General features: G+C 38.9%; 7 protein-coding genes across 15 annotated transcripts; 3 read left to right on the top strand and 4 right to left on the bottom strand.

The window, feature by feature from the left end:
- The first annotated feature begins 3,226 nt into the window (after window positions 1-3,226).
- On the top strand, window positions 3,227-47,256 carry bcar3 (BCAR3 adaptor protein, NSP family member). 3 transcript variants are annotated; one of them, XM_072388983.1, is made up of 17 exons: window positions 3,227-3,407; window positions 11,743-11,938; window positions 12,173-12,427; window positions 17,641-17,683; window positions 34,977-35,105; window positions 36,277-36,402; window positions 37,005-37,121; window positions 37,267-37,502; window positions 38,987-39,087; window positions 39,361-39,495; window positions 40,357-40,551; window positions 40,840-41,480; window positions 43,860-43,975; window positions 44,351-44,522; window positions 44,778-44,889; window positions 45,223-45,426; window positions 45,509-47,256. In XM_072388983.1, exons 2-17 carry the CDS (start codon window positions 11,751-11,753, stop codon window positions 45,685-45,687), a joined length of 2,949 nt encoding a protein of 982 aa, XP_072245084.1. In that variant the 5' UTR covers window positions 3,227-3,407; window positions 11,743-11,750; the 3' UTR covers window positions 45,688-47,256. The 3 variants fall into 3 exon arrangements, with proteins under 3 accessions (XP_072245084.1, XP_072245085.1, XP_072245087.1); XM_072388984.1 differs by lacking the exons at window positions 3,227-3,407; window positions 11,743-11,938; window positions 12,173-12,427; window positions 17,641-17,683 and adding an exon at window positions 23,883-24,331; XM_072388986.1 differs by lacking the exons at window positions 3,227-3,407; window positions 11,743-11,938; window positions 12,173-12,427; window positions 17,641-17,683 and adding an exon at window positions 33,665-33,855.
- A 1,828-nt stretch (window positions 47,257-49,084) lies between these two features.
- On the bottom strand, window positions 49,085-87,031 carry fnbp1l (formin binding protein 1-like). Of its 3 annotated transcripts, XM_072388981.1 has the most exons (17): window positions 86,885-87,031; window positions 64,811-64,926; window positions 63,710-63,760; window positions 63,030-63,177; window positions 61,989-62,051; window positions 60,936-61,040; window positions 60,323-60,451; window positions 58,821-58,967; window positions 58,483-58,704; window positions 57,219-57,389; window positions 54,937-55,046; window positions 54,482-54,614; window positions 54,219-54,313; window positions 53,837-54,012; window positions 53,126-53,163; window positions 51,886-52,006; window positions 49,085-50,552 (listed from the first exon to the last, which is right to left on the bottom strand). In XM_072388981.1, exons 1-17 carry the CDS (start codon window positions 86,906-86,908, stop codon window positions 50,545-50,547), a joined length of 1,857 nt encoding a protein of 618 aa, XP_072245082.1. In that variant the 5' UTR covers window positions 86,909-87,031; the 3' UTR covers window positions 49,085-50,544. The 3 variants fall into 3 exon arrangements, with proteins under 3 accessions (XP_072245082.1, XP_072245081.1, XP_072245083.1); XM_072388980.1 differs by having other exon boundaries at window positions 49,085-52,006; XM_072388982.1 differs by lacking the exon at window positions 57,219-57,389 and having other exon boundaries at window positions 49,085-52,006.
- Window positions 87,032-88,545: 1,514 nt separating this feature from the next.
- LOC140311580 (methylcrotonoyl-CoA carboxylase beta chain, mitochondrial) lies at window positions 88,546-94,771 on the top strand. Of its 3 annotated transcripts, none has more exons than XR_011916911.1 (13): window positions 88,546-88,686; window positions 89,465-89,629; window positions 90,096-90,292; window positions 90,481-90,659; window positions 90,779-90,859; window positions 91,007-91,185; window positions 91,272-91,479; window positions 91,570-91,661; window positions 92,556-92,712; window positions 92,963-93,085; window positions 93,572-93,802; window positions 93,907-94,092; window positions 94,183-94,771. XR_011916911.1 is itself a non-coding variant. In XM_072388975.1 (12 exons), exons 1-12 carry the CDS (start codon window positions 88,667-88,669, stop codon window positions 93,991-93,993), a joined length of 1,719 nt encoding a protein of 572 aa, XP_072245076.1. In that variant the 5' UTR covers window positions 88,546-88,666; the 3' UTR covers window positions 93,994-94,771. The 3 variants fall into 3 exon arrangements, 1 of the variants encoding a protein (XP_072245076.1); XR_011916912.1 differs by having other exon boundaries at window positions 89,465-89,644; window positions 90,096-90,326; XM_072388975.1 differs by having other exon boundaries at window positions 93,907-94,771.
- Window positions 94,326-105,240, bottom strand: LOC140311581 (retinal Mueller cells isomerohydrolase-like). 3 transcript variants are annotated; one of them, XM_072388978.1, is made up of 14 exons: window positions 105,195-105,240; window positions 101,198-101,280; window positions 100,532-100,682; window positions 100,290-100,397; window positions 99,713-99,854; window positions 99,381-99,528; window positions 98,465-98,546; window positions 98,213-98,345; window positions 97,961-98,103; window positions 97,753-97,882; window positions 97,315-97,429; window positions 97,078-97,172; window positions 96,859-96,970; window positions 94,326-95,613 (listed from the first exon to the last, which is right to left on the bottom strand). In XM_072388978.1, the coding sequence occupies exons 2-14, from the start codon at window positions 101,277-101,279 to the stop codon at window positions 95,468-95,470; spliced, it is 1,587 nt and encodes a 528-aa protein (XP_072245079.1). In that variant the 5' UTR covers window position 101,280; window positions 105,195-105,240; the 3' UTR covers window positions 94,326-95,467. The 3 variants fall into 3 exon arrangements, with proteins under 3 accessions (XP_072245079.1, XP_072245078.1, XP_072245077.1); XM_072388977.1 differs by lacking the exon at window positions 105,195-105,240 and adding an exon at window positions 102,225-102,324; XM_072388976.1 differs by lacking the exon at window positions 105,195-105,240 and having other exon boundaries at window positions 101,198-101,294.
- Window positions 104,739-112,925, bottom strand: depdc1a (DEP domain containing 1a). Its single transcript, XM_072388974.1, has 12 exons — window positions 112,731-112,925; window positions 111,264-111,529; window positions 111,006-111,150; window positions 110,709-110,839; window positions 110,408-110,538; window positions 110,096-110,143; window positions 109,733-109,870; window positions 108,327-109,331; window positions 107,399-107,571; window positions 107,065-107,241; window positions 106,370-106,576; window positions 104,739-105,388 (listed from the first exon to the last, which is right to left on the bottom strand). Exons 1-12 carry the CDS (start codon window positions 112,776-112,778, stop codon window positions 105,266-105,268), a joined length of 2,592 nt encoding a protein of 863 aa, XP_072245075.1. The 5' UTR covers window positions 112,779-112,925; the 3' UTR covers window positions 104,739-105,265.
- A 2,725-nt stretch (window positions 112,926-115,650) lies between these two features.
- Window positions 115,651-140,249, top strand: aspm (assembly factor for spindle microtubules). The gene is made up of 26 exons (XM_072388765.1): window positions 115,651-115,923; window positions 116,254-116,397; window positions 116,889-118,341; window positions 120,449-120,544; window positions 120,697-120,798; window positions 120,912-121,058; window positions 121,203-121,442; window positions 121,564-121,631; window positions 121,723-121,864; window positions 122,367-122,497; window positions 122,724-122,899; window positions 124,457-124,602; window positions 124,811-124,896; window positions 124,999-125,211; window positions 125,459-125,663; window positions 126,783-126,931; window positions 127,990-128,118; window positions 128,918-129,112; window positions 129,609-134,450; window positions 134,602-134,751; window positions 134,827-135,018; window positions 135,255-135,447; window positions 135,933-136,087; window positions 139,483-139,659; window positions 139,749-139,921; window positions 139,999-140,249. The coding sequence occupies exons 1-26, from the start codon at window positions 115,651-115,653 to the stop codon at window positions 140,099-140,101; spliced, it is 10,080 nt and encodes a 3,359-aa protein (XP_072244866.1). The 3' UTR covers window positions 140,102-140,249.
- A 3,843-nt stretch (window positions 140,250-144,092) lies between these two features.
- LOC140311388 (complement factor H-like) lies at window positions 144,093-167,933 on the bottom strand. The gene is made up of 23 exons (XM_072388764.1): window positions 167,806-167,933; window positions 167,494-167,688; window positions 167,155-167,260; window positions 166,927-167,003; window positions 166,573-166,755; window positions 165,700-165,882; window positions 165,376-165,567; window positions 165,066-165,242; window positions 163,003-163,170; window positions 161,577-161,741; window positions 161,065-161,250; window positions 160,757-160,942; window positions 159,744-159,914; window positions 157,735-157,773; window positions 156,176-156,355; window positions 154,708-154,899; window positions 153,164-153,334; window positions 152,363-152,583; window positions 148,988-149,225; window positions 148,542-148,730; window positions 147,826-148,014; window positions 145,848-146,027; window positions 144,093-144,383 (listed from the first exon to the last, which is right to left on the bottom strand). The coding sequence occupies exons 1-23, from the start codon at window positions 167,867-167,869 to the stop codon at window positions 144,190-144,192; spliced, it is 3,846 nt and encodes a 1,281-aa protein (XP_072244865.1). The 5' UTR covers window positions 167,870-167,933; the 3' UTR covers window positions 144,093-144,189.
- Window positions 167,934-213,616: the final 45,683 nt, after the last annotated feature.

Raw genomic sequence — 213,616 nt, 5'->3', positions numbered from 1 at the left:
ATTCGTTTGCAATACCAGGGTGAAAACCCAGTAATATGTGACTCTGAAGCCAAACCCATTTATTCAGTGGTTTGGGAAATACTGGTGCCCTGAGCTGTGTTGGTGGTCAGAGTTTGCAACTGAATGATTCAGCAAGACTTTGTGCCAACTTGCTATGCTGACTGAGGACCAGAGTGCCAAAGCAGGGCTTGGTCCGACAATTAACAGGAAGTGCAGGAAATGGCTATCATGGTGTGGCAAGCTCCAGTCCCATTTGAAAAAACATTTTGGTTTGCAGACATTTTTAAAGAAAAGATAAAGCCTCTGCCCTAAAATATTCATATGCAGCACTTTTGCCATAGACAGACATGACAACACCTTGTTTTTTGGGTTGTTTTTTTTTACCATGGATTTATATATTAGCCATTTTTTTAGAGTGAGGTGTGACGCACTTGACTTGACTCCACCCCAGCTTTTTGCCTGGTCTGCCTTATTTTAGTGTTTTGTTTAAGTTTTTAAAGTCTATCATTAATAACTGTGGCGTATGTGGACAGAGTTTCACCAATGTTAGTTTCTGAAGTGACAGAAAGCTGTTGAGTCACAGAAAAACATCCAATGTCAAACAGGAACTTTTTCATTTTTCCAACTGGGAAAATAAATAAAATGTCCTACAGATAAAGTACTTGCAGAGCATAATTTTCTCATTTCATTTTTTCTTCAAAGAAGTTAACTATATAACTTCTGATAAGAATTTGTTACATTTTGAGTTCCCACTTTTACGGTACAGTGAATGCACCAATTTTGTTTTTGAAGTTTCAGTTGGGTGGAGATAAGGGAGATTTTCAAACCTTGGGAAGTTTTTGAGTTGTTAGCTACTTCAGAAACTCTAATATATACTCTTAGCAACAAAAAAGGTGATACATAATCTTTAATATAATAAAATTAGAGGTCAACCTTCTAATTGTGGGACGATACAGAAATTATGTTTGAAACAAGACATTTATATGTGTTTTATTAGTTTTCCAAATGATCACCATAGAACTGGAGTTTTTATGTGCTGCTGTTACTGTTCAGACCAACAAGTGTCTATTACGATTTATTCTTCTAGACTGATTCTGCATGCATTTTCTTTTTCTTGATAACCTCGTTTTTTTTTCTTTTGTATCCAAACAGCCTGACACTTTTCAGTGCCACCTGAAAGTCATCATTTTACAGTGCGAGGACGTGCCTCTGAGCTTATTTTTGATGAATGGTTTGTTCTTTTGCCAACAACCTGATAAAGAGTTTTCATCACAAGGATACGTGTCAGTTATCCACAGAGGATTAAAGTCCTGCTTCACCCCCTCCTAAGAACACCTCCACCTCCCCTTGTCCCTCTGTATTTTGGGAAGGCTCAGGTGATTCAGGAGATGATTACAGATTACACCACTGACTCACTGTGCAGCTTCCAGGAAATACCACCCTCACACACATACAGATGCCAAGAATTTTCACTTGTATGTGAATAATGCTGAGATTTACTCAAGTTTAGATTCAGTTTTAGTTTTGACTTCCAAGCAGTCCCCATCTTAACTCTAGGAAATTGTTTTTTTTTTGCTTGAACTATGAAGTTATAATTAGATTTTTCAACAGGACTCTCTTTTTATAGATTTATTTTATACAATGTTTGCGATAAATGTTGTTCAGCTGCAGTTTGACTGGAAGCAGGATTGGTCAGACAGTAAAATATAGATTAAAGGCAGTGAAGCTGCTTTTTATTGTGAGCGTATGTTTTACACCTTTTCTTCAGAGTCTGTTTAGAATGAAAACTGCATACATTTAAAAGTTCTGACGCTGAGCACTGCAACACCCCAAATCTATATTTCCTGCTTATATTACACCTCTTGTATCATGGCTGTTAAATATTGAAATGTTTGTTAAATTCTGCAATAAATCAAACTCAAGAGAATCTGAAATGAGTTAATGTCTGAATAATGATTAATTAATTAATATCACTGAACATATTTGTGATTGTATGGAAACACCAGTTGATCTAAAATCAAGCATCTAATTTTAGATATATTGGAACTAGCAGCCCCTTTGCATCATTTGATCACTGAGTACTACTATTAAAAGCAAATGCATGCTTTTTCTGTCAAAACTTAGAGCCATGCTTTTGTGATGATCACATCAAGTTGTCCTTTTGGCTATGTGCTCTGATGAACTGCCTGGCCCACTTACTGTTACTTCCAGCTATTGTTTAGAAGGAGTATCATCTAGAAAAAGAATAAAGAAAACAGTAAAACTTAGAATTACATGGTATCATCTTATTGCCGTCATTCACCCTGGTGGCTTTGTTACTTTTAACAATTTGATTATCTATAGCCGAAGATCAAAAGGCTTGCACCTATGAAGTGGCATCAGTGTTTGTGTCCAATGTGGGCCATCAGATCATCTTGGCTCTCAAAGCAGCAGGATGGGCTTTTTGCATTGTCTGAAGGGAAATACGCACACACATAAACAGGCACACACATGCACGTGTCTGGGTGTTATCAACTCTAGACAATACAAAGGAACAGGAGGACAAAGACAGGAGAGAGCGTTGTCCTGAGGGCAGCCGGCACAGGCTGACACACAACACACACATTCTGTATGAGCTCATTTTTAAAGTAATGACACAAGTGCAGCTCCTTTACTTGTTTCATCTACGTTGCACTAGAAATTCAGGCATTTATTGCCTTCATTCCTTCCATGATGAAATTATATGTTTTAGAAACTGTCCATAATGATTTCAAACTATTGATGAACAGATTTTAGTTTCAACCAATGCTAGTTAAACTCCATTAGTCTTGAAAGGACCTTGTTGCTTAGACATGTCACAACCAGGCTGAGATCACATTGTTTTCATCCTTTCTCTGCTCTGCAAATAGCAACATTAGGTCACATCTAAATCTTCTTTAAGCACCAGACCAGTTGGTGGGGTTGGTGTAATAGGTGCCAAACAAAAGGACTCTGAGCATGAAATATGAGGCTGTGTGCAGAACGCATAAGAGAGGAGATGAGAGGAGATGAGAGGAGGAGGGGGAGGTTGAGAAGAGTGCAGCAAGGAGTTTTGTTCAGTGCTGGGAGGCAGGAGTTTGGGGGGAGAAGAAACAACTCGCCTGAAAAAGAAAGAAACTCCTCCTAAACACAGAGGAGCAGGAGGAGGGGCAGCGTGCTCGCAAATCACTCCCCAGGGAGAGAAAGAGGAGGGCGGGGCTTATGATTGTGCAGCGCTACTTGTTGTTGCCTGTCTGAAGGAGCATGAGTGTGTGAACTTTCCGCCGGTCAGCCAGTCAGTTATCAAGTCAGTCAAAGTATGAAAGGGAATAAGTTTCATAGAAGTACACAAGACTAAGAGCTGAATAAGGGCACAAATCAACAAACAGAAGAAGAGGCTACACTGACAGGTAAGAATTAATATACTCATGAGAGTGCATTTACATTCAGTATGTGTATGGATGAATGTTTGCATGAAGATAGCAGCGCAAACAGCAGAAACAGTTACCTTGATGGTGATTTCCTCGTGTGTGTGCATTTTTCATTTGTTTGCTTAGGATCATCCAAACGGCAAGTTAAGAATAGAAAATCTGTCTTTTTCTTGTCTGTGGCTGCTTTTCATTTCACTGCACTGCGGCGCTTTCTCTTCAGCTCTTTGCCCTCCATCCCTTGCTGAATTGTTTACAGCTTGCTGTGAGCTGCATTTACCCTGGGATTTTTGAGCATGAAGTTGCTCTCCCAAGGCACTGGGTGTAACTGTGGTTGTTGAGATTGGTGGTGTTCACTGTGGAAACCTCAGCAGGGAATAATTACATGAATTATGACAGATAAGATCAACAGCTTTTCTTTTATCTGATTGTTTCTTATCTAAGTGTGTTTGCTCAGTAAATATTTGTGTATCTTGGCCTATATGTTTAATACAGTTTTTTCTGTATAGATTCAATGAAAGATTAAACCTTATTGATTAAAGATCATATTTCTTTAACATGCACAACAAATGTGGTGTACCTACCAAACAAGGCTTCACTTTCTAACTCAGGATCATTTTGACAGGTTGAGTAAATGCTGCTTACACTGAAACTTTGACCTTTCAGTTATGAGAACACATCTTTAAACAGCAAGCCACCCACGAGATGATGACAGAGACAAACGTGTGCTCATGTGTGTTTGTGTGAGTCTGTGCTGTGTTCATACGGAACAACACTTGTATGCAGTAGGTTGTTACAGACATGTCTGTGTCATGTCTAAATTTCATAGTGAAGTTGATCAGGGCCAGTGAGACATGAGCTTTTAATTCATGCTGAAAGATCAGCTGTAAATGTATTGGTTGTGTACATCCAGGAAGAGCCAGACTGAATAATCCACCCATATATTTAATGACATATGCTTTTGCAGCACCAGTTGGAGCAACTACAACATCATCAAATAATGTCGAATAGGTGAAAGGTTTAAACACTTTGGAATTTCAATGCTTAAAATGTTTTGATTGAGTGTTTCAGAAAATAATCTGTATGTCACACTAAATCTGAAGCCATAAATCGCGTATCATAGCATATCAACACAAAGACTGGAAATATAGGGTACGGCTAGATTGGCTTTGTCAAAAGTTAAGATCAAAAACGATTTACCTGCAACCATGTGGATGCAGAAATGATCAAGTCAGGAAAGCTGTTTTCCCACTGTGTGAAGATAAGCTCATCCTCTGAATCTAGGTTCACACATTTCACAAACATGTCATTAATATCAGTCTAGTCACTGAACAAGAAAGCAGGTGTAATACATGTCCTTTGCCATGCTAACATCTGGGGGCTATCTTAAAATCTGAGAACCATGCTGTAATTTGAAAACTTCAGGATTACTTGTCCATCTGACTGGGCAGAAACAGAAATAATGAACACAACACCCACACTGGCTTTATATGTGCATTGTTTCTGTCCCTACATGTTCTTCTTTTATTCATCTCATCCCTAACACCTGACCCTTTTCACGAAAACAAGGACATAAGCTACGACTATGAAAGGTTTATTCTACATGGAAAGTAAATTAGACTTAGCTGGTTCTCAAGGTACTCTAGACAGAGAACCCCAACACGAGGAAGCACCTGGCAACAAAAAATTTAACTATTCATTTTACCATGCTACTACTGCTTACATGCACAAGAAGCAAAGCCAACATTTGACGAATTTGCCATTATTTCTGTATCCATCTGTATAATCAGTAAATAGTGTTCTGGTTTTCCAGGTGTTAGTGGATGGACATAATTTATACTAAAACATTTTTCTGATCTGTGATCTTTCTTTTATTTTTAACACAGTTTAGAATCAAATGTCTAAGTTTGGCTGTGGTCTCAACAGACCCTGTGTGACTGGCTCGCTGTGGGGTTATCAGTGACTGTACACAGACCTCATATTTCATCACCCTGTGGGTACGAAACAAGGGCACACGCTGAGGGAAGTTAGGTGTGAATGTGTGAGAAAGTTAGAGAGAGACGAGCACACAAAGATTTAGAAGTACGAAATGGCAGCTACTGCTGAGGGATTTAATAACAACTTCATTAATATGTTACACACACCATTCGCACACGTACACACATACATGCTGATGGGCCCACGCATAGAAGAGCGCAGCAGGACACCTCTCTCCCTCTTTCACAAAGGCTGGCTCGACATAGCAGTCATGTGACAGTTGTTCCCATTGTTCACTTCTGACCAGGGGTGGTTTTGCTCATGCACTGATGTGTATGTGTATATATGTGTGTGTATTAGTGTACATGCCATAGCAGGAAGTCAGTTAAAGTCAGCTAGAGGAAATCCCTCATTCTCAAGCAAGTTGATGTTTGTATTCGTCTTCCCTGTTGTGTGTATGTTTGCATGTAATTACAGACCAGTCTAGCAGCGTGTGCAATTTACCGTTGGAAACTTCTTTCGTGTAAACACATATTATTGTGTAGAAAGTGTTTTGAAAAAAAATCAGTGCTCATTTTGTATTTTGTAAATCAGAGGACTTATGGTTCCCTCTGTCAGATCAGAATTCCCAAACACACAGTTGGTTGTGGTTCTTGTGAATTAAGGCCTCTTAAGGACTCCTGCTGGTCCCTCAAACAGCCCAGTTTTTAAAACCCACCACTTCAGGAGATTAACAAAAGTGCTGTCTGACTCCTGACGGATGTGCAGTGTCGGCTGGAGACACAAGGAGTGAGTCTACATCACAATGTTGGACTAAATTCAACTGCATTTAATAAGAAAGTTGTGTTTTCAACCCTGTGAATCAAAGAGAAAGCTCAGGAGATCCCTTGAAAAGGAACAGGGGTGAGATGGACACATTTGCTTGATTGTTACTAATCCTCAATAATGAGCTGTTGTCTAAATGTTTATACTGCCATTTCCACTTCCTGTTCATCTACATTTGCTTCCCACCCAATGCAGTGTGTGTCTGTGTGTTCCCAACCCAAGGCCTTCAATATCGTTGTTGAAGAAACAAACTTCACTTCAGAATGTAGTGTCTGCTCTACCACGGTCAAGGAAAGCACATCTGATTGGTTTGGAGGTGTCCATTTAAATGTGTTTTTCTGCTGTAAACTTCCACATAAAAGTTATCTTTGAACCCCGGTTCTACACCATTAAACTGTTTCTCTGTTCACAAGTTTTGTCAACCTCTTCCATGACTAATCATGATACAAAATACTTCCCTTGACAATGACAGTTTTTATTACTTAAATTATTCCAGAAATTTTATATTTTTCTCAGCATCTTTTGCATAAACTGAAGATGACATCAATGAGACAAACAGGCTTAAACATAGTATATCTTAGATATATCAAGTTATCCTCACTGATCTACTGCATATGCCCACATGAGTCGAGTGGATAAATTGAGCTGTTTTATATAGACTTTCACAAAGATTTCGAGATTTGTTCATCTTTGGTGGAACATGCAGTTAAAAAAACCCGTACGGTAAAGTATTTAGAGTTTGTTGCTAAAAATAGAACCTGACTTTGAGGCAAAGGCAGAACTCATCCTCTAACAGAGAGTTGAGGTCAGCCTCTGCATAGTGTCACCACTCATGTGGATCAAGGTATTCTCAGTGATCCACAAAATAAAAACACAACTCTCCTTAATAATTAATCATTACTGCAGGTTTATTTAAGGACCCTGAGAAATGGCTCGACGTATTATCAGAATAGGACTACTGGGTTTGACTCAAACCTGGAGCGAAATAAGAAATATTTAGTTTATCATGAATAAATGCAAGCTGGGATGCTAATTCATTTAAACACTGACCCTGCATCTGGATCAGTTGCTCATATTATTTTACTCTTGAGATCAACTGGGAGACTTTTGTGAATATTCAAAACCTGATGTGTTCTAACAGTAAGTCATGTCTATATAGAACATGAAATGACTTTCGCGTTCATAAATCTAAATGCAAAAATAACCGCCTCTCAAATCTATGTTAGTGAATCCTATATTCCAAGAGTGTAATCTGAAAATTTGAAGGTGCAAATCTATACAGAAAATTAGTTGAACTGATGACAAACAAGTGAGAGAACACTAAACATTGCTTCCACTTTTATAGCTTGGTAAATGGCAATGGCATGTGCGATTAGGTCTTAATATAGAAAATAATAGACTTGGTGGAGGAAATTCCAGCACTCATTTGTATGTATGTGTGATGCAGAGTGAGTTGCCTGGTGGCTGAACAGCTGTAGGGAGGAAAGTAAAAAGAAGCGGTGGGGGATAAAAGTGTATTATTATAAGAAGTGGAAGGACAAAGGAAAGAAGGAGACAAATCAGGAGGCAATAGAAGAGCTGACATCATGATGGACAGACAGCAGGAGGGAGAGGATGTCTGTGGAGGGGGACAAGATTAAAAGAGAAAGGGAAAGATGGATGAGAATGGCTAGAGTCAAAGGAGAAAGGAGGGACTGAAATAAAGCAGAAATGCGGATTAAATGGCTTGGAAAGAGTAGATGGAGAGGATGTAGAATGACAAAAATAGAAAGAATTAAAAAGGGAGAGAAGGACTTTGCACACTTTCTTAGAAATGACTTCCTGTAGCTCTTAACATGAATAATTTATTTAAAAGATTGATCAACAGTATAAGTGCAAAGTGTTTGTCTTTTTTCTTAGTGAGAGTCAGTGCTTTCTCCACTGCAGGGGAGTGTGTGTGTCTGGCAGATGGTCAGGACCACACACACAAATATACGCACACAGAGAAATAAATGCACACACACAGTTGAATCCCTTAGGGCCTCATAATAGGTGCTCCTCCTGTAGTCGTTCTGCCCCTCAGAGGAATCTACACTGACCCAGCATGCCTTAGTAGTTCTTTTACAGTGTCTGTATTTGTGTGTGTTAAAACTTCACTTGTCACACTCAAGAGGCCTGAACTGGCCAGCTTTTCTCTAAAGCTGTATTTGCATTTTTATTGACATTCATCATTGCCAGCTGCTGACTCTATGACCCCCTGCTTGAGTCTACTTAGTGTTTTGTTCCATTTTGGAACAGATTTAAAACTACCAAAGTAGCCACATTCACCAATATCCAACACTTTTTGACTTTTTAATCAATATACTCTCTCATTTGAAACATCTATTCGGGTAGTAGCCTCTCCAATTTAGACTGGCGCTGACTGTTGCCTTTGCCGATTAAAATGACAAACATCAGCTATAACTTATGATGCAGTAACTGGCCAAACAGCATGTTAAAAAGACTTAGTTTTGCTTTACAACTTCACTTTTCTGAATATTTTACAATTTTTCAGATAATTTTGCTGGATTTTCAAACTGCATTTTTTTTATTGTATTCAATGTACCTGACTGCTACCACAATTTAATTTTCCACTGGCGTTCATTAAAGTCATCAGTCTGTCTCTGCCTTTCTGTCTGTCATAATGCCATCACACTCCTACGCTCTTCACACACCCACTCTACATGGATCATCTAACACATCTTATTTGCAGAAGACCATGAAGAATACTATTTTCTCCAATTAAGTACTACATAATGCCAAATGTCTCTATAACTTATTATCACCAGACTGTCTTCTCATTAACCTTATACATAATGCTTAATACATACACTACCAATCCAAATTTGTTTCATTATATAGATCTGCATTAGTTGTTACAGATCAGATCAGATTTTTCACTATGAGAATTAATCCAACATATAAAGCAACATATCTGCTTAATTGGTGGATGAAGTTGAGAATATTTGTTTAATCTCTCTGTATTTAGCGCAACCCTATCCTCTTGTTTATACACTGCTGTATTTGTATTAAATGGCTCGAACCAAAAAAAACTTGAGGTTACAATCACATATTTTTCATTTTGGATTTAATTCATACCCATCAATGATTAAGATAAAATGTTGATACATGATTCAATGTTATCTGTTTATTTACATGCATATAGACATTTTATTGGAACAGATGTGACGTGCAGAAATGATGATAAGTCATACGTTTGTTTATGGTTTTTGTTCTTTTTTGTGAACTTTTTTCATGTTACAAGCATTTGATCATGTCAAGCTCTCAAGAATTTGTCAAAATGAACCCTCTGCAGAGTGGCACAGAACAATGCTTCTGCTTGGCTATTTAAAATTGATAAATTAGTCTTTGTGTGTGTGTGTGTGTGTACCTATTATTTGCTTCTGACTGCATTTCAGAATTTCTGTTTTTGAGTTCATACGCTCACATAAATCTGAACAAAAAACACTTTTATCTTGTATTTATTGGTGACTAGCTTGTTAACTAAGAATATTGTACATGTAACCAGACAATTTTGCTTTTAGAAAGCATATTACATCACATTTGTTGGACACTAGTTGCTTACACAGGTCTCTGTGCACACAGATAAAGATTGGATACTCAGCTTCTCATTCTGCTCCTGGCAATATAGAGGAGTGAAATTCCTATTATTAGTAAAGGTCTTTTGTTATTGTCATGCACATGTTTAAAAGTAGTGTGACTTCTGCACACAGTTTAGTTGGTTCAGTTTTTTTTCAGTCCGCTCAGTTTTTACACTATATGAAGAAATGCTGAGCAAGTTTAACTGCGCCAATTTAATTGTATTCAATTTCATCAGATTAAGTGAAGTAATTGATTCATGTTAACATATTCATCTCTAACCGTCAAACCTTTTTGGCATTTAGTAGTTTTCTGAAAACACAAGTCCTCTTTCTTTGAAATGAAGTAACCATGTTGATCCCCTTGGTTCCTAACAGTGCCTCTTCATCTGAGATGACTGCATCTGGTAAGGCTGCGACACAGTACAGTGCTGCCTACTTTCTCTGATCACTATCAGGTTGTTCAAATCGAGTCACAATAACAACAAGCATAGTTGTTGAGGTCAGATTCTTGTGTTTGATAAGATTAGGAGTAGGGAGTGTCCGTTGAATCCATCCTGCCAACATGTTCATCATCTCATGATATGTTAGTTTGTACAGTGTGACTAACTGCTGCACACTGAGTGATTCAGAGCAGATGATAGAGTGCTGTCCAGTCATCATCACACAGCAGGGGAATTTATGAAGAACCTGTCTCCTGTTTTCCAACACTGCCAAGCTATCTGTCTTGTTCATCACTGTGTATTTTTATCTGTGGTGCCTGCATCATCAGACAGGAGCCGCAAGAGCAAATATAACGTTCCGTGGAGTCAAATGCAGCTATTTTCCACACTTTTTCTTGAACAGAGTCTGGTTTTAAGAATGTTTCTGAAATATAAGATATCTTAAGAGTTTTCTAATGGAATGATGCTGTCACTAAAAACAGACCTGACATTGAGGCAGAGGGTTAGACCTCTATTCTTTGTTCTCTTACATCCACAGAAGTCAGCCTTCTGTCTGATTTTAAAATCCTTGGCTGTGATCCTTTAAAATGTGTAACACTGACAGCGAACTCAAAGCTGTATGTTTGAGTCAAGTAGGAGAATATCCCAGGAGAATAAAGGGCTCAGACCTTTGCCCTTTATTGTAACTAATTAGTTAGATTTTAAGCTACCGGTTTAGTGTTTGGATTGTGTTTGTCATTAAGTATTGTGCTTTTTTTAAACCACTACAAAGTGCCATAAAATATAATCAGTTGCTCCTTGCTACATACTATATGCTCCTTGCTAGAACTATATATCTCACATTTGATTGAGCATTGTTGGACACATCTTTGGTTTAGCTTCCAAACTTCTCATTCAAGCTGTGACACTAAGAGAATAGTTTTTTTAACCTAATGATTTTTCATTTGTACAAACATCAAACACTATTTACATGAAGTGATTACAGAAAGGAGTGTCACTAAATCAGTCATTCACATGACATTTTTATAGACCAGCGAGTTACAAATACTTGTATAACATTATGTAATGACAACTTTCTTATCCATCTTGGCAATGTGTTGGTGTGTATTTTCATCACTTGAGAGTGCATGAGACATTGTATGACATGTGAGTGTATTTGGGTGTGGTGACTAGAGCAGCGACGCTCCTCATGTGTGTATCATGTATCAAATGTTTAATCAAAGTTAGTGTTATATGTCAGTTTGTGTTTGTGTGTTTCAGATCATATATCTTTATTGCAGAATATTACATGTAATCCTTCTGCTTTGTGTTCCCATTGTTACATAACTGTGCCCTCTGACTTGCTTTTCTTCTTATATTTAGTAGCTCATTAAGATATATAAAATATTTGTTCATTTATTATTAAGATATGTTTAATTTCTGTCAGACTGCTTATGTCTGTGTGTATTCTTCCAGAGTTGAGGATGATGGCTGAGGGGCGTTTTGCTAGTCTGCCCAGGTCCCTCCATGCACACCACACCCTCGGAGGAACTGCTGCTCACCCTGAAGTACCAAGATCCTCCATTGGTGCCCCCAGCAGTGGCACCTGCTCCTCTAGGAGGCTCCAGGCTTCTCTCGCCACTTCCATGGACCTCCTTAGCTCCAGACCTGGGTGAGTTTGACAACCAATAGTCTTCAGTGAGGCATGGCAAAATTTTTGGTTGAACTGATATAACTTCTTAAATATGACAAGTCCTTGACTCATAACTTAGTACTTCAAATATCAGTGAGCACCATCAAATGAAACCAAACGTTTGTACATAAGAAAACATTGCAGAACCTACACTTAGACTTTTGTAAAAAGAGTTTTAAAAACATTTTTATGCTTTTTGTTTCCTTGCTGCAGTGTCTCTGCAGGGCAGTGTAGCAGCTCATCGGAAATTCCCGCTGCAGCCTGCCAGCCAGTCTCGATTCATGGTACTCTGCCTCGTCGCAAGAGGGGAGGGGCCAACTTCACTTCTAGGAACTACACTTGGGAGCCTAAAGCCAATCACACACAGCCCTTACTTTGTGGGAATACATTACTGCCTTCTGGGCACATCCATCAACCCATGACATCCCAGCTGGTACAAAATATCAATGATGACTTCCACAGTTACAGGTAAACACATGTACAAACACAGAAAAATATCAATAATATGTCTGTTGTTGTTGTTGTTGTTTTTTAGTTTTAACCTGGGATTTGTTCTTGAACGTTCAGTGTCCGGCTATGAGAGCAGTCTTCTTATCCACTTAGGTTTATTCAGTTGATGTATATATACACATGGAAAATAAAACAGGAATCAAAATTAATATTGCCAAAAAAAGAAAGAAAGAAAAAACATGTCTTGAATTATGGATTCACGTGTGTGTTGCCTGTTGGCTAAATAGGTGGTTCTGAAATTTCTCTTTTAGCTTGTTTATTTATGGACAACAGCTGCAGAGGTCATCATGGGTATAACCTTACTGTGCACTTTCACTCCATCAATCCAAGAGGCCATTTTCTGCTCAACAGACTATCTATCAGACATTTTTTATTGGATATAAAAAAAATAAAGATGGATGTAATGTAGTGCCATGTCACTATTAACAATACTTTGACATAGCTGAATGTTGATCAGTGTAGACTCGTCATCTTGTACATCTGTAGTAGTTAGTTTGACCAATTACCAACCTGTTACACTGCGTTTCCAGCCAACTCCATGGAGTGGAGGGATTCTATGGTTTGAAAGCTGGCAACATCTGAGGGAAAGCTTTCAATATATTCAGAATGCTCATCTTCAAAGGGAAAAGTGAGAGTTTGGAGTTGAATGAAGTGAGGTGAGATTGTAAATGGAGCCCTGGGGGGTGTAGCAGTTAGCTCAACTTCAGAGAGAACATGCATCCACACAGACCTCATTCCTCATCATGTCCTCCCATCTTTCTGTCTCTAGTGTAGAGTTACAACAGACTGTATCTGATATAGCCAGCCTTGTGTGTATATTTGTGTGTATGTGTGTGTCTGTCAGTGCGTGCTTGAGGCCCCTAGCAGTTGGGTTACCTTTGTAGGTCAGGGTGTGGCAGGACTGATCAGAGATTACTGTGAACTCTTTTGTCTGTTCCCTCTATCTCTTTGCCTCCTCGTTGGATCAATTTCATATGCTGCTGACATACAGCAGCACAATTTGTCCGGGTCAAATTCAACCTGTGCAGGTGGTTAGATAGTAAACAGCATCATACATTCACTGTATGACAGTGTTTGAACCAAAAAGCTGCAATATTTGTGTAGCTTTATAATTGTTGCGTTGATCAGTCCTACATTTAAAATGCTAACATCTGTAAAATGATAAAATCTGTAAAATGTAGATATTTAAAAAGATAAGGGAGTTCTGCTTTAAGGTATGCATTCACTGGCCAGCCGGTCTTGACTTTCCATTGCTCATACTGCCAGATGACCTGTGGCCCCTGACCTTATGTTGCACTAGCTCCCGATTGGTCAGTTTGTCTGTCTCTTGACCTCTGCGGGCAGCTTGAAGACCACCAGTAGAGGAGGTGGAGGGGGCGGCAGAGGCAAGGGAGGACAGCGGAAAGACAGAGTGGAAAGGAGCAGTGTGCAAAATGAGTGACCAGAGTGAGGGGAGTGCAGAGATAGAGAGATACTGATTGCTGATGCATATTTCTTCTTCTTTTGTCATGATTAATAAGCTGAAGTTAGAACCGTCCTGCACCATCTGAACTCCACATTTATTTGTAACTATGTTTTGGTTAAACATTGTAAGGCCAAAACAGACCAGAACCAAACCTTACTTAAAATGCTATTTCATATTTTAGAATTCATAACATTTTGATATAACTCAAATTGCAAAAGATTCATATGTTAATCGAATAAAAATCAGTGCATGGATATAAGTGATCATTTATTGCCCCTTAACATTGGGATGGACACTTCAGCGCTTCAAATCAAGAGGACCTTTTATGACAGAGATTTAGATCTGGCTAATCGAAAGAAGAAATAGAGCAAATCAAAAGCACACATTTCCAGTGGTGCTGTAATGAAACATTTCAAAATGCCATAAAGTTAAGCCCTGGAAAAGTATTTGCCTTGCATTGTCTCAGTGCCAGTGTTGTTACCAGATTCCCACAACTCGCTTCTAACAGGTTTTTACTTTGTAGCATACGCACACGTGAAAAGTGACAAAATGTTCGCTCAAATATGTCTCTATTTGTTTAGAATTAATAGATTTTATTTGTTGTTCAAGACATTGCACAAATCCTAAGATGGAGCTCCTCACACTTGTGCTGTAACTCAAGTCCAAATACAAGACACCAACATCCTTTGCCACTTTGTGCTGACAAAAGAGGAAAAGACTCACATTAAAAACATCAGAAAAAAGCAAACTGTTAGTTTTATTTTGTGTGTGTCCAGAGCAGTTTAGGTGCTGTTTATATGTTCATGTTGCATCAGCATGCTGAAAGTGTTTTATCGTTTATCTTGTTATTCATGGCCCACTTTAGAACATCTTGGTAAGCTGAGACTTGCAGTTAAATTTATGTTCCCTGACCCATGTCTTATTTCCTGTCAGTTCTTAAAGAGAAAGACGGATTTATTTAATCTCATTTTTCACATACTGGTAGTTAAACTGTGCTATGAAAAAAATGAAGCGTAGTTTGGACTCAAATTCAGACTACTGATCTGTATAAAGGAAACACACTGACCTCTATGGGCTGCCTGCAGATTCTACATGCCGCTGTCAACGCTCTCATTGCTTTCACTGCCTGTCCTTGTCCTTCCTTTCCCTCCTACATACACACACATATGGTTTCTTCCCTGACTAAAGTCAGTTGTGGTTATGCTGAGTATTGTGTGGTGAAGCACAAAGAACAACAGTAGCCAGAAAAAGACTGTGGCGAGCGCAGCCTGCTTCTGTCTTCCCTCTCTACTCTTTTATTTTTTATCCTCTTACTTGCCTCAGCTCTTTCTTTCACTGCCACTGACTGTGTTACAGATTGGTTTTGTGGTTGTACAAGCAAAAGAATTCAGTGTATGATGCTGTCTTAGCTACAGGGGCTGAAAAAGACAAATATGGTCAGTTTGTGTAGTTTGAAATGGCTGTGACCAGTCATCTCAAACCACTTTGTTTAATTATTTTAGCTAACATTATCAGGAAATTATCAGGATTAAAGGGTGCATCAAGATAATTTCCCTGGTGACTTTTTAGATTCAGAATTTTTATCAGCTTCAGTAATGTTACTCAGTTTGTGAGCCTGACCTTTGACTTGCCTGGGTCAGAGGATGAAAAGAGGGAATTTCCCTCAATTGCAACTCATTTAGCCCAGAGGGATTTAAATGGGTGTTGTCTGTCTGTGGTGAATCTCTTTGCACCCTCACATTGGAGAGTCTGGCCCGGGTTTCGAGGGTCAGGTGGTTGTTGTAGTAGATGTTTTAGTCCTTTCAGTCCAACCGAGCAATGACCCCAGAGAAGAATAACACATACAGAATAACAACAGTAAAAAGTCTATGTCAAACTGAGACCACAAAAAATATCAACGATGACAAATATTAAGTTCCTAACTGTGGCACACTGTTGTGTGCTGACTGCTATATGCTAAATGATGGTCAAATATATGAGAATCAGTGCTATATTCTTTTCATTAAAGTGTCTCCATAAAGTATCAATTTCTCAGATCTGGATTCTTATAAAAATGTGATGAGTGAAAGCTGCATTTTTTTACTTTCTAATATATTTTAGATCAAACAGATCAAAATCAAATTCTTCTAGACAAATTAACTAATTCTGTCGGTGATATACTGTTGCAGCTAAATAAACCTTTATTTACATGTTCAATAACAGATGCCTACATAGTTTAGAATGAGAAAAATCTTTCTGTTGTTCATGTTTTGCTTTACTATTTGAAAATAGACTCTATTATATGCACATATTGTTTTTATGTAAAAAATTCAGCATATATAATCAGCATATTTGCTGCCTAACCCTAACCCTGGTGGTATCACATGCAGTAGTTCAGCCAGCAACAACCAGTGTTCCTGCTGTTCAGAGGAAAGCTCAGGTTATTTGTGTTGCTGCACTGTTGGGGAGGGCAGGATTTTTTGGATAAGTGAACAGCCACTTCCTTGGTTCTTGGTGAGCTAGAATCTGTTGTAGGTCCTAAGGCTGACAGAGAGGCTTGAACACTGTATGTCCAATCAAAGGACTTGTTGTGAACTGAGACCTCTGTTTAGTTACATAAGTAAGTCCTACTCATTATTTGAGGCCATATTAATACTGAGTGGGCTTACAGCTAAACATACTTGGTTGGTAAGTATTGGGCTATGCTAATATTCCCGTGGGAACACCATTGCAGGCTTAAGGGATTTAAACTACCAACATTGCTAATGTAGCCAGGGATTTGACGTAATTACCTTTTTCACTGAGCCCCTTGATGTAAGTCTGCTGTAGAGAGAGAAGCTGAGCTGCAATAATATTCTAAAATACCAATGTTTTAGTCAAAAACGGAGATGGCTCGAAATAATGGAGTATACACAAGTGGGTTTCTCTGAGAGGATCAATAATCAAGATGTGAAATGCAATATTAAAAATGTGATGTTGTGTGCCATGCAATTTTAATAACAGAGTGAGATGAGAAGAAACAGACCAAATATTGAGAATGCAAAAAAAGAAAAAAGAAAGAAGGCAAAGTAAGAAAAAAGCTGCTTTTTGTGTGTGTGCTCTAGCCTCTCTGTGAAATTGTCAGTGGACTCAGAATGGTAGGCGTGTGGCTGTGATGTCTGTTATGGTGGGGGAGGAGAGAAAGGGTGAGGGAGGAGGCCAAGTCAGGCAGTCAGAGAGTGAACATGTTTACCACTATATACGAGAATGAAAGAGTGAGAGACAGGCAGTGAACAGGACAGAGAAAGGCCAAGACTGAGTTTTAAAGCGGTTCAGTGTGAGGTTTGGTTTCATTTGACGTTTTTCTTACTTAGAAACCCACTCTTAAAGTGGTACCTGTTGAAATTTGAGTAGTATTACCGTTACTCTCATCTTTAGTGCAGATTTGCCCTCTTGGTCTCGCCTATAGATGACATGGACACGTGTTTGGACCCATGAAATCCATTTAAAGCTTCAAAAACATGCCACACCGCCACTGAACCTTGTCGTCTTCCAATAAGAACTGAGTGAGGCCAAAGAAGCAACATCAGCATCAATTAGCGACCTACCAGAACTCATATTTAACACAAACAGCTCTTCAGTTTATTTTGGGTAGAAATAGGAACCAAAGGTCAACGTGCAGTTCTTTGGGTCCCACTGGCCAGATGTGTTCTTTGAACCGGACTTTGTCTATGTCTTTCTTTCCCAGGGACCCTGCAGCCGCCCTGGATGCAGCAGTCGACTATGTTAAGGTAGGAAAAACAGTTGTGTTTTTGGATGCTGTTGTTTAAGGTGCATTGACAAAGCTTTTACAGCTGAAACTACTAGTACTACTATTAGTGGTGGCTGTAAATTTGACCAGATTCAGATGGGCTTGCATTATGAAAAAAGCCATGTTTCACAGAATCAAGTGTTTCTAACTTTTTTATGCACACAAAACACAATTTAATGTGTTAGTACATTATACATAGGACCAGGAACTGGCTGTAATAAGGTAAGACATGCAAATGTAATAAGACATGTTAGGTTTTACTCACTGAAGTGCAGGTGAACTCATTAAGTAATATTAGGGAAAGTTAAAAGTGATCCTGAGTGTTACATAAGACCTCAAGTCCTGCTCACAACTGTGAAAATGCTGCAACTCTAAAGTAAAAACATGTGAAATAAATCTGAAAAGATTTATTAAGACAATGGCATTGTATTGAACTGAATTGAACACATCTGACACTTGATATGAAAAAGCAATCGTCTCTTTCCCCATCTTTGGAGATGTTAATCCAATTGTTCCTGTTCCTGATAAATCATGCAGTCTGACACTTTGCTGTCCCTGTCACGCTACTTTAAATCATATTCACACACACACCACCTGAGTCTCAGCTTTCAGTGAAAGAGAGATGATGACTGAGAGGTGATCATTGTGTTAACACACCATCATCAAGCTGACATATGATATTCTTTACCACCATTGTTTCATTCTTGTTTAGGTCCTTATTTTATTGTCTTTGGTTCCAATCCTATATAATTTCTTCTTTATTGGCAAGGAAATCCATATATTCTAAGTGCATCAAGCACAGTACAAAGCAGCAATAGTGTACATGTGTATCCTATCTAAATATGTCTGAGGCACAAACAAAAGCGGTGATGACTGAAAACAATAAGCTGGCCAATAAAACGTCTCCTTCTTTAAAATATTCTGCCTGTTTTAAACCATAAATTGATATCAAACTAAATCCTTGTGTTATTTAGTTTGAACTAAAGCTAAACAATAACTGTTTACTTCTGATTCTAATTCTTAGATACATGGTCAGAACAAGAACACAACTAATGCAGCCACATTAAGAAAACATATATTATAAGGCAAAGAAATGATAGAAATTCTTAGAAATATAATAATGAAAGGTTTTACTTTAGTCAAGACAACAAAAAGGTATATGAGAAATGAGTATGAATTAAATGAGTCTGTGGTTACAGATGAGAGCTTAGTTGGTCCTCGTCCTCCCAGTTTTGATGATCTCGTTGGCCTTTAAACTCTGTTAATAAATAAATGAGCAGATATATGAAGAAGCCACAAGTTTAAATGAATGAAAATTACATACACAAATATGTGTAATAATATGTGTGTGCGTGTGTGTCTGTGATATTCATATTGTAATCTTGGATTTAGTGCCAGTGATGAAAATTCTGTAATGATAATCTAAATCCCCTCTGTCTTTCCTCATATCTATAAAATAAACTCTCATCATAATCTTGAACAGTAAAACTGCTTTGAAATTGTTTCATCTGTATGTTATATTTTTTGTTCCTTTATTAGATAAGACCGTATAGAATCTGCGCTCACCCTCTTTTTTTGTCCATCTACAATATACAATAACATTAATATATGTCAGTGTGTGTTTTTAATCACAACACACACACACACATATATATTTTCTCCATCTGTTTTCCCCATCCCCCAACCATCTCTATCCATGCATCAATCCATCCCTCCGTCTATTAGCTCATATGTTAGGATGCTGACACCTCAGCGTGAAAAGCAAACTCAATCCTTCCCACGAGAGCACGTTGCTAACCTCACACACACTAAAATCTACACGCACACATACACAAACAGCACACTGTGTGTTTTTCATTGGTCAAACTCGGGTTGTGAGTTAATGTCAACAGAGTGTGCTGCTCTTTGTGTCTGTGTGTGTTTGCCACATATGGAGCTACTGTATCCCAGGTATTATATAATATGTGTGAAACTGTAGCTGTCAGCTCCTCTCTGCAACTCCAGGTGTGTTTGCATTTCCAAAGAGGATGAAAACACACATGTCAATGTCTGTATGCCAGCAAAGACTGCACGGAAGGTACAGGTGTTCTGTGTCAAATCCCTGGAAAGGTCAAAAGTGCGCTAATGGTGTCAGTGCAGTGAGCCATGCATTGTCCTGTATGATCAGCTTATGTACAGCACAAGTGAGTAGGAATAGATGCATGCAGGGAAGGAAGTGTCTGTGGAGAACAATAGCATAAATATATCTCCTACTGAATAAACTTAAGGCCAATTTTTCCCCTTGTCGATATTCTTATTTCCAAAGCTGTTTGATGTCTTAACTCAGATTTGTATTAGACAAGCTCGTTTCCTTTTACAAGGAAGTAAAACAACAAGAATTGAGGTCAAGTCAAATTCACACTAAAGTGTTTCTTTGACCTGATGGCTGCATTGAATTCAAAACATTTATCACAAACACTGGAATTTACTTTAAGAGTAGATATTAAGTCAAGTAGTATTGTGAGGACATGAATGTGCCGAAGTTAGCATTGAGAATTCTACATGTGAGATATATATTAGTGTTGTGTTCTTTTTCCACTGGTTTGAAGTGGAAAAGTGTATGTCATATATTTTTCAATACATAACACTGCAACATTAAAACAAAAATGGGCTGGACAAGTCTCTTTGTTTTTGATAACAATATCTACATCTGTTTTTATGAGTTGAAAGCTGGAAAACAATTGGATAAGATGGATGCATTAGTTTAAGCAACATTTAATCTCTCATTTTCACTCAGGGCAACAACTCTGTGATATAACGGGTGGCAGTATGATGCACTGTAATCTGTGTCGTCTTTGATGACTTGAATGATTGATTCTTTGCGACTCAGAATGAACATAACTCCTCTTTTATTGAGCCCTTTTTTCTATTTTCTCCCACTTCTCTTCTTTCTTTTTCATTCCCACTCTGTAAGTTGAAGGTTGCTGTGCACCCGCATGAGAGAGCTTTAGAAAACAATAATGCTCTCTGTGTTTGTGTGTGTGTGTGGTCTCATGTTGCATTGGGTTAACGCTAAACATGGAAGACACTTGCCGTGAGGACATATGCATACAGACAGCAACAGGATATGATTGCATGTAACACTAACATAGACATAAGAACACTGATGATTTTTAGCTTAAAGCTCAAAAGCAGTAATCAAATGCTGTTCGACTCCTTCATCTTTGTATTGAGACACAATGGAAGTTTTAGAAAATTACACAACCTAGTGGCCGGTTTGAGCTACTACTAAAGACAGAAGACTGACGGAACCGGAGGCGTAGCAGTAGCAGTTAGTTAGAATACTGAACAACTTTCTGACATTCATTGGAACTTCATTTCAGTCTGTCAGTCTTTTTATTCATCTCTGTATGTGGTGATGATACACTGCACTCACAGGAACAAAACCATTATTGTTACTTTCATGTTAGGACATGTTAGGTCTCTAACTGTTTTGAACTGCGTACCAGACAAGAATGAAGATGCAGACGTGATGTTTAGATGTGGAGCTTCAGGCTTTTATAAAATGGTCATAATGCATGCTTATTAATACACTGATCACTTGCATAGCATTTGATCTGTACATCTAAAAACAAACGAATTTCTAGATTAAGAAATTATTAAGTGATTAAGAATGACTTATATTCTCATATTTTAGGTATTCTGGAAAGTGAAAGTGAAATTCTACCTGCAGTGTGCTTTTAGCTGTAATGTGTAGACTGTAGGGCATTACAGTCTACACTAGTCTAGTGTTATGAGGCAGAAAATGTTAAAACATTTGTTTATAGTTAAAGTTTGAAGTTTAAATGAAGTATACATCATTAAACACTCAGGGCTGACAGCGAATAATCAAGTTAACATGATCAAGCCCAGGCTCACAACAAACCTGCAATATCTACAGTATAGTATATTTTTACAGTATATACTGCATATATGCCTTTTGTTATATATAGGGAAGCATTCGTGTCATATGATGTAACATGTATCCTTCTATTTACTGACATTTGAGCATAACAATGTGTTAAAATGTTCCATTCTTTTGATAATTTCTTAACCTAACCACATCACTTTTATGCATAACCCTAACCAGCCACAGCTGATAGCAAAGTTGAAAAGGGAAAAGTCATTGAACAGAATCAGGTCAGATGGGACAGGAACTTGATTCTCTTGTGTGAAAGTGTGTAAAATAATGCCACCACCCATCCCTCCTACCTAACTGTTTTTTATTTAACAGTAATAGTTTTGCTATAATCCCTTTTTTAAAATTTCACATAATGCAAGAAAAGGTCTGTGACATTTTTGGAGCCATTTTTTCAGCATGCATAAGAGCAAAATGTAGGTGAAAGACAGCCTAAGGTGTATAACTATTTTTTTAGGGCAGAAAGTGTTGTCATTTTAATTCTTTTTAGCCTTTATTGTGAAAGTGCCACACAGTGAGGCTGTGTTGGCCAGTATGGCTGTAAACAAATTCACACCACTTACTGATCTGTCACAAACCCATCATGCTGTCAACATGACAAAAAATCATCTCTGCCAAGCAAACTTCCAACACATGTCAGGAAATTCTAATTTATGTACTCTACATTATCATTAGCTTGATATAATGACTAATTAACCTTACTTTTTATTCTACTGCTTTAATGCAACTGATTATCCAACATTACTGTTACTAGTAGAGTTGCATTATGGGAAAATGTGACATGCCAGACGCTGACCCCACAAAAAAAAAATTGCATGGAGAATATGCTGAACTCAGCCGTTCTTTTTTTTTACGATAAAGAACCCATCAAAGACGTACTCATGATTTATTTGCAACATAATAATCCCAAAATCTTCACTGATTCTTCTGAATCTCCACCCTGGAAACTTCATTTTTACATGACCAGAATAATCATATTTCATCCCCTATTTTGTAATGTAATTTGCTGAAGTGCCTGAAACAGCTCTGCTTCTATTTGACAGAAACAACAAACAGATAGAAATAGAACATATAGAACCTCAGCTCGCTGATTTCTGCCCCTCAATGTTTTTCCAAAGCATTCCTGGAACAACAGATATGTGTATTTTAAGGTGGACATTTAGTCTAGCTGGTGATTTGGGGCTGCTGTGGTCAAAAGTGGGGTGTGTACGTGTGTGTGTGTGTGGAGGTGGGGGGGCAGGGAATGTTCAACATGTATTTCCTTCCTGGATCGTCAGAGTTCACACTGTAATTAGTGGCAGAATATTCCTTCAACTAGTTGCTGCTGGGGTGTCACCCTTTTTTGTGTTTTTTTGTTGATCTGTATGTGACTCTTCATGTGTAGACTGGATTATGCTTTTACCGTATAGCCATTGCTCTTTTCATCCTTTTCTGTTTGTATGTGTGCACTGATGTGCACAGCTGTGCCTTTATTTTTGTATCCATAAGAGTGAGTACTTGTCTGTGTGTAGATTGGTGGGAAGGTTGTGTCAATTAACTAGAAAGTGTGTGTAATTGCTCGCCGCCATTAAGTTACACAAATGGTCAGCTGTTTATCAGCATCACTCTGCAAGACACACACACATGCACACACACAGCTCGCTGATTCTTTCCCCTTGTCTAGACGCTCATGCTGCTATTTTGTATTATTTTCAATACACAACAGTAGCTGATCCTGTAGACATTTCCAGAATGTTTGTTAGTGACAGACATGATTTTACAGAAATTTTCTGCAAGGTGCAAATCTAAATTAATGCTAAGAATTTTTTTTAGGAAAAAAATATTATTTCTAATGATTTTAACTCCGACTGCTGGGATAGGCTCCAGCCCATCCGCTACCCGATTAACGGATTGACGGTATAGAAAATGGATGGATGGATTTTAACTCCAGTTGATGTATTGATCAGCATAACCATCATCACATTTAACAGCAATGAAACCATTTTATACATTTCAGCTTTAAATTTCATATGTTTTGGCTCCCATGACTGACAAAGTAAGTGCTGTTAGGTGCAGTGTGTTTTATCCTACGATCATCCATGCGTTTTCAGTGGGAAAGAGAGGGAGATTTGGCCTTTGTGCCAGTCCCAGTCAGTCCAAACATGACTGGCTTAAACCTTACCACATGGCTCTTTCTAACATCCATATATGGAGCCTGGGGGTGGGGTGCTGGGGAAAAAGTGTAAGGGCGCAGTGGAGGATTCACTCTGCAGGGAACAGTGGAGGATAGAGGCAGAGATGACAGAATGATGGAAAGAGTAGTTGTCTTAATGGGGAGGCTGTGTCCTCAGTTTGAAAGGCTTTTTCTCAGGAGGATTCTGACTTATTACATTTTATTTCTATCAGTCTGAGTACACTGCAAATAGTCATTCATTTTTCTGTCTCTGCAATGGAGGTTTTTCTTGGAAGAAGCAAATGGGAATCGTCTGGCTCTTTCCCATTGATGAACTCATACAAGTTGAGCTCAAGGTCTCCACTCTGTGTGACCAGAGCTTGTCTGTACAGCTAAAGTAATTTAGCCTAAGGAAGCATTTCTAGTTTTGCAGTTGCAGTTGATAAAAGTTAAAAAGAATGTCAGAGCGATGCAACCTGAAGAACATGACAGCAGCTCTGTGTTGCTTCTACCACAAGAACTCTGTCATCAGTGGAAAGGTGAGACAAACAGTGTGTGTGAGGATGTGTGCAGGTAGTGATTGCTCATCTGGTGTGCCACTGAACTCATATTAGCATGTGTGCTTAAACTTTCAGTTTGCATGAAATCTGTCATGGAAAGTGCAGGTGTTTTTGTGCATGTTTGTATGTTGCAGTCTTGGTATTTTATTGCCATATTTTCATGCCTGAATTTTGTTTGATTTTACCGCAATAATAACATACAGTTTTCCTTTATGCAAGCATACTTTGCAGAGCTCCTTTTTTGTTGCTGTTGAAAGCAGACCACAGGAAACTGACCAGTCCACTAAAAGGCATGATAAAAAAAAAAGACAGCTCCATCTTGGTCTATAGAAAACAGTCTAAAAAGCACATGAGCAAAATCTGATCACACTGAATGGTCCTCCTCTTTCCCTCGCTCTCTCTGTGAGTTGAACACTGGGCTTTTATTACTCAGACCAGATGATTTCATAAATGACTGACTGTGTGACCCTCTTACTGAGTGTGTGTGTGTCCGTGTGAGATATATGTTGGCTTCATCCATAACTAGTGCTGTCAGACAGACAAGGCAGTGTGTGATGGTAAGGGTGAGACACAGATAGTTATAGACAGAGAGGTTCCAGGACCAGGGTGATAGTCCACATGCTGATGATAAATTACAAACTTATGGTGCTTTGTCTTCGATATATGACGTCAGTGAAATGTATGAATGTCATTAACTTAATTGGATGAAGCGAGCAGCGATTCAGAAGGCTGCAGTGACATAGTCTCTCCCTGTGTAGATCAGCCAGGAGGTTCTCTTCAGTTTGTTCTGTGCCAGTTACATCTGCTGTTAAAAGGTAGTGTGAGTCTGGATAAAGGAAAACACATGTTGATGCAAGGTGGAAATCTGTGTCACATGTGACGACTCAGGAATAAGTTCTCATCCACAGTTGAGTACAATTAAATAGCCTTTTACATTTTTTTGTGTTTTATGAATTTGATCAATCAGAACTGACCAAGCCTCTCTTCAAGATCCAAGAAGAAGCCCAATCCAATTTACCTTATTCAAGCTCTTGAAAAATACTATGACCTGGAAAACTCTGAATTTACACCAACTTATGAATTTGATGTACATTACTTTACACTGTCAGTGTTCTTGTAAAGTTCTACTTTTGTCATTTTTTTTGTCTCTCCAGCTATAGAGAAAACCAGAACAAAGTCGAAACTTAAGCAAAAAAATGCACAAAATATATATTGACACGCACTAAACACAAACCATAATATTAGCAATACAAAAATGCAAAATTGGAAGATTATTTACAGATATTAGGCTCTTGATTGACCCACCAAAGTCATGAATAAGAAATGCATGATTCACCTCTCACTAGTACACATGATAAAGTGAAATCCCCACAGGGTGCATGACACACTTACTAATTATTATTATTCAAGTTAGTTCTTGAGTGCACTGATTTTTTGCTGCGTATACTTTGTGCAATGACAATAAATAATCTAAATCTAAGCAACTGCACTGAAACTTACAGTCATAATTCTAAGTTAGGTTATTTGAAATTATTAAGTACGTCATCCAAGGAAACCTTTTATTCTTGATTAATGCCTGTAGTCTGTATGCCTGTAGATATATTCTGATATGATGTGTCAGATAGGATATAACATTCGTATTTTCAGAGTATAGTCTGATTAATTACATGTTTGCACCCTTCCAAAACCTTATTTCTATCCATATAAGTCAAAACATGGAGCACAAGCCTACAATGATTTCTCCCTGAGCCCAAAATTTCTTCTTCTTACTGCACGGGATTCTGCTGGAGCCGTTATTGCCAGAACTTGACCTGAAACACAAAGAAGCAACTAAATCTATGAAAAGAAGCCTTAAAAAGCCTTCTTAAAAAACAAACCCAAAGTCATTCACAATAACCGGACCTGGAAATGCTGGAGCCTAGAGCATGCATTGTGAAGCAGCAATGTTTTAACACAACATAATATTGAAACTGCAGTAGGCCGTAATAATGGGCTTACGGTGTACGTAATGCCTCTAAGATCTGCATACTTCACTTAGCTTCACTCACTTACTACTTATGCCAAATATGACCTTATTTGGATTGAAGCGATCAGAAAATGCTGTTCATATTGCAGCGTATTAATAAGAGTAAGGTCTTAATTGGGTTAATACTAGAATATTGTTGTGCTATGTAAATGTAGCCTGTGTTGCTTTGTGTCTATCTGACATGACTGCCAATGGCACTATGTGCTGAAGAGCAGGTTTAAAGTCATGCCAATTTCTATCAGTTGGATGTCTGGTATTGATATCATATGCTTAAAATCAAAAGCTCAAAGCCAAGTCTTACTTTACAAAATGCGACATTTCGTTAGTGAAAGGGCCAGTTTGAGTTAATAATGATGAAATCTCTAAGTTTTGTCTTGAGCACCTTCACAAAGAGCCTGTTGATGGAACATGACTTTTTATCTTCAGAGCAAGAAATGTACAATCATATAACAAATATTTCTGCCACTGTAATCCTCATCCTTTGCTTTTCAGTTACTCTTATCAGTTTTTTGCGTCAAATTCAACCTTCCCTCTACACTTCATCCATGCATGCCTCTTCCCTTGCCATCACTTTTCTTTTGACTCGAAAGAGCCTGGGGATTTATTCCATTGCCCTCAATACTGTCTTCTCCATCTGTCTCTTAGCGAGGTCATTTTTTAATACAGAGAGCCAAATTCCTCTTTCTGTGCCCATACGTATCAAGCCCTATACGTTTCTTCCACACTTATCCAAAGAGCCCAATGATTTATAGATTAATCTGAAAATTCAAATAGCAAAAGTAGCTGGAAGCATAAAGCAGCAACATTGTGTAGAAAGACTGACTTGAATAGCCTCCATCCATCTCTTCTCTAGTTTCTTCTCAGATTTGCAACCATGGTGCAGGGACTCACCGTCATTGAACAACAGCTGCCCTGAAGCCCTGATGTAGTGTTGTCAGTGATGCAGCCTTTTTGATCTTTTAACATTTTTGAAGAATACATATTTTTTAACAACAGGACTCTTGTCTTGGTCTTTAACATAAGTGCATTTGGTATAAAACATTAAATTAAAGAAGAGATTCGTAGTGAAGACAGACTCCTGCTGGAGTATCTCAGAGAGGGCACTGGTGATGATGGACCGTAGCAGTCCCAAAACGAGCAGTAAAGTGCTTCCTGTCTTAATCACAGGAAGATGAGTGCATTTAGTTGTGTGTAAACAGGAAAGGTAGGGGCCTTCTGATAATGGAGACAAGATGGGGAGATGCAGAAATCAAAAAGCTTTCATCAACCAATCTCAGCTTTGAATAAGTTCATCCAGTCAAATGTCAGAGAAAGATTTATGGGTGTTATTGTGAGACTCTCTCTCTACTACTGAAGAAATAAAATTTCACGAGCTTTGCAAAAAAAACAAAAAAACAATTGATATAATCACTTAAAGTGGAGGTTATGAAAAAGTTTTTGCTGAATAAGGGCACAGCATGAAATGGTTTTCCTTTGCCTTCTCCTTTATGTATTTCCCAAAGTAGCTGCACCACTAACAGTCATGTTACGACTTTTAAGAATTTCAAACATTTGCTAAAAACCATGAGAAATGTATTGTGACGTGCCAAAAAGAGACAAAACTCAGAAGAGATAGATGAAGGGAATAGGAAATCCCATATGAATAGCAGACCATAGTTGTGTTATTATAATGATGATAATGACTGTCCTTGTTAAACAGTTTTGATGGGTATCTATCTGTGGCAGCACTCTTTACATGCATGTAAGCATTGTAAATTAGTCTCATTAGAAAATGATAACAATGCTTACAAGAAGATGTCATTTCCAAGAAAAAAGATGTCCTGTATTTGTGTTACATGGGATACAAGTAAGAACATCTGCAATTTGCACGTAGTCTCCAAAATCTTCTGTTTGCTGTTTATTCATTTAAAACAAACTAAGAATTAGACTGAATGCTCTAATCCCCTCTGATAGCATTGCCAATAATCCCTGCTATGCTTTTACAGCTTAAAAGGTTAATTTAAGATTCAAATGAAATGCTGCCTCTTATAAGAATAATGTTAAATAAGAAAATAGACCATGTCAGAACCTGATTTGAGTCACAGCCTGGTGTGCATGTACAGACATGGTGGGTTAATATAGCTCTATGATACTTAGATACTAGCTCTGTATATGTATTAAATGTGACTACTGACATTGATTTTAATCACCTCTGTGAACTTAACCTTCTTTACAGCATCTGTCAAGCCTGCAGGAGCGGGCTTACATGTGTCTCAAATGTGAAGTCAAAGTGGCTTCTTTTTATCTAAGATTAACACAGACCAACACATAGTGTGACTCAAATTGGGACTTTGCTGCTTAACCCTTTCCCAGCTGAATGTGACAAGTCAAACCAGAACTCTGATTAAGGGGAAAAAATTCCCACCATGTCCCACCATAGACAGTTTTATTGTCATCTTCCGTTTGGTGCAAATGTCATTTGCTACAGTCTCTCTATTTTTTCATTTCTCAGCAGGCATTTTCTTGGAATACTTCAACACACATCAATGCAGATGATCAGTAAATTCAGAGTGTGAAAGGGAGAGTTTTTATTAAAATAATAAAACCTGAATCCAGGTCTTAGTCAGGATCCATCAGAATTCCCTTGTGCCATGGCATAAAATCACTGCAATGAGGCTGCAGAGGATTAACTGTGATTTACCTACAATTTACATTGTGGCTGCTGGATTACCTTCATGGTTTCCCAGAATTTTTTTAGTTGTGGTTTTAAACCTGCTTGTTGATTAAATTTGACTATTTCAATTCGTCAAAAGCTGCTGTTGATTTCTGTTAACATGACTCAAAGCTAGATCTTTCTAACCACCATTATGGCATGTTCCTTCATTGTATACCCGGTTGCTCACAACAATTCAGAACAGAGAGGATTTGGGCAAGATACAGATTATAATGTCAGCTATTGTTTAGATGTGCACAGGATTATAAGGAATCCAAGTTATTGTGCCAAAATGTTATTTGTCTACATACCAATTGAACTTAAAGACAAGCCGCTTACACAGTTGTGCTTTTCTCTAGTCTAAGTATCAAAAAGATGCAGTTTTGAACATGTGTATATCCAAAATCCAGACATGGTTGAAATCCCTGTGCTTTGTTTTTAGGGGCAGATTATACTAAATGCATGTAAGATAAATCAGAATCAATGACTTGTCAGTTAGATCGTTGTACACCTCCTTACTCACAAATATATATGTAGACTAGTATCTATGGATCAGCACATATTTTGTTACCTTAATCTGGAAAGCTGACTCATCAGTTTGTTTCAACAGTTGCTGAGAAAAAAAAAAAGAAAAGTGCAGCATTCAGTCGGCTACAAAAAAAATTCCTAACAAATCCTAACAGCTGCAGACTGGAAACATCACAGAGCAGCTGCAGTTTGGGAGATGCTCTGACCGAGTCCTTAAGCCATCACTATTAGGCCATTGTGAAAGTTGCCCAAATCTTACTCTTCCCCATTTTTCATGCTTCCAACACATCAACTTCAAGGACGTACTGGCAGGTACCATTGTAATGAGATAATTAATGGTTTTCACTTCATCTGTCAGTGGTCTGTGGCTGATCTTGTAGATCCTAAACAGGTTCTGTAAGGCCAGGTGTGTCACAGCTCATGTTTTGTTAACTCTTGTTTTCAGGTCATTCTGTCATGTTTTTAGATTCAGTTCTTGTCATGTTTCTCCCCTGCCATCAGCTTCACTCACGTCACCTGTTTCCTTGTCATCAGCTGCACGCACTCAGTAATCACTCCCCCCACAAAATTTAGTCTCCTGGCTTTCTCTCATTCATTGCAGAATCCTCACTAACCCTTCATGTCCTCACAAAAAGCTAAGTCTGGTTTTCTGCCTCATAGTCCTAGTCTTGTTTCAAAGTTATTTATTCCATAGTCTTGTGTTTTTTTTTTGTTTTTTTTTCCATAGTCTTGTTTTGTTTTCATAGTCTTGTTAATTCACCGTTTGAGTATTTTGATAATCCGGCTCAGCTGCGCTTTATGTTTTTGCCTTGTTCCCTGTTTTGTTTTTGGAATAAACCTTTTTTGATTTTGAAAGACTGCATCTGGGTACTACCTCTCACCACCACTCGTGACAAGGTGAATGTCACTGGATCACACAACACATTTAGTCTTATTTACTCTAGAAGGTGCCATGCTTTATGGTCAGTCACAAGGATATTAACCTGTGAAAACTGTCGAATAGAGAGAGGAAATAAGACATTTGTAAATGCTGGATGCCATAAAGGGACAGGTTTAGTCCAGTGTGTTGTTACTGCTGTGTTGTGGTCCACACACACAGGATGGCACAGTATAAATGTGACATCGCTCCGAGGATGACATCATATTGCAGTGCAGCCTATAAAAACTACTCTTCCATGTATCGTTTCCTTCTCCCCATACTACTGTCACCTCTGTATTTCATTTGGTTAATGCCATCTCTCGTTCTTCCCACCTCCTTACCTTTTTCCTCCCTTTTTTTTCTGAGTTCTTTCACTGCACGGTTTCTTAATTCTGATGTACAAGGCCAATCAATGCTATTCCCCCATTTACATTTCTGTTCAGCTCTTCATATATGATGAGTGACCTTGCCACTTTACTACTCTTCAGACTGCTGGCAACATGTCTGTAGGTGTAAAACCATTTCACTGTGGCTGCTGTGATAAGTGCTACAGTCATAGATGTGAGTGTAATCAATACCAAAGCTATATAAGCAAAGATTAATAGTAATCCTGGCACTTCTGTTTCAGTTAATCCAGTTCAGCTTCGGCAGTTCAAAACTCTCCACATCCAGTGCAGCAGGAAAAACATGCTGCCCCGGTAGTTTGTTTGGGGTGTACCAAACTACTTGACAATGCAGAATGAAAGAATGAAAGAACCGACGAAAAGCAAAACATAAAGTGAAACTAAATACAGGTGCAGTGACCTCTTTTTATTTCCTCCTCTGTCCTACCTCACCTAGCCTAATGTGTAAAATACTGGGGTTACAGTTCAATCCAAGGCTCCTCCTTCCCAAATATTGCATCCTTGTGCAAAACGCAATACTCCAAATTGCTCCTGAACATCAGGCCAGTGTTACAGTCACACTATGTAGTAACTTAAAGTTTTGATTTGATGTTAGAAAACTACAGAAAATGAGTCTCTGCACTCTGGATCCAGGAGTGAAATCAGAACAACTTAAGTGATCTAGTTGTGTTAATTATTTTCTTTTTATCAGCATATCTAACTCACTCATCACTTGCTCATATCCACAAACAAGCAAAATAAATTAATCTGTTTGCTTCAATTTTGAATTCAATAAATTGGTATAAAGGTGTTTATGCATTTAGCAGACACTTTTATCCAAAGCAACTTACAGGTAGGCAGATAGGATAAGGGGGCCTTGCCTAAGGACCCCTACTAGAGATAGGGGTACCTTTCATGCAGGGGATTTGATCCCAGGTCACCCACATGAAAGGTGGCAATCTTACAACTACACTATCCAGTAATGAAAATCACTCGCTGTGATTTCTCAGATGATACAGTCTATGGAAAAAAAATCAGATATTGTGTTGAAAATTCCAGAATTTCTCTGCAGAAAATAGTCATATAGTTTACATTGTCAGATTTTACTTGAGAATTGATTAATTTTTTAATCGAAGCAGATTCCCCACAATGAGCCCAGTGCAGGTTCAGGACGTGCCTGAATGACACTTCGGTCCCACTGCTGCACCAACACGCACACGTATGCCACGAGTCATGCTACACCGGTTGGTTGCTCTGATTTAAAGTGGAAACAAATGAAATCAGTACATGTGCATTATGGCGCCAAGCCTGCAATGTGTTGTGCTGTTTTCTGAGTTCAAGTTGTAATATGATATGTTGATTTCCTTTCATGTATGGAGGCTGAGGGCAGAAGAGTCTATTGTAATGACTTTAGCGAGAGAGATGGGAAGACAAAAAAAATATGAAGAAGAGAGGTATAACCACAGAGAGACGGTAAAAGATACGGAGAGGAGAGGACACAAGGTTTCAGTTTCATGAGGACAATTAAAGACACATCTCCAGTTTTATGCAGGAAAACAAGTCCCTTTTGGATGCGTTCGTATGTGTGTGTGTTCATGTCGGCACTCCTACAGCTCATGAGCTTTCGGTCTGCCTTGAACCTCTTCATCCTTGCAAGTTTTCTTTCTATTTGGTTCACAGTGTGGCTTTAAAACTGGTACACCACAGATATGACTATTCACTTATTCCAGTGTGACTGAGCATGATCAGTTGAGACATTGCAATGAGATATCTCCACACTGTTTACATTTAATGAGGTGTTTATGCATTTAGCAGACGCTTTTATCCAAAGCGACTTACAGGTAGGGTAAGGGGGTCTTGCCTAAGGACCCCTACTGGAGGTAATATCTTTCATGCAGGGGATTTGAACTCAGGTCTCCCACATGGAAAGTGGCAATACCACTACACTATCCAGGTGAAACTGAGAAATTTGGCAAATTTTCTGGCCTTCTTGATACATTCTTTACTTCTGTCTTATAGCTTCAGTGGCTGTGGTTTCAGTATCTGCAAGCTTTGCATATCACAAGAAGTTTTTTTTCTTTTTTCAATTATTCCCAAGAGTGTCCCTTATTGACTCTTTAATATTGATAGTTATGGTAAACATGGTAAATATGAATATTTTCTTTTTTTGTATCACCAGTCATCGTTGGCTCCTTAAAACTAGGTTTATTTGACATGCAATATAAATAATCCATAAATATGTTCAGTTATTGAGCAAAAACTGTCTACCATTATGCAAAATTTCCCCAAAATGCAAAAGATTACTGATTATCCTCTTTGGTTGAGGACTAGGAACCATATCCATGGATGGTAGATCAAATTAAGGGTACTGTGTATCGACTTTCTTTCTGCAGCGTAACATTGCAAACTCATAAAAAAAGGTGGGATAACTCTTCAGAGAACTTACACAATCAGAAACTCCTGAAAGTGCGAGCAGACATCTCTTTTCATCGATATTCTTTAAGGCAGTAAAAAGTGAACAGAATAAGAAAGCAAGATGTCTTTATTTAAAAAAAAAAAAAGGTATTTCCACATCCTGTTTACGTCAGGCTGGAAGTTATAGTAACATGCTAAAATGTACAGACTTCAGGGAAGTGTTTGCATCACTCAAGTGGGTGTGTGTTTACGTGCACCAGGTGAAGGTGTGTATGGAGGCAGGTCCAGGCAAGTGGGTGGTTTGACGACTATGACATCACACTTCGTTTCACAAGGCGAAGCCGAGGGAGGAGGCGAACAGGAGCAAAATCACACAGGAGACTGCGTGTCGGCATGTTGTTTGAGAGATTGTGTGAGAAGACAGTGCATTTGAAAAGTGAGCCGTTTAATACCGGAGATTAAGATTTGTGTATGTGTGATGACGTTCATGTTTATAGAGGAAAGGAAAGGGGCACAATGGAGAGACCCAGCAGCTGTCATGTAAGTGTGGGTTTGGAGTGGGTTGCAATGCAGGTGGTTGTGCTGATTTCACATCCTGTTAGGATCAGATCCTCTATCCTTTGCTTCTGAGATTTCCAAACTTTCTGAGCTCTCTGTTGATATTGAATTCAACCATCAATTATTTTAGTATTTTTAACTTTGAAATATGCCTGTCCTAGCCTTGTGATATCTTATGTTTAGAGTGACCTTTAGTCAACTTGGTTTTATATGTGTTTTTGTTTTGTCATTTGTTGAGTAGAAGAATGTGACTACTACCAGTATTTTAGTAATACTAGTTGTGGTGACAATGGTAATGTTAGAAGATAATGTAAAAGAAGAGTTGTGGGAGCAACAGTGGTGGCAGTTGTAGAAAAATTATATTCAATGGTTACTACCTAATTTGGAAGAATTATGTCTTGAAGGATCTTCTGGTTCAACTTCAGTTTTTGGACAGAAAGCTTCAAGTTATCTTCAAGCATTCTTTGATTAAAAATGTAGAAAACTAACTGTAAGCTGCCACAGGCCTAAGGCAGCAGGACAACACTAAATCATGACATTTCTGCCACCATGCTTTACACTTGATATGAGGTACTTTTGTTGAAAATATGTTTTCGATCTTCACCAAGTGTGGCCAGACAAATCTATCTTTGATTTGTTGAGAGCTTATTATTCCAAAAGTTATGATCTTCGTCTGAATGTTATTCGGAAAAGCTGTGCAGTTTTTATTCTCATTCATTTTCTTTTTTGACGGCATCATCTTTTTCCTGGTATGCCTTTCATCCAGATCAAATAAGAGCAAATAAAATCTGTTTGACTGTAGATGCTGCACTTACTCCTTAAATACACCTGAAAGATAAATGTTGGGATTTCTGAATAGTCATTTAAAACATTTGTCACATGTAGATATAAAAGTTTGATAAATGTATAGGCTGTACTCGTTTTTTTTTTCATTTGGCTTACAAGTTTTTAGCTTATGAGGGAAATGAGGAACTAATTTGAAATTCAGTTCTTAGCTGTCATTGCAGACATGGATGGGTGCATTGATGAAGACGTTGTCATCACTTTGTTCTTGTTTTCTAGCTACTAAAGCAGCTGGTTTCTGTATTTCTGTTTTATTGCAGTTCTCCAGAGATCAGTTCATCCTGGACTGCTCGTCAGAGAAACTTCGCAGAGAGCTCGAGGAGGAGCTGAAGATGAACTGCGAAGAGCCGAGAAGTCATGCTTGGTACCACGGAGCAATTCCCAGACAGGTAACGCACCCATGCTCATGAATCTGAGTCATGAGTCCCTCCATTTGAAAGTCTGTTTAAAAACGTGTTGAACCTGATTACCTATTATTAGACTGCCATATTGCACACACAGTGATTACAGAGAGATTAAATCTTAAAGAGAGGCCTCAGCAGCACACTGAGGTTGTAACCTTAGGTCAGTGTATAGAAAGCCTTAAATGCCATACACTCTTGTGTTGACTATATGTGTGAGTGTGTGTGTGAGAGAGAGAGAGTGAGAGACTGTGTGTTCTCCCTGAAAGCCAGCACTAAGATGTAATCGTTTTTAATAAGCTGCTTCCTTTGGCTAAACTAAACTACCATTATACACTACACAAACACTTAATTAAAGTCTTGAGTTGTATATGAGGGGTTGTGTGTTTGTGTTGGAGAGAAACAAAAGAGAGGCTGTAAATGTAGCAAGACTGAAATGGAAGTGAAGGTTTTTGAGCTGATTTGCGACCATATATGATTTATTTTTTTTATTAAATGCTTAGTGGAATGTTTTCATGGATTTCATGCCCCACATCTCAGCTCTGCTTTTCATTGTGTGTTGATTTAACAAACTGCATATGTTCCTGTTTTTTCAGTGCTAGAAGCTAAGGGCAAGTGAGTTTTGTGCTTGGTATTGTACAAATAATCATTAACTGATAATGAACATCTTTTTCAGTCATTGAGTATGAAAAATTTGAAAAAAGTGCTTCTAATGTCACATTCAAACTGTCCAACAATTAAAAAATAATGACTCTGTCATACATAAATAAGTCTTTTAATTGATTTTTATTTGACTGAAAGATTAATAAAAGCATTGAAATATACATATAGAATGTGACTGAAAAATAAACTGATTAAATCTAGTCAGTTTGGCTTTAAAAGTCATCAAGTTTTCCCTTTAGATATTAAAGTAAAAACACAACTGATTTTATGCATATACTGTGAAGTATGTCTCTAACTGTATAAATGGTAACAGGTGGAGGTTTTTTAATATCTTAAGTAAACATTGCAGACCAGCCGACACTGAGTTCATGAAAATGGTGGCGGTGAAACAGACTACCATTATTTGATTTAATTAAATGTTTGAACTCTAAACAACCACTATGTGCCACTGTGTGTGTGTATGTGGGGCCACATGTAACCTTCTGTCTTGTTCCAGGTTGCAGAAAACTCGGTACAGCGCGATGGGGATTTCTTGATACGCGATTCACTGTCCAGCCCAGGAAATTATGTCCTGACCTGCCAATGGCGAAACGCTGCTCAGCACTTTAAAATATACAAGAAGGTATATTCTTCCTACCCTTCATCTGCTGTCTTCCATTGTCTGAAACTTTTATTGCCTTTAGGTTTTTCTCCAAAATGGGACTTTCTGATCTTCAGCAATGAACTCTGTCTTTTGAGTTTTTTTATTTGAGAGCTATTGAGCTATGTTGAGTAATCTCTAACCAAATTCCATTCCCAGAACCAGTATGTGAGCTTGAGCAGCCCTCCTGGATTTAATAGTGTGCAGAACTGATATGGATTGACATGTATGTAGCTGTAGGCTGTATCGAGGGGTAATGTGATGGCTGAATGGGTGCATTCCTCTCATGCTACGATGCTCTTATCAGTAGAGTCCCTGGTTTGATTCTGGGCCAGTCAGAACTTCACTGCACAGCATTCCCTGCTCGTTCTCACCAGATAACAGAATTTAACAGAAAATATCAGCAGTATTCAGAAAAGTATTTAACTGAATGTGAATTTGAAGAACATCGATTTACTGTAAATGTAAAAGCTCCTGGTCCAGTGTTTTATTTTTTTATTTACAATTGATGCCGCACCATTCACTTCTACTTTAATAAAGGTAATTACATGTTATAATTAGATTGTTTTTAATTTTTCCTTCAGGTGGTGATGCTGAACGAAGCCTACTCCAGAGTTGAGTATCGGCTGGAAAGAGAAGCATTCGACAGCATCCCCGCACTCATTAGATATTATGTTGGCAACAGAAAACCTGTCTCACAGGTTGGTCTGATTAGTTTCTTCTTGGCTTTCCTCTAATTCAACAAAACAATGAATACAATGTTTTACCACATTGCTGACAATAATCTGTTCGAATATGTGGAAGTTTCTGTAAATTGCCTTCTCCTCTTCTACCTGCCCTCTGAAGGTGGTTGGGGCCATTATCTTCCAGCCAATCAACAGGGTGCTGCCGCTGCGCTGCCTGGAAGAAAAGTATGGACTGTCGACCAATCAGAGAGAGGCGGAGCTCATGGCACAGGAGAGGCGGAGCCAGAAACGTCTTAGCCTCAACATTACCAATGGACACACACACGACAACTCACACACTGTGCACGACGGCACACACTGCCAGGAGAATGGCTTGATCCGAAGTTGCCAGCTCAGGTTCGTACACTAGAAAATAACACAAAGTCAGCATTAAACCGGCAAATTCTTCTGTGGCTCTAATAATGTGTTTGTTTTTCTACACATTTACTCACTGAACATGTGTTATTTAGTTGGATTTGATGAATACTGTGTTAAAGGCTGTTTAGCTCCAAGCAACATCAGAGTTTTACTGAAAGTGGGCATTGGGCTTCAGACCAAATACTATGCTGTCTGCTATAAATGAATAATGGAGACTCACATTTCCTCAGCCAACTCCTTGCTTTATTTGTCTTTCACTCACCCACTATGAAAGCCCTTCCCACGGTTAAGCTTTTAACTTCGAGCCCCGAGCTGTTTACATCCATCACTCTGGCTAAAGGTTGAATATACAACATGTTCCGTATGTATCATAAGTCCTCCATAGATTAAATAAAAGGTGTTATTACTTTTTTCTGACAGATGCAGAAGTGTGTAACTTCACACAGCATTTGAGTGCATTAAGGATAATGTATGGGGCCTATATATGTGTGAGAAAAAACAGAGCTGGAGTGAGAAAAAAAAATAAACATATGGTCAGAACAGGAAAAGAAGACGGGGGACACACAGTAAGCTTGGTAAGTCTTGGTATCCCCACCCACCCCCCAACTCAGCTAAGAAAGTTCTTGACCTTTAGAACACTTCAGAACATATGATGGTTTTTTATGTCTTACATGACATATCCCGAGCAAAATCAGCCATCAGGGCTTTGTCTGAGGATTTCTACTTTGAATCTCTGAAAGGCGAAGTCAGACAACCTTTCTGTTCTATGTAGACTATTTGGAGGATCCAGCGCCAATCGGTCCAGTAATGTAACTCTCAGCTGGGCCAGGAAGCTCCCTCATCTTTATGCTGCTAGCTCCAGGAGTGCCAGACTAGATAGGCCTGAGAACGGGATTAATTCCTGGAGTTAGCGGCTTCCACGGTGCACAAGCCTGACCCTGCTTCTGCAGTGGTGTGTGATTAGTGGTGTGTGCTTCTGGCGCACACCACTAATCCTGGGAACAGGACACCCTGTTGGCGCACCAGGCCAGCTAGACGCACTGAGTTTCCCCAGCTCCCAGAGCAAGTACAGAAAGTGAATACATAACCATTTTGTATCCCTCTTTCTTGAAGGAGGACTAATAAAATGCTGAACTTTTCATGGCTCTGATTCAAAGATGTATGACTAACTAAGCTAACTAACTTTAACTGAGCTTAACTGAATTTAAATCATAAAATATTGGATATATAACTGTATGGCTGAATTACATCTATGTTAGAATTGCTCACTCATTGAATGAGGAAGGAGAGTTTTTTTTCTTTACAAAAACTTAGAAATGTATCTTTGAAGGTATGCAGATGATTGTTTATAGGGTTTATAAATGCCAAAGTGGGTTTTATTTATTTCAGTCATGTCTCTTCCATGTTGAATATGAATATCTTAACTTGCAGAATGAGAATTTTTGCCCTTATGTTCCTTTCAGGTTGAAGGATCGCTGTGGCAGCCAACCGGCAAGTCTCAATCAAGTCCAAGAGCGGCGACGGCCACTCAAGGCGCACCAATCGGAGAGCTTTCTACCTCTTGGTAAGCAAAAGTTAGATGATCTGTTATTTAGTCTTAAGTAAGAGTCAGAGCCTCCTGACAGTTGCTTATCAAGAAACACTGCAGTTGGCCAAGCGTGTGAAGAATTATGTTCAAAATTAGATTATATGAGTTATGATGAAAATAAACTAATACATGTGTTTTATGAATCTCTCTTCTTCCTTCACCTAATCTTTAAATCTCCTGAATCCTTTCTTCGTTGCCTTTTCTATCACTTAAACTGTGTGGTCTGATTTGTTCTGTTGTCCTCTCCAGGATCCAAACCACAACCCCTACAGTCCGCTGACCCACTCTTACCCAGCCCGAACCTCAAGTCTCCAGTGTTTCGAACAGGCAGTGAGCCAGTGCTGAGCCCCTCTGTCCCACGCAAATCAGCAGAACTTCTGGCAGGTAAGTAGACATTTTCAAATGACACTAAACTGTCACCTAGCCATGAGTTTGAGTCTGTTATCGTAGCAACCCTTGTACTAAAATGAACTGCAGTAGTGCTGAGATATCGTACAGATAGACATTTATCATTTATTTTCATTTTCTGTCTTTTTTTTATGTAACATTTTTTTTACTTTGAATTTACTTTGATTTAAACTAAATTTAAGTTTAAGCTCACACAAAGCTTCAAAGTAAGTAGAATATATTTCCATTTGCTTTTCCTCATACAGTGTTGCATCAAAGGTGCAAAGTAGAAACTAAAAGAAAAGCCAGGACAAAACAAGACAAAATTAATTGTAAAGTGTAGTTAAGGAGAAGTACAGTACATGACCTTAGAGTTTCCACTCCCTTTTACTCCTGCCCTAAAACACATCACCACAGCTCAGAATACCATTCAAGAATAAAATAAAGCAGCTTTGTTCCAAACCCCTTAAATACTGCACACATTTCAAATTGGCTGGACTGGCATTTAAATGAATTGAGGAAAAAGGCAATTCAGTCTGATTCAAAGGCTAAAAATAAAACTGCCCACCAGAAGCCAATAAGAGCTTCTGTTGGGGTTGTAAAAGTAATAACTTGCTGTGCCTTCTAAATATGCATTTATAAGCTCTCTCCATATTTGCTTTTACTGTCATTTGAAAGTGAGTAGGAAATTAATCTGATCACTTATTACCAGATAGCAAATGAGACTGACACTGTGTGCCACTGACTGCCTCAAACTCTGTTTGACACCATCAAAAACTCCTGTTGCAACATTAAATCACTTCAGTCCCCCCAAAATAATGTGAACGATGAATATGTAACAATTGTGTTTGTCCTCAGGCCAGGCCATCCGGGGCTCTGACAGCCAGCTCTGTCCTAAACCGCCTCCTAAACCCAGCAAAGTGCCGCTGGCTCGGCTGCCTCGCTCCCCCGCCCTTCAGCCCCTGGTGCCTCCCTCCACCTCCCCGAACCTGGCTGCTTCTTCTCTGAGCTCCACAAGTGTGGAAACTCCTGGCTCATCCTGGAGAAGTGGAGGTAACTGTTTTTATTTTTCCTAAAAATGCTCCAGTAGATAATTTATCTGTTTAAAAGTCCAAATATCTCAACTGAAACTACAAACGGGAGGAAGATGACTTTAGTTGGAACAAACTTAATCACGTGTAGACTTTAGTTTTTAATCATTTTGATTATTTACATTGAAATATTACATGGTTGTACCTTTTAATTTTTATGAATATAGATGTAGTATATCTTTAAAAACTGCCCAGGAACTCCAGGGACATTTATTCTGGACCAGTTAACAAAAATAAGTGTATTCCACAGCCGCCCCAGGCCCCCCTGTTCCTCCGGCGAAGCCCCAGAAGTTCCAACGCCAGCTCCTCCCTGCAGACTCACACAGCTCATCCAGTTCTATAGTTTCACCTGCTGAAGGCGTTCAGAATCCCAATTCAGAAGTGATAACAGGACAGACTGTGTGGCTGCAGCCAAGTCCTGTAGATCTGAGGTCCTGCAGCCCGCAGGAGTGGGAGCAACCAAAGTCACCGAGCTCTGTAACAGACAACATCCCTGAGCTTCATCTGCCACTTTGCAGCTACGTGGAGAGGCTGAAGAGGGAAGGAGAGAGAGGGAGGGAGGGTGGTGAGGAGGAGGAAGGACGTAGAGGGCTGGACAGAAGCTCCTATCACCATGCCATCGCAGCCCTAGAAAACACCAGTGAGGAAGAGGACAATGGAGGAAGAGAGGAAGAGGAGGAGGAGGACAAAAAGAGGGAAAAAGCGAGGCATGGTTTTCTGCGGCCAGTGATAGATGCAGAGTCAATGTTCAGGCCGGCAGAGTTTGGATCCCGACTTCTGCCACCTGAAAACAAACCGCTGGAGATGGTTGTTCTGAAGAGAGCGAAGGAGCTGCTGCTCAAGCACAATCACCAGAGTATAGCCAGACACCTGCTGATGGCCGACTGCCAGGTACACACTCACACTCATAGCCATGTCTACATCACTTCAATTCAATTCAATTCGATCTTATTTATATAGCGCCAAATTACAACAATTTTCATCTCAAGGCACTTAAATAATATAGTCCAATTCAAGCCAACTGGAATTCAATTAATTGTAATCATAATCCAATTCATTCATATAGAGCCAATTCAAAAAATAATATCCTAGCTAAGGAAACCAACAGATCGCACTGAAACTTGTCTTCAGTCCAATCTCCCGTCCTGAGCGTGCCTGAGGCGACTGTGGAAAGGAACGACTCCCTTTTAACAGGAAGAAACCTCTGGCAGAACGAGACTCGGGAAGGGTGGCCATCCGCCTCGACCACCTGGGGTTTGAGAAGACAGAAAAGAGGGGGGAAAAACACCATAACGCCATTCAAAGGATATCTGTTGGAACAGGGAAACACAAGTTAATAACCACAATAATGTCACATGTACATAAAATCAATTGAGAAATTCAACGGGGGGGAAAGAGAGCAAAGTGAGGAAAGGTGTGACAGATGAGGTCCCCCAGCAGTCTAAGCCTATAGCAGCTTAACTATGGGATGTTTCAGGATTACCTGAGCCATCCCTGACTATAAGCTTTATCGAAAAGGAAAGGTTTAAGCCTAATCTTAAAAGTGGAAAGGGTGTCTGCTTCCCGGACATTTACTGGCAGCTTATTCCACAAGAGAGGGGCCTGATAACTGAAGGCTCTGCCTCCCATTCTACTTTTAGAAACTCTGGGAACAACAAGTAAACCTGCAGTTTGGGAGCGAAGTGCTCTGTTAGGAAAATATCTTACAAAGAGATCTTTAAGATGTGATGGAGCTCGGTCATTAAGAACTTTATATGTGAGGAGAAGAATCTTAAATTCTATTCTGAATTTAACAGGGAGCCAATGAAGAGAAGCTAAAACTGGAGAAACATGATCTCTCCTGTTAGTTCTCATCAGAACTCTGGCTGCAGCATTTTGGATCAGCTGGAGGCTTTTCAGAGAATATGTGGGACAGCCCAATAATAAAGAATTACAGTAGTCCAATCTTGAAGTAACAAATGCATGGACTAGTTTCTCTGCATCACCCTGAGACAGGATGTTCCTGATTTTTAAATCTTTTTTAAATCTTTTCCTATTCCTAACCTAATCAACAATGATTTACCCTAAAGTGGAATTATCAGAATAACGGATAGTCTGGTCCCCACAAAAATGAGCAAAACAAGGTTTCAACTCAATATGTAATAGTATTTTAAATCTCTCAAATATTTCATATCATATGGTCACATTCCAGTTAATCTTTTACATTAATTAAAACATTTTCTGCATATGTATTTATGTTTTATTTTTATAAACATGTGTTTAAATCTAATATTTTTCTTTCCAAATTCAGTAAGGAAATTGATTCAGTAAGGAAGAAAAGAAAAGCCCAGACCACAAATAAGGCATACATTGAAAGATAAAGAAGAACTAAAATGGGTTAATACCCCCTCTTTAAATAACCAGTAATAATGATATATCGGATATACAATTTTCAAAGTAAACTCTGTAACTCGATCATTAATTGTTTTTATTATTGTTCTGATGACTCTGACTGGAAACACTGGCCGACCAGTCTGGATATTTTAAGCCAACATTCATTTGTAATTAAATAAATAAACCGTTTTAAAAGAAGCCTTTAAATTTGAGCTTTGGCACTGACGGAGAACAAAATGAATTTGTACTGAAATGCCAATATGCCATCTGATATACACCCTCTATTTAATAAAGCATGTGGCTTTCAAGGCTCATAAAACTAAATAAGAATGTATTTAATCTGGTTTGCTCCTGATAAAAAAAAAAAGTGTTTTTCTCTTCATCATTGTTTTAAAACAATCAACCTTGTCAAGACCATTTTGCTTGTGTTGTTTCACTTTTAAAGCCTTTTTGTTAAGATCAATCTGACAATATTTTGAAAAATGGTGTTAAATTATCTAAAATGAAGCTATAAAAGTAAAATTCTGTTCAGGAGCATCATGCAAGCAGTGAAATTGGTATCACGTATGAACAGAGTTTGCATGTAGTAAATGCTGATGCATAGATTAAGAAGGACAAAGTCTTAGAAAGTGTTTTTTTTTCTTGTAATAATCAGGCAGAAGAACTGACACATTGTCTGTAATCTGTCAGCATGTTTACTGCTACTGTTACACACATCCTGCACAATACCGAGAGTACAATTTTCACCCTTTTTTATCTTTCATTTTCTTATGTTGCTGCTGCTATAAAATGATCCTCAGGTTGCAGAGACACAGCCAAAGACTCGCTCGTTGGATGATAAAATATAACTGGAGACTGTTTTATGAGCCTCTTGTAAAACTTTTCATTTCCCTTCAGGTTGCGAGGATCCTCGGAGTGACTCCAGAGCTGAAAGGTCAGATGGGCGTGGCCTCTGGTCTGGAGCTTGTGACGCTGCCACACGGCCGCCAGCTCAGGCTGGACCTGATGGAAAGGTACACATCACATACAGTTATAAATATGCAGGTACAGATGTACTAGTGTTGTATGAAGGAACTGCTTCCCTGTAACAAGCGCAGTTAAAAACTAGAACACATGAGAAGGTAGTAGGGAAATGCTCCTCTTTGAGTCAGCAGGAGATATTTTTACCTCTGTCAACTTTCCCTGACGGATGTAACGCTCATGTCAGCAGGAAATTGTTTTAAAAAAAACACTTCACAATGAATCCCTGCATCAAATGTCATTTCCCAAGACAAATAACTCCCCTGAATCAGAAGATCAGAACAAACACTGAGCGAGCACAGATAGAAAACAAACACTGCTGCTAAGCTGTGTTGATAATTCACCTTTTTCTCCCTTTCGCCTCCAAGGCACCACACCATGGCGATAGGGGTTGCCGTGGACATCCTTGGATGCACAGGCAGCGTGGACGAGCGGGCATCCACCTTGAATCGCATCATCCTCGTTGCGATGGAGCTGAAGGATACAGTGGGTGACCTGTATGCTTTCACGGCCCTGATGAAAGCTCTGGACCTGCCACAGGTAACACGCACACACACACACACACACACACACACACACACGCACACAACTCATGCACTGAATGAAACACAACCATAATATCAACCACAGAAATAAGGGTTAAAAAAATCAGTAATTGAACATTTATTTTAAAAATCTACAAGCTGCCACAATTGTTTCCCATTCCATGTTTTCTCTTAAATGAATCACCACTAAAATTTTCTGATAATATTTGTTCTTTTTGAATCACTCTGATGTTTGTCATTGATTCTCCAGATCAGCCGCTTGGAAGAAACTTGGACGACTCTACGAAGGAACTTCACACAAACTGCCATCAACTACGAGAAAACACTCAAACCTTTTTACAAGAACCTGTACGAAGGCACAGGTAACGGGACAAATACTGCTGTGATACACCACTTTCTCGTCTGGATTGTGAAATGTGTCTCTGTTACAAACATTATTTGCATGTGCACCCCTGTACAAAATAACCTGAATGTAAAAGTATGTTTGAAATTCAAGGAGTCATCTTTCTTGTGCATAGGCCTCCTGTCTGATAAACAGGCAATAAACAGGCACAAGTGCCAAATATTAATGCAGTAAATATACCTACACACACTCCTGGTGCTCTTTTGTTTCAGATTCATGGTATTAAAAAAATAATTCTACCTATCAGTAATGAACTTGACTGTTATTAACACTGATCTCGACTGACCTGCAGCCTCCTCTTCTCTGGAGATCTGTGTCCCACTCCTGCTGCCGCTCCTCACCTTGATGGAGCGTCCGTCAATCACACCTGAGGGGGCGGAGCTCTGGGAGACCAGCGACCAGGGCTGTGACATCATGCTGCGCCACCTGGAGGCTGCACGCGACGTTGCGCACAACACACAGAGCTACATGGCCAATGCACAGAAGATCCTACAAGGTAAAAACATAACATGAACTATGTTTTTTTTCTTCTTTTCTTCTTCTAGCTTTATGAAAGCCATCTGTGTGTTTGTCGTCAGGGTTTCAGTGTGATGAAGACCTGCTCGAAGTGTTTAAGACGGACTTCCAGCTGCGGCTGCTGTGGGGAAGCCGTGGAGCCACAGTCAACCAATCAGATCGCTACAACAAATTCAACCTCATCCTCACCGCATTGTCACGGAAACTCGAGCCTCCTCCAAAAACACAAACTTTAATCTGATTTAATCCAAGCAAATGCAAACAACACACTTTGGAGCAGTGGGATCAGAAAACAGAAAGACATCAGTAAGGATTAGAATACATTCCATCCTTTATACATCTGATCTCCTGCAGTCGGCTGAACTCAATGTGAGAAACTTCACAAAATAATATTCTTTGTAATAAGGGGGCATAGTCTGCTGACTGTCAGCCACAACCAGGTCAAAAATCAGTTCCAAGAGGAGTCTAAATCATTCTTTCTTTGCTTCAGTTCAATGTGAGTCAAGGGCTCACTGCCTTGTCAAGTCAGTTTTATTCATATGTCCTATCTTACATATTTACCACACAAGCCTTTACAGTCTGTACAGCGTACGTCCGTATTTTAGGTATTACAGGGAAAGCAACAGCTCAGTGAGACTTGCACAAGATGCTGTTGATATTTAAAGACGGCAGAGCAAAATGACAGAACAGTCTATCAGAATGACTCAACTGTAATCGGAAGAACTTTTTCACAGTCCAGGTAAAACAATGTACATCCAAAACAAGCCAACAAAAAGCCCATCAACACTCAAGTTTTACACAGTATAAATGCAACTTATGAGCAGAGAATGAATCGCTCCAAAACATCAACACAGTGTGTTTTAAATCAGTCCCTTTAATTTATTATGCAGGTTCATTCCTGCACAGAAACGGAACAAATTTTTTTTCTTCATTCAGCATTTGTTATTGCGTCAAACATGGTGGCATTACATATTTAGCACTTCACCTGGACTAAATGTTCTGCATGAACCACGCGTACATAAGCGGTTTGTAACAATGTGATCATTTGCTATGAGCTTTGTTCATAGGATCATGTTCATTGTTTTTAGTAGACTGTGGCAACATGTTTGCCAGTTTGTATTCACCAGTGTGCGCTGCAGTGATCAGAAGACATGGGTCACAAATCCCTTAAATGTTTCAGTACCACAAACAAGAAAAAACAATTAAAATGCAGATTTATTAAAGCTGAAGTAGCTTCTCCTGTAATAACGGAGCGAGTGATGCTCGAGAACACAGCAAATACAAATGTCTTCAAGGGATCCTGAAATTTAGAATTTAATATACCCCGATTTATCTTTTTTTAAAAGGAGGGTGCCTCAGTAAAAAGCTAAGAAGCAGAGAGAGAAACAAGTCACCTCTGTGGACTGTCGAGGCAGATATATTTATTCAGTAATACTGTATAATGAATAACTCGTGTCTCACCTGCATGTACAAGCTGGATTAACAAGTAAAAAAACAGGTCAAATACTTTTTTGCCTCACATCAGCAGATAATTCATCTGTTAATCTTTTCACAGCATTAACACAGCAACAGAAAATGATGCAAACTTTCTGTATCTGTGAACTTCTGCTGAGAAGTTTCTTATGGACAAAGAAAAAAGAATCTGAACTATGTTCACAAATGAGACTAAAGCTGTACATAATTCTGAAGCATGTTAATAATAGACTGTATATACTTTCTGTACAAGACAGACTGTAAAAAATGAAATTTTAATGTTTATATTATTATGAACTTCTGTGATAAGATTGAATAAATACACTTTATGATCTGAGGTGGTCGTCTGTCTTTATGATGTGCTGAATATCTGAAAATGGCTCAGATAAATGTCTGAATGTGGTGCCGCCTCCTCCCTGCAGTCACAGAAACAACACTCTTTTTTCCATTGCTGCTTGTTTTATTAGAACAATACTTTGCAAGAAGAAATAAAAACATTTTGTCCACAAAGTGAACAACAACATTCAAAGCAAAAACAATGTGCACAACAATATGGAGAGAAGTACTGCCATTGATTACAACATGGTAAAAACAGAGTTACATGTTAATATCCTGCCAACACAACCTGTACTTTCTGCTGTTTTTATCCTTCATTTAAAAATGGTTAAAACAGCCGAGCGGTCTTTGCATCGGAGGTTGCGGTACAAAGTTTCAACAGGACGTGTGATTGTGAGTTTAAAAAGAAAACAGGAATGTGTAGAAGAACATGTCTGGTCTGAAGAGGCCTGACACTCTCAGTGCACATCTGTTCGTACAAGAACTTACTGCAGGTTCATCCTCAAAGCTGATTTATTAGTCTGTACTTTTCATGATAATCAGTTACAGTACAGCGGTGATTACAATACAGTTTTATATATTATTGATAAAATTAAAAAAAAAAAAAAGCAGTTTATATAAGCCGTTCAGGTTAATTTGCTCATTTCAAAACTGCTGAATCACAGATTATATGTTCTCTACCAGCAGCTGTGACTAAAGGGACAACACAATTCAAGCAGGTTTTCAGGGACATCGTAAGAGGGGAAAACGTAAAGAGTGAACCATCTTTTAAAAGAGTTTGTGTGATAAAAAAGGCCCTGCAAACTAAAATATGTTTTCCCGTTTATTCTTAGCTCTGCAACACAAACTGCACAATAGATGCACCACACCAAGAAGTAGTTTTAGTGCTGAAATGATCGAGCAAATACGCCAAAACACTTTCCTGCCTTTTTACCATCTCACTAAAATGTTAAATTCTTTGGGCACTGTTCTGCAAAACCAGCAACTGGAAGACATCAACTTCTGGTGACATTTTACTATCTATAGACTAAAGAGTCATTAAAAAAATCAGTTATTAGTTTGGGAAATCAACATTAAATCTGGTTTGCAAAACTTCACATATAAACAAAAAAACAAGAAGTATAGATCAATCTCTGTGGTTGTTAAACAGATATAAAACACAATAACCTGACAGGCTGCAGAAACTGATAGGTTTTTTCTTTTCATTTTACATCATTTTGCAGCCCCAAGCAAGTTTAATTCCCTAAGTGCTGAGGGAATCTGAAGCGTTTGGGACTCCTTTGCTACCTGCACCTTTAAGAAGCCAGCAGGTTTAGCTTTCTATCAAGGCAACAGAGAAACAGATTTTTTCCAACACAAAGTGTGAAAAAAAAAATCAAGTTATGGAACATGAATTTTCTAGAAAAAAGTCCAACTAATCCTCTAGGTGAACTGAAGAACCATCACAGGTGGAAGCTGCGACGGTGAAAGGGAAAAAAGTTCAAGTAACAACATCTACAGCATCGTTCTGAACATTTCACAGCTTCATCGAAGGAACCAAACAGAGCGCGTCTGCCTAAAGATTGGGTTAGTTCGATATGGGAGGAATGGTTAACGGCCTTTTTAAAAACAGTCTGAAAGTGTAGCCTCGTATGCATGTATATATAAGACAGACAGTGAGTAGTTTAATGATGAATGGTTTCAGAAAATCGAGAAAAGAAATTAGTCATTGTTCATCAAGAGTTACAAAAGGAGTACAAAATCATCTGGAAAGGAAATTAGAGCCGTTTTTGTTTAGTGGTCATTCATTAAGTTCACATGCCTCAGCAGACAACACAGGCCATCACTCGTTCATTCGTTCACTTTTTCATTTAATCAGATTCAAATGCTGTTGTACATCAGGGCAAAGTGCATCGGTTCAATTCAAACCTTTTTGTCTCTCTTGAAGAGGGTCAGTCAAACAAACCTAAAAAAAATCACCATGGAAACACATTCAGCATGAAATAACAGATGTTAATATGTACAAATCATTCAATGGCTAAAAACTAACGTCACACATGTCGCACACGTGCGCAAACATTTACATGTTAAAGCCAAACATGCTAATCTGGGGCATGTCTTTTTTTTTTTTGGCCTGTTTGGCTTTCCATACATGATGCTACTACATGCGTGCGTGTCGTCACATTCACAAGTACAACTGATTACAAATAAACTTTTCATGGAGACACAGGTTAGAGTCTCCTGAGGAAGTAAGAGTGGAGCCCAGGCGGCTGATGGGAGATGTAGTCAAGCAAAAGAGCACGAGGAGTAAAAATCCCTCCACAGTGAAAATAACATGAAAGTTTAAGGCAGAGTCTGGAGCTCCTCTTTGAATTCTGCTGCTTTTAAAAGTGGTCCAGTCCAAATGGAGCTGAGCTGTGGTATGGTGAGGGAAGGCTGCCATCTGCTAGTCGACTGGTGGAATCACACCCGGGATAAAAAGAAAAGAAAAGAAAAGAGAGAGGAAGAAGAGGAAGAGAGGTCCTGTATTCACCTGAGGGTCCTGCTAACTGCCTAACGAGCTCTGACAGACATTACACAGACATAAATAAATCATGCTTTGTTGGAATAACAATGCATTCAACATACAACACAGCTGGAGTTGCGCACACGTGCGCACACACACACACACACACACAGATGAAACACAAGGTCATGTCTGGGAGACGTTAAAAACATGCGACTGGATGAGAGTGAGGGCGGGCGGGCGGGCATGAGGAGCAGAGTGGCTCAGGCAGGCAGACATCACCAACAGAGCACAGATGATGACAGGAGTGAGTCAGAGCAGAGCAGCACTGATGGTGTTAGTGGCAGCAAACATGGTGCGACTACCTGACCCTGATAATGAGTTTCAGTTTGCTGCTTTTCTCTCCTCTGGACTTGCACTAAGTCTGTGGATGTAGTTACTGTGTGGGTGACTAAATCAGGCTTTAACGGTCACCACATAAAGATGTGCAGCTGCAGTTATCTTCTCCCTGTCTGAATTATGTCTCGAGTTTCTGTTGCTTGTAACACAAAATAACTCCTGTATATCAAATCCATTATTGCCTCTTCGTGGTTTTGGGATTTTTCATTCTATCATCTTCCCAAAAGGCTGATTATGTTTATGTGAGCATGCAGACATGCAGACCTCCCACCAAGCCACCTCTAATCTTTCTACCTCTCTCCCCCTCTCTCCTTTCTGTGTCTTAAATCATCCCCACCACCAACAATCAGCAATCAGCGTGAACCCTCCACCAGCCAATCAAATCGCCAGGCCACTCTGCAGCCCTCAGGAACCTGCAGTCACATAGAGGAGAGAGCAAGTTACCAAACATACTCACAACTGATGCTAAAATGGTTTTTTTTGTTTGTTTGTTTGTTTTACAGAATAATAAAGCAGTTCAACGAGAGAAACTTTTAGATTTAAGTTCAGAGTAGAGTCAGTTTACTTTCTGTTCAACTGAGTTACTGTGTGGACGGAAAGAAAGGTCCACAACATCTGAGACATCTTGTAGTTTCTGCCTGCGCTCTTTGTGAGTAGGACACAATCTCTGTCCAAATTTTTTTCTGGGACAGAAATTAAATATCTGTCGGGTTATCAGGCTGTGAAAAATGCTATTTTTCCAATATTTCCAGGTAACTGTGTAAGAACGGATGTCAAAACTGCCAGGAAATACATGGCAGTAACTTTTGCATACAGCTGCTTTCAGGCACTTAGTGCTTGACTGCACCCAGTGATAATGATGACATTCAGCTGGCAGAGTTACTGAACAATAACCTGCACCGCAGAACTTTTATTATCAGGATTCCAACAGTAACTATCAGCAGAGTAGGTTTTAAATCTGTGACTCAACAAATGAACAAGTCATTAAAGAATCACGAGAAAATCCTGCAGAACTTTGAGCAAAACTGACATGTTGAACGTGGTTGGCAACAGAGAAAAAAAAACACAATAAGTCATCCACGTGCACAAAACTCTTAGTCCATGTGTTTGTCATTCAAGAGTCTTCAACTCTGTTTTACTTGTAAAAAAAAGTCTAACGTGAAAAGGTTTTTCTCTTTCAGGTGAATTCTGTAAGAAAACTACAATGTGGGGGATTTCAGAAAGTTATTACTGCAGCTTAATCCAGTCAAAGGCTGATGGCACAGATATTAAAAGAAACATAAAGTGCATGTATACACACACACACACACATCCACAGACACACAGCAAATATGCAGAGCTTAAAATCAGAGAGTTTGATCATCAGTTAGAAAAATGACACATTTACAATAATTAAGAGACTGAGTAAAACAAAAATATATTGTTTCTAATATATTAACATAAAACCATCTTGAATGTTTGATCGATGAGCAGTGGCACAAGGCTCAAACAGCAGTGGACACGTTTCACACTCACACAAATGCCTCACATATAGAAACGTCAGTCCCAAAGATATGAGAGAATGAAACGTTACAGTGTTAGAGTAACACAGAGATAGAGGGTAAAGAAACCGGAACAGGGGAATGGATGACAGATGTCCATGCAGATGCTCGGCTTCTGTCTTTCTCCGGCTACACTGAGAGGAGGGCAAACATGAGGGACATGACACACAGAGGACAGTGTAGCTTCAGATGTAGGTGACAGCACCTTTGCTGTTTTTCTCCAGAGTTATTTCTACATAGGAGGTGGGAACGTAGCCTTCCTCGCCGCTCTGCTTTCTTGCCCGCGTCCAGCCATCGCCTTTATCCTCTTCGATGATGTACAAAACCTGAAGACAGCAAGATGGGGGAATTTCAAATGAGAGTAGTTTGGAAGGTGCGTTAACATGTCAAACATCAAATAAGTACAACCCACAACTGAGGCCGATGTAAAGGTTCTCTAACCCTCAGAGACTCAATCCCTGTGGATCAATCTATAGGATTTCCCACGCAATGCTGGAGTGAATTTATAACCAGCCAAATATTTTTAGCCACACAGTCACATATTTTGTTTCGCATATTGTGTTTTTAAAATCTAAATCACCTACCACAGTAGAGCTGCATGCCGTGCGTCAATTCAGCTTTGATTCATGTGCACACCATGCATGTACATGGTAAATCCAAAGTGTAAACCAAGCTTGGAGAAGTTTGGTTGAAATATGCAGAATATTTATATGCATCCAAAATGTGTATGAGACTACATACTGTGCACAAAGTAAGAGAATATAAATATCAGAAATATCAACAAGTTGCTTAGTGGCAAACATGGTCCAAGCTTGCATGACATTTTTAGAACAGGAACTGTGTTCAATCTTAATTCCTTTCCTATGGTTCAAAGGCAAACGTTTGACAACAGTCTCTCTCAGGGTGTCGTTGAGTATAACCTGGCCAAAAATGGTGGCAGTTGGATCAAGCGATATAGCACTTAACATTGACTGATAAACAAGATCCGTCTGTTCAGGGTCTCAAAACTCTGTTTTCATCCTCTAAATCTGACAAAACGCCTCAAAAACTGGTCAAAATTTGTACCAAATGTGCAAAATTTTGATAAAAACATACATTTTGCTGAGAATAAACAACAAATAGGCTCGTTGTTGCTGAGACACCACCTAAAACATATGCAGTCCTTACCGGCTCACACATTACCACATGGCGGTGCTATTGCTACTGTTGGCAAGTAAATGAAGCATTTTAGTTTTTGAGAAAGATTTCAAATTAAGCATTCAAATGTTTTGAGAATTTTTCATTCAGATAATTAAAGATAACGGCACCATTAATTATATATAACATTAATGCATCTTATAACCTAAACATGCTTAACCTTTGAGCTTTGGAACTATGTGTCCAATTACAGCCCAAAAAAAAATAAAAGAAAGTAGAATTAAAACATTAAAAAGAATAAGCATTACCTCGTCCTCTGCCATCACCAGTGTCCCCTCGTTCTTCCCTAAGAGTCGAACAAAAACAACATCAATGTTAGTCTCAAACTAATGGACATTTGTGCACGCATTAATCATTTCCACATAATCTCCTCTCCATTTTCCATACCAGTGCCATCAATTCAGGATCGTGGGAGGCTGGAATCTATCCCAGCCGCCAATGGGGACGATGCAGGGTACACCGCGGACAGCTTGCCAGTCCATCACAGACCCACACAGTGACAAGCAACCAAGAACACTCACACTAACTCCTAATGTCAATTTAGAATCACCCCAATCAACCACACATGCACGTTTGTGGACGGTGGGAGGAAGCCAGAGTACTCAGAGAGAACCAATACATGTATGGGGAGAACAAAAAGATTCAAAGCAGGAACCTTCCTGCTGTGAGGCAACCCCACATACATACTGCAGAAGTAAAACAGCCCGGACACACCTAACCATCCCTGTTAACTGTTGCTCTGTGTCAGCAGACAACTCCAAAGTACTGGTCTGTAACGAGTCCATACAGGCTTTGAGATGGAAGTTTCCCTTAAAGGTCCTCAAGTCACATTAGGAACATTTCAAGGAATTTTTTTTTAACTGAGACTGCTGTCTGTACATCAACACATATATTTACACCTCGCCTCAACAACTCATCAAGTGCATCATTTCATCATCAGTCGTTTTGATTAATATTACCGTCAAAGGAGTAGAGCGCTTTGCAGTGTCCTATGACAGGTAGTGGGTCATCGTCGTCAAATTCATCGTCAAACTCATGGGGGTCAGGGTTTGGAGGTCCAGGCCGTGCAGGACTGGGGCGGTGGTGAGGCGTGTGGTGCTCCTGACTTGTGTCGTCTGTGTAACTGCCCTCAGGACTGATGGGAAACAGGTTAGAGCTCTGTGTGTGCGTCTGACTTAAATATGGTATTACTTGTTGCTTAAATATGCAAACAAAGTAACAAAGTGAAGACACATACATATGCATTTAGGAACTCTGTAGCATCAAATGTAGCTTAGTATAGTATAAATCACACATTTCTTGCTATACATTTGCACATGTGGGTTTTAGGAAGGAGTTTACCTCTCTCTGCCTTGAGGAGTGTGGTGGTGGTTGTCTGCACTGTGTCTTCGGTCTCCTCTGGAGCTCTGCTTTCCCTCCACTTCAGACAACCAAGTCTGTCAACAGAGAGGGAAATCTAAGCCATATATTTTTGATGACATCACGAGCATCCATATGTCACCAAACATGAGGGGGTGGTGCCATCGCCTATGCAGCGGCCAACAAGCGGCAAACATCACCAGCTAACAGCAGATTTGAATCTGTCCGACACCCTGTGTTGGTACCTCATTTTTGTGGATTTCAGAGCGCAGCTTCTCCATGTTACAAATGGTCTCTGATATTTTCGGCTGCAGGCTGTTGGGGTCGCCCATCTGAGGATTCTTCTCATACACATCCTTCATTTTGTTCAGTGCATCTCTGGTAGAAGGAAGCAAAAAAAGGCATTAAATCTTGTAGAATGACCAAGGATTTTAAGAAGTTTGGAGACATCAAAGTGTAATCTTTTGTAATCTCTCCCATTTCTTCATTTCATTATCACATCACACTGTTCCTCCTCTTGTTGAAAATATCTGCTTGTTTTTAAAGGAGGTTTAGGGAGACCACAAAGGAGGCCACATTTAAGAAAAGTTCCCATAAAAAGTGTAGGTAACGACATTTCTTGAAAGTGAAACCATCCCAGGAACCAGACTTAAAACTTCTAGACTTCAGTAGATATATGTGAGCAGTCTGAACATCTGACCTCTGATCCATCTCTTTCTGGAGCTCCTTGTTGAGTTCATCAATCCTCTGCAGCAGCTTCTTCCTCCTCTGCTCAGGAGGTAAGTGGCTGAAATCCTCCAGAGACGGCGCCTGATAAAGAGAAACGACACGAGGACAATAGATTGATCCCTGGAAAATACCACAGATAGAATAAGATAAGAGAAGATTAGTGAGCTTGTTTTCTCTTATCTGTTTTCGAGAGAGAGAGAAGGCGTTAAAACAGTAGCTCTACCACTGACTTAGGAACCCAAGTGCAGAAGTTTGATCTGGTTTGTGCCTCTATTACTTGTTCAAAGAAGCATCTCAAACCAGCATGTAGCTGTCGACTCAACTTTCACTAAAATTAAGGATTACAAATTTTATGTATTGTTGAGAGAAAGTGTCTTTTTGGAATGTGAGGCATGAGCTTCCTCACAGCCTAATTAGTTCAGTGCAAATATACATACATACACACACACACACACACACATATATATATAAAAACTCACACACCACACATGGTCCTCTAATAGTGGGAAACTGCATTCATGAGGATGGAGCACATCCACATGTACTGTAGGTTTGACAGACAGCAGGAAGACTAACTGCAAAGGTGAGGCAGCTATCTCTACTGGCTTTGTGCTGTTGGATAGTAATGGAAGTCCTACACGGTGAGGATGCTGTCAGCTAGCTATACTGCTGGGTCTTCTCAGGACTACTCTATATAGTCACACAGATTTACTTACCATCTTCACGGACCACTGAGTCGTAACGTATTAATCATTTCAGTAAAAGAAAAGAGAACATGGGATGCTGATTAGTCACAAGTTTAGTCATCACAGAAATTTGTCAAAATGTTAATGTTTGTGTTCCGAGCCTGAAGGTCAAATACAATGACAACATCAAAGAAAAAAATAAATAAATAATCAGATTCATGTTTAATAAACGCAGCAAGTTTTACTTTAAATTCTTTTTTTATCTACATTCTTCTTCTGGCTGCATTTCCTGCTTCTATCAGGGAGGCTTTTGGTTTCTCTTTGGTTTAAAAGTAAAAAACAGCCCTGCATATTCACATTTTTACAAGTGCATCTCGACTTTGTGGTATTGTGCACACATATCAGCTGCGGCAGCCACATGGTTCATTCTCCTGCTGCTGTTTGCATGTTGTCCTGCTTAAAGGCAGCAGTGGTAGTTAAAAACGAGCATGTGGAGCACTGACAAAGGTGACAAACACAGAGCTAAACAGGATGCAGTATTCAAAATTAGGGCTGCGTTGCAACTTATTTCATTATTCATGATGACTTAATTATCTATTCATGCTAATTATTCTAAATTTGACCATAAAATTGTTCTATCAGAGGGTGAAAGAATCATAACTTTCCAGTAAACTTTGCTGATAAACTTAGCCGTTAATCAACTTAAATGATGCAACTCCTGTATGTCTGATTGTGAAAACGCACCTAACATAGGTACAAAGTACTTTGATTGACTTCCTACACAGTTTATGAAATTCACTGATGTTCTTCGTCTGTCTGGAGCACTTCTCTACAACAATGATCATTTTCCAAAGCCAGAGAGAAATATTTTCAGCAATCTGTCAGCCTGTTCGTCCGTCTGTTGTCCTGAGAGAAGCCTTGCAGATAACGCACAAGAAGCAGCCAATCACAGATGGTGCTGACAGCACGGGCGGGTACAAAAGCCAACCAAAGCTTCAGTTTGGCACTGACACCAGGTGTTATTTACAGTATTGTATGAAACTATCTGCTGATATTGACACTGTTAGAGCACAAACGCACACAACACTGCCGACTCGGGTCAGACCAACATCAGTGCAACACGCCTGATGTTGGTAGCTCGTTTTCAGCCATTATTTCCCCACCACACACAAAACACTGCAACCAGAATGCTAAAAAAGCCATTCCAAATCCCTCACAGGCCAACACACCATTCATCACCAGGAATCCTCCGTCTTGTAAATGGAAAAAACTCTAAAAAATAAAGAGAGAACCACACACACACAAAAAAAAAAGAAATGGGAAAGATTAAGAAAGATGTGACAGAAAAGGGGGAAACAACGAGAAAAACAATACTACAAGGTGTCTGCAAGTTCTTTAGACTTAAATGTAACAGCTCAATGGTTTAATCATATCAGCCCTATGAGAGCGAATTAACCATCTGAATCATAAGATATTCTACACTGATGCAGGTCCTGCAGACATCCTGCAGAAATGATAGAAAAACCAAATCAACCAATCTTGAGTACAGCGCTACTTCCTGTCTCACCCCTCTCCTTGGGCCCCTTATATTCTGGGGCATTCTGGGTACTGTAGTCTTTATCTCAGACAGATAGTGGCTCACAAGGTCAGAGTTGAAGCGTAGTGTAGTGAAAATGTGTGAGGTGGACCTTTGACGAGAGGAGAAGGAAGGTGGGGGAGGAGGTACGAAGGCGGGGGACTGGAGAGAAGCAGGAAGAGAGAACAAATCCAGAAGTCAGGATGGCGTCTCACATTTCTACAAGAATTATGTACGCTTTTTAGATGTGAGGGGGTAATTCAGTCATGATAACATTTAACAAGATGAAAGAGCACTTCAATAATCTGAAACTGAACCACGCTAGATTTTTTGCTCTCAAATGTACAGGAACAGGTATTGTGTTAATAGTGATTCAAGATCTAATATGATGTCCCAAAGTTTTTCCCCAATCACAACAAAAGAACTTTTCATGGGACAAAATATAAATCTTTCTGAAAAAAAAAGATCCAAGATCCCAAGATTAGCCTTTGGAATTTGATCCATACAGTCACTTAAAATGTTCATTTTCAGTGATTAATCAGAGCAGGGAGCAAACAGAAAGTTAGTTAGTTCCACTTTGTGATTAAAGCAAAAGTGTCTTATGTTCATGTTTCTTCCTTTTCTTCCATTACCTCTGAGTGATGGAGCCCTGCTGTTGCGTTTTTTCTTAGCTTTGGATTGGACAAGGATCTTTTGGAAATAAGCAATGTCATGTACTTCCTGTTAATTAAATCTGACACAGAGGGTTATAAAGATGCAGATTATCTGAGCACCACACTGTCAATAAAAACAGTTAAATGTATTCCTGTCATCTTTGCTGCTTATTTACGTATATCTTATTTTAGATACTTTAATATTTAAACTTGTACTGTGCTAAAGTAAACGGTTTCATGTACACACCCCATCAATCGTACAGCTTCCTGATACTATGAAGCAGCTGATTGGGCAAACATGACCCAACAGCAGATAGTTAATGAATGCCCAACATTGCCTTTGTGGAGAGGGCCAAGGTCCAAGGAGTGTGTCAGAGAGTGTACCGACTAACTAACGCTGGACAGGCGAAAAAACCTACAACACATCACAAATGAGAATAAAACCTGGGTGCAGAGAAAGTGAGAAAAAGTGTCAGCAAATTTACACAAAGTGATTTTTGCATGTTTGAAGGGAAATGAAGTAAATATCACAATAACAACTGAACGCTGCTGCGGGTGCAGGTGGTGAACGCTCGTTCAACAGGCTCCCTTCTCTCGTGTACCTTTGGTTTCTTTCCAAAAAGCCAGAGCTTGTTCTTGGTTCGGCTCATGGGGTGTTTCGGATCGGATCGAGAACCCGGGCCTCCGTCTCTGTCACCTTTGGGTGTGTTGCTGATGGTGCCGTCTGAACCCGTTCTGCTTAAATTCTGACTGAAGTCTTCGAAGGGGAAGTCGCCTGGGGGATCAAAGCCAGACTTAAATGACTCCACAACTATGGCCGAATCCTGGGAAGAGGGGAGGAAAAACAGATCAGGTGACAGGGAGGAGACATGAAGAGCGAACCTAGCCAACATCAGACTTTTTCTTGACTGATTTTGTTTTTCTTCCTTCCTCCACATACCTTTCTGTCATCTACAGCCTTGGCAGCACAAACCATTCCTTCTAGACATTTAGAGATGATGGGGATGACTCTCCGCTCCGACTCAGCAAAGCTTCGATACGTCTCTCCGAGCTTCACTGTTCGCCGTTGGTCCATGTCCTGCAGATTCTGTACACAGCGCGGAGGAAGTGGAATAAACACTGTTAAATAAATGCTCTGCTGCTCATGCAGACACTTCTTTTGTGTGTAAACAACCTGTCAGAGCTGGCCGGTCCCTTACCTGGATAGAACTGATACCTAGTCTGTAGACTAATGAAGGTTTACATGAGACAAGCTGTTAAATTCAACATTCCATGGGGCACTTGCTCAAAGCAAAACACTTTCTCTAAACATGATACTGGTTTATGAGAGTATAGAAGTTGAGTAAAAATTAGCGCTTTGATGGCATACAAAACATTAAAGATCCGACCATGACCCTTTCTGACTGAAAAGTATTTCTGCTCTGGACATACTTACAATACAGCCTGGGGAAGAATGCAAATTTCTTTCAGATGTATCACAATAAGAAATGGCCACAGCAGTACATGTTTTTATTAGTGTCATCTAAACCTGGTGTTGTGTTAAAGCTTCCAACCAGGTGCGATTTGATTTTGTGGTGCGACGTAGCACAGCATCAAGAGACCCAAAGGTCAAAATTTCAAACGACTTAGAAAGACATCCATCCATCCATCTTCATCCTCTTATCCGAGATCGAGTTGGGAAGGCAACAGACAAGGCAACATTCCTCTCCCCAGCAACACTCTCCAGCTCCTCTCAGAGGATCCCTGAGCGTTCCCAGGCCTGAAGGGACATATAATCACTCCAGCAAGTCCTGGGTCTGCTCTGGGGCCTCCTCCCAGTGCTACATGCCCGGAAAACCTCCAAAGGGAGACGACCAGCAGGCAACCAAACCAGATGCCTGAACCTTTCGATGCGAAGGAGCAGCACCTCTTCTCTGAGTTCCTCACCCAATCTCTAAGGTTGAACCCAGCCACCCTCCGAAGCGAACGCATTTTAGCTGCTTGTATTCATGACCTCGTTCTTTCGGTCACTACCAAGATCTCATGACCATAGGTGAGGGCTGGAATAAAGATGGACCAGTTAAATTCACCACAAGGGACTGGAGCAGCATCCTCAATACAGCTGACAATTCCCCACTCTGTCTGTCCATCTCTCGCTCCAACCCAGACACTTAAACTCCTCTGCCTGAGACAGGGACTCATCCCCACTTAGAAGGACAGAGGAGGTACAACTTTGCCATTTTACAACACAAGAGGGACCTAAATAAATCAAGGAGTTTATAAGGATGTGAAACTGAAGGTAAAAAGAGCTTCTCAGATAAATCCTCAAGCTTTTTTCTGTTAGCAGGGCTGTCAAATATCATATTTGTTCGAATATATTAAAGATTTGACAAAAAATATAAAGTCAGATATAATCTAAGTATTCATTAGACATGCCTGCCAAGCTCAGTCGGCTTGCTTTACCTTGAAGATGTGTGGTATGGCATTGTTGAAATGTTTCCACTGCTCTGCGTTGAAGTTCTGCAGCTGAGCAGCGTACTCATTCTTGCTCTCATCAGCCATGTGAGTGCGCAGGTAGAACTGAGCTTTAGCCTGAACAAAAATGACACCCATATGAACACCACATTATAATCTAGCAGCACCAGAAAAAAGAAAAAGTTGGAAATATCACTGAACTTAAAGCCACTCAGTAGCCAATAGAGAAGAAAATGCTGCTACAACTCATTAGGTGTATTTAATAAGAGTTATGTGGATAAAGCAATGCAAACTAAACACACATGCAGAGAAATGGTTTTACAGCTACAACATCTCACTTATTTAACTTTTACTCAAATGGAACATTTATATTCCTACAGTATAATTACATATGCACCATCCACACACACTAACTTAAATGACATGTATGATGGGAAGTGAGATGATGTAAGTTTGTTTTTCATGAGGAAAAGAGGAGAAAAGTGTTGCTATGACTCGACTTCTCTTTCTTTAGTTTTCTGCCAACTACAGAATGAAGTCACCATCCAGGTATTTTGACTGGACCATTTTCACCAGCATCTTCACAGTAAAATGATCCTACCTTCTCAACTTCTGATTTGGTGGCGTTGATGTCGTTATCTAACCGTTCGTAGGTCACCTGGGATTTCTCAGCTTCCCTGCACTCCCTCTCAAACTTCCTTTTACTCTGAAAGAGAAAAGAGGCACAATTTAAAGTATCCAGAAAGATGACTGTATGACCACATAACTGCAACACACTCACTGCATTCCTGAGTCAGTAAATAAAACAAAGGAAATATGTGAATGAGAGGGGGATGAATCAGACACAGAGATAGTTTACTTCCTGACAGGCCATCTGGGTTACATTAGCAGAGAAGGAAACAGTGAAAATCCAAGACATTACAGTCTAGTCACTAGGTAGTCACTCTTAAAGTCATGGAGACCACACACTGAAACACTCTTCAGCACATGTGCTGGACTAACTATTAATGGGCCACAGGCCAGAAAATGTGACTATATATGTAATATCTATCATTTTAACAAGCAGTTTTAGTTCTAACTGAATTGCAGAGGTTAATAATATGTCCTGTAATGAGCAGGGTGTTATGAAATAACCCTGTTAATGTACATAAATGACCTCAGAAGTGAACAAATGGAATCGCACCCTTTCTGGAGCCTTTTGGGAGCCAGACGGAAGGCTGTGAAAGGCCAAATATGGCACATGGGCCTTGCCTTGCTCTGGGAGGGGTTGCACAGAGGTCTGTGTGTGTGTGTGTGTGTGTTTCCTGATCTTGGCTCCTGTCCTGGGTCCCTGTGGATTGATGATCTTGCCAGGAAGAAGAAAAGGACAATGCTGTCTTTTCAGATTAAGAAACGAATGTGTTTCTGATAATCTGGCAACAGCTGAGAGGTGCTTCTAACAACTGTTTTTAGAAAACCAGAACATCTACATAAAGGACTGTGGTTTGGGGAAATGGAAAAGAGAATGTAATTTGTTCTTTGGTTACCTCTTAACATTTGTCTCATTCCTCATGCAAACAAGTATGAGATGAGCACAGCTGGCTGTCCCTGACAAAGAATATTTACACCAAACACTTTTATTTTATTTTCTCCTCACCCCTCCATCCTCACTTACATTGTCCATCTGTTTCCAGCAATGATCCAAATGCTGCTGAGCCTTCCTGCCCTCCTGCAGATGCTGTTCATTTACACAAAGACATAAGGCAAATTTACAAAGAAACACGAGAGTGTACATAAATATGTGCACACACAAAAATATTAAGCTTTGTGTCACAGTTACAAACAACAACAACAATTAGCTGGAGAACTCAGTGTTTTTGCTCCTTAGAGGTTAGACTCTTTTACACCTTTAATGCACTGAAAGCTAGTCACTGCACACAGAAACCTGTTATTATTAGTATAAGTTTTGCATTCATCGTAGCACTAACATGTTTTATATCAGTTTGGGTTCAGTTTTAAGTTCACTTATTCATAATCAGTAGATGTAGACTACCTTGTTGTCATGGTGATGGACCTGTTGATGTGATGTGGTAAAGAGTTAAAAAAATCCGAACAGAATAAAACTGCAGCCGCGTTTTGTTCGTGGTCTGTTTATTACAACAGTTTTTGGCATTTTTTTCTTTTTACTTTCATCTCAAAAGATCTAAAAATGAACAACAGGCTGAACTGAAATCAGCTGCCAGGTTTCAAACCATCAGGTTTAGTCTCCTTACACCAAACCAATTCAGTGTCTATTACATGTATGGTCTGACTGAATACTTCATGCAGCTGAAGACACTGAAGAAAATGTCCTGTATGCAAAACAGTACAAAACTCCAAACAGTATTTGTCAGTGAGGGAGATGTGTTGGTTGCCATGTGGCGTAAAAAAAAGAGTAGAGGGTGCTGTTCTTCTAAAACATGCAACATCAGATTTTTAGCATCCGCCATCACCAGATGGTAGAAGACACGAAAGACAGATGGTTGACATCACATCCAACATATTTATCATATTGAGTGAAGCCAAACGGAAAACAAATGCACATGAGGTGTCATGGAGGATATACACAGCAGTATCACTTTTTATCGGGAAGCAACAGTTACTTTCAACACGACATGCGTTGGTGTTACTCAGTCACACACATGACAGTGAAGTATGAGCTTGGTACCGTACTCACATATTTCCTCTCAGCTTTGAGGTCTTGGCTGTACTTCAACAGCTCACCATAAACCTTGTGAGCCATCTCCTCCGCCACCACCTCCCTCTGACCAGCATAGTCATTCAGTTCATTCAGTATGGAGTAGAACGACAGACATGATGTGAACCTGCATAGGATTAACACATGATTAACCCTGCACAGAACTGGCTTTGTCTCTGCTCTTCCACAAATCACATAATGTCAAATCAGGATGCAAAAGAGACTGAAGGTATTCTATAATGCACAGCATATATACTGGGCAAACCGTGGGCAGTTATTGTTTCCTCTGATAAAACTGTGCACCCTGATAAAATGGTACTTGCATGCTGGAAAGGATATTCTTACAAAATATACATAATATTGTACAATAATATAAACATGTAATATTACAACTTTATAGCTTTACACAGAATGGAAAGTGTGTTTCAATCCAATGCTGCACACTCCCAAACTTTTGCTTTTGTGAAAAGTCAGATCTTCTATCAGAAAGTGAAGCTTATTGAATGAAAGATCAACGCAATTGACACAATTCAGCTGTGATTTTTAGCTGGATCCTTCAAATGAACAACCAGACAGCATCCAGCAAGCCTTTTCCACCTGTGCAGTCTGAAGACATTCAAGAGTTCACCAAAAATAAGAAATCATGCAAAGTTACTCACCTTGGCTCCTCATCTTTAGAGCGTTTTGGACAGTATTTTTTCACTAAGTTCCTGATGGACAGAGAGAGAAAGACTTGTCTGATTTCTTAAGCGGCCAGCAGTCAGACAGTCTCACACACACACACACACACACACACACACACACACAAACACTCACACAGACAGCTAAACAGAACCTCAGCATAAAATAAAAAATTTAAACTTCAAAGCGTCTGCCTGTCCTTTCCCTGAGGCTCTGACTAAATAGATTCTAGTAATGCAAGGAATGAGTTGAATGAATTAACTGGAGGGCATGGGAATGTGTGTGTGTGTGTGTGTGTGCACACGCAACACAGAATGTAAACGTATGTCTGTGAGATTTCCTCTATTTCAGTACAATAAGGAGTGTTGCTGACAGATGCACTGCCCCAACCGTGCACAGTTTCACACAGACAGCAGTGACTTCAGGTCTGCAGCAGTAATGTATGCGTGTGTACGAGTATTATGCTTTCAACAGAGATTTACCCGCCTTGAAATCAGCAACCACTGGGATAAGACTGTTTTTTAATGAGGTTTCATTTCAACACTTCAAAGTTTTACACTGTAAAGTGTTTACGTTCTCAAATCTGCGTCTCAGCTTCTGAGCATGCTGGAAATGAAAGCAAATCCAAATCCTTGTCAAAGCTTCCTAAAAACACGCAGACTTCCAACACAATGCCAGCCTGACAGAGTCTCCAACTGTCTTTTGGACTTCTTTAATATTTGAAGAAAAGCTCATTTTACCTTCTGCAAGGGTTGCGTTAACATCTTTTTACATTAGATTTAACAAGATGGGTCATTATCAGAACCTTTTGCATACAACTTTACAGAATGTCAGCTTCCTTCACACACACACTGACCCCGTGTTCGCCAATGTATTCATGCAAAAATATCACTGTTAATGCTGCCAGGTTGAACAGTGTAGTCAGTTTCTGAAACACATTCAAGCCATGTCTCATAGACCAGTCGCCTAATTTACTGAGCCAGCCAGCACTGACAGTTTAAAGGAGACAATACAGTGCAGTGTGGCTTTTAAATTCAGTGTTTCTCATAGTTTGTGTGTGTGTGTGTGAGTGAATGTACCGTAGCTGCTTGGCATAGTTTTGCTCTATTTCCAGCCTCTCCTTGACAAATTTTGCATAGCGCTCAAGAAAGTCAATCCCCCACTGAGTGTGTTTGTCCAGATTATCAAACTGGTCCTGAAGATGGAAAACAAAGGACAGGCAGGGGGGTAAGGGAGGGAAGACAAGAAAAAAAACACACTTTAGACATCAAACAATTTCATTTGAAAGAAATTCTGCATTCTGTGACATTCTGGTTTTATTTCCATTTGATGTAAATAGTTCTAGCATCAACATCATGGCAAATGCAGTCAACTGAGACTTTAATAAAACATTGTTTACGCCGTTAAAATGACGCTTCTTGGATGATCTGATCCCAAGTGGACAGTTCTAAGAGCATTTATTTACACCTGGTATTCCTGTGCATCTCTGCTTGTGATCAGACATCTCTTACAGCTCAATATGCAAATGAATGCATGGCCTATATGAAACACAGTCAGCTGTGGTGGGCATCAGCAGGTCTGCAAGGTCAATGCAAAATCTGCAGTTGCATTTACGTCCCTGGGACATGTTATCTTAAATGAACACTTCTAAAATCTGCCTGAATCACTCTAAGGTTTCGTTATTTCATACACAAGAGAAGTAAAAAGAGCACAACACATGAAATATCAGACTTGTGATGCGTAAACTTTCGGAATCAGATAAAACAAAAACCCTCCAGCACCTGAAACTGTTCTGTTAACATATTATTTAAATGTTCTGCATGGAACACATTCATGAAATGTTTGCGCTGCGTAATATGTACCAACGTAACGATCCTGCTGCAGTGGAAACCCTGTAAAGGTGAAAGCCCACCAGGTGAGGAGATGGTTCAAGACTCATTAGTATTGTACTGCTAATAGACCGCAGACATGTCAGGGACGAGTTTGCTTGTGTTTCATCAACAAAGGCAACAACAGCTCTGCTTGAGAGGAAAAACACAATCATTTACAACCTCCTGAACGTACAAACACCCAGAGGGATTACAGCCACTGATTTGTTGTCTCACGTCATTATTTATGACAATAAACGATCCGCACCCTCTTCCTTCCTGCAATGTTCTCTGTGTGTTCCAGACTAAAAGAACATGGATAACAGTGGGAATGAGCTACGCTTCCAGAAGAGAATTCTTAATTCTGTGATAATGGCAAGGATCATGGGATTTTTGATAATGGTGACAGAGTGCTGTCTCACTTAATTCTTGCCCTTTTTACACTGGTCAAAAGACTTGCTAACGCCCTCTAACACCATGACTGCAGTAGACACGGGTTTTATTGGTCACACACAATGAAAACACAACACCCAGGTATACACGATAAGAGGGCAACTTCTTCACAGAAACACAGGTCTACCGACCGGAGCTTCTCACGCGGAGACTCACTCATACACCCAACGGACAAAAAAAGAAGAGATTAAAACATTTTTTCTTTTAAACTGTAGTCAAAGACAGCTGGAAGCTTATTCTCTGTCCCGCTGTGTGGCGCTGACGTCCACAGTCCAGTCACAGTCCGTTCTAAACTAGCCTGATTATCTCAGGGTTGTGAATGTCAGAAGCAAAGCCTGTGGGATACAGCATAATGCCATCCATTCATGTTGTCTGATGACAAGCCTGTGCTCTGGGAGGAAGAGGTATACTGGACCGGTGAGTTTTAGCCGAAAGAGCACTGATGATAAACCTGCTGCTGTATGTAATGGGAAAGGCTTCAACTGGCTTGTTTTAGCGGGTGGACCTGCATTAAAAAAACTGTTTAAACATTACTTTTGGTTTAAAAAACAGAGCAGAAGTGTCAAATTAGATCAAGATCTGGTGGTTGTCAGGCACTATGAATAGAATTCACATCATTTTCATACTCAAATTATTCAAAAATGTCATCCTGAAAGAGACTACTCCTATAAAGATAAAAATAATTCATCACACGATGCAGAGCAAGTCTGTGATGACTCGTAGTGACCCTTCCTACTGAGGGGACAAGTGGACCCAAACTATATCAGCAAAGTGCCTCTCACAGCATGAGAGAGCATGCATCCAATGTGCATTTTAGACTTGTTTTCCAACAACTCAGTATCAGTGCACGACTCTGTGGCAGCCAAGAAAAAGGCCTCCTGCTGCACCCACATTCACACCTGGAACCCACCCAGCACAAACAGCCTTATCTGTTGCCTTCTGTGGTCGCTGCTGGTCATTAAAGCGCTTTGTTTAAGGACCCAACAAGGCAGAAATTCAGGAGGGGCATGTGCTGCTCATGTGCTTCTTAACCACGGATTTATCCAGCTGGTTTAGAGATCAAATCAACATCCTTCCAGTTACAAGCCATCACAACAACCTTCAGGCCCTGCTGATACCATCAGGGGTTCTTTTAAAAACAGAAAAAGATTTTACTGCTTCAACAGAGACAAACTGGTCTATATTAAGTCTGGATTCTGAAACAACAATTCAATTTCCTGTCTTTCTGTCAGGACTTTGTCTGTTTAGCTTTAAAATACATTTTTAAGTGTATAATAATCAAAAGCCAGCAGTGGGCTTGTAACCGTGGAGACCAAAACAATTATCATCGAGTCAGCTGCGAAAGCCACCAGTCTGAAGGCTTTGGGCTGCCTTTTTTCTCTGTGTGTGTGCGTGTGTGTGTCAACAAGTGTCGGACTTAAGAAAACAAGCGTTACCAAGGCAGACATGAGACAATGTGAGACCACTGACCGTGCTTGTTACTACAACTTGGTGGTAGAGTTAACTCGATAAGCAAGTGTTTTGATGCTTATGAGGTTAATGGCTCGATCCACTGGGCTTCAGTCTTCCTAGCACCCTGGCAATTTGGTCCAGCTGCTATTGTTTTCCTTATTTTGACACAGATGTATGTATATTTGTGCAAACTACAGCCTGAAGCCAGATCTGATATTCATAATCGGTCCAATAGCAACCTTTAAAATAATCAGAAAATGGAAAAGCACTTAGAAAAATAACTGTTAAAGTATCAACATGCTTGCTGGTTGACGCACCAGCTGACACACACCAATACAAATTCTGTATATCATCAATAAATTACCGTCAGCCTGGCCAGTTTACCAGTTCAGCTCGAATGTAAAGCTAATGGCTGAAAATGCCCATGGGGATTATGTATAACCATCATTTATCAATAAGTGCCATGATCTGCAAAAAACTAAAATATAAATCGACCAATGAGAGCTTGGTAAAATCACCCAACATTGCTAACTAACTCATTACATGATTTTAAGTTCTCATACAGGAGGAAAAGAAATGACCTGTTTCTTCGAAATGACTGTAAGTTATAGTATGTGGAAGGGAAATGTGATGGGAAGGGCAGAACGAAAGAGCCGCCAACAAGAATTGAGTTAGTTTATCATCAATCTAACATAATTTATAATCCAGTGTCTGTTTAAACGCTGCGGTCCATGATAAGTGCGGCGCTCATGCTTGTAACTCCGGGTCATACTTCTGCTGCGAACCACAAGAGAAAATCTAACTGACTCAAAAACAGAAAACAAGAGAGCGTCTGCTGCCAAAAGCAGTCATCCGTTGAGGAATAAGCTGACTAATTGCAACCACTGAGACAAACAAAGGAACCCCAGCATGTTCAAACTGTGTCACGATGGAAAATAGAGCTTCCATTGGTCTCCATTTGACCGACGAGCAGTTTCTTTCAGGGAGGCAGAAATGCAGAACCTGCCAATTTCATGAACATTTCTACCCCCAAATTGATGCCAAGATGCTTAAAAGATGTTTAACAGCGAGAGGCTGATCTGCACAATGTTGGTCAGAAAAAATATTGTATGCTTTGAGGTTCCTCTGGATTTTATGTCTGAATCTCGCCTGTCTGGATCCCTATTGGCACCTCAACTGCCAGCCTGGCCTGCATACCCACCTCCTTACAGCAACACGTCTGTCTGTGATTGCGTCAGCCTGCTTGACAGTGTCTATGAATAAGTAATAGAGTATGAGCTCATTCTTTAGCTTGTGGCAAGCTGAGCACAGACTGGCTCACTGGGGAAATTACAACATATTTGGATTGGCTGTGGAGTAGCTGCCTAAATCTGGGCGCTACAATTTGTCTGCTCGGTAACCCACACAGCAGCAAACCTGCACTACGCCGACATCGTCACTGTTCTGAGAGTTAAGTTTCATATTTTCTGGCATTCAACTCTCCTCATCCAGGATTAAACACAAAAAAGCATACAGTGCAAATCTTATGTTCCATCAGTACTAACTCAAAGGTTTACCAGACAAACTACAGGCCTACAGATTATCTATATGTGGCGAATTAAAGAAAACAAATGATTTGAAGTTGTTCCGGCATCTTTCTCTGGGAAAGTGGTGATATTTAAGAAAGCAAATCTGAAAACAATTGTCCTCAAATGATCTCTGATAGCAACAAAAGGTGTTTAAACAAGCCATGCTATCAGCAGCACTAACAAAACATCCTGTCATATAATCCTCAGATAATAACAGGAGGAAATGCCTTCAGCAACACAACAGTAAGTCTAGATGCCCATCTTAGAGCTTTGGAGCAAATATACAAACAAACAAAAAACAAAACACATACTGGACTGACCCTCACAGGCCAGCAAATATCAAAGAAAAGTGAAAACAAGTGACTTCAATCAAGTAACACCAGCAGACTTTACTTTGCACTTCAAAATGTATCGACAAGATAACATTTCCACCCTCAGCTTAGGGAAATAAACTAAAGATTTTTATAGGTTTGCCTCATTCACTTATGTAACTGACAAACAGCAGCAATGTATCATTAAAAGAAACAAACTTCATGTAATTTTGGCCCTCGTTGTATTTTTCTTGTTGCTATTTGCAGAACTTGAAACGTGGCAATGTGACCATTTTTCCCCCAAAAAATGGGTCACAGGTCTACTTCCTGTCAGCTTCCCTCTGACAAAGCCACTGCTCTGCTTTAATGAGGGCCAGAGAATAAATTAATCACTTAGCTCCCAGACGAGGAGGGCGGAAGATGCCTTGTGTGCAGATTCCATCACAAAAAGACAACCTTCTGTACACCCTGATAACCAATCGGACGGCTAGACGGCACCTCCAAAGCCAACCGGAGAGCCAGGCAGCGAGTGAGCATTCCACAGGGGAAGGCGAGGTTAATAAGCATAGAGAACACCACGAAGACAATAGACTAATTACACACTGTGGCATTCAATAACAGAGTGCATGCACACATACTCACACTAACACACTGGTGCACACATGGCAGACAATGGGTGGAAAATGTCAAGTTGTCTGAAGTACTGGCATCACTCTGCAGACCCCCGGGCTCTGTCTGCACTTTGTGTGGGTTTACTGTGTCTATCTGTTTCATCTCTCACAAAAACAACCCCCTGCCTCAAGAACACAAGCGTCTATTCCAAGAATGTGGTGGTGGAGACGAGACAGGATTTGTGTGTTTTTGTGTGCTGGATGCTGCAGAGGGAGCGGGAGGGAGGAGAAGACTGGGGAGACATTTTTACAAGGGAGGTACGAAAAACAAAAGGAAGGTAGGTAGAAAATTAGAAAGAAGAACAGGCCTCTGTCTTTAACAGTATCGAACTGATCATCGTCAGTCATAAAGCCGACATTTCATCCACTTTAAGTCTTCCACAAACACACGTTTGTGCTTGTTGATGCAAATGTCAATGCAAAAACTTTATTAACGCTCAAAAATTTCACAGGATCCCAAATTCTTATTATGAAGGCCAATTATAACAGTGTATCATAGGATGAGACAATGATGCCAAATGCTCTTACTATTTAGCATCTAACAACATAGTGCACATATTGTCCAGCAAGTTAAAGGTGAGGTACTTTACCTCATTGTGCAAAACAAACCATAAAGCTATGCTGCTCATCGATTTCCAAAAGACTCACAATTACCTAAAAAGGCGTTTTCTAAATCATTTCATAGAACTTCCCATAGAGCGTTTCATAAGTTTTAATCCCACGTAAATTAAGCATCTGTTCGAGTTATACACACTGCACTTTCATTGATAGGTAAGAATAAGAACATCTGAATTTGCAATAAGGTTTTTGTTTTGAAACGTCTCCAACTGCCATCTAAAGGCAAAACAGACGGGACAGATGCTGGCATGTGGACGACTTCAACCCCTCGCTGCTGTGCTGGCAGGATGAACAGCTTTACAAACTTTACAAACTCTCTAGCCCAGGTTTTGCCGTGTTTTGTGAGCAATGATTCCTCAGAGAGCACTCAATAGAGAGCCATCCTACACCATTAGCTTATATCTGTATTTAGCGGTTTGATAAATGCTTCGACTACATGACCTGCCCCCCTATGGCTTCCTGCATCATGGCCACATGACATTTTGCAGAATAAAATGTAAGTTAAAGTATGCATTCAACATACTTTATGGGTCCTTTTAGGCCTGTGTTGTAGCTCTTGTCATCAGTTTCTTTGACTTCACTTATTGAAAAGGGTTCATTTTTAAAATAGCTGAAGAAAAATATTTCAATCGCTTTGCTTGATTATTTAGTACATGTGCTTAATGTAACTAATAATTAAGGTCTTCTGGTTCCAACTCCAATATATCAATATACCAGGACAATTGATGCTTTTGTTTTACTGATGTTTTCATATTTTTTGGGTTTAGAAAAAAAAAAAACAACACGAGTCACATTTTATTTTCTAAGGATTCTCCAACACAAAAGTACAAGTTGCTTGATGATAAATAACAGCTTAACGGTAACAATTCTGTGTCATTCAAAACTGACTTGCTTCAGTTTAAATGAGGCCTTTACACTGTTTCTCTCCCCCTTGTGAGCACACACACGTTCCACTATCACTGTTTGATGTGTGCTGCAGGAACAAATATGGTTTTCATTCTGGAAACAGCAACTACTGCATGCATTAGTTTACACAAAACACACACACCAATCCGGCACACCACACAAACTTTAAAGTGTGCAACTCATGGCTCCTCAAATCATAGATGAGTTCACTGCATTAAAGCCAATCAGGGAGTCTGATGGATCACATGCTGCTATGAGACAGTGGGCTGCTTGTTTTGGTTGTGAGACCCAGCGGGTTCCTGTGATGCATTTTATCCATTGTTTACTTTGAAATGAGATTATGCGCTGATTCAGGTCCCAGCCACTCAGTGGGGTTACATGAGTGCCATCAGATCGGATTAATGGCTAAATTCCAATAAAACTGAGTTATTCAGTTCATGTAGGCACCTTAATCTGACAAAAATTGGGATTGGATCGGGTTACTTGCGATAGGATTAAGACACCGAGATAACTCCATCCAAACGTACACTAAACGTGCATGTAGACGGCACAGAATATACACTGAAATCTTTCTTGATAGACTACCAAAATGTGTGTTTTCAGTAACTTCAATTAGCCAGCTTAGCCTGTCAAACATTTTCAATGACTGGCTCCAGGGGCCAATAAACATGTTGACTTGTTCATTGTGTGGCCAGCAAACATCTCAGTAGAGCACATTAAAAAGCCTGAAAAGTCGCAGGAGGAACAAACACTGCAGATGCTATTCAACACAGTGAAAAAACAGATGCAACAGATGTTGGCTGAAAATGTCAACTGTAGTCAAGTCAAAGGCCAAAGGTCGGGAGCGAGTACAGGGCCATCTTCTGGTCGCCAAGTAAAAAAATCCCAGACTGAGCTCATGAAATACAAGCGAAAATACAAAGTGATTTCTGGAGTTTCTGCACCTTTTTCTGCCTTTACTTTTGGGTTTCAGTTTGCTGGTGAAACCTGAGCATCATTAGCATTTTCACCATTGTAGCAAGTTATAGGTCCAACAAGGAATTACATGAATTCCTGGTGATTTAACAGTATTCTGGGAAGGGATGTGTTCTGTTCTTTAAGAGAACCATCCTGAATTTCATTCTTCAGGTTTAGAAAATGTTATATGTGGAGGACTTTTGTCTAGTGGGCTCACTTAAGTGAACATATATCAGACCCATCAGGAGATGTCTGTCTTAGTCACACATTAGCCCACCTGTGCCACAGAAATAATCATTACATGGCGCCTGGTGTCCCTGCAGGTCATCCACTAAATGCTGATGGTGACAAAACATGGTTCAACACTTAAACTCACTTGAGAATTTTATGTTTCAGTTTCATAATGAATACAGTGTTTTTGTGCCGTATCTGTGCTGTTCGACGGGTCTGGGTCTGGTCTGGTTTACGCTTCAGACATGCTGGTTTCAGGAGGAACTGAAGGAAAAGGCCAAAATGTCACTAAAGAGAAGTTACTCCCTTCTCTAGCTTAACAACGCAGCCATGAAATCAGTGAGTTACACTTTAACCCCTCAGAAAACACACAGCACATGGAAACTTTTTTGCTGACTGCAGAGAGGATGGCACCAGCTTAAACAGAGCGCATGTGTGTGTCATGTGGCTATAATAAACACGATGGATAGCATCTCAAATCATTTAAGCCCCCTTTACCACAATATTGACCGTCTCCACAGGCAGTCGTGCATGCCTAACACCTCTTTTTTGTCTCTTTCATTTGAACAATAGTATTATTTGCAGGCAAATGTGCTTTATAGTGGTGCAAGCCTTATTCCCAGTAAGATCCTAGGTTTATATGTGTGAAATAAAATGTTATTTTAAAGATAGAAGCCAAATTCATCAATAACACAGTTTTATAAATGGAAACAAGGAAAGGCAAGCCATTCATAATGAAACATTTAAAACCAACAAGATGTCTTGACCAGTGTGCCAAGAACAACACAAGTTTCAGCAGAGAGCAGAGAGCTGGACGTTTTCCAGTGTAACCTCTGCCTGATCGAGGGTCATTTCAGGTTCATGTAAATGTGCAAACATCATGTGTAGCACTGAGGAACTCACAAGACACTCTTTCTCACATCTGCAGCAGAAATTAATTGAACAGAGCAGACATTGTCTGCAATAATAAAGCGTGAGGCAATGCTTCAGACGTTATGGCCTTCAGAAAACTTTGCATGGAAATCATGTTAAGGTTTTTATGGGATTTACAGACAGCAAAAATAACTGGTAAAGCAATCCAAGTCCATCGACATCCATTCCTCAAACCGAAGGCTTGACTTCAGGCCATGCAGGCTATATTTAATACCCGTCTGAGGAAAACACGCCCACACCCAAGCACTCCTGTGTGCAGCTAGCTAATCCAGTTTCATAGAAACCTGATGCGCTCTATTGTCTTGCTCTGCTGCTGCTTCAACTCCACTCTGACAGACAGGTTAGACGAGAGAGTGAAAACAGGCAGAAGAACAAGATGAGTAGATATCTTGATAAAGATCAGTGTAATCCAAATGTGATTCAGCTCAACTTACGGCACAATAATGCTGGTCCATGAAATGATCCTCTCACAGGTTTATGTATGAAAGTCCACCGATACGTGTCCAAATGAAAACCTGAAGTTAGAAATGGTGTCTAAATATAGCAAATACAGCAGGTAGCACAGCTGAAGAGCAGTGGTTGGGGTTAATATATTGACACCCGTGGCATTGTGAGCATCATGCTGATTATCCCCGAGCCGGCCCGTCAGCACCACCTTATCACCCACCCACAGCTCAAACATTTTTCTCTGTCTGAAATGGTTACAATCATGCGTAAGCCTTGGGTATGAGCTGATACCAACACCAGAATAATGCCACAACAGTAATAAACTGGGGATCCTTCTTCTATGTGAAAGGCAACATTTGAAATGATTTAAAACTTGGAAAATAAAAAATACATCGATATCAATAACTGAGAAAACAATAAAATGACTTCAACATTTTCCTCCAACCAAATGTACATGCTGCAACTATTTGCTCCTTAAACGCTGTGATTTTTTAATGTTTGAAAGACTTAATAATACCTGCTTGTTGTCATCTTATTATCTTCAAATAAAAAGCTGCAAGCTCACACACTTTTCTACACCTCATTAGGTTGTGTCCAGCACAGACTTTGATCACGATCCATTAGCTTGTCTCATCCTCAATCGGACCCTCTTTATGTCAGACCTGATCTTGACCAGAGTTGCTTTAGTCGTGGGCCGGCCATGAGCAGACTTCCTGACCACTATCTGATTCTGAAATGCTGATCTCTTGGACACAAATGTGAGAGATCTTTTCATTTTAAATGCTTCAGGATGGCACCAGTTCATAAAGCCATCAGGTGTTACAGTCTACACAAACACACAAACGATTACAAACGATTGAAAATGATGGGCTTTTTCACCCCAGCTTTCTGATGACTTTAATTATATTTGGTGGCACTTTTTCTTCAGGTTCTTTTCTCATACAGTGAATAGCAGTTTATCACGACTTCTTAAGCCTCGTTTATGCTTCTGCGTCACATCGTAGCACGAGACGCCATCATCGAGCATTCGAAATTCTGCATCGACGGAACACGTTGCTCTGCAGCTCACCATGCTGCGAGGGGGTGTGGCTGTGTGTGGTTTCAGGGGTTAGAGCCGAATCCTTGCTTTCTCTTCCAGTCACAATGGTAACCGAGGTGGAGCCGCTGTATTTGCAGTTGGAGCACATCAGTATTGAAGAACAAATGCTTATATTGACAGAGAAGACGTTTGCGGAGGTGGTCTGTGCGACCGCTAAACCGGTGGAGGCTGAACGGGTGAATGTACAACACTGGTTCACCCGCTGAGGGACCTGGATGAAAAAAAAACGCACTTTCGATACTTTCGAATGTCAACAGGCCGATTTGATGAGCTTCTTCGCCGTGTACAGCCATTCAGACCGGAAAAAGCAACTGCTGGAAGTTACGTTCTGAGTGGACCAATCACAGCCCTTGCGGTCCGCGTCACCTCGACGCGGAGTTAGGATTTTTTGGAGGTGCATGTCAGGCTATGGTGAAGGGGTCCACGTCGACGCAGAAGCATAAACTAGGCTTTAGACTTGTAGGGTGTCACATTCCCTTCAAATGTCTCACAGCAAACAGGGCTTTAAAGTTAAACCACCGTTAGACATTTCTACATGAACCTCACATCAAGCATTACACAACCATAGGTGAGCGGCCTTCTCAGCCAGACGCTTTGCCTTTATTAACACTTATTGTGGTCTAATGTTGGCGTGCAGTATTACAGTAGCTTAAGATGAGCCAACAGCGGCTCAAAGAAAAAAAACGTTTTGTGAGCCATTAGGATTGGAGAGCTCACATTACACCGGTTTTAAAGTTTCTGCACTGGTTACCTGTGTGATTCAGGATTGATTTGAAAAACTTTTTACTGGTTTTAAAAGCTCTTAATGGTCTTAGTCCTCCTTACTTATCAGATTTTCTTTTAACTTAGGAGCCATGCAGAACTCTCCGGTCTTTTATTAATTCATCTCTCACTGACGCTGTACTGATGAAATGTTTGCTGATATAATATGCATAAAATGTACAGTGTTTATTCTTTGGATACAACTGTAAAGAGTAGGGATGCCCCAACATCTAAATGATCTAAATTATCCAAAAAATGCTATTTTTAAGGTGCTGGGCAGCTAGAACAATCAATCAAATGCCCATCAAACAATCTTATGTGTGGATAAAAGTCTAAATACTTTAAAACTTTTTGGCTCTTTAAGTTTCTTTTCCTTCATGCTTCCAAAATGTATGGGGCTATGATACCCTGACCTCAGCTGTGAATATTAGTGAAATGAAGAAGCAACAGGCTCAAATAGATGGGTGAGCTTCAGTGGTTGTCCACACCGTCAACCACAGTGGGTCCTGTGTGCTGAATATGAAAGTACAGGAAGTGGTGATTACGGTATCTGTTCAACCATCTACTGAGCTGTGTCATCAGAGCTGCACGCACACACACAAACACACACACAAACACACACACACAAGCACACACAGCTCATTCACATCAGAAAAAAAAATTCTTGATTTCTCTGAACACTCGAGTGCTATAATCACAGTCAAGAGTTTGGCATGAGGCTTCCAGCTGTGGGATCGTGCGTGTGGACTGTGACACCGTAACCTCACAGTGTTCGTGTCCGTTTGTGTGGCTAACCGTGGGCTGTGAAAGCTGTCAGCTGGCACTTTTTCTTAGACAAAAAAATAAAGCACGTGTTTGCCTTACGTTAGTTTTTCAAAAGAAAAGAAGAACATGTCATTTACGAGAGAGAGAAAAACGCATGCACCTGTATTCTAATGTCGCCGACAAGTGCAGCAGCACCACCGGATGTTGAGTAAAACTCCACAAAAATGAGATTTACGTTCAGTTATGCACAGTGACTCCAGACACAATCAGTGTGGCGGCTGCTGACACTTAAAGTGTTCTACAGATGTGATAAATCACTTCCTGAAGTTGTAGTTAAATGAATACTTCAACTTTTTTACTAAGAGTAAGAGAGGCAAAAGTTGAATTTGATTAACTTAACATACAAAAAAACAGCAGACAGTCAATAAACAAACTGTGGTATTAGACATTTTGAACTTTTGGCAGACCCATCTAGCTATTTCCCTGGTTTCCAGTGTTGGACAGAAGACTTATACTACCGTATATGGCTACATATAAGCCATCTCTTTAACACTACAGCTAACAAAGTAATACAAAAGTGTGTTTTTAAAGCAGATGACACTTTACAAAGTCAAGTTTTAAGGCTTCGACAGTCTTGCTTAGTGCGGTCATGAGAGTGTTCCCTACAATGTTACCACTGTGGAAAATCCCTTGAAATAGCTTTCATTAAGTCATAAACTGCCAGCATTGAGTGGAAACATCTCCTCAGATAAGTCTGTACAGTTTATATAAGTGTGCAGATTCACTGAAATGCCGTTTAACTTCATGCATGGAGCGAACAAGCATGACTGCTCTCATCATGTGACATGCTGACAGAGGAACTCTGCACAATCTATGCAATTGTTTTTACTTTTTCTGGACTTTGCATGTTTAAAAGTAGAGAACAATATATGCAGCCAGCACAGTGTACTTCCCTGTGAATGTGTGTCATCTAGATTAACCATTAACTCCATCTCATGACAAATTTATGGTATGAGGGTAGAACATTGTTGTAGCTTCCTGGGCTACCTTAGCATGTTGCAGTACTTTTAAAATTCTCCATTTGGAGGCTGAAATCCCTAAGAGAATTTATATGAAAAATCTCACGTTGCTGGACTGTGAGAGAACCCTTTGGCTGTAGGTGTAACACTATACGATGTGTCTTCACAACCTGACAAAAGCAACAATGTGCAGTGATGAATAATGGACAACAGTCCATCATCACACCAGCCAGAAACAGAAAAAAGAAACCCTTTTAGTATAAAGTGCAGGGATGTTTCTATCAGCCACACTGAGAAACAGACTGAATAGAGTCGGATTCATTTTGGTTCACTAAAACCAACAAGGCTAGAGTTTTATGCGAGAAATGATCAAACCTTTACATGCTGACATGCTCACTGTAGCATACCATTGCAATACTGAGCTCTTACAATGTTATCCTAATTCTTCATCCAAGTTTTGCAACATAATATTTGCTCATAGCGCTAAAGAGCATGTAATACTTTTAGAGATGTTGGTTCATTAAACAAAAAACTGCTCATTGTGCACCCACAATGGGCCTGTGTTTATGCTGCATGGTTCTGTGTATCAATCAGTAAACACTGTAAGAGTTTAAATGATCAAAAGCAAGACCATAATGGATCCAGACAGAGTTATGTTTGTAAAACACTGATCTGGGAGACAATAGAAGGTCACAAAGTGGGTTTGACGTGGTTCAGAAACAATCTGAATCCCTTTTGGGAACCCTTGATGTCTCCTCATTACAAACAGTTGCCCTCCATTCATGGCTCTGAGCGGTTCAAGTGGAGGATGAGAACTTTCCTATTTTCTGAATAAAAGGAAAACATGTCAAACTATCATGTTACACAATCACCTCTTTACGCTGGAGTTAGACGCTGCATATTTTAACATCTTTTATTCTACACCCTGACTACCTGGCGTCCTATGGTCTGAGGTGCCCACTGTAACCAGGGGGCACACTGTATACTTCATGTTACCATGGTAACTTGCAACCCTCCAAGCTGAGCAGCTAGTTAGTGCGTGTGAAAATGAGCTGCATAGAGTTAACGGCATCACAGAGCAGTTTTATTAGGCTCTGAAACTTCACTGGCCAAATAAACACCCTGGGAAAACTCTGCTGCTCAAATTAACATTGTTCCCTCATATGTAAGCAGGCTGTATGTTGGACGGAGGACGGAATCAAAGAAAGGAAAGACGGGAAAGGACCGAGGAGGGGCTGTCCTAGTTACACTTGACCCATGTGTACATCTCTATTTATGGTATGTGAAATGTGGCAAATTCCTGACCAAAGCCAGTGTTTCCCATACATCCCCCACAACAGACAAATGCACCTCAAATACATCCTTTGTATTTCTTGTACATAACAGCCAACTGTTAAATCAGCCGTGGGGATAAACAGAAACAAGATGATTTCTCAAAGTCATCCGTTACAAGATAAACAGTCTTAATAATTTTTGACCATAAGGTCATGACCGCATGTGTGACTGATGTGCAGCTGATCTCACAGAAGACGAATGTTCCCGCGCATGGTTTGAGACAGAAGGAATAAAAAGCAAAGAGCTGAAACGAGTGGACACATTTTCTGTGAGGCCATCTTTGACCAACTCTTTATCTTCTGTATCTTTATCGTATTTATGGAAATTAGACTCCAAAGAATCTCACATTTTTAGGCTTCTTTATAGCTTAATCAAGCAGTGATCAAATAATCAGTAGAAAACATATTCTTAGTACCAGCCCAAAACCACTTAGAAGGACTAATGCTCACACATGAAAAAGCGTAATTAATCCATTCAGTCTTTGTTACTTTGAAACTTATTAAGAAATTCTCATTTAACTTTCATTATCAAATGCATCGATAAACTGTGCCGTCTCAATAACTATCATACTAAAATGTATATTCTAACTAAAAAATGTCTAAAATCTATTTGAAGTTCTGTAATGTTACAGTTTTCTTATTTGATCTTTTTTCCCAGTGGGAAACCCTTAAATAACAAGCATCTGCCGGAGAATTCCCATCATTCTGGAAATATGATCCAGAGGATAAAGGCAGAATTGGATGCAAAGATGGAGAGAGTCAAAGTGATCAACAGGATGAGATGAGCTAATGGTTTATTGTCATATGCTAAACACGTACACGCTGGCCATAAGGCACAAGAAAACACACAAACAAGTCACAAGACTTTGCTCAGGTAATTCTTTTCACAAGTCTTGCCGGACATGTAGGATTTAATGTAGGATTTAACAGATTTGCTAGGTTTTATTGTCTTTTAATGTTTCTTCTGTCTTTTTGTGAGTGTATTTCTCATCACATATATCACAGGATATGCTACATTGTCATTTTGACTTTTTTTGGTGGCCTCTGGACGAGTCTTCGTCAGCTTCATCAGCATGACAGCAAATTCACGTTTCAGGCGGCACGTACAGGGCTCAGAAGTATGTTTGTTTCTACAACAATGGTATTAAACCCCACGACTGACTGTACGAGGAGCCAGAGAGAATAAGACTGTTCAGATATGCTGTCAGACATCACAACGACGATCGTGTACGTGGATCATTTTAAAATCTTGATGTCAGCCTCTGCCAGACGACCCAATATCCCAATGAGGTATAAGATGATCAAACTGCTTTTTATATCTCCGAATGTTATGCAGCGTGTCATAATGGCTGGTGCATTAGGCTTCATTTTAGGGAAGCCCATAACATCTGACCCAAATAATTTTTCCGTCTCTGTTCACGAATATAAAACCAGCTACAATCTGAGGCTTCCACTCTTTTTAATCAGGCCATCTCTGTGCCACATTATGGTTTTAAAGACACCCGGATTGGGAATTAACGCCACCGAATGTTTATTTCGAGGCATCCAACTTGTAGTTGCTAAGCATCTTTTGACATTAATGTCACAGATTTAGTTGCAAAGGTGCAAATTCCACAAAACTTAGTAGCCATCTTACAGGGAGAATCTTATCCAACATTTCTTGGTTGGATACTAATAATCACCAATGGTTCAATCCAAGTTCACCCTGTTGAAGTGACAACCACAGATTTGATTTTTTTTTCTCTAACGACTCCCAACTCAAGACAGTCCCAAGTCTTAGAGGAAGTAATAATACTGACACAAATCAGCACAGAAGACTCTGCAAGATTCTGTACAAAAGAAACTTGATGCTGTTCTTGAAGCCAAGTGCAAGTCAGACGGTGTTTTAAGTCTGAACCTCGTGAAACGGAAAGGTCCGAGCAGAGAAGATTAATGCAGCAGGTGAGCAGGTTCAGCCAGCAGCTGATGTTGTCAGTAAACAACAACCAAAGGACATCAGCCGGAGGACATCTACTATCTATGTCATAAACTTTCAAAATGTTGTTGCTGGTTTACAGCGGCCTCCACGGCCTTCTCATCTGATCAGTTTTGATTGAAGGATTAGTTGTGGATCTGTGTGGTTTTTGAAAACAGAAACATGCTCATATTCCTGTATCAGTCGTGTCCACTAAGAAGACAGAAAGCAGTCATCTACACAGTTTCATCGGTGATGAATGCGAGCAAAATCAACACCAAATGCAGGTAAATGCTGGAAGGCCATCAGCCACACTGATGCTACTCCCTGCTGCTGTCTGTGTGCATCCTGCACAAGCAAAGATTCAAAGCAACCAACCATCTAGCAGAGGTTTAGCTTAATGACCGGGTTGGTGTTTAAGGGAAAAATTCAGGAAAAATAAATAAAAAAATCAACTTCTTCCACATGTCCTAAAGTCTGCATTTTTATCCGCTGGCTAATAAAATAAGTGACTAATAAACAGATGACAGACAGACTGACTCCTGGAAGACGGGATAACACTGAGCACAGCTGCAGCTCTGACCAAGGCATCTTTGTAGAGTCATAACTTAGGGGGGATTTTGGAACCATTTGTCTCTGGTGATTCATTCTTTACTTCCTGGGAAAAAGTTATAATATGCAGTCATGTCACCACAGATTACATTTATCAGATAATGTATCATCTTTGCTGCTGGGATGAATAATCAGAATGAATGGAAAAAGTTAAAAATACAGATAGCTGCAAATAAATCTCTAAATCAGGCTCCATTCATTCATCGTTTCTAGAAAAGGAGGCAGCAATTCCAGAAAAAGAGGTGTAACTTGCTGTACAAACAGTAATAGTAATCCAAAAGTTAAATAAATCCTTTCATGCCAAAGAAAAGCAGTATTCTCAAAAAACCTGGTCAGATAAGGTGAAGTGACCCGTTTATGGGTTCATCCTGGGGCACTGGTCTCACAGGCAACAGGTGTGATGGTGTCTGAATCCAAGAGGAACTCACCAAACAGCTGGCTGTCTGATGCAGCTGTGATAGAGTCCAGAGGGACAGAGCGGGAGGATGAGAGGAAGGAAGAGGGGGAAGTAAAAGGCGCAGAGTGGGGATAAATTCGGAATGAAAGGCTAACAGGAAGACGGCTCTATCTAAGTGAGTGTGTATTAAAAACAGTCCTCTCGCATGAAATTAGGGTTAAAAGACTGGACTGGTGCTTCCATGATTAATTTCTTCCTTTTAGTAGCAAACTGATTGATTTGTCACTGCTTTCCTTTACCAAAACCATTCACTAACAGATTTGGATCCAGTCTAAATCATGTAACATAAAGAAGGCTGGTTGTGTCTCCACACTGGGGTTACAGCAGAGCTCCGAATTTGGAAATATATATGAGAATTAGGACCGTTCAAAATATGGAGCAACGGCTCATCAAACCACATCCGAGGTCAGGTGAGGAAAGTGACAACAATGGATGCCTTGGTCAGTAAACGTTATGTGGGCACCACTGCTGCAGATGTGGTTGACAAAAAACATCTGCCTTCACCGTTTCACCCGTTTCCACCCAGTGGAAATATCCCATCCTGAAACCTTCATTCCTTTGTCTTTATGGGCTTTCTTCTTTCACAACTCTTTCCCTCCTCTTCATCTCCATCATCAACCCCATCTCCAGGGGATATGCGTTAGAGCAATTTTGCTAATTAAGAAAGACATCCACTCTCACATGCAGGACATACACAAAGCAGCGTGGGCTTCAACCATCACTGTGAGGCACCCCAAGCGAAAAAACATCATGTTTTCTCACTCACACCTACAAAAACACCCCTGCACATACAATGTGTTGACAAGCTTGGCTAGACCGAGTCTAACAGCTTGTCGTGTCCAGGCCAGTGGCCTCAACTTCAGCATGACTTCATTCACACCCACTGTGACCTAAAAAAAAAAACAGACTACTGCTCTACCAAACAGGAGCCGTTCCAAGAGAACCTCAGCGACCACAGATCCAAGTCAGCGAGAGGACAAAACAAATGGAGGTTTATTATTACACACAAAACTGTCCAAATGTGTAGCATTCGGACTTTAAAGGACACTTATCTCTTCATCAGAGGGCCTGATACCTTAGTAACACATTAATAACTGATTTGTCTATCTCGAAGTGTCAAAATATCCACCAGTTTATAACCCTCAAATTTGAGAACGTTTATATATTTGTTATTCAGCATAAACCCAGGCCTTGCACAATGCAAAGGGTTGTCCAGCAAGGCAAGACAAAGCAATCTGAAAGCAGCAAGTCAGTCAGTAAAATGAGATTTCGTCAGACTTTGATATACTGCAGGCTGAAATCTATAAATATCCCAAACAGGAGCATGGATAACAAGCATCCTAGTCTAAACCTGAAGGCCAACTGATGCTGAGATTTCGAGCAATCCTTTTTCTGTCAGCGTGAAATATTTACACGCAACATCAACACCCTGCACAGTCTAACAACACCTCCAACAGCACACCTGAAGGAACTCAGAAACGGGTTCTCCAAAAACTTCACACAGGAAAAAAAGAATCAAACCCCTGCGAGCCTTTTATCAGAGCGTAACGACCTGCTCGCTGCTCTGAATCAGAGTTTCACAACCAGGCTCCTTTCCATTTCACAGCCAACAACCTTCAAAGTAAAATCCCAGGTCTAGCCAGCCGTTCAGAAGCTGTCCTTTTTAACCCACCTTTCTATTCTCTATCCCCTTATCCTTGTCTTTCAGTTTGCCCGATCAGTAGGGACGACCGCCTGTCAGCCTCTTGTCCTTCAGTCAGACTTGGCTGCTTTATTCGGTTGGCCCTCAGGTCGCCTCACTCAGACAGACCAGAGCGCAACAGGGTGGCATCCTGGCACCAACGCACACACAACACAGACAGAGCTTTCATTCAGACACACACTCCCTACTTTAGAAGTGCATGTGTGTTGGAGCAGGACGCCAGCTCAGTAATAGGATGCTTGCTCTGCAATGTCTCATAGAGATGAGCTGAAGCCAAAACTACAAAGCTACACATCGAGGAAGTGGAGATGCTTTTTGCTTATTCAACGCCGTTGGAACAAAAAACAGCAAATAAAATAAAACACAAGATGACACGGACAATTATTAATCTGCCAGAAGATGATCAGAAATGGAAAATAGTAAGAAGATAAAACATTTCTTATTTTCTTAAAACTTAAGCTGATTAGTTGGTTGGGAAAAAAATTAAGTCAAACATTTTTTTTTTTTTTAAAACACAGAAATGCCTAAATACAGCCAAAAAATCTAAATATCTGGAGGGCTAATTTGTTTTGTGCGATCGTAGAATTGTTATAATTGAGTTTCAAGTTGAGAATACAATGATATTTGGGGATAAATCAGTTAAATACCGACATAGCAGTCATACAGTGTACATATATATATATATATATATATATATATATATATATATATATATATATATATATAGATACCAATGTAGTAATATTAGTAGTTCTTTTCTGTGATCTTTTCTACAGGACAGCCTGTCTTGTTTCATTATTTTTTAAACCAATTTAAAATCATATAGACAAATGAAATTGGGGATACTTTACGCCAATAGACGAGGAGTCATCTGTAAAACACACCAGGCAATCAACAGTTTTACTTCGTGTCTTTTGGACGATAATCCTTAATCTGACATCAGACAGTCAGCACATTAATCCCATCAGAGGATTACCACAGTCTGTCAGCCAGTTTCTACACGAACCAGATCAGATTCGCTTTGCTCAACTACGACGATGACAAAAAAACAACAACATCACATGGAATATCTACCCACCCAAATTTTTCTTTCTTTTTTTTCTACCTGGATGTCACTCATTGGGGTCTTGATGTGTCTGGACCTTTTTAGAACCTGCTGCTATCCCTGTGTGGCGTTTTGTATTCCTGCTGCCTGTTAGAACCATCTCTCCCAAGGGATCTTCTATCCCTGTTCCCAACCTAAAGCTTCTTGGGGGGATTTCTTGTCGGCCCCATGGAAGGGTTGGAGCATGACATAAACTTCTGCATGTAATGCATATAAAGCCAGACATTCATATGTAGGCTTTAATATGGATAGAAATATCATTGGACAAGTCTAATAGTGAATATTAGCAGCCATGTTGGAGTAAATCCCATCGCTACCTTTCCAAATGTGAAGTTTTGTTTTTTTATGTTTTCATTCCAGTGCAAGTACATCTAATAAGAATGTGTAGAATTAAATAAATAATCTATTGCTCAAAGAAGTAAAAAAAAAGTTCCCCTCTTTGGCCTCATCCACTCCAGCTTGCAGGAAGTGCCCCATTCCTTTGGGATCAACGAGTAGTGGTCATCTAGTCCTTCAACAGGGGGGGGCATTTGAATGGCAAGATGGCCCCTACTCCTTGATCACTCCCAAAAAAAGGCAGCTTCTCACCTTTGTGAAATGGGCCAGCTGGCAGGGGAAGAACTGCGATTCAACCTTATTAACCAAATTAAAAGAACAGATTTTCAAGGAAATACTATCCGACATCACTGACTGTATGTAAGGTATCCATACTTCTTTGTACTTGAGCCCCTGAAAAAATGCAAGGGGAAGAAAAGGAAGGGGATCATGAATGGAGGGATAATCATATCTATGTCCATGTGTGCTTCCTTTTACGATCCGTTTGAGTCTCACACATGCAAACTGTTTTCTCTTTGTCTGCAGCAGCGTGGTCATGTTACATCTGAGGGCTGAGCAAGCAAAAAATCAGCTTATTTCAGACAGCAGATAATAACCACGAGGTCAGCTGGAGGAGTTATCATCCCAGGGAGGTGAAGAATCCCCTCCTTCTCCTCCTCACTGCAAGCACACACAAACACAGTCACAAGGAAAGAGGAGGGGGGGATGCTGCTGGTTGCCTCTCTGGTTACACAGCTTGTGATGGCCAACACCCCAAAATACGCAGCATGGAAACTATAGCAGGTCTAATTTAAACAAATATGTACTTAATTTGATAAGGACGGTATAAAATTAGATCCACTCTGATACCTACTACAGATCACGAATGACTTCATATATTAAATCTAATGCGACTTCCTTAAAGCCGGTCATAGCTTTAATAAGAAGGCAGGACAGACACGAGGAGGTGTATCACTACATAATACAGGTTGGTTCTGTTGATATAAACATGTGGAACTTCAAAATCACCCGAAAGTAAAGACAAAAGAGTGGATGACTCTCAACAAAGGGACACACCATGCCAATCATTGAATGAATCAAACGGAAGTGAAGTTGAGGTGAAATTAAGGAGACCAATCTGGATGGTGGTCTCCCTTCACCCCGCTGCCTGCCAAAAACAGGGTGTGACACACGCACAAAAACCGTGAAGATTCAACTTCAAAACTTGCTTGACAAACAAAAGAAAAACATCAATTCAGCAGCGCGGGTGTTGTTAAAGTTAACAAGTAATCTTGCGCAGGGGGCAGCCTTCTTTATCCCGCCCCGTATGGCTGGCTATCTTGTCCCGTGCGTCTGAAGACTTGCCTGCCTATTGTTCCACTGCTGTCACAGCCGTTAAGGTGCACCGCGGATTAGCTTTAGCTGTAGCCCCGCGGGCTAACAGCCCGGCCGGCCGGATGGGGCTGGCGTTAGCCGCTTTTGCACAAAGCTAAAAGGTAACACGGCACCTTTCTTCCAGTCGATTTCCAAGAAGTCCCCGTGGTGTCCGCGTCAAAAAGCAAAGCAGATGGGACAAATAGGTGCTTAAAAGCACACCTAAGAGTTTAGACTTACCCAGAGCTCCGTTCCCCAACTCATTGCGGATACGTCCTTGTAAGTTCTCCCGTTTTGGACACTGTTTTCCTCGCTTGGACTTCTCCGAACTGCCGCTGAGATCTGGTGCTCCTGACTGACTGTCTGCCCATACACTCCTCCTCCTCCTCCTCCTCCTCCTCCTCCTCCTCCTCCTCCTCCTCCTGATTCTCCTGAATCGGCAGGTCCGCCCAAACCACAAATCCTCTAAAAATATAATTATTTTTAAGGTTAAAGTAGCCAGCAATTAAACGGAGAAAAAAAAATCGCCAATTAGTTATGTTTAAAAAAAAAAAAAGAATTGATTTGTTTGTTAAAGTCCTAAAACATCACGTCGACCGAAAAGTAAAGCAAACACTGCCTGAAAATTTTAAGAAAATGATGAAAATGGTAAAATATCTCGTGATTTATGTTGAACGAAATTAATATAATTAAACTTTAGAAAGGACTGTCTGAGAACTGGGGAATTATAAAAGACAAACAAAATGTATTTTCTGATTGTTATTTCTATTTGAGTTTTAAATGTTGTTTTTTAATCTTTAATCAGACTGTGGCATTTACTTGGCAGTTCTCCATAACCCACAAGAATTCAGTAACTAGCGTTTCAAGTTTGAATAATTCTGTTGTTTCTGCTGTTTGTTGCAGATATTTATTCCCTAACAGGTTATCAAATTGACAAACTTCATGATCAGTTTTCTGAAACTTAGCTATGCCTTCAATAGTTTATGCATTAATATTTCTTGCTTTTTGGGGCAATCAGAGAAAGATTAATCGTGAATTCAGCTGCAGCCAGAAGTCCCCAAATATCTATAGAACTGCGCTCTCTGGTGGTCATGGCGTGTAAATACCGATGTGGACATAGTAATTCAAGACTACATCAAACAGCCAGAATTTTCTCATGTAAACCTGGAAATAATCATAAAGTTTGAGGATTTATCAATACTTAAGAACAAAAAACATTTTGATATGTAAAATGAAAAAAAAAATATTTTAGGTTCTTGACGTTTCAGGAGCAGAAAATCAAATATATGTGGCATTGACTATGACTCTCGAATAAAAGTCAGATTTTCTTCGTTTGTACGCTTCGACTGAAACAGCGGTTTATCATCTCACCATAAGACTTTTCAAGTGAACTCGCAGCCATTGTTCACTCATTATAAACAAGTTTCCGACAGCATCGTGGCAGTGAGGGAATATGGCATCAGAACGAAACAATTTTCCCAATTAGAAATGATAAACTGAATTGCTTTGCTTTGTTGAAATCTAGATGAATATCTTTAAGTTTTGAATGTGGTCTAATGACGCAGGACTTTTAGTCAGACCAATTTACAATGAAAACAGTAATTACACCCCATTGCATACCAAAACAGAAATGTAAACATATCTGTGTATGTAGGTAGAACACATCGGTAACTAAAATAAATAGATTATTTTTTAAATGACAACGTTAGAAGAATAGTATCATATAATCAGACGTAATAATAGCTTTGCAAGGGTGATAGTGATTTTCAGGTAAAATGTTGGTTAATTTCTCAGCTTCTGATGAAAAATGTATACCGTTTATTTTTTCCATTTAATTTAGTTTTCCACCTTCCACTCCTATAGAGGGCGGTGCTGTGCGTTAGAGAATCGCCGCTTTTCAACTAATACAAAGAAGAAGAGTTTCTGCGGGACGTTATTGTCATGGAGTGACAACTTGGAGTTAATTTCAGTCTTCCTCAAGTTTTTTTTTTTGCAGCCGTGCTACAGCAGACTCTGTCAGACATGCACCGGTGCATGTGGAGGTAAGAGGCAGGACATTTTATTAGTCCAGACCTGTCGTTTATCTTCATTTATTTGTTACCTGCTGTTCCTTCTGACGACCTTTGACACACTTAGCCCATGAGTTCCTGAAGAATATATTCATATATTACCACCTTCACTATTTGCGTTTAATTTGAATATATAGAGTACACTACATTATTGACACGCTAGCAACATAAGTGGCAATAGACCTAACTAAAATATCTGAATAACATGTAGTCTGAGAATAAAGCTAAGTCTCAGTTTGATTTCTGTCTTGGATCTTCTATCTGTGGCTCTATTTAGTTGCTGAAGTGACTGGATAGGTGCTTTGCTTGCAGAAGTGACTTACAATGCCCTTGCATGAAATAAACAAAACTGAAAACTAAAAATAATGCTTTGGGGTAAAAGTAGATGTTAGCCTGATATGCTCTCACTCAAAATGGTATTTAATGATTGCACTTAAGTCAAAATAAAAGTAAAAGTTACTGCATTCAAAGAGTAAATAATAAGTCAAATCATACTAGTATTTTCAACATAATTTAATGAATAATCAAAGGAAAAGTCCAAAAGAGGTCATACTAAATGTGTTTCAATGTTTTCAGAACCTGTGTGTGGTTGATTTCGGTTTGAACTACTTTATAAAGATGGATGGTATTAGTTGTAGCAATTAATCACACTTTGTGCATTTGTCAAAAATGTATATGTGCAAACTAACTAACTCGCTTAAGTGTAGCGAGCTGTGAACACTCAGCTTCTCATATGAATCTCGTGTTGCAGGTTTGCTGAGCAGCGCTGGCAGTGTTCAGTTCGCTGTATGAGCTCTGTGGTTGGGAAAAAGAGAGCTCTGCGTAGTGCCTTTCCAGTGCTGGACCTGCCCCTGCAGCCCATCCACCACCATGTCTATGAAGCAAACCTGAGAAACAGCAACTCCTGCCATAAGAAGTAGGTTCTGCTCAGGTCAGCAGCACACAGCATTCAGCTTTTATCAGATATGCTCAACTGAATTTACTGCAGGTAAAAGCATACCTGCATCTGTTTAATATTGTGGTAGTCAAGAGATGTTGTGTGTTCCGTCAGAGCAAGACTCTTTACTCTTGTGCACTTGCATACTTTGAAGTTGCAAAAGATTAGAAGATGTATAAGGAATAGATCATCCTTTTCAGTGGTAGCTGACGTCTTGATACCATGTATGCAATTTGTGTATGGATACTTGGCAATGACATTATCTCTGAAAGAGCAGTTTGGCAGCACAGAATCTATATTTTATCCACCTAGAGCCATACAAGAGACTCCATTGCTAAAGTCTAGAAATTCTTGCCGCTCTGTTCTTATTTGTCAATTGAAAATTTCTCTATGTCTAAAAATGGGTCAAATAAGATATAGAATATTCTGTGTCTTTGTCTGTTAGGTACACAGAGTTCAGGGAAAAGGTGAGAGGGGGGGGAGGGGGAACCGCCATTGCCAGACACACTCAGAGGAACAGGAAGTTGCTGGTCAGAGATCGTCTGCGCCTCCTGTTGGATGATGAAGACTTCCTGGAGCTTTCACCATTTGCTGGTTTGGGCCTTCCATACGGGGACATCCCTTCAGCTGGCTGCCTCACTGGTCAGAAACCTCAAGCTGCAATCCTGTATTTTTGGTACTATCTATAGACTGTGTAATCAGATCTGTTTAAGTGCAGCAGATTTACTCAGTTAACTGTTTTATGGTGTTTCGCTCTGCTCCATATTTCTTGTTCATTTCTCATCCTATGACTATTCAAATGTGACCCTTTATGTGTTTTGTATATCCAGGTATCGGCAGGATCAATGAACTGTGGTGTGTGTTCATTGCCAATGATGCCACTGTGAAAGGCGGCACTGCATATCCAATCACTGTAAAGAAGCAGCTACGGGCACAAGAAATAGCAATCCAGAACCGCCTGCCTTGTGTCTACCTGGTTGATTCGGGTGGAGCTTTCCTACCACTGCAGGTTAACAAACTCACGCAATTTAATACATTTTGGGACTCTTTTCAGGAATTCAACCACTCAATAAATTATGTTGAGTGCTATTGTAATTTCTCATCCTCTCTTTGTGTGTTATTGTCCAGTCAGAGATCTTTCCTGATAAGAACCAGGGAGGAAGGACTTTCTATAATGAAGCCATCATGTCTGCCATGAAGATCCCTCAGGTAAAGCTTTACAAGGAGGCCAGACATGTCTTAAAACGACTTGATAAAGATAAAATACATACTACTTATCCTGAGTCCATGTAAAACTGAAAGATCAAAACGAGTGCATAATCACAGTGTTCATTTAAAAATCATTTATATTTAAAGGTGGCGGTGGTATGCGGGTCATGCACAGCAGGAGGAGCTTACATCCCCACGATGGCTGAGGAGGCAGTGATGGTGCACCGGATAGGAACCATTTTCTTGGGAGGACCACCGCTTGTCAAAGCTGCTACGGGGGAAGAAGTTACTCCAGAGAACCTGGGAGGAGCTAAACTTCACGCTGAGTTGGTCCATAAATCAAACCAACCCCTAACAGAGACAGAACTGTGAGTACAATTTGGTCATTTGTCAATTTACTGTCTCTTTTCAGGGTGAGTGGCTGTGTTGACCATTTTGCGTGGGAAGAGAAGGAGGCGTTTGAATACACCAGAAACATCATATCCACCCTCAACTTCCAACTGCCCGAGGAAGAGGAGGACACAGCAAAGAGGCAAGCAATGGAGGAGCCGCTGCACAGTTCAGAGGAGCTTTTAGGGCTCGCGCCTCGGAGTTATAGTGACAGTCTGGATGTTAAAATGGTAAAGAATGCCTCAAAGCTATTTGTTCTGTGGATTGTGCAGTTTGCAGTCTCTCCCTATATTTAACATGATTTAAAAAAATCTGTCCAGATAGTCAGTCGGCTGACGGACGGGAGCCGCTTCCAGGAGTTTAAAGCTCGTTATGGAACCACACTTGTCACTGGCTTTGCAAAGATCCATGGGTAAAAACTACAAACGCACAGACATAAGTGCTTAAAATAATCCCACTTTGAATATGTTGACAAAATCTGTTACGGTTTTTCTTCAGGCCATGTATTCACCCTGAAAACGTCTTAAACGATACGCCGGTATGGACTGTGTTTGGGTCAGATGATGCAGTAGGCGCAGTCTGCTTTTACATTTTTATTTTCTCTTTCTCAACATGCTCTGTAAATGCTAAGTCTGCAGTAATTTAACGGGAAAACAGTGGTGCTCAGTTCAGAGTTTCTTGTCTTAGAACAGAAGTGATGTCGGAATAAGTGGATAATTGCCCTTTTTTATGTCCAGCTTGGGTTTTTGTTTTTGTTTTAGACGAAACACTGCTTATCTTTTCAGAAAATTTGCATTACAAGTTTTTTAGGACCACAAATTTATTGTAAGGAACTTTATTTGTATTGGATGGTCAGGCTTCTTAAATGTTAAGTTAGTTTTGTCTGCCTCACATTTTCTATTCAGCGACCTTTCTACAGTTAGCTTCAAATTAATTTGAACATTGGATTGATTTTCCTTCAACACCCACAAACTGTGGCCTGTCATTGTTGTGAGATTAGGATGTTAGTTAAATAAGCAGAGTCGAACAAACAACTAACACAAACAGATGAATTAATAATTACGACATATGATGCTACCTGTAATTCAGTGCTCTTTTGAATCTTAATTGTGTGTGTATTGTGTTGTCTAGTTGTTTTCACAAGTCATATCTGTTATATCTTATTTTAATACATTTTTGATTGTTTCAAATTTATGATTGAACAAAAAAACACCTCAAGCAGTCACTGTAGACTAGCATGGAATAAAATCTAAGCATCTAAGATCTCTGAGATATGATATAAAACTCTGTACGTGTATTTTTTTAGCCATCTGGTGGGAATGGTAGCCAACAACGGGGTGCTGTCATATGAAGCTGCATTGAAAGGAAGCCATTTCGTCCAGCTGTGCAACCAGAGAGACATTCCACTCGTCTTCCTCCAGAATACAGCACCTGCAGCAGCGCTTACTCTGTCCACAACACAGGTATTGACTCACAGGCCTTGCTTGTCTGAATGCATGATGTTCTTTACATTTCTAAATGCAGAAGAAAAACTTGACAAAATATTGTGAAAATGTGGAGATGGAGATGTTTTGAACATCATGGAATAAAATGTGGATTATAGAAAATAAATTGAGATAAGAAGTGAAGACTTTGAAGCCTTTCGTTTAATTTAGAATGACTAAAACACCATTTCTTGGTTTCCACTCAGCTTTCTCTGCGTTTGTCTTCCAGGCTGAGAGGAACAGTAACCGTCTGAAGGCTCAGGGTTCAATGATGTCAGCAGTGGCGTGTGCCTCCGTCCCAAAAATCACTGTGGTGATTGGTGGTTGTCATGGCGCTGACAGCTATGCTATGGTGGGCAACTTTGTAAACATTAGTCTTTTACCTTTCTGTGATTGAAAGGTGATATTTTAAAGCAGTAAATATTTGGAGCATATTTTGTTGTCGCTTGTCATAGTCGCACAAAGTCTGCCTGGTTAATAATACTTTAATTACCAAAGGCAGGAGAGGACAGGAAATAGTAGGGCTAGGGTTATTAAAATAATATTGGGATGAAGGAGTTAGAGTTGTAAATTAACCAGTAGTTTTTCTTTGTATCATCTTATTCCCTGAATGTTTGAATTGTCTCACTTTGCAGTTATAAAACAAAAACCAACAGTATTCCCTGGATGAGTCAGTCCTGCCCCGTCTCTTTGAGCCCACTCTGACCCGACGTTTGCTTGGAACGTTGTTTTAACATGCATCTCGATTCCTCATTTAAATGCTATTTATATTGCTCTACAATATCTGGTATTATACTCATTTAGGAGGTTTACCGTGTTGTTTCCTGTTTATTTCCAGTGTGGACGAGCATTTGACCCTAATTTCCTGTTCCTGTGGCCCAACGCCAGAGTGTCGGTGACTGCTCCAGGTCACGCTGGCTCTCTGCTTCCCCCTGAGGATGAGCAGGATGAAGAGCAGAAGAAGCAGGAGGAGAAGTTGAACAGGAAGTTGAAGGAGGAGAGCACAGCTTTCTTTTCTTCCGGCAGGATGTGGGACGATGGTGTCATTCTGCCACAGGACACCAGGAAGGTAAAATAAAGCATTTTATAGCTGTTCGGTAAGAGGTTCAGGAGTCTGCTGGGAGTATCTGGCAGCCATTAATATTGTTTTTGTTGATCTGCTTTTCTCTGCAGGTTCTTAGAGACTCCCTGAACATCATCAAACAGCAGCAGTATCAGCTGTCAACAGAGAAACTGCAATCAGTTCTTCTTCGCATGTAGAGGCTTCTGTCCTCCGACTCACTTTCTCTGCATTCTCCATCTGTAACCAAGATTTGCCTGCTGCATTTTCAGCCCAAACGATGCACTTTTCAGTTATCTGTAAATCCATCCATCCATTTTCTATACCGACAGTCCGTTAATCGGGTAGCGGGTGGGCTGGAGCCTATCCCAGCAGTCATCGGGCGAAAGGCGGGGTATGACTGTAATTCATCTGGGATTATTTAATCTTTAATTCTTTGTACAGAAACTTCAGAGATTCTGAGATTAATACTAACACTCACAGACAGGTCAAATATGTATCATATTTACTGACATTTTTACCCTTGATACACTTTTGACAGATAACTGTGGTTACTGTACATCTATGAATTGAATTAAAATACTCGAAAGAGAAAGTCCTGAAAATTCTGAAAAAGTGCCTCGTCATGTTTAGATTTGCCTCCTGGATTTTACATAAAGTCCATCTTGACCAGCAGACTGTTATCCAATGCTACAACATATAAAGATTTATTACTTCAAATTTATACTGGGGGGGTTAGTCATTGCAGTCCAGTGGTCTCATGTTGCCTTAAAGCAGTTCAGGAGAGTCTTAAATGAGTCATAAAAAATCATTTTAATTTAGATTTTTTTTGTGTCCACAAAAAAGAAAAAAACTAAAAAATGATTGTGTCTTAAAGCACTTCAGCGGAGCTTTAGCAGAAAGATGACATCATTCTGTAATCACAAATGTAAAGTAATTCTTGTATTATTTGTATAAAAGATTAATTTTTAAATTGTCTGACTGCTGTGTTTGTTTTTCAGCTGCTTCAGTAGTGTGCACTAATGATCGAATTCATCACTTTAGATGTGACGTTTCAAGACCGAAGCAAAGTATTTTATATGTAACCTTAATTAAATGTAGGGGCTTTATCTAAAAGGAATTTAACAGGAGCTAATGAATTAAACTTGTGTAATTTTAATTATATTAAATAATCCCACAACAAAAGCACAAACCTGCAGCCTCAGACATGTGGTGACATTAGGTTGTTTCACTAACATCCCATCAAACCTGTAGCCTCTAATTTACTGAGACTCCATTAATTCTGATACACAATTCTTATTTTATTGCAGCTCTTACAATGATTACTTTTGTTGATATGACTTAATGTTTCCTCTGACACGAAGCCTGTTCTGTTTGCTAAAATACCACAGCTCTTTTTTTTTTTTTTATTCTGTACACATGCACTGCTTCTCAACAGCCAGAGAGACTTCAGTTGATCATCCTAATTAACACGAGGGATATAGAAATAACATTAAAAACAGGTTCTTTAGTCACTTCATTAATGCTTTATACTGTGTTCCCACACTCTTACAATTATGGTCGTTTTAGCAGCTGCTTTGCAAAAAACTATTTGGAGTTGTCTTTAAGGTGAAATATCAACTTGGCTGGCAAGAAACCGAGAGGAATTGAAGTGCTAAGGACAAAGTTTGGGGGTCATGGTTTGTACATCCCATGAAAAGTGACAGGGATGATGGTGTTCACCTCCGCCCTGGCGAGCTCTGTCAGCTTCATGGCATCCAGCACCAGCAGGAATCCTGGTCTTTCTGCACCCGGCTTCACCACGATGCTCAACAACACACCTGCAGAGCCAGACAGAGGGGATGACTGTGTGACAGCATGCACAAACACAGATGGCTCAGATTAGACAGAGGTTCAAGTTATTTTATGAGTTCGAAATGAGTTTAGGATTTCATTTGACATAGATTTGGGGATTAATTCATTTGGATGCAGGTACTGCAAATAGAAGAAGTACAATTAGAAGAAGACTTTGGAAGGGTTACCAGGAAAAAAAACTGGAACTACAACTTAGGTTTGAAAAGTTCCACGTGAGCAAACCACAAGACTTCTGGAACAATGTCCTTGACGAGCGCACAAGCTTTGGTCATAATGCACAGCACCACATTTGGGGAAAGCCAAACACAGAATATCAGCACATTTATCCTATACCAGCTACACTTATACTTGTTTTGCTTTCACAGAACCTGGGTAACTTGTTGCCGTTGAGTCGATTTATGAACTCCTCTCTATGTCAAAAATTTCTACAGTCAAATGTGAGGTCATCTCCAACAGAATGACTGAAAGAGAACCCTTCAAGCCTCAAACTTAAAAGAGCTGTGCACGTACGAATGCCTGCAAACTCACTGAACTGAAGTAAAGAAGAGAGGGCCAAAATTCCTTCAAATGATGTGAGACACTTGCAACATCATACAGAAAATGTTGGGGTGGACTTTCACTCACTTTGGTTGCATTTTGGCTGCATTAATGACATGATGTCATAAGTCGTGTTTTTTTTCATCTGAGAATCATCTCAGATTTTTTTTTTTTTTTTTTTTTACTTACAATCTCCAGACAAAACATAAAACTCTAGAATTGAAAAGAGGGTATTTTTCAATTCTAGATTGAAAGAGAGATTCATTTCACGGGACTGTAGGTCAGGGTGACCGTGCAATTACAGTATGTGTTCCTGAAAAATTATACAGATGCACACAAATTCTCAACGGGTTCTTCATTTGCACATGCTCTTACTCTCCACCGTCTTGGCTAAAAAAAAGTGCTTGGTTTGCCCTCTTTAATTTGCAGGAGTGTATGAAGTCTATTTAACATAGTATTGCTACGGTGAAGGCGACTAATTAACGCTAAGTGAAAACGAGCTTCTTCCATAGTCTTTGCTGTAGAATTATACCTCTCACAGATAATGAGCAACATTCTGGAAAATGATTCAGAGAAGAATGGACAGCCTCATCTAAGCCACCCAGCCACAAAGCTGGTTAATGAGATCCGGCCACACTGGTGACCAGTGTCAAGAGATGTGAGAGTGGTCTTACCATCATCCTCCTCTGTGGCTCCAGGTGTGGGTACAAACAGAGGCTCTGATGGATAACAGTCTTCCTCCTGCCACACCCAGGTCTCTTTGGTCTGCACGTTTAGCTTGACAATCTGCAGCAACAACCAAAAGCAAGTAACACAATAACTCGAGTGCTGAGGGTGCCTGTTACCTTCACACAGTCATCGTCTCCCGTTGTGAATAATGGAAGTGATCCTACCTTGTCTGGGATGAAATGGTTGAGTCCAAGACCGTAGGTGAAGGAATACTTCTTCCCGCGACACTGAGAGTAGTTGATCTGTGGAAACTCAAAAGCTGAGAATGAGATGGGCATTAATACAAGAAAGCAAACATGATAGAATATAAGGATCATATTGTTGGACAGACATTATTGAAATCCATGTATGACATGCTGTTGTATATGTGATTGAATTGTGTGTGCGTATGTGTGTGTTACCCTGTCTTGGTTCAGAAAACAGGACTTCTGGCTCAAGCCAGATGGTGCCATCACTGTGAAGAACAGCAGTTGCTGTGGTGTACGACAGAGACACCAGATTCCTCCCCTGCTCCTCCTGGACACATAAAAAGACATATGCACTACTCTAAATGGATCAAATATGATAATCCAAATGCTAAGCAGGTATCTGAATCATACCTGTTAAGATTGAAAATAATTAACTACGTTTATTATAATATTCACAATGTGAACGTTCTTTTTCTCTTATTGTCTTGTGTATAGTAATTGCAGGTGATGTTTCTCCGACACAGAGAGAGCAATCTAACTACCAAATAAACATTTCTACTATGTAAAACATAAAAAAAAAGAATTAATGAATAGGCCATTAGAGATGACAATCCAAACTTGCAGTGTGTGTTTGTGTGTGTGTAAACTCACTCTGTGAATATCCAGCGGCAGCACGTATCGTCTGACCTCAGGCTGAGGAGCTCTCATCGCTGCTCTCTTCACCTCCTCCCACTCCTCCTTCAGATTGGCCAGGTACAAGTAGTTATACACAAAATCGTGACTGTCGAGAGAAAGGCACGTCAGCACGAGGCAAATACACACAAAACACATCAACAGACACGCACAGCTTCACTCTCACCCCTTCCATGTGCAGAGGTCGACCACGAGGAATCCCTGCTCCTCAAAGGTGTTAATATGATGAAAGAGGTTGAAAGCTGACGTTCTGAACTTGTGGCTGCTCATATAACATGCTGGGTCCCTACTGGCCAAATGGAACCATGTCTGCAACACAAGCACACCCACATACTGAATTTGTTTTGCGATGATAATGGTTTTTTTGTTCATTCAGTGGAATGAAAATGAGCGGGAAGCAAAGGAATCCCCCCCATACCCCCATGGTGTCATTGGATTCAAAGCAGTCCATGTATGAAGTTCCTCTGACGCTCCAAGCAGACAGAAACTTGAGCAGGTTGATCTTCACTGGCTGCTCCACAAATACAAAATAGTTGTCTGTCATTCCGAAACTACGGATAAACAACAACAAACACTTTATTTCAATGTTACAGGCAAATAACGAGGAAGAGTGTGATTTATTCTCATGTTTAGGACAGACACTAAATGCATTCATGCAGTAAGCCTGTACCTGTGCATGTAGGAAGGTTTTAACCTCTCACTGCTGGGCAGTTGTACCACAACTTGGGATTTCTCTATGGGGTCGGATTTATCTGGAGACACACAGACGCATACTTCAAAAAGTTATTTTCTAATTTTTTTCATGTATTTGCTTTCATTTGTCTGTTTTCAGACAACTGTTAACAGGATGTAGAAGCTGTCCCGCTCATAAAACTAAATATCGATTGATTTAAGATGTTGTATGCAACCTGTAAGCCAAAAAGTAAATAAAATAAACTAAATATATTAGAAAGAAATAAACCGGGAAAGAAAACTCATAATTATTCTGTCATCTGTCATAATTCTTACACATTTTACTTATCATAATTCCACTTTTCCAGACCTCTCTGTAGAGAAGCTGAATACAAATCACTAAAAATTTCAGCTGTCAACATGATCAAATTACCTACCAACATACCCACACATCTAATATGCATCGTGTTCTTCAAGCTGAAACAAGCTACGCAGCCAGAGAGAATGAATGGTTTGACCAAAGGAAGAGAAAACGAAACAGTGCCAATCTATACTGGTGTTTTGCTCCCTCTCAGTAACATTATATGGTATCGTATTATTGTTCTGCCTTTGGTCCATGCCTCCGTTATGATTAACAGATGAAAATGAGTCCCCCGTGTCAAGAAAGATTTGATACAGTTATCAGGCAATCATAGCACCTGGTAGACATGTGCATTCAATACGTGACTTTATTTTAACTTGAGGCTTGCAGTGGCTCTCACTCTCCAACACAACGGTGAAGATTTTGGCTGTGTTGGCTGCCTGCTTTAACTGTCATTAAAAACATTTCTATGTGAGAATAGGGCAACAGTCTCAAAACTAATATTTTTTCACGTGCATTTCAGTAGTGCATAGGAACCCTGTGTGTGACTCACCTTTCTGTGCAGGTGGGATCTTGACAATGTTGTAAGCCAGACTCATGTTCTTGCCAAAGCAGTTGCCGATATTGTAGACCGTCCCATCTGCTTCAATGTGGGGGTGGGCGGTCACACCATTCACTGAGAGGTACTTACACAGATCCACCTAATGTAGAAAGGTGCACATTTGTCAAAGTCTAAAAAGTCATTTCAGTCTTTTTTCTTTTTTTCTTTTTTTTTTTTAAATCTGTGCACTTTAATGGAAGACTCACTCTTGAAAACATTAAAACCCACAAAGAAAATTATGACAAATATAGGCCTACTTTAAATTTAAAAATATGTGCTCCTACCCTCTTTAACGTCTCGAGCGAATCTGGATCAACCTTGGTGATGTAATTGGTTTCAGTGACAGCATAGAAGTCTTCGCCAATCGGATAGATGTTCACTAAACAGTTATCAGTCACTTCAATGCCTTTAAAGTAAGTAAAGAACCTAAACAGACACAGGAAAACTGATTATATTGACAGAACAGTACCGTACAAAGCTCTGAATAGGATTATATGCTCATAACAGTGCAAGTAAACACAAAAAAAATGTTAGTTTGTTAACTAAATATTGCAAATTTGGTTGTAAATGTGGAAGAGAAACGGTATAAAATGAGCAAAACAACTTTTTAAGAGGCAAGATTTGTGTGGAATTTGACAAATAAACTCTCAGACAACCAAAGGGAACAAATGGGGTAGACCTTTTCTGATATTTCCATCTTAGGAAGACAAATAATTATGCCTACCTTGCCTAATATCCCTAAATATCTATTTTAGTCAGAACTTAATGTAGGTCAGGCAGACGTTAAGCAGGTACAATATTCAGCTAATCAACAACTCAGCTGGAGACTTGAATAACTTGAGAACTCATGTTTGGCGTTACCTGGAGAAGATGTTTTTGCAGGGGTCTGGATAGGCTGCAGTTCCAAACTCAGTGATGACAACTCTGTTCTCTGTCATGGCACGAACATATGCATCCGTCCTGATAAATCTGAGCACAAAGGTCACACACATCACACCGTTTGCCCAATTAACCAGTAATCCAGCTGTTTTTTTCAGATACACAGTTATAAGCTCTGCTAAAGCTAAATGCTGATTCTTTTTAAAAGATGAGAAGTATCTTACTTCCTGTAGTACGTCACCTGACCGTTCTTCAGATCAAACTTGTGCATGAGAGCCTGTCCGTCAAAAAGGTGGTAGAATGGTTCACCTCCCACCTCGAAGAGACCTGGACCCATCCTGAGAAGACTACCCCCCAGCCATGATGGGATACCGCCTGTGCAAACAGGATGATACACGCTGCAGGTTTACATTTCACTGCATATGAATGAGAACATTTCAATTACAAAACTGATGCAGGAGAAACATCTGCATTTCACATTCACTTGTTCATTCAAACTTGATGACAGTGACTCCAGGAGCCTGTTTCTGTGTTCACGTTTACTTTTTTATGGCATTTTGTTCACTATTGCTCACCATTTTGTTTACTATATGTCATTAAAGCGGGATCCATTGCACTCATTCCAGCTCTTTTCCCTCTAAGACTCCAGTAGAGCAAATACTGTATGTATCACATTTAATGAAAATCCTTGGCAGCCCCTCTGTTCATCCACTCTGTCGATTTAGCTCCCTGTCGCTTTTATCAGTCAGCAAGGGCTGCAAATCACTCAGCCGTGCTTAATACACACAAGAAGACAATAAACATCTTAGGACTAATACTGATTATCTTGAGCGATGTGATGTATGAGAGTCTGTTTAACTGTGTGGAGGTTCTCTGTCATGCTTTCTTACCGGTGACTTGTGCAGGTACCGGTTCATTGAGCTCCTCCACTGTCTCAAAGATCTTCCTGTAGCCTGCTGCAGGATGCTCCATGCTGGAGAAGGACATAAAAGAACAAATTAGCAAACTGGTTTTAAAGACTTAGTTTCTTTTGAATGAGAACAACATGCAAGGTTTGTTGTACAATCAGGACCATCTGTAAACTCTGTTGTGCATAGCTGAAGTTAGCTGAGACAGGATTGCTTCCTGACTTTGGAGCTCGCACCTGACAAAATTATTTTAATGCCCTGAACAACGCATAACTGTTGTGGAGCTTTAAAGCATTTCACAAGCTGATATTCATAAAAAATGATGACAATGATGACTTAATGTGGTTAGTTTGAATAATTGCTTGTTTCTGCGGTGCCAAAGGAAAAATCCGACATAACTACAATCTTTTTTTTTTCACATTTGATACTTTCTTTTTTAACCCTTTTGCCAGATTTTGTTTTTTTTCTCTAACATTTTCTTACTGACTTTGCTTTAGTCTTTCTTTACCACTTTTTTACCCCTTCTTTCACTTAATCTTTCTCCATTTTTCCTCTGTGAGTTTCCTTCTGTCCTGTTTTCTTTTTGCATCCGTCTGTGCAAATGTTGGTGCAACTTGTCTTCATCTCCTCTGGTAAAATGAGAGCTGAGATTCTTCCTCTGCTGTTCAACCCAGTTCTTTTTTCAGAGTATTGGCATATTTTCTTAGTTTTGTTGACATTCTCAATGCTGTACCTCTTTTACTTATGGCAAAGATATTATAAGATCCTGAGTTTAGCTTAGTTTATCGGCTATTTAGGGTTAAAAAAAAAAGCATTGTGTAATCTAAAATCTTGGGTGACTCATCGTCAAATATTTTCTTTTTCAGCAAAACAACACACATCTGTCAGCAGCTATTTCTTATGTTTCATTCCAGGAAACCAATAAATTTGACCCTTAAAATGCTGTTACCATTCCGTCTTTCTACTCTCAACGAAGCGTTTGAGAAAATAAAGAGAAAGCGTTACTCACTGGCTGACCATGTTGCTGTACGCTCCTCACACTTTCTGGACACAACCTACTTGCAAAAGAAACTCTGGTTCGGATTTAAATCACACACAGATTTCCTGTGGTGAGGGATGGAAACTAGGAGCTCCTCCTCCCCTCTCTCATTTTCCCTTCTTCTCTTCCACCCCCCTCCTTTTCTTTCATGAATTTTTGTTGCCCCTTTCGCCCAAACTTCTTCCCCACCTCCCCCAGCTTTAACCAGAGCTGAACAAACCAGCTTTGTGTCCACTCCTTTCAGCCGCCTGGCCCTTGACTCTGTGCAGAATTTTCTGCAGACCTAAACAAGGTCTTTGTCAAACTAAGAAAACAAACACTCACACCTACTAATGATGTGGGTCAAACTAATAAAGTCATCCTTTTCAATGCTGTGTGTTGGTGTTGTTTGAAGGTAGATGTGCATGGATATACAATTCTGACTAATTAGTTCCAGACAGTGTCTGCAAACACTTTTTTTTTTTAACTTGGCTGCTCTGGAGGGAGGAGAGTGAATAAATGTGTCTACTTTTTGTTGCCAGTCATCTTTACAAATTAAAGCTGAGTGCTGAATAGGAGAAAAGTTGCATTACAAAAGACTTGAGAGAGCAGTGATCTGTCATCTGAGTGTGTGTCAGTGCTGAGAGCAGCACAACAAACTGATGCCTGAAGTCCTTTACCACAACAAAACAAGAGGTTCATCTGAAAGAATCAACAAAAGATTGAAATATTTTAAACTTCAGAGACTAAAGCAGCTGGTCAAAGGAGAACAGGAGTGCAGCTTAGTGATATGGTGCTGTATCTTCGTGGAACTTAAACTAATCTTTAAATTATTGGCAGACAACCACTTTGAGTCATACTGAAATCTCTCAACAACAATTAGACAAAATGCCATGACCTTTGGCACAATGATAGACCTCTGAGGACTGATTCTGCTCATTTTCGTCACAGATTTTCTTTTCATCTGTTTGTGAACTGAAACTTTGGAGCTTTGTGTTCATTTTGTAGGTGCGAGTCATTTTGCTCTTTTTGGAAGCCAGAAAAGGGAGCTGGAGATGGAGAAGGTGATTGGACAAAAATGCCTACCTTTGAGGCCAAACATATCTCATGTTTATAGAAGTTTTCAAATGAATCATGAAACATGAAACGTGACTGTTTCATTAGATGAAACTCAGACAGGGCTTCTTATGCACTCTATATACTATATGCAGCACCTTTTCTCTTCAATCACACACCAGTTAACAAACTGGGGACAATGTGAGCCACGTGGATCCACTGGAGATCAAACAGCCGACCTTCTGCTGCTTGGCAGAGGGCCACAGCAGAATAAAATAAATCAATAAATTCCTCTTAAAACTACTTACATTGTTGCTGTGTTTTGTTGTATGTCACCAATAAAAAATTCTGTAAAGAATAAATCACGTAAACTTAAAAAAAAAAATAAAGGTTTAACATCATATAAATTAAATCACTGTACCTCCAGAGTTACGCTCCAGCGCTCCAACATTTGGATTCAACTGGACCTTCTCAGACTTGTTCTTTATGTTTGGGGGAGGTTAGGTACAGGTAGTTACCGAGTTGCAATAATATCAGATTAAAGGCTGCTGAAAGTTGCACATTTTAACTGTGGCTGTACCGTCTGACCAGACAATCAAATCTGAAGATACAACCAGCATAAACCAAGTCTAAATGGATCCGCTTAGTGTGAAGTGTGGGCAAACATGGTTTGTCTACCTGTTCATGTACCAGTCACCTGCTCAGTACTGGCTATACTCAATCATGCATGTGTACAGTTGTGTGTGTGTTGTGTCACAGTACAGTCACAGATTGAACTAAACAGGTTTATTTCCCAGGACTTTGCATAGTAAACAGTGAAGAGCTGTTGGTGTGCATTATACTCTCCTATGTAAAAGCTAAAAACACTGTTGATGAAATCATACGATTACACATACACATGCACCATTTGATCTGAGGTATAAGCAAACATAAGATTAGAACTAACACTTCATATAATCCAAGATAAAAAGTTATTTACATTATCTCAGACATTTGACATGAAATGGGACCTGTAAAGCACTTCAGGTTCTAAAAAGCACTGAAAATTAACGGATGATGCTAGATTTTCAGGTCTTTTGTATAAGCAGCTAGCTAGTACCGTAGGACTGTCGAATAATTTCAGACAGTAACGCCACTAAGTCATTAGCTAGCATGCTAAAGACAACATTTATTTATTCTAAAACATGGCAGGTGTCTGGTGAAATCTTTCTGTAAGGACTAATATAAATTAAAAATGTACAAATTAAGCATTGTGATGATTGATGCTCGTTTGCTGCCTGGTTTAAACTCACTAGCAAACAAAGCAGGGTTGACATAGACAAACAACAAAAACTGGGAAAGACCGACTCAGTTTAAATTTACAGAGTTAACAATGAAAAAGTGGGATTCTGAAATGAAAAGATCCCCTATGAAACACACTTCAAATGAAAAAGGCAAAAAAAAAGACTTCCCAGATACTCAAGAACATTTCAAGTAAAACCTTCAACAACTGGAATAGAAAAAGTCTTGAAAACTACAAAAGGCAAACGCTTTTAGAAAACTAGCAATGCTCCCAATAAATTAAGATATATCTTATACTCCCAAGCTGGCCAGTGATCCCAGAATTGCATATTTTCATCCCAAATTTGTTCTAAATCTTGTACAAACACACAGACACTGTACCAACAAACAATTAACAGGGAAAGTAAAAAGAAAATGAAAAATAAATTGATGATGTGAAGGAGCTTCCATCGGTTTACCTGCCTTTCTCTAAGTCCGCTGTCAGTCTGAACTCACACAACATAAATACACACATCAAAGTCTCCTACTCTGCACTCTATTAGCACACAAATGAGACACAATCGGTACAACGAGTTTCCAATGTAACAATATTTCTAGCTGCAAAGGGAAAAGAACTTCTCAAACCTCCACTTTGGAGTGCAATGTCAGTGCAGCAAACATGATGCGCGCATCAAGACTGCAGTTTCTACAATGGTTTAATTCCGGATGCTGAAAGTTTTCTTCCCAATGGTGAGGAGGGGGGGTTTGATCTTTGGCTTGTTTTCCCCGTCTGAGGAGGGGAGTCGACGCCTGTAGATGTCAGGGTACTGCTTCTGAAACTAAAGCAAAAACAACGGTAAGACACAGAAAATAACACTTTGAGAGCTGGGGCAGAAGCGTCGACCACACAGTAAATCCATTAAAGTTACTCATTTTTACATAGCCGTGAGTGTTTTTCTTTCACTGCAGTGTTCCCATCAGAGATTAACATCTTATTCACTGCTTTGTCATTACAACAGCCGTTCTATTTTCTCATACATTCACGTGTTAGCTCCCGAGCAGCAGCATCCTCTCAGCGGTGTTTTTACAGTAACAACTAATGTCGTACAATCTAGAGTCAAAAGATTTTACAACCTGTGGAGGAGAAAAAAAGACCGTCGGGTACTTGAACAATTAAAAATGTTTAGCAATGCGAACCCCACCCTGAGGTGGAGAGCGTGGAATCGATGAGAGGGATAACTCAGGAATAACAGAGGTCACAGTCGCACGTTTCAGGGAAGCAGGTGATATTAGCGCACATGTTGGGGTGGATGGTTGAGGAACTGCTGCTCCTACAGACCATAGAGCAGGGATGTCCACATCCGGTCCTCGAGGGCCGCTGTCCTGCAGGTTTTAGATGTTCCCTGCTTCAACACACCTGATTCAGATCAAGGCATCATTAGCAGGCTTGTACAGAACTTAACAATCTTTTGAAGAGATCCATTTCATCTGAATCAGGTGTGTTGAAGCAGGGAAACATCTAAAACCTGCAGGACAGCGGCCCTCGAGGACCGACTTTGACATCCCTGCCGTAGAGCCTGGAAAGGGTTCCTGTGACTGAAATGCAGATCTGCAACAGAACTCATTAAAAATGACTCAGTTGGAAATGGTACCAGGTGATAGAAACTTTTAATATCTGTTAAGAGGAATCCAGACTTACTTTTGTTCTTTTAAGGGCATTTCTAAGATTTCTAAGTTCCTGGTTACAGTGCAGCACCAGGACTCTAAGTATTACATAAAAGTATGAGTTTCTGACTGTGCATTTGAGAAGTGCATGTTACCTGCTTCAGTTTCTTGCGTCTGTCCTTCTCACTCATGTTTTGGTCTGTCAGCAGTATCTCCAGCAACTCTTCCATGGCTTTCTGAGATGATGCCAGCTTCTGCTGCTCAAACTCAGCACCGCTTATTTGACGGCAGAACGCATACATCGGTACTGGCACGCACACTGGATCGCCTTCATCAGTGTTAGGAACAGAGTCAACAGGGACCTGGTATCGGGACGGTAAGAACATTTGAAAGTTTGTACTCATTTCAGACAAAAACGGCTCTTATGTTAAATTGACACCACCTTCAGAAGTTCTAATATTTTTACAAAGCAGCCATTTCACCCTTTAGATTTCATAAGAGTTGAGTGTTTTAAATACTAAAATGATCTAACTGCCTCTATAAAATGTGTTGTAAAGCTGTGAAAACACAAACATTCTCTCCGCTCCATCATGTTTGAGTGTTAGATGTCGGCTGACTCATTATTCAACAGTATGTAATCATGATATAATTAAAAAGTTATCCAAGAAGGAAAAAAAAATAATCTAAAACCAGAAATAAGTGAAAGACTCCAGCATCCGAACTTTATTTTCCCTGGTCTCTTGTAGAGGATGTGTTTGTAAAGATTTATATTGCATTACACCGTATACTGCAGCATGGAATGTGTGTCTGGTTAACGTTTTTACACGTGAATGACAGTTTAAAGGTGCACCTGTGCTGTGCGTAGGTGCTGTATGTGATCACTGATCGCGTTGAGCAAGAAATCGGGGACTGAGAGGATGCTTTGTTGGTGGTCCATCAGAAATGAGACCAGTCTGGTAGCCAACAGCTCATCTAAGTCACAATCCTCAGCACTGCTCAGGACACAGCCTGAGAACGTGTGAACCATCTGAGAATCACAAAAAGGTAAACAAATCAGAACCACTGCTGAAACACAGAAATAAAGTACGATAGATGGAAGAAAACAGGTTGTAGCTGAAGGAGACGACTACGAAATGACTTTAGACAATTTACAAATGTGCAGAAAAAGTCTGCTAGCTCCTCACCAATGTTCGTGTACCGATGGCAGGGTGGAGGCGAGGCATGTCCACGTTCTGGCTGATCCGTGACATCATCCTCATTAGGAGCTGCAACTTCCTGCGGGAGGCAGGGGGGAGGAGGAGAGTGCAGAGCTGTAGGGCCTCAATGGCTATGCGCTCACACTGAGGCTGCAGAACACCTACATACACAGACAGTCATAACGTCATGATGATGGAGACAGCTGGGTTAGCAATCAGTAGTGAAAGAAACATCGAAATTATTCCTCATCCACATCCATCCATCACTGCTATGAGACTGAGCAGATTACAAACAAATGAATGGATGAATGACAAGATTAACTACAGCTACGATGCAAGATGAGTTGGGTAAGAGCAGAGGACACAACATTATGTAGCATGTTTAGTTATTTACCATTAAAAGAAGCACTGAGAGAGGAGTCTAGTGCACCATTTAAGTAAATGTACATTTTGCTCCTTTACAGGTACATGGCATTGTTTTTCCTACCATGTCTGCAGGTTGCTTGGAACCATTCTATTCAGTCCATATGTTAGGAGGACTTATTTGTACAGTCATTCAAATGAACAGAAAAGTGCAAGCTACGTAGAAAAAACAACTAGCAAAAAGTAAAGCAAGCCAAAGTATGCACACTGTACTACTTATGAACAGCGATCTGAGCAAGCTTAAAAGCTGCTCTTAAATTCTGTATTTCCCTGAAACGGCTCAAAATTTTCATGTAATTCATTTAAATAATCTACCAGAAGAGAATGTGAGGCAGTTTTCTAACGTTTTTCAACCACACGTCTACTTCACCTTTTGAGGTGTCCTAATAAGATGAGTCAGGATGAAAAGTCTCTTATTAGTAGATGTTAGATGTTAGATGAGATTAATTTGATTGGACATCAACAAAGCAGGCAGACAGGTAGAGGGTCTTACTGTGCTCAGGTTTGGACTGGGGGAGCTGGAAGTTTCTGGCAGGCACACAGACAGGCGGTACGAGCAGTGAAACAGGTCGAGACGGCTTGGACACATCCAGAGAGCTGAGGCAGCGCCGGACAACAGCGGGTGCAGGGAACGTCCAAAGATTAGAGGTACTGGAGGTGGGTCTGGGCCCATTGGGTCCTGTGGCAGCATTAGACCCTTGTACTTTGGATGCAGCAGATGAAAAACAGGAGGAGTGAAGTTGATGGGAAGAAGAAGAGGGGTGATAGGAGGGTAAAGAGGGAGGATGAGAAGCTGAGGAGGAGTCTTGCTGGCTTGCAAGAGTGCTCATGTTGAGACAGCTGGCTGCTCGATCCTGCCACGTGATCTCTTTGACATCTTCCTCTCTGGTCTCCATGACAATGTCCAGACAGCTGCCCATGCTGCGAGGCCGTAAGGAGTGCAACCTTTGTGCAGCTGGTAGTCCAGCCATGGCAGTCACAGACCGTCTATTTCTAACTGTAGCCCCTGGAGTGATTTTAATAGTAACTGGGTTTGTTTTGAACACAGAAGTGAAGTCTGAGAGACTTTCCTGTGCTGCAGCAGCAGGACCGTCATCCTGGCTCTTGTTGAAATGGGAGCAAGATGCCAAGCTGTCACTGGACAGAAACAGCTGTTGCCGGGTGAGAGGAGCAGAGTCATCAAGTATGATTTCTAGTGAGCAACTCCTGGTTTGAGGTCTTGTAGAAACAACTGTATTGAGGCTGGTGCAGCTGCCTCCTAACTGACTGTCACCTCCACCGGCCTCACCTCCGTTCAGCCGTGACTGAAGTTTCCCACCGAGCACCTCACTCATGGGCGATTCTGTCTCATCACATGACCCCTGTCTTAGCAGGGACAGAAGGAGACACTCTGTTGAGCGAAACGATGACTTGGCAGGTGGGGGAAGTGAGGGAAGATCTGACTTCTTCCGTTTCCCATGTTGGAATTTAGTGGCTGCTGTGACATACCCGCAAAACACTGAAAGCAGATGACAGTCGGGTAGAGAGGCAGAGGGATCCAAGCAGTGCAAGCAGAGGGTCAGTGCAAGCAGACAGTGAAGGGAAGGGAGAGGGTTTAGTTAGTTTAGACAAGTAATGCTCATACATGAACATGAGCAGGTCAAAGACAACATAAACACCAGTACACACAAAAAGTTCAGGCTGCTCATATTTCTGTTAAGACTCCGAAAGCAACCAAAAACTGTTAGGAGTCAGAGGCACTGTTAGATGCAAAGTACTCAACTCACACCAGACACAGCAAGTCGACCCGACTGTGCAACAAGGTTCTGTTGAAGTCCCTGCCAGTTATATTCCAGTACCGCAAATCCTACAAGTGGCTTCTCAAAAGCCAAAAAGATTCGGAAGAAATAGTGAACCTACCCAGCACGTTGATAAACAGTTCGTACAGTTCGTATGTCAGTAAAGGGTGCGGAAGGCTGTAGAAGTAATCAGACACGGTTTTGAAGACATCTCTTTCAAACCCGGGATAGGAAGGCTGGTCGCTGTCGTACTTTGGCCCTGAAAACAAATAAATAAGTATCAAATTGATGCAGCTGAACAATATCTGAAAGCTTAGAATTGATTTACAAATAACCAAAAAAAGCAGACAAAAACCGCTCATCTGGTGAATTTTAAATTTTGTAACTCACAAATAACTAAAAAATGTGTTTCTTTTGTTTTTAAGGCAATATTGGGGTTTTGTAAGGTTTATGTGTGTTAAAGCATGGAGAAGCTGCTACTCACAGTTGGCCAGGCTTTTCATGGCAGACAAAACCCAGTGTGGAAGATCATCTGGAGAGACGGTTGACAGGTTAGACCGGCTGCCACGTACAATATGTCACTACAGCATTCTTCTTTGTGGGTTTTCTTTTATCCAGAAACCAATGAGTCCTACTAAATTCAGTCATATGGTCATTGCTCATATCTTTTTTTCCTTTTGTGAGAACACGTGACTTTGTACAACGATAAGATCATATGGGTGTAGGATATACAATCTTAGTCAATAATAACATTTCGTTTAGCGTCTGAAGATTTGTTGGTGATGAATAAACCTACTTGTCTTGTCTTCCAGTGTGACCACTCCGTGCTTGTTGACTTTCGTCATGTTGTGAATGATGTTTTGTGGGTTTACAGAACGCTGCTCTAAAACCTCACTGAGAGATGCAACACCCAGAATCCTCTGTAGGCTGAAACAAAAACAAAACCTTGAGTTAGACTAACACATCCTTGCCAGCTCGTTGTAGGGTTTTAACCTTTGCTTACGTCTCATGCATCAGACTACATCTCTATTTGGGCTGAAACAAAACAAAAGCAAGGAATTCAATTAGTCAATTAATTAGTATTATTAAGCTCCTACTGGGTTAAGGTGATGTCTTTCCAGATTTCCTGTTCATCCTCCACTGTCAGCTCTCGTCTGTGCAGCTTCTGCTCCTCTGTTGGCTGGTTCCCTCCCTCCTGCTGTACTTGTAGGGCAGGATCTACATTTTCCTGGAGGGGACAGACAGACCACGATACACCACTATAAAATGTGTATACCATTTTTTGCAAAGAATCTGGAATTTTGCATTCAAAACAAATTATAAAACGGCAAATTTGTGTTTAAAGATGAAAATGATTAACAGATTAAAAAAAACGCATGTAGAGTCTCACTCACCAGGGTCTCCTTGTCGTGTTTCTTGATGCTTCTAAACTTGAAGAAACTGTCCCTGTCCCTGAGGGAAGGTCTTCTCCTTATGGAGCTGGAGCCTGAGGCTGGAGCTGAACTAGGAATAGGCTTCAGAGGAGATGTGGAAGGAAATCTGTGGAAAAAAAAAGACAAAGCCTGCTTTATTTTTTGTGTAAAGTCAACTTAAATTGCACATATACTTTTCATCAAATTTCAATAACTAAACGGGTTCTGTAAATTGCCTACCTATACAGTATGTTGTTGTCCTCAAGGTCCTCAGTTCCCCAGCGACCCTTCACATCCTCAATCACATGGTTCTTCAGAAACTTCTTCAGGAGCTGAACGGTTTGTTGCCTGGTGACATCTGGGCCGAAGTTGCTGTTGTTTTGGAGCATCTGGTGCAGCCAGTCCACAGAAGCAGAGGCAGTGAAGCAGGAAGCATGATGCCTGAAGTTCTGGCGGTGCTTTCTGAGGGGCATTCCAGCCCGAAACAAACGTGTCACCTCATTCCACTGAGAAAGGATGAGAAAAATCTTTCAGTTCACATCTTGGTTCGCAGAGAAAAAAGATCATAATAAGATTATGCTATTCAATAAAGTGCTACATAAAAAGCTTAAATTATACCTCGGTTCGTCAATTAGTGGTGCTTTAGAGTCAATACTCCAATAATACATTTGGTTTAAACAGGTTTATTGTACAACCAGAAATTTCAGCTTGTGTACGTCTTCAGGCTCATCTAAGCAATAAAAGACAAACCAGACTGTACTGCAAAGCTTTTTAATCAACATCTTTATCATGCATGCATTTATTTCTTTTAAGCTTGTGGCACAGGTGAGATTACGATCACAAAATAATTTCAAAACATGGTTATGTGCACATTTCTCTTCTGAATCTTGGAAGAAGCTATTCAAAGTTGTGCAACAGTTATTAAATTCTATATTATTGTGGCAAAAATAAAAACCATTTGCCAAAATGCAGCTTTTTAAATTCCTGCTGCATGTCTGTTTTTGTGTCAGAAGGTCTGACCCTTTAGGTGGGCTGACTGAGGCCCTCAAAACAGGAAACTTAGAAGCAAGTTATGTAATGTAACAGACTAAATAATTACATAATGATAATTGTGCAGTTACAGCCCCGGAAATAAGGTATATTTGAATAAATGGTCACATCTTTCATCACCTATTCTAACTTTATTTCAAAGTACGGAATCTAACTGAAGCTCACGGTAGATTCTCAGTATCGCTGACATGAGATATAACAGATCTACTGAGTATTTAAGACACAAAGTCAATTCACATTTTCATCAATATGACACAATTATCATTATTGTGGTAGACGAATAAGAATAATTTGTATGCACATTTGAGAAACAAATATTCATCAGACTCTCACTGTAGATAGTTCTGTCTTTTTAAGTAAGAAACACTTTGGCGTTACACAGGAATCGTTCCTCAAACGCCACTTTTGTTGAGGTGAACAAGTAACGTTTGGTAGAGGAACGAGGATTCCTCAAGCACTGAATTATTAATTTCATAAAGTAATTGTGATATCACTGGAATATACTGACTATACTGGAAAATTTGGCTGCTGAATTAATGTGTCCCCTTAATACAACCCTGACAACAAATGTAACGCTTATTCAAAAAGCGAACTGACACCGTTGATGTTAATGAATTGGCTAGCTAGGTCTTAGCTAGCTAATTAACTTTAACTTACCAGTTTTGTGGCTCGGTACGGTCCAGGAGTGATAATATGACTATTCATGTCTACAGATAATAGCGCTAAGGTTATTACACTTCATAAGAGATGAAGAAAATGAAAAAAAAAAACATCTGTTAATCGAGGAAATATTCATCTATGTTTTGCTACTAGCTTATGCATAGCAGCACTCATCGCTGCCAGGTTGGCGACTCTCCGTCTGTTCAAAATTACGAGCCGTCTACTTCTGGCAGCTGATTGGCCGGCGCTTGGATCATGTGACCAGCCTAGACGCGAGAATGGTGGAGAATGAAAACAAGTGAATGCAAGAACTATTTCACAAATACTCTTTTAACAGTGACGATTAAAAGATAATTTAAGTCAAAAGACCAATTAGCAATGTCCAGTTATGTCTTCTGTTGACCACATGAGGACTATATATATATATATTTTTTTTAGATGAGATTAGATTAAACTTTTTTGTCATTGTACAGAGTACAAATACTGAGACAACGACACGCAGTTTAGCATCTAACCAGAAGTGCAATAAGAGCAGAATGGTAATAAACTGTGACTAACGATAAACATAAGTATGATTATATACAGTATGTACAGTACATATGTATGCATATATACAGTAAAAAGTTGCAGAATGAGGTAAGAGGCATGATGTGATACAATGGATATACAACGGAGAAGGTAAATATGTAAAAATGAGTAAACTATAGATGAAAGTACAACAGTAAACGGTTTAGTGCAAAAATGTTTTGTATTCTTACAGTTTGATCAGTGTAGTGAAATGTATTATTATGGCAAAAATAGGCTGAAGCCGGGGCCTGAAGAGGTGACTGTGTTTCACACATGTATATGTGTCCGTTCCAATATTGTTTCAACAAATGGTCCGAACAGCAAACCTAAAAGCAGTGTCATTTACTGAAGTGGAACCCAACACAACGGCCAGGTGGATTTTATCATTTTAATTTTTTATTTTTTTAGAAGTGAGATACACCTTAACATTTACAATTTGTAATATATCATATTTTGATGATTGTTGGACAGATTGAAACAATAATAGATGATACATGCTTTTACATTAAGGTATCTTCAGTGTTAAGTAGTACTAATCTTAACTCTAATGATGAATACATGCAATGTTAAGACGCATGCATACAAATTAAATCATCATTATCAGCACACCTTGTTTTCTAAGGCCTCTAAAGAGACACTGGGCTTGATTCGAAAAGACAAACCAATATGGGTTCCTAGTTATCTGAATTGGGATAATGACTCTGTCTCACCGACCTCAACAGTAATGATAGGCAGAAGATTCAGAAGATTCAATTCAAGGAGCTATAGTTTCATCAGTAGACTGTCACTGTGAGTCTGTTTAGATATTAAAGTACACAACCATATTTTAACAGGCACTCCATGAGGAAAACTAACAACAGGTATTAAGAAGTACTGTGGGGTTGATAAATAAAAGAAAAGAGAGAGGATCTGGGTTAAATGGCCATGTATGACTGCAAACATACTGTAACACAGGGATGTCCACATCCGATCCTCGAGGGCCACTGTCCTGTAGGTTTTAGATGTTTCCCTGCTTGATCTTGTGAATGGAAACATTCAGATCAACGCACAAGCCTGCTAATGATGCATTGATCTGAATCAGGTGTGTTTGAAGCAGGGAAACTTCTAAAACTTGCAAGACAGCAGAATAAATTTCATTCATCCATACAAATTTCTGACTGATTTAACTGTTTATTTTGAGTGTAAATTTGAAAACATTGATCAGTTCTATTTTATTCATTTGAGAGACCTTTGACTTGTCACTTTCTTGATGGGAGACGGAAAATCTTTCAGACAAATACCCAATTTGATGGTTGTATCTTGATCTGATATGCGTCGTTCTTTTTTTTTTAATATGTAATTTCATAAACAGCATAGCATTGAAATATTGTCATTAGTTAATTTTAAACGGGTGCAAATCAGATATAAAAGTATAGGAAAACTATAAACAAAGGCAAAAGACAGTTACAGCGCATTTTATGCTGGTCATATCTATTTAGTTAAAGGTAATTAGAGGGTTGTATGTGAAATAGAACGACAGGCATGAGGAAAGAGTGGTATATTATGTAATATATATTGAAAGAAAAACCGCAACCGGATTCGAACCGGGGTTACTGGGGCCACAATGCAGAGTACTAACCACTACACGATCACGGCGAGCTACATATTTAATCTCCGTGAAACGCCTGCCCAACTATGAGTTTAATATTATTCTGTTTGTCAAATGATCAAGATTGATTCAGGAACACGATGAGTTAGGTTTAAGCAGGACTTTCAGGACCGAGTAAACGGCAACGTTTGTATGTAAGATGTATTACCCACTTCCAAAATTGTGGACCATAATCTGGTCCAGAGGAACGTGGTAAATATCATATGGACACTATTCTTTGCCAATTTTTCACATATAAGTGTCAGTTTTGATTCTAAACATTTGCCTGAAATAAACAACAAAATTATTTATTTTTTGCTGCTTTTTTGTAGTGTCGACAAATATAACTGAAGTGATAGAAGTAAATTAATTTTTTCTATGAATGTAGGCGTGGATTCCAGTTGTTTAAAAAATAGAATTGACTGGTGATTGGCCTAGCGCTCTGCATTCTCATGAGTTGAATTATCCTCTTTGCCTATTGGACGTAACGCAATAGCTTCTTGCTCGTCATTGGCTGACCAAACAACACGACCAAATTTCGAATTCAACAGTCTTCTTGTCTGTTGTTGTCGGAAGCATGTTGTAACGTTTCGAAGCTGGACAATGTTAGGAGTAAAACGACCATTAGCACGCTTTTAATTGAGATAGATTGTTTTTTTTTTTTAAACAAAGCTCGTATTTATTGACATGTAGCTTGACTTTAAGTTACTTTTTGTGTTTTAAATGGCTGAGGTGGGCAATTCAGCACAAGGTATTCTGAACTTCAGTCCAGTGAGGAGAGATGATGCTAACAAGGAGAATGACGTTCCGGTTCTCAGTTTGATCCAGTTTTCAAAACCTCCTTTTGTGACATTTGGCACGGTAAAATTGGGCACTTCGAAGTCGGTTGTTCTGCAAATTGAGAACCCTACGGAGGATGTAGAAGCCGACGTTACTGTTGATAAGATCCCCTCCAGTAAAGGCTTTTCTGTGGACCACAGGACGTTCACGATTCAGGTATGTTTTAGCTAATGGATATTTTAATATGTTATTGTTAGCTGGACAGGACTGATGTATAAACTTAGAATGATTACCCTAATCAACCATCTGGATGATGCATGATGTGAAACTCACTCTCCTGAATTTTGGCATAGTTACGTTTTTTTCTTCATACACACCATGTAAATGAAGTTGCTGTCATGCTCAGGAGCCTTGCACCTAGATTATTTCGTTTGAGGCTTATTTTAACCCTCTAATTGGACAGACTTATCAGTCAGTATGGTCATTATTCTCTTTAGTCGTGTCCATCTACTGAGAGATGGTCCCTTTTATGCTTTGTTTTTGCAGCCTGAGGGCTCATTCAGTTTATCAGTAACCTGGACTCCAGTAGAAGAAGGTGGGACAAGAGAACTCATCATCTTCAGTGCCAATGGGGTCCTCAAACACCAGGCAATTCTTCTGGGGAGAGCAGAAGCGCCTAAGAAGAAAAAGGTAACCAAACACGGACTGTCACAGCTATTTGCGAACAGTTTTAAGATTTTTCTAAATTCAGAACTTCCAAAGATTTATTGCTTGACAGCATTCGATTAAGTGTCATGTTTGCATGTTTTTCTTTAAAGTCATTCCAGTTTCTTTTGTTTCCCCCTCATTTCTCAGGAAAGAAACTAGTTTGATTGATATTTTCTGAGCATGAGAGTATAACAAACAAGGCTTAAACAAAATCTCTTTTTTAGCTTCTTTGAATTGCCTTTAATATTGTTTAGGCTTTTTTTAAAAAAAAAAAAATTTTAATCAACAATATAAGTGGAAGCGTGATTGTTATGACAGTCAATTGCAGCCTTATTGGAGTTTTAACCTGGTACACGTTCCAGGAAACATGATTGTGTTTGAGCCTCACAAGCATTTACAGGGAACATTTGAACTGCATCTCACAGTGTGCTTGGCATTTACAACCGAGATATTTCTTTACACTTGTGTTTCAGAAGAGCTTATGGGACACAATCAAAAACAAAAGAGAGAATGAAAAAACAGCCGCACCAAGGAAAAAGAAAACGGAGCCTCCACTGAAAATGACAGCCAATAAAACCTTCCAAGTGTCTCGGAAGCCACAGTACAAACGCGATAAGCCCCGCAGCCCGCTTGCTTCACTCAATGAGGGAAAAGCTGTCAGAAAGAGGTCCGTCATGAAAAACAGCCCAATTGACAGTTACTGCCTGAAAGTAGAGGAACAGAGGGCTTTATATCCCAAGCAGACTCAGGATATGATCCATCATATTCAGAAGAAGTCTCCTGTAGTCTTACTTATCCCGACTGCAAAGCTCATGGACTCTGGCATCATGTCTACCAGTCCAGACACTCTGGCAGATAAACCTGAAAACAAAGATCTTACTAAAATACTCAACAGGACACTGTCACCTATTGGGACACCCGAGAGATTTAAGAAGCTGATGCCTCATATTAATTTAGAGAGCCCACTTTCAGCTTCTGTAAAGTCTGCTGGTGACAATGCTGACAGTGTGTCAACTGGAAACTGTATTCTGTCTATAAAAGATGCACTGGCCCTCATAGGCTCTGACCTGAGCCATATTAACACCAGTCCCCGTGACACAAGCTCAAGCTGTGAGTTTTCAGATTCACTGGAATCTAAGAGTGAAAAACATGGCTGTGGACCTGACACGAATGCTCTCAAAGCATTACCTGATAGCCCACTGCTGTCTGAGTCCAATGAGCAAAGACTTACTTTCTTTGTTAGTAAAAAGAACATTGTTTCAGAGGATGATAAAGTTACAGAAAAGGTCAAAAAGGCCACTTTTACATCTGCCACAGTTACTAAGAGCAAAGCACCAGTGGAGACAAACGATCCTGGTGGAAGGAAAGTAAAGAAATCACGGCGACGACTCCTGGAGAAAACACTTGAACTCTCTGATGACAGCAGTCGGTGTGAGCCTGAACCAGACACACCAAGCCTTCCTGTTATAGACCTGGAGACAGGAAACACCCTGTGTGTTGACAGACATCAAGTTTCAGAGTTTACCTCCTCCAGCCCGACTCAAAGGCTCGACATCTCACCAGCACCCATCACATTCCCCGTCTCCTCTCCTCCATGCTTGGCTCCTTCTCGCTTCTCTTTCTCAATCAGCTCTCTGCCTCCCCCAGTCCCCGTTTCTGTCACTTTTGCCATCACCTCTCCACCGCCTTTGGGCTCATCGTCCCCCGTGTCTAAGCTGTCTCCCTCCATTCAGGAAGAGTTGTTTCCCATTTCCTATGTGGCAGTAAAGAGCAACAAAAGAAAGAGTGAGGAGTTTTTGAAATGTGATGGGAAGATTGCTGAGAAACCTGAGCAGGTGAAAAGAAGCAGGGTGGTGGTTGGAAAAACTGAGCCCCCGAGATCCGTTCAGGAGAGGAGAAGTGCGTCACAGCGACAGAGAGCAACTGGTGAGTAAATCCATCTTCTCCCAAAAAGATGGAAAGTTATTGTTGGAGGGGAACCGATTCAACTGTTAACCTTTGTTTTTGACTGTTAGGGGAGGAGAAATGATTCACCTTTTTTTACACCAATATAAGCTTAGAGAGAGAGAGCCTTTCTGTGTGGAGTTTGCATGTTCTCCCTGTGTATGTGTGGGTTCTCTCCGGGTTCTCCGGCTTCCTCCCACCGTCCAAAAACATGCATGTTAATTGGTGACTCCAAATTGTCCGTAGGAGTGAGTGTGAGAGTGTATGGTTGTTTTTCTATATGGCCCTGTGATGGACTGGCGACCTGTCCAGGGTGTACCCCGCCTTTCGCCCGATGACTGCTGGGATAGGCTCCAGCCCACCCGCTACCCGATTAACGGATTGACGGTATAGAAAATGGATGGATAAGCTTAGAGCCATCGGACGGGTTTCGGGCAGATGTCTCAAACATGCTTGTGAAACTTGCTTAAGGACTGCATTCACTGTCACAGAAGAGGATAGTGCTCTCACTGGAAAATGAGTGGATTCATCAGCGTGTCATGTTCACATCACTGCTGGCTGATGCTGAATCCGATTAATATCTGAAACTCCTGCAAAGTCACACTCTGAGTTTCTGAATTCCAGTTGTACCATTTTCCATTGACAATAAAAGTCTTGTGGAAAAGAGGTTATAGGAGCGTTGCTCTATTTAATGCAACTCAACTACTCCAAAGACTGCAGTGTCACAGATAACCATTCATTTGTAGCAGTAACCCTTTAATTCAAGCTAAATGAGTGCATAAACATCAATGTTGCACACGCTGAATTGAAATCTGAATAATCTTAAAACGATTGTAATTTGTTATCTGGTGACAGGAAATGCTGTCAGCCACTTTTATTGCAAGAGCTTAAAAAGTAAATCACTTCTTCTATGCGGGAATGCTTGGACCTGGATCTGCATTATGTGGGTGAATTAGTGCAGTTTTGAGACTGTTGATTTCATACAATTTTGGTCATCATTTCATCTGTCCAATTATCTTATATCCATATAAATACCTGCCAACCTTCTATCAAATCTGCAAATTGCTTCAACTATCATAGACTGATCAATCATCTTTCCCCACTCATAATCTAACTATTTAGGATTTTAGCATATCATTCTACCCATCTGTCTAAACCACTTCTATCCATCTAAAGAAGGATCTATTGTTTACATTTTCATCTACCATTGCTTGTTCATCCATCACTATTGGCTGTTAACCATCTATCTTTCTAAATATATACCTATCCATATATTTCTCCTCCATCAATCATGTCCATTTAAATGTCTGGTCTACTTCTCAAACTCTTTCCAGTTCTCTTTAAATGTCCATTATCCATCCATCTGACCTAACAAATTGTCATCCATTCATCAGCCATCAATTCTCTATTACTGAACTGTTTATTTGCCATCGATTGTTCATCTAAATATTTATCTTTCCATTTGTTTATCTGCCTAAATATCTGTGATCTAATTACCGTATACATTTATCATCCTCCTATGTCACAATCTGTCTTCCAACTATCAATCTATCAACCATTTATTAATCATCAATTGTCCTTCTAAACATGTACTTTGCAAGCTATCTATATAAAACATGAAAGATCTTTCATGTATAAGTAATTTGCTATTAATAATTCATTTCTTAAATTGATCCTCCTATCATCCATTGATCGGCCATCTGTGAACCATCATCGGAGTATATCTTCGAACAAGTGTCTCATCATCTCTCATATCTATAATCTGTCTGAATGTCTTTCATCTATCTAGATAAGTACGTATCAATGATCTCCAGTAGTCCATCTATCAAAAATGTTATTTTTTCTATCAGTTCAAAACCTGTTTTTGCTGTTCCCCCACTTGGTAATTCAGAATTGGTCATTTCCTGCTAAACGTCGTCTCAGTGGTGCATCAACTGTGACGCATCGGTCTCGCCTTGAATGTGCTGCATTAAAAAAAAAAGCGCTGAATTGACAATCTATTAACTATGAATCATTCATCTATCAAAAATGGCAGTCTTACTATCTACTGTGAATTTATAAAATGGAAATTTTGGATTTTTTTTTCCAGGCTCTGCACACTCAATGACTTCATCATCTCTCAGGACTAGAAGATCTGCGGTTCTTGCCCAACCTAAACAACCAAAGTCCAAAGCCATCTCACAAGGTATTCAGTCATGTATGGTCGCATGTAAGCCTGTTTTTCTGAAAGTGCCTTTGGCATTGAGTTTGTTATCTGTTCATTTTTCTTTGAGATAATTTACCAAAATAATTTTAGCTAAAATTCGAAGGGTTTTTTTTTTTAACTGTCACTGACAGGCGCTTCATCTCTGAGGGCATCTGGTGCTCCATCTGTGAAGATTTCAAAAGTAGTTGCTGTGGCACAGTCAAAGCTGACCTTCATCAAGCCTAAACAAACAGGTACTTCATGGCATAATGCTTTGAAATAAGCTTTTGTGGTGTATGAAAAAGTACTTTTCTTTTATTTCCCTTAAAATTTCATTTTGTTTTTCGTCTGTTTCTTTTTCTTTTAGTTATACCAAGACACCCTATGCCGTTTGCTGCCAAGAACATGTTCTATGACGAGAGGTGGATTGAGAAGCAGGAGAGAGGATTCACGTGGTGGATCAACTACGTCCTCACCCCAGATGACTTTAAAGTAAACACTGAAGTCGCTAAAGGTAAAGCACACTGAAAACTGAACTTGGGAAGCTTCTTTGTAATAGCCTGAACACTTTCCAGCATAAATACGCACTAGCATATGCATCTTATTTGTTGAGATGAGTCTTTCTATTTAATTTCTTTTAATTTTTTGTCTTGTGTAGTAAGTGCCGCGTCTCTTGCCATGGGCTGTGACGACAAGTTTAGCGTCCCTAAAGCTCCCACCAAAGAGGAGATGTCTTTCAGCACTTACACAGCAAGACGAAAGCTAAACCGCCTCCGTCGTTCCGCCTGCCAGTTGTTCACCTCTGAGGCCATGGTCAAAGCTATTCAGAGGCTCGAACTGGAGGTGGAAGCAAGGCGGCTGCTCGTCCGGAAAGATCGCCACCTCTGGAAGGACATAGGTATAATTCTTGACACTTAAGTATTTTATAAATTTTTTTTAAATTATCTATTTTCAAATTGAAAAGTCTGAAAGTTTTATTCATGTCTTTTTTTTCTTTTTCTTTTTTGTGCGATTTTCAGGTGAACGCAATAAAGTCTTGAAATGGCTTTTGTCATACAATCCTCTGTGGCTACGAATTGGTCTCGAGGTATTTCAGAGCATTCTTCTGCTTTTCTAATCTTTGTCTTTTCAAACCTCGTTGTTTGTGTCTTCACCATCGCAATGTCACTCATCCTCAGACGATCTTCGGTGAGTTGATCTCTCTTGAGAGCAACAGTGACACCTTGGGTCTAGCTATGTTCATCCTCCAGCGGCTGCTGTGGAACCCTGACATCGCCACAGAGTTCAGACACGCCAGAGTGCCTCACCTTTACAAAGATGGTAATTTTAAGTGTTGTGTCAGTGCTGATGAAGATTTTGGGAACAACTAAGTCTATTTAAGTCCATTCTAATTGAAGGGATATTGTTTGAATGCGAGTGCAGGAGCACCTCGGAGTTGAAATTTAATATCATGGGTAAACAGTAAATTTAATGACTTGATCATCAGTAAATCTTTTGCTAACACAAGTAAACGAACGCATTAAGTGACTTCCATGTGTCGTAACAACAACTGTTACATTTTCAGCAGATACATCTACAACAACACAATGAAGTTCATTGATCATGTAGATTTACTCGAAAGTCTCCGAACTGGAATGTGTGAAAAGCTGTAATCTAATCTAATCTAGTCATAGGTTAAAAAATGACTATTCAACATTTTCAGGGTTTTGGGTTGTTTTAAGTCCACACTTTTGATGAAGTCCTTTGAGGGACTCTCTTGGGGGAAAATTTGATTGTTTTGCCCACATTGTGGTGTAGCATCTGTTGACCTTTTCTTTATTAGGCCACGAGGAGGCGCTGTCTCGCTTCACCCTGAAGAAGCTGCTCCTGCTGGTATGTTTCCTGGACAAAGCCAAAGAATCCCGTCTGATTGAACACGACCCTTGCCTGTTCTGTGTGGACGCAGAGTTCAAGGTACAAAATGATCTGTCTTTACCGCCACAACAAATTTGCAACAACTGTGAGGATAGCCTTGAATAGTGATGGTGGGCACAGACCCACAGGCCATCCATGAGCACATCCCATGTTGTCAAAAAGTGAATCCAGCTTTCAAACTTTAAGATGGTTAAGGATTGTATTTTCTGTCTTTGTAGCTCTTTAAGTTGAATTAAGCTCTGACGTGGACATATTTCTCTTACAGACAAGTAAAGATCTGCTTCTGGCCTTCTCAAGAGATTTTCTGAGTGGAGAGGGGATCCTCCCCCGCCACCTTGCCTACCTCGGATTACCGGTCTCCCACGTTCAGATGCCCCTTGACGAGTTCAATTTTGCCGTGAAGAATTTGGCAGTTGACTTGAAATGTGGCATTCGTCTTGTGTGAGTGAGATGTCCTGAATTGTAATGCTAAGTTCTGATTCCAGATGGAAAATTTGCTGTTCTCAGAAGGTGGAGCCAGTTATGTGGCGATGTCCCTGCAGCTCAGAGGGATCGGGGGGTTTAACACTGCAGTTTCAGAAAAGATTTTATCCCAGGGAATCTCACTGAGGGATGGACATACATATGTGTCTCTAGGGATAATTTGAGAAAAAAATGCTCTTGATTTGGAGACCTGGGTGAATAGTATGCGACTAAAGTCCACTGTGCTTATCATCTTCACTGATCTTTTTCCAAGATTTATGAGGATTGGGTTCTAAAGCAATACAAGAGAAATCTGTGAGCCTTAAACTTCTGTTATTCTGATTTGTTTTGCAGTAGATTGACTTTTGTTATGCACATTCCTGGGCCTGAAACTGCCCTGGAGCGCTCTATATACCACAACTCTGGTTTCCAGCTGTGCTTTATGGACGCCTGACATTTCTGTGGGCTTTTTTGGGCATCTTTGTGGCCTCTTAAAGATGACAATAAATTCAAATGCATGGCTGTACATATTCAGGGCTGTACAGGAAGATTTGTTTTTTTTTTCCGGGATGTTACCTCCCACAACTGTAGGGGGAGCCAAAGAGCAACACATCTGTCAAATTCAAAGATGGGAAGAGAATAAAAAGTAAAACATATTGAGGTAATGACATAAAGATAAACTTTCAGGTCAAACCAGTATGTTTCAAGGACTCGTATCTGTACTCAGAGGTTTGTGGAACAATGTGCGCAAGCTTAAATTTTTTTCATGTGGCCAGTTGCTGAATTAAAAGAAATAATGCAACTGTGAATAATTCTCGACATTCTTCTGAATAACAATTTTAAGTGATGGGGGTTCAGTCAAATATTTACGCTTCTGGTTGCTGCAGTGCCGATTATTTCATGAGGTCAGTGAACAGGAAAACAGAAAAATCTATGCACTGAGGTAACCTTGTCGTCATTGTTGCTTTTGTACAAAGTTTTGATTACAGGTGGACATCTATTTAGTTCAGACATTTTGTATTCAAAGTCAGCGCTCTACAGACAATAGATTTGCTCAAGAAAACAGAATTAAGACAAACTAAGTGTTTCAGAAATGTCTGGTTTGCTCAGCAATTTATTTCAGTCATATATTATTTTTGAATGGTTGTTTTAACAAAACCTGAGAACTTGACCATATAGACACATCTGCCACTGGCCCTGCTGTCTAAATGATCTGCAGTGGTCATTGGAAAACCCATATGGGTCGACAGCATGTTTGTAAGGTTTTTTTTTGTCAACACATTCAACACAAGTCCAACATTCATTCGCCTATAAATCTGGTAATGGACTCCTGTGAGATTAGATGAATATGTTCATTAACAATGCCCAGATAGCATTGAGAGTGAACCAAACCACAGAAAAGTTCAACAAATAGGCTGTTTTCAGTAATGGGAAGTGAAAAAAATTACAAGCAGGATCAATATGAAAGCAGACGCAAATAAGTATTCCCTTGTGACATCACTATGATTTGTTACTTATTTACTTTTTGTGTCCCAGGCGTGTGATGGAGCTCCTTGTTCAGGACTGGAGTTTGTCAGCGAAGCTCCGTCTGCCTGCTATCAGCCGCCTGCAGAAGGTCCACAACGTCGACATCGCCCTGCAAGTGCTCAAAAGCAAAGGTGTTGACCTCAAGGATGAACAAGGTAACTATGAAACACCTTCATCTGTGGTCTCCTGACACACTGAAAAATTAAAACGATGGAATCTTGTCTGTCAATTATATTATTTACTAAGATGATGTAAAGAGATTGATACCTATATTTTCTTTATGAATTACTTGAAAAAATCAAGTAATTCAAAAAAGTCAATTGGTGTCTTGAAATAACTGAAGAGTTCTGTCTTTGTTTTTAGGCTCCATCATTGATTCGAGGGATATAGTGGATGGACACAGAGAAAAAACACTGAGTCTCCTGTGGAAAATCATCTTTGCATTTCATGTGTGTATCTTCCTTTTTTCCCCTGTAATTAGGAACCATAATGGTCTTTGTTGGTTGTTTTTTTTTCGGGTTGGTTGATATGCTGTTATTCTATGCTTGAAGGTGGAGGTGATTCTAGACGAGGATCAGCTCAGAGATGAGATCGGTTTCCTGAAGAGAACCCTGAGGACCAAACGGAGACTGGCCTCTGTGAGGGCCGACCGGGGAATTCAGCCGAGTCCAGCAAAGTGCAGGGTGCCATACGAACACATGAGCACCAAAATTTCTCTGCTGATGGACTGGGTTCGCGCTGTGTGTGGCTTCTACAACCTGAAGGTGACATTTTTATTCTCAGCTGACACGCCAAAGAAAATGCTCTCATGTTTGAAGTCAAAGGCATTTTGGTTTCACAAGTGCCATTTATGCCCGTTAAATTGAGATTATGCCCATCATAGCATGTAACAATAAAGAGCAGTTTTACATGTTTCAAACTCATTTTGCTATGACCCCAATTTACTGTTGCTGTGTCAGATGTTCTCAAAGGACCTACGTGTGTAAAACAATGACTCAATTGTCTGCTCAGGTGGAGAACTTCACAGTGACGTTCTCAGATGGCCGCGTCCTCTGCTATCTTATCCACCACTACCACCCCAGCCTCCTGTCAGAAGCGTCCATCAGTCACAGCACCACCCAGACTGTGGAGTGCTCGCCGAGGGGCCGCCTGGAGCTCAGCTGTGCAACCAGCGACTCTGACAGCTCCTTTGACTCCTTCCCAACAGGCCTGAATGGTACGTGTTGTGTGGTTGCAATGTCTGTTTGTTTGTTTGTTCGTTTAGACAAACCTTTGAACAAATGGAGCTGGGTCTTCGTCGTCATTTTTGATTCGTATTTAGATGTGAAGAATAAAACTATGTTTTTACTGCTGAGTAACTCGACATCTTCTTTTATTTTCTTTAAGCCACAATGCAAATATAAATTGGGTGAAAACTGCACTTTTCAGCATGTTAAATCAGCATTTCAGCGATCATACAATGCACAGTCCGAACGTAATGTTAGAAAAATGCTTTACTGGGACATTTATTGCGAGCATTTTGCTCATCTGCTGTTCAGCCATGGACTGCTGGTTCTGATCCATCTTTCAGGTAGAATCTTGTCATGCCTTGAACTGGACAATGTTGAAATACTGCACCATAGACAGGAAGACTGTGGTAATGTTGGAACTGGCTCACATACTAGTTCCTTCTTCACACATGGGCTCCATCAACTCTGGGCTTCGGTGTTTCTCAATGCTTCTGTGTTTCAGGCTTTTAGTGGCTAAGTTTAAGAGCAGTTGCTCATATGGGATACTTCTAACTGAAGTTTGTGGTTTTATGAGTTGGTTGTGACTTCAGAAGATCAAACATGTGCTCCCAAGCAGAACTACTTTCAGCGTGGTGTATACCACCAACCTCCGGCGACACCATGCAGCCTAGTTTTCTCGGGTCAACAAAACCATATCAGATTCTCATTTCTTTATCGCATCTTTTCAAGAGATCTCTTCTGATTTGCTTCTTCAGTGAATGGAAATCTGGCCATAGACATCTGTAATGTACTAGGCAAAATTTCCTTTTGTTGATTAATGGAAGGAAGAAGAAGAGTTTCTATTTGTCATATTGAAGTATTGATGTTGCTTAAAAAATTCTGTGGATTTATACTGAATTGGTGTCAAAGTTTGAACTCGGACGGATGACATTTCTCACCTTAATTAAATTTTTATACGTTATAAAATAGTTATGACTTTGCTGTATGAGTCAGTTTCAGAAATAGTAACATAAAGGATGTATTTTCTTTATTATGTCTTCATTTTAATAAATTGCTGTTGACAGAACAGATGAGTTGACAACAGTGTAAATGTTCTCTTCTGACAGACCCAGATTCTCCATCAATGGAGTTTAAAGAGCTACTTGAGAATGAGAAAAACAACTTCAGGCAGGTTAATAGTGCTGTGGCTTTCCTCGGTGGAGTTCCGGCCATGATCAACCCCACTGACATGTCCAACACCATCCCTAATGAGAAGGTAAGACCAGCCTGGATGGCTTTGTGGAGCCTTTGCAGCACAGATTATTTTTATCACACACATTTTAAAAAGCTAATCACTCTCCTCACTCGCATTTGATCTTTTTTTTTTTTTTTTTTTGTAGACACGTGAATTTGATCCATGTGTCCTCCTTCTTCCTGTGATGTTAATTAGGGCTGAGCGATTTTATCGATTGCGTGATATATATTGATATTTTGTTTCCCGATAAAGCCACATGTATCGATTTTATTTATTTATTTTTTGCAAATTTTATTGAAAAGTGTGTTACAATTAGTGAAAACACAGAATATTAACATAATACAAAGTAGGCCGGGGGGGAGGGTGTTGATAAATTAGTGCATAAAATGTTATATAAAGTGCATAGCTCAGTGGTTTTGACAGTTTTTCTGTTTATAGAATGTAGGATTGTTGTAATGTATTGTTTGAGTTCCTTCTCAAAAATGAAAAAAAAAAAATGGTTTGTGATTAGACTATTTGGATTTGTGTATATGGTATTTAGCAAGTAAAACAAGCAGGTTGATGATGTACTATTCACAACATAAACATGAGTCTGCGTACACTGAAGACTCGGTTGTGACATGTTTGTTTGTTTCCGTTTGTCTGGCGGTGTTGTCCTTCCAGTTCAAAGGACGGACCAATCAGCGATGATTCATGTCAAATCACACTGTCCCTTTTAAAATCTTTCAGAAAATGTGTATTAAATCATATTCTATCGTATCGCTGAATGCCGTGTATCGTATCGTGAGATTAGTGTATTTCTACAGCCCTAATGTTAATTGCCATCAGTTTTAAGTTTAAAGACACTTTTGTGTCTTTGTAAAACTGAAAAGATTAGGACTATCTTTGTGTACTGTAAAGTACACAGAAAGTTTAGGACACCATAAAAGTGGACTGGGCTGCAACCAATGTTTTACTTTTCTCTATTTAATCCCAAATGAGAAAAATTCTCATCGAAAATATGCACTTTTAAAACTGTGAGATGTCTGAAAGAAAAATGGCCTCAAAAGCAAAGTGAAATGCTATCAATTTATTTCCAGGTGGTGATGTCCTACCTGTCTTTCCTTTGTGTTCGTCTGCTGGATCTACGGAATGAGACCAGAGCCGCTCGGGCCATACAAGGAGCCTGGAGGAAATATAGATTGAAGAAAGATCTGCAGCTCTACGAGGTTTGGTGATTTGTTTTTATCTACGTGATTAGATCAAAAGCAAATTCAGGTCAGTTACGCCTGCATGTTAGCAGTATTAACCCTGATGTCAGATGACTGCACCTGTGACCTTGTGGTGAGGATGCCTCAGGGTTGTTGGTTTAACCCAGATCACAGCGAGACTGCAGCAGTTACAGCTGCGTGCGCCTCTGTTGTTCTGCTCTTATTTTTCTTACTTTATTTATTTAGTTTTTGCTGACTCGGCTCATCTTACACTAAAAACTGAGTGTTTGACCTTGTTGTGTTACAGTAGGTTCATTCCCACGTTGTTCATCTTCTTACTTTATATATGAACTTTGTTCCATTAAGTAGTTTTTTAATATTTTATGATAAACTATTTAAGTTTAATCAATTGTATTTAGGGTTTTATTGTGTTTTATTTGATTGTATTACTTAGAAAATAAAATATAGCAAAGTGTTTGTTAGTTAAGCTGGTGAACATAAGAATTCAGCTGCTTCCATTGGTGGATATGCGAGAGACGAAAGACAGATGGAGAAAAGATAGAGAATATCAGACTGAATGTTAACAGTTGGATGTGTAAATAAACAAGATCACCATATCACTTACACCAATCGTTTACACTCTCCTCAAATTCCCACTCTGAAATTTAAACCCTGAACTTGAACATCTCTTGTTGCACTGGAATAAGAAATCGACAACGTTGTTGATGAAGCTTGCTGATACATCTGCCTGGTAACTGATTGCAGAAACACATGCATAAACAATATTTCATGTTTGTTGATATTTGTCCTGATTCAGGAAAGAAACAAGGCTGCTATGAAAATCCAGACTGTGGTGAGAAGTTTTCTCCTGAAGCGCAGAGCTAAGAGGCGGATTAAGGCTGCCGTTCTCATCCAGACAGTCTGGAGGGCTTATCTAGCTCGCAACAGACTGAGGCTGAAGAAAGAGGCTCAGGTTCGGGCAATGCAACACAAAGCAGCCACTGTCATCCAGGTAGGATTTATCATCCAACTAATGATGAAGAGGACTGTTCACCAAATGTAAATTATATTCATATTCATGTTGATAATAATGATGCGTTTCATTTTTTGGGCACCCTTCAAGACTCTCAAACTTAACTAGGCATCAAAAGAATGAACAAAGCAGTAATAGAACATGATATATTCATTTATTACTACGAATAAAAGACCACTTTGTACATGATAATTTAGATGTTTTGAACTGGTTGACTTGACTGAATATAAACTATAGCAGATATTTGTTTTTAAGCATCTTCAGATGTTGCTTGATCTGATCTCACTGATCCCAGCTATAAAGGAGTTTGGCCAAGGACACATTAATATTCATAATCCTCAATTTATATGCACTCCAATTAATGTTTGGGATTATTCTTTTGAGAATCGTGCGCATTGTTAAAGCGAGTAAATTTACTGCATAATGAAGCTGCCATGTGTAATTTCAATTGATGGTTCTTATCTTGTCTATGCAGGCTCAGTGGAGGATGTTTTCTGCCTCAAGGGCTTACCAACGTCTCAGATATTACACAATTGTTGTCCAAGCACAATGGCAAATGAGGAGGGCAGCCACTGCTTATGGAAAAATCTACTGGGCGGCCTCAGTTATTCAGAAGTATTCACGAGCTTGGGCCCTCTCGAGACGAGAGCGGGACCGTTATCTCCTCCTTAGGACCGCTGTGGTGAAAATACAGAGAGCATACAGAAGATGGAAAACTCTGAGAACACAAAGGGAAAATCGTGCTGCCACAGTAATACAAGCTGCTTTTCAGAACTGGTACAAAGAAAAAATAGCAGAAAAAAATGTGGCTGCTATGAGAATCCAGTCTTGGTATAGAATGCAGCTTTGTTTCCATCAATACAGAAAGATCAAGAGAAGTACGCTGCTCATTCAAGCTCACAGTAGAGGCCATACACAGAGGCACCGCTTTCAGATGTTGAAGCTGCAACACCGCTCTGCTATTGTTATCCAGAGTGCCTTCAGAGGACATGTTGTCAGAAAACAGGTGGTGAACATGAGGTGCGCTGCCGTCACAATCCAGCGCAGGTTCAGGGCGTCTATTACAAGAGACATGGAAAGAAAAGTGTTTCTTAGGATGAGACATGCCGCTGTTACCATACAGACAGCTTATCGTGAAAAAGTGGCTCGAGAGTTCCTTAAAAAGCAACACAAGGCATCAACAGTGATCCAGGCAGCTTTTCGAAAATATGCTGCTCAAAAGGAGTACGTTGTTTTGAGAAAAGCTGCAGCTATTATACAGCAAAAGTACAGGGCGAATATTTTGGCTCGCAAGACAAAAATGGAATACAATATGCTAAGGGATGCTGCGTTCATCATACAAGCTAACTGGAGAGGCAGAGCAGCCAGGAAGAAAATAGAAATGTGGCATCAGTGTGCAACACTGCTGCAGGCTTGTTATCGTCGGCACAAAGCGCAAGCAGAGTACAGATCCCAGAAGGCGGCAGCTGTAGTTATACAACGTCATTACAGAGCCTTGGTGGTTGGAAAGGAGATGCGGGATGCATATCTACAGAAGAAATCAGCATGTGTTACTCTCCAAGCTGGAATCAGAGGCATGAGAGTTAGGACAGAGCTGAGGAAAAGGCATCAGGCTGCAACAGTCATTCAGTCTCTGGTTAGGATGTTTTTATGTAGGAAGCAATATTTTCTGCTTCAGAGTGCAGCAATTATCATCCAAAGCCAATACAGAGCTGTTCTCCTCTGCAGGGAACAGCGGAATGAGTTCAGAAAGCTAAAGCAGGCAACCATAAAGATACAAGCTGTTTTTAGGGGCTTTAGAGTGAGACAAGACCTAAAAAAGAGGCACAATGCTGCCAGAATGATCCAAGCTCAGTTCAGGATGCACAGAATTCGAATGGCTTACCTAGCCACCAAATGTGCAGCCATGCTTATTCAGCAACGCTACAGGGCTAAAATGCTCAGGGATCGACACATGCAGAGGTACAGAACAATTAAATCTGCAGCTGTTGTCATCCAGGCGGCATATCGTGGGACCAGGGCCAGGAGGAAGATTGCAGAGATGCATCGAGCTGCTGAAGCCATACAGAGAAAGCTTCTGACCATCCGAGCTAGAAGGCAGTACTTAGCTATCAAGGCAGCAGCTTTGACTTGTCAGCAGAGATACAGAGCAGTGACCCTGGCGAGAAAACACCATCTGGACTATCTGTTAAAGCGTAGGGCAGTCATTTCTCTGCAGGCAGCCTACAGAGGATATGTAGTGAGAAAACAGCTGCATATCTGGCAAATGGCAGCTGTAAGTATTCAGTCTCACTTCAGAATGTACCAGCAGAGAACCAACTACAGGAGGCTCCACTGGGCTTGTAGTGTATTGCAAGTACGTTACAGAGCTAACAGAATAATGAGAACAGAAGTGCATGCTCTGAATGCCAAGAAGAATGCCACTGTGGTCTTACAAGCTGCCTTCCGTGGAATGAAATTAAGGCAAATGATCAAACGTAGACATCAGGCTTCCAGTATTATCCAGAGAGCTTACAGAGCCCGCTGCCAACGCAGCAGCTACCTTACCTTAAAATCCTCTGTCCTGACCATTCAGAGAAGATATCGGGCCAAAGTAGCAATGCTGACACAAAGGAAACAATTTGAACAAACCAGAAGATCAGCAGTCCTCCTGCAGGCAGCGTACAGAGGGCAGCAGGTCAGAAAGGAGGTTGCACGATGGCATCAGGCTGCCACCGTGATCCAGTCTGCATTCAGAAAGCACAGAGAGGAAGTCAAGTTTCAGGCAATGCGCCTGTCTGCCATCATTATCCAGACACACTATCGAGCTCTTCTTCTTCAAAAGCGAGAGAGAGAAAACTTCCTGAGAATAAGAAAAGCTGTTATTATTCTTCAGGCAGCTTTCAGAGGTCATCATGTAAGGATGGACATTGCCAAGATGCACAGAGCTGCTACTGCCATTCAAGCAAACTTTAAGAGGTGTAAAGAGCAAGAGGCCTTCAGGAGACGGCGCTGGGCAGCGTGTGTCTTCCAGCAGAGGTTTAGAGCTCAGAGACAGAAACAACATGCAGTAAAACAATACCAAGAGGTTAGAAAAGCTGCCATCATGCTACAGGCTGCGTATCGGGGAATGAAATCCAGGAAAGTCATAACACAAAGACACCAGGCTGCCAGACTTATCCAGAGAGCCTTCAGAGCTCACTGTGAACACAGGAAGCATCTTACTCTGAAATCCTCTGTCCTGACCATTCAGAGAAGATATCGGGCCAAAGTAGCAATGCTGACACAAAGGAAACAATTTGAACAAACCAGAAGATCAGCAGTCCTCCTGCAGGCAGCGTACAGAGGGCAGCAGGTCAGAAAGGAGGTTGCACGATGGCATCAGGCTGCCACCGTGATCCAGTCTGCATTCAGAAAGCACAGAGCGGAAGTCAAGTTTCAGGCAATGCGCCTGTCTGCCATCATTATCCAGACACACTATCGAGCTCTTCTTCTTCAAAAGCGAGAGAGAGAAAACTTCCTGAGAATAAGAAAAGCTGTTATTATTCTTCAGGCAGCTTTCAGAGGTCATCATGTAAGGATGGACATTGCCAAGATGCACAGAGCTGCTACTGCCATTCAAGCAAACTTTAAGAGGTGTAAAGAGCAAGAGGCCTTCAGGAAACGGCGCTGGGCAGCGTGTGTCTTCCAGCAGAGGTTTAGAGCTCAGAAACAAAAATGCCTTGAGGTAAAACATTATCAAGAGGTTAGAAAAGCTGCCATCATGCTACAGGCTGCGTATCGGGGAATGAAATCCAGGAAAGTCATAACACAAAGACACCAGGCTGCCAGACTTATCCAGAGAGCCTTCAGAGCTCACTGTGAACACAGGAAGCATCTTACTCTGAAATCCTCTGTCCTGACCATTCAGAGAAGATATCGGGCCAAAGTAGCAATGCTGACACAAAGGAAACAATTTGAACAAACCAGAAGATCAGCAGTCCTCCTGCAGGCAGCATACAGAGGGCAGCAGGTCAGAAAGGAGGTTGCACGATGGCATCAGGCTGCCACCGTGATCCAGTCTGCATTCAGAAAGCACAGAGCGGAAGTCAAGTTTCAGGCAATGCGCCTGTCTGCCATCATTATCCAGAGACACTATCGGGCTCTTCTTCTTCAAAAGCGAGAGAGAGAAAACCTCCTGAGAATAAGTAAAGCTGTTATTATTCTTCAGGCAGCTTTCAGAGGTCATCATGTAAGGATGGACATTGCCAAGATGCACAGAGCTGCTACTGCCATTCAAGCAAACTTTAAGAGGTGTAAAGAGCAAGAGGCCTTCAGGAGACGGCGCTGGGCAGCGTGTGTCTTCCAGCAGAGGTTTAGAGCTCAGAAACAAAAATGCCTTGAGGTAAAACATTATCAAGAGGTTAGAAAAGCTGCCATCATGCTACAGGCTGCGTATCGGGGAATGAAATCCAGGAAAGTCATAACACAAAGACACCAGGCTGCCAGACTTATTCAGAGAGCCTTCAGAGCTCACTGTGAACACAGGAAGCATCTTACTCTGAAATCCTCTGTCCTGACCATTCAGAGAAGATATCGGGCCAAAGTAGCAATGCTGACACAAAGGAAACAATTTGAACAAACCAGAAGATCAGCAGTCCTCCTGCAGGCAGCGTACAGAGGGCAGCAGGTCAGAAAGGAGGTTGCACGATGGCATCAGGCTGCCACCGTGATCCAGTCTGCATTCAGAAAGCACAGAGCGGAAGTCAAGTTTCAGGCAATGCGCCTGTCTGCCATCATTATCCAGACACACTATCGGGCTCTTCTTCTTCAAAAGCGAGAGAGAGAAAACCTCCTGAGAATAAGAAAAGCTGTTATTATTCTTCAGGCAGCTTTCAGAGGTCATCGTGTAAGGATGGACATTGCCAAGATGCACAGAGCTGCTACTGCCATTCAAGCAAACTTTAAGAGGTGTAAAGAGCAAGAGGCCTTCAGGAGACGGCGCTGGGCAGCGTGTGTCTTCCAGCAGAGGTTTAGAGCTCAGAAACAAAAATGCCTTGAGGTAAAACATTATCAAGAGGTTAGAAAAGCTGCCATCATGCTACAGGCTGCGTATCGGGGAATGAAATCCAGGAAAGTCATAACACAAAGACACCAGGCTGCCAGACTTATCCAGAGAGCCTTCAGAGCTCACCGGGACCGACGACAGTATTTGAAACTTAAGTTGTCCGCTCTCACTATTCAGCGAAAACATCGAGCCAATATTGCAGCTAAAGCAGAGAGGAACAACTTTATCCAAATGAAGCAGGATGTCATCACGCTACAGAGATGCTACAGAGCCTGGAGTGCTAGGAGACAGGTAATGGGCAGAATTTAGAGACCTTGACGTTGGATTCATTAACATTGTAGAACATTTAAATATCAAGTATATGATCCAGTGGTGATGAAGCTGAAATAAATTTAAAAAAAAAAAGAAAAGGTCATTTAGAATATATTCCAATGTTTTTCAGGTACAAGAGTTGGCTCGGGCAGAGCGTAGACTCCATTTTACGTCTGCGGTTTTTCATCATCTTAATGCCATAAAGATCCAACGAGCCCTAAGAGCTCACTGGGCTTTGCAGTCTGCCAAAAGACAGATCCATTCTGTCATCACCATACAGGTACAGCAAAAACTCAACAATGCCATCGCTGGTGATGAGTAACATTTCTTATAGTGTTTGCTAATATTTTCTCAGCGATGGGTGAGAGCGAAGCAACAGAGAAGACGGTATCTGGAGGACAGGAGGAAGGTGGTTACAGCACAGAGAGCTGTCAGGAGCTGGCTGGCCCGTCGGCACAGGGCTGCATCCATCATCCAGCTGGCTATCCGAAAGTTCCTCCTTCTCAAGCGCCAGGAGAGGGTTCAGATGGGAATTGTCAAGGCTCAGGTACCACAGTTCAGACCCAATAACATAATGTAATCCTATTAGATGTAACTCTTCTTTTTGCTTTTCATGTTACTATTTGTTTACAATGGTAAAATGGTTGCATTTAATGGATAAGTCTTCACTGGATTCAAACACTGATTACACCCTTCGGCATGTAATCATGAAAGGGCTGTCATGCGCTGAACAGAAACTAAGTGGAGTCTGTCTTTTGTCCTATTTGTCCCACATCCCTTTAGGCTCTATGGAGAGGACACCACTCCCGACGACTGAATGACAATCCCAAGCTCATAAAGTTGAGGCACCGCTTACGCCAAGTCTCTGCTGGGGTCCGTGAGGAGGACAAACTGTGCAACAAGACCTCATCTGCTCTGGATTATCTCTTAAGATACAAACACTTCTCTTATATTCTGGAGGCCCTGAAAAACCTGGGTAAGACAAATGAGACAGCTTGGTGAAGCAGGTTCTCTAGTTTTCTTTTGAATGCAGGGATCGACCACAGTTGGTGGTGCATTGTGTCTTGTTTTTTTTTTACTTGTGGCAGTCTGCTGTGTGATTCAGGTTACTGTATCATGAATACACTCTGTCTTTTTGTTTGGGTCAGAGGAAAAGCAAATGTTACCGCACAGTGAGGCAAAATCAATATTGCACATCGTTACCTCGCGTGGGAACCACAGATCACGACCACCATTCTCTTGCTGCTGTAATGTTGAAATCTGGAATAAATTTGACATTTTGAAAAATGCAGAAATGGTGAGAAAATGTTGAAGGAAAAGGTTCTTCCTCTGCTGTTTGTGGTTTGTTTCGTAATAGCAAAAGTGCTGCTGTTGTCAGAATTAAATGTTCAATTTCTAAATAGTGCACTTTGTCCTGAGAACTAAAAGATCTTGTGTTTTGGTTGGTGTGTATGTGCACAGAAACTTCCACCAGGCTATCACCAGAGTGCTGTGAGCGGCTGGTAGAGAGTGGAGCCACCAATGTCATCTTCACTCTAATCCGCTGTTGCAACAGGAGCGTCGCTTGCATGGATGTCATCACTTTCTCCATCCAGATTCTTCTCAACCTTTCCAAGGTACTGCTGACATGAAGTGGTGCTTTCTATGTTATCAGAATCAGAAAAAACTTTATTTATCCCTGAAGGCCAATTATGTGGCCCTGTAACAAGCATATAGTCTGTTGACTTTTGGGTAATGCTGCTCTTACATAAAGTAGAACTTCTGATCGGCAATTAGAAAGATTCTGCTGTTAGAGTATATGGACATAAAGTTAGATGTCCAAAGCATCCCTTATATCTGCACTTCCCATGCATTGTCTATAGGAAAAGCCATAATTTCAAAACATGGTCATCAGTTTGCATAAGGGCTTTTATAAACCAAGCGCATGTCAAGAACCAGCAGCAATGGCCGGATGCTGTTTCCTCACATCGCTGGCACCTCAGGGAAAAAAAAAAGAAGCAGTTTAATACACAGCAAAGGCGATATCCATCTGCCAACCCTGATGTACAATGTTTGACTGACTGCACAGGAGAACAACTCTACAGTGCAGAAAAGAGATAAAAACCATAAAAGAAACAATGTGGAAAGTTTGATCAATATTAGGCTGGCCTTTGGTATCCAGCACCTCGATTTAGTATCCAACATGGTTCAACAAAGACGAGGCTTCAAGTTAAAGTTGAGATTATGCAAACTGGGGCATTCAGCTCAGAGGTAAATCCTTTATTTTTTCTCAAATACACTTTTTAAGAAATGTAGCTACAAGCTACTTTCCCCCAACATATTTATGAAAAAGAACAATGGAATGAGCTGTAAGATGTTGTGGGTGACGTAGAGAGACTCCTTGTGTCGATGACCATGTTGTAGCAGAGGTTGCAGCTCTGCTGGTCTCTTATTTAACAGTACATGGTAACAGCTCCAAACCGTGAATAGTTTTGTTTTTTTTTGGAACACCAGTGTGTTGCTTATTGCCACTAATTCTCTGCCAGGACTTACTAGGCCTGCTAACAATACCAGCAACTGTGTGTGAGCACAGTATCGTATGCGTATCGTAGGAAGTGCCCCGTGAGGCATCTGTGAAGATGGATGTGTAAAAACTCACTGCAATGTTAGAGGATTTAGAGCAGTGTTTTTTTTTCTTAACCTCGTGCAGCAAACTCTTCTCAAGTTGTCATATTTACACTTGTACAAGTTTTTTTTGTTCATTAAGACGGTTAATACATGGTGTTAAATGGTGACCTTTATAGGAGCTGTTCGGGAGATTTTTGTATGTATAAGATTTGCTGCTTACATTTATAATTAACATACAGACTTTAGTGTGATCACAGACTTTTCAACTTGGTCAGGCCAGACCTGGTTGTTGGCATTTCTATTTTAAGTAGCAACACTAAATGTGGTGCTGTATAATACTGTCATGCAAAGGTCAACGTCATGTTTACTGCAGAGTGTATGTGCACATTCGTGGAGTGTTTCCTCAAATCCTCTGATTTCTAACTTCCCTGCAGCCTTTCTCTTCCCCTAAATCAGCTTCTGAGGTGGTTTCTCTTCTGCTAACTTTGTCCCGACTAACAAGCCAATCTTTTGTTGATTTGCGCCTAGTTCCCTTTCTCATTCTGCAAATTCTGCATTTTCTGATTATAAAAAAAAAAAAAAAAAAAAATAACGACAACAACAAAAGTTGTGAAATGGAGAGCAAACGTTTCATTGCCAAAGTTTAAAGTGGAAGATTTACTATCACACCACTCTGCCAAGCTAGTTTCACAATTAAATGAGCATACAGAATAAGGGCAGGTTTATTTTTTGTTAATTATATTGTTTATTGTTTTCAAGACATTATTACCCCGTGAGATGTGCAGCAGTTTTGGTGAAATTGGAACAGAACGAATTCCCAATTTCCATGTTTGAGATTTCAGAACTTGAGAGAATTTCACTGAAAATCCTTGTAATCCTTTTGTCAATTAAACCTTTCTGCTGTCAACTTACGCATTTATTCACACTTTTTTAACAGTTGGTGGCGCTCCACCACCAGGTGTTTGGGTTGCTTCTCGTGAAGTCAGTTGTACTGTGTCGAAATTTGGACTGTGAACTTTTGTTTCATATTTTTGTGCATGTGAAAGTGTGGCAGCCCTTTTTATGATGGTAAAGAGAGTCTGGTTCTGGACCCAGTTTCTAGTTTTTCTTTCCCTGTTTTTTTCCACAGTCATGTCTCTTTCACAAATTGGCCATGGCATCCTGTTATCGCAAACTGTTTGCATTCATTGATTCTGATGTGTCGCTGCAGACTTTGATTCCTTGATTTGGGACAACATGCTGACAGAGTGGCCTTGTCCATGTTATCTCTTTGCTTTGCTGATAGAAGATAGAATATGACAGTGCAGTGAATTCTCAAAAAAGTCATAAATTTTATTGTTTCGATGTAATTATACTTCTTAAGCCAGAGGGGTATCAAGACCAACTTAGAGAGATATTTTGTGTTTTTATTTTATTCTTTTTAAAGTGCAGTTTTGCAAGTATTCTTGAGCAGTTAGTGTTTTACATGCAGTAGACAGCAGTCTTGCTGCTGATTCGCTGTTAATGAGAATTGTGTTGGTCTGATTCCATATTATCAAATACAAGACAGTGAAAATGAATGAAAAGCACATTTTAAATCTTTGCAGTAATACCCAGCAATAGGTTGTTGAGCAAGTCTGACAAAACTCCTGATGGACTCGGCTGATCAGCAGTAGGATTCGTTGATCAGTCCGTGTGCATCCAGCGATGCAGAGCAACACAGGCCTTCTTTTAGATTTAGAAATGTTAGAATTGTTAGAAATTAGTGTGCCAGAGAAATACTAATGCAAAAGAGACCTTAACAATGACATTATTTACACATAAGATTCACAACACAGAGCGTTCGCTCAAACCGCTGTTAACCTTTTGAGGAATGCTTTTGGTAGAAAAATTGTGTTCTGTGCAGCTTCCTTTCGTTTCGTTGTTAGCTACGGCAGGTAAAACACAGACGACACGTGAGTAAGACTTTTAAATCTGTCAATTAAAATATTTTATTTTTTAGCATTTGAAGAAACTAAATTATAAATCCAATTATAATAATTAAGAACTAAAAGTCTGTCGCAAACTCATTCAGTCCAATAACTACTCCAGACTCCCCCGTAATCCTCAAGTTGGATAAAAGTGTTTCTACTGCCGCAGCTTCATACAGGCTACAGCGATAAGAATCTGATCTAACCCACAGTGAGGGGATACTGTACATAATGGAAACCAAAGCATGCAAAGTCAAACTGTACTGTACCATACTGTGCTTCGAACTGGAAAAACCTTAACTACTTCAGTTTGATGACTGTGGCACAGCAAGAACATACACTGTATAGAGTACTTTTCTTTTTCCACATCCCTCCCTCACTGCCAAGTTTACACTCTCCCCCGAGCCCTTCTCTTTTTCCTATCTCTGCACTCACTCTTGGTTTTCTTCCCTCAGTATCACATGACTATAGAGGCAGTGTATTCTGGGGAGAACTCCGTGGAGACGCTCCTGGATCTGCTCCAGAGATACCGGGAGAGGGCTGGTGATAAAGTGGCTGAAAAAGGCGGCAGCATCTTCACCAAAGCCTGCTTCCTTCTTGCTCTTCTGCTGCAAGACAAGCGTCGAGCTGAGGTTCGTAACTGCAGCAACATCCAATAATACTTAATTTGACCAATTTTACAGGAGAGAAACGTGATTGTCCTCCTCGTTATTTTCATTAGGAGGTCATGAAGCTACCCAAGGCCTTTGATAGGATTCGCAGTATTTACCGCCTCACAGCCCGGAAACACAAGATGGACGCAGAGAGAACTATCACCAAACAGAAGATGAATGCATCAGTTAATGGGAGCTTCTACGTCCCAGCAACTCCTCGAAAATCCCGCCCTGTGCCAAGGTATGTATTTTGTACATAGTCCTGTGTGTCTGACTCAGACATCTGGTATGCTGTATGTTAACGATCCTGTTTTTTAGGTTTGCACCAGACTGGGTTCTCAGGAAAGACAAGCTCAAAGACATTGTGGATCCTCTAAGGGCCATTCAGATGGTGGCAGACACACTGTCCATTGTTTTGTAAATTAACAATTTAGTCTTTCATTTTTATTCATCATCTCATTTTCTGTTTTGTTTTCTTTTTTAATCCATTTGTTCTCTTGTAAATATTATTAAAATGGATTTGTTAGTTTTCAAATGTCTTAATGGTTTTTATTGGCTTGATTTTCATGCAGTGGGAAGAGAGCAACCACATTAATCTATAACAAATTCAGTCTTGGTCACTTCCAAACTTTGTCAAGGTACAAGTCAATCTATCTCTGAAGACAACGAATCATGAATATTTATTTTGATTCTTCTTTCAAAGATGATATTTCTCTGGAGAAATGTAAACTCCAGAGGAAAGTTTCCAGCAATGTGTCTGTAGTTTTTAGTTTCAATGCAGATTCCAAAGTAGTATATGGAGTGCAATCCACTGTACTACAGCATACACTTAGTTCAGTTTATCTGAAAATTATACATCCGTATTCATTTTTGAGATTTTATTAAAATTGTAAATGATCTGAGGTTGTAAAATGAAAACTGAATACTACAAATTCACAAGGATTTTATTTATTTAAAAAAAATACGTATGAATTTCAACCCTTGAGCGACAGTCAATGACTGATGCGTGCACACTCGCATTCTGGACAATTCATGAATCAGATATAACCCAAAATGTAGGTTCAAACTTGAGGTTAACTAAACATTCTGCAAGACTGAAGGCCAAAATGTCCTAATGTTGACAGTAAAGTAATAGATTCTGAATCACGTGGTGAGACAAATCAACACAGTTCTAATGTGTTTTAATTTGGTTTCTTTTTCATAATAAAAGTTGCCTGAAATTTGGGGGAAATGAACTATAGTTGATTTTGACAACTGTATGAAATGACCAACAAAATAACAGTTTATTATTAGGTGAAAGTGGGCACAACATACACCAATTTGTGCAAGCGTATTATTGTTGGCGTAACTGGTGGATTAATTTAATCCCTGTTGACATTATTATGCATGAGTTTTATTTTCTTCAGGTGAGCATTCGCCATCCAGTGCTGTTGCTGAAACGTTTAACTGATGATTGTAATCATTTTCCCAGATAGTAGCAACAAGTTTTTTCATAAAAAATTGATAACTTATTATATGCTTGTATGCATTTAGTTCATCAAATAGTTGCTTTGGAATATAAATTAGAGCATGTGTAATGCACTCGCCTGATAGATTCATTCATTCATTTCATCAGTCCATATTATGTGACATAATCTTTGTGTTTAACATGTTCAGCATCTTTATTTTGGGTAGTCTTATCAAATGAGCTGTTTAGCATCAAATTAATAAACAAAACATAACCTTGACCGTAACATAATTTTCTGTAAGGTGTAAATTAGATATGGGTATAGTTTTGGGTAAGTTAATACGATGGGGCTTACAGTTTATTCCACTGGGTACCAGGACATTATGGGGTGAAAGGAAGTAAAATATATATTTGCAAAGGTTGACCTTGTCATCAACCTCAGCCCAACAGAAATAGGTCATAATAAATCAGAAAATTAACAAAAGATGATGAAAGCAATGAGAGGAAAAAAGGAAGATGGCTTCATAAAATAAAAAAGGAGAAATAGGAAGCCCATGAAAAGAGCAGGAGAGAATTGACAATTAAATCACAACTCAGATTTGGATATTAGTTTAAACAGCACAATATCACTCATTTTTATGCAACATTCCAGTCCACACACCATACATGATGGTGACAGTAGAAATGCACAGATTCGCTGTTTGCCAACCGCCAATGAACACCAAGAAGGAGAAGGAAGACACGGGTGCATGTTGGAGAACGGTCAAAAATTAGTTGGGATGGTGACTGTTGGTGGCTGATGGGCCAGCAAGCAATGTGTATTAAGATGAACATGTGGTCAGGAGCTGCGTTCTCCCTGTACATGCACGGGTTCTCTGGGTATTTATATATATATAAGTGTGTGTGTGTTTATACTGGTAAAATTGTGAAAACTTTACTCTTTGCTGAACTTCCTTAAGTCATGGAATGAAAATATCTTCCAGTCCTTTCAGAATGATTCCATGGCATGTCTGGCATAAACCTGCCCTCAAGAGATGTTTATTTATGATCTGTTACATACAAAGAGTTGTTTATGGGATTTGACACAGCAAGTTGACAGAGTAGCACATTTCTTCATTGACTACAGGCCAGCCTTAATTCATGCATAATACCCTTAGAGGTGTGTTTTTTGTTTTCATCTGATGTCATGGAAATCTAGGCTCTTTGAACACAAAGTAGCATTTCTACAAAAAAGATTAAAAATCTGATTGATTTTCTGTTGATTTTAGTCTCTACCACAACTGCGTAAATAAAGGGATTAATGACTAATGATGATGATTGACTACGATTCTTTGGTCAACTCCTGGCTGGGGCCTTTCTGTGTGGAGTTTGCATGTTCTCTCCGGTTACTCTGGCTTCCTCCCGCTGTCCAAAAACATGCATGTTAGGTTAATTGGTGACTCTAAAATTGTCCTTAGGAGTGAGTGTGAGCGTGTTTGTGGTTGTTTGTCTCGTTTGTCTCTGTGTGGCCCTGTGATGAACTAGCGACCTGTCCAGGGTGTACCCCACCTCTCGCCCAATGGCTGCTGAGATATACTCCAGCCCCCCCCGCGACCCGACCAATGGATTAAGCGGGTATAGAAAATGGATGGATTTTCTTTGGACAAATTGTTTTCTGTTTACATCTCTGGTAGGAATGTTCAGGGAAATGTGCAAGCTATTTGGTCTGGTGTTTTCTTGCAGTTGCTGTCCATACGTGTATGGATTTTCCCTGGATATGCACTCTCACGATGTGAAATACAGCGGAAGGGGTGTCGGGTTTGCTTTGAGCTAAAATTAAACCACTGAGGAGGCATGACATAAACACAAAAATAGCTGTGTTTACCTCACAGTAAGTTGTTAACGCTGGACGAGGCTACTTTATGACTGTTTGTGTTAAGAACAGTACCACATGTTTTTGAATGTGTCCACAGTATCAACGAGAGAGTGAAAAGAAACCTACACATCTGCAGTGAGAAAGTGAAAAAGCAGCAACGTACCAGCCAGCATGCAGTGAGCGAATGTCCATGCTGGAGCGACATTCACTGCCAGGCTTGCACATTATTTCACCTGCTGGTCGAAGGATGTTTTTCCAGTGAGGATTGATGCATGATGCGGACGTTTGTGTTGTCACATGTTCCCCCCCTTGGAAAATCTTTAGAGTCTTTCAGGCCTACAATGCATGTGTAAAAAAAGCTCGATTCCTATATGAGATAGCATGTGGCACAGAGGCTGTCAACACAGACTGCCCCACAGGACCGTAAACACTGCCCAGCAGTGAGGAGTAGAGGTGGAAAGCATAAAGCCCAGGGCTGTCACGCCTCTATTTTTCTTCAGTGTAAAAAAAGCAGATCAGTCTTAACCTTTTGTAACATTTAGAAAAACAGTTTTTTATTCTTTATTTCTTCTTCTTTCTAAAATAAATCTGTATCCAATATAGAAAGATTTTTATCTTCTGAGGGAACGAATGTTCTCACCTTATCCTTTAAAGTATCCATCTCATATAGAATGACTTGTTTAAGTTAATGGTTTAACATTAATGCGTGAAAATGAAATTGTAAATTGTTAGGAAGTCAGTCCTAATCCAATACTTGGCATGAAAAAGTGAAATTTGGAGAGTTGAAGCCAACAGTTCAATGACATACAGACTGTATAGTGAAATGTACGTAACCCTTGGAAATATTCACAGATAAGTATTTTAGACTTTTTACGAAGTATGTGGCGTTATAAGCATTTTTATTTGATTTTTTTTCTGCAATTTTTACCATCAAAGCACATTTGATGGACATTCTAATAGTTTTTTTATTTGAAAACAGACCAATTATTTAATTAAACAAACAAACAAATATGTATTGTAATAAGGAATACAGACAAAAGTTTGATATATTTTTATGTAAAGCGACATTTAATATGAAATGAAACACGAAGAGCCAAATAACTCAGTATACATGCTTTTATGACTGCAAGCATCACTTTGATACTCAACTATTTACTCTGGTTAATCATGTCTATGGCTACATGCTGTCATGAAACAACCAAAATTATTAATTCTGGCATTTGGGCAGAGTCATCACACCATTTTCACACCTCGGACGCAGTGACTCTGAGCCGACATGGTGTGTTCCTCTAATGCATTCAAATGTAATATAATCACCATGTTCTGCAAATAGTTTAGAGTAACCATGCAACATTTTGATATTATTTGCTGTCATGTCACCACTGTTCACAGTGCAGGGTTCTGCAAAATAAAAGAGAAATAGTGTTTTTGTTAGTAAAAAAAAAACAGCACAAGTGTTGACTAAAAGTTCAGAATTGAATTTGTACATGACTGCCTATCAAAGAGAAATATTCATATTATGTTTCTGATAATGCAAATACTGCACCTGTAAACTAATGACTGCCTTACTGTCTAACGTTTTATTCCTGTTTAGATCCACCAAGAACGTAAATAAGCTCAATGCACAAATATTGCATTCTGCACTATATATACCAACCCCACTGTAGTATTACTATCATGAAGAACTTTATCGAGATACATTTCCTTTAGATGTTTTGATATTTTTCTTGCTCCACATGTTTTTAATGAAATCATATGGACTAAAGTACATGTTTTTTTCTGAATGAGAACATCTCTTAATACTGCTTCTGAGCCCTTCAAAAGGAGCCTGAGAGAGTTTAAACAACATTGAAAGAATAAAATGAATTCAAATATTAATAAAACATCATCAATAAAACACAATGCTTTTTTTGATTTGTATACTGACCAAAATATGTCTATCTTAAACTGCACAAACACAAAGTAGTAAATGTAAGCCGACCAGCACATTTAAGATACTTTCGACAGTTTACCACCGTGTTGCATCAAATCTTTTTTTCAAAATCATCTTTAAACTTTAAGAAAACTGAAATGTATCAAACATTTTTGGTGGATATAAGGTTTTAGCTTCTCAACAGTTCGAAACAATAAAAATTTTAGTGGACAGTGACGATTCTGTCAAGTTTAAAAAAAAGCCTTTTGGTTTTAGCAGAATTCTCTCAAACAATGCAAAGGTTGTACAAAGCGTTGTTTAAGGTATTCTTAACTATGGGGTCAGTCTTTCATAGAGTGGTGAAACCCTCCCCATCTTTTCTTCTGAAAGACCCAGCCGCTCTGGGAATGCTTTTTATTTCTTCCAGTTGGATAGTCTAGTGGTAAGATTGCCACCTTTCATGTGGGTGACCTGGACTTAAATCTTTCATCTTAAATCATGAAAGGTACTTTTATCCAAAGGTAAGTCACTTTGGATAAAAACGTAATAAACATAAACACTATGTCACTGACCTGTTGTCAATAAACCTCAGCAATGTCCCACTGACACGTTTTTAAGCATTTCTATTAAATACAAAATAAACATCTGCATATCATGGTATTCAGTTTTAATTCACCCTTTTCAGAGCATCCTAATATTACTGAAAACAGGACTGTCATATGATATTTTCTGTGATTGTGTATGTTGATATTCATAGATTTAATTTTCAACTGCATTTTCGATGCAGTTGGCCCCTGTTCGAGTCCCGAACCGGACGGCCATTTGCTGCATGTCATTCCCTCTCTCTGCCCTGTTTCCTGTCTCTCTCCACTGTACTATCAATAAAGGCACTGAAAAGCCCCCAAAAAAACTTAAAAAAAATAAAAAAATAAATAAATTTAACTGGAACTTACGCAGGCATTTTATCTCTCCAATCCATTGACCATCCACACAGGTTCGATATGGCCCACCCTCCATTTTGTGTAGACGCATACACTTGTATTCAACTCTTTCATTATGTTCGTACTGTGGTTTAAGAGATTCTTTGATGTCTCCATAATCAAGAGGTGGTGGATCTGAACAACCAGCAGTACCTGCAAGGATGGAGACAGACAGAAATAGCACAATTTGAGATATTTCAGTGATAATGATCACATTTTAATCTTGAATAAAGGACTGTGGGCTTCAGTCTATATCTATCTAATTATCATGCAGGGTTCACAGACCACCACAAATAATAGAACAACAATTAGTCTGTCCCAGCGTAGTTTTATCAAGTTTTATAAAGTCATACATGAAGATTCCTGCATTGCCTCCATGCAGATGGCTTTAGATTTCTCTCTTTAGAGATCAATCAATCAATTTTTACCTGGACAGCTCCGCACCCCCGTCCATTCACCGCGTTGACATTGAAGATCAATTCTTTCTCGACGGCTGTACGAGCAGCTGAATGTGACCGTTTCACCGTTTACATAATGTTCTAAATTTAAAGAACTGTTGGTAACAACGTTTCCTACATCCCCCTCCTTTGAATACTGTGGAGTGCTCCTCCCCAGACTTTACCCCCCCACAACTGGATCACCTAGAAAATCATGAAAGATGTCATTTATTCTCAGAGATTTATATTCAGGGTCTCTAAATCATCAAAATGTCTGTTGGATCCCACATCAATTTGGTTAAGGATGTTCTACCTCTGGTCAACTCTTCTGTAGTTGATCAAAGCAGTTTGTCTGTGAATAGTCTACGTACCGCAGACCTTTAAAGTGACTGTAATGAAGGAACTGTTTGGAAAGAGCCCACTCTTGATCCTGATGTTGTATCTAGTTGAAAACCATTATCCAATATTTCTTTTATTTCTAAAATTCTTGAAAAACAACTTATTACCCATTGTCAGAACAATGACTTATATGAATTAGTTTGGTATGGTTTTATAGTGTACTACATGTTGTGGCCAGAGTACTGACTGGTTCTGCCAAGAGAGATCTCATTTCTCTAGTCTTGGCTTCGGTTCCCTATAAAGTTTAGAAAATCATTTAAAATCCATCTCATTACATACAGAGCCCCTACTTATACAAAAGATCTTATTATTCCCTCTCACCCCACAAAACCCTTTGTTCTAGTTATTGCTCCCAGAATCACAAGAACTATGTTTGGAGGCAGAGCCCTCAGTTTTCAGGCTGCCCTTCCTGTGAAACCAGCTACCTGTTTGGGTGCAGGACACTGACACCCTCTCAGCTTTTAAATCTGAGCTTAAATATTACATTTATGAAAAAAATATTTTCCCTGACTGACTGTTGTTTTAATGTACTCTTCTTGTTTTTCTTGTGTACACTGACAATAATTTTTGAAAAAATTCGTAAAATTCGAAAATTGCTTTTGCTCCATACTTCACTTTGTTTTACCTGTATTTAAAAGGTGCTATGTAAGTAAAGTTGAGTTGAACTGAATGCAGTATACAATGTCATTATTATGAGTGGTTTATTTAATCATATTATGACAATATCTTGCCACTTAAGAGATTGATGTGTCACTCAGTTCAATTCAATTAAAGGCAGAGCATTCACTGATTTGATACATTTGGTTTCCATGTTCTTAACACTGATTGGATGAAATTCTCCATTGCAGTTGCTTATTCCAGTTTTCTGCTGTATTTTCAAAATTCATGTCACCATCATCTACATAGTGTAGAATTAGAGAAAACAAACTGAAACTGTCTTTGGCCAGTGTAGGGTGTAACAAGCTGAACTGAATGAAAACACACTCAATGTGATACTTTTAGTATCAGTTTTGCAGTTCTTGGGATTTCCTGGGAATGTAGTTTATCTGTCATTTTATCACAAGGTACTCTAAATCAGTTTGAAAGGAATCAGCATCTATTGTAAGTAAACATACCAGCGCAGGTTGGGAAGGGGGAATTCCACTGTCCACTTTGTAAGCACTGAATTTCCTCTGAGCCTTTCAGCTGAAAGTCGCCACTGCATTGAAAGCGTAATTTGTGTCCAGCTGCGATTGACTGACTCGTAGGTGGTAATCCAGCTACGAACAGATGAGGGTGTATCACACCAATTTCACAAGTATTCTCTGAAAAAAAAGCGAGTTTACATTACCAATATGACATCTGCATTTAGTTGCTTCATTAACTGTTTGGAGGATTCATCATCCATGTGATTTAACTATTTTAAATGTTTTCCCATTCTTAGTGATCCTTCTCCAGCGAGGCTGCTCAGCATCAAACTAAATACAGACAAAACTAAATGTCCTGTGTGGGTGGATGTGTGTGTGCTTGTGAGCCAGAGTGCACGTTGCATGCAGTATCATGGCCAAGTGAGGACCTAAATGAGCCCAACTTTTATAGTAGCTGCCAAACAGCTGTACATTATTGCTGCTAGCTCTGTGGAGACATACGTTTGTTGTGATGCTATTATGGCGTCTCTTCATTTCTCCATTCTTGATGAGCTAAGCTGAATGAAAACACACTCAATGTGATACTTTTAGTATCAGTTTTGCAGTTCTTGGGATTTTCTGGGAATGTAGTTTATCTGTCATTTTATCACAAGGTACTCTAAATCAGTTTGAAAGGAATCAGCATCTATTGTAAGTAAACATACCAGCGCAGGTTGGGAAGGGGGAATTCCACTGTCCACTTTGTAAGCACTGAATTTCCTCTGAGCCTTTCAGCTGAAAGTCGCCACTGCATTGAAAGCGTAATTTGTGTCCAGCTGCGATTGACTGACTCGTAGGTGGTAATCCAGCTACGAACAGATGAGGGTGTATCACACCAATTTCACAAGTATTCTCTGAAAAAAACAAGTTCACGTTACCAATATGACATCTGCATTTAGTTGCTTCGTTAGCTGTTTGGAGGATTCATCATCCATGTGATTTAACTGTTTTTAAATGTTTTCCCATTCTTAGTGATCCTTCTCCAGCGAGGCTGCTCAGCATCAAACTAAATACAGACAAAACTAAATATTAGCTTGTGAATGAATGAATGTTTATAGTGTCAGTGACATTGCTATTATTTTAACATTCAGAGTAACAAGTTGCTCTTTACCCCTGCAAGAAGGGACTGGATTACTCCACTGTCCATCTTTACCACATATCACCACTGAACTGCCATCCAGATGTTTTCCTGGATCATCACAGCTGAATATGAGGATGTGATTAGGAGGTATGGTGCTGTTATTGTCTGGAAAACCATGTATTATGAGCCTGTCCACTGCAGGAGGGTGGTTATTTGGGTCATGAAGGCAAAATGTTTCACTGGGCAACATTTTGACATGAAAAAAAATCTTTATTTAAAATTGTTCCTGCAGGTGTGTCTTATAGCTATCAGGTAACATGTCAAAACGACACATTTCTACATTGAACACAACAATTAGTAAAACTGTTTGACAACATACGTGAACTTACAGACTTTCTTAAGTAATGAATTTTTGGCCTGACAATATCTTTGCTTTGGGAATAAGAGTATGAAAAATGTAATTTTTCATTTTCTAATTATTGCTGTAGGGTCTATGTTAATGTCTTGGTGTTCAATTAAATATGACAATCCTTCAACTGTACAACACACAACACAATCCCAGCCATTTGCCGTACAGTATCGGTTGTTTGTCCTACTGACCAATAACTGAAATGAATAAATAATCATGCAAAATCATTATTAAAGGAAATGGCTTTAAAAAGAATGAGCCATATGTACAGGAAATGTTCACAAAGTGCATGTCTGATAAGATTTATAAGGAAAAAGAGAAGTGGTTCAAAGGAAAATTGAAAAAAATGATCCCACCCATCACGGCAGGTGTAAACAACATGTGACCCAAAGACAAATCCTCTCCCCCCTCAAGACGAAAATCTGCAAACTGGACATTGCCAGGATGATGAAAATATAGAGATGATAAGAATTTGGGTCAAGATATTGTTGTAAATAATACAATGTAATTTTTTTCTACCATTTAATAATAGTGTCATGCACTCTGTTTAATTTGTCATGATATGGATTGAAAATAGTGTATTTGATAAATTACACCTAACAAAAGGTTACATACAGTGCTATAAATATATATATACGCTCCAGAAGTGGTATCTTAAAGCTAAAAAGGACGTAACTTACGTGTGCATTTTGAGCTGCTTTGAGTAGGTAACCATCCGTTCTCAGAACAGGTCATCTTGAAAAAGCCTCCGTGGCCAACATTGCAAGGCACTCTCACTTGAGCTCCAGGCGGGTAAGTATCATCCAAACCAGTTGTGTCAATATTTGAATCATAGTGCTGGCTTTTTAAAAACTCTTCACGTGTACAATCCCTTGCTGGGGGATAGCAGCAAACAAAAAATGAACTCATCCAACTTTGTTTGTTTATATCAACAACAGTTCATAAAATAACTTAAACGCTAAAACAAATATTATAAGATTTCTGGGACTTACCTCTCACAAAGGTCAGTGTTTGCATCCACAGAAAGAGAACACAGCTTTTAAATATCAAGTGCATTTTACCTTCATTACCCTGTACCACCAAACAGAACAGAACACAAGACACTGACACACTATTATATATGGAAGGAGCTTTGAATTTCACAGGGAAAAAACATTGCTCAATGATTACACAAGTATGTGCAGCCTCCAATGGTAGGCTCAAACATAGAAAAGAGGACGTGACCACATAGTACCATATATGAAACACTAGACCCTCGGCAAAACATTGAAAGCAACAGAATGTCCTTTTAATATTGGTAGACAGATAAATAACACTTGTATTACAGTACAAGTTCTAAAGCTCAACACATCAAGAAGAAGTATTATGGAAAATAAATTAATCACACAGATTAATGTGATTTTTAAAATGTAGTTTTATGTCACTGTGTGGTTTACAAGTTCATCATTCAGAAAAAAAGCCAAAAAATTGAAAAACATTTCCTGTAAAGGTTTGTTTGTGTTGTCTTTTATCTTTCTGGTAATCATTTGCAGGAATCAGTTGAGCAAATAAAGGTGATTGCATTACAGAAAGTCAGCTCAGGCTCTTCACATTTAAGGTAGGAAAAGAGAAAGAACTCAAAAAGCAATTTAGGAAGTATGATCATTACAGTCTGCAATGAGGTGCACAAAAAATAAAAAAATAAAAAGTAAACAAATAATTCATAGTCTGACCTCAGTTTATAAACCATTTAAACAAGATGTCACTGTTAAGCAATGCAGGATTTGCCCTCATTTCTCAATACTTCATGCAATTTGCACAAGTTCTCTTGAGCAGGAGTTACACTTCCACATCAGGGACCCAGATAACAACCCCCTTATGAGACAGAAGTATGTAAAACACCTTATTTGTTTTCCTCTACTTCATGTCTATCTGACATAAAGCTAGATTTCATGTAATACCTTCTAGAGAATTACAAAATGAGCTATTTTCCTATTCTACCCAGTACTGTAAGATTAAGTTAATTTGTTGCTGCTGTGTTGAGCCATTTCTATTGACAGAGGATTGTGAGAGCTGTGTACTATACTAAATGTGTCCCCACTCGAATGCTAACTAAAGACCGAAGGTCGCTCAGACACTGTCAGTGAAAAGATGTAACCTTTCTGTAATTCTTATTTAGATTTGTGGTCTTAATCCAGGAATTTCCTAGGCTTTGGAAGGCTCAATCAGCCACTCTCCTGCCCTCCTGACATGATTACAAATTACGGGAGATGTTCAAAAGTCCCAAAATGACCTGCAGAAATCATTCCAACAGCAAATTCCAAACCAGTGTAGAAAAACGTTTTCAAATCAGTATTTTTAAAAGCTCTGTTTAAGATCTATGTTCAATGGTTTATACAAATGTTAAACCACATACAACATCTATTCCTACAGTATAGCTTTGTATGGGCCTGTATTGGTACTGTACTGGTACTGTACTGGTCTGCAGTCCAGACTTTTCACTCTTTGAAAATGTTTGATGGATCATAAAAAGCTAAATTGGACAATGACAAACCCAGGACTGTCGCACATCTAGAATCCTATATCCTATAACAGCATTTTACACCGTTGTTGCAGCATTGTGATGAACCTTCGGCAAAACATTGAAAGCAACAGAATGTTCTTTTAATATTGGTAGACAGATAAATAACACTTGTATTACAGTACAAGTTCTAAAGCTCAATACATCAAGAAGAAGTATTATGGAAAATAAATTAATCACACAGATTAATGTGATTTTTAAAATGTAGTTTTATGTCACTGTGTGGTTACTAACTTTATCATTCAGTAATTAGACATGCATAGAGATGTAATAATAAGAAGCTGCTGCCATTGCTCACCAAAGTGCAGTTTCAGCCCAAAGGCACGAACAATAAAATGATATATTGATTACTTTTGTAAATGCTTTTAAATTACTTTTAAAACGTCACAAAGACGCTTTGATGTTGGGTCTGCTTGCTTGATGATAGTCATTCTGTCCTCATCATGTGTTTACTAATAAAGCTCATTAGTATTAAGAAAAAGCAAGTTCCTTGACGGACCACATGCCAGCCACGACTTGTACAGACAAACTTTGATGACTGATCTGATGTATAACCAGAATAACATTCAAAATTGATCACATTCCATTCCTGGTACTCAGCTTTTTTGGTGTCTTCTGACACATGGGTGTGGGGAACATCTGGGGCTTTGGAACAAGCTGCGAGACAGACACATGTTAACATAGAAAAAAAGATTCAAACAATATCTTATCAATTGCTTCACATGAATACAAATACAACGAGGGGGGGGGGGGCAGTTGCAAACAGATCACAACTCAACACTGAAGCATGCCTACAACACTGAGTGGATCCTAGATGTGAAGAGCACATAGAAATATTCAAAGTACAACCACTTTTCAACATGAAGGCCATCTGACTATACATCCCCTGACTAAGCCAGTGTTTGTGTTTGTAAGGCCGTACTAATGACATGCATTCATCCAAAAGTATCAATAAGAGCAAAATTATGTAAAAATAAAAAAGGAAAATAGAAAAAAGAAAAGAAACAGATGTGATGTAAAAAGAGGCTAATTTGTTAGAGATCATTTGAAGCAGCTGATCTTCACTGATTACTTTTAATGACATTTATGTATTACAAAAACAGATACATTTAAAACATTTCATAAAAACTATCACGCTATGCACATGGGAGTTTACTTTTGTATAAAATGTAAAACCTAACACTGTGTCTCTAAATCATGAGACCTAAGTATCTAAAAAAACAAAAGTTCATCTTACCATTCTGTGAAGAAACTTCCAGATTCTCCCAAAGTTGGAGAAACAGAAGGATTAACCACAGTTTCATGCTGTCTTGAATGTGCTCTGAGAAGAAGAGTCGCATTTGTGCCCAATTTAGGAACTCATGGGATACATGGAGAGTGAAAACACACACACACACACATATGCAACCTTTGTAATTTTACATTCAAATGTAATTTATCTACTCTGATAATCTGTACGAATCGAGTTCATAAAGGGCTCAAAAGTGTTTTTCTAAGTTTAATTTTTCAAATGTTCTTATGCTAAAGCTATTGTAACTCTGTTCTAATGAAACCCTTTGCTTTACAGTTAATGAGAGCTGCAAAGGACTTTGCTCACAAACAGACCATCGAGCCACTTTGAATTTTGCGAAAATGAAAACATTCAAATTCGACTGGTGCTTCGAGCTATTGTAGAGGATGCAAGACAGCACAGAAAAATAGCTCCACACTTGTACATACATTCTCTAAATGCTCACAAACAGTCCATCGAGCCAATTTAAGTCACTTTTGTTAAAAGCAGCTCTTAAACATGCAAATACTTATGTCTGAGGTTAACATTCAGTATTCACAACTATGCAGCTGAATGCTAGATGTTGGAAATTAGGTTAATCTAGAAGTTAAAACAGTCTTATCAGGTTTAACCTTTTGTAATATTGGGGAAATCAGTTTGATTATTTTTCTTTTTTTTCCTTTTTAAAGCAAATTTGTATCTCATCTGATAGAGTTACATCTTTTTAGGAAAAAACAACAATTTATGATTAACTTGTCAAATTAAGTATATCAACAATAATTAATTCCATTCACTTGTGAAAATGAAATTGTAAATTGTTCCGAAGTCAGTTCTAATCCAATATTTGGCATGAACAAGTGAGATTTGGAGACTTGAAGCCAACAGTTCAATGACATAAAGACTATATAGTGAGATGTATGAGCTCTTCTGTACAATGACTCCAATAAGTAACCTGCACAATGAAAAATATTCACAGACAGGTATTTCAGACTTTTTGTCAGCATTTTTATTTTATTTTTTTCTGCAAAAATCATATCAGAAACACAGGAGAAATTTTCACCTTTAAAACACTTTTGACGAACATTCCAAAAGGTTTTTGATTTAAAAACAGTGTAATTATTTATCTAAAAAGAGAAACATTATTGTTTCACAGAATCATCCTTTAGTTGCCAGCTGTGGGTGTTTGGGACACAAATGATATAGAAAATATGTTTTCGACATAGGATCATATACAGACATTTGAATTAGAGTTGAATTGTTTGCAAATCCAATAATAATTGATAAAAATGCAGTTTATACTTTGTTTATACAGAAGTTGCACCAGGATTAATCTTTATGTTTTTTGTCAAGTGACATTTAATATGAAATGAAACTTTATTAATGAAACACGTAGAGCCAAATAACTCAGTATACATGCTTTTATGACTGCAAGCATCACTTTGATACTAAACTATTTACTCTGGTTAATCATGTCTATGGCTACATGCTGTCATGAAACAACCAAAATTATTAATTCTGGCATTTGGGCAGAGTCATCACACCATTTTCACACCTCGGACGCAGTGACTCTGAGCCGACATGGTGTGTTCCTCTAATGCATTCAAATGTAATATAATCACCATGTTCTGAATATAGTTTAGAGTAACCATGCAACATTTTGATATTATTTGCTGTCATGTCACCACTGTTCACAGTGCAGGGTTCTGCAAAATAAAAGAGAAATAGTGTTTTTGTTAGTAAAAAAAAAACAGCACAAGGGTTGTATAAAAGTTCAGAATTGAATTTGTACATGACTGCCTATCAAAGAGAAATATTCATATTATGTTTCTGATAATGCAAATACTGCACCTGTAAACTAATGACTGCCTTACTGTCTAACGTTTTATTCCTGTTTAGATCCACCAAGAACGTAAATAAGCTCAACACACAAATATTGTGCTTTTTGAATCCAGGAACCCTCTTGCTGTGAGAAAACGGTGCTAACCACCGCACTGAAACTGTACAAAGTATTACTTCACATATTAAAGGTAATCATACCAGCATATTTCAGAAACTTCAACATCAGAAACTGTTGCATCAGATCAGTTTCTCACAGTGAGTAAAACCAAACTCTAAAACTGAAATATATTAAACATTGTTGGTGGATATAGGATTTCAACTTCTTTTGGTTTCATAATGAGCAAAATGTTGTCAAAGGATGACAGGTCTCATCTTAGCACCTGCCTATTTTTTATGGTGCCATGTTGAATGTTACTGAGGGATTTATCCAAAGCCTCTCTGTATCACTCATTAATGGTTCAGATATGTGAGTTATCTTTGCAGGAATAGGTGCCCAGGTTTCCAGAAACAAACTTACAAACAAACATAAACAAAACCCTTTAGGTTTTAGCAGAATTCTCTCAAACAATGCAAAGGTTGTACAAAGCATTGTTTAAGGTATTCTTAACTATGTGGTCAGTCTTTCATAGAGTGGTGAAACCCTCCCCATCTTTTCTTCTGAAAGATCCAGCCGCTCTGGGAATGCTGTTTATTTCTTCCAATTAGATGGTAAGATTACCACCTTTCATGTGGGTGACTTGGATTCAAATCTCCTGCATGAAAGGAACTACCTCCAATTAGGGCCCTTAGGCAGAACTCCCTAACCCTACCAATGTAAGTTGCTGTGGATAAAAACGTCTGCCAAATGCATAAACATAAACACTATGTTACTGACCTGTTGTCAATAAACCTCAGCGATGTCCCACTAAGAAGATTTTAAGCATTTCTATTAAATATCTGTATATCATGGTATTCAGTTTAATTCACCCTTTTCAGAGCATCCTAATATTACTGAAAACAGGACTGTCATATGATATTTTCTGTTATTGTGTATGTTTTGATATTCATAGATTTCATTTTCAACTGCAGACCTGGGAACAAAAAGTGTCTCCAATACAGAATCGTTGCAGTTTAGCATATATAAATTTAACTGGAACTTACGCAGGCATTTTATCTCTCCAATCCATTGACCATCCACACAGATTCGATATGGCCCACCCTCCATTTTGTGTAGACGCATACACTTGTATTCAACTCTTTCATTATGTTCGTACTGTGGTTTAAGAGATTCTTTGATGTCTCCATAATCAAGAGGGGGTGGATCTGAACAACCAGCAGTACCTGCAAGAATGAGGTATTTACAGAAAAAACACAGTTAAGATATTTCAGTGATAATAATTACATTTTCACCTTGAATATTAAACCATGGGCTTCAGTCTGCATATTTACACAACATTTAGATATTTTTACTTTTTCAGAACTTTCTTTTTAAAGACTTTCTATAGTCTGGATGTCTTCACATATCTCTGACTTATTCAGACTGTATTTACAAGCAGTGTTTGCTTTTACAAATGTTATACATAATGTTGTTTATATCCTGACTTGACCTTAATTGAGTTGGTTAGGTCAAAGTAGGTTTGAAAAAAGATTGATCTTACACGTTTTCTCTCTTAAAAATAATTTTGCCATCTTTTGAGTGGAAGCTACCATATATTTGATGGACATGGTTTGCTATTGTTCTCTTTTATTTTACTTTTGATTTTTATAAAGTTAACTGATTAATAGGGCAGCGTCAGGTCAAGCTATTTTAACACAAGACTTGAAAGAACAAATAAGCAACCATTTTCAGATATTGTTGCAAGCGACATTCAAACTTGGTGACTCTGGTCCTGTGTGAGAGCTAAGCATGAGCAGCAATGTCCAGGGATTCAGACTGTGGGCAGCTAAGAGTACAAAGAAGCAGTAAGGTCAGAGGCTGTGTTAAAGCTTTATGTTCTAAAGTAGTAGCTCCCAATATTTTTTTAAACCCTATGACACACCCACTGGACACCCTGACCTTGCATATCTCTGGCCAGGGATGAAATGTCAGGTGTGACGACTGTCAGCAAGTCACAGGCTCTTGTTTTTGGTTGCAACAAGGGTCCTGAAGGCTACAGGTACGTAGTGTTGAATGACAACATTTGTTTTCAACAGTGCATTTCTTTAGCTAAACCATTTATATGTGCTCTTCTAGAAACATTTCTTTCACACTGAATCAGATTGAAGTTCAGTGAGCTTATCATAACAGCAGACATATCCAAAGGACGAGTGGCTAAATATAGGGGTTCATTGCCAACGTTTCCTTTTTTTACTCTGCTTCAGCATCAGTAAAATTTGACTTCATCACCTCCTGAACCCTGTTGACAACCTGAATGGATATGTTGTATTGTAACTGATCCACTCTAAATTTGCGAACAAAGAGAAGTGATTATCTTTGCACTGTATGATGTTCTGACTTGAGATTCTGCATCTGCTTGCTGGTCTCATGAACAAAGTTTACTCACTGTAGAACTGAGAAGCACATAACGTATGCAGCAACCAATAAAAGTCTTAACCTACAAACTTCCTGACTATAATATGATGAGAAAAAAAAAATCCTTCCTTTATCTCTTTTCATGAACTGGACATTATACTGATATACTGAGTCTCAATGACTTAACCATTCAAATATTGTTCTTTACCTGTAGGCACCTTGTCATCTTCGCGCTCTTCGCACTTTGCTGAAAATAAATGAAGACTGCAGTCAGCCCCACTGAAATTACCTTATGTCACATAGATTGGTGATGCAGAGAAACTAGTTCATGCATTTGTTACTTCAAGATTGGACTACTGTAATTCCTTATTATTGGGCTGTCCCACATATTCTCTGAAAAGCCTCCAGCTGATCCAAAATGCTGCAGCCAGAGTTCTGATGAGATCTAACAGCAGAGATCATGTTTCTCCAGTTTTAGCTTCTCTTCATTGGCTCCCTGTTAAATTCAGAATAGAATTTAAGATTCTTCTTCTCACATATAAAGTTCTTAATGACCGAGCTCCATCACATCTTAAAGATCTCATTGTAAGATATTTTCAGAGCAGAGCACTTCGCTCCCATACTGCAGGTTTACTTGTTGTTCCCAGAGTTTCTAAAAGTAGAATGGGAGGCAGAGCCTTCAGTTATCAGGCCCCTCTCTTGTGGAATAAGCTGCCAGTAAATGTCCGGGAAGCAGACACCCTTTCCACTTTTAAGATTAGGCTTAAAACTTTCCTTTTCGATAAAGCTTATAGTCAGGGATGGCTCAGGTAATCCTGAAACATCCCATAGTTAAGCTGCTATAGGCTTAGACTGCTGGGGGACCTCATCTGTCACACCTTTCCTCACTTTGCTCTCTTTCCCCCCCGTTGAATTTCTCAATTGATTTTATGTACATGTGACATTATTGTGGTTATTAACTTGTGTTTCCCTGTTCTAACAGATATCCTTTGAATGGCGTTATGGTGTTTTTCCCCCCTCTTTTCCCTCTTTTCTGTCTTCTCAAACCCTAGCTGGTCGAGGCGGATGGCCACCCTTCCCGAGTCTCGTTCTGCCAGAGGTTTCTTCCTGTTAAAAGGGAGTCGTTCCTTTCCACAGTCGCCTCAGGCACGCTCAGGACGGGAGATTGGACTGAAGACAAGTTTCGGTGCAATCTGTTGGTTTCCTTAGCTAGGATATACATTTTTTGAATTGGCTCTATATGAATTAATTGGATTATGATTACAATGAATTGAATTCCAATTGGCTTGAATTGGACTATATTACTTAAGTGCCTTGAGATGACAATTGTTGTAATCTGGCGCTATATAAATAAAATTGAATTGAATTGAATTGAATTTGTTTTTCAAATGATGTCTTGGTGTCATGTTTTTCAATATTATGAAGACGTACATTTGTTTATGGCACTATTGTTAAAAGGGATCATGGTTTATGTTGAATGCATAAAGTAAAGCACTGTGAGCGATCCTAAGGTCTTGTGGCTAAATTTCAGGGTTTCCTTTTTTAAGTCTGCATCAGCGTCAGTAAAATTTTTCTTCATTACCTCCTGAATCATGTCAGTAGGCTGAATACATACATGTGTAAAGAAGTACACACAGTGCCACTGTTTAATCTGCCATGTAAATTCTTGTAGCCGATCCCTTTTTACATTATCTAACTAAAATTTGCAAACAAAGAGAGATTTTTTTATTTGTGATCCTCCCCTCCTGTTCTCATGTACAAAGTAAACTCCTTTTTAACTGAGAATGCCTCAGTCTGTGATCTCTGGTGCGCAGGAAGTCGGTAACCAATTTTCTATGCACAAATAATGATCCACAAAATGATCCACATATACAAACTCCTACATGCAACCTCATGGAAAAGTTTTCTTCTACCAAAGAAGCCTGAGTTTTCCAGCTTTTATTTTGCCATTCACTGGTAATCCATTTATACTGAAACTAGGTTCAATTTGACTTACCTTTTAAGGGAAAATTCAATCACCTGAACAGTGCCAGGTGCACTTAATTAATCTATTCATGATATAACACATGTGCTGACTTAAGAATTGAGAGGCACATAAAGTATTCAGTGATCAATAACTGCTTTAACCTACAAACTTCATGATTATAGTATAGGACAAAATACAAGAAAAACAAACAAATTCATCCTTCATTTATCTCTTTTTACAGCTTTCCTTACCTGGACAGTATACTGATTTCATCCATTCACCCATGACACATCTTGCATTCCCTCCAAGAGCTTCACAAGTTTTAATGCAATGATACTGTATGACATCATCATGAAAATACTCTTCTTTAGCTGAGGCTGGTACAACTATCAGTGTGTTATCTTTGAGCTCGTCGCAGTAAGCTGAAAATACATGAAAGACACTGTAGTCAGTCCGTAATGAAATTGCTTTTAGTCACACAGATTTTTTTTTCAAATGATGTCTTGTTATTTAGTAAATTGTTAAGTTTATGAAGAAGCAACTTCTTTTTGGCACTTAGTTTAAGAGGGAATCATGGTTTATGTTGAATGCATAAAGTTAAAACACTGACTGAAAAGTGAGGCTGGGATTCACAGTCCACTTTTCACCACTTAACTTTACCTTTAATGTAACTGCCTGAATGGCAGAAAATAATCTGTCGCTAATTAGAGCATACATTGTCTTACACTGGATATTTATATTTAAGGAGTAATCAAGGAATAAACACTGCAAGTATACTAATTTTTCAAGGCCTCGTCCCATAAACATAAAGTTTCAGCATCTTTAGTTGAGTTTATAGATGATTGTAATTTTTCCTTTCTGTGATTTATTCTTTTGCACTACCAATGTGCAAATATATTGATATATGTATATATGAGTAACTAATGAAGGCAGCATAATGTGACATAAACATATCTCAAATTAATATAACTCCTAGGATACAGTATTGCGTTGTGGTCTAAAGGTTGTGTTGTTTAGGTTAATTCTTAGTGTCATTGTTTATTAATTAGCTCCTTTTCAATCCATCTTTTGACTGGTGTTTTAAATTGTTATCTGTATCACAAAAAAATAATATAATATATATTTTTCCTCATGTGTTACATTACTTTAATGTCTGGTTGGAAAAGTAATAATGTACTAAATATTCATTACCTGTGACATCTCAAAACAGTTATATTCTTAAAACTTTCTTAGAAATTTAGTAAATTTCTTTTTATTTACTTACAGACACATTTCATGGTCTTCTTCTCCCATATCCCAGCTTGGCATGTAACTGTGCTTTCTCCTTTCATTTTGTACTTATTACGGCACTCATAAGTTATTGTGGTGCCGGACAAAAATACCTTCCGATATGACATCTTAATAACTGAATTCTCAACTTTAGGTGGTTTGCCACAGTGACCCTCAGTAGCTGCAAGACACAAAAACATGCACAGTATTAATTTCTAAGTATTTGATATATACATATTTTATATATATTCTATATATTTGATATAAATGCTTACATTAATTTAAATAATAATGATGACTTACGACTACAGATAGTTTCGAGTGATACATGATGTAAATCCCAGTTTCCATCAACACAGGTAATAGGGCCAGTTGCAGGTTGATATCCTTCATCGCAAACAATGGCTAAGCTTTGGGGAGATGCACTATCAAGTCCAGGAGATGCTATACCATTAGGAAAAACAGGAGGCTCTCCACACTTATTTTGTTCTAGAGGACAAGATTAAAAATGATTGTACATGCATAATTAAATAAATGAAAATAAGGATAATTTCTACATTCTTATACAAAACCACAAATAATATAACAAGCTGACAAATAGGGGCACATAAGAAAATTATAAGTTTACTTGTTTCTTGTCTACTGAGTCATTGGTACAAGAAGATAAAATCATTGCTAATTTTGTTTTGTTTATTTGAAAATATTGTACACATCACCATCCACATACTACAACCCATTTTGGTAGATATACTTAATGTCTATAATAATCTAACTAGTATAATTAACTTAATAATTAATAAACTAAATATAATTACCTATACATCTGGGGAGTTTAGACCACTTAGCATTATTACATGTGGCCTCATCCCACCAGCCATTGGTATAAAGCTTATATGTTTCATTACAGGAGTAGTAAATCGTGTTGGCAATTGGTCCAACTGCAAATCCGTTTTCAATTTGTAGTGCCAGACAAGCTTTTCCTGTTGAGAATAAAAAAAAGTTGCATTTAGTAAACATCAGCCAAAAGATAGCTGCAACTCATAATCAGCCATGTTTGTAGAGATGGCATTCTCGGTTGGTTTGTCAAGCCATCTTTTTGTCCAAACTAAAACATCTTAAAAGCAATATTTTAGGAGACTATTTACGATACTTATTTTCATTTATGGCCAAATACACAAAAATCTTGTGGTCTTATCTTTACTGGTAAAAAAATATATTAACATGCTGAAATGCTAAATTGATTAATTAATCTAGTTTCAATTTACATTAAAGCTAGGTAATGGGACTGTCATGAAAAGGTAATCTGATAATTACAATATAATAATTAGGTAGTTACCATGTAATTATCAAAGTAATAATAAAATAACAGCCTATTAATAAAAAATGGAAACAATGGGCGCGTAATAGTCAAAAACTACAGGTTACACTACTACTTACAGGATAATCAGTGCCAAAAAACAAGAGTAATTGTGGATCAAACCAATTTAAAGATTAGAATCAGTGAAATAATATTTGGTAAAGTAACAAAATACGAAAAGAATTTTCTGGAAAACTGGCAATGAAGAAATTTTCGCTTGCAAGTAAGTGCTGTTGCTACATGCCTGATGCTTTCCCTTTCTTTGTTACATTTTGTCACTAAAAGCGATCACATAAGCTAAAGCTGTGTCTGCCAGTCTTTGTTAAAAAAAAAAGACTTTAATTTCCATAACATATCTCTGTGTATGTTTTGCATGCACTGGGAATAATGCTTTTCATATGGAGAATGTTAATAAGTTGGATTCAGCATTTATTTCAAAGCACTTATAAGACTGTGGAAGGTATTGTTTAAAAATTTTAATCATATAGACTCATGGAATACAGCAGTAATCCATCTCAGCACTGCCGTTGCCAGTAAAAAGGGCCTGTTTCATGTTATTTTGCTTTTTTCCTGGACATTTTTATGTTGCGACCATATGGGTGCTGTGTTGGCAAACACTAAACAAAAATATTAGGTCAGTGTCTCTATAGATACGCCTTCACAGTTTTGTAAATATAATATAAGTATTAGTCGTGTTGTTGTTTAAAATCATGTATTTTTTATTTCAAGCATAAAAGCGTATCTTAACAGGAATATAACGCATTTTAGATAAATGTACAACTGAGTAGGAGAAATTATTTTTTCATATGTTGCAACTGAAAACACAACATAATGATAATAAAAATCCTCTTTAAAGTATATTTGTAAACGTTGTATGTTTTTACCTGGACAGCTCCGCACCCCCGTCCATTGACCGCGTAGACATTGAAGATCAATTCTTTCTCGACTGCCATACGAGCAGCTGAATGTGACCGTTTCACCGTTTACATAATGTTCTTTCTCACGGGAGACAATTTCTGCATTTTCAATATTTGGTCTATTACACCGTGTCCCTGGGAAAAAAAAAAAGAATTAAACCAAAGTCATACATGAAGATTCCTGCATTGCCTCCATGCAGATGACTTTAGATTTCTCTCTTTAGAGATCAATCATAAATAACATTATCACTTCAAGAACATTGATGTCTCTCTGGCCATTCGGTGACTAAATTTAAAGAACTGTTGGTAACAACGTTTCCTACATCCCCCTCCTTTGAATACTGTGGAGTGCTCCTCCCCAGACTTTACCCCCCCACAACTGGATCACCTAGAAAATCATGAAAGATGTCATTTATTCTCAGAGATTAATATTCAGAGTCTCAAAATCATCAAAATGTCTGTTGGATCCCACATCAATTTGGTTAAGGATGTTCTACCTCTGGTCAACTCTTCTGTAGTTGATCAAAGCAGTTTGTCTGTGAATAGTCTACGTACCGCAGACCTTTAAAGTGACTGTAATGAAGGAACTGTTTGGAAAGAGCCCACTCTCGATCCTGATGTTGTATCCAGTTGAAAACCATTATCCAATATTTCTTTTATTTCTAAAATTCTTGAAAAACAACTTATCACCCATTGTCAGAACAATGACTTATATGAATTAGTTTGGTATGGTTTATAGTGTACTACATGTTGTGGCCAGAGTACTGACTGGTTCTGCCAAGAGAGATCTCATTTCTCTAGTCTTGGCTTCGGTTTCCTATAATGTTTAGAAAATCATTTAAAATCCATCTCATTACATACAGAGCCCCTACTTATACAAAAGATCTTATTATTCCCTCTCACCCCACAAAACCCTTTGTTCTAGTTATTGCTCCCAGAATCACAAGAACTATGTTTGGAGGCAGAGCCTTCAGTTTTCAGGCTGCCCTTCCTGTGAAACCAGCTACCTGTTTGGGTACAGGACACTGACACCCTCTCAGCTTTTAAATCTGAGCTTAAATATTACATTTATGAAAAAAATGCCTGTGGTCTACATGTTTTAATGTACTCTTCTTGTTTTTTTGTGTATGCCGACAATCATTTTTTGAAAAAAATCCAAATTATTATCTTTTTTTAAATTTTTGCTTTATTTCTCTTTTACCTGCTATCACGAGTGGGTTTTCATTTCTTACTCTTATCTTTATCCCTTGGCTATGTGTCAAATTATTCTTAACTTTTATGATTGGATGAGATTTTCTGTTTCAGTTGCTTATTCCTGTTTTTCTTTGAAAAATAAAATAAAAAATCACGTGGATGTTTATTATGCTGCTGCATCTATAATTTCCAGTACTGTATCAGAGGAAACGTTGGTGAAAGGTCGGTTCAATCAGTGATGAGACTTTAACCATTTCCCCTCAACCATTTAGTCAGGATAACTTGCAATGGACAACAACGTTGAGAATTACTCATTTTCTCTCGAACATTACTGTTGTATACCTAATTCAAATATCATTCTAAGTTATAATTCAATTCTTCAAACTAATACTGATTATGCACAACCATTTTGAAACATTTGCTGGTGAATGAATTGAATTAATGTGACAAGGTAACATTATACTTGTTCTCTTCAGTCTAAAGTGGCTGCAGGTTGATTAAAGTTAATGTAAGAAATATTAAAGATGATTCACACACTGCTGATGCATCTGTCTCCTCAGGAGGAGAACTGTTAGAAATCTTAAGGTTGGTTTTGTGTCACATTGTTTCCAGTGAAGCCATAGACAGCAAGAAACAGATTTTGTAGCCCTGGACTTACTGAAATGTTCTTGTCTGTTTTACTCAAAGAATCCATAATTTAAAAAGAAATGTCATCATATTCTATTGAATTAATTGTGCAACTAACAGTTGAGATGATTTTTAAACCATTAAAAGAAAGAAATTGAGCAAGATGGTAAACTACTAATATATAAAACACAATGTAAAATTTACAATACCTTCACAAAGGGGTTTTGGTGTCCACCCCTTTCTGGTGCATTTGGCCCAAGTGGTGCCGATTGGTTTCTCGTAGCCTGATCTGCACGAATAATCTACAATGCCATCAAATTTTTTCTGCTGCCAGTTGGCATACCATCCACGCACATGTTGGTTTATTGGATCATTGCATATAACCTCTAGAATAAGAAAAAAAAAACTTATTGTAATGAAGATAAGACTGATAATTATCATGCAGGGTTCATAAAACACCACAAAGAAAAGAACAACAATTAGTCTGTCACAGGGACTAAAGCTCATAGAGGTTTATACCTTTGCATTTTGGTTCAGAAGTCCATTCTCCATCATCTTTGCAAGTAACCTCTGCTGTGGTTGTTTGAGTGTTCAAAATCCAGTACTTCTCCCCACACGTGACTCTTAATTTATCTTTCGGTGCAAAAATATTTCTGTTTGGAGGATTGAATGTCGTTCCCGGAAGTGATAGAGATACTTGACAATTAATTGCTGGATTTGTTGGAAATCAAAACAAATTATTTGTTAGTTTCTTGTACCAACACAGATAATAGTACTATATCCAGAACTTGATTTTTACAACTTTATGTAATAAAACTAATAAATTGGTCAGATTATACTTACGTTTACATGTAGGTGTTGGGCTCCAGACTGCTCTTGATCCTATTTTGCTGCATTGTGAATTTCTTTCATCAGCAGGTTTATACTCAGAATCACAAACAAAATTTAGGACTTGATGTTCTTTGTATTTTGGGGTACCATCAAGCACACGGCCATGTTCAATCACAGGACGGTCGCAACTTATCTCTGTTAATATTACACAAAACCATGAATATAACCACAATATTTGTTTATAAAAAGGCAGATTAATAGTAACCACTGAATATAATATTCTGAGAGGATAATTATATGCTGCATGAAAACATTAAGTGGAAATAATTCAGTGTAACTGCAGTAAAAATTATAACAGTTAGGTTGGCTTACATTTCTTTTCTTCTCTGCATTTTATTGACTGTGCTCTACAAAACTGATGTCTACATAAAGGCAAGCTTCTGAATCTGTTTTTTATGTTCTGCAATGACAATAAAACTCCTGTGGAATTTTAAATAACAATTGTCACAGGGTTTAAGATAATGATTGCAACTGATTAATTTCTAGGTTAAGACAGTATAGTTTATGTCGGAATACACTCTAATTTGAACTGTTGGGCATGTAGAAAGTGATTTTCACTGAATAGAAAAATAACAGTTATCATTACCAATTTAAAAATTGTGAGAGTATTATGGATCATTTACTCAAATTCTTTACCAAGAAAGACAGATGTTTCCCCAAATCCATACATTAAAAGACATATTTGATTCTCAATATGGTGTCCTAAGGTGACAATTGAGTGTCTGGAGGTCATGTGAGTTTTATTTATCAGTTGCTGTGTGAAACCTTGTGTAAAAGACAGCCTTAATAAAGCTTTCGGTTGTAGTTTTTTCAGTTCAACTTTACCTTTGCATGTTGGAACTTCATCACTCCACTTCCCTGTTTCATCACAATAAATTTGTGATGGCCCACTCAAGATTTGATCGTTGAACGTACAGTCAAATCTAAGTATATTGCCATAGGTTGCATCGTCTGGATCCCCGATCACATTCACATTATTTCCCACACGAAGAACTGGACATTTTCGTACTGTTGAGACAAAGATTGAAAAATTAACTGGATGACCAAAATACATTCAAATGTATTTAGCTTTTAACAAGAAGGTGTAATGTTTTGGATGACAAGAAAATAAATACAGTGTTGCATTTTGCTCTCTTTGACAAATACTGAATGAGTGAGATCTTTCAATGCAATGCATACTTTCACAAACTGGAACAACACCATCCCAGCCATTTGCCGTACAGTATCGGTGGTTTGTCCTACTGACCATTTCGTAACTGAAATGAATAAATAATCATACAAAATAATTATTAAAGGAAATGGCTTTAAAAAGAATGAGCCATATGTACAGGAAATGTTCACAAAGTGCATGTCTAATAAGATTTATAAGGAAAAAGAGAAGTGGTTCAAAAGAAAAAATTATCCCACCCATCACGGCAGGTGTAAACAACATGTGACCCAAAGACAAAATCCTCTCCCCCCTCAAGACGAAAATCTGCAAACTGGGCATCGCCAGGATGACCGCATGATTTTGCTGAAAATATAGAGATGATAAGAATTTGGGTCAAGATATTGTTGTAAATAATATAATGTAATTTTTTTCTACCATTTAATAATAGTGTCATGCACTCTGTTTAATTTGTCATGATATGGATTGAAAATAGTGTATTTGATAAATTACACCTAACAAAGGGTTACATACAGTGCTATAAATATATATATACGCTCCAGAAGTGGTATCTTAAAGCTAAAAAGGACGTAACTTACGTGTGCATTTTGAGCTGCTTTGAGTAGGTAACCATCCGTTCTCAGAACAGGTCATCTTGAAAAAGCCTCCGTGGCCAACATTGCAAGGCACTCTCACTTGAGCTCCAGGCGGGTAAGTATCATCCAAACCAGTTGTGTCAAAATTTAAATCATAGTGCTGGCTTTTTAAAAACTCTTCACGTGTACAATCCCTTGCTGGGGGATAGCAGCAAACAAAAAATGAACTCATCCAACTTTGTTTGTTTATATCAACAACAGTTCATAAAATAACTTAAACGCTAAAACAAATATTATAAGATTTCTGGGACTTACCTCTCACAAAGGTCAGTGTTTGCATCCACAGAAAGAGAACACAGCTTTTAAATATCAAGTGCATTTTACCTTCATTACCCTGTACCACCAAACAGAACAGAACACAAGACACTGACACACTATTATATATGGAAGGAGCTTTGAATTTCACAGGGAAAAAACATTGCTCAATGATTACACAAGTATGTGCAGCCTCCAATGGTAGGCTCAAACATAGAAAAGAGGACGTGACCACATAGTACCATATATGAAACACTAGACCCTCGGCAAAACATTGAAAGCAACAGAATGTCCTTTTAATATTGGTAGACAGATAAATAACACTTGTATTACAGTACAAGTTCTAAAGCTCAATACATCAAGAAGAAGTATTATGGAAAATAAATTAATCCCACAGATTAATGTGATTTTTAAAATGTTTAAAAGTTTATCATTCAGAAAAAAAGCCAAAAAATTGAAAAACATTTCCTGTAAAGGTTTGTTTGTGTTGTCTTTTATCTTTCTGGTAATCATTTGTAGGAATCAATTGAGCAAATAAAGGTGATTGCATTACAGAAAGTCAGCTCAGGCTCTTCACGTTTAAGGTAGGAAAAGAGAAAGAACTCTTTAGCAAGAGCAAGTATGATCATTACAGTCTGCAATGAGGTGCACAAAAAATGAAAAAATAAAAAGTAAACAAATAATTCATAGTCTGACCTCAGTTTATAAACCATTTAAACAAGATGTCACTGTTAAGCAATGCAGGATTTGCCCTCATTTCTCAATACTTCATGCAATTTGCACAAGTTCTCTTGAGCAGGAGTTACACTTCCACATCAGGGACCCAGATAACAACCCCCTTATGAGACAGAAGTATGTAAAACACCTTATTTGTTTTCCTCTACTTCATGTCTATCTGACATAAAGCTATATTTCATGTAATACCTTCTAGAGAATTACAAAATGAGCTATTTTCCTATTCTACCCAGTACTGTAAGATTAAGTTAATTTGTTGCTGCTGTGTTGAGCCATTTCTATTGACAGAGGATTGTGAGAGCTGTGTACTATACTAAATGTGTCCCCACTCGAATGCTAACTAAAGACCGAAGGTCGCTCAGACACTGTCAGTGAAAAGATGTAACCTTTCTGTAATATGTCCCTGTAGCCTTATCTTAGTGTTTCCATTAGTTCCACTTTACTCAGCTCTGCAAGCTTGTCCAGTTTTCTGACGGTGATCTCTCTCAAGAGAAAGAAAAAGTTCAAACTGCCTCCTCCTTGCTCTTCATTTTGAACATGCACTGCATCTGTGATGTCTCCTCTTCTTATTTAGATTTGTGGTCTTAATCCAGGAATTTCCTAGGCTTTGGAAGGCTCAATCAGCCACTCTCCTGCCCTCCTGACATGATTACAAATTACGGGAGATGTTCAAAAGTCCCAAAATGACCTGCAGAAATCATTCCAACAGCAAATTCCAAACCAGTGTAGAAAAACGTTTTCAAATCAGTATTTTTAAAAGCTCTGTTTAAGATCTATGTTCAATGGTTTATACAAATGTTAAACCACATACAACATCTATTCCAACAGTATAGCTTTGTATTGGCCAGTCTGCAGGCCAGACTTTTCACTCTTTGAAAATGTTTGATCATAAAAGGCAAAATCGGACAATGACAAACCCAGGACTGTCGCACATCCTATAACACCATTTTACACCGTTGTTGCAGCATTGTGATGAACACTCACATATCACCTATTGATAATTGCATCTAATCTATACCACTGGTATAATTACAAGGCACAGCTATTTGAGGAGTTGCTCTGCAGTGACCTCCTGAGGAAATTTCTATTTTATTATACACCTCAAGGAAGTTAATTATTCAATTGTTTCACAGCACTTTTCAAGCAATTTCTTTTTGCTTTTTTGAATTTTTTTATCAAGTGTGTGGCGGGCCGGATAAAAGGGTTCCAAGGGCCGAATATGGCCTGGATGCCAGATGATCCCCACCCCTACACTAGCCCCTTACCCTAAACTTAACTATAACAGAATTCTAACCCTCGCCATAAAACAATATTTTTTAAAAATCCTTTTCAAAAATCCATTTAAATGTATGATGGCCACCATTTGGTTCCTTCAAAACCCATTTGGTCCTACAAGTATAGTTGGCTCCTCCTTTTTGTATCTTGTTAATGTACAAAAACAAGTAATACACACACACACACACACAACATGCTAAATACAATAGTAATGACAAAAGAATATGTCAGTAGAATCCCACACTGTTTAATTGCATGGGCAAATGCAATCAAGAAGTAACAATAACAATGTTGCAACAACCTGATCAGGGTATACTAAATGTTATATATATAATGTAATGTAAATATAATGTAAATGTTGCCCAATGGCAGCTGGGATACGCCCAGTCTCCTGAAAATACACTGCATGTTTAGGTTGCAAATATGTATTACAAAGCATTGTATGTTTGTGTAAATGTATGAAAAAGGAACACATTTTGAAGCGCTTTATAGGGTGAAGGTAGATACATTTAAAAGGTATCATGAAAAGGAGGACCATTTCACATTTTGAGACTATTGTAAAAAGTATTGAAAGAGTTTGATTTTAATGACTTTTAATTTTCACTATTTTAAGAAACTTTCATGAAATTTCAGTTACTACAGTACTAAAGTACTGGTTCAACTCTGTTGTATTTAAAAGCCGTAGTTTATTTGTAATAGTTAATTAAACAACAAAGACAAAAATAAATAGATTAAAGACTTGAATAAAGTATAAATCAGTAGCTAATTGTTATGTTTAGGCGTCTGTGTTATTTTGAAGACAGGCTGGGAGGAAACTATGAAAATAGAGGCCTGAAAACATGAACTCCCACAAGGGCTCATTGTGTGAGCTGTATTAAGGTTTTTACACTAGGCCTGACTTTAAACATTCATCTGCAGTATGGATGGATAATTTTGTGTAATATGGCCATTTGTTCCACCAGAACACACCTTTGAATACATGAGAACTGCAGCACAGTATTAACTTATTGCAGCGTGTGAATATAAAGCGAGTTTTATGTATAACAGAGGTTATCAAAGCTTTATTTTGAAATGTTGCGCTTTGTAAACCATAGAGCACAGCCGCACTATTGTTTGTGCGTTTCCAGTATTTCTCCACTAGAGGGCACAAGTAATCTATAAAAGCAGCAAACTGACGGGGAAAGAAAAATCAACAACAAGAATCAACTGGAATTTCTGATTCCAAAGACATAAAAGCCTGGACAGAAACAGAAATGGAAAAAAAAGAAAAGTTTATTCCTCCCAGCATCCTTATTAATGACCCAAAGTACCTTGTTCTTCTGGTTGATTTGGGATACATAGTTAAAGAAACAGACAAAGGGCAGAATAGAAAATGAATTACTGATCTCTGACCTTCACAATATGTATGTACTTGAGGGCACACATTGTCTATGGTTTGTTTTAGCAGCTCGGTCATTACACTCATTAAGATTAATCCATGTCATCTTAAAGAGGAATTGATAGAAGAAAGGAAAATTGACTATTTAGGCTATTTCTCACATATGTTATCTTACATGCACTCACATCTACACACAAACTGCTACACAGCATGTCCCTGAAAAATATGGGGACAAGCATCCAGAAAATGATGTCTTTGTATATTTGTTTTTTCATATCAAAATGTTGGTGGAGGGCATTTCACATCTAAAACAATAAGCTATGCAGCTTTTCACAAGAGAAGAAAAAGGAAATTAAATAGATCTAATTTGCAAACCATTTTCAAAGTTCCTGATTAAATGTAAAATAAACATGATGTTTTTGATTAAAAAATCTAAATAGTTTATCTGATATAACTTACCTAAAAAAAAGCATAATGAACACTACTACTGTTTAATTTGATGTTTAAAATTGATTAATAAGTGAATTAAGTAGATACTTTTGAGTATGTGTGATCCAGAGCAAATATTGTTTTGCCCCTGATAAGAAGGTCCTCTTACTGGATCTCTTAGAGGTAGTTGCTGGAGCAGTGTTAGGAGGGGATAATCCTCACCTGTTTATTCAGCAGGATGAGCATGAATGTTTGAGCCCACAGCAAACAAAAAGGCAAGTCCTCCTCCAAGAATTTTGCTTAATGTTAATGAGATACAGTATGCAGCAACAGTAATTTTGTCAGTTAATAAACAGCTTTTCTTTTTTCTAATCAGCTAAGCAAGAATAATAATTCAAGACTGATGTCTTTCCATACTCGTTTATGCTTCTTTTTGATCCTTATGCCTTCCCAACAAGAGAAGCCATGTTAAAACACATGGTTAACCAACTCATATCCTCTGTGTTTCTTTTTGCTGTTATATGCCGCGATTCCTACTGCTCATTGATCAAAATGGAATAATGAATAATTCAACGTAATGAGACAGGAGGTTGCTGTAGAGTTCAACAGCCTTTGTTTCACATAGCATATGTACTGGAAACAGTATGCACTGAAAACCTGGACACGAAAAGAGACAACAGACATCAGGTAAAATGAGCCAGATGTCACTGAAGATAGACAACAGGGTGTATCACTCTGATTTGTATTAGATAATGAATAAATCCATCTAACCAAGTGTCCTCCAGGGTAAGAAAAAGTATAAAAAATTCATGTGTTACTGCTTAACAGGCCATGACTGTCATTGTTCGTTATTTGACAACCAAGTTCAGTCCATTTTTACAACCCCAGTATGTAACATGCTAACTAAGAAATACAGGTGGAAAAGGTTTTTATTACATTTATAGTAAATGTATACATAAATTTATACATAAACTCAAAGTATATCAGGTTTTCTCATTATATTTATCAATAAAAATCTATTTCTGCATTTCAGGCCTGCAACGCATTACAAAACAAAACAAAAAATAGATAGAACAGCTTATGTGAACAGGTGAGAGTAATCATGTTTTGATACAAAAGCACTGTCCATGATAGTCCAAGCATTGTTCACAGAAGGCTGATTACTTGAAGATCAAAGATGGGGTCTCCCCATTTTGTCAACATATGCAGGAGAAAATCATTGAAACATTTAAGAACAGCATTAGATCAGCATAGATCTAGATAGTTGTCAAGGACAACAAAACAAAGTTACATTGACAAATGCCACATAAAACTTTTCTGTGCAAAATAGAAGAGTTTTGTTGATGGGCATCAACTTCTCTGGGTTCAGAGGCATCTGGGATGGACAATTACAGAAATAATAGTGGCCAAACCAACGATTAGTCATGATCTATTTGGAAAAAATGGAGAGAGTGCACTCTGGACAAAAGATAAAAAAGGACCATCCACATGGCTATCATCAAAATGTGCTAAAGCCAGGCTTTGTGATGGTATCTGGTTTTATCAGTTTCCTTGACGAAAGCAGTTCACACGTCAGTGAGGCAGCATTATTAAAGTAAAGTACTATGATATTAGAGGAACATATGATACCTTTAAGGCAAGATCTTTTTCAGGGACTCCTATGCATTCGGCAACAACCCAATGCAAAACTACATTATTCACACGAGACATGGTGGCTACAGAGGAGGAGGATACGGGTACTAGACTAACATGAGAGCTAGAAGTCCTGACCTGTCACTGATGGAAAATTTGTGAGGAAATTTTCATTTTAGAATGGGACAAATTAATATCTGAGATGCATCATTGCTTTGTCTCTGCAATTCCACAACATATTTTAAAAACAGAAATGAAATAAAATGAAACGTGAGAATTACTGCTGCTTTTTCCCATTATGTCTGAATTTAGAGTTGTAGTTTTACAGACCTCTCTTGACTACATTATTTGAAACCTGCAATCTACTGAATGGAATGATCTATAATAATCTTATCAGTATTATAAAAAATAGTCTTTGTAAATAGCTAACTCAGCCCTTGAATACATGTGAGGGACATTTTTAGTTACAGTAATGGTACTGTAATACAAACTACAGTTTACAGAGAAGAAGTATATCACTTCAAAACTGTATTATGGCGTAATTATTTTATGAATTCTAAGAGCTATTTCTATCACATTTTATATACAGTTGTATATTACTGCAAATGGTATTGATGATTGCTATGATTTTTAATGCAACCCAATGGAGAGTCAGAGTTAATGGTACTAGAACGCTTGACTAATGTTTTTAGTTTAAGTTAATAATTTATAGATGATAAGGGATAAGCCATATTATGTCTTAACTTAAGACGGTGTTTCCCAACCTAGTCCCCCCCATTCATGTTTGGTATGTTTTTTCTTCACCTACAGTCATGCACACTTGATCTAATTTGGGCCAAACACTATATCAAATGCCCCGTCAAGGTAGACATACATCTGTTTCTTGACCTTTCTGCATTAAACTTTGGTTAGACAAGGTAGGCAGCAGTAGATCTGGAAAACTGGAGGGCGTGTTCCAAGTATTTCAAAGGTTCTCATGCTTATGTTTTGTCCTTTAGATAAAAAAATATATGTTGTTATTAATGTCAATAAATAACAAATTATGATGTTCTGTGTGATCAAAACGCATGAGTCAAATATAATTATATATAAAAAGGTTAATAAAAACAGTTTAAATAGAATAAAGCATATTTTTCATCAAAATCCTGACATTCACACTGGTATAAGGTATAAGGTAATGAAAAGACAACAATTATTATTAAATGATTCATCACCAAATAAAACAACATTATGAATTTAAGATGAATTTAAGCTTTAATTCAGTTTTAATTCAACAGGCTTTTATCAGTAGCAGGACACTTGTCAGCATGACACGGGGGTTTGAAACACCAAGCAGGAATGAATTATTGATTTTTACAGTCTACATAACAAAATAATTATCTATAGGGAAACACACACACACACACACACACTGTAGCTGCATTGTTGTTTGCAGGAAGTATTAAAAGGTGGCGAAAATCCACAGCACAGTGAGGTAACATTTTCTGAAAGTAACTTCAATTTTCGAATGTCGGATAATTTTGCATGTCAAACAGCAGGCTGATTTGGTTCTGGCACACAGCTAATCCTCAGTAGAGTCAATTAACTTTAATCCCTCAGTGAGGGAGACAGTGACAAGGCCTTCCAGCGGTCTACCAAATTTGGTTGTAAATCTTCACGAGCATAGAGATGGTTGAAATGAAATGAAAGGATTGCTTCAATTGATTCTCCTCTTTCTGATTTGAGTGATGGATATACAGAGAGTTAGTTGAAAACAGTGGTCAATTTCTATGAAATCACAATTTTTGTTTCCAGATTTCGGGATTTGTATTCAGTAGATTTACTGTTCATTTTGAATCGCCTTTAATCACTGTGAAGTTGCATCTGAGCAACCTGCAAAATTGTGATTTTCCCATCATTTGTTTAGCCATTACTTAAGAACATTAAAAGCAGAAAAAAACATAATAAAGCCTCAGAACTGACACGTTGATCAAATATTATACATTTCCGAGCTGGTCTGAAATCAAAAAAATACTGTCAGTCCAAACATAATTAATTTAGCATGATGATCACACTGGCTGAGATGTATTCAAGTTATTGTTTGATGTGCTTTAAAGCCAACGTTTCCATGTCTTCTGGGCTACATGGCCTCTGTGACATAAATGTTTGTAAACCATAAACTGTTCGTAAACCATAAACCATATGTTCGTAAACCATAAACCATAAATTTGTAACCATGTGGACTGAATTTTTCATTTACATGTCGCGTAAATCCCAGCTTTTCCTGGAAACTGGGTTGTGTTCTGTTGTAATTCAACTGTTAACTGTGCAGTATATACTTGCATATTATCACCTGTAGTATGTGTAGTGTCAAGAATCAAGTAGCTCCAAGAAAGCATTATCGCCTTGATGATGAAAATCAGAGCAGGAGCTTTGCCTCTCCTGTTGAGAATTTTGATGAAGGGAAATATTTCCTTGGAAAGTGAAAGGTGAAGAAATTTCTGAAACATTTAGTTCTGTTAACTCTGCTGAAAATTTCTATTAAGAAGAGCTCGAGCACCTAGAGAGTGGATGTAAACTAAACTAGACGTTATTTTTTCTGGTATATGATGTTGATATTTTATAAAACAGCTTCAGGTTAAACTATTCTGCATATTGTGGACCCTGCTGTTTGCAAATATTCCTGATAGTTTGGGGTTTGCTTCTCCTCAGCTGTATTCTGTTTAATTCAACTGTATACATTTAAGAGATTGTGTATATACATATCCAGTTGAATATTCTTCTGTGTATGAATAATTAATCTGTTGTTTTTTAGAGACACTGTCAGTTGTGTCTGCATTTGATGGTTTTTGGCGAAGACCCCCACAGCTAACACTGCCATTTTATCTACTGACCTTTTGATGATTTCTCTTTTTATGTTCTTTCTCTTAAAACTCAAAAAGTAAACCACCCCAAGGCTTTGTTACCATCAGTTAAGGCCAACCCATGTTATCCTGGAGACTTGTTGTTACTCCTAATCTGTTCTCACTGCTTGTGTTGAGCAAGTCTCAGACTGATCAAATCTCTTGAATACAACATGATATGAGGAGGCAAGAAAGAGTTTGTCATGCAAGTGTGCACCAACGATACTCTAATGGATTATGTGATTTAAGGAATTTAAACAGCAACTCCTTGTGTTAAGGTGGAGTTATTTTGATAACAACAAAAGTTGCTGGTATTTTGCAAAGTTAATACGAGTCAAAATGATTCAAAATAATAATGAATATTTGTTGCAAACATTCCTGCTATCTTCAGGAAACTGTGATATCATCCCTTTGACTTTCCATTAGGTATAATCATCAGGTTTTTCCAAATATTCTGATTTAAAATAGACAGCAATCCTGTCAACTTTAGCTTCAAATTAAATGAATGAAATCAGTGAAAATGATATTTGAACTTAAAGAAATGTAATGATTCCCCAATTCTGTCTAAAATATCTTGCTCCGTCTACCTTCACTCATGAACAAGACCATGATATACTTACATTTGCTCACTTCAGGCAGAGACTCACTCATATGTTTTGTCACCAGTTTTTGATCCAACGCTATTTCTTAAAGTATGGAACTTTACATTTGCTTCAAGATGTCTCCAAGAAAATGTGTCTTTACATTCAACTAATATTATTTTCTGGCCAGTAACAGTTGCAAAACTGTTGGAATTTGTTGGATTTGTTCCAAACCTCCCAAGTGTTTTATGAACAAAGCCCAGTACTGTGCTGGCTGTATGAGGACACTGAAGCTGAAATGTGAGGCTCTTCCAACACTTGAAGGGCATGAGTCTGAACTTCAAGCGGTGAGTTAAACTGTTCTAAATTTCTGTCTCATTGGCATTAGGCGTATGAACAGATTTTAGAACAAACATCATGGGTACACTAAGTTAAACAGTCAGCTAGGGGTCTAAGAGTATGTTAACTGGGCATTGGGCAACCAAAATGATTTCACATATTGTGTGCAAAGAAAAGCAAATAGCAACTAAGCCCGGGTTAACAAAATGCTTAAAAAAAACAGTGTTTGTCTGGAGATTTTTTATCTCAATTTTTTTCTAATGACTCGACAAAGCATTCTTACCAGCAGCATAAGTTGTGGTCGTTCATGAGTCATCATTATCCCTTCCCCCGCCCTTGGTGAGCCTTCAAAAATTCGGCCAGTCAGAAGACACTTGTGCCAAATCCTCTCATTCTCAGGAGGACACTTCATCACATGATAAAGATTTCCCTTATTCTGAAATAATTATGTTTGGAGATATGATGAATTTAATGTTAATCTGGAGGAACTGATGAGTAAGAATGAAATGACTGCAAATGATCATCCCAGGTCCACTATAAACTCCAGATGCTTAATGTTTTACCTGGTGTCTTTACAAACTGGTGTGATTCTTCCAGCAGCTTCTGTCATGGTATCCCATGGAAGCTGTCCATAACATCACATTATTAGTTGTATTCTCCTGAAATAAACACACATGCAATTCTCTTTCTGCTTCAATGCTGGTGTTTACGTGCTTACTAACATCCTGTGGTCAGTGACATCTCTGCCACAAAACATCACCAGAAGAAAAAACTGTGGAGAGCTCTGTTTGGGAATACTGTACTTACAATAATACTTGCGATAAGAGAACAGGGGAAGGTGAGACATAGAAAACATACATGAGAAACTGGTGAGTCTCTTCCCTCTTTCACAGTCTGAGCATGTACAAAGCTTTCAGTTCCTTGAGCTCCATGCCTCAGCTTTTGATCCTGTCATCTCTGAGCGGCTGTGTTGAATGGGTCACCAGATTTTTCCAGAGTACTGGGCCTGTCTGTTCCACAGGGAATAAAGCAGGACCTCAAAGAGAGGTAGGTCAGAAATAAAACCTTAAACCATGGGTCCTTGGAGAAAGGAGACAGGCTGCTTATCTGAGGCTCATCAAGCTGTGGAGGGCTATATGAACGGTCAGGCCTTGGAGAATTGGTATTAAAACTAAAGCAGAAAGAGGGTGAGTGGAAGGGAAGGTAATGGAAGGAATGGAAGGAAGAGGGAGTGTTGAGTCGGTAAAGGGAAGGTTGGGTCTCAGTGGGAGAGAATAAAAGGGATTAGTTTTAGATTAGATGAGCCTCATTGTCATCTAGTCAGAAATTTCTTTGTCTCTTTAATCAGCTTCTCCTGGTCTTTCTCAAAACAGAGAAAAGGAACAAGAGATAATTGTTGGGATAAGATTTAATTCTGTTCCAGGGCTACAAACACTTCAGAATCTATTTAATTTTCATTAAGGGTGCTGATACTTCTCAACAAATCCAATAAATTTGTGGAGCTTTACAGGGATTCAGTGGCTCACAATGGCAACAGTAAAATATAAAGAAAAACAAAGCGATGAAGAGATTTAACCTGGGCTTGGGTTAAAAACATGGGTTGAGTTCACATAGGGGTTTATAATGATGAGACATGGCTTTGAGGCCAAAGTAATGGAAACAATTTTAAAAGACTATCAGGATTAGGATGGACATAAGGGTTTTAATAAAGAAACATGTCATCCAATCCAATTTTACAAACTTACATAAAACACAAACATTAGAAAAATATGTAAAAGCAAACTTAAAATGGCAGAATAAGTAAAACAACAACTTGAAATAAGAGTTTAAAAAAAACACATTCTGATAAAATATCACAATATAGATAGAGAAAACAAATGTGATTTTAAAAGACATTTAAAAACCAAGAGAAAATTAGCCTGCCTACCAAAGCAACTTGTTCCAAAGTTTGGGAGCTACGATTGCAAAAGCCTGATTGAGTCTGAGCTTCAACCTAATTTTTGGAACAACCAAAGTCAGGTGGTCAGCAGATCTTATGGACCAAAGGGGGGCATATCACTGAAGTAGGTCAGAGAGGTGGAGTGGAGAGAGACCATTCAGACATTTAAATACCAGAGGGAAATTTTTTTTAATCAAGTCGATAGCGCACAGGGAGTCAATGAAGAGCAGACAGAATTGGTGAAATACGCTCACGTCTGTACAGTCCCCTTTAAATGTGAGCAGCAGCGTTCTGGACAATCTGCAGGAGTGAAAGAGCAGACTGCTGACTCCAGCATAAAAACCACTGCAGTAATCCAGACCAGTCGGAATAAAAATGTTGAAACGATCTAACTGAGCCAGAACAGGCTTTAGCTTTGCTATATGCCTTAATTCAAAGAAACTGTCCTATAGAACAGCCCTGATTTGCTTTTAAATTCAAAATCACAGTCTATGACTTCTCCAAAATTAGTAACAGTACTTTTTATATTGAACTCCAGAGAACCAAGGTTAAAAGAAGGTTTAAAAGTGGGATAAAGCAAGGGGGTTTAGAGGGGTGGCATCAGCGGTACCACTAGGACCAAACAGAATAACATCTGTTTTCTTTTCATTAAAACTTTAAAAGTTCATCAACATCTATACTTTTATGTCACTGAGGTATTTCAATAGTGGTTTGATGGAAGAGTCATCTGCACAGAAGTAGAAAGATATTCCGATATTTCCTCAAATAGAGTCCAAATGGAGTAGTTAACGAGAGAAAAGATGAGGCCCAACAGAAGAGAGAAACAGAAGAGGACATAACATTCCTTAAAACAACACAAAAACTTATACTTATATCTCTCAAGTAGGAACAAAAACAGTCTAAAGGTCCAACTTTGATGCCTACTGAATGCTCCAGAGGGGAAATAAGAGTACTGTTCTCAACAGTGTCAAATGCAGAAGTTAAATCTAAAAGCACAAGGATAACAGAGTTACTTAACAGAGTGATTTGCTAAAAGATTTGCCCTCTTAAAGACCCTTAAGAGAGCTGTTTCAGGTTTTAAAATCCAGACTGGAATGCCTCAAATATACCATTCCTGTCTAAAAGGCATTCAACAGGATAAAAACAATTTTCTCTAAAATCTTTTAAAGGAATGGGAGATTAGAAATCAGCCTGCAATTTCACAAAACTGAGGGGTTAAGATTAGTTTCTTTGATCAGTGGCTGTACAACAGCATGTTTAAAAGCCATAGGGACAACACTAGAAATAAGGCTGCTATTAACAATATACAAAATGGAGGATCCAACAATAGGAAGAATCTCTTTAAGAAGATGTGGGAGTCAAGCATCCGTGGGTGAAACCTGAAAATTTCGTGTTGATGTGTAGGACCAGTAACACAGTACAAGATATAAAGAGTGGTTAAGAGTTAAGAGTTTTTTCATTCATCATATTTAGGTTGTTTGTAGATCACAGCATAACGTACTGGGTAAGCACAACCTAACTCGAACACAATCAGTTCAAAAATAAAGGAAGGAAGGAAGATGATATTAAGAGATGTTTCCATCTAAACTTCTTAAAAACTGCTGCTATTCCTTCTCCTCGACCGGACATCCTAGGGGTATTAAAATATGTATATTTATGTATGCAGTCAGCATCCCACTACTGTCTGTTCAAGTACAAACTGTCTTTGTTGAAATAAGGCCAATGGTTCCAAAATAGATGAACATTGTCCATAAAACCCACATTATGGATCCTACAGTGGGACTGCAGTCAGGTATGTAAACTGCTTAAACGGTCAATGCAGCAGCCAGCTGTGGGAATGGGTCCAGAAAGAAAAATGGACTTCCCAGACTGTTCATAAGATAGGTAAAATTAGATTTCGTCAACTCAGACCGTTGATGTGCAGTATCATTCGTCCCAACATGAACTATGACTCTGGTAATGGAAGATGGGAGCGTTGGTATTAGATCCTGGAGCTTGATAAGCATGTCATGTCAGTTGCACAACGAAAACAGTGTATGATTGTGTTAAAAAAGGCGATAGGGCACACTGGGGCAGCAAAGGATCCCTGCATATGTGAATAATGCTTAGACTGTACAAGAGCGACCAACATAAAGTTGTCCAGAAGTTTATCTTTGTCTCTAATCTTCAGCTCAAGTTGATGGCTCGATCCTCAAGTTGCAGGTAAACCCCCCGAGAACAATCCCACACAGAGTTTTCTTCCTGTTCACAGCTCACAGCAACATCTTGTATGTTATACATAGATAGATCAATTTACACAAACATCAATGCTGACAAATGTATCTCACTTAATGAGGCTGTCTTTATTTACTAGGTAGTGTGTGTCCCCCAACAACCATTCAGTCTATTTCAGGCTTGGCATATGTGTTCTTGTGGGCCTAATGAAGTGAAGTGATGTGTTTGGTAGCATTTAGTTGATTGCTTCTCACATATTGGTCTAAACCTTTGATCAGATTGCCTGCATTTGCCACCTTTATGGAACATCGGTAAATTGTAGACAGGCCATCAGCCTGATTTTGCCTGTAATTATGTCTGTAAATGACAAATACAGCGGGAGTTTATGATAGAATTAGCTGCAGGCTAACATCAAGATTTTTGTAATTTTAGACAGATTTTTGTGATTATAATCATTCACCACAAAGGTGTGAGTTCATTAAATTTAATCGGACTACAAAAAACTCCCTGGATTTCATTATAATCCCCCTTAAAAGGAATAGGTGGTCCGTGGGGTCAGCATTGCCAAAGTTTGTTTAAGGGTGCTCTCACATCTGCTTTGATGGCTTCTTACTGGCATTGAGTACAGTACTTGAAGTTGGTGCTGCTGGTTGTATTACAGTGGTAATGATAACATTGTGTTAATCATTTTTTTTTTTAATTAATTCATATGGCAACAAGCCCCCATCGCGGACATTTATGCAGATATGCGTTTGTCTCTAAACCAGTGAATAATAAGTTTAGTAAGATTACAACAGGATGTAGATATGTCACATAAAGCTGTTTGGTAAATAAATTCCCAGCCATTATAAACAACTCACTACAAGTAACAGAGACCTGCACTATTGGGATGTCCACTGAGAGAAAAAAAAAATAGTTCAGAAATCAGAAACTTCTATAATTCCACCTCTTCAGGTGTCCACAGTGGCTAAAGCAGCTGGATTTTCCATGATCCAGATACAGTGAGTTTTTGTAGAGTAGAATGATGCTTGATAGATGTTGCACAGTTCTTGTTTTGGATCTCATGATCATAAACATGGCACTGAGGTTTACACAAGGTTTACACAAGTTGTGGAGTAAATCACCAGATGAAGCTGGGGGCCGACTCCGGGCAAAAACTTATGGATTAAGGCTCAGTGACCTAAATACTTACCCTTGATACACATCATATTTAGATGCAGGCCTCACCTTGCTTTACACATACAAGCACCGAGTTACACTGTGAATAGCTGAGCTTCAGTTTTTAACAATATATTTGTTAAGGTGTAGGAAAATCTTTAAAGTTTAACAAACTTTAAAAATGAACAGTCATAATTAGAAGATCCTCTTCATGCAATAGTTTTTGCCCACAGTTTGTACATTAGATTAGTGGGTCGGAAATAATTGTTGATAGCTAATTTTTATTTTATAATTTTTTTTTGAGATAGTCAAAATGACACGGTAAGATCTTGTAATCGGTATGCTTTTGTTGTTAATGTAAAGTGAGTACCTGCAGATGCTATTTGAAAACACTTTTATTCAACCAGTGCCTTAGGCCTCACACCTCTCCAGAATATCTCTGGATAAAGACACACAAAAACATATTTTTTTTGCATAGACAGGGTGCTCCGCCACATCCTCAGTGTGACCCAAATCAATAAGATCCCAGATTGTTACTGTTGACTGGTTTAGCCTGAGTCTGAGTAAATTCTTTCTTCTGTTCCTCTGTGCTGGCAGGGTAAGAGCATTTGTGGCTCAAACATTGTGTGCGATTACATGTTTGCAAGTCTGCATCTCATGATGAGCCAGACAGGATTCTCTGTACTAGTATAGAAAACCCATTTGCACACAGATGAAGATTTCTTGTACTTTGCAGTAATGACACCTGATTGACTTCAGCAAAATCATGCAGCCTAAACTGTATTAGAGTCAATTATATAATTTTTCCAGCAGACAAACTGAGGCTTATATATTGTGCTTGAAGGAACCAGTCAAAGGAAAAAAATGTCTTACAGATACACAGATGTGAACATCAAATTGCATCAATATCAAGGCTGGGAGACCGGATGCCTCGAACTCCTGTGGGAATTCCATAATACTGTTTTAGGAGCAAAGACAAAACAAACGTTTTCCTTGCAAGTAAAACGGTGCAACAAGAGCTCAAAATAGATATACCCTCTCTGCTCCACATGCATAATCATGGCTTGCAGACAGTGTTACTGCGGAATTGTTTCAGTTTAAAATGTTTTGTTTAAGCAATGATTCAAAGTAGACTGAAATGTGTCAAAGCTATCTCACTCACTTACAGTGTCATATCCCTGTGAGCAGCTAACTGCAGGCTGCAGGGGTTGAGGCCTTACAAAGCTAACTGTGCTCATTCTGAAATGTTAACTGATACAATCAGGAGTCTTATATCAGTCAAATGCTCTTCAGTTTCCTTGTGACATCTCAGTTAGAAAATTGCAATGTTTGTCTTTCCTAAGACTTATTTACTATAGAAATGTTATCTTATATTTTATTTTTATAAAATAAAACTTTATATAATACAATTTCTTTTTTAACATCTTCCTGTATTCTATAATCACTGACACATTTTCCCTACTAACATTGGCTATAAATAAATTTTCATATTGGAAATCAAATCTTATCAATGCAGGTAATAAAGGGAGTTTGCTTTTGCCAAGGATCACATCAGAAGAAGTTGCTGTTGTAATGCAGGACTGCTTCCACAACGGATTTAAAACGACGGACCTGTTAGATATTCAGTGTGTCAGATATGTGGATGGGAAAATTTTTACAGGTGACTCCTCACCAGAAGATGTACTGAAAGGGTCTCATCCTGTTTCCTTTCCTTCTCTTTGTGTTGCAACAGTTTATTTAGTCCCATTGACTGATAATTCCACTGTTGTTTGTATTTCCTATCCTTTCGTTTTGGATTCATCGCAAAATCTTTGAAATTAATATTTTCTCAGATCTCTAATGAACACAGAATAAGACATTGTTTTCTTTGCTTTTATGTATTTTTTTTTAAAAAAAGTGTTCTATTTGAACTAAAGGGAAATATCTGTTGATGTGTTAATGATTGTGCCACAACCTTCGGTATTAAAAGCTTAGAATGAACACTGCAGTGTTGCTCTTTAATAATGAACAACAGTTACATTACGGGGGTTGGAGAGTGGGATTTTGAGACTTGATTTTGGACTGCTCCCAAACAAATGATTTTCTTTTTTTTTTTTTTTTTTCCCCACATACTTTTGTTCCATTTTTGTTTCCTTTTTGGTTGCTGGTTTTGGCTTCTTGATGACGTTTAGGCACCATGAGTCTCAGGTCTGACAAGACCCTAGCTTGGCTTATATATATATCGTCAAGAGGTTTTGACAAAATGTACATGGGGATGAGAAAAGGCTCCAAAAACACATTATCCGCACCTAACTATATCCCTCACGAACCTTAAGGCAGTCTGACTGGCAAAGTAGTAAGCAAGCTTGTGCATTTTGGAAACTGAGTGGAATGTAGCCTAACATTACCTGCTCTTACATAAGAATTATGGACTAAATCTATTAACTGTTCAACTAAAATACATCAGTGAATGTCTGTAACAAAGATTCGGGACAAACCATGAACACACTGCAGCTGACATATAGACATACAAGGAGTTACCAGTTTTGGACCAAAATACCATCATTATAATACGGACATAGAGTTTTTCGGATTTTATTTAGGTTGGGCCAAATACAAACTGATTAACATATGGGAGGTTCCTGATAAATGTGATAGACAAATGGCTGAGACTGACTGAGACAACAGACAAACATACACAGTGTTTGACAGAGCTAGTATTTAAGCAAATTATTAAAATGTTATTGCATTGCACCATTTTGGTAAAACACAGACATTCACCTGCACTGAATTAAACATCTGTGACAAATCTATCCCTCAATGTGGCTAATTGATACCTGCTCCAAATGTGATCAGCAGGAGCACAATGAAGCTCTAATTGTCAGATGTTGGTTACCACAGCGTGAACATGTAGAAAACAAAACAACAAAAAGAGTGCGCTGCCTTCTTTTAATTCCTTCATCTTTCCCTTTAAGATTCAGAAAGTTGAAACAAGGGTGTTCAAATTGCAGACTGTTTATTTCAGAATGTTAAAAAAATCATTTTTGAGGATATAACTTTGTAAACACACTCTGAAAAATATATCCATAGACATAACAAAGATAATTTTTTTCTGAGAGAAACCAATACTCTCTATGAAGCTCTCAATACTGCAGACAAGACAGTAATAAGTAATAATTTGCTTCTGTCTGCACACATTTCATTGATATACAGGGAGATATGGCTTGAGTACAGACGCAAATTATTTACACACACTGAAACATTAAAACACTTTACTAATGAGAGAGCCCACAGGTGCAGAATGGCTGTAAAGGTCATTTTCCATGTGATTATGTTTTAAAATTCATGTTCCCAGTTTCAGAAGCCCCAGTCTCTTCATCAGTCCTCCATCTGGCAGCTGGGCAGCAAATCAGCCAATCACAATTAGGGTACAAGTCGTTAAGCTCATGAAAATGTGTGTGTTTCATCTTGTTCCCTTGTCACTGCTAATAAGAAAAATCCCACTGTAAACTGTTAACTTTGGTTGAAGTGTTGACTAGGCAGGAAGTTAATGAGCACAGAATAGTTTGCCCTCTTTGGTGATTTTGAATGATTATTAGAGCCCTACACTGAGCTTGTCTCCTAACACATCCTCAATGAGAGACAGTTGATCTAATGGGGACCACTATGGGCCAGTGTTTGATGCATGGAAAGGGATTACTTTAAAATAATAGCTGCTGCAAAATAAGGAAAATGAGGCAGTTGAGGAAAAAGAACAATAAGAGGCAAAAGGTGATGCCAACAGAAAGAAACATTAGTGAAAGAGAAGCAGACAGCAGGAGAGCATGAGCAGGGATGTTGTGTGGGCGCAGGTGTGTTCAAAATCTTTGGATTGGGAAAAGAATGGAGCACCTTTATGGAGATAATTAATTTGTGACAAGAGATTATAACACATTTCTGGCAAACATTCAAGCAAGCATTCAAAAAGGTGCTGCACACTTAAATATGTCTTCTGAGTACTTACAGTATACTGTGATGAAACATATCTACGCTGGTGTTATTAGCATTTTTATTAAATTTCTAAAAATCAGCGTGTCATGGGTGTAAATGGTCAAGAAGCCATTTACTTCATGAGCTCATCGTGACCCAGAGTTAGCCATTTAGGTCTCCACTATGATAAAAAGTCAGTGGACTCTTAATCAGCAGGGGAAGTCTAATTTTCCCTTGCTCGCTCTCTCATGAGTGCCATATTCATAGAAACATAAAAACATTGTCAGATATATGCCGACTGAGAAGCATACAGATGTAGAAGCAAGACCACTGAGAACTAAGAACTTACTGCTTTAATAATGTTGAGATCCACGCTCTGGGGAGTATTCATCACTCCATAAGACATGTTGCCAACTTGTTTAAATTAGCTTGACTCAGCCTTTTCTCCCTGTTTCCCTTCCTTGAGGATGGCTTCTTGATGGCCACCCCTTTTACAGAGACCATTTATACTGAGTCTTGAAAAGTAAAACCCCAATTCCAATGAATGTGACGATTTGAATATCTCCCAAACATACTTTATTTACAATTAAAAACATATCAAATGTTGAAAGTGAGATTTTATTGTTTCATAAAAAAAGTAGCTCATCTTGAATTTAATGGAAGTGCCACGTCTCCAAAACATTCGGACAGAGACAACAAAGTGCTGGAAAAACAAATGGTATTAAGAAGAAACAGCTGGAGGAACATATTGCAACTAATTAGGTTAACTAGCAATAGATCAGTGACATTATTGGGAATTTAAAAACTTGAGAACTTATATCATTTACAGTATGTAATATCATCAAAAACATTGAGACAATCTGAAGATACCCTGGTGTGCAGGGGTCATGGCTGAAAATCAATGGTGTATGCCCATTGGCGCTGTACTAAACATGGATGATTCTGGCATGGAAATCATTGCATGGACTCCGGAACTTTTCCAGAAATCATTATCTGTTTGTTGTGCCATCCACAAATGTCTTTGTGGAGTTCAGGTTGTAGACGGATCAATTGAAAGACCGTATGCATTTCTTAGGTTTTGTGTAAGATCTTTGCTGGATTTTTTCTATTTCTCAAATGAATAACTTCCAGGTACTGTTGCCTCATGTGTTGTCCTTTACTTGTTCAGTTTCCTCATTTTTTTTAAGTACCCACTGCAACAGTGATGAACAGTCTTCATCCAAGCCTCCGAAAACCTCTTGCTTGTTTCTGGTATTACAGATTCTTGACCATTGCAGTATCCTGTATTTTGATCCCTTGTTTCATCGCTGAAGTCGAGCGTTTCTCCTTCAGAATTTTCTTTTGGTTAATGTTTGTGCAGTTCTCAGCTTAGCTTTGACTAATTTTCCTAGTCGTTTTTGGTTTCCTCCTTTTGAGCGATTTCTGTTGTAATGTTTCATAGCTCCTCCGTTATAGGAGTGGATGCTTGATTTCTGTTCTTTATTAAATTCTGTAGTTGCTCCAGTAGAAGGAGAGTTTTCTTTGTTCACCTCTTTAGAAGAGTGTTGTTAGATTTAAGTATTAATCTTTTCATAGACCTTTCGTTTTCCTCCTTGATTAAGTTTTATACCAGCATCTGTCACTGCCATAGTTACAGTGATCAGAGCCTTAGTAGTTTTCATAGTGTTTATTTCTTTGTTCGGAGACCTGTTAAGAAGGTTTAAATAAATAAACTATCTTATTCTGAAATTGATCCTGCGCCTGTGTCCTGCCGGTTCCTGACATGAAGAGATGGCTCCATCCCTTTGCAAAGTCCTAAAATATATGATGAAGATGCATACGACTCCAAAGAGTGTTTAACACTGGTTTCAAACACTTTATGGTTTTTATTTCCGTGCAGTATAGTTGTGGCAGTTCAGTGGATTAATTAGATCCCCTTTTAGTATCTTGAATAAATTCCAAAGGAGGAAGCTGCTATTATGGTACATTTTCTCACCTTCACAACATTTCAGGTTTCGTAAAAATCATTTCAGGATCAGTTTTGTAATTCCTATTTTCCAGGGACATTGTAAGGACTTAAAAGTGAATCTTGCCCTTTCCTTGTACCTGACACACATACTTTGTTTGTTTTTGTTATAATGGCTGATATTCCACTCTTTTGTCATTTAGTATTTCTTTGGCAGCTCTGGCTGCCATGCATCTGTGGTTGCAGTTATTTTTCATCTTCTATAATTTGATTTGGTTTCAAGCATGAAATTTGAGCTACTTCACATGGAAGTTTAGTTCAGGGTACCAGGTCCTGTTCCCGTCAGGCTTCTTCAGTATTCTATACATAATAGTAATAAGCCAACTGCCCCGTACCATCTGATTGACAGAAGATGTCAAGAGGCTGTCCATCAGAATCCAGTTGGGCCTGTGGCATCACAGCAACCCCTGTGGGCGTTCCTCTGTATGTAGGGTAAAAGGAAGATAAGAAAAATACGTGATGTCATTCCACACAAATTTCCTTGATGCACTGAAAGTCAAAGGTTTCACATTTCTCAAGGCTAAGATTATGTGCTAGTGTTGAGGCTATACCGAATATATCGAAGTAGCAAATAATAGCAAAATAAGAGCGGGTAACCCACATTAAAACCATGTTGCAGCCATGTGGTCAGAACATTTGTGTGGATGGAGGGTGTGTAATTTTGCAGGGGTAGACAAAATGTTCACGACCAACAAACTATATTATTTCAAGGAAAGCTTTTTATACAGCAGCATTTATCAAGTCTTAATGAACAGCTGAGAGGGTACAAAAATATAAATGTGAGGACTGGGGAAGCAGAGCAGGACAGAGAGATGGCAAGATGGAGTATGATAAAGAAGGAGCAGAGGAAAAGGGAAGGAGCGAAAACTATCATCACTGTGATGAATGAGGGCGGTGGCAGAAGCCCTCTGGCGATCAGTCAGGCAGTGAGATGGGCTTCTGTGGCCCTAACTTCATTATCATGACACAGTGACATCAGCAGACTCCTTCAGATAAGTGTGTTGCAGAGCTCAGCCCCAGAGAGGAAGTTAAATCATTTGGGGTTCACATACTTCTTGCAGATACAGAGGACAGCACAGCTCTATTCAGGCTTCAGAGGCTTATCGATGCTTTTGGTTACTTATGTGAAAATTCTGAGTGTGAACTGGCTTATTAAGACTTTGGTGATAAACTAATAAAACACACCTTCAAGCAGAATGCAGCTGAATCAGGTCCTTCTCAGCTGAAGGACATAAAGATACCATTAAATAAAGGAATACTGGTGCTCACTGAAATTGAATCAAGGCAGATAATTATGGTGAATAGCCATAAAGGACGAGACCAGGTAGAAGTCTATTGGTCAGACTATCCAAGGGTAGGGCTTCGCATGTGGCAGTTAACTTTGACATGAGTGGGTTTTTGTGCTTTTACACTCTGGTTTACATGTTTTTACATGTCAAACAGATTAAGATCAAGTCAAAATGATTTGTGGATTGTCTGTTCTAAATGAGCCATTTTCTGTGTGTCCTCTTCATATTACAGGTTGCAGATCTTGCTTCGTTAAACAAGGTGCTGATAAACACTGGACTGGGACCCAGTTTACAAGGTGAACACAGATACATTTAGTTTCTTATTGACCACGAGACCACACCATATTGCATATCAACCCATGCAGAACAGTTCCACTTGGCGACCTTCAAAGAATTCAGTGCTAACAAACAAACTCTTACGCCCTCAGTCATGGTATTTATCATAAATGGGATTCATATCCAGTTTTGCACCAGTTGTTTAATCTTTGTCAATTTGGTCCCTGAGTTAATTTTGCCTTACATTGATTCCCATCCTCCTGGGCGATTTGCTGCAAGCTGAGTTTGATTACTCCCAGTTTGATTGATGAGGTGCAGTGGCCTCATATGACTGGTTTAGCAGAGAAACCGATTTGCTGCTTTAGGATGTAAAGACACTTCATGACATTTAAAACGGTAACCTCTTGTTTCAGCACCACCACAAAATCAAAGACTTCTCATTAGCCATCAACTGTGCTTAATATAACCAACAGGGTTACAGAAAAATACTGTCTTACTAATGATTTGTATTCTCTGTTTTTATTGACACATTACAAATGTAAAGAAAGGCATAGTTCCCATGGCGTAAAGCTAAGCTGTGAATCATGAGCTGAAACATACACTTTGCTATAAATTGAAAAGTGGGATCTTGAGATAGAAAAGGTCCATATCAAATATTTAAGCTGTGAATTAGCCTCTTTTCAATTGTGCATGAGAACATTACATAAATTATGCAAGTGAATCGCTTATTAGAAAGCAACATACATAGTTTTTAGCATACTGGAGGAGTGACAGAAAAATATTAAACAAAACATTGTAGACAGCAAATTTTGTTTAACATAGAAATTAGATGAATTATTCAGAAATGCACATGTCAGGTTTGGACAGAGGTATTGACACACAGGTTTTTCTTTAATAATTTATTTCTTAAATATAAAACAGAACACACAATGGATTATATGGTGCACAAAAAATCTGAGAGAATTAAATATGTGCCATAATTTAGATGCTGCAAAGTAGCCATCTTTGGCTTTGATGGTTAGTTTTTATAAAACATTACTTTTCTAATTTTTCATTAGGTAATCACCTGAAATGCATCTCCTGTAGTTTTCTAGGTTTCCCAGATATGAAGAACTCCCATAGATGAGTCCTTGTCGACAAACTGCTCAAACAAGCACGAGCAAACCCCCTCCTCCTCCAGGCTTCACACTGTGCGAACCTTACATGCAAATACCATCCATTCACAGCACATTGGAACCAACGTGATAATTTCCTAATACCTAATGGAATATCTCTTATCACATGTATCACATGTACGCTGATGACATTCAGCTACAGTTTTCTTTTAACCCCAACAGAATCGATGGTCTGAATGTGCTACGTGATTGTTTGTCAGCTATTAAGATCTGGCTGTCTGACAATTTCCTTCAGTTAAATACCAGAAAAACTGAGGTTCTCATTATTGGGCCAGACAGTTGTATTTCTGCTGTGAAGGACTACGTTGGGTCTATATGCACTAATGTATGTTCCTCCCTGAGAAATTTGGGCATAATCTTTGACCAGCATATGAACTTTGACAAACACATTTATTCTTTGTCTCGCATTTGTTTCTTCCAACTCAGAAACATTGCCAAACTGAGAACCATGGTGTCGCAGGCCGAGCTAGAATTCATAATACATGCGTTTGCGTCATCTCGGCTGGACTACTGCAACTCCATATTCACATATCTCAGCAAGGCAGCTATTAACCGTTTGCAGTTAGTGCAGAACGATGCGGCCAGGCCGCTGATTAAATCTAGGCGGAGTTGCCATATAACGCCTGTCCTGGCCTCGCTGCACTGGCTATAGTTTTAGGATTCATTTTAAAGTCTTGATTTTAACTTTTAGAGCGCTTCATGGTCAGGCACCAGATTACGTGTCTGAACTTCTTCGCCCTCATGTCCCAAGCAGGTCTCTCAGGTCTGCTAACCAGGGTCTTCTAGTTGTGCCTCGAACCAGGTGCATAACCAGAGGAGACAGAGCCTTCCAGTCTGTCGCACCCAGGCTGTGGAATAGTCTTCCTCAGGACCTGAGAGACTTAGCTACCATGGACATTTTTAAAAAACATCTTAAAACATACCTGTTCAGGCTGACTTTTAAGGAGTTGTTATCTTGACTGTTTCTGTCTGTTGGTTTTGTCTTTGTACTTTTATTTTATTTGTGTGTGTACCTGTTTCATGATTTTAACTAGATACCTTGATGGTGCTATGTGAAGCACTTTTTCCTCTGTGAAAAGTGCTATATAAATAAATTTTACTTACTTACTAATGTCCAGTTTTTGTGATTCCCATCCCAAATAATGTTTTGTTTTTATTGCCTTCACATAGCTGTAGTTTCTATTTGCAGCGATTAGGCGATGGAGGCCTGATTCAAGCAGTCTTTCTCCAAGTAGTTTATGCTGTATTATTAGCCATTCAGCTAAACATTAAATGATTTAAACAACTGCAATCTGGTTTCAAATCAAACGACAGTGCAGTGTTCTCTCCTTGTAGATGATGTAACATTGAAGATGCTTTTTGACAGATCTCAGACCAGCTCTACTGGCACTAACAGGGGAAACAGAGTCCACTTAAACCAAACCAAACCACTTCAGATATGAAATGGAAAATGTACTAGTCGGTTACCTCCAGCATTTGATGAAATTAACATTGTTGTTAACTTGTGCAACATTACAGGGGTGTCCTGCCAACAATGCAACTGAGTTGTGGGCACTGTGAGCATACTAGCAGGAGACTGAGCCAGAAAAAGCTATTGCAATGATGTATCCATTAATATAAGCTGTCTGTACAACTACAATGTGGAAAGGGAAGTGAATATTGGTGGTGATCCTCAGCTCGCTATCGACATGCCACAAAACAAATTTAGAGTGTGCATTTTCTCCTGGTTTTCTTAGTAGGTGTGTAGCCCCTGGATTTCTCTGCTGCAGTGCTTTAAATTAATTCACAGTGTGTAACTATGTGTACGACATTCTTAACTTTGCCTTTCAATCAACCAAGCATAAATCTGATTCTCTGAGCTGGTGTATTGCCCCTTCAGTATCTGTGGTGCTGTGTCTATACTTTGTGCTTCACAAAATTAATCCAGTTCTTTCCCATCTTAGTATTCCTCTATAGTTGAAGTAAAGGGATGTTTTTATGCATGACAATCATACTTTTTTGTATTTCTATCAGCCAAGAGTGGTGAGGTCTATCCTCATTTATTTTTCCTTCTAGTGTGTTGAGAGAAGCAGTCTCCTGTATGTTTTAATTTTAGCAAAGTGAGCAGACACAAGATGGATGTTGGAGTGTTTCTCATTGTCGTCAAAGTGCCCAGCAATATAAATATTAAAAAAAAAAAATGTTAATCAACATAAATATAAACTACATTTATTAACAAAAACAATACTGTATTTGACCAATGAATATCTAATGTAAGTAAGAACATTAAAGACATTTAAGATAAACTATGAGCAATGTAAAGATTTTTAAACCATTCAGACCTGATGTATGATAGGTACACCAATGCTAATGTTTAGAGGGCACCTTAGGCCTGACTGGGTTAAACACTACATATTATGGCCAAACAATTATTTACTCTTCAGGATTTATTAAGTAAGACAAAAATCAATGGCAGCACAGCTGGTGTTGAAGTCAAAACCCCAAGAGACCCCAACCACTCTGATGTGAGCTAAAAGTCCTTTATTAAAGCTTGGGGGACTTATGTCTTTCAGTTGCCCTGACAAAGAGCCTCCTGAGATAAAATGCAGAGGTTCCTCACACTTTAATTAAATCATTTTCATTGTTCATCACAGTGCCACAGATCACACAGGACTGCCAACCACAGGGTCGGGGACTAAATGTTTAAATGACAGAATATTTCAAAACCAGCAGGAGTCCTTTCTGCAAGTGGAAGATACTTGCGAACTGAATGTAACTTGACCTTATTGATAAATGCCCCACATGTCATGACCTACAACAATTAAGGTTTTTAAAGTCAGTTCTCTTTGGGCCTAAAAGAAAAAAAATATCTTGTCTATTTAGAAAATGTATGGGTGATTAGAATTGAATTGCTGTTGGAATAAAGCTAGCACTTTTCTGCCATGCACAAACCTTTTATCCAAACCATTATAAAACCTGCTGCGCTCTCGTCCTCGTTACCTATTCTAACTAACTTAATAACTTAATTTGATTTGTTGGTAACAACGTTTTCTGTTCACTGGTAAATAACTTATCTTTGTGAAAAGGGTTTGAACATTCATAGAAATCAGATCATGTCAGAGACCGCTGGTGTTATGTGGGGTCTCTCATTGATGTACTGCATGTGGAAGGAGCTTTCATGTCTTTATGTTGCACAGATAGTGTTGATATCCTTAGAGGGTTTTCATTACATGTTTTTGTTTTTCCTACTGTCTTCTTATGCCTGTTTTGTGACACTGCTCTTGTTTTTTCTATAATTGTATTTAACTGTGAGGCAAATTAGAAAAAAAATATTTATCTGAGAAAGATACTGTATAAATAAAGTTGCCTTTTCTCACATATTACAAAGATTCCATCACATAAAAAAAAACATTTGACAAATAAGATGTAGGTTCCCCTTGTGCCACCACACCTGAGGGGTTATTATTTATTATTTTAGCCATGTGTGTTGGCAAGAGGGCCTGTGGGAAATGTACTTGTTTGAGTGAATGTGAATTCAAAATAGGGAGCTATGAGACTGGGACAATGCTTTTGGTTCTTTCCTGTGTTCTTCAAACTGCTTAGGAGTAGCTTTAAACAGTGTATAAAGGGGTGCATTTTGCTTTTGCCATGAGAAGGTGCACTTAGGCTACAAGAACGTTTAGGCACATGCATGGCACCCTTACATGAATGCCATGAGGTTTATCAGAGAAATATTGCATTTTCACAAGATGAACAATGGTGGGAGTGTGAGTGCGTGAGTGTGTCAGCACTAATTTACCTACTGATAAACCTATTTTTGTGCTGAAAGTCTCTAATGCAGGACCGTCTTATGCAGCACCATAAATCCTCATAAAAACTTAGAACAAACAGCTGAGGAGCAGAAGGAATTTTATTTTTCACATTTTCTTTCCTTGTGACAGTAACAAGAACATGTTCACAATCACATATGGTTTGTGCTGGTATATTCTCTGTGTCCCTGAGAAAGCTGCTCTGCATCAGTTGATGGCTTTCTGACAGCTCACATGAAACCCATTTTCATGTCAGGAAAAAAATAAATTAAAGAATCCAATCCAATGAGATCAGCTGAGCCTCTAAAATGAGGGACTGAAAGAAAAGAGGCCCCCCTGTGTGTCTCAAAGCATCCAAAAGCACTAGCATATGCAAAATTGCACCTTCACACCACCTACATTCACAGTGTTTGATAAAAGAGACACAAGCCCAAATAACCAGACCCTAATGGGCACTGAGAATCCTAACACTGTCCACCCATCAATGTAACCCAATGGTAACAGAAGAACCCTTATCAATGTGCAGATGGCAATTAACTGCAGCACTCTGAATGTCTGTGCAACAAGATTTGAAGTTGTAGGACTATATCATTTCTTTAACATGGTTGATGATGATGGTTTTGGTTTGGATTGGTGTCCTCTCACAAAAAAAATAATTATATTCATTCATATGAACATAGATATATAAAATGTATAAAATAACAAAACCAAAGATAAAACTATGAGAAATGTTTAATGTTTGCATGTTTAAATTTCCAACAAATATATACAGTTTTGAAAAGCAGTTTAATTTAAATAGGTTTCAAGAAGAGATTTAAAGTAGATGCTTTTGCCTGCCTGACATTTCTGGGGAGGGAGTTTCACAGCTGAAGGGCACCAGCAGAGAAGACTCCATCACCCTTGGCATAGAGTTTTTGAAACCATTAATAGGGTCTATCCAGCGGATCTCAAGCAATGAAAAGGCTAATTTGAGGTGAAGAGAAAGCAGATATAGGAAGCAACAAGACTGTTTGAAGCTTTACAAACAAGTGGTAAAATCTTAAAAGAGGTTATATAACTAACTAGCCAGGGAAGGATAGTAATGATTATTGTTACATTCCTTAATCTGTGTTAGAAACCTGACAGTAGAGTTTTGTAGTTTGTTTCTTTGAATGTTACACCTACTAACAAAAGGTTATCCATGCTTGTCTTTCTTCCATGCAGTCCACATTGTTTTGTTGTAAGTATGCAGAACGATTAAAGATATCCTGTGTTTTATTTTTGTAAAGAAGAATATTATATGGTTACATTTGTGGTACCAGGTCTCTGCAAAGGGATTAAATAAAAAAAAAAAAAAAAAAATCAATACCACGGCTACACACATATTTCCCCGGGGGTGGTATCCAGGATGTGAAAAGGGGGAACCGAGCAAAAGAAGCCCCTAAGGGACCAGGCAGAAGATACACTATATTGACAAAAGTATTCACTCACCCATTCAAATAATTAAATTCAGGTGTTCCAATCACTTTCCTGGCGACAGGTGTATAAATTAAAGTAGACTGTTTCTACAAATATTTGTGAAAGAATGGGTCGCTCTCAGGAGCTCAGTGAATTCCAGCATGGTACCGTGATGGGAGGCCACCTGTGCAACGAGTCCAGTCGTGAAATTTCCTCGCTACTAAATATTCCACAGTCAGTGGAACAACAGCAACGACAGGAAATAATTGGGAATGACAGCAACTTAGCCACAAAGTGGTAGGCCATGTTAAATGACAGAGCGGGGTCAGCAGATGCTGAGGGGCATAGTGTGCAGAGATGGCCAACTTTCTGCAGAGTCAATCGCAACAGACCTCCAAACTTCATGTGGCCTTCAGATTTGTTCAATAACAGTGCATAGAGAACTTCATGGAATGGGTTTCCATGGCCTAACAGCTGCATCCAAGCCATACATCACCAAGTATATTGCAAAGCTTCAGATGCAGTGGTGTAAAGCATACCACCACTGGACTCTAGAGAAGTGGAGATGCGTTCTCTGGAGTAACGAATCATGCTTCTCCATCTGGCAATCTAATGGACGAGTCTGGGTTTGGCGGTTGCCAGGAGAATCTACTTGTTTGACTGCATTGTTCCAAGAGTAAAGTTTGGTGGAGGGGGGGATTATGGTGTGGGATTGTTTTTCAGGAACTGTGCTTGGCCCCTTAGTTCCAGTGAAAGGAACTCTGAATGCTTCAGCATACCAAGAGATTCTGGACAATTTCATGCTCCCAACTTTGTGGAAACAGTTTGGGGATGGCCCCTTCCTGTTCAAACATGACTGCACACCAGTGCACAAAGCAAGGTCCATAAAGACATTAATGAGCAAGTTTGGTGTGGAGGAACTTGACTGGCCTACACAGAGTCCTGACCTCAAGCCAATACAACACCTTTGGGATGAATTATTTCAATAATTCGGTTATCCAATAAGGAAGGTTGGCGGTTCGATTCCCACTCTTGCCACTCAAAAAGATTGGTGAAACTGACAGCTGGAGGGGTGTCAGTCCACCTCCTTGCCACAGCCAAGGTGCCCTTGAGAAAGGCACTGCAGCCCCATGTTCCCTGGGCGCTGGGAATGGCTGCCCACCACTCCAGTGTATGGCATCTGTCTCCATGAGTGGGTGACCCTGTGCATGTGTGTGTTCAACAGGTTCTAACCTGGATGGGTCAAATGCGGAGGAGAAATTTTGTGTATTCCCCTGTACATGAAAGTAAATCTGATCTTAATTAGAGCGGAGACTGCGAGCCAGGCCATTTTGTCCAACATTGGTCTCTGACCTCACAAATGCGCTTCTGGTCAAAAATTCCCATAAACACACTCCTAAACCTTGCGGAAATTTTGCCCAGAAGAGTTGAAGCTGTTATAGCTGCTGAAACCTTATGTATTAAGAATTGGATGTCACTTGAATTCATATGTGTGTAACGGCAGATGAGTGAATATTTTTGGCGATATAGTGTATGCGCATAAGAGCAGGAGGGAATCTCCATAATGAAGAATAGAAATGTGTTGATTTGACATGTCTTATTGAGTTACTATGGTTAAAGAATTTCAGTTTGCTTGAGACTCCCTGAAATCATGGAAGTGTGGGTAATTTTACTTGAGTAGCAAAATCTGGTTTACCTTAAGACCTTTATAAAATTTAAGAAATAGATGTAGAATCACATACATGCAGACCAACTTCTGTGTAGAGGGAGTTGAAAAAGGAAAAACTATACCATTCTAGCTACATGAGGGGTTTACACTCCAAATTCATAGCTCACTTAAATTTCCATAAATGGTTGGTCGGTTTTAAGCTTATCTTATACTCATAATATACTACCACAGCAGAGGAGAGAACATACAAACATTTCCTTTCTGTATCAGTTCAGCTGTAGTACATACAAAAAAAAAAAAAAAAGACTCACTGCTTCTAATGTATATAATTCCCTGCTATGGCACAGGAGTCAAAGATCATGTTAGCCATTTCAGCAGCTATCTCTAAAATATTTCTTCAACTGATCCCCATTATACAATATCCCTGCTGGGGTTACAGCCATGAAAGGACCCATAAGTGAGTCCCTGACCTGTTGGGAACAGAACTGAACAATCATGTAGCCTTGAAGTGACGTGAATCCCGATCAGAGAGGACGACTTGAACCGAGAGAACGGTTGTCAGACAACAAGAACTCATTTCAGTGCATTTCAGGTTTGAGTATAAAGGTGTAATTTTGTTTTAGAGACCAAAAAGGCCTCTGTTTTCCTTTACACTGTCCAGTGACCAACAGAGAGCAGGTTAAGTCTGACTGCTTTCCATTTCCATTTCGCTTCAGTTTTCGGACTGAAACAAATTATTGACAAACCAAGCTCTCAAATGTTGCTTGCAGTATCGTATTTAAAGAAATACGAGGGGACAAATTGTAGTACTGCCAAATATTAATAAGTAAAGTTATCCTTACCATTATATCCTCTAACAGATAAAGAGGATATAATAAAATAATGTATATCAAAGAACTTAATGACAATTTATATAATGTGCATTGAGTTTACAACTTGAAATACATTATGGTTAATATGGTGAATGTCACATACAGGTAATTAGTCCACTCATAAAACATAATTAGATTCGTGGATTTTTAGTTAATTTATCTCTTTGCAATTTAAAGACTGTTTAGGTTTTGTAAACTATCACTGTAAAGAAAAGTTTGTTCACACACAGGCTATAAAGTGTCTACATCAGGAAATGTTTTCCTTACATTGTTTTGAGAGATATGTCTATCTTTTGTTTCCCTCATTAAATTTGTATGCATTTTTGCAGGAAAGTTAAACATTTTAGTAAATATGATATTTCAAAAAAGTCCTCCAACCCAATGGTTCCCAACCAGAGTTCCATTTACACCTGAGCACCAAAGATCAAAAGGGTCGCAAAGTTTTCACTACACAGTGGTTGTTAAGATTTTTTTTTCATGTGTGAATTCACAACACTCATGTTTACAAAATTCATAAAAGTCTGTGGGAGGATGAAGTACATGCCCTGCTAAACGACACAGAGATATGCTCAAACAGTTCTGTTCAGGACATGGTAGTGTTGTGGTTCGCACCGTCAGCTGTCATGAAAAGAAAGAAAAATAATAGACTATTTGTGTCCATCAGCATTGGTGCATTGATTTTTGTTCAGATTGACAGATTTATGTGGCACTTATTAATTTAGAAACTGTCATTAATTTAGCCCCTTCCAATAAAAGAACTGAAACAAATGATAAATGGTGACAAGAAAACATCCCACTTTAGTGCTGCTCTGTGTCTAACAGCTACCACAGGTGAAAAGGTCAGAGAAGAAGGAAGGGATAGACATATGACCCATGTTTCATTTCAAGCTTTACACCACTGTTTTTCACTTTCTGTTATTCCTGTCTATATTTTGATCTTGGGTCTTTATTTTGACTTCCTTCACTTAACTAGTGCACTTTTTTCTTAAGCATTCTGCAATGTTTTTGAATATTAATTCATCGGTTAATTTTTTATGTCTGTTTTGTCCTATTCAGGGTATCCATGGGCAGGAGCCTATCCCAGCTGCCACTGGGTGTGAGGCAGGGTACACCCTGGACAGGTTGCCAGATCAGCACAGAATGAACACAGAGACAAACTAGACAAACAACCACGCATGCTCACACCTACTGCTACAGGCAATCTAGAATCACCAGTTAACCTTACATGCATAAAACTGTGTTTTACTCATACGCAGAACTTAAAGTTAGAGTGAATTAACTCCTTAGAGATTTGGGCGTTCTGTTTTATATTGAGTTTGCTACTGCTGGTAACATGGTTAGTGTATTTCCAAATTGTCCAAACAAAATTACAACTTGGGCGAATTTCAGCTTTCACAGGCTTCCCAAGCGCGACCTGGATTTACTAAAGCTCTGGCTAGTTGCGCTGAAAATAACCAGCTGTTCCTCTCTCTGCTTCTGCATCCTCCTTTCCAGGAGCTCCTCATCCGTATGCACAAAACTAGAAGTAGCAAACTCCGTGTAAAGATAGCCGACCGTCACAGAGCACGGAGTAAATAAGTTGTGCTGCAGCGGCGTGCGTCGATGACTTTAGTTTATCCCAAATGTATGGTGTACATTTTAGGACATCCTCAGGATCAGGCTTCAGCGTCATACCTGAAAAGGTGTCACACTCGCACCAAAAGGCTTCATAAAACAACTTTTCATAATGAACGGCCTCAAAAAAAAAAATGTCAGACTTCAGCTCAAAAGTTCTCATATAGAACGGCATCAGCTCAAAAGTTCTCATATAAAACGGCTTCAGCTCAAAAGTTCTCATATAAAACAGCATCAGCTCAAAAGTTCTCATATAAAACGGCATCAGCTCAAAAGTTCTCACATAAAACGGCATCAGCTCAAAAGTTCTCACATAAAACGGCATCAGCTCAAAAGTTCTCATTTAAAACGGCATCAGCTCAAACGTTGTCATTTAAAACGGCTTCAGCTCAAACGGTGTCATTTAAAACGGCTTCAGCTCAAACGGTGTCATTTAAAACGGCTTCAGCTCAAAAGTTGTCATTTAAAACGGCTTCAGCTCAAACGGTGTCATTTAAAACGGCTTCAGCTCAAAAGTTGTCCTTTAAAAACGGCTTCAGCTCAAACGGTGTCATTTAAAACGGCTTCAGCTCAAACGGTGTCATTTAAAACGGCTTCAGCTCAAACGGTGTCATTTAAAACGGCTTCAGCTCAAAAGTTGTCATTTAACAGCTCAAAATGACAACTTTTGAAATAAATGATAAATAAATAAATGATTGCATTTTATGCAATCATTTTATTTTTTCTATTTTTACCCTGTGGTTTTATGCTCTCAATTAGAACAACTAAACTTGTGTTTTTAGGTTTGCTAACTTTAGAATGTCCAAGAATTGGATGCCTCCAGGGCATAATAACAAAAAACCTCAAAGATGTGTCCTTGTGTCGTGATTGTTCATTAACAAGCATCATTAAGTACTATAACCTTATTCTTATTGATGTATTGCATTTTGACATGAGTGATTGGTGCGTGAAAAGTGAATTGATGAGAGGTTCTAGAGGGTAGGAGAAGTTTTGGAGGTTCTCTTTTTAACAAGGTTGGTTAACTTTGAAGTGATATTTTCGACTGAAAGCCCTGAGGCACATACGTGTTCATTAAAGTTAAGGGACATCTATTTTTAATGTTACCAGAACACTGTCAACAAGGAATCCTTTTGATGTGAGCCAGAGACTTCAAACTCTTGATTCCAAAAATGCAAATGAGGTAAGGAAAGGCTGCCTTTGATAAATTACATCATCACACACGATAAAGTGATATTTAACGGTCAGATTCAGAAAACCATCCCGTCAGATTTGACTAATGATTTTAAGAAAGCAATTACAGTGATTATGCCAGTATTTGCAACCAAGTTGTTTTCCTGCAACACTGAAAATTAATAGGAAGATATTCTGTTTTCTTATAAACATCTTGAACTTTTCTTAAATTTTATCTACTTTAGGGACTCCTCTCTGGGGATCATAGACCAGACATAAATATCCCAATATATGTGCATTTACCTGCCATTAAGAGCTTCTGATCTCTGCCATTTCCCTTGAATGTTCCACCTTAGATTTACCTTAATGTTAAAAGAATATCTTGTTATTGGAGGGAATATTCAAGGTTTCTTTAGGTGAAACTACAAGTTTGCTCTTGTCTTTTACTATTGCTAATTGTGCCACAATCAGGTCACATTTAATTTGCAGTTTGGAAATGTTGACTATTACAAAATGCAGTCTCTCTTTCTGTTTTTAATACAGCACTCCCTGAAGGCCTGAAGATCACAGACATCCAGTGTTAATTTTCAGCCATGAAATTGCTCCACAATCTTTTGGTTCGGTTTTTTGCCTATTGCCAAACCCCTCCCCATCTTTGCTTCTGAAAGACTGTGCTTCTCTAAGGTGCTCTTTTTTTTGCTCAGCCATGTTGCCGACCTGTTTCCAGTTAACATAATTAGTTGCACCATGTTCCTCCAGGTGTGTCAAGCAAGTGTCACTTACTTTTCCAGCTTTTTGTGGCCCCGGACCCATTTTTTTTTTTTTTTTACATTCTGTTGCCATCAAATTGAAGATGGGCAGACACTTTACATGAAAACTTTTGATCTATTTCATATTTTCTTTTGTGAATAAAATATTGGTTTTTGAGATTTGCAAATCATTGTATTCTGTTTTTATTTATATTTTACATGGTGTTCTGAACTTTATGGAACAGGGTTTGTATTATTCTGCAGAGTATACATGTTCATAATCAGGATTTTAATGTTAATATTTATTGTATTTAACATTTAATCATGCTAATCACAGCATTTAGTTAGAGTTTGTAGCAGTGTTATCTGATATGTCACTTAGTATATCAATTCACTGTTTAAGGGTTAAGGATGATTTGTGCAGTATTGTAGCTAAATGTTGAACTGGACAAAATTATCAAATACCACCAATGCTTTCACTCTACACCTTCCACATCTGTTTGAGTCGTCTTTCTGCTCTTGGTAATTCTTTATCTTCTCATGCTCCTTCTTCCTTATGATACTTTCAGCTAGGATAGTCTCATGTTGCACTGCCATGATCAAATACTCTGTCCTGGATTAAATACAAACACCGATACTTGTGAACTTAATAATTCTTTCATTTGGTTAAACAAAAATAGCTAATGATTATTCATCCATGTATATGCTATGTATGTCTTTTTCCATCCTTTTCAGAGTTTCAGATAAGAGCAAGAATATTTCTTTGTGTCTGCCATTGTTACAAAGAAAATTAACCCAAATCTGACAGAATGTTGAAGTGGCAAGGTTATATAAAGGTTCCCACAAAACTTCAATCAGGTACAATTTTAAAAGGCTCTTTTGTCATCAATCCATGAAATAAGCAAGATCCACACAATCTTCAAATTGCATGGCTTAACAATGTTTGTGTGTGAATGAACAAAACTCTGTGGTGGAAGAAGAAAATAAAAAATTAGAACAGGTAGATTTTACACATTTACTGGACACTCTGCAGGCTGCATTTGCAAAGGCAAGCAAGTGAATGTTTGTATCAGAAATGTCATTATGTTATTCTCAAGGAGAATATAAGATAGCTTCACAGTTTTTCATATTTCCATCTGAAATCTGCTCTTCCTTTTTTTGGAGCCTGTCTTCATCCAAACAAAACATTAAACAATAAATAAAGAGAATTACATTTTTTGAAAGTTTATTTTAGCATTTAACAGCTAAATGTAAGTAAGTGAATCCCCCCCCTATAGCTTCCAGGACAGTGCATATTGTAAGAAGAGTGCATATACTGTTTTATAAATGTGCATATTTGATATATATATATATATATTTGTATGCACACTCACATACATTTGATGTATTGTGCACGGAGATTAAATGTAGGTGTTTTGGTCCTTCTCCACATTCAGTTGCTGCTGTATTCCTTTATGCTTCCCCTTGCTCTTTTGTCACTTGTTGCAAACTACTAAAACATAATAGATTATATTTAAATATACACTTCAAAAACCTATAGCAGCAAAATATTCCTTTTCTGGATAACTGGCTGCTGAATCCCTCCCCCTTGGCTCAATAAAAATAATGTGCTGAACACACGAAGCAGACGTACTATTGAAATACTTTGAACATCTGTATGAAATTAATACAGATTTTGTCTTCATCATAGATTATAAAAAGGTGGACTGGTTGAGAAGTTGTGTCCCACTGCACTTAAACAAATCACACTCATAACCAATATCATCACAGGTGGTGGTGCATTTGAATTGTGCACTATTTCAGACGATTCCTTCAACAAAACCATTTCACTATGACATTTATCTTTATTTTAATCCAACCTCATAAAGCCACCAAAAGTGTGGGCAGGTGGATCAATTTAGGATATATCACATTTTCACTTTGAGGAAAGCATTTGACTCAGATGCATCTCATTCAAAAAAGGCTGTAAGTAAGATTAAGAAACATGTAGAATAAGAGAGAATAGAGGAGAGGAGAAAGCTAGAATCAGCTGTCACTATGGTCCTTTTCCCACTGGACAAAAGACATGCCAATACCAGCTAAAAACAGTATTTTGTCTTCTGTGGGAAAGGGTTCAATCGGCATTCATTCCATGTGTGCTTCACTCGTGGTTGTCGGAGTGATCATAGCAGTGAGAATAGTTGTCAAAGACATGTTCACCAGCCGAAGTATCATACAGAGGCTTTGAGACTGACAGGAGCATTACTCTGCATGGAGGCTAGCACTAGTCATTGGTTCTGTGCAGCCCAACATAACAAAAAAGAATACTTGTTTACTAATAAAGATATTATTAGTAGTCCTTAATGGGGGGGCTGGGGGGCAGGGGCCCTTTTAGGGTTTATCCAGCCAGCCCCTTGGTAGAACCTCTGTGAAATGACAAAATGAGACCATTTGTGAATATAGCAGGCAATCATCCATACCATTTATGGTGGGTCACAGTGCATACTGGTAAGAGTTGATGCTTCTCACTCTTTTCAGCCAGCCTGTATGCTGCTTTTTGCACTTTAAACAACACTACTGATGAATTTAAGTGTATATAGTATTGATGTCATCATTATAAACAAGTGGGGAGCCTCATATTGACATGCTCTAGTAATACATCCTGCTTGGACAAGCTCTTGCTCCAAGACAAGTGTGCATGGGCAACCAAGGGGGAGGTCTGACTGAATTCTCTTCACACATTCTCCAGACTCATCTTCATGCTTATGTGTGAAAAGGACTTTTGCAACCATAGCGCCACTGAGAAAGTAACATTTACTCCATAACACTACATAAGCTCACTAATGTTAGAGTTAAAAAATGTATTATGAGTCAGTTCATGAGTAACTTAATCAAAAGCAAAGATGAGAGTAAGAAACATCAGTAGTTATGTGTATCCCTTATATCTGTAATCATCAGAAATATTGGCAACATTTGAAATTATTCTTCAGTGCTTTTATGTCATTTTCAATAAGGTTCAATGAGGAGCAACAAACATATTAGAAGAACTGAGAATTAACTAGTTAGCATAATGGTTGGGACAAACTAAACTGACATGCAAGATCATAATCAGATGATATTGTGAAACAATCCATCTTGCACGTCATACAAGAATCCAGCTACTTTGCAAGTCAATGGACTAATGCCATTGTCAAACTACTGCCAAGCTACTGACAAGTTACTGCCGAGCTACTGTCAAGCTTTGTATAGAGTCACATGTAGTCTAAAGGGCACCTTTCTTTTTTACTTTGCACTCCCAAGGCAAGTATACAAAAGAAAAAATGAGGAACATGCTGAATTGTTTTTAAATTGCTATGCTCCATTTAAGAGTGCAAAACATATATTTTGGCGTGACTATACATCTGTGTCAACATAAAATGAGGGACGCTTAAACCTGTCATGAAAATACAGAAGAAAAGATTGAATATCAGAACAAAACTGGAAACATTTTAATGAGTTGACATTTCTGTCTGATATCAGGGAAGTTTTATCAACATTTTAAGTTGATTTTCTCATTATTTTGTGAGCACAATGATTATTTTTGCATGATAAAAAGTGACTTTGTCATTCTCTTTGTTTTCTTTTTGTTATCAGATATTGGGCGTTTCTGCCAGTATTGTTGCAGCATCTTGACAACTGTTGCAAGTTATTTGAACTAAAAATGTCAGATGGCAAATAGGAATGGCAAAATGTCTGCCAGTAGGCTTGATTTATGCTGCTGCTGGCTGAAGCAGATGAGTGGGAGATGGATCAACCTGTCATCTTTGCCTACTCAAAGAAGACCGTGTCTGCTCTAATAACTTAGTTGGAGCAAACAAGATTAGCCTATTACGCCTTGACTCATGACAGCAAAAGCTAAGATCAAATTAACCAAGCACTCATGTTCACATTCTTCAATCTTGAAAAATGGAACTACGTTTGTTCTCAAGAAAACAAAAGGCCAAATTCTTGAGATAACAAAAACCTGCCAATTATGAGAAAAAAATAATTGTAAAATAGTCCAACACTTATATGAAATGGGGATAGGCAGTTAAAATTTTACTGTATCTAAACATCAGCAGTAGAAATGTTTTATCAGTACAAACATTTGCTACAGTATATAAGCCTAATAATTTTGAACCGAGTCCTTCAAATTGTAGCTGTTTTACTTTGTCAGAGACACATTTATACGCTTTTGACCTCTTCTTGGTTCTTAGAAATTTGATTACATGGCCAAGCACAAGTATCTACATAAAAAATTGTTGGACAATTGGATTCCTCTTCAAAGCAGTTAGTGCATGTTTAGTGTTTTGTTGTGGGACTGAAATAGATTAGATCAAGATTACTGAATTATATAAGAGCACAAAATGCAAGCAACTGTTGTTGCTGTCAGCAGTTCCTTGTGTATACAGATGAGAAATAGTGCTAATAAAATCTCTGAATTATTTTGACTCAGCATAAATAGAAATCTTAACCACACTGTTCATTTGCTTAGTAAGAAAAAGACAATAAAGAAAACCTTGATCAAAAGTCCTTGAAGCAGATCAGTGGAGCGTGCAGGGAACCAGGGGACTTCAGAGTGTTGTGGATGATGGACAGACGGCAGAGCTGACCTGAGAGCCCTGGACATTGTTGGATAAGAGCATTAGGGACATTCTACAGTGGTGAGAGCAGCATTCATGCTGGCTGTTTGGAGAGTCTCACATCTGACTGGCTGTTCTGCTCTGCCTGAGGTTCACCGGCTGTGTCGGGGCTCACAGGTTTACAAGCCTATCCTCCTGTGGCAGTCGCTGTCCAAGGTGCTAAACCTCCACAGGTCCATTGTGGGTCCAGTGCTCTGATGGTGAGCTGCTTTGTCCTCACTCTATTTGTTTTCTGGGTGGTAGCTTTCGCTCTGGTAAAATTGTAATACTACCTTGTTCTATGTCTTTCATGTGTTTCTTTTCAACCATTATAGTGAATATGTCTGTGAATTGCATGTTTTTTTTAAAAGTAATTGAAAACACAAACTGTAATAGCATTTATCCTGTTAATTTGAACAGAGCATGCCAAATGTGTACTGTAAAAAAGTTTTTCAGATCTGTGTAACACCATAATGAGATAGAATTCTTAATGGTTTGGACAAATGGTTTGCTTCCACCATTTGTTGCTTTCTGTATCCATTATGTTGCGAGTATTAATGTTGCCCTATTGTTGTTATAGATTAGTGAGTTAAGTTTTTGCTCATAGACCCAGCCATGACACGAAGGTTGTGCCATTCTTACACAAGATCATTACCAGTGACCGCAGTCACTTAGAGCACCAAGAAAATATAAAATATATGCATAAGATTACAAATATCAGAATAAAATCAACTTGATACTATTCCAACCATTAACATTGTTGTATTGTTTTATGTGTCCTTGTGTTGTTGTGCTGTGGTCTTAATCTTTCTTATTTGAGATATCTTGTAAAAACAAGTTACCACGATGCACTGTTGGACCAAATTCAAAAGTGCGATCGAGTTTTAATTCATGCCTCATCACACACTTCCTGTCCATTCATTTTATCTGAGATAAGATAATGCAAGTGTTCACTCTTCAAAAAACTAATCCACAGGTGATTAACAAAATAAATGTATTAATCTTCCTGTTTTTGTTCAGACATTTGTTTCTTATTACTTTATAATATCAAAACAGACACTGACAAACTTTCTTAATGTTTGTCAGACAAACAGCAGCTTTCCTTAGCTCAGAAATCACAGAGCATCATTAACATCGACATCAGTAGACTACTTTTCACTTTAATCACATAGCAGAGGATTGTAATTTTGTAATAGACCACATTCAAACAAAAGACTCAGCTAATGGCTGATATTAATTTAAATGCAGGCTGGCCTTAGAATATTCCACCAAAATTCTGAAAAAAAAAGTTTTTGTGAATATTTCACAGAAAAGCGCACCAGAAATAATAGGTTTTTGTCCTCCGTGTTAAGTTAATTTTGAGAAGCATCAGCTGCATTTTCAAAGGGCTCAACCATATTCCGGAGGCAGTAATTTCAAGAAATAAATTCACCTTCTTCGTCTAACACAAGGTTCAAGAAGCTCATATTTCCTCTTGTTTTGCACAGAATTGTAGACAACCAGTGAGACAGGAGCGAGGGAGGCAGCTGTCATCTATACATCTCCGGAGGAGAGCACACAGCTGTTAATTACTAATGAAGGAAGGACTCACAGGGATTTCAGACTCAAGGTCGACTAAATGAAAGAAAGACTTACTAACACTGAAAAAAGAACCCCAGAGGATATATTAGTATGCAATTAAACCAGACAAAATGAAGGTATTGTTGTTGATTTAATTAAGATAATGTTAAATTATATGGCTTGTGAACTATAGAGGTCCATGTAATGTTTTTAATGAAAAAAAACCCCCACAGCTTTAGTGAATCTCTTAATTAAAATAAATGTCAATACGAGGTAGGAATTATGACTAAAAGATATAATGAATGTTTTGTGAGTAGATACTTAATGTCTATCGTGGCCCTTAAGTCATATTAAATCTAGCAAAGTCTATGAGCATAAGATGTTGATGTAATAAGTTAAAAAAAATATTAAAAAAAGGAATAATAACACTCAACTAATTACCTCCTTGACAAAAACAATTACTGTCATTGATATGACTCAAAAGGCTTTTTGTTTTCCTGAGAGGTTTGTTTCTATCTTGTATTTTACAAGAATAAACGAAAATATAAGGTTTTACATTTATTGTAACTTAATATCAAAAGAAACACATGATATCAATCATGAAAAAGATCCTGAAGTATTTAAACTCCTCCGCATGAGACAAGGACTCATCTCCAAACTAAAGGGAGCACTCCACTTTTTTCTAGTACCCAATACTCCCGCAATACCACCGACAGAATTCCTCGGGGGACACTGTCATAAGACTTCTTCAAGTTCACAAAATACATGTAGACTGGATGGTTTGACTCCCATGACCCTCTCAGTAGCTCTGTGAGGGTAAAGATCTGGTCCACCATTCTATGACATGGGTTAAAACCATAACTCTCCTCCTGAATCCAAGGTTTGACAGTCGGTCGGAGCCTTGTGTCCAATACCTTGGAGAGTAAACTTTCCTGGAAAGGTTAAGTAATGTGATCTCCCTGTTGTTGGAACACACTCTCTGGTCCACTATCTTAAAAATTGGAACACCCATCCTGGTCTGCCACTCCACAGATGTTGTCCCAGACCTCTGTGATATTAAAGAGATGTGTCAGCCAAGACAGCCCCACCATGTCCAGAGACTTTAGCATCTCAGGGCCAATATTGTCAAATCGCCAGGAAGCTTTTTAACTGCCTTAGCCACTTCTGCCAAGGTGATGGAGGAGTCTTCCTGTCAAATTCCTCCTATGTCTGAGTTTCAGCTTCTGCAACCACCCATTTAGCTCCTCTGTGCCTGTCAGTTGCTTCAAGTGACCCCCAGGACCCTGGCGTGCACCAGTGGGTCCTCCAGCCACAGCTCTTGGATGGCGCATCTCCAATGGAGGTCCTGAACATGGTCCGTTCAGATTTCATGTCTTCGACCTCCCCTGATAGATAAAAAAAAAAATTCTCACAGAGGTGTGAGTTGAAGATCTTGCAAGCAGGAGCCTCAGCCAGTCATTCCAGATCACCCTTACCCATTTGGACTTACAAGGTCTGTCCGGCAGTTTTCGCCTTCAAGGGACCCAACTGGCAGGTGGTGATTGCTTGACAATGCCCCTCTTTTCACCCTGGCGTCCAAGACATACAGTCACAGGTCTGATAATTTGACTACAAAGTCCAGGTATGAACCACCCTATGCTCAAACATAGTTTTCGTAAATGGATAATCCATGACCAGTACAGAAGTCCAAAAACAAAGGACTCCAGGAGTACAAATCAACGAGGCCATTCCTCCCAATAATGCATCTCCATGTCACTCCACAAGAATCAACCTACGTGAGAAATCCTCCTGCTAAGAAATGAGCAAAGAACTGTCTCAAGGATTTTCTAAAGAGCTAAGTCATGTTAATTCTTACTGAATACACAGTTGAAACATATACCAGTTGAAGCTTTTCCTGCAAAAGCTGGTTTGCCACTGCCCTAATTTAATAGTTTTAACTGTATTCATAAGCTGAGTGGGAGGGAAAAAAGCAAACCAGAAAAACCTCCCGGCTTATTAGAATGACGGATAAACCATAAATGCTTGAGCACTTGACAAAGGCATTGCAGAATGAATATCATTACATTAAAAAAAAGGCGGAAAAAAACAAACAAACAAAAAAACTACCACCTTCTCTGGAAATAGAACACATTGGTGTGACTTCCAAAATAACAACACAATGCTGTCACATAGCCTAGAATATTGAAGGAGTGCTTGAAAGCATTAGTAAAACTGCCATAAGATAATAAGAATTTCTTTGTGCTCTTTTCATACTTGGTGAAGTTATTGTTCTCCATCCTGATACAGTGTAAGGTCTAGACGCTAATAAAAGATGATAACAAACACAATCTGAAAGGGTGTTATCTGCCTTCTGTTTGATTTGTACTCAGTCTCTGACAGACATTCACATCACAAGGGACAATCTGCAATCTCCCAGTTCAAATGAAGTTTTTAAAGAGGGGGTTTCTGTATTTCAGCTTGGTGAAGGAAAGCTATGACCTTTGGTCATTCTATAGACTGCCTAAATGTATCTGATTAATAGGTGTCTTGGGAATGAGTGACAAGACACATGATATGGATTAAGTCTTCATTATCCACATAAATCAACCATCCTTTTTCTTTGTTTGCTCTTGATTTAAACTATATTTGTATAAAATGGATCAATCAGAGGCAGTAACAGACAGACCAATAAAAAATAAATAAAAAATAAAAAATAGACCACTATGGTAGTCTCTCCTTCAAGAGAGAATTACCTCACTAATATAAAACAGAATTTCAAGTACATTCATATTGTATGCTTCTGTAACCAGCTTTTCTCTCCAATATCGAATATAAGGGTTAGGTAAATAAGGTTATGTATATTTAGTATAGTGTACATGTGGTGATTGATAGAACAGCTGCTGTCTTGCAGAGGACTGGCTCCTGGTCGATGACAACATAAAATAAGTAAATCTGAATCAGAAGTCTTTTTTGATATTGTAAAAGTTTATACAATAAAAATTAGGAGTAGCATCTCAAGTGGTGCATTCATTCACCATTCAACACACACCTTAAAACATTCTAATGAAGAAATAAAATTCCGTTGAATCCCAATTAATAGGTGCAACATAGAGCAAAACTTGCAGCTTTAAATGTATTATAGCAATGGCTGTGGGAAAAAAAAGCAAACACAGAGAATAGAAACGACATAACTATGAGCTGCTGCAGTCATGTGCACTTGCAAAGTGGTAAATTAATTGCATTTATACAGCACTTTCTGGTCTTGTTGAGCACTCAAAATGTTACTTTTACTGTGCACTACAAGCCACATTCACTTGTTCATACACTCATACAGCATTTCTTAGTATATGCAGTGTTACATTTCAATATCTGATAAGGTAAGGTTCCTGTCATGGTAATGTGTCCACTGGTGCATCGCCAAAATGTCTGCCTGTTGTAGCTTGTTGCTGCCACTGGGGGGCAATTTCAATTATGTTGAACTATCTGAGTTGAATACCATTTCTTATATTGGATCTTTTAATTTGATTAGATTTGAGGTCATTAGAAGCAAATAACTGCTTTGTGGTAGAGTAAAACAAAGAGTTAAAAATTATTACTACAGTGCCGTATAGCTATTTTGTATCCCTGCTTGTGTCGAAACTGTTGTTGTCTGCCTCACTCTGGCTCAAGCTAACTTTCACCCACTGTCAGTTTACAGCCTATAGTTAGTGTAATCACCTAGGGCCAAAAGCTAAAAAGACTGCATACGAACCCGTCTTTGTTAGTTGCATGACTTTAGGTATTAATTTTTTTTTTTTTTTAGCAAAGCCATCTTGATTATGACTTTTATTTTGCACTTCTCCCATCCTGACGTTAAGTTGAATTAAGTTGTGAATAAAGGCAGCATCTAAACCATTTGTCTCAGTGCGTACTTGTGCATTAAGAGAAAAAGTCTTTAGATTAAAAGCAAAGGTTTTCTAGTCATCTTTCCCACATGTGAATAACATGATACATAAGCATCAAATCACAGCTTCTGCAACATTAAAAAGGAAATAAATATTGATTTATACATTTAATATTTACATATTATAGCTTCACATTATTGACTCAGCACATTTTATATTGTCTTATCTCAGTACATCAGTTTAAATACTTAATTATAGTGTTAATCAAGTAGTTCAACTCCATACACTGCATGTGTGCAAGGTTTGTGCCACAGGCCAAGTGATTGGAAAACACAGTTTGACTGGAGCAGTACAATTTTTATCACTGAAAACAAGGAACCCTTCTCTTAAACTAAACAAAATTTGCTCTTTTACAATACCCCACACAGACTCATAGTTTATTTATAGGGACTAAGGATTATTATAAGCACTCACAGTGGCCTTGTTCTTGCATGAATTAATAGGTAAACTGGTTAAAACCTTCAGTTTGTTGACATAATGACTAAATGTAAATTTATAGCCCATTTTTCGTTTTTATTTTATTATTTTTTTTAATGAACTATGTTGATGCAGCATCCTGAGATCTACGGAATTACTTTGGTTGCCAGAATGTTGGAAAGAGCTGCAGACTGAGATAAACTTTTGCCCTATGGCAGGCAAAAACAGTTCCACAAATGTCACAAAGAAGAAAACCAATTATGTAAAAATGATGCAGTCCAGGTACTTAACAAAGCACTTTCATTCTAACCGTATTCTAATATAGAAAAACTAGCAGTATAATTCCTATGTATGCCTAGATATTTTGCATTAATAGTAAAACAACCACTGCATTTCCTTAAAATATGAAAATTAATCATTCCAACAAATTAAAAGATACAACAGAAAAATGTATGTCATTAGTCACATCTGATACCAATAACAATGCAGGCAGTAAATTCATATCATGACTTCCACTCCACCACAGCAGATTTATTCAGTTTCAACATAATTTTCTCTATTTAGAAGTGATGTGGAGATTATAGGAAAGCTGACAAATGGAATCAGGTTAGTCACCAGTCAGCTTGCTGTTCAAAGCTGTGCTGTGACCTCATATGGATCAGATGTGGAACTTTTTAAAGTCTTCTGCAATGTCATTCACAAGGTCTTGAACACCATCAATGCTATATGTTGACTTTG

The sequence above is a fragment of the Leuresthes tenuis genome, unplaced genomic scaffold (assembly GCF_036924035.1).
Source record: "Leuresthes tenuis unplaced genomic scaffold, fLeuTen1.0.hap1 SCAF_7, whole genome shotgun sequence".
NCBI lineage: Eukaryota > Metazoa > Chordata > Actinopteri > Atheriniformes > Atherinopsidae > Leuresthes > Leuresthes tenuis.
This window is presented reverse-complemented; position numbering and strand designations above follow the sequence as displayed.

Excerpts from the sequence above, each read along its gene's own strand:
- depdc1a (XM_072388974.1), bottom strand. The coding sequence starts at position 112,778 with ATGAATAGTCATATTATCACTCCTGGACCGTACCGAGCCACAAAACTG. Across the intron at positions 111,151-111,263 it reads GACAACAACATACTGTATAG|ATTTCCTTCCACATCTCCTC; the intron begins GTAGGCAATTTA and ends TTTTTTCCACAG. Across the intron at positions 110,840-111,005 it reads AACACGACAAGGAGACCCTG|GAAAATGTAGATCCTGCCCT; the intron begins GTGAGTGAGACT and ends TGTCCCCTCCAG.
- LOC140311388 (XM_072388764.1), bottom strand. The coding sequence starts at position 167,869 with ATGCACTTGATATTTAAAAGCTGTGTTCTCTTTCTGTGGATGCAAACA. Across the intron at positions 165,883-166,572 it reads TGAAGTTCCAACATGCAAAG|AGATAAGTTGCGACCGTCCT; the intron begins GTAAAGTTGAAC and ends TAATATTAACAG. Across the intron at positions 157,774-159,743 it reads GAAATCAGTATACTGTCCAG|CAAAGTGCGAAGAGCGCGAA; the intron begins GTAAGGAAAGCT and ends ATTTATTTTCAG.
- LOC140311581 (XM_072388976.1), bottom strand. The coding sequence starts at position 101,294 with ATGTCCTTCTCCAGCATGGAGCATCCTGCAGCAGGCTACAGGAAGATC. Across the intron at positions 99,529-99,712 it reads CGCTCGAGACGTTAAAGAGG|GTGGATCTGTGTAAGTACCT; the intron begins GTAGGAGCACAT and ends TTTCTACATTAG. Across the intron at positions 98,346-98,464 it reads AAACCTTCCTACATGCACAG|TTTCGGAATGACAGACAACT; the intron begins GTACAGGCTTAC and ends GTTTATCCGTAG.
- fnbp1l (XM_072388980.1), bottom strand. The coding sequence starts at position 86,908 with ATGAGTTGGGGAACGGAGCTCTGG. Across the intron at positions 63,761-64,810 it reads AACTATGCCAAGCAGCTACG|GAACTTAGTGAAAAAATACT; the intron begins GTACATTCACTC and ends TCTGTCCATCAG. Across the intron at positions 58,968-60,322 it reads CCATACCACACATCTTCAAG|AATCTGCAGGACATGGACCA; the intron begins GTAAAGCAAGCC and ends CGCTGTGTACAG.
- bcar3 (XM_072388983.1), top strand. The coding sequence starts at position 11,751 with ATGATGGCTGAGGGGCGTTTTGCTAGTCTGCCCAGGTCCCTCCATGCA. Across the intron at positions 36,403-37,004 it reads ACTTTAAAATATACAAGAAG|GTGGTGATGCTGAACGAAGC; the intron begins GTATATTCTTCC and ends TTTTTCCTTCAG. Across the intron at positions 37,503-38,986 it reads ATCCGAAGTTGCCAGCTCAG|GTTGAAGGATCGCTGTGGCA; the intron begins GTTCGTACACTA and ends TGTTCCTTTCAG.
- LOC140311580 (XM_072388975.1), top strand. The coding sequence starts at position 88,667 with ATGCACCGGTGCATGTGGAG. Across the intron at positions 90,660-90,778 it reads GAGCTTTCCTACCACTGCAG|TCAGAGATCTTTCCTGATAA; the intron begins GTTAACAAACTC and ends GTTATTGTCCAG. Across the intron at positions 90,860-91,006 it reads CTGCCATGAAGATCCCTCAG|GTGGCGGTGGTATGCGGGTC; the intron begins GTAAAGCTTTAC and ends TTATATTTAAAG.
- aspm (XM_072388765.1), top strand. The coding sequence starts at position 115,651 with ATGGCTGAGGTGGGCAATTCAGCACAAGGTATTCTGAACTTCAGTCCA. Across the intron at positions 118,342-120,448 it reads ACAGCGACAGAGAGCAACTG|GCTCTGCACACTCAATGACT; the intron begins GTGAGTAAATCC and ends TTTTTTTTCCAG. Across the intron at positions 120,545-120,696 it reads GTCCAAAGCCATCTCACAAG|GCGCTTCATCTCTGAGGGCA; the intron begins GTATTCAGTCAT and ends TGTCACTGACAG.